Here is a 288358-nt window from a genome sequence, read left to right as displayed (position 1 = left end):
CTTCCTCTCCATTCCACCCCAATCCACTTCACTCCATTCCACTCCAGTCCAATCCAATCCATTCAATTCCATTCCATTCCACTGTATTTCATTCCATTCCTTTCTTTCGAGAGTATCTCACTCTGTCACTCAACCTGGAGTGCAGTGGGACAATCTCAGCTTCCATTCCACTTCATTCCAGTCCACTCCTCTCCACTCCTATCCACACCACTTCATTCCACTCCATTCCCCTCCATTCCATTCCACTCCACTCCAATCTACTCCATTCCACTCCACTTCTCTCCTTTCTTTGATTCCATTCCATTCCATTCCACTCTACTCAATTCCACTTCACTCTATTGTGCTGCACTCCACTCCATTCCATTCCATTCCATTCAACTCCATTCCAGTCCACTCCACTCCATTCCACTCCACTCTACTCCATACCTTTGCATTCCTTTCCACTCCCGTCCATTACATTCCACTCCTCTCCACTCCATTCCACTCCATTCCATTCCATTCCACTCCACTCCATTCCATGCCACTCCACTCCACTCCATTCCATGCCACTCCACTCCATTCCATTCCATTCCACTGCAATCGACTCCACTCCATTCCAATCCATTCCACCCCACACTAATCCATTCCATTCCACTCCACTCCAATCCATTCCATTACATTCCACTCTATTCCTCTCCACTCCATTCCATTCCACTCCATTCCTTTCCATTCCAGTCCACTCCTTTTCTTTCCATTCCTCTCCATCCCATTCCATTCCATTGCACACCATTCCACTCAACTACATTGCATTACATTGGATTCCATTCCACTCCTCTGCACTCCACTGCACTCCACTCCACTCCATTTCACTCCATCCCATTGCATTCCGCTCCAATCCACTGCACTCCTTTCCACCGCACTCCACTCTACTTCATTCCATTCCATTCCATCCCATACCATTCCTCTCCATTCCACTCCAATGTACTTCACTCCACACCACTCCAATCCAATCCAATCCATTCCATTCCATTCCACTGCATTCCATTGCATTCCTTCCTTTCGAGAGTATCTCACTCTGTAACTAAGCCTGGAGTGCAGCGGGAGAATCTCAGGTTCCATTCCATTCCATTCCATCCCACTACACTGCACTCCACTCCACTCCACTCCATTCCACTCCATTACACTGCACTCCATTCCATTCCATTCCTTTTCACTCCACTCCATTCCACTCCACTCCATTCCATTCCAGTCCATCTACTCCACGCCACTCCACTTCATTCTATTCTACTGCATTCCTTTCCACTCCACTCCACTCTATACAATTCCATTCCGTTCCATTCCTTTCCACTCCATTCCAGTCCATTCCACTCCTTTCAACTCCTATACACTCCATTACACTCCATTCCCATCCACTCCACTCCATTCAATTCCACTCCATTCCACTCCACTCCATTCCATTCCATTACACCACACTCTACTCCACTCCATTCCCCTTCACTCCATTCACTCTACTCCATTACACTCCACTCCATTCCACTCCACTCCACTCCATTCCACTTCACCCCATTCCATTCCTTTACATTTCATTCCAATCCACTCCTCTCCACTCCACTCCATTCCATTCAACTCCACCGCATTCCAATCCACTCCATTCCACTCCACTCCATTCCACTCCACTCCACTCCGTTCCTCTTCACCCCATTCCATTCCTTTACATTTCATTTCAATCCACTCCTCTCCACTCCACTCCATTCCATTCAACTCCACCGCATTCCAATCCACTCCATTCCACTCCACTCCATTACATTCCACTGCAAAGCAATCCATCCATTCCATTCCACTCCAATCCACTCTATTCCACTCCACTGCACTCCTTTCCACTACACTTAACTCCATTCCATTCCATTCCATTCCATTCCAGTCCATTCCACTCCACTCTTCACCATTCCATTCCATTTCACTCCATTCCATTCCATTCTACTGTATTGCACTACGCTACACTTCGTTCCACTCCATTCCCCTCCATTACACTCCATTCCATTCCAATCCATTCCATTACACTCCATTCCATTCAATTACATTTCACTCCACCCTCTCCATTCCATTCCACTCTACTCCATTCCATTCCACTCCACTCCACTCCATTCAATTCCACACCATTCCATTCCTCTCCATTCCACTCAACTCCACTCCATTCCACTCCAATCCATTCTGTTCCATTCCATTCCTCCACACTCCAATCCAATCTACTCCTTTCCATTCATCTCCCATCCACTCCACTTCAATCCATTCCACTCCATTCCACTCCACTCCACGACATTCCACTACACTTCACTCCTTTCCATTCCATTCCATTCCACTCCATTCCATTCCATTCCACTCTACTCCAATCCACTCCACTCTACTCCATTCCACTCCACTCCTTTCCATTCCACTCCATTCCATTCCATTCACCTTCATTCCATTCCACTCCACTCTATTACAGTCCACTCCACTCCATTCCATTCAACTACTCTCCACTCTACTCAACTCCATTCCATTCCATTCCACTCAACTCCACTCCATTCCACTCCTCTCCAATCCATTCCATTCCACTCGCCCTCAATCCACTCCATTGCATTCCACTCCATTCCTCTGCACTCCATTCCATTCCACTCCATACCTTTCCATTCCATTCCACTCCATACCTTTCCATTCCATTCCACTCCTTTTCATTCCATTCCAGTCCACTCCACTCCATTCCTTTGCACACCACTCCACTCAACTGCATTGCATTACATTCGATTTCATTCCACTCCATTCCACTCCTCTGCACTCCACTGCACTCCACTCCACTCCATTCCACTCCATCGCATTGCATTCCACTCCACTCCACTGCAATCTACTCCACCACACTCCACTCCACTTCATTCCATTCCATTCCATTCCATCCCATTCCCTTCCTCTCCATTCCACTCCAATCCACTTCACTCCACTCCACTCCACTCAAATCCAATCCATTCCATTCCACTGCATTCCATTCCATTCCTTTCTTTTGAGAGTATCTCCCTCGGTCACTCAGCCTGGAGTACAGAGGGACTATCTCAGCTTCAATTCTATTCCATTCCATCCCATTCCACTTCACTCCACTCCACTCCATTCCACCCCTCTCCACTCCACTCCTATCCACACCACTCCATTCCACTCCATTCCATTCCACTCCATTCCAATCTACTCCATTCCATTCCACTCCACTTTACTCCTTTCCATTCCATTCCATTCCATTCCACTCCACTCTACTCAATTCCACCTCACTCCAATCCACTCCACTCCATTCCATTCCATTCCATTCCATTCAGCTCCATTCCAGTCCACTCCAATCCATTCCACTCCATTCCACTCCACTCCACTCCATTCGATTGCATTCCTTTCCACTTCACTGCATTCCATTCCACTCCTCTCAACTCCACTGAATTCCATTCCATTCCATTCCACTACACTCCATTCCATGCCACTCCACTCCATTCCATTCAATTCCACTGTACTTGACTCCACTCCATTCCACTCCATTCCACTCCACACCAATCCATTCCATTCTACTCCACACCAATCCACTCCATTTCATTCCCCTCCATTCCTCTCCACTCCATTCCATTCCACTCCATATATTTCCATTCCATTCCACTCCTTTTTATTGCATTCTACTCCACTCCATTCCATTCCATTACACACCACTCCACTCAAATACATTGCATTAAATTCGATTTCATTCCACTCCATTCCACTGGTCTCCACTGCACTGCACTACACTCCCTCAATTATACTCCATCCCATTGCATTCCGTTCCACTCCACTGCTCTCCACTCCACCACACTGCACTCCAGTTCATTACTTCCATTCCATCCCATTGCATTCCTCTCCATTCCACTCCAATCCACTTCACTCCACTCACTCCAGTCCAATCCAATCCAATCCATTCCATTCTATTCCATTCCACTGCATTCCATTCCATTCCATTCCATTCCACTGCATTCCATTCCATTCCATTCCATTCCACTGCATTCCATTCCATTCCATTCCATTCCATTCCACTGCATTCCATTCCATTCCATTCCACTGCATTCCATTCCATTCCATTCCATTCCATTCCACTGCATTCCATTCCATTCCATTCCATTCCACTGCATTCCATTCCATTCCATTCCATTCCACTGCATTCCATTCCATTCCACTCCATTCCATTCCATTCCACTGCATTCCATTCCATTCCATTCCATTCCACTGCATTTCATTCCATTCCTTCCTTTCGAGAGTGTCTCACTCTGTCGCTCCGCCTGGAGCACAGTGGGAAAATCACAGTTTCCATTCCATTCCATTCCATCCCACTCCACTACACTCAACTTCACTTCACTGCATTCCACTTCACTCCATTCCACTGTACTCCATTCCATACCTTTTCACTCCACATCATTCCACTCCACTCCATTCCATCCCACTCCATTCCGTTCCACTCCATTGTACTCCACTCCACTCCCCTCCAATCCATTACATTCTACTCCATTCCACTCCACTGCAATCCATACCATTCCATTCTGTTCCATTCCATTCCACTCCATTCCAGTCCCTTCCAATCCATTGCATTCCATTCCATTCCATTCCACTCTACTCCATTCCACTCCACTCCATTCCACTCCAGTCCATTGAATTCTGTTCTATTCCACTCCATTCAATTCCACTCCACTCCATTCCAGGGCACTCCACTCCATACCAGTCCACTCCACTCCACTCAAATCTATTCCATTCCACTGCACTCCACTCCACTCCATTTCATTCCACTCCATTCCTCTGTACTCAATTCCATTTCACTCCACTCCATTCTATTCCACTCCACACCATTCCTCCCCATTCCACTCCTCTCCACTCCAATGCAGTCCACTCATTTCTATTCCATTCCACTACACTCCGCTACACTCCACTTAATTTCATTCAAGTCCACTCAACTGCACTCCAATCCATTCCCCTCCATTCCACTCCACTACACTATGTTACCCTCTACTCCACTCCACTCCACTCCATTAAAATCCATTCCAATCAATTCCATTCCAGTCCACTCCACTCCATTCTACTCCACTCCATTCCCCTCCACTCCATTCGATTCCTTTCCATTCCACTCCATTCCACTGCATTCCACTCCACTCCACTCCATTCCATTCCATTCCATTCCATTCAATTCCATTCCATTCCATTCCATTTCATTCAATTCCATTCCATTCCATTCCATTTCATTCCACTCTATTCCATTCCATTCCAATCTACTCCATTCTACTCAACTCCATTCGTCTAGACTCTATACCTTTCCATTCCATTCAACTTCATTCCACTACACTCCACTCCATTGCACTCCATTGCACTTCATTCCATTCCATTCCATTCTACTCCACTCCATTCCACACCAAACCACTCCATTCCACTCCACTCCACTCCATTGCATTCCATTCCACTCATCTCCATTCCAGTCCACTCCATTCCATTCCATTTCACTCCACTCCCTTCCACTCAACTCCGTTCCATTCCTTCCCATTCCACTGCACTCCATTCCATTCCACTCCACTCCATTCCATTCCATTGCATTCCACTGTAACCCACTGCACTCCACTCTGCTCCAATCTATTCCATCCCATTCCATTCCACTCCATTCCACTCCACTCCATTCCATTCTATTGCACTCCACTCCACTCCATTCCATTTCACTCTATTCCACTCCAGTCAATTTGATTACACTCCATAACTTTCCATACCATTCCAATCCATTCCATTCCTTTTCACTCTGCTCCACTCCATTCCTTTCCATTCCACTACACTCCATTACACTAAACTCCACTCCGTTCCACTGAAATCCTCTCTATTCCACTCCACTCCACTACATTCCTTTCCATCCCATTACATTCCACTCCACACCGTTCCACTCCACTCCACTCCACTCCACTCCATTCCACAAGACTGCATTCCATTCAATTCCACTCCACTTCACTCCATGCCTCTCCACTCCATTCCAGTCCAATGCACTTCAGTCCACATCATCCATTCCATTCTAATCCATTCCACTCCATTCCACTCAACTCCAATCCATTCCATTCCATTCCATTTCATTCCACTCCTTTCCACTCCAACCCACTCCACCCCATTCCAGGCCACTCCACTCCAATCCATGCCATTCCATACCATTCCACTCCATTCCATTCCATTCCACTCCAATCCATTCCATTCCACTCCATTCCTTTCTACTACACTTCACTCCATTCCAATCCATTCTACTCCACTGCACTCAATTCCATTTCATTCCATTCCATTGCATTCCACTCCTTCCATTCCACTCCACTCCATTCCATTCCATTCTTGTCATTTCCAATCCACTACAGTCAATTCCACCTCACTTCTTTCCATTCCATTCCATTTCATTCAACTCCACTCCACTCCACTATATTCCATTCCAGGCCACTGCACTCCACTCGACACCACTCCACTCCATTCCACTTCACTCTATTTCATTCCATTCCATTCCATTCCATTCCATTCCATTCCATTCCATTCCTATACACTCCACTCCACTCTACTACATTCCACTTCACTCTCTTCCACTGCACTACATTCCATTCCATTCAACTCTATTCCACTCCACTCTTCTCCATTCCAATCCATTCCATTCCACTCCACTCCATTCCACTCTATTCCACTCCATTCCACTCCACTCCATTCCATTCCATTCCATCTCATTCAACTCCACTCCACTCCATTCCATTTCATTCCATTCTGTTCCTTTAAACTCCACTCCACTCTAATCCATTCCACTCCAATCCACTCCATTTCACTCCACTCCACTCCATTCCATTCCATGGCATTCCATTCTAATCCACTGAATTCCAATGCATTCCACTCCATTCCACTCCACTTCACTCCATTCAAGTCCAAACTTCTCCATTCCACTCCACTCCACTCCATTCCTTTCCTTTCCATTCCTTTCCACTCCATTCCATTCCATGCCATTCCATTCAACTCCATTACATTCCACTCCAATCCACTCAAGTCCAAACCACTCCATTCCTCCTAACTCCATTCCACTCCACTCAACTCCATTCTATTGCCTTCCATTCCTGTCCACTCCATTACATTCCACTCCTCACCATTCCATTCCATTCCATTCAATTCCACTCCACACCATTCCATTCCATTCCATTCCACTCCATTCCATTCCATTCCACTCCATTTCATTGCATTCCACGCCATTCCATTCAATTCCACTCTATTCCATTCCTTTCCACTCCGTTACAGTCCATTTCACCCCAATCCACTCCATTCAATTCCATTCCGTTCCACTCCATTCCATTCCATTCCACTGCATTCCACTCCACTTCACTCCACTCCATTCCATTCCATTCCACTGCATTCCACTCCACTTCACTCCACTCCATTCCATTCCATTCCATTCTTTTTCAATCCTTTCATCTCCACACCACTCCATTCCACTCCACTCCTTTCCATTCCATTCCATTTCTTTCCACTCCATTCTATGCCATTCCTATCCATTCCACTCTATTCCATTCCATTCCACTCCAATCCATTCCTTTCCACTCCATTCCTTTGCACTACACCCCACTGCATTCCAATCCATTTCACTCCATTCCACTGCACTCCACTCCACTCCATTCCATTCCATTCTATTTCACTCTTTCCACTGCTCTCCACTCCATTCCATTACATACCTGTCAGTTCCAATCCACTCCAATCAATTCCACTGCACTCCTTTCCAATCCATTACATTTCATTCAACTCCATTCCACTCCATTTCCCTCCATTCCATTCCACTCCACTGCACTCCTCTCCTCTCCATTCCACTCCACTCCGTTCCACTCCACTCCATTCCATTCCATTCAATTCCATTCCATTCCGTTCCATTCCATTCCATTCCATTCCTATACACTGCACTCCACTCCACTCCATTCCACTACAATCCACTCCATTTCACTCCACCCCACTCCCTTCCATTCCAATCCATTCCATTTCATTCCATTACACTCCATACCATTCCATTCCACTCTACTCCATACCACTTCACTCCATTCCACTGCACTTCATTCCATTCCATTCCATTCAACTCCATTCCACTCCTCTGCACTGCATTCCACTCCACCCCACTCCATTCCATTCCATTCCATTCCACTCCACTGCATTCCACTCCAGTCCACTCTATTCCACTGCACTTCATTCCATTCCATTCCATTCCATTCCTCTCCATTCTATTCCTTTCCACTCCATTCCAGTCCACTGCACTCCATTCCACTCCGCTCCTTTCCACTCCACTCCATTTCATTCCAATCCACTCCATTCCATTCCAATCCACTCCATTCTATTCCATTCCACGGCACTCCACTCCACTCCATTCAACTCCACTCAATTCCACTCCATTCTACTGCATTCTACTCCATTTCAATCCACTCCACTCCAATCCTATCCATTCCATTACATTCCAATGCACTCCACTCCGTTCCATTCCAATCCACTACATTCCTTTCCACTCCACTCCACTCTATTCCACTCCACTCTACTCCATTCCATATCATTCCATTCCATTCAACTCCACTCCATGTCATTCCGTTCCATTCCACTTCATTCCTTTCCTTTCCATTCCACACCTTTCCACTCCACTCCACTCCATTCCATTCCACTCCACTGCTTTCCATTCCATTTCCTTCCATTCCACTCCTCTCCATTCCACTCCACTCCACTGATTTCCATTCGATTTCATTCCATTCAACTCCTTTCCACTCCACTCCACTCCACTGATTTCCATTCCATTTCATTCAATTCAACTCCTTTCCACTCCACTCCTCTCCACAACGTTCCATTACATCCATTTCCTTTCCACTCTATTCCACTCCTCTCCACTACACCGCACTCCACTCAACTCCACTCCACTCCATTCCACTCCCCTCCATTCCGTTACATTCCATTCCACTCCACTCCAATCCACTCCAGTCCATTCCTCTCCATGCTACTCCTCTCCACTCAACTCATCTCCATTCCAATCCACTACATTCCATTCCACTCCAATCCAATCCACTCCATTCCACTCCACTCCAGTCCATTCTGCTCCATGCAACTCCTCTCCACTCAACTCCTCTCCATTTCAATCCACTACATTCCATTCCACTCTGCTCCACTCCATTCCATTCCTTTCCACTCCATTCCACTCCAATCCATTCCACTCCATTCCAGTCCACTCCCCTCCACTCCAATGCATTCCATGCATTTGCAGTGCACTCCACTCCACTCCATTCCATTAAATCCATTCTACTCCACTCCATTTCATTCCACTCCATTCTTTCCATTTAACTCCACTAAACTCCATTCCACTCCATTCCATTCCACTCCACTCCTTTGCATTCCATTCCATTCCATTCCATTCCCATCCACTCCATTCCACTACTCGGCACTCCATTCCATTCGACTCCATCCAATCCTCTACATTCCACTCCACTCCAATCCATTCCATTCCATTCCCCTCCATTCCACTCCGTGTGATTCCACTGCGTTCCACTCCACTCCATTCCATTCCATTACACATTACTCCGCTCCAATACATTCTATTCCACTTCATTACACTCTACTCCATTCCACTCTGCTCCAGTTCACTCCATTCCATTGCATTCCGCTCTATTCCATTCCTCTCCATTTCTTTCCAGTGCATTCCACTCCATCTCCTCCGCTTCACTCCATTCCATTCCATTCCATTCCACTGCACTCCACTCCATCCACTCAACTCCACTCCATTCCACTCCATTCCACTCCATTCCACTCCATTCCACTCTATTCCATTCCACTCCATTCCACTCCACTCCAGTCCATTTCACTCAACTCTGCCCCTTTCCATTCCACTCCATTCCATTCCTCTCAATTCCACTCCACGCCACTCCATTCCAACCCACTCCTTTCCATTCCACCCCATTCCAATCCATTCCAGTCCAATCCACTGGACCGGACTCCATTCCATTCCATTTTACAGTAGTCCACTTCATTTGATTACCAACCATTCCACTCCACTCCATTCAATTGCACTCCAATGCTCTCCATTCCTCTCTGCTCCATTCCGTTCCATTCCACTCCACTCCTTTCCACTCTTTCCATTCCATCCCCTGCCATTCCACTCCAGTCCACTCCACTCCACTCTACTCCACTCCATACCATTCCACTCCGTTCAACTCCATTCCATTCCTCTCTATTCCACTCCACTCCACTTCGTTCCACTCCATCCTATTCCATTCTAGGCCATTTCATTCCACTGCACTCCACTCCACTACATTCCATTCCATTCCACTCCAATGCACCCCACTCCACTCCATTCCACTCCAATTCATTCCACTCCACTGAATCGCATTGCGTTGCATTCCTTCTAATTCCACTCCACTTCATTCCACTACATTCCACTCCATTCCACTCCATTGGACTCCACTCCACTCCATTCCATTCCTTTCCATTCCGTTCCATTCCATTCCATTCCATTCCATTCCATTCCACTCCATTCCACTCCATTCCATTCCGTTCCACTCTACTCCATTAGACTCCACTCCATTCCACTCCACTTCACTCCAATCCACTCCAATTCACTCCATTCCATTCCACACCACTCCATAACACTCTAATATTCCATTCCATTCCACTCCACTCCACTCCATTCCACTCCCATCCACTACATTCCATTCCATTCCATTCAACTCCACTGCACTCCTTTCCAATCCATTCCAGTCCATTCCACTTCAAACCACTCCATTCCATTACTTTCCTTTCCATTCCATTGAACTCAATTCCACTCCATTCCACTCCAATCCACTCCATTCCACTCCACTCCACTCCATTCCACTCCACTCCACTCCATTCCATTCCATTCCATTCCATTCCTTTCCACTCCATTCCAGCCCACTCAACTCCATTCCAGTCGTCTCTATTCCATTCCACTCCACTCCACTGCAATCTAATACACTCCATTCCACTCCACTCCATTCCACTCCTCTCCATGCCTTTTCATTCCATTCCACTGCACTCCACTCCATCCACTCCACTCCACTGCATTCCACTCCAATTCATTCCACTCCACGCCACTCCACTCCATTAGACTCCACTCTGCGCCATTCCATTCCATTCCATTCCACTCCATTCCACCCCATTCCAATCCATTCCAGTCCATTCCACTCCACTCCACTAAATTCCATTCCATTCCACTCCATTCCATTACATTCCACTTTACTCCTTCCACTCCACTACATTCCTTTCCATTCCATTCCACTCCATTCCATTCCACTTCTCCACATTCCAGTCCACTGCACTGCATTCCACTCCACTCCACTCCATGACACTCAGCTCCTTTCCAATCGACTACACTCCAATCTATTCCTCTCCACTCCATTCCATTGAATTCCATTCCAGTGCACTCCACTCCACTCCACTGAATTCCATTCTACTCCTTTTCATTCTAATCCATTCCTTTTGATTCCACACTATTTTATTCCACTTAACTCCATTCCACTCCAATTGCATTCCATTCCATGCCATTCTACTCCATCCCACTCCAATCCACTCTGTTCCACTCCACTCCCCTCCATTCCACTCCACTTCACTCCTCTTCACTCCACTCCATTCCATACCACTCCACTCCATTCCGTTCCTATCCAATGCATTCCATGCCGTTCCATTCCTATGCACTCCACTCCACTCCATTCCACTGCATTCCATTGCACTTCATTCCACTCCAATTCATTCCATTCCACTCCCTTCCACTCCACTCTATTCCATTCAACTCCATTCCTTTCCATTCCATTACACTCCATTACATTCCGTTCCGCTCCACTGAACTCCATTCAATTCCACTCCGCTCCATTCCATTCCACTCCACTCCACTCCACTCCAATCCTATACATTCCATTCCACTCCACTCCATTCCACTCCTCTCCATGCCTTTTCATTCCACTCCACTGCACTCCACTCCATCCACTCCACTCCACTGCATTCCATTCCAATTCATTCCACTCCATGCCACTCCACTCCATTAGACTCCACTCTGCTCCATTCCATTCCATTCCATTCCACTCCATTCCACCCCATTCCAATCCATTCCACTCCGTTCCACTCCACTCCACTAAATTCCATTCCAATCCACTCCATTCCATTACATTCCACTTTACTCCATTCCACTCCACTGCATTCCTTTCCATTCCATTCCACTCCATTCCATTCCACTTCTCCCCATTCCAGTCCACTGTACTCCATTCCACTCCACTCCACTCCATGCCACTCAGCTCCTTTCCAATCGACTACACTCCAATCTATTCCTCTCCACTCCATTCCATTGAATTCCATTCCAGTGCACTCCACTCCACTCCACTGTATTCCATTCTACTCCCTTCCATTCCAATCCATTCCATTCGATTCCACACTATTTTATTCCACTTAACTCCATTCCACTCCAATGCATTCCATTACATGCCATTCAACTCCATCCCACTCCAATCCACTAAGTTCCACTCCACTCCCCTCCATTCCACTCCACTTCACTCCTCTCCACTCCACTCCATTCCATACCATTCCACTCCATTACAATCCTATCCAATCCATTCCATGCCATTCCATTCCTATGCACTCCACTCCACTCCACTCCATTCCCCTCCAATCCATTGCACTTCATTCCACTCCAATCCATTTCATTCCACTCCCTTCCAGTCCACTCTATTCCATTCAACTCCATTCCTTTCCATTCCATTACACTCCATTACATTCCATTCCACTCCACTGAACTCCATTCCATTCCAATCCGCTCTACTCCATTCCGTTCCAATCCACTCCACTCCGCTCCAATCCACAGAACTTCAATCCATTCCACTCTACTCCATTCCATTCTGCTCCATTCCATTCCGTTCCAATCCACTCCACTCCATTCCATTCTCCTCCACTCCACTGCACTCCACTCAATTCCATTTATTTCCACTCCATTACATTCCACTCCATTCCCCTCCATTCCAATCCACTCCATTCCATTCTACTCCTCTCCACGACACTCCACTCCACTCCATTCCAATCCATTCCACTCCATTCCATTACAGTCCACTCCACTCCACTCCATTCCATTCCTCTCCACTCCTTTCCACTCCACTCTTCTCAATCCATCTCTCTCCATTCCATTCCAAAATACTCCATTCCATTCCATTTCATTCCACTCCATTCCACTCCATTACATTCCACTCCTTTCCACGCCATTCAAGTCCATTTCAGTCCACTCCACTCCACTCCACTGCATTACATTCCATTTCACTGCACTCCACTCCACTCCATTCCATTGCACTCCATTCCACTACACTACATTCCATTCCACTTCATTCAATTCCATTCCATTCCACTGCACTCTACTTCACTCCACTCCTGTATATACCATTCAACTCCATTCCATTCCACTGCACTCTACTTCACTCCACTCCTCTATATACCATTCAACTCCATTCCATTCCACTCCATCTGACTCCAATCTTCTCCATTCCACTCCACTCCATTCCATTCCATTCCACTCTTTTCTAATCCATTTCACTCCACTGCATTCCACTCCTCTCTGTTTCATTCTATTCCATTCCATTCCATTCCATTCCACTCCACTCCACTACATTCCAATACATTCCACTCCATTCCACTCCACTCCACCAGATTCCATTCCATTCCATTGAACCCCATTCCACTCCAATGCATTCCTCTCCAGTACATTCCATTCCATTCCATTCCATTCCACTTCACTCCACTCCATTCCAATCCATTGCACTCCCTCCCATTCCACTCCACTCCATTCCATTCCATTCCACTCCACTCTATTCCATTCCATTCCATTCCATTCCATTCCACTCATTTCCACTCCACTCCACTCCATTCTACCCCACTCCACTCCATTGCATGCCATTCCATTCCATTACAATCCATTCCATTTCATTACAGTCATTCGATTCCATTCCACTCCTTTCCAGTCCACTCCACTTCTTTCCACTCCATTCCATTCCATTCCATACGATTCCGTTCCACTCCATTCCACTCCATTCAACTCCATTCCACTCCACTCCAATCCATTCCACTCCACTCCATTCCACTCGACTACACTCCACCCTACTCCATTCCATTCCACTCAATTCCACTCCACTCCATTTCAATCCTTTCAATTCTCTTCCACTCCTGTCCACTCCATTCCACTCCACCTCACTCAATTCCACTCCACTCCATTCCACTCCATTCCATTCAAATCCATTCAGTTCCATTCCATTCCGATCCATTCCACTCCAATCCGTTAAATTCAACTCCAGTCCATTACACTCCATTCCACTCCACTCCACTCCATTCCAATCAACTCCATTCCACTCCACTCCAGTCCATTTCAGTCCCCGCACTGCATTCCATTTCATTCCCTTCCTTTCCAATCCATTCCAGTACACTCCACTCCATTGAAGTAAGTGCACTGCACTTCATTCCACTCCACTCCACTCCACTACATTCCATTCCACTCCATTCCATTCCATTCCATTTCACTTCTTTCTGCTCCATTCCAGTCCACTCCACCCCATTCCAGTGCACTCCTCTTCATTCCACTCCAATCCACTCCACTCTACTACTTTCCATTCCACTCCAATCCATTCCATTCAACTCCACAGAATTCCAATCCATTCCAATCCACTGCACTCCACTCCATCCACTCCACTCCATTCCATTCCATTCCACTGCATTCCTCTCAACTCCACTCCATTCCACTCCACTCCGATCCATACCATTCCATTCCATTCCGCTCTACTACACTCCATTCCTATCCATTCCTATCCATTCAACTCCATTCCACTCTATTCCAGGGAATTAAATTCCACTAAATTCCTTTCCACTCCATTCCATTCCATTCCACTGTACTCCATGCCATTCCATTGCATTCCACTCCATTACATGCCACTGCACTCCATTCTACTCCATTCTATTCCTCTCCATTTCACTCCACTCCACTCCACTCTCTTCCACTCCATGCCATTTAGTTTCATTCCATTTCATTCCACTCTACTCCACTCCATTCCATTACACTCCATTCCACTCCATTCCAATGCATTCCAGTTCACTCCACTCCACCCAACTCCATTCCAATGCATTTCAGTGCACTCCACTCCACCCGACTCCATTCCATTCCATTCAACTGCACTTCACTTTATTTGTTTCCAATCCATTCCACTCGGCTCCATTCTGTTGCACTCCACTCCCCTCCATTCCCTTCTACTCCATTCCATTCCATTCCTCTCCACTCCACTCCACTCCACTCCATTCCATACCATTCCATTCGATTCCAGACCACTTTACTCCACTTCACTCCACACCATACCTTTCCACTGCATTCCATTCCTCTCAATCCCACTCCACTCCATACCATTCCACTCCATTCCTTTCCTCTCAATTCCCCTCCACTCCACTGCATTCCACTCCATTCTTTCCATTCTATGCCATTTTTTTCCACTACACTCCACTCCATTCCATTCTACTCCAAATCACTCCACTCCACTCCATTCTAATCCAATCCATTCCACTCCACTGTTTTCCATTGCATTCCATTCCATTCAATTCCACTGCACTCCATTCCACTCCAATCCACTCCATTCCACTCCATTCCAATGCATTCCAATGCACTCCACTCCACCTGACTCCATTCCATTCCATTCAACTGCACTCCACTATATTTGTTTCCAATCCATTCCACTCGGCTCCATTCTGTTGCACTCCACTCCCCTCCATTCCCCTCCACTCCATTCCATACCATTCCATTCGATTCCAGTCCACTTCACTCCACTCCACTCCACACCATACCTTTCCACTCCATTCCATTCCTCTCAATTCCACTCCACTCCGTACATTCCACTCCATTACTTTCCTCTCAATTCCCCTCCACTCCACTGCATTCCACTCCATTCTTTCCATTCTATGCCATTTCTTTCCACTCCACTCCACTCCATTCCATTCTACTCCAAATCACTCCACTCCACTCCATTCTAATCCAATCCATTCCACTCCACTGCTTTCCATTGCATTCCATTCCATTCAATTCCACTGCACTCCATTCCACTCCAGTCCACTCCATTCCATTCCATTCCATCCCATTCTACACCACTGTACTCCATTCCAATCCACTCCATTCCACTCCACTCCTTTCCATTTCATCACACACCACTCCATTCGATTCCATTCCATTCCATTCCATTCCACTTCTCTACACTGCATAACAATCCATTGCACTCCATTCCACTCCACTCCATTCCATTCCATTCCGTTGCATTCCATTGATTTCCATTCCACTCCAGTCTACTCCACTCCACTCCTCTACATTCCATGCCATTCCGTTCCATTCCAATCCATTCCATTTCATTCCAGGCCATTCCATTCCATTCCACTCCATTCCAGTCCATTCCACTCAATTCCAATCCATTCCATTTCATTGCAGTCCACTCTATTCCGTTCCACTCCATTCCGTTCCAATTCACTTCACTGCACTCCATTCAAATCCACTCCATTCCATTCCATTCCTTTCATTCCATTCTACTCCACTCCAATCCATTCCATTCCCCTCAACTCCAATCCATTCCACTCTATTCCACCCCACTCCACTCCATTCCATTCCATTCCATTGCATTCCACTCCATTCCCCTCCACTCCATTCCAAACCCTTTCACTCAAATCCACTCCATTCCAGTCCACTCAACTCCACTCCACTGCATTCCATTCCGCAGCACTCCACTCCATTCCATTCCAATTCGATCCACTCCATTCCATTCCATTCCACTCCAATCCACTCCACTCCACTCCTTTCCAATCCATCACACTCTACTCCACTCCATTCCACTCCTTTCCATTCCATTCATTTCTATTCTATTCCATTCCATTCCACTCCTCTCCCTTCCAATCCACTCCATTCCATTCATCTCCACTGCACTCCACTCCAAGCAACTCCACTCCATTCCATTCCATTCCACTCCTCTGCAATCCATACCAGTCCACTCCACTTCACTCCAATCCATTCCATTCTATTCCAATACATTCCATACCATTCCATTCGTCTCCATTCCATTCCACTCTACTTAATTCCACTGCACACCATTACACTCCAGTATGTTCCATTCCATTCCACACCATTCCATTCCACTCCACTCCATTCAAGGCCACTCCACTCCATTCCACTCCACTGCACTGCACGCCAATCCTCTCCATTCCATTCCACTCCACTCCATTCCACTCCACTCCACTCTATTCCGCTCCATTCCATTCCACTCCATTCCACTCCATTCCACTCAACTCTGCTCCATTCCATTCCCTTAAATTCCACTCAACTCCACTCCATTCCAATCCTCTCCACTCCATCCTTTCCATTCCACCACATTCCCATCCATTCCAGTCCACTCCATTCCACCCGACTCCATTTCATTGCATTCCACTGCACTCCACTTCATTTGAGTCCAAGCCATTCCACTCCGATCCATTCAATTGCACTCCACAGCACTCCATTCCACTCCACTCCATTCCATTCCATTCCACTCCACTCCACTCCATTCCATTCCATTCTATTCCACTCCAGGCCACTCCACTCCCCTCCACTCCATTCCATACCATTCCACTCCATTCCATTCCTTCCAATTTCACCCCATTCCACTCCATTCCACTCCACCCTATTCCACTCTAGGCCATTTCATTCCACTCCACTCCACTCCACTCCATTCCATTGCACTCCAATGCACTCCAATCCACTTCATTCCTCTGCAATCCATTCCACTCCACTACATTCCTTTGCATCCCATTCCATTCAATTCCACTCCACTCCATTTCACTCCATTCCACTCGTTTCCACTCCACTCCACTCCATTCCATTCCTTTGCATTCGATTCCGTTGAATTCCATTCCATTCCTCTCCATTCCATTCCATTCCACTCCTCTCCATTCCATTCCATTACACTCTCCTTCACTACACTCAATCCATTTCACTCCACTCCATTCCATTCCATTCCATTCAACTCCATTCCACTACTCTGCACCCCATTCCACCCCTATTCACTGCATTCTTTTCCATTCCATTGCACTCCACTCCATTCCATTCTACCCCATTCCATTCCATTTCAATCTACTCCACTCCATTCCACTTCACTCCATTCCACTCCCATCAACTACATTCCATTCAACTCCACTCCACTCCTTTCCAATCCACTCAACTCAATTCCACTCCAAACCACTCCGTTCCATTCCTTTCCGTTGCATTCAACTCCATTCTACTACCTTCCACTCCATTACACTCCACTCCCCTCCATTCCATTCCATTCCTTTCCACTCCATTGCAGTACACTCAACTCCATTCCAGTCCTCTCCATTCCATTCCACTCCACTCCACTCCAATCCCCTACATTCCATTCCACTCCACTCCATTCCATTCCTCTCCTATTCATGCCATTCCATTCCAATCCACTGCACTCCACTCCATCCACTCTTCTTCACTCCATTCCACTCCATTCCATTCCACTACATTCCCTTCAATGCCATTCGACTCCACTCTGCTCATTCCATTCCATTCCACTCCACTCCACTCCATTCAAATCCATTCCAATCCATTCCACTCCACTCCAGTAAATATCATTCCATTCTACTCCATTCCATTATATTCCACTTTACTCCATTCCACTCCACTCCATTCCACTCCACTACATTCTGTTCCATTCCATTCCACTCCATTCCATTCCACTCCTCCACTTTCCAGTCCAGCACACTCCATTCCACTCCAATCCACTCCACGTCACTCAACTCCATTCCATTCGACTCCACTCCATTCTACCCTTCTCCACTCAATTCCATTAAATTCCATTCCATTGCAGTCCACTCCACTGCACTCCATTCCATTCCATTTCATTCCCTTCCACTCCATTCCATTCCACTCTATACCATTCCACTCAACTCCATTCCATTCCAATCCATTCCATCACTTTCCATTCTACTCCATCCCACTCCAATCCACTCTGTTCCACTCATCTCCACGCCATTCCACTCCACTCCACTCCTCTCCACTCCACTCCATTCCATACTACTCCACTCCATTCCATTCTACTCCAATACAGTCCATTCCATTACATTCCACTGCACTCCACTCCACTCCATTCCACTCCATTCTATTGCACTCCATTCCACTCCACTCCATTCCACTCCACTCCATTCCTTTCTATTCCATTCCACTCTATTCTGTTCCTTTCCTCTCCACTGCACTCCGTTCCATTCCTCTCCACTACTTTCTATCCATTCCAGTCCACCCCACCCCACACCAATTCACTCCACTTCAATCCTATCCACGCTACTCCATTCCATTTCTTTCCATTCCATTCCATTCCATTCCATTCCATTCCATTCCATTCCATTCCATTCCAATCCATTCCATTCCATTCCATTCCAATTCCACTCCATTCCATTCTATTCCCCTCCACTCCACTCCACTCCACTCATTTCCATTTATTTCCACTCCATTCCATTCCACTACTTCCACTCCACCCCACTACATTCCAATCCACTCAATTCCATTCCATTCTACTCCTCTCCATGCCACTCCACTCCACTCCATTCCAATCCATTCCGCTGCATTGCATTACTTTCCACTCCATTCCATTCCACTCCATTCCACTCCTTTCCATTCCATTCCATTCCACTCCTTTCCATTCCATTCCATTCCACTCCACTCCAATACATTCCAATCCATTCCACTCCATTCGTCTCCACTGCACTACTTTCCATTCCATGCCATTCCATTAAACTCTATTCCACTCCAATCCATTCCACTCCATTCTGTTCCATTCCTCTCCATTCCACTCCATTCCAGTACATTCCATTCCATTCCTTTCCACTCCAGTCCTCTCCATCCAATTCATTCCACTCCATTCCATTTAACTCCACTTGAATCCTATGCATTCCAGTCCATTCCATTCCATTCCTTTCCATTCCACTCATTTCTACTCCACTCCACTCAATTCCACTCCACTCCATTGCATGCCATTCCATTCCATTCCATTCCATTCCAATCCATTACATTTCATTCCAGTCCATTCCATTCCATTTTACCCCATTGCTGTCCATTCCACTCTTCTCCACTCTATTCCATTCCATTCCTTTCCATTCCATTCCATTCCATTCCATTGCATTCCACTCCATTCCAGTCCATTCCATTCCACCCCACTCCATTCTACTCTACATTATTCCACTCCACTCCATTCCACTAGACTGCACCCTACTCCACTCCATTCCACTCGACTGCACTCTACTCCACTCTACTTCACTCCATTCCAATCCATTCCGCTGCATTGCATTACTTTCCACTCCACTCCACTCCACTCCATTAAATTCCACTCCAGTCCACTCCTTTCCACTCCACTCTGCTCACTCCACCCAACTCCATTCCATTCCAATATACTCCATTCCATTCCATTCCATACCACTCCATTCAACTCCATTACATTCCACTCCATTCCACTCCTTTGCAGTCCACTCCACTCCACTCCATTTCACCACAGTTCACTCCACTACATTCCATTGCACTCCATTCCACTCCACTAATTCCCATTCCACTTCATTTTATTCCATTCCGTTCAACTCCACTCTACTTCACCCCACTCCCATACATTCCATTCCAATACATTCCATTCCACTCCATCCGACTCCACTCTTCTCCATTCCACTGCATTCCATTCCATTTCATTCCACTCCATTATAATCCATTCCACTCCACCTCATTCCACTCCTCTCCGCTTCTTTCCATTCCATTCCATTCCACTCCACTCCAATACATTCCAATCCATTCAACTCCATTCCTCTCCACTCCACTACTTTCCATTCCATGCCATTCCATTAAACTCTATTCCACTCCAATCCATTCCACTCCATTCCGTTCCATTCCTCTCCATTCCACTCCATTCCAGTACATTCCATTCCATTCCTTTCCACTCCACTCCTCTCCATCCAATTCACTCCACTCCATTCTATTTAACTCCACTCGAATCCTATGCATTCCACTCCACTCCATTCCATTCCACTCCATTCCACTCATTTCCACTCCACTCCACTCAATTCCACTCCACTCCATTGCATGCCATTCCATTCCTTTCCAATAGATTCCATTTCATTCCAATCCATTCCATTTCATTCCAGTCCATTCCATTCCATTCTACCCCATTCCTGTCCATTCCACTCCTCTCCACTCCTTTCCATTCCATTCCTTTCCATTCCATTCCATTCCATTCCATTCCATTCCATTCCACTCCATTCCAGTCCATTCCACTCCACCCCACTCCATTCTACTCTACATTATTCCACTCCACTCCAATCCATTAGACTGCACTCTACTCCACTCCATTCCACTCGACTGCACTCTACTCCACTCCATTCCACTCCACTCCATTCCACTACCCTCCAATCCAATCTATTCAATTCCATTCCACTCCATTCCACTCCATTCCACTCCAATTCACTCAATTCCACACTCCATTCCATTCCATTCCTTTCCGTTCCATTCCATTCCTTTCCATTCCATTGCTTTCCGTTGCATTCTACTCCATTCTGTTCCTTTCCAGTCTAGTTCTTGCCACTCCATTCTATTCCAATCCATTCCATTCCATTCCAATCAACACTATTCCACTCCATTCCACTTCATTTTAGTCCATTCAAACCATTCCATTCCATTCCTTTCCACTCCTTTCCAGTCCACTCCACTCCATTCCAGTGCACTCGGCTTCATTCCATTTCACTACATTCCATTCCAATGCATTCCATTCCATTCCATCCCTTTCCACCCCATTCCAATCAACTCCACTCCATTCCACTGCACTCCTCTTCATTCCACTCCACTCCACTCTACTACATTCCATTCCACTCCACTCCATTCCATTCAACTCCACACCATTCAATTGCATTCCATTCCACTGAACTCCACTCCATCCATCTCACTCCATTCCACTCCATTCTATTCCAATGTATTCCACTCCACTCCACTCCATGCCACTCTACTCCATTCCACTCAACTCTACTCCATTCCATTGCAATCCACAACACTCCATTCTAATCCATTCCTCTCCATTCCACTTCATTCCGTTCCATTAAATTCCATTCCATTCCATTCCATTCCACACCATTCCATTCCATTCCGCTGTACTCCATTCGACTCCACTCCATTCCACTCTACTCCATTCCATTCCACTGCATTCCACTCCATTATTACATTGCACTCCAATCCATTCCACGCCATTCCATTCCTCTCCATTCCACTCCACTCCACTCCATTCCATTCAACTCCATCCCATTTGTTTCCATTCCATTTCATTCCACTCCACTTCACTCCACTCCATTACACTCCATTCCAATCCATTCCAGTCCACTTAACTCCACTCAACTCCATTCCATTCCATTCAACTGCCCTGCACTTCATTAGATTCCAATCCATTCCACTCCGCTACATTCAATTGCACTCCACTCCACTCCATTCCCCTCCACTCCATTCCATTCCATTCCACTCCTCTCCACTCCACTGCATTCCATTCCATTCCATTCCATTCCATTCTTTTCCATTCCGTTCCATTCCATTCCAGTCCAGTTCACTCCACTCCACTCCACTCCATTTCACTCCATACCATTCCACTCCATACCATTCCTCTCAATTCCACTCCACTCCACCGCATTCCACTCCATCCTTTTCAATTCTATGTCATTTCATTCCACGCCACTCCACTCCACACCATTCCATTCCACTCCAATGAACTCCTTTCCACTCCATTCCAATCCAATTCATTCGACTCCACTGCTTTCCACTGCATTCCATTCCATTCAATTCCACTCCACTCCGTTCCACTCCATTCCACTCGATTCCATACCATTCCATTTCATTCCACTCCCCTGCACTACATTCCAATCCATTCCACTCAATTCCACTCTACTCCAATCCATTCTATTTCATTGCATTCCATTCCAATCCATTCCATTCCATTCCATTCCACTCCATTCCATTCCATTCCATTCCATTCCACTCCATTCCAATCCATTCCATTTAATTGCAGTCCATTCCATTACATTCCGGTCCATTCCACTCCATTCCATTCCAGTCCTCTCCATTCCATTCTGTTCCATTCCCTTCCCTTCCCTTCCCTTCCAATCCATTCCATTCCCTTCCCTTCCCTTCCCTTCCATCCCATTCCATTCCCTTCTATTCCATTCCATTCCACTCTTCTCCACTCCATTCCACTCCACTCCATTCCAATCCATTACATTCTATTTCACTCCGCTCCACTCCATTCCATTCTATTCCATGCTCCTCCATGCCACTGCAATCCACTCCAACCAATTCCACTCCATTCCAGTCCACTCCACTCCACTCCCCTCCATTCCATTCCGCAGCACTCCTCTCGATTCCATTCCAATTCCTTCCACTCCATTCCATTCCATTCCACTCCAATACACTCCACTCCACTCCTTTCCATTCCAATACACTCCGCTCCACTTCATTCCACTCCATTCCATTCCACTCCACTCCAATCCATTCCATTCCTTTCCATTTCATTCCTCTCCTTTCCACTCCACTTCATTCCACTCCATTTCCTTCCATTCCACTCCACTCCATTCCACTCCACTGTATTCCATTCCATTCCAATTCATTCCATTCCTTTACACTCCACTCCACTTAATTCCACTCCAATCCACTCCATTTCATTCCGCTCCACTCCATTCCATTCCAGTCCATTCCACTCCCCTCTACTCCTTTCCATCCCTTCACACTCCGCTCCACTTCATTCCACTCCATTCCATTCCACTCCACTCCATTCCATTCCAATCCATTCCACTCCATTCCAATCCGTTCCATTCCATTCCATTCCTCTCCTTTCCACTCCACTTAATTCCACTGCAGTCCAATCCATTTCATTCCACTCCACTCCATTCCATTCCATTCCATTCCACTCCATTTCACTTCATTCCAATCCATTACACTCCATTCCACTCCTCCCCACTCCATTACTTTCCATTTCATTCCTTTCCACTCCATTCCGCTCCACTCCATTTCAATCCATTCCACTTCACTCCGTTCCATTCTACTCCACTCCATTCAACTGTACTCCGTTCCTTTTAATTCCACTCCATTCCACTCCACTACACTCCATTCTTCTACACTCCATTTCATTCCATTCCACTCCACTCCACTCCATTCCAGTCCACTCCATTCTACTCCATTCCACTCCACTCGCCTAGATTCCATACCATTCCTATCCATTCCTCTCCACTCTACTCCATTCCAATCCATTCCACTCCTTTACACTAAACCCCACTCCATTTCATTTCATTGCATTCCATTCCTCTGCTTTCCACTCCACTCCACTCCATTCCACTCCACTCCATTCCATTCCATTATACTCCACTCTACTCCAAGCCATTCCATTGAAATCCATTCCACTCTTCTCCATTCCATTCCGCTTCACTATGCTCCACTCCAGTCCATTCCATTCCACTGTATTCCATTCCTCTCAATTCCAATCTATTCCACTTCACTCCATTTCAGTCCACTCATTTCCACTCCACTCCACTCCATTCCACTCCACTCCAGTCCATTCCATTCCATTATACTCCACTACACGCCATGCCATTCCATTAAACTCCATGCCATTCTACCCCATTCCATTCCACTCCACTCCACTCTTCTCCACGCCACTCCTTTCTATTCCAGTACACTACATGCCATTTCAATCCAATCCGTTCCATTCCATTCCATTCCACTGTATTCCGTGCTCTCCATTTGTTTCCACTTCTCTCCATTCCGCTCCTCTCATTCCATTCCATTCCGTTCCATTTCATTCCAATCGACTCCTCGCCACTCCACTCCACTCCAGTCCACTCCATTCCATTCCATTCCACTGAACTCCACTCCACTCCTTTCCACTACACTCCATTCCACTCCACTCCATTGAATTCCATTGCATTCCTTTCCACTCGACTCCACTCCACTCCATTCCACTCCAATCCAGTCCATTCCACTCCAGTCCACTCCATTCCATTCCATTCCATTCCATTCCATTCCATTCCATTCCATTCCATTCCATTCTATTCCACTCCATTCCATTCCTATCCACTCTTATCCATTTCATTCTACTCCATTCCACTCCAAACCACTCCATTCTATTCCATTCAACTCTAATCCACTCCACTCCATTTCAATCCACTTCATTCCATTCCATTCCACTGCATTCCATTCCACTCCACTCCATACCTTTCCATTTGACTCATTTCCACTGCATTCCACTCCACTCCACTCCATTACATTACATTGAATTCCATTCCATTCCATTAAATTCCACTCGACTCCCTTCCAGTCTAGTCCACTCCATTCCACTCCACTCCACTCCTCTCCACTCCACTCCATTCCATTCCACTTCACTCCATTCCAGTCCATTTCAATCCATTCCAATCCATTCCATTGCACTGCACTGCACTCATATCCATTCCACTCCATTCCACTCCATTAAATTACACTCCATTCCACTCCACTCCATTCTATTCCATTCCACTCCCCTCTATTCCATTGAATTCCATTCCACTCCACTCCATTCCATTCAACTCCATTCCTTACCATTCCATTCCCATTCCTTCCATTCCATTGCCCTCCACTGCACTCCATTCCATTCCACTCCACTCCTCTCCCCTCCAATCCAATCCTTTCCAATCTACTCCGTGACATTACTTTCCAATCAACTGCATTACACTTAATTCCATTTCACTCCATTCCACTGCATTCCACTCCATTCCAATGCATTCCAATCCACTCCCCCAATCCAGTACATTCAATTTCTTTCCACTACCCTGCACTCCATTCCAATCCAATTCACTCAACTCAATTCCATTCCACTCCACTCCACTTCATTCCACTCCATTCCATTTATTTCAACTCCATTCTATTCCACTCCATTCCATCCTATCGACTCCATTCCAATCCACTGTATTTCATTCTATTCCAATCCACTCCACGCCATTCCACTCCACTCCATTCCCTTCCAATCCTCTTCACTCTACTCCACTCCATTCCATTCCACTCCATTCCATTCCTCGGCATTCCACTCCACTCCACTCCATTCCATTCCATCCAATTCCATTCTATTCCACTCCCCTCCATTCCATTCTACTCTCCTGAACTCCACACCACTCCATTCCACTTCACTCGATTCCACTCCACTGCACTCCACTGCATTCCATTTCTCTCCACTCCATTCTACTACACTCCATTCCACAGCATTCAATTCCATTCCACTCCTTTCCACTGCATTCCACTCCTCTCCCCTCCATTCCACTCCTTTCCATTCCATTACATTACATTCCGTTCCATTCCACTCCATTGCATTCCATTCCACTGTAGCCCTTTCCACTCCATTCGATTCGACTCCATTCTATTCCATTCTTTTCAACTCCATTCTGCTCCACTCCTCTCCATTCTAGTCCTCTCCACTCCATTCCATTCCATTCCTTTCCACTCCATTACGGTACACTCCACTCCATTCCAGTGCACTCCACTCCTTTCCACTCCACTCCTCTCCACTACATTCCATTCCACTCCACTCCATTTCTTTCCATTCCATTCCACTGCACTCCACTCCATCCACTCCTGTCGACTTCTTTCCACTTCATTACTTTCCAGTCCACTCCATTCCACTCCAATCCATTCCACTCAACTCTGCTCCTTTCCATTCCATTCCATTCCACTCTACTCCACTCCATTCCCATCCATTCCGATCCACTCCATTTCATTCCACTTCATTCCATTCCATTCAACCCCACTACATTCCATGGGACTCCATTCCACAGCACTCCTTTCCATTCCACTCCATTCCATTGCATTTCATTCGATTCCATTCTATTTCACTACATTCCATTTCATTCCACTGCACTACACTCCATTGCATTCCACTCCACTCCACTCCTTTACACTCCACTCCCCTCAACTCCACCCCACTCCATTCCATTCCAATCTACTCCATTCCATTCTGCTCCATTCCACTCCACTCCATTCCATTCCATTCAACTCAATTTTGCTTCATTCCAGTACACTCCACTCCACTCCTTTCCGTTCCAATTCATTGCACTCTACTCCAATTCATTCCATTGCACTCCTTTCAACTCCACTCCTTTCCAATCCACACCATTCCATTCCATTCCATTCCATTCCACTCCACTCCACTACATTCCATTCCATTCCACTCAACTCCACTCCACTCCATTGCACTCTACTTCAATCCATTTCTCTTCATTCCATTCATTCCACTCTACTCCATTCCTTTCCATTCCATTCCACTCCACTCCTTTCCACTAAACTCCATTCCGCTGCATTTGCTTCCATTCCACTCCTTTCCACTTCACTCCATTCCACTTCATTCCACTCCATTCCACTCCTTGACAGTCCACCCCACTACACTGCATTCTATTCCATTCCCCTGCACTCCACTCCACTCTATTCCATTCCAATCCATTCCACTCCACTCCATTCCATTCTACTCCACTCTACTCCACTCCCCTCCACTGCACTCCATTCAATTCCACGCCATTCCATTCCAATCCATTCCACTAAACTCCACTCCATTCCACTCCACTCTACTCCATTACACTCCACTCCACTCCATTCCATTCCACACCACTCCGTTACATTCCAATCCTTTCCACTCCATTCCACTCCAGTCCACTCCATTCCACTCCATTCCATTCCAATCCACTCCGTTCCATTCCATTCCCACTATTCCATTCCACGCCACTCTATTCCAGCACACTGCATTCCATTTCATTCCATTCCACTCCATTCCTCTCCACTCCACTCGACTCCACTCCACTCAACTCCTTTCCACTTCAGTCCACTCCATTCCATTCCACTCCACTCCATTCCATTCCTTTCCATTCCACTGCATTCAACTCCACTCCATTACATTCCATTCCACTCCACTCCACTCCATTCATTCCATTGCACTCCATTCCACTACACCCTATTCCATTCCACTCCATTTCTTTCCATTCCATTCCACTTCATTCCATTCCATTGCACTCCACTCCACTCCATTTTATTCCACTCTATTCCATTCCTTTCCACTCCACTCCACTCCTTTCTACTACACTCCACTCCTTTCTACTCCACTCCACTCCTTTCTACTCCACTCCACTCCACTCCACCCTACTCCCTTCCATTCCTTGCTACTATATTCCATTACATTCCATTCCACTTCATTCACTCCACTCCACTCCACTACATTTCACTCCATTCCACACTATTCCAGACCTCTCCACTCCACTCCACTCCACTCCATTCCATTCGACTCCACTCCACTCCACTGCACTCCATTCCATTCCTATCCATTTCATTACTTTCCTTTCAATTCCATTCCATCCCATTCCATTCCATTCCATCCCATTCCATTCCATTCCACTCCATTCCATTCCATTCCATTCCATGCGATTCCATTCAACTCTATTCTATTCCATTCCATTCCACTCCACTCCACTCCATTCTGTTCCACTGCACTCCACTCTTTCCACTCAACTCCACTCCACTCATCCCCACCCCATTCCATTCCTATCTCCTCTATTCCATTCCATTCCATTCCACTCCTTTCCACTCCAATCCACTAAACTCAACTGCGTTCAAGTCTACTCCACTCCAGTCCACTCCACTGCATTCCATTCCACTGCACCCTCTCCACTCCACTCCAATCCATTCCATTGCACTCCATTCCACTCCACTCATTTCCTTTCCACCCCCTTCAATTACATTCTGTTCCACTCCGTTCTATTCCATTCCACTCCATTCCACTGCAGTCCATTCCACTGCACTCCAATCCATACCAGTCCACTTCTCTCCACTCCACTCCACTCCTTTCCATTCCTCTCTACTCCATTCCATTCCTTTCCATTCCATTCCATTTCACTCCTTTCCACTCCACTCCGTTCCACTGTATTCCACTCCTATAAACTCCATTCCAATCCACTCCACTCAACTCCACTCCAGCGCATTCCATTGCACTGCACTGAACTCCACTTCCTTCCATTCCAATACATTCCACTCCACTCCTTTCCATTCTGCTGCACTCCATTCCACTCCACTCCATTCCATTCCACTTCATTCCGTTCTATTCCATTCCAGTCCACTCCACAACATTCCACTCCAATCCACTCCAATTCAGACCACTCCATTCCATTACATTCCACTCCAATTCCCTCCATTCCCCTCCACTCCCTTCCACTCCACTCCGCTCCATTCCATTCCAATCCACTACACTAATTTCGAAAGCATTCCACTCCATTCCACTCCACTCCGCCCCATTCCATTCCATTCCACTATATTCCACTCCTCTACATTGCACTCCATTGCGCTCTTTTCTCCTCAAATCCAGTCAAATACACTCGACACCACTCCATTCCATAGCATTCTACTGCATTCCACTCCATTCCATTCCAAGCCATTCTACTCCACTCGATACCATTCCACTGCACACCCCTCCACTCCATTCCATTCCATTTAATTCCACTCCATTCCATTCCACTCCCTTCGTCTCCAATGCACTCCATTCCACTTCACTCCATTCCACTCCATTCCACTCGACTCCATTCCACTCCACTGCATTTCACTTCACTCCAGTCCATTCCTTTCCATTCCATACCATTCAACTCCACTCCACTACATTCAATTCCATTCTACTCCATTCAATTCCACTCCACCCTCTTCCAATCCATTCCATTGTTTTCCAATTAACTACATTCCATTCAATTCCACTCCACTACACTCCGTTCCACTTCACTCCACTCTACTCCACTCTACTCCACTCCCATCCACTCCATTCCATTTAATTCCACTTTATTTCATTCCACTGTAGTCCTCTCCACTTCTGTCCAGTCTTCTCCATTGCATTCCATTCCATTCCATTCCACTCCTCTCCACTCCATTCCACTCCACTCCACTCCATTCTACTCCACGCCAATCCACTCCACTCTACTCGATTCCAAGCCATTCAACTCCATTACATTCCATTCCTAACTTCACTCCATTCCATCCATTCCACTATATTCCACTCCAATCCAATCCATTCCATTCCATTCCCTTCATTTCCACTCCACTCCATTCCAATTCACTCCACTACATTCCATGCGACTCCATTCCATTCCCGTTCATTCCATTTCACTCCCCTTCGTTCCATTCCATTCCACTCCATTCCAGTGTATTCCACTCCTCTCCACTCCATTCCTGTCAATTCCATTCCACTCCATTCCAGTCCATTCCACTCCATTCCAATCCAATCCGCTCCATTCCAATCCTTTCCTGTCCACTTCATTCCACTCCACTCCTTTCCATTCAATTATACTCTACTTCATTACACTCCACTACAATCCACTCTATTCCATTCCATTCCACCTCTTTCCACTACTCCCTACTCAATTACACTCCCCTCAACTCCATTACATGCCATTCCACTCCATTAAAATTCATTCCATTGCATTGCAGTCCATTCCATTCCATTTCACTGTTTTCCAGTCCACTCCACTCCACTCCACTCCATTCCAGTCCACTCCGATAAATTCCATTCCATTCCACTCCACTCCACTCCATTGCCTGCCATTCCATTCCATTCCTATCCAATCCATTTCATTCCCGTCCATTCCATTCCATTCCACTCCATCCCAGTCCACTCCACTTGAATCCATTCCACTAAACTCCACTCCATTCCACTTCATCCCACACCGCTCCATTGCATTACATTCCACAGCACTCCACTCCATTTCATTCCAATCCCTTCAACTCCACTCCTTTCCATTTCACTCCACTCCACTCAACTCAACTCCACTCCGTTCCATTTAATTCCACTCCACTCCATTCCATTCCTCTACACTCCATTCCATTCCATATGAATCGACTCCACTCCATTCCACTTCACTCCATTCCACTCCACTCCCCTCTATTCCATTCCATTCCATTCCACTCCAGTCCACTCCATTCCAATCCTTTCCACTCCATTCTACTCCACTCCACTCCGCTCCATTCCTTTCCATTCCATTCCACTAAATTCTACTCCACTCCATTACATTCCATTTCATTCCATTCCATTCTTTACCATTCCATTCCATTCTTCTCCACTCTGCTCCGTTCTATTCCACTCCACTCCACTGCTTTCCACTCCACTCCACCCCACTCCTTTCCATTCCACGCTACCCCGTTCCATTCCTTTCCATTCCACTCCTTTCCATTCCACGCTACTCCATTCCATTCCTTTCCATTCCACTCCATTCCACTCCTCTCCATACTACCCAATTCCAATCCATTCCACTCCATTCCAGACCACGCCATTCCACCCCATTCAGTTGCATTGCACTGCACTCCACTCCACTCCATTCCATTGCACTCCATTCCACTCCACTCCGTTCCATTCCACTCCATTCAATTCCTTTCCATTCCACTCCATTCCATTCCATTCCACTCCACTCCACCTCATTCCCTTCCACTCCACTACATTCCATTCCACTCCACTTCTCTCCACTGCACGCCACTCCATTCCATTACACTGTACTCCATTCCATTCCATTCCATTCCATTTTAGTCCATTCCACTTCATTCCACTCCATTCCACTCCATTCCAGTCCACTCCACTCCACTCCATTCCATTGTATTCCACTGCACTCGACTCCACTCCATTCCATTGCAATCCATTTCACTCCATTCTATTTGATTCCACTACACTCTACTACACTCCACTCCATTCCACTCCATTCTACTTCACTCAACACACACCACTCCATTGCATTCCAATCCACTCCATTCCATTCCATTCCACTCCATTCCACTCCACTCCTTTCCACTCGATTCCACTCCTTTCCACTCCATTCCAGTCCACTCCAATCCACTCCATTCCAGTCCACTCCAATCCACCCCATTCCAGTCCACTCCAATCCACCCCATTCCATTCCATTGCATTCCTCTTCTCTCCATTCCATTCCATTCCAATCCTTTCCACTCCACTCCATTCCATTCCACTGCAATCCAATCCACTCCATTCCGTTTAATTCTACTCTATTCCATTCCAATCCATTCCTGTATACTCCACGGTTTCTACTCCTCTGCATTCCATTCCATTCCACTTATCTCCACTCCGTTCCACTCCGCTCCATTCCACTCCACTCCATTCCACTCCACTCCGCCCCATTCCATTCTATTCCATTCCACTAAACTCCACTACCTTCCAATCCATTAAACTCCATTCCACTCCACTCCACCGCATTCGATTCCATTCCATTCCATTCCAATCCACTCCATTCCATTCAATTCCACTCCACTCCACTCCATTCCACTGCACTCCATCCCACTCCCCTCCACTCTATTCCATTCCATTCCACTTCACTTCACTACATTCCAATCCACTCCACTCCATTGCACTCCACTCCACCCCATTCCTTTCCTTTCCATTCCATTCGATTCCAATTCACTCCGTTCCGCGACAATCCATTCCATTCCATTCCACTCCATTCCATTCCACTCCACTCCACTTCACTCCACTAATTTCCATTCCATTCCACTGCATTCCACTCCATTCCATTGCATTCCACTCCAATACATTCAAATCCACTCCACTGCATTTCACTCCACTCCGTTCCATTCCTTTCCTTTCTATTCCATTGCACTCCACTCCACTCCATTCCAAACCATTCCACCCCTTTCCCCCCACTCCAATCCATTGCATTTCATTAAATTCGACTCATTTGCTCTCCACTCAACTCCATTCCACTGAACTCCATTCCATTCCATGTAGTTCCATTCAATTCCAATCCATTCCATTTAATTCCAGTCCATTCCATTCCATTCCACTGTATTCCACTCTTTTCCACTCCTCTCCACTCCATTCCATTCCATTCCACTCCAATCCAGTCCATTCCACTCCATTCCAATCCACTCCACTCCATTCCCCTCCATTAAACTCCATTCCATTCCACTCCATTCCACTCCACTCCACTCCATTCCATTCCAATATACTCCACTACACTCCATTCCACTCCACTACACTCCATTCCATTCCATTCCATTCCTTTCCATTCCATTCCATTCGACTCCTTTCAACTCCACTCTACTCCATTCCACTCCACTCAACTCCATTCCATGCCACTCCACTCCATTTCAATCCATCCCATTTCATTGCAGTCCTTTCCATTCAATTCCACTCCATTCCAGTCCACTCCACTCCACTCTACTCCATTCCACCCCACTCCTTTCCATTCCATTCCATTCCACTGCCCTCCACTCCTTTCCATTCTTATCCATTTCACTCCACTACATTCCATTCCATTCCATTCCATTCCGTTCCAATCCTGTTGCACTCCATTCCATTCCAATCCGTTCCACTCCATTCCACTTCATTCCATTCCACTCCACTACAGTCCACTCTATTCCTTTCCATTCCACTAAAATCCACTCCATTCCATACGAATCCATTCCACTAAACTAAGGTCCATTTCATTCCATTCCATTCCCTTCCATTCCATTCCACTCTATTCCACTCTGTTTCATTGCACTCCATTCCACTCCATTCCAGTACACTGCACTCCTCTGCACCCCATTGAGTTTCATTACTCTGCACTCCCCTCCATTCCATTCCAATTCATTCCACTCCACTCCATTCCATTCCACTCCAATCCATTCCATTCTACTCCACTCCACTCCTCTCCATTCCATTTCATTCCATTTAATTATATTCCATTCCATTCCACTCCATACAACTCCAGTTCACTCCTCTCCATGCCATTACACTCCACTGCATTCCATTCTACTCCACTCCATTCCACTCCACTCCTCTCCATTCCATTCCTTTCCATTCCATTCCATTCCACTCCTTTCCACTCCATTCCACTCACCTCCACTCAAATCTATTCCATTCCACTCCATTCCTTTCCATTCCACTCCACTCCATTTCATTCCATTCCACTCCATTCCAATCCTTTCCCATTCACCCAAATCCACTCCATTCCACTGCACTCCACTCCACTCCAATCCATTCAAAAACATTTCGCTCCACTCCATTCTACTCAAATCCTTTCCATTCCATTCCATTCCACTGAAATCCACTTCACTCCATTCCATTCCACTCCATTCCTCTCCACTCCATTCCAATCAACTCCACTCCACTGCACTACAATCCACTCCGTTCAACTCCACTGCATTCTATTCCATTCCACTTCACTCCACTCTGTTCCCCTCCACTACATTCCATTACAATCCACTCCATTCCAGTCCATTTCACTCCACTCCACTCCATTCCATTCCATTCAGTTCCATTCCATTGCATTCCGCTCCATTCCAGTCCATTCCACTCCATTCGACTCTACTACACTCCATTACACTCTTTCCCCTCCATTCCACTCCATTCCATTTCACGACATTCTACTTCAGTCTTTTCCAGTCCATTACAATACAATCCATTCCGTTCCCCTCAACTCCAATCATTCTACCCCTTCAAACTCCACACAACTCCACTCCACTCCATTCCATTCCACTCCTTTCCATTCCTCTCCATTACACCCCACTCCATTCCATTCCACTCCACACCATTCCATTTCATTCCTATCCACTCCACTCCACTCCACTCCCCTCCACTCCACTCCATTCCATTCATGTCCACTGCACTCCATTCCACACCACTCAATTCCACTCCACTACATTGCAGTTCACACCATACAATTCCATCCATTCCATTCCACTCCAAAACACTCCCTTCGACACCACTACTCTCCTTTCCACTCCACTCCAATCCATTCCATTCCACTCCAAAACATTCCATTCGACACCACTACTCTCCTTTCCACTCCACTCCAATCCATTCCATTCCATTCCATTCTTTCCATTCCATTACATTGCACTCCACTCTATTCCACTCTACACTATTCCACTCCACTCCATTCCACTCCACTCCATTCTATTCCGTTCCGTTGTACTCCCTTCCATTCCACTCCAGTCCATTCCCATCCTCTCCACTCCATACCACTCCACTCTACTTCACTCGACTTAACTCCATTCCATTCCACTCGACTCAACTCCATTCCATTCCACTCGACTCCTCTCCATTCCATTCCTCTCAATTCCACTGTTCTCAATTCCCTTCCATTCCACTTCATTCCATTCCACTTTATTCCATTCCTCTCCATTGCACTCCACTCCACTCCAATCCACTCCAATCCTTTCCATTCCATTCCACACCAATGCATTCCATTCGATTCCAGTCCACTTCACTCCATTCCACTCCAATCCATTCCAGTCCACGCCACTCCATTCCATTCCATTCTACTCCATTCCATTCCCTTCCACTACACTCCATTCCAGTCCTCTCCACTACATTACACTCCACTCCACTCTATTCCAAGCAACTCCCTTACATTCCATCCCATTCCACTCCACTCCGTTCCATCCCACTCCACTCCACTCCATTCCATTCCACTGCACTCCACCGCAGTCCACTACACTCTACTCCATTCCATTCCATTCCACACCTTTCCACTCCACTTCATTCCATTCCATTCCACTCCTTTCCACTCCACTCCATTCCATTCCACTCCATACCTTTCCTTATCATTCCACTCCATTCCATTCCATTCCATTCCACTACACTACACTCCATTCCACTCCACTACACTACACTCCATCACACTCTACTGCCTCGATTCCACTCTACTCCACTCTATTACTTTCCACACCACTTCTCTCCATCCCATTCATTTCCAATCCACACATTTCCATTCCATTCCACTCCATTCCATTCCACTCCACTCCATTTTATTCCTTTCAACTCCAGGCCATTTCATTCCATTCCATTCCATTCCTTTCAACTCCAATACATTCCATTCCACACCACTGCATTCCACACCACTCCCCTCCACTCCACTCCATTCTACTTTATTCCACTCCATTTCATTCCATTCTATTCCTGTCTTTCCACATGATCTCTCCCTGAGACAAAAGCTTGAGTGCAGCGGCATAATCTCAGCTAACATTTCATTTCACCATTCCTTTGAATTCCATTCCATCCCATTCCATTCAATACTATTTCACTCCACTACACTGCACTCCACTCCATCCAATTCCACTCTGTCCCATTCCATTTGACTCCATTCCAATCCAATCCACTGCCCTCCACTCCCCTCCACTCCATTCCATTCCATTGCATTTCACTGCATTCCTTTTCATTCCTTCCTTCGACAGGATATAACTATGTCACTCAGGCTGGAGTGCAGTGGCACAATCTGAGCTCACAATACATGTCACTCTTCATTGTATAGAATTCTATTCCATTGCATTGCATTCCATTTCATTCCATTCCATTGCATTCCATTCCATTCAATTCCATTCCTCCCTTTTCCACTGCACTCCACTCCATTCCCCTACAATCCATTAAATCTGATTGCATTCCATTCCATTCCACTCCTCTCCAATCCACTGCAATCCACTCTGTTCCACTCCATCCCTTTCCATTCCGCTGCAATCCACTCCACCCTACTCCACTCCACTCCACTTCATTCCACTCCTCTCCATTCAACTTCCGTCCACTTCACTCCACTCCACTCTTATTCACTCCAATACGTTCCATTCCATTCCGTTCCATTCCATTCCTTTCTTTTGAGAGTATCTCACTCTGCAACTCAGCCTGGAGCACAATGGCACAATCTCAGCTTCTATTCCATTCCATTCCATCCAATTCCACTCCACTCCACTTCACTCCACTCCACTTCACCCCACTCCATTCCACCCTACTCCAATCCACTCCACTAAACACCATTCCATTCCATTTCAACCCACTCCATTCCATTCCAATCCATAAAAGTGCATTCCATTCCATTCCATTCCATTCCACTCCACTGCCCTTCATTCCATCCATTCCATTCCATTCCAATCCATTCCATTCCTTTCCACTCCATTCCATTCCATTCAAATCCACTCCAATCCATTCCATTACACTCCATTACACTCCACTCCACTCCACACCCCTCCAATCCTATGCACACCACTCCATTCCAATCCATTCCATTCCATTCCACTCCAATCCATTCGATTCCACTCCACTCCATTCCATTCCATTCCTTTCCACTCCATTCCACTGCATTCCACTCCATTCCAGTCCACACCAGTCCACTCCACTCCATTCCATTCTATTCCATTCCACTGCAGTCCACATCATTACATTCCATTCCACTCGATTCCGTCCCATTGCACTCCACTCCACTCCTTTCCATTCTATTACACCCCATTCCACTCCTTTCCTCCTCACTCCACTCCATTCCACTACCCTCCACACCATTCCACTCCATTCCTTTCCTTTCCATTCCATTCCATTCCATTCCATTCCATTCCATTCTATTCCATTCCTCTACATTCCATTCCATTCCACTGCCTTCCATTCAATTCCTGTCTTCTGAGAGTATCTCCCTCTGTCACTTAGCCTGGAGCACAGTGGCACAATCACAGCTTCCATTCCTTTCCATTCCATTCCATTCCACTCCACTCCACTTCACTTCTCTCCGTTCCATTGCACTCCACTCCACTCCAGTCCTTTGCACTCCAATCTTTCCATTCCACTCCTATCCATTCGACTACATTCCATTCCATTCCTTTCTTGTGAGAGTATCTCACTCTGTCACTTTGCCTAGAGCGCTGTGGCACAATTGCAGCTTCCATTGCTTTCCTTTCCATTCCACTCCACTCCAATCAACTCCACTCCATTCCACTCCAATACGCTACCATCCACTCCACAAGACTCCATTCCACTCCGTTTCTATCCATTACTTTCAACTCCACTACATTCCATTCCATTCCACTCCAAACCACTCCATTCCACTCCACTGAATTCCATTCCATTCTGTTCCATTCTTCTCCATTCCACTCCACTCCCCTAAACTCCACTCCAATCCGTTCCACTCCAATCCTTTCCACTCCACTCCATTGCAAACCACTCCATACCATTCCATCAATTCCACTCCACTCCTATCCACTCTATTCCACTCCACTGCAATCCTTTCCACTCCACTACAATCAATTAAATTCCATTGCATTCCATTCAATTCCATTCCACTCCATTCCACTCCACTCTACTCCATTCCACTCCACTCCATTCCAACCCACTCCGTTCCATTCCACTCCGTTCCATTCCACTCCACTCGATTCCAGTCAACTCCACTCCATACAACTCCACTTCACTCAACTCTATTTCATTCCACTCCACTCCACTCCTCTCCATACCGTTCCCCTCCATTCCTCTGAACTCAATTCCATTCCACTCCACTTGATTCCATTCCACTCCATTCCATTCCTCTTCATTCCACTCCACTCCACTGCCATCCACTCCACTCCTTTCCATTCCATTCCATTTCACTCCACTTCACTCCAATCCATTCTATTCAACTCAACACTTCTCCACTCCAATCCATTCCACTCCATTCAACTCCACTCCCCTGTATGCGACTCCACTCCACTCCATTCCACGCCATTCCATTTCATTCCATTTCATTCCATTCCACTCCATTTCATTCCATTCCAATCTACTCCATTCTACTCCACTCCATTCCACTCCACTGCATTCCATTCAATTCCATTCCATTCAACTTCATTCCACTACACTACACTCCATTACACTGCACTGCACTCCATTCCATTCCATTCCATTCCACTCCACTCCATTCCACAACACTCCACCGCATTCCACTCCACTCCACTCTATTCCAATCCATTCCATTCCATACCATTCCACTCCAGTCCATTCCTGTCCATTCCACTCCACTCCATTCCACTCCACTCCACTCCATTCCATTCCATTCCATTCCAATCCATTCCATTCCATTTCATTCCATTCCAATCTACTCCATTCTACTCCACTCCACTCCACACCATTCCATTCCATTCCGTACAACATCTTTCCACTCCACTCCACTCCATTACACCGCATTCCATTCCATTCCATTTCCTTCCATTCCACTCCACTCCATTCCACAACACTCCACTCCATTCCACTCCACTCCACTCCATTCCAATCCATTCCATTCCATTCCCTCCATTCCATTCCACTCCACTCCATTCATGTCAATTACACTCCATTCCACTCCATTCATGGCCACTCCACTCCACTCCATTTCATTCCATTCCACTCCACTCCATTCCAGACCTCTCTACTCCATTCCACTCCACTCCATTCCGTTCTATTTCATTTCATTCCATTCCATTCCCCTCCACTCCACCCCATTCCGTTCCATTCCATTCCATTCCATTCCATTCCATTGCATTCCACTACATTCCATTCCATTCCACTACATTCCATTCCATTCCACTACATTCCAATCTACTCCACTGTACTCGGTTCCACTCGATTCCTCTCAATTACTTTCCACTCCATTCCATTCCACACCATTTCATGCCACTCCACTCGATTCCACCACACTGCATTCCATTAAATTCCATTCCACTCCACTCTACTCCACTCTTCTCCATTCCATTCCACCCCACTTCACTCCACTCCAGTCCAGGTCTTTCCAATCCACTAAATTCCATTCCACTGCATTCATTGCCATACCTTTCTTGTGAGAGTTTCTTACTCTGTCACTTTGCCTGTAGCGCAGTGAAACAATCTCAGCTTCCTTTCCTTTCCATTCCATTCCACTCCACTGCACTCCACTCCACTTAACTACACTCCATTCCGCTCCATTCCAATCCACTCCAGTCAACTACCCTCTATTCCATTCCATTCCACTCCACTCCACTACTTTCAAGTGAATTCCATTCTATTCCAATGCATGACAGTCCATTTCATTCCACTCCACTTCAATCCACTCCATTCCACTCCTTTCCACTCCATTCCACTCTACTCCACTCCTCTCCACTCCACTACACTCCAATCATCTCCACACCAATCCATTCCATTGCTTTCCTGTCCACTCAATTCCATTCCATTCCATTCCAATTCTTTCCACTCCTTTCACTTCCATTCCTTTCCTTTCAACCCCACTCCATTCCTTTCCATTATATTCCACTCCTTTCCATTCCACTCCATTCCAATCCATTCCACTCCATTCCAGTCCACTCCATTCCACTCGACTCTCTTCTACTTTACTCCACTCCACTCCACTCCACTCCAGTTCACTCCACTCCACTTGACTCAATTCCATTCCATTCTATTCCATTCAATTCCAATCCATTCAACTCGACTCCACTACATTCCACTCCACTCTACTTCATTCCAATCCATTCCTCTTCATTCCATTCTACTCCACTCCATTCATTTCCATTCCATTTCATTCCACTGCACTCCACTACACTCCACAGTACTCTTTTCCAGTCCATTCTATTTCACGCTATTCCACTCCACTCCATTCCATTCCATTATACTCCAATACACTCCACTACACTCCATTCCACTCCATTCCAGTCCATTCCAGTCCACTCCAGTATACTCCACTGCATTCCATTCAATTCCATTGCACTCTAATCCTTTTAAATAAATTCCAGTCCTCTCCCCTCCATTCCATTCCACTCAACTCAACTCCATTCCACTCCAATCCAGTACACTCCAATCCACTCCACTCCATTCCATTCCACTCTATCCCATTACATTCCACTCTACTCCATTCCATTCCATTCCATTGCACTCCATTCCATTCCATTCCACTAAACTCCATTCCATTCCATTCCATTGCACTGCAATCCACTCCAATCCACTACACTCCACTTCACTCCATTCCTCTCCATTCCACTCCACAGCATTCCATTCCATTCCATTCCGCTTCACTCCACAGCATTCCATTCCAATCCATTCCACTCCACCTCATTCGATTCCACTCCATTCCTTCCCATTCCATTCCACTCCATTCGATGCCACTCACTCCACTCCATTCCATTCCACTCCAATCCAGTTCTTTCCATTTCACTCCACTCCACTTCCCTCCATTCCACTCCACTCCACTCAACTCCACTCAACTCCACTCCATTCTGTTCTAATATACTCCATTCCATTCCATTCCACTGTACTCCATTCCATTCCATTCCACTCCATTCCACTCCATTCCAGTCCACTCCACTGCAATCCATTCCATTTCATTCCAATCCACTCCACTCCACTACATTCCATTATATTCCATACCATTCGAATCCATTCCCTTCCACTCCGCTCCATTGCAGTCCAGTCCACTCCATTCCTGTCCACTCCACTCGACTACATTCCATCCATTCCACTCTATTGCATTCCACTACACTCCATTCCACTTCAGTAAACTCCACTGAACTACGTTCCATTCCACTACACTCCATTCCTCTCCATTCCATTCCAATCTACTCCATTTTATTCCATTCCAATTCACTACATTACACTCCACTCCATTCCACTCGATTCCACTCCATTCCACTGCATTCCAGTCGACTCCACTCCACTCCACTCCATTCCATTCCATTCCACTGCACTGCACTCCACTCCACTCCGTTACTTTCCAAATCAATCAAGTCTACTCCTTTACATTCCACTCCACTCTACTCCACTCCACTCCATTCCATACCATTCCGTTCCATACCATTCCATTCCATTTCACTCCATCACAATCCATTCCACTCCACTCCATTCCATTCCACTCCACTCCACTCCATTCGACTCCACTCCATTCCACTCCACTCCATTCCACTCCACTCCATTCCACTCCACTCTTCTCCATTCCATTCCATTTCCTTCCACTCCACTCCACTCCATTCAAATCCATTCCACTCCATTCCACTCCACTCCACTCCATTCCATTCGATTCCATTCCATTCCACTGCAATCCACTCCACTGCATTCCACTTCATTCCACTGCATGGTACTCCATTCCATTCCACTCCAATAAATTCCATTCCATTCCATTCCATTCCACTGCACTCAAGCCCATTCCATACCAATGTATTCCCTTCCACTCCATTCCAATCTACTCCACTCCACTTCACTCCACTCCACTTCATTCCATTCCACCATACTCCATTCCCACTCCACTCCAATCCACTCCACTCTATTCAATTCCATTCCACTCCATTCCACTAGATTCAACTGCATTGCAGTCCACTCCACTCCACTCCATTCCATTCCAATCCACTGCATTTCATTCGACTCTAATCCATTCCATTCCACTCCATTGCAGTCCATTCCACTATACTCCACACCATTCCATTCCATTCAACTCCACTCCAGTCCATTCCACTCCATTCCACTCGACTCCACTCCATTCACTCCATTCCACTCCATTCAAATCCATTATATTCCACTCCATTATACTCCACTCCTTTCCATTCTATTACTCTCCACACAACTGCACTCCATTCCATTCCACTCCATTCCACTCTACTCCATTCCATTCCTCTCCACTCCACTCTACTCCAATCCACTCCATTCAATTCTACCCTATTCCATTCCTCTCCATTCCACTCCACTTCACTCCATTCCACTCCAATTCATTCCATTCCAATCCACTTCATTCCACTCCATTCCATTCCACCGCACTCCTTTCCATTCCACCGCACTCCTTTCCTTTCCACTCCAATGCACTCCACTACACTCTAATAAACTCTATTCCATTGCACTTCAATCCATTCCATTCCATTCCATTCCATTCCATTCCATTCCATTCTTCTCCACACCACTCCATTTCACTCCAATACTCTCCACTCAACTCCACTCCACTCCATTCCATTCCATTCAATTCAACACCATTGCATTCCATTGCACTCTACTCCATTCCACTCCACTCAATTCCACTCTACTAAATTCTATTCCATTCCATTCAACTCAATTTCAATCCATTCTACCCAACTCCATTCCATTCTACTCCACTCCATTCCATTCCCTTCCATTCCATTCCACTGCACTCCACTCCACTGCACTCCACTCCATTCCACTCCATTCCACTCCACTCCATTCCATACTATTCCACTCCACTCCACTTCACTTTATTCCATTGCACTGAATTCCACTCCAATCCATTCCACACCAGTGAATTCCATTCCATTCCATTCCAGTAAATTCCATTCCATTCCATTCCACCCCATTCCGTTCCACTCCCCTCCACTCATTTCTAAACTACTTCACCCTCTCCCCCAACTCCATTCCATTGCACTCTACTCCATTCCGTTTTATTCCATTCCATTCCATTCCATTCCACTCGATTCCACTCCACTCCATTTCACTCCATTCCACTAAATTCCACTCCATTCCTGTCCACACCCGTTCACTCTACTCCATTCCATTGCATTCCACAGCGCTCCCCTCCACTCCAATCACCTGCACTCCATTCCATTCCACTCCATTCCATTCCACTCAACTACACTCCATTTCATTCCACTCCACTTCACTCCATGCCACTCCACTCCACTCCACTCCATTCCAGTCCACTCTACTCCATTCCATTCCATTCCATTCCACTACGTTGCACTCCACTCCATTCCACTCAATTCCACTCCATTCCACTCCTTTCCAGTCCACTCTACTCATATCCATTCCATTGCATTCCACTGCAATCCACTCCACTCCATTCCAAATTATTCAACTCCACTCCTTTCCATTCCAGTCCACTCTACTTCACTCCACTCCACTCCACTCCATACCACACCATTCCATTTCACTCCATTTCACTCCATTCAAATCCATTCTGCTCCACTCTATTCCATTCCATTCAAATCCACTCCATTCCACTCCACTCCATTCCACTCCACTCTGCTCCATTCCATTTCATTTCTTTCCACTGCACTCAAATCCTTTTGAATCCATTCCACTCATTCCACTCCTCTCCATTCCATTCCATTCGATTCCATTCCATTCTACTCCAATCCACTCCACTCCATTCCACTTCATTCCACTCCATTTTACTCCATTCCATTCCATTCCACTCCACTCCGTTCTACTGCATTCCATTCCATCCCACTGCACTCCACTCCATTCCTTTCCAATCTATTCCCTTCCACTCCATTCCAATATACTCATCTCCTCTTCATTCTACTCCACTTCACTCCACTCCACTTCATTCCATTCCAGAGTACTGCATTCCATTCCACTCCATTCCGCTTCCCTCCATTCAATTCCATTCCACTCCATTCCACTAGATTCCTCCGCATTCCAGTCCACTACAATGCACTCCATTCCATTCCATTCCACTGCACTCCACTCCATTCCATTCCAATCCATTCCAATCCACATCTTTCCTTCCAGTCCACTGAACCCCATTCCACTAGATTCCTCCGCATTCCAGTCCGCTACAATCCACTCCATTCCATTCCATTCCACTGCACTCCACTCCATTCCATTCCAATCCATTCCAATCAACATCTTTCCTTCCAGTCCACTCCACTCCATTCCAATCCATGCCACTCCATTTCACTCCATTCCACTCCACTCCATGGCATTCCATTCCATTACAATCCATTCCATTTCATTCGACTCCATTGCATTGCATTCCACTCCATTCCAGTCCTTTCCACTCCACTCCACACTACTAGATTCCATTCCACTCCACTCCAGTCCATTCCACTCCATTCCACTCGACTCCAATACATTCACTCCGTTCCCCTCAATTCAAATCCACTCCATTCCACTCCATTCTACTCCACTCCTTTCCATTCCATTCCATTCCACTCAACTCCACTCCATTCCGTTCCACTCCATTCCATTTCACTCCATTCAAATCCATTCTACTCCACTGCATTCCTCTCCACTGCATTCCACTCCACTCTGCTGAATTCCATTTCATTCCTTTCCACTCCACTCCACTCCTTTTGAATCCATTCCAATCTAAACCACGCCACTCTACTCCATTACATTCGATTCCTTTCCATTCCACTCCAATCCACTCCACTCCATTCCACTCCATTTCACTCCATTGCCCTCCATTCCATTCCACTCCACTCCATTCCACTCCATTCCATTCCATCCTTCTGCACTCCAGTCCAATCCATTCCAATCTATTACCTCCCTCTCCATTCCAATCTACTCCACTCCACTACATTCTACTTCACTTCATTCCACTCAACTTCATTCCATTCCACTGTACTCTATTCCATTCCATTCCACCCCATTCCACTCCCCTCCATTCAATTCCATTCCACTCCATTCCACTAGATTCCACTGCATTCCAGTCCACTCCACTCCACTCCTTTCCATTCCATTCCAGTGCAGTCTACTCCATTCCATTACAATCCATTCCAATCCATATCTTTCCATTCCATTCCATTCCAGTCCAATCCAATCCATTCCACTACATTCCACTCCTCTCCACAACATTCCATGCCTTTCCATTCCATTCCAATCCATTCCATTTCATTCGACGCGATTCCATTCCATTCCAATCCATTGCAGTCCATTCCACTACACTCCACACCATTACATTCCATTCCACTCCACTCCAGTCCATTACATTCCATTCCACTCGACTCCACTCGATTCACTCCGTTCCCCTACGTTCAAATCCACTCCATTCCACTCCATTCTACTCCACTACTTTCCATTCTTTTAAACTCCACTCAACTCCACTCCATTCCATTCCACTCCATTCCACTCTACTCCATTCCATTCCTTTCCACTCCACTCTAATCTACTCCACACCATTCAATTCCACCCTATTCCATTCCCCTCCATTCCACTCCACTCCACTCCATTCCACTCCAATTCATTCCATTCCAATCCATTTCATTCCATCCCACTCCATTCCACTCCACTCTGTTCCATTCCACTCCAATGCACTCCACTCCACTCCAATACACTCTATTCCATTCCACTCCAATGCACTCCACTCCACTCCAATACACTCTATTCCATTCCACTCCAATCCCTTCCATTCCACTCCATTCCATTCCCCTAAACTCCACTCCATTCCACTCCAGTCCACTCCCTTCAACTCCATTCCACTCTATTCCATTCCATTCCGTTGCACACCATTCCACTGCATTGTACTCTACTCCATTCCACTGCACTCCTTTCCACTCCACTATATTCCATTCCATTCCATTCAACTCTATTCCAATCCATTCCATTCCATTCCACTCCACTCCATTCCACTCCACTATATTCCATTCAATTCCATTCTACTCCATTCCAATCCATTCCACTCCATTCTACTCCACTCCATTCCTTTCCATTCCATTCCATTCCACTGCACTCCTTTCCAAGCAAGTCCACTCCACGACACTACACTGCAGTCCATTCCATCATTCCATTCCACTCCACTCCATTCTATTCTAATTCACTGCATTCCTTTGCATTCCATTCTACTCCATTCCACTCAATTCCACTCCATTCCATCCATTCCATTCCATTCCACCCCATTCCAGTCCATTAAACTCCATTACACTCCACACCACTCCATTCCACTCCACTCCACTCACTGCATTCCATTCCACTCCATTGATCTCCACTCCATTCCTTTCCATTCTAATCCACTTCACTCCATTCCACCCCACTCCATTCCACTCCATTCCACTGCACTTCAATCCATTCCATTCCATTCCAATTCTTTCCACTTCACTCCACTGCATTCCACTCCACTCCACTCCATTCCATACCATTCCATTTCATTCCATTCCACTCCACTCCATTCCACTCCATTCCATTCCATTCCACTGGAATCCACTCTATTACACTCCACTCCATTCCACTCCAGTCCATTGCATTCTTTTCCATTCAACTCCCCTCCACTCGAGTTGACTTCATTCCACTCCATTCCATTGCATTGCACTCCATTCCACTCCATTCCACTACTTTCCTTTCAATTCCATTGCACTCCACACCTTTCCATTCCACTACTCTCCAGTCCGTTGTAATCCATTCCTACCGACTCCACTCCATTCACTCCACTCCCTTACATTCAAATCCATTCCATTCCGCTACATTCTACCCAACTCCTTTCCATTCTATTACACTCCACTCAACTGAACTCCATTTCATTCCACTCCTTTCCACTCTACTCCATTCCATTCCTCTCCACTCCACTATTCTCCCCTCCACTCCGTTCAATTCCACCCTATTCCATTCCTTTCCATTCCACTACACTACACTCCATTCCACTCCAATTCATTCCATTCCAATTCATTTCATTGCACTCCACTCCATTCCACTCCACTCCATTCAATTACAGTACAATATACTTCACTCCACTTCAATCCACTCTATTCCATTCCACTCCAATCCTTTCCATTCCATTCTATTCCCCTGCACTCCACTCCATTCCACTCCATTCTACTGTATTCCATTCCATTCCATTTAATTCCACTCCACTCCATTCAATTCCACTTCATTCCATTCCAATCCATTCTACTCCATTCCACTCCACTATATTCCATTATATTCAACTCCATTCCAATCCATTCCACTACATTCCACTACTCTCCCTTCCATTGCATTCCATTCCATTCCATTGCATTCCATATCATTCCATTCCACTGCAATCCATTCCATTCCACTACACTACCTTCCACTAAACTCCACTCCCCTCCACTACACTATATTCCATTCCATGCCATTCCATTCCACTACACTCCATTCCATTCCATTCCACTGTATTCCTTTCCATTCCTTTCTTCTCCAATACCCTCAATTGCACTCTGTTCCTTTCCACTGCATTCTATTCCATTACAATTCATTCCACACCACTCCATTCCATTACACTCCACTCCACTCCTTTGCTTTCCATTCCACTCCATAGCTCTCCAATCCATTCCTTTGCATTCAAATCCACTTCACTGCATTCCAATCCACTCTATTCCACTCCATTTTACTGCATTTCAATCCATTCCATTCCATTTAATTCCACTTCTGTCGACTCCACTCCACTCCATTCCACTCCAATCATCAGTTCCACTCCATCTCACTCCATTCCTTTCCATTCCTCTTCACTCCAATGAGTTCCACTCCACGCCATTCCACTCCACTTCATTCCATTCCTTTTTATTCAACTCAAATCCACTCCACTCAACTCCATTATACTCCATTCCATTACACTCGACACCACTCCACTCCATTCCACTCCATTCCCCTCCATTCCACTACTTTCCATTCAATCCCATTCCACTCCATTCCATTCCATTCCATTACACTCCACTCCACTCCATTCCATTCCACTCCATTCCACTGTACCCATTCCACTCCACTCCACCCCACTCAATTCCATTCCATTCCATTCCTCTCCATTCCACTACACTCAACTCCATTCCACTCCACTTCATTCCATTCCATTCCATTTCTTTCCACTCCACTCCATTCCATTCTACTCCGTTTCAGTCCATTCCACTCCACTCCAATCCATTCCAATCCACTCCAATGCATTCCACTCCATGCCATTCCATTATGCTCCATTCCATTCCTTTCCAGTCTACTTCATTCCACTCCACTCCATTCCACTCCATTCCATTCCATTCCATTCCACTCCATTCCACTCCACTCCACTCCATTCCAGTCCACTCCAATCCATTCCACTCCACTCCACACCTCCGTTCGATTCCACTATACTCCATTCAATTCCACTGTACTCCATTCCATTCCACTCCAATCCATTGCATTCTATACCACTGCACTCCATTCTACCCCACTCCACTCCACTCCATTTCACTACATTCCATTGCACTCCATTTCACTCCACTCCATTCAATTCCATTCCACTCCACTCCATTGTACTCCATTCGATTTTACTCCACTCCATTGCACTCCACTCCATTCCATTCCATTCCATGAATCATTATTCCTTTCCATTCCACTCCACTCCACTCTATATCATTCCACTCCACTCCATTACATTCCACTCCTCTCGAACTCACTCCATTCAACTCCATTCCAATAAACTCTACTCGATTCCACTCCATTCAATTCCATTCCAATCCATTCCACTCCAATCCATTCCACTTCATTCCAATCCACTCTACTCCATTCCATTCCATTCCATTCAACTCCATTCCACTCCATTCCACTCCATTCCACTCCACTCCATTCCATACCACTCCACACCATTGCATTACATTCCACTCCACTCCACTGTTTTCCATTGCACTGCTTTACACTACACTCAATTCTATTCCACTTCATTCCATTGCATTCCATACCACTCAATTCCATTCCATTCCATCCGCTCCACTCAATTCTATTACACTCCATTCCATTCCATCCCATACCACTCAATTCCATTCCATTCCACTCTGCTCCATGCCATTGCATTCCACTCCACTCCAATTCTTTCCACACCACTCCTCTCTCCAACCCACTCCATTCCATTCCACTCTACTCCATTCAATTCTGTTCCATTCCATTCCACTCGAATCCACTCCACTCCATTCCACTCCATTCCACTTCATTCCAGTGCACTCCGGTCCACTCCACTGCATTCCATTCCATTCCACTGCCCTTCAAACCACTCCATTCTATTGCACTCCATTCCATTCCACTCCACTCCATTCCATTCCACTCCACGACACTCCATTTCATTCCACTCCATTCCACTCCATTGTACTCCAATTCACTCCACTCCACTCCATTCCAGTCTACTCTACTCCATTCAATTCCATTCCTTTCCACTCCATTCCATTCCACTCAATTCCATTCTACTCCATTCCATTCCTCTCCATTCCACTCTACTCCACTCTACTACATTCTATTCCACCCAATTGCATTCCTCTCCATTCCATTCCACTCCACTCCACTCCATTCCACTCCACTCCTTTCCATTCCAATCCATTTCATTCCACTCCAGTCCACTGAATTCCATTCCTCTCCAATGCACTCCCATCCACTCCAGTCCACTCCTCTCCATTCCACTGCAGCCCATTCCATTTCCCTCCACTCCACTCAATTCCACTCCAATCAATTCCACTACACTCTTCTCCATTCCATTCCATTCCATTCCATTCCATTCCACTCCATTCCAATCCATTCCACTATACTCCATTGCACTCCACAGCATTCCACTGCACTCCATTCCATTACATTCTATTCAACTCCATTACAATCCATTCCACTTCATTCCACTCCACTCCAATTCATTCCATTCCATTCCATTCCATTCCAATCCATTCCACTCCATTCCTTTCCACTCCTATCCATTGTATTCCACAACACTCCTTTCAAGTCAACTTCACTCCACTCTACTGCAAAAAACTCCAATCCACGCCATCCCATTCTACTCCACTCCATTCCATTCCACTCCACTCCATTCCATTCCATTCAACTGCATTCCTTTCCATTCCACTGCATTCCTTTCCATTCCATTCCACTCCACTCAACTCTATTGCACTCCATTCCACTGCATTCCATTCAACTCCGTTCCTTTTCTCTCCTCTCCACTATACTCCACTACAATCCATTCAATTCCACCCCATTCTATTCCTCTACATTCCATTCCACTCCACTCCACTGCATTCCACTCAAATTCATTCCATTCCAATCCATTTCATTCCACTCCACTCCACTACATTCCAATCCGTTCCATTCCACTCCAATGCACTCCACTCCACTCCAATCCACTCCACTCCATTCCACTCCAATGCACTCCACTCCACTCCAATCCACTCCACTCCATTCCACTCCAATCCATTCCATTCCATTCCATTGCCCTACACTCTACTCCATTCCACACCAATTCACTCCATTCCACTCCACTCCACTCCATTCCATTCCACTCCATTCCATTCCATTCCTCTCTTCTCCGTTCAACTCCACTCCAACCCACTCCACTACATTCCTTTCTATTCCATTCAAACCCATTCCAATCCGTTCCACTCTATTCTACTCCACTCAGTTCCATTCCATTCCACTCTGTTCCAATCGTTTCCATACGTTTCCACTCCTATCCATTCCTTTCCACTACACTCTTTTCCACTGAACTCCACTCCACTCCACTACACTTCACTCCATTCCATGCCATTCCATTCCACTCCACTCCATTCCTTTCCATTTCATTGTATTCCTTTCCATTCCATTCCATTACACTCCACTCCACCCCATTCCACTGCATTACACTCCACTCCACTCCACTCCACTATACTCCATTCCACTCCACTACATTCCATTCAACTCCGTTAGAGTGCATTCCACTCCACTTCAATTCATTCCACTTCACTCCACTGCATTCCACTCCATTCCATTCCATTCCATTCCATTTCACTCCATTCCATTCCTTTCCAGTCTACTTCATTCAACTCTACTCCATTCCACTCCACTCCATTGCATTCTATTCGAGACCACTCCATTCCATTCCACGCAACTCCAATCTTGTCCACTTCACTCCATTCCACCTCATTCCACTCCACTCTACTTCACACAACTCCATTCCATTCCACTCCATTCCACTCACTCCATTCCGTACGACTCCTTTAACTTCCATTCCATTCCATTCCATTTCATTCCATTCCACTCCACTCCACTCCATTCTATTTCACCCCACTCCACTCCACTCAATTCCACTCCACTACATTCCACACCACTCCATCAAATTCCATTGCATTCCAATCCATTCCACTTCATTCTTCTCCCTTCCAATCCATTCCATTCCATTCCATTCCACTTCATTCCTTTCTATTTCACTCTACTCCATTCCACTCAACTTAATTCCATTCCATTCCATTCCATTCCAGTCCTTTCCACTCCACTCCACTCCGCTCAACTCCACTCCACTCAATTCCAATACATTGCATTCCATTCCATTCCACTCCATTCCATTACATTCCAATCCACTTCATTCCATTCCATTCGATTCCATTCCACAACTTTCCACTCCTCTCCATTCCACTACACTCCATTCCAATTCATTCCATGCCATTACACAACTCTCCATTCCATTCCTTTCCATTTCATTCCACTCAACTCCTCTCGACTGCATTCCATTCCACCCCACTCCACTCCACTCCATTACACTCCACTTCTTTCCACTCCACTACACTTCTTTCCACTCCACTCCACTCTATTCCATTCCATTCCAATCCAATCCATTCCACTCCTCTCCACTCCATTCCATTCCAATCCATTCCACTCCATTGCAATCCATTCCACTATTCTCCATTCCATTCCACTCCACTGCATTACACTCCACTGCACTACATTCCACTTCACCACATTCCACTTCACCTCATTCCATTCCATTCCATTCTACTTCACTACACTCCATTCCACTCCCCTCCACTCCTTTCCATTCCATTCTACTCCATTCCATTCCATTCCACGCTACTCCTTTCTATTCCACTCCATTCCACTCAACTCCACTACTTTCCATTGCATTCCATGCCTCTCCACTTCATTCCACTCCACTCCACTCCACTCTACTCCACTCCATTCCACTCCACTTCATTCCATTCCACTGAAACCCATTCCATTCCATTCCACTCCACTGCTCTAAACTCCACTCCACTCCACTCCATTTAACTCCATTCCGTTCCACTCCACTCCGTTCAACTCCAGTACATTCTACTATACTCCATTCCATTCCATTCCACTCTATTGCACTCCACTCCGTTCCACTCCATTTCATTCTATTCCACTCCACTACTCTCTATTCTATGCCATTCCAATCCATACCACTTCATTCCATTCCAATAAATCCCATACCAATCACTTCCACTCCATTCCAGTCCATTCCACTCCACACCACTGCATTCCATTCCATTCTTTTCCATTCCATGCCATTCCACTCTTTTCCACTCCACTCCATTCCACTACAGTCCACTCCAATTCATTCCATTCCATTCCATTCCACCACACTCGACTCTACTCCATTGCATTCCATTCCACCCCACTCCATTCCCGTCCAGTCAACTCCTTTCCACTACCTTCCACTCCATTCCAATCCATTCCATTTCAATCCTACCACTCCATTCCATTTCATTCCATTCCACTCCATTCCATTGCATTCCACTCCATTCCATTTCATTCCACTACATTGCACTCCACTCCACTCCAGTATATTCTACTCCAATCCACTCCATTCCATTCCACTGCACTCCACTCCATTCCATTCCTTTCCATTCCATTCCACTCTGCTCCATTCCACTGCAGTCCATTCCAGTCTACTCCACTCTATTCCAATATACTCCACTCCACTCCATTCCACTCCACTTAACTCCATTCCATTCCACTCCAATAATTTCCATTTCACTCAACTCCACCCCGTTCCATTCCATTCCACTGAACTCCAGTCGACTCTACACCACTCGATTGCATTCCACTCCATTCCATACCACTCTACACCATTCCATGCAATTGCATTCCACTCCACTCCATTCATCTTCACTCCATTCCACTCCACAGCATTCCACTCCCCTCCATTCTACTCCACTCCATTCCATGACACTCCGCTGAACTCCACTTCACTCCACTCTACTCCATTTCATTCCCCTTCATTCCAGTACACTCCACTCCACTCCATTCCACTCCACTCCACTCCATTCCATTCCATTCCATTCCACTCCGCTCCACTCCATTCCACTCGTCTCCTCTCTATTCCATTCCTTTCCATTCCACTCCATTCCATTCCCTTCCACTGTACTCCATTCTGTTCCACTCCATCCAGTCATTTTCTCTCCATTGCACTGCAATCCATTCCACTCCACTCAATTCCATTCCATTCCACACCACTTCATTCCATTCTACTCTACCCTATTCCTTTCCATTCCATTCCTTTCCATTCCATTCCATTCCATTCCATTCCATTCCACTCCATTCCATTTCACTCCATTCCACTCCACTTCCCTCAACTCCACTACACTCAAATCCACTCCATTCCATTCCACTGTACTCCATTGCATTCGATTCCACTCCATTCCCCTCCACTCCATTCCACTCCATTCCTCTCCACTCCAATCAATTCCACTGTATTCCACTCCATTTCAGTCCAATCCAGTCCACTCCACTCCATTCCATTCCATTCCACTGCACTTCACTCCTCTCCATTCTATTGCACTAAATTCTATTCCACTTCATTCCGTTCCAATCAACTCCACTCCATTTGATTCCAATCAACTCCACTCCATTTGATTCCACTCCACTCCACTCCATTCCACTCCACTCCACTCCACTCCACTCCATTACAGTCCACTCTACTCCATTCCATTCCATTCCACTCGATTCCACTGCACTCCATTCCACTCCACTCCACTCCACTCCACTCCATTACAGTCCACTCTACTCCATTCCATTCCATTCCACTCGATTCCACTGCACTCCATTCCACTCGATTCTTCTCTTTTCAACTGCATTCCAGTCCATTCCTCTCCACTCTATTCCTTTCCATTCCACTGCACTCCGCTCCACTACATTCCATTCCAAATCATTCCACTCCACTCCCTTCCATTCCACTCCACTCTACACCTTTCAACTCCATTCCATTTCACTCCATTTCACTCCATTGCAATGCGTTCAACTCCGGTCCATTCTATTCCATTCCACGCCACTCCACTACATTACCCTCCACTTCATTCCTCTCCAATCAACTCCATTCCATTCCATTCCACTCCACTCCACTCCATTCCATTCCACTCCACTCCTCTCCATTCCAATCCATTCCACTAACTTCCACTCCACTCTTTTCCATTCTATTTAGTTCCATTCCATTCCACTCCAATCCACTCCACTCCATTCCACTCCATTCCACTCCATTCCACTCCATTCCACTCCATTACGTTCCACTCCCCGCCACTCCACTCCATTCCATTCCATTCCACTGCACTCCGCTCCATTCCATTCCAATGTAATCCACTCCACTCCATTGCAATCCAGTCAACTGCACTCCATTCCATTGCACTGAACTCCACTCCACTCCACTTCATTCCATTCCACTGTACTCCATTCTATCCCATGCCATTCCACTCTTTTACACTCCCCTCCATTCCACTACATTCCACTCCATTCCACTGCATTCCACTGCATACCAGTCCACTCCACTCCACTCCATTAAATTCCACTGTACTCCACTCCATTCCACACCAATCGATTCCAATCCACTTCTTTCCATTCCACTCCACTACATTCCAATCCATTCTGCTCCATTCTACTCCACTGCACTCCATTCCATGCCATTCTATTCCATTCCATTCCATTCCATTTCATTCGACTCCATTCCATTCCATTAGATTCCATTGCAGTCCATTCCACTCCAATCCACAACGTTCCATTCATTCTAGTCCATTCCAGTTCTTTACACTCCATTCCACTCCACTCCATTCAATTCCCGCCATTCCCCACCATTCAACTCAATTCCATTCCACTCCATTCCACTCCACTCTTTTCCATTCTATTACACTCCAGTCAACTACACTCCATTCCATTCGTCTCCCTTCCTCTCAACTCCTTTGAGTTCCTTTCCTCTACAATCTACTCCACTCCAATCCATTCAATTCTACCCCATTCTATTCCTCTCCCTTCCACTCCCCTCTATTCCACTCCAATTCATTCCATTCCAATCCATTTCATTCCAGTTTACTCCACTCCACTCCAGTCCGTTCCATTCCACTCCAATGCACTCCACTTTACTCCAATCCACTCCTCTCCATTCCAATCCAATCCAATCCATTTCATTCCATTCCATTCCCCTCCAGTCTGTTCCATTCCACTCCAATGCACTCCACGCCAATACACTCCACTACACTCCATTCCATTCCATTCAATTCCACTCCATTCAATTCCACTCCATTCCATTCCATTCCTCTGTACTCCATTCCACTCCACTATAATCCACACCACTGTATTCCATTCCATTCCATTCAACTCCATTCCAATCCATTCCACCCCATTCCACTCCACTCAACTTCATTCCTTTACAGTTCACTCCATTCCACTCCACTCCACTTCACTCCACACAACTCCGTTCCTTTCCACTCCACTCCATTCCATTTCACTCCAATCCATTGCATTCAATTGCAATGCACTCCACACCAATACACACTACTCAACTCCATTTCACTCCTTTGCATTCCACTCCATTCCACTCCACTCCATTCAATTTCATTCCACTCCACTCCACTTTACTGCATTCCATTGCACTCCATTCCACTCCACTTCATTGTACTCCACTGTATTTTATTCCATTCCATTCCATTACACTGGACTCCACTCCATTCCAGTCCACTCCAGTCCACTCCTCTCTATTCCATTCCATTCCACTGCACTCCACTCCACTCCATTCTATTTCACTCTATTCCATTCCACTCCATTCCATTCCACTCCTCTCCACTCCAATTCATTCCACTCGACTCCACTCCATTTCACTCCAATCCACTCCACTCCATTCCACTCTACTCCACTCCACTAGAGTCCACTCTACTCCATTCCATTCCACTCGATTCCACTCCACTCCTCTCCATTCCAGTCCACTCCACTCCACTACATTCCATTCCATTCCACTAACTTCCACTCCACTCCACTCTATTCCATTTGATTCCATTCCATTCCACTCCAATTCACTCCACTCCATTCCACTCCATTCTATTCCACTCCCCGCCACTCCGCTCCATTCTATTCCATTCCACTGCACTCCACTCCATTCCATTCCAATCTAACCAACCCCAATCATTCCAATCCACTTCACTCCACTCCACTCCATTCTACTGCACTCCAATCCACTCTACTTCATTTAATTACACTGATCTCCATTCCATCCCATTCCATTCCACACCTTTAGAGTCCCCTCCATTCCTCTCCATTCCACTGCATTCCACTGCATTGCATTCCACTCCACTCCACTCCATTCCAGTAAATTCCACTGTACTCATCTCCATTCCATTCCAATCCATTCCAATCCACTTCTTTCCATTCAACTGCACTCCACTGAATTCCAATACATTGTACTCCATTCTAATCCACTGCACTCCATTCCATTGCATTCCATTCCATTCCTTTTCATTCAACTCCATTCCATTCTATTCCACTCCATTCCACCCCACTACAAACCATTCCATTCCATTCAATTCCATTACACTTGTTTACAGTCCATTCCACTGGACTCCACTCCATTCACTCCTTTCCCCACCATTCAACTCTATTCCATTCCACTCCATTCCACTCCAATCTTTTCCATTCTATTACACTCCACTGAACTCCACTCCATTCCATTACTCTCTATTCCTCTCAACTCCATTCAGTTCCTCCCCTCTCCACACTACTCCACTTCAGTCCATTCAATTCCACCCCATTCTATTCCTCTCCATTCCACTCCACTCCATTGCACTCCAATTCATGCAATTCCAGTCCATTTCATTCCGCTCCACTACACTCCAATCCAATCCGTTCCAGTCCACTCCAGTGCACTCCACTCTACCCCAATACACTCCTCTCCATTCCACTCCAATCCATTCCATTCCATTCCCCCCCATTCCACTCCAATCCACCCCATTCCACTCCACTCCACTGCATTCCATTGCATTCCATTCCCTTCCGTTCCACTCCATTCAATTCCAGTCCATTCCATTCCATTCTTCTCTACTCCATTCCACTCCACTCCAATCCACTCCTCTACATTCCACTGCATTCTATTCAACTCCTTTCCACTCCATTCCACTCCACTCCATTCCACTCCATTCCATTCTTTTCCATTCCATTCCATTCCATTCCATTCCTTTCCATTCCATTCCATTCCATTCTATATCATTCCGTTCAATTCCAATCCATTCCATACCATTCCACTCCTATCCATTCCATTCCACTACATTCCTTTCCACCGAACTCCACTCCACTCCACTACACTTCAATCCATTCCATGCCATTCCATTCCACTCCACTCCATTCCATTCCATTCCCCTGCATTCCTTTCCTTTCCACTCCACTCCACTCAATTCCACTCATTCCATTCCATTCCACTCCACTCCACCCCAATGCATTCCATTACATTACATTCCACTCCACCCCATTCTATTCCCTTCCACTCCACTTCACTCCATTCCAGTCCTCTCCACTCCATTCCTGTCCACTTCACTATATTCCACTCCATTACACTCCACTCCACACAACTCCATTCCATTCCACTCCACTTCATTCCATTTCACTCCAATCCATTGCATTCTATTCCACTGCACTCCACTCCACTACACTCTACTCCACTCCATTTCACTCCATTGCATTCCACTCCATTCCACTACACTCCTTTCAATTCCATTCCACTCAACTCCACTGTACTACACTCCATTGCACTCCATTACATTCCACTCCATTGCACTGCACTCCATTTCATTGCAATCCATTGCATTCCACTCGACTCCACTCCACTCCATTCCAGTCCATTCCAGTCCACTCCTCTCCATTCCATTCCACTGCACTCCACTCCACTCCATTCTATTGCATTCCATTCCATTCCACTCCATTCCATTCCACTCCACTCCACTCCATTTCATTCCACTCCACTACACTCCATTGCACTCCATTCCATTTCACTAGAAACCACTCCTTTCAACTCCATTCCTGTCGGCTCCACTCCGCTGTATTACATGCCATTCCACTGCATTCTACTCCACTCCATTCCATTCCAAATCATTCCACTCCACTCCTTTCCGTTCCACTCTACTCTAAACCTTTCCACTCCACTCTAAACCTTTCCACTCCATTCCATACCACTCCATTCCGTTTAACTCCATTTCACTACATTCCAATGCATTCCACTCCACTCCATACCATTCTATTCTACTCCACTCCACTCCACTCCATTCCAGTCCACTCCACTCCAGTCCACTCCTCTTCATTCCATTCCATTCCACTGCACTCCACTCCACTCCATTCTATTGCATTCCATTCCATTCCACTCCATTCCATTACACTGCACTACACTCCATCTCATTCCACTCCACTCCACTCCATTCCACTCCACTCCATTGCACTCGATTGCACTCCTTTCAACTCCATTCCAGTCCACTCCACTCCACTCTATTCCTTTCCATTCCACTGCACTCCATTCCACTCTATTCCATTCCAAATCATTCCACTCCACTCCTTTCCATTAAACTCCACTCTACACATTTCCACTCCATTCCAAACCACTCCTTTCCATTTCACTCCATTCCAGTGCATTCTATTCCACTCCCTTCCATTCCATTCCACTCTACTCCATTCCATTACACTCCACTTCATTCCACTCCAATCTACTCCATTCCATTCCACTCTACTCCATTACATTCCAATCCATTCCACTAACTTCCACTCCACTCCACTTCATTCCATTTGATTCCGTTCCATTCCACTCCAATCCACTCCACTCCATTCCTCTCCATTCCATTCCACTCCCCTCCACTCCACTGCAATCCATTCCATTCCACTGCACTCCACTCCATTCCATTCCAATCGAATCCACTCCACTCCATTCCAATCCAATCCACTCCACTCCACTCCACTTAATTCCATTACACTGTACTCCATTCCATCCTATTCCATCCCACACCTTTGGACTGCCCTCTATTCCACTCCTTTCCACTCCATTCCACTGCATTCCAGTCCACTCCACTCCACTCCATTCCATTATATTCCACTGTAGTTCACTCCACTCCATTCCAATCCATACTAGTCCACTTCTTTCCATTCCACTCCACTCCCCTACACTCCAATCCATTCTACTCCTTTGTACTCCACTCCACTCCATTCCATTCCTTTCCATTCCATTCCATTCCACTCCAATTCATTCGACTCCATTACATTCCGTTCCATTCCATTCCAGTCCATTCCACTCCACTCTACACCATTGCATTCCATTCTAGTCCATTCCAGTTCTCTACACTCCAATCCACTCCACTCCACTTCATTTGCTCAATTCCCCACCATGCAACTCCATTCCATTCCACTCCATTCCACTCCACTCTTTTCCATTCTATTACACTCCACTCAACTCCACTCCATTCCATTCCTCTCCATTCCTCTCAACTCCATTCACTTCCTCTCCTATCCACTCTACTCAACTCCAATCCATTCAATTCCACCCAATTCTATTCCTCTCCATTGCACTCCACTGCACTCCATTCCACTCAAATGCATTCTATTCCAATCCATTTCATTCCACTCCACTCCACTCCAATGCGTTCCAGTCCACTCCAATGCACTCCATTCTATTCCAATCCACTCCTCTCCATTCCACTCCAATCCATTCCATTCCATTCCATTCCCCTCCATTCTACCCCGTTCCACTCCCCTCTATTCCATTCCATTCCATTCCATTCCACTCCATTAAATTCCACTCCATTAAATTCCACTCCTCTCTACTCCATTCAACTCCACTACAATCCACTAGACTACATTCCATTCCATTCAATTCAATTCCATTCCAATCCATTCCACTCCATTCCACTCCACTCTTTTCCATTCCATTCCATTCCAAACCATTCCATACCATTCCTATCCATTCCTTTGCACTACACTCCTTGCCACTGAACTCCACTACACTACACTACAATTCACTCCATTCCATGCCATTCCACTGCATTCCTTTCCATTCCATTCCACTCCACTCAATTCCACTCCACTCCATTCCATTCCACTCCACTCCACTCCATTACACTCCACTCTACTCCATTCCATTCCACTCTATTCCACTCCATTCCACCACACTCCATTCCACTCGATTCCACTCCATTCCTCTCCATTCCAGTCCTCACCGCTCCACTACACTCCATTCCATTCCACTAGACTCCAATCCACTCCATTTGATTCCACTCCACTCCACTCCAATCCATTCCCCGTCCAATCTAATCTATTCCATTCCACTCCATTGCACTCCTCTCCATTCCATTCGATTCCACTCCATTACTCTCCATTCCAGTTCACTCCACTCCACTCCATTCCATTCCATTCCACTGCACTCCACTACAATGCATTCCATTCCATTCCACTCCACTCCATTCCACCCCACTCTATTCCACCCCACTGCACTCCATTCCATTCCATCCCACTCCCCTCCAATCCTTTCCAGTCCATTCCACTCCATTCCACTCCACTACTCTTCATTTAATTTCATTCCATTCTTTTACACTCCAATCCACTCCACTCCTTTCCACTCCTTTCCATTCCATTCCACTCCGCTATATTCCATTCCATTCCATTCCATTCCACTCCATTCCATTCCACTCCACTTCACTCCATTCCATTAAATTCCACTCCATTCCTTTCCATTAAATTCCACTCCATTCCATTCCACTCCACTCCACTCCACTCCATTGCACTCCATTCCACTTCATTCCACTCCATTCCACTCAAATCCAATACAGTTTATTCCACTCCTCTCTGCTCCACTCCACCCCATTCCATTCCACCCTACTCCGTTCCATTCCACTCTACTGCATTCCATTCCACTCTACTTCATTCAACTCCACTCCCCTCCATTTCATTCCCCTCCATTCCATTCCTCTCTACACCACTCTATTCCCCTCTGCTCCATTCCACTGCATTCCATTTCATTCCACTGCACTCCCTTCCATTCCACCCCACTCCATTCCACTCCACTACATTCCACTCCATTCCATTCCTTTCCACTCCTCTCCACTCTGCTCCACTCCTCTCCACTCCATTCCTTTCCATTCCTTTCCATTCCACTCCATTCCATTCCATTCCACTCTACTGCATTGCGTTCGATTTCATCCAGTCCTCTCCAATTCAATGCACTCCAATCCATTCCACTCCACTCAATTCCATTCTATTACACTCCACTTAATTCCATTCCACTCTAACACATTCCCTTCCATTCCATTGCATTGCACTCCTCTCCATTTCACTCCATTCCTCTCCACTTCACTCAACTCCACTCCACTCAAATCCATTCCATTCCACTGTACTCCATTCCATTCCATTCCACTCCATTCCACTCCACTCCATTTCACTCCATTGCACTCCATTCCACTAAATTCCTCTCTATTCCAGTCCAATCCAGTCCACTCCACTCCATTTCATTCCATTCCACTGCACTTCACTCCACTCCATTCTGTTTCACTTAATTCCATTCCACTCCATTCCATTCCAATCAACTCCACTCCATTTGATTCCACTCCACTCCACTCCACTCCATTCCAGTCCACTCCACTCCTTTCCATTCCATTCCATTCCGTTCCACTCGATTCCACTCCACTCCATTCCATTCGATTCCACTCCTTTCAACTCCATTCCAGTCCACTCCACTCCACTCTATTCCATTCCATTCCACTGCACTCCACTCCACTCCATTCCATTCCAAATCATTCCACTTCACTCCATTTCATTCCACACCACTGTAAACCCTTCCACTCCATTGTATACCACTCCATTCCCTTTCACTCCATTCCAATGCATTCCAGTCCACTCCGTTCCATTCCACTCCACTACACTCCATTACACTCCACTTCATTCCACTCCAATCACCTCCATTCCATTCCGTTCCATTCCTCTCCTCTCTACTCCACTCCACTCCGTTCCAATACATTCCACTAACTTCAACTCCACTCTACTCCATTCCGTTTGATTCCATTCCATTCCACACGAATCCACTCCACTTCATTCCGCTCCATTCCACTACATTACATTCCACTCCTCTCCACTCCACTCCATTCCATTCTGTTCCACTGCACTGCACTCCATTCCATTCCAATCTAATCCACTCCTCTCCATTCCAGTCCACTCCACTCCACTTCACTCCATTCGACTGCACTCCACTCCACTTCACTCCAGTCCACTGGACTCCATTCCATCCCATTCCATTCCACTCCTTTAGACTCCCATCCATTCCACTCCATTCTACTTCATTCCACTGCATTCCATTCCACTCCACTCCACTTCATTGCATTGAATTCCACTGTACTCCACTCCATTCCATTCCAATCCATTCCAATCCACTTCTTTTCATTGTACTCCACTCTACTACATTCCAATACATTCTATTCCATTCTTATTCACTCCACCCCATTCCATCCCATTCCATTCCTTTCCATTCCGTTCCATTCCATTTTTTTCTCCTCCATTCCATTCTATTGCACTCCATTCCATTCCATTCCACTCCACTTCAAACCATTCCATTCCATTCTAGTCCATTCGTTTTTACACTCAATTCCACTCCACTCCACTTCATTTACTCAATTCCCCACCATTCAACTCCATTCCATTCCACTCCATTCCACTCCACTCTTTTCCATTCTATTACACTCCACTCAACTCCACTCCATTCCATTCCTCTCCATTCCTCTCAACTCCATTCATTTCCTCAACTCTCCACTCTACTCCACACCAATCCATTCAATTCCACCATGTTCTGTTCCTCTCCATTCCCCTCCACTCCACTCCATTCCACTCCAATTCATTCCATTCCAATCCATTTCATTTCACTCCACTCCACTCAAATCCGTTCCATTCCACTCCAATGCACTCCACTTTACTCCAATCCACTCCACTCCATTCCACTTCAATCCATTCCATTCCATTCCATTCCCCTCCATTCCACTCCATTTCTCTCCAATCGACTGCATTCCACTCCACTCCACTCCAATTCATTCCATTCCATTCCACTCCATTTAATTCCAGTCCATTCTATTCCATTCCTCTCTACTCCATTCCACTCCACTCCAATCCACTCTACTACATTCCATTACATTCCCTTCCAGTCAACTCCATTCCAATACATTCCACTCCATGCCACTCCACTCCATTCCATTCCATTCCATTAAATTCCATTCGATTCCATTCCATTCTATTTCATTCCAATCCATTCCATACCATTCCACTCCTATCCATTCCAATCCACTACACTCCTTTCCACTGAACTCCACTCCACTACAATACACTTCACTCCATTCCATACCATTCCATTTCACTCCACTCCATTCCATTCCATTCCACTTCATTCCTTTCCATTCCATTCCACTCCACTCCACCCAATTCCACTCCTTTCCTTTCCATTCCATTCCATTCCGCTACACCCCAAAGTATTCCATTACATTCCGTTCCACTCCACCCCATTCCATTCCATTGCACTCCATTCCACTCCACTCCACTCCTTTCCACTCCACTCCACTCTATTCCTGTCCACTTCACTCCATTCCACCCCATTCAACTCCACTCCTCTCCATTCCATTTCACTCCATTCCATTGCATTCTATTCCACTGCACTCCACTCCACTACACTCTACTCCACTCCATTTCACTCCATTGCATTCCACTCCATTCCACTCCAGTCTATTCAATTCCATTCCACTCCATTGTTCTACATTCCATTGCACTCCGTTTCACTCCACTCCATTGCACTCCACTCTATTTCATTCCATTCCATTCCATTCCACTCGACTCCACTCCACTCCATTCCAGTCAACTCGAGTCCACTCCTCTCCATTCCATTCCATTCCACTGCACTCCACTCCGCTGCATTTTATTGCACTCTATTCCATTCCACTCCATTCCTTTCCACTCCACTCCACTCTATTTCATTCCACTCCAATCCATTCCATTCCACTCCATTCCATTCCACTCCACTCCACTCCATTCCATTAAATTCCACTCCATTCCGTTCCATTAAATTCCACTCCATTCCATTCCATTCCACTACATTCCACTGCAATGCACTCCATTCCACGTCATTCCACTCCATTCCATTCCACTCCTTTCCACTCCAATCCAACACATTTCATTCCAGTCCTCTCCGCTGCACTCCACCCCATTCCATTCCACTCTACTCCATTTAATTCCACTCTACTTCAGTCCACTCCACTCCACTCCATTCTACTCCATTCCATTCCTCTCCATTCCACTCTACACCACTCCATTCCACTCTACTCCATTCCGTTCTATTCCATTCCATTTCATTACACTCCACTCCATTCCGTTCCACCCCACTTCACTCCGTTCCACTCCACTACTTTCCACTCCACTCCATTCTACTCCATTCCACTCCTCTCCACTCCATTCCTTTCCATTCCACTCCATTCCATTCCATTCCACTCTACTCCATTCTGTTCCACTCCAAACAATCCTCTCCACTGCATTGCACACTAATCCATTCCACTCCACTCAACTCCATTCCATTCCGTTCCACTTCATTCCATTCCATTCCATTCCACTACACTCCATTCCATTACATTCCATTCCACTCCACTCCACTCCATTCCACTCCATTCCACTAAATTCCACTCCATTCAAGTCCCATCCCGTACACTCCAATCCATTACATTACATTCCAGGGCACTTCCCTCCACTCCATTCTATTGCAGTAAGTTCTATTCCACTCCTTTCCATTCCATTCAACTGCACTCCATTTGATTCCACTCCACTCCACTCCATTCTGCTACACTCCACTCCACTCCATTCCATTGCAGTCCACTCTACTCCATTCCATTACATTCCATTCCACTCAATTCCACTTCACTCCATTCCACTCAATTCCACTCCTCTCAACTCCATTCCAGTCCACTACACTCAACTCTATTCCATTCCATTCCACTGCACTCCACTCCACTCCATTCCATTCCAAATCATTCCACTCCACTCCTTTCTATTCAACTCCCCTCTACACCTTTCCACTCCACTCCATACCATTCCATTCCATTTCACTCCATTTCACTCCATTCCAATGTATTCCACTCCACTCCCTTCCATTTCAGTCCAATGCACTACACTCCATTACATTCCACTTCATTCCATTCCAATCAACTCCATTCCATTCCATTCAATTGCAATCCAGTCCACTCCACTCCATTCCAATCCATTCCAGTAACTTCCACTCCACTCTACTCCATTCCATTAGATTGCATTCCATTCCACTCCAATCCACTCCACTCCATTCCACTGCATTCCACTCCATTACATTCCACTCCCCTCCACTGCTATGCATTCCATTCCATTTCAATGCACTCCACTCCATTCCATCCAATATAATCCACTCCTCTCCTTCCAAATCACTCCACTGCATTTCAATCCACTCCACTCAACTCCACTCCATTCCAATGCACTCCACTCTACTCCCCTTCACTTCATTCCATTCCACTGTACTCCATTCCATCCCACAACTGTCCACTCCTTTAGAATCCCCTGCATTGCACTCCATTCCACTCCATTCCATTGCATTCCAGTCCACTCCACTCCATTCCATTAAATTTCACTGTAGTGAAATCCATTCCAATCCATTCCAATCCACTTCTTTCCATTCCACTCCACTCGACTACATTCCAATCCATTCTACTCCATTCTTCTCTACTCCACTCCTTACCATGCCATTCCATTCCATTTCATGCCACTCCATTCCATTCCATTTCATTACATTCCATTCAATTCCTTTCCATTCCATTCCATTCCTTTCCATTCCTTTCCATTCCATTCCATTCCATTCCATTTCGTTCCATTGTGTTCCATTCCATTTCATTCATCTCCATTCCATTCCAGTCCATTCCACTGCACTCCACACCATTCCATTCCATTCTAGTCCATTCCAGTTCTTTACACTCCATTCCACTCCACTCCACTCCATTTACTCCCTTACCCACCACTGACCTCCATTCCATTCCACTCCATTCCACTCCACTCTTTTCCATTCTATTACACTCCACTCAACTCCACTCCATTCCATTCCTCTCCATTCCTCTCAAGTCCATTCAGTTCCTCTCCTCTCCACTCTACTCCTCTCCAATCCATTCAATTCCACCCCATTCTATTCCTCTCCATTCCAGGCCACTGCACTGCATTCCATTCCAATTCATTCCCTTCCAATCTATTTCATTCCAATCCATTCCACTCCAAACAGTTCCATTCCACTCAAATGCACTGCACTCTACTCCAATCCACTCCACTCCATTCCACTCCAATGCATTCCATTCCATTCCATTGCCCTCCATTCCAATCCATTCCACTCCAATCCACTCCATTCCTCTCCACTCCACTCAATTCCATTCCATTCCATTCCATTCCACTCCACACCATTCCACTCCATTCCATTCCACTCCACTCCATTCCACTCCATTCCATTCCATTCCATTCCTCTCTACTCCATTCCACTCCACTTCAATCCACTCCACTACATTCCATTCCATTCCACTCAACTCCATTCCAATCCATTCCACTCAATTCCACTCCACTCCGTTCCTTTCCGTTCCTTTAAATTCCATTCCATTCCATTCCATTCCATTCCATTCCATTCCATTCCATTCCATACCATTCCACTCCTATCTGTTCCATTACACTACACTCATTTCCACTGAACTCCACTCCGCTACACTACACTTCACTCCACTCATGCCATTCCATTCCGTTACACTCCATTCCATTCCATTCCCCTGCATTCCTTTCCATTCCATTCCACTCCACTCCACTCAATTCCACTCCATTCCCTTCCATTCCATTCCATTCAACTCCACTCCAACCAAATGCCTTCCATTCCATTCCATTCCACTCCACCCCATTCCATTCCATTCCTCTCCATTCCACTCCACTCAACTACATTCCAATCCACTCCACTCAATTCCTGTCCACTTCACTCCATTCCACTCCATTCCACTCCACTCCATTCCATTTCACTTCAATCCATTGCATTCTACTCCACTGCACTTCACTCTACTACACTCTACTCCACTCCCTTTCATTCCATTGCATTCCACTCCATTCCATTCTGCTCCATTCAATTCCATTCCACTCCACTCCACTGTACTACATTCCATTGCATTCCATTACACTCCACTCCATTACACTCCACTCCATTTCATTCCATTCCATTCCATTCCACTCGACTCCACTCCAATCCATTCCAGTCCACTCCAGTCCACTCCACTCCATTCTATTCCATTCCACTGCACTCCACTCCACTTCATTCTATTGCATTCTTTTCCATTCCACTCAACTACACTCCATTTCGTTCCACTCCACTCCACTCCATTCCACTCCACTCCATTCCACTCGATTTCACTCCGTTCAACACCATTCCAGTCCTATCTACTCCAATCTATTCCATTCCGTTCCACTGCACTCCACTCCACTCCATTCCATTCCAAATCATTCCACTCCACTCCTTTCCATTCCACTCAACTCTACACCTTTCCACTCCATTCCACACCACTCCATTCCCTTTCAATCCATTTCACTCCTTTCCAATGCATTCCACTCCATTCCATTCCATTCCATTCCACTCCACTACACTCCTTTACACTCCCCTTCATTCCACTCCAATCAACTCCATTCCATTCCATTCCAGTCCCCTCCATTCCACTCCACTCCATTCCAATCCATTCCACTAACTTCCACTCAACTCCACTCCATTCAATTTGATTCCATTCCATTCCACTCCAATCCACTCCACTCCATTCCACTCTATCACATTCCACTCCCCTCCACTCCACTCCATTCCATTCCATTCCACTGCACTCCACTCCATTCCATTCCAATCTAATCCACTCCACTCCATTGCAATCCACTCCACTCCACTCCACTCCATTCGACTGCACTCCACTCCACTTCATTCCATTACACTCTACTGCATTGCATCCCATTTCATTCCACTCCTTTATACTCCCCTCCATTCCACTCCTTTCCACTCTATTCCACTGCATTCCAGTCCACTCTCCTCCACTCCATTCCATTAAATTCCTCTGTACTCCCCTCCATTCCATTCCAATCCATTCCAATCCACTTCTTTCCTTTCCACTCCGCTCCACTACATTCCCATCCATTCCACTCCATTCTACTCCACTCCACACCATTCCACGCCATTCCATTCCGTTTCATTCGAATCCATTCCACTCCATTCCAGTCCATTCCACTCCATTCCAGTCCATTCCACTCCATTCCAGTCCATTCCACTCCATTCCAGTCCATTCCACTCCATTCCAGTCCATTCCACTCCACTCCATATCATTCCATTCCATTCTAGTCCATTCCAGTTCTTTACATTCCAATCCACACCACTCCAATCCATTCACTCCATTCCCCACCATTCAACCCCACTATATTCCTCTCCATTCCACTCCACTCTTTTCCATTGTATTACACTCCATTCAACTCCACTCCATCCCATTCCTCTCCATTCCTTTCATTTCCATTCAGTTCGTCTCCTCTCCACTCTACTCCACTCCAATCCTTTCAAGTCCACCCCATTCTATTCCTCTCCATTCCACTTCACTCTACTCCATTCCACTTCAATTCATTCCAATCCAATTCATTTCATCCCACTCCACTCCACTCTACTCCAATCCGTTCCAGTCCACTCCAATGCACTCCACTCTACTCCAATCCACTCCTCTCCATTCCACTCCAATCCATTCCATTCCATTCCTTTCCATTCCTCTCCATTCCATTCCATTCCACTCCATTCCATTCCACTCCACTCCACTCCATTCCATTCCATTAAATTCCACTCTATTCAATTCCACTCCATTCCATTCCGTTCCTCTCTACTCCATTCCAATCCATTCCACTCCATTCCACTCCACTGCATTCCATTCCATCTCAATCCATTCCATTCCATTCCATTCCTTTCCATTCTATTCCAATCCATTCCATACCATTCCACTCCTATCCATTCAATTCCACTACACTCCTTTCCACTGAGCTCTTCTTCACTACACTACACTTCACTGCATTCCATGCCATTCCATTCCACTCCACTCCACTCCATTCCATTCTATTCCACTGCATTCCTTTGCAGTCCATTCCACTCCACTCAATTCCACTCCATTCCATTCTATTCAACTCCACTCCACCCCAATGCATTCCATTACATTCCATTCCACTCCATCCCATTCCATTCCATTCCACTCTATTCCACTCCAGTCCACTCCACTCCACTCCATTCCTGTCCACTTCACTCCATTCCACTCCATTCCACTCCACTCCACACAACTCCATTACATTCCACTCCACTGCATTCCGTTTCACTCCACTCCATTGTATTCTATTCCACTGCACTCCACTCCACTACACTCTACTCCACTCCATTTCACTCCATTGCATTCCACTCCATTCCACTCCACTCCTTTCAATCCCATTCCACTCAACTCCACTGTACTACATTCCATTGCTCTCCATTATACTCCACTCCATTGCACTCCACTCCATTTCATTCCATTCCATTCCATTCCACTCGACTCCACTCCTCTCCATTCCAGTCCACTCCAGTCCATTCCTCTTCATTCCATTCCATTCCACTGCACTCCACTCCACTCCATTCTTTTCAATCTATTCCATTCCACTCCATTCCATTCCACTCCACTCCACTCCATCTCATTACACTCCACTCCTCTCAATTCCACTCCACTCCATTCCACTCGATTCCACTCTTTTCAACGCCATTCAAGTCCACTCCACTCCACTCTATTTCATTCCATTCCAGTGAACTCTACTCTACTCAATTCCATTCAAATCTTTCCACGCTACTCCTTTCCATTCCAATCCACTGTCCAACTTTCCACTCCACTCCATACCACTCCATTCCATTTCACTCCATTTCACTCCATTCCAATGCATTCCACTCCACTCCATTCCATTACATTCCACTCCACTCCACTCCACTCCATTAAACTCCACTTCTTTCCACTCCAATCAACTCCATTCCATTCCATTCCACTCCACTCCCCTCCATTAAACTCCACTTCTTTCCACTCCAATCAACTCCATTCCACTCCATTCCATTCATTCCACTCCACTCCACTGCATTCCAGTCCAGTCCAATAACTTCCACTCCACTCCACTCCATTCAATGTCATTCCACTCCATTCCACTCCAATCCACTCCACTCCATTCCACTCTATTACTTTCCACTCCCCTCCTCTCCACTCCATTCCATTCCACTGCACTCCACTCCATTCCATTGCAAACTAATCCACTCCACTCCGTTCGACTTCACTCCACTCCAATCCAGTTCATTCCATTACACTGTACTTCATTCCATACCCTTCCATTCCTCTCCGTTAGACTCCCCTTCATTCCACTTGCTTCCACTCCATTCCACTGCATTCCAGTCCCCTCCACTCCACTCCATTCCATTAAATTCCACTGTACTCCACTCTATTCCATTCCAATCCATTCCAATCCACTTCTTTCCATTCCACCCCACTCCACTACATTTCAATCCGTTCTACTCCATGCTACTCCACTTCACTCCATTCCATGCCATTCCATTCCATTCCATTTCATTTGACTCCATTCCATTCCACTCCATTCCAGTCCATTCCTATCCACTCCACACCATTCCATTCAATTCTAGTCCATTCCAGTTGTTTACACAGCATTCCACTCCACTCCACTCCATTCACTCCATTCCCCACCATTCAACTCCGTTCCATTCTACTCCATTGCATTCCACTCTTTTCCATTCTATTACACTCCACTCAAATCCACTCCATTCCATTCCTCTCCATTCCTCTCAACTCCATTCAGTTCCTCTCCTCTCCACTCTACTCCACTCCAATCCATTCAATTCCACCCCATTGTATTCCTCTCCATTTCACTCCACTCCACTCCATTCCACTGCAATTCATTCCTCTCCAATCCATTTCATTCCACTCCACTCCACTCCACTGCAATCCGTTGCATTCCACTCCAGTGCACTCCACTCTACTCCAATGCACTCCTCTCCATTCCACTCCAATCCATTCCATTCCATTGCATTCCCCTCCATTCCACTGCATTCCACTCCATTCCACTCCACCCCATTCCATTCCATTCCATTCCACTCCACTCCATTCCATTCCCTTCCATTCCATTCCATTCCATTCCACTCCATTCCACTCCACTCCATTCCATTCAATTCCATTCCACTCCATTCCATTTAATTCCATTCCATTCCATTCCACTCCTCTACATTTCACTCCATTCCATTCAACTCCATTCCAATCCCTTCCACTGCATTCCACTCCACTCCATTCCATTCCATTCCATTCCATGCCGTTCAATTCCAATCCATTCCATAGGATTCCACTTCTATCCATTCCATTCCACTACACTCCTTTCCACTGAACTCTACTCCAATACATTACATTTCACTCCATTCCATGCCATTCCATTCCACTTCACTCCATTCCGTTCCATTCTACTGCATTCCTTTCCATTCCATTCCACTCCACTCCACTCAATTCCACTCCATTCCATTCCATTCCATTCCATTCCATTCCACTCCACTCCACCACAATGCCTTCCATTACATTCCATTCCACTCCACCCCATTCCATTTCACTCCATTCCACTCCACTCCATTCCACTCCACTCCAATCCATTCCTATCCTCTTCACTCCATTCCACTCCACTCCACACAACTCCATTCCATTCCACCACAATCCATTGCATTTAACTCCACTCCATTGCATTCTATTCCACTTCATTTCTCTCCATTGCATTCCACTCCATTCCACTCCACTCCTTTCAATTCCTTTACACTCCACTCCACTGTACTACATTGCTTTGCACTCCATTACACTCCACTCAATTGCATTCCACTCCATTTCATTCCATTCCGTTCCATTCCACTCGAGTCGAATCCACTTCATTCCTGTCCACTCCAGGCCACTCATCTCCATTCCATTCCATTCCACTGCACTACACTCCATTCTATTGCACTCTATTCCATTCCACTCAATTCCATTCCACTCCAGTCCACTCCATTTCATTCCACCGCACTACACTCAGTTCCACTCCACTCCATTCCACTTGATTCCAGTCTTTTCAACTACATTCCAGTCCACTCCACTCCACTCTATTCCATTCATTTCCACTAAACTCCACTCTGCTCCATTTCATTCCAAATCATTCCACTCCACTCCTTTCCATTCCAATCCACTGTACACCTTTCCACTCCATTCCATACCATTCCATTCCATTTCACTCCATTTCACTCCATTCCAATGCATTCCACTCATTCCATTCCATTCCACTTCGCTCCACTCCACTACACTCCACTTCATTCCACTCCAATCAACTCCATTCCGTTCCATTCCATTCCACTCCACTCCATTCCAATCCAATCCACTAACTTCCACTCCACTCCACTCCATTTCAATTTGATTCCTTTCCATTCCACTCGAATACAATCCACTCCATTCCACTCCATTCCACTCCGTTACTTTCCACTCCCCTCCACTCCTCTCCATTCCATTCCATTCCACTGCACTCCACTCCGGTCCATTCCAATCTAATCCACTCCACTCCATTCCAATCCACTCCACTCCACTGCATTCGACTGCACTACACTCCACTCTACTTCATTCCATTACCCTGTACTCAATTCCATCCCATTCCATTCCACTCCTTTAGACTCCCCTTCATTCCACTCCTTTACACTCCAATCCACTGCATTCCAGTCTCCTCCTCTCAACTCCTTTCTATTAAATTCCACTATACTCCACTCTATTCCATTCCAATCCATTCCAATCCACTTCCTTCCATTCCACCCCACTCCACTGCATTCCATGCCATTCCATTCCTTTCCAATACTTTCCATTCCATTCCATTTCATTCGACTCCATTCCATTCCACTCCTTTCCAGTCCATTCCACTCCACTCCACACCATTCCATTCAATTCTATTCCATTCCAGTTGTTTACACTCCATTCCACTCCACTCCAATCCATTCACTGCTTTCCCCACCATTCAACTCCATTCCATTCCACTCCATTCCAGTCCACTCTTTTCCATTATATTACACTCTACTCAACTCCACTGCATTCCATTCCTCTCCATTCATCTCAACTCCATTCAGTTCCTCTCATCTCCGCTCTACTCCACTCCAATCCATTCAATTCCATCCCATTCCATTCCTCTCCATTGCACTCCACTCCACTCCATTCCACTCCAATTATTCCATTCCAATCCATTTCATTCCACTCCACTCCACTCCACTGAAATCCGTTCCATTCCACTCCAATGCACTCCAGTCTACTCCAATGCACTCGTCTCCATTCCCCTACAATCCATTCCATTCCACTGCTTTCCTCTCCATTCCACTCCATTCCATTCCAGTCCACTTCACTCCACTCCTTTCCGTTCCATTTCTTTCCATTCCACTCCATTCAATTCCACACCATTCCATTCCATTCCTCTCTACTCCATTCCACTCCATTCCAATCCACTCCTCTACATTTCATTCTATTCCATTCAACTCCATTCCAATCCATTCCACTCCATTCCACTCCACTCCATTCCAATCCATTCCATTCCATTCCATTCAATTCCAATCCATTCCATACAATTCCACTCCATCCATTCCATTCCACTACAGTCCTTTCCACTGAACTCCACTCCAATACACTTCACTTCACCCGTTCCATGCCATTCCATTCCACTCCACTCCATTCCGTTCCATTCCACTGCATTCCTTTCCATTCCATTCCACTCCACTACACTCAATTCCACTCCATTCTATTCCATTCCATTCAACTCCACTCCACCCAAATGCATTCCATTACATTCCATTCCACTCCACCCCATTCCATTCCATTCCACACCATTCCACTCCACTCCATTCCACTCCACTCCACTCCATTCCTGTCCATTTCACTCCATTCCACTCCACCCCACAAAACTACATTCCATTCCACTCCACTCCATTCCATTGCACGCCACTCCATTCCTGTCCACTTCACTGCATTCCAGTCCATTCCACTCCACTCCACACAGCTCCATTCCATTCCACTCCACTCCACACAGCTCCATTCCATTCCACTCCACTCTATTCCATTTCACTCCACTCCGTTGCATTCTATTCCACTGCACTCTTTTACACTGCACTCTATTCCACTCCATTTCACTCCATTGCATTCCACTCCATTCAACTCCAATCCATTCAATTCCATTCCATTCCACTTCACTATACTACATTCCATTGCACTCCATTACACTCTGCTCCATTGCACTCTATTCCATTTCATTCCATTCCATTCCATTGCACTAGACTCCACTACACTCTATTCCAGTCCACTCTAGTCCACTCCTCTCCTTTCCATTCCATTCCACTGCACTACACTACACGCCTTTCTATTGCACTCTATTCCATTCCACTCCATTCCATTCCACTGGTCTCCACTCCATTTCATTCCACTCTACTCCACTCCATTCCACTCCACTCCACTCCACTCCATTCCACTCCACTCCATGTCACTCAATTCCTCTCTTTCCAACTCCATTCCAGTCCACTCCACTCCACTCTATTTCATTCCATTCCACTGCACTGCACTACACTCCATTCCATTCCAAATCATTCCACTGCACTCCTTTCCATTCCACTCCTCTGTACACCTTTCCACTCCATTCCATACCACTCCATTCCATACCACTCCATTCCCCTCCATTCCAATGCATTCCATTCCACTCCATTCCATTCCATTCCACTCCACTCTACTCCATTACACTCCACTTCATTCCACTCCAATCAACTCGATTCCATTCCATTCCATTCCACTCCACTCCAATCCATTGCACTGCACTTCACTCCACTCCAATCTACTCCATTCCATTCCATTCTACTCCACTCCATTTCAATCCATTCCACTAACTACCCCTCCACTCCACTCCTTTCCATTTGATTCCATTCCATTCCACACCAATCCACTCCACTCCTTTCCGCTCCATTCCTCTAAATTACATTCCACTTCCCTCCACTCCACTCCATTCCATTCCATTCCATTGCACTCCACTCCATTCTATTCCAATCTAATCCATTCCTCTCCATTCCAATCCACTCTACTCCACTCCACTATATTCGACTGCACTGCACTCCACTTCATTCTATTCCACTGTACTCCATTACATCCCATTCCATTCCACTCCTTTAGACTCCCCTCCATTCCACTCCGTTCCACTCCATTCCACTGCATTCCAGTCCACTCCACTCCACTCCGTTGCATTGAATTCCACTGTACTCCACTCCATTCCATTCCATTCAATTCCATTCGACTCCTTTCCTTTACATTCCACTCCATTCCAGTCCATTCCACTCCACTCCAAACCATTCCACTCAATTCTAGTCCATTCCAGTTCTTTAAACTCCATTCCACTCCACTCCACTCCATTTATTCCATTCCCCACCATTCAACTCTATTCCATTTCACTCCATTCCACTCCACTCTTTTCCATTCTATTACACTCCACTTAACTCCACTCCATTACATTCCTCTCCATTCCTCTCAACTCCATTCTCTTCCTCTCCTCTCCTCCCTACTCCACTCCAATCCTTTCAATTCCACGCTATTCTCTTCCTCTCCATTGCACTCGACTCCATTCCATTCCATTCCAATTCATTCCATTCCAATCCAATTCATTCCACTCCACTCCACTCCACTCAAATCCGTTCCATTCCACTCCAGTTCACTCCATTCCACTCCAATCCACTCCACTCCATTTCACTCCAGTCCAATCCATTCCAATCCATTCCCCTCCATTTCACTCCACTCCATTCCAATCCATTCCATTCCACTCCTCTCCACTCCATTCCATTCCATTCCATTCCACTCCATTCAACTCCACTCCATTCCATTCCATTCCTCTCTACTCCATTCCACTCTACTCCAATCAACTCCACTACATTCCCTTCCATTCAATTCCTTTCCAATCCATTCCACTCCATTTCACTCCACTCCATTCCATTCCATTCCATTAAATTCCAATCCATTCCATACCATTCCACTCCTATCCATTCCATTCCACTACACTCCTTCCCACTGAACTCCACTCCACTACAATACACTTCACTCTATTTATGCCATTCCATTCCACTCCACTCCATTCCATTCCATTCCACTGCATTCCTTTCCATTCCATTCCACTCCAATGCACTCAATTCCACTCCTTTCCATTGCATTCCATTCCACTCCACTCCACCCCAATGCACTCCATTACATTTCATTCCACTCCACCCTATTGCATTCCATTCCACTCCATTTCACTCCAATCCACTCCATTCCACTCCAGTCCACTTCATTCCTGTCCACTTCACTCCATTCCAGTCCATTCCACTCCACTCCATTCGACTTCACTCCACTCCATTCCAGTGCACTCTACTCCATTCAATTTCACTCCATTCCACTCCTCTCGATTCCACTCCACTCCTCTCCACTCCATTCTGTTCCACTCTAATCTATTGCATTCCACTACATTCCACTCCATTGCACTGCACTTCATTCCTCTGGATTCCACTCCATTCCTCTCCATTCCAGAATACTCCACTCCACTCCATTCCATTCCATTCCACTGCACCCCGCTCGAATCCATTTAATTCCATTCCGCTCCACTCCACTCCATTCCACTCCACTCTATTCCACTCCACTCCACTCCATTCCACTCCACTCTATTCCGCTCCACTCCACTCCATTCCATTCCATTTCACTCAACTGCACTCCTTTCTTATCCATTCCACTCCATTCCCCTCCACTCCGCTTCATTTAATTTGATTCCATTCCTTTCCTCTCCAATCCACTCCACTCCATTCCACTCCATTCCACTCCATTCCACACCACTCCATTCCATTCCACTCCATTCCATTCCACTCCACTGCACTCCATTCCATTAAATTCCACTCCATTCCATTCCATTAAATTCCACTCCATTCCATTCCATTACATTGCACTCCACTCCATTCCATTACACTGCACTCCACTCCTCTCCAATGCACTCTATTCCACTTCATTCCACTCCATTCCTTTCCACTCCTTTCCACTCCAATCCAATACATTTGATTCCAATCCTCTCCGCTCCTCTCCACCTCATTCCAATTTTCTCTACTCCGTTTAATGCCACTCTACTTCAGTCCACTCCACTCCACTCCATTCCATTCCACTCCATTCCATTCCACTCCATTCCATTCCTCTCCATTCCACTCTACACCACTCCATTCCACTCTACTACATTCCATTCCATTCCATTTCATTCCACTCCACTCCATTCCACTCCACCCCACTCCAATTCACTCAATTCCCCTCCACTACTTTCCACTCCACTCCATTCCATTCCATTCCACTCCTCTCCTCTCCATTCCACTCCTCTCCACTCCATTCCATTCCATTCCACTCTACTCCATTCCATTCCACTTCAAATGGAGTCCTCTCCACTCCATTGCACTCCAATCCATTCCACTCCACTCAACCCCATTAATTCGACTCCACTTCATTCCATTCCATGCTCCTCCGTTCCCTTCCATTCCATTCCACTCCACTCCATTTCACTCCATTCCACTCCACTTCACTCAACTCCACTCTACTCAAATCCACTCCATTCCATTCCACTGTACTCCATTTCTTTCCACTCCATTCCACTCCACTCTAAACCACTCCATTCTACTCCATTCCATTCCACTCCATTCCACTAAATTCCACAGCATTCCAGTCCAATTCAGTCCACTCGACTCCATTACATTACATTCCACAGCACTTCACTCCACTCCATTCTATTGCACTAAATTCCGTTCCACTCCATTCCATTCCATTCATCTCCACTCCATTTGATTCCACTCCACTCCACTCCATTCCATTGCAGTCCACGCCACTCCATTCCATTCCACTCCATTCCACTCAATTCCACTCCACTCCATTCCACTCAATTCCACTCCCTTCAACTCCATTCCACTCCACTCCACTCCACTCCAATCCATTCCGTTCCAAATCATTCCACTCCACTCCGTTCCATTCCACTCCCCTCTACACCTTTCCACTCCATTCCATACCACTCCATTCCATTTCACTCTTTTTCATTCCATTCCCATGTATTCCACTCCATTCCATTCCATTCCATTCCACTCCACTCTACTCCATTACACTCCACTTCATCCCACTCCAATCAACTCCATTCCATTCCATGCCATTGCAATCCACTCCACTCCACTCCATTCCAATCCATTCCACTAACTTCCTGTCCACTCCACTCCATTCCATTTGATTCCATTGCATCCCACTCCAATCCACTCCAGTCCTTTCCACTCCATTCCACTCCATTACTATCCACTCCCCTCCACTCCAATGCATTCCATTCCATTCCACTGCACTTCAATCCATTCCATTCCAACCTAATCCACTCCACTCCATTCCAATCCACTCCACTCCACTGCATTCCACTGCACTCCACTCCAGTCCACTTCATTCCATTCCATTGTACTCCATTCCATCCCATTCCATTCCACTGCTTTAGAATCCCCTCCATTCCACTCCATTCCACTCCACTCAATTGCATTCCAGTCCACTCCACTCTACTCCATTCCAATAAATTCCACTGTACTTCACTCCACTCCATTCCAATACATTCCAATCCACTTCTTTCCATTCCACTCCACTCGAGTAGATTCCAATCCATCCTACTCCATTCTACTCCACTCCACTCAATTCCATTCCATTCCATTCCATTCCATTTCATTCATCTCCATTCCATTCCACTCCACTCCATTCCAGTCCATTCCAGTCCACTCCACATCATTCCATTCCATTCTACTCCATTCCAGTTGTTTACACTCCATTCCACTCCACTCCACTCCATTCACTCCATTCCCCACCATTCAACTCCATTCCATTCCAGTCCATTCCACTCCACTCTTTTCCTTTCGATTACACTTCACTCAACTCCACTCCATTCCATTGCTCTGCATTCCTCTCAACTCCATTCAGTTCCTCTCCTCTCCAGTCTACTCCACTCCAATCCATTCAATTCTACCCGATTGTATTCCTCTCCATACCACGCCACTCCACTCCATTCCACTCCAATTCATTCTATTCCAATCCATTTTGTTGCACACCACTCCATTACAATCCCTTCCATTCCATTCCAATGCACTCCACCTAACTCCAATCCACTCCACTCCATTCCACTCCAATCCATTCCATTCCATTCCATTGCCCTCCATTCCACTCCATTCCACTCCAACCCACTCCTTTCCATTCCAATCCACTCCATTCCATTCCATTCCATTCCATTCCACTCCATTCGACTAACCTCCATTCCATTGCATTTCTCTCTACTCCATTCCCCTCCACTCCAATCAACTCCACTGCGTTCCATTCCCCTCCATTCCACTCCATTCTAATCCATTCCACTCCATTCCACTCCACTCCATTCCATTCCATTCCATTCAATAACAATCCATTCCATACCATTCCAGTGCTATCCATTCCATTCCACTATAGTCATTTCCACTGAACTCCACTCCACTCCACTACACTTAACTCCATTCCATGTCATTCCATTCCACTCCACTCCATTGCCTTCCATTCCACTGCATTCCTTTCCATTCCATTCCACTCCACTCCATTCCACTCCAGTCAATTCCACTCCAATCCATTCCATTCCATTCCATTCTATTCCACTCCATTTCATTCCACTCCACGCCAGTCCATTCCACTCCATTCCACTCCACTCCACTCCATTCCACTACGCTCCATTCCACTCCATTCCTATAAACTCTACTCAATTCCATTCCACTCTATTCCACTCCATTCCACTCCACTCAATTCCACTCCATTCCACCCCATTCCTCTCCATTCCTGTCCACTCCACTCCCCTCCATTCCTTTCCATTCCACTCGACTCCACTCCACTCCTCTCCATTCCAGTCCACTCTACTCCATTCCGTCCCACTCCATTCAAGTTCATTCCACTCCACTCCATTCCTCTTGATTCCACTGCATTCCTCTCCATTCCAGTCCAATCCACTCCACTCCACTCCATTCCATTCCATTCCAAAGCACTCCACTCCACTCCATTCCATTGCATTCCACTCCATTCCATTCGAATCCTCTCCACTCCATTCCAGTCCACCCTGCTCCTTTCCATTCCATTCCACAACACTCCACTCCATTCCAATCCATTCCACTCCATTCCACTCCACTCCTCTCCATTCCATTTGATTCTATTCCATTCTACTGCAGTCCACTCCATTCCATTTCACTCCATTCCACTCCAATCCACTCCATTCCAGTCCCCTCCACTCTATTCCTCTCATTTCCATTCCATTTCCCTGTAATCCACTGCTCTCCATTCCGCACCCAATCCACTCCACTCCATTCCACCCCAATGCATTCCATTCTTTTTCATTTCACTCCGCTGCACTCCATTCCATTCCATTCCACTCCATTCCATTCCACTGTATTCCATTCCATTCCATTCCACACCATTCCATTACATTCCACTCCAATCCACTCCATTCCATTTCACTCCACTCCATTACATTCCACTCCACTCCACTGCACTCCACTTCACTCTTTTCAATCCACTCTACTGCTTTCCATTCCATTCCCTTTCACTCCATTCCACTCCATTCAATAGCACTCCATTCCACTCCATTCCTCTGCCTTCAACTGCATTCCAGTCTACTCCACTCCATTCCACTCCACTCCACTCCATTCCACTCCACTCCACTCCCCTCCTCTCTACTTCATTCTATTCCACTGTACTGCATCTCCTTCCATTCCATTCCATTCCACATCATTACATTCCTCTCCATTCCACTCCATTATGCTCCATTCCACAGCATTCCAGTCCACTCCATTCCACTCACTCAATTCCATTCCATTCCAATGCATTCCAGTCCACTCCATTTCAATCCACTCTACAGCTTTTCATTCCATTCCATTCTACTCCATTCCACTTCAATTGCACTCCATTCCACTCCATTCAACTCCCTTGCACTTCATTCCATTCTACTCCACTCCATTCTACTCCACTCCACTCCTCTCCACTTCATTCTATTCCACTGTACTCCATCCCATTCCATTCCATTCCATTCCACACCATTACACTCCACTCCATTCCACTCCTTTCTGCTCCATTCAAAAGCATTCCAGTCCACTCGATGCCACTCACTCAATTCCATTCCATTCCAATGCACTCCACTCCATTCCATTCCAATCCACTCCAATCCACCCCTTTCAATTGCAGTCCACACTATTCCATTCCCATCCATTCCACTCCATTCCACTCCACTCCACTCCAGTCCATGCAATTCCATTCCATTCAAATCCATTCTATTTCATTCTGCTCCATTCCATTCCATTCCACTCCATTCCAGTCCATTCCACTCCACTCCATTCCATTCCATTCCATTCCACTCCATTCCAGTCCATTACACTCCTTTCCACTCCACTAAACTCTATTCACTCCATTCCACTGCACTCGACAACAATTCACTCCAATCCACTCTTCTCCATTGCACTCCATTTCAATCCATTCCACTCCATTACAGTCTAATCCACTCCACTCCACTCCATTGCATTCCATTCCATTGCAGTCCACTCCTCTCCAAAGTATTCCATTCCATTAGACTCCATTCCATTAAACTCCATTCCATTCCACTCCACTGAATACCAGTCCACTCCACTCCATTCCATTCAATTCGATTCCATACCACTCCACTACATTTCCATTCCACTCCACTCCACTACATTCCTCTCCACTGCACTCAATTCCGTTCCATTACATTCCATTTGACAACATTCCATTGCATTCCAATCCATTCCACTCCACTCCAATCCACTCCTATCCACTCCATACCATTGCATTCCACTCCACTCCATTCCATTCCATTGCATTGTGTTTCATTCTATTCCATTCCTCTCCACTCCACTCCACTCAATTCCACGCCATTCCATTCCAATTCATTCCAATCCATTCCATTCCATTCCATTACACTCCTCTCTATTCCATTACACTCTACACCATTCCATGCCATTCCATTTCACTCCACTCCATTCCACTCCACTCCATTTCATTCAACCTCACTCCAATCCACTCTTCTCCACTATTTTACATTCCGTTACACTCCGTTCCATTCCATTCCATTCTACTCCAATCCACTCCGATCCACTACATTCCACTCCACTACATTCCATTCCACTATGTTCCATTCCACTTCACTCCACTCCATTCCATTCCATTCCACTCCATTCCATGAAATTCCATTCCATTCCATTCCATTCCGTTCCACTCCACTCCATTCCAATCCTCTCCATTCAACTCCACTCAATTCTGTTCCTTCCACTTCTCTCCAAAACACTCCACTACATTCCATTTCACTCTACTCTATTCCTTTCCACTGAACTGAACTCCATTCCACTCCACTCCAATTCACTCCATTCCGTTTCATTCCTCTCCACTCCACTCCACTCATTTCCATTCCACCCGACTACACTCCACTCCATTCCACTCTACTCCATTCCATTCCAATATACATCATTCCACTACTTTTCACTCCACTCCATTCCTTTCTATTCCATTATGCTCCACTGCACTCCATTTAACTCCTCTCCACTATATTCCATTGCCTTCCATTCCACTCCATTTCATTCCATTCCACTCTACTCCATTCCATTCCACTCCACTACATTCCATTCCATTTCATTCCACTACACTCCATTCCACTCCACTACACACCACTCAACTCCATTCCATTCCACTCCATTTCGTTCCATTTCACTCAACTCCATTCCATTCCATTCTGTTCCACTGCACTCCACTCCACTCCATTCCACTCAATTCCAATCCAGTTATTTCCACCCCATTCCGTTCCACTCTACTCCATTTCATTCCATTCCACTCCATTTCACTTAACTCCAGTATACTCCAATCCACTCCATTCCATTCCACTCCTTTCCACTCTACTCCATTGCATTCCACTCCACTCGAGTCCATTCCTGTCCACTCCATTCCATTCCATTTCATTCCACTCCATTTCACTTAATTCCAGTCTACTTCAATCCACTCCATTCCACTCCTTTCCACTCTATTCCATTGCATTCCACTCCACTCGAGGCCACTCCTATCCACTCCATTCCATTCTATTTCATTCCACTGCACTCCACTCCTCTACATCCATTCCACCCCACTCCTCTCCAATCCATTTCACTGCACTTCATTCCGCTCCACTCCATTCCGTTCCATTCCACTTCTCTCCACTCCATTCCTCTCCTCTCCAATCCATTCCATTCCATTCCACTCAATTCCATTCTATTCCAATCTACTCCATTCCACTCAACTCTGTTATATTCCACCCATTCCTCTCCATTAATTTCTGTTCCACTCAATTCCAGTCCATTCGTTTCCACTTCACTCCATTCCATTCTATTCCATTCCCTTGCACTCCACTCCATTCCATTCCTCTCCATTCCATTCCACTCCACTCCATTCCAATCAATTCCCCTCCATTCCATTCCATTCCATTCCATTCCATTCCATTGCACTCAATTCCACTTCACCATATTCCATTGCTCTCCACTGCACTCCACTCCACTCCATTCCTCTCCACTGCATTCCAACCAACTCCATTCCATTCCATTCAATTCCATTCCACTATACTACACTCCATTCCACTCCACTCCACTACATTCTAGTCCACTACATTCCACATCACCCCATTCCATTAAACTCTATTCCACTCTACTCCATTCAATTCCATTCCACTTCACTCCACTCCATTCTAGTCCATTCCATTCCAATCCTCTCCATTCCATTCCACTCTACTCCATTCCATTCCTCTCCACTCCACTCCACTCCACTCCATTCTTGCCCACTCCATTCCATTCCTCTCCATACCATTCCACTCCATTCCACTCTACTCCATTCCACTTCGTTCCATTTCATTCCACTCCACTCCACTCCACCATATTCCATTGCTCTCCACTGCACTCCATTCCACTCCATTCCATTCCACAGCATTCCAACCCACTCCATTACATTCCATTCAACTGCATTCCATGCCACTCCACTCCACTCCATTCCAATCTAATACTTTCCATTCCATTCCATTCCACTCCATTCATTTCTATTCCAATCCATTCCAATCCATTCTAACCATTCCACTCCACTCTACTCCATTCTAATCCTATCCAATCCATGCCATTGCATTCCACTCCACTCTATTACTTTCTATTCCACTGCATTTCATTCCATTCCTTTCCACTCCACTGCACTCCACTATGCTCCACTGCACTCATTCCCACTCCCTTCCATTCCCTTCCGTTCCATTCTATTCCCCTCCCCTCCAAACTATTCCATTCCACTCCACTCCACTCCATTCCATTCTACTCTATTACACTTCACTCACCTCCATTCCATTTCATTCTGTTACATTCCACTCCATTAATTCAATTTCATTCAATTCCTTTCCATTCCACTCCTTTCCACTCCACTCCACTCAACTGCGTTCCATTCCACTCCGCTTCACTCCACTCCACTCCATTCTACTCCATTACAGTCGTCTCCATTCCACTGCACTCCACTCAGTTCCACTCCACTCCATTCCATTCCACTCCATTCCACTGAACTCCACTCCACTTCACTCCACTCCACTCCACTCCATAACACTCGACTCCACTCCATTCCATTCTATTACACTCCAATCCATTCCGTTCCACTTTACTCCATTCCACTCCTCTTCATTCAACTCCACCCCATTCCATTCCATTCCATTCAACTGCCTTCCACTCTACTCCACTCCAATCCACTCCACTCCACTCCATTCCATTCCATTCCTTTCCACTCCACTCGTTTCCAATTCACTCCATTCCATTCTAGTCCACACTACTCCATTCCATTACAATCCGTTCCAATTAATTCCGTTCCATTCCACTCCACTCCATTCCAGTCCACTCCACTCCATTCCACTTCACTCCTCTCATCTCCATTCCATTCATTTCCATTCCATTCCACTCAATTCTATTTCACTCTTATCCATTCCATTCCATTGAATTCCACTGCATTCCACTCCACTCCACTCCACTCCATTCCACTCCATTCCATTCCACTCTGTTCCACTCCATTCCACTCCATTCCATTCCATTCCAATCCACTCCACTCCACTCCATTCCATTCCACTCCATTCCACTACACTCCATTCCATTCCAGTCCATTCCTTTACACTCCATTCCACTCCATTCCATTCCATTCCACTCCACACCTCTCCATTCCATTCCTCTCCACTCCACTCCATTCCACTTCAGTCCACTCCAATCCACTCCACTCCACTCCATTCGACTCCATTCTAATCAATTACACTCCATTCCAGTCTACTCCAATCCACTCCACTCCATTCCATTCCATTCCACTGCACACCATTTCACTCCACTTAATTCCATTCCATTCCATTCCATTAAACTCCATTCCATTCCAATTCCACTTCATTCCAGTCCACTGCACTCTATTCCATTCCATTCCACTGCATTCCATACCATTCCAATCCATTCCACTCCACTACACACCATTCGGCTGCATTCCACTCCACTCCACTCCTCTACCATCCACTCCATGCCGTGCGTTCGACTGTACTCCATTCCTTTCCATTCCACTGCATTGCATTCCATTCCATTCCTCTCCACTCCACTCCACTCCATTCAATTCCTCTCCATTCCATTCCAAACCATTCCATTCCACTCCATTCCATTCCATTCCATTCCACTCCATTCCATTCCATTCCATTCCACTCCACCAAATTCCATTCCACTCCACACCATTCCATTCCATTCCACTCCTCAAAATTCCATTTCACTCCACACTATTCCATGCCATTCCATTTCACTCCAATCCATTCCACTCCACTCCATTCATGTCCACGCCATTCCAATACCCTCAATTCTATCTGACTCCATTCCACCCCACTCTATTCCATTCCAATCCATTACACTCCATTCCATTCCTCTCCAATCCACTCCATTCCACTTCATTCCAGTATACTCCATTTAAGTCCATTCCATTCCATTCCATTCGATTCCATTCCAATCCTCTCCATTCCATTCTATTCCACTCCTCTCCACTCCACTTCACTCCATTCCATTCTACTGTACTCCATTCCATTCCTCTCTACTCCATTCCATTCCACTCCACTCCAGTCCACTGCATTCCACTCCATTCCATTCTACTCCATTCCATTCCACTCCACTCCAGTCCACTGCATTCCACTCCATTCCATTCCACTCAATTCCATTCGTCTCCATTCGACATCTCTCCACTCCATTCCACTCCACTCTATTCCTTTCCATTCCATTTCCTTCCACTCCACCCTACTCCACCCCACTCCATTCCATTCCACCCCACTCCACTCCTCTCCATTCCACTCCACTACTTTCCAGTCCACTCCTTTCCATTCCATTCCATTCCAAACCACTGCAATCCATTTCTCTCCTCTCCACTCCTATCCATTCCTTTCCATTTCACTCCATTCCATTCCATCCCACTTTACTCCTTTCCATTCCACTCCACTCCAATCCACTCCACTGCCCTACTTTCCACTCCACTCCATTCCATTTAATTCCATTCCACTCCACTCCATTCCAATCTTAGCCAATCCATTCCATTCTATTCCATTCCACTCCATTCCATTTCATTCCACTCTATTCCACTCCAATCCACTCCCCTCCATTCTATTCCAATCCATTAAATTACACTCCACTAAACTCGACTTCACTCCTCTCTACTCCATTTCATTCCACTACACTGCAATCCTCTACACTCCACTCCATTCCACTCCACTACATTCCATTCCACTCCTTTCCATTCCACTCCACTACACTCATTTCCATTAAATTCCATTCCATTCCATTCCATTCCATTCCACTCCATTCCACTCCACTCCACTACTTTCCATTCCACTTCACTCAATTCCTCTCCACCACATTCCACTCCACTCCATTCCACTCAACTCCATTCCATTCTGCTCCACTTCATTCCATTCCACTCAACTCCATTCCATTCCGTTTTATTCCACTGCATTCCTCTCCACTCCACTGCACTGCATTACACTACATTCCCTTCCACTCCACCCCATTACACTCCACTCCATTCCATTCCACTCTACTCCATTCCATTTCATTCCACGTCATTCCGCTCCAATCCATTCTACTACATTCCACTCCATGCAACTCCAATCCACTTCTCCCCAGTCCATTCCATTCCATTCCATTCCATTCCACTCCTTTCTATTCCAATCCACTCCACTACAATCCATTCCATTCCATTCCTATCCTTTAAATTCCATTTCACTCCATTCCAGTCCATTCCACTCCACTCCACTCCATTCCAGTCCATTCCACTCCACTCCACTCCATTCCACTCCACTCCATTCCATTCCACTCCATTCCATTACATTCCACTCCATTCCATGACATTCCAATCGGCTCCATTCCATTACATTCCACTCCACTAAAGTCCATTCCACTCCATTCCACTCCACTGCATTCCACTCCGTTCCACCTCATTCCCCTCCATTCCATTCCACTCCATTCTACAATACTCCATTCCATTAAAATCAATTGCATTCAATTCCAGTACACTCCACTCCACTCCGCGATATTTCAATGCATTCCACTCCACTCCACTGTAGTCTATAACACTCCATTCCATTTCATTCCATTCCATTTCACTCCACTCCATTCCATTCCATTCCCCTCCACTCCTTTCTACTTCTCTCCACTCGATTCCATTTTATTCCATTACATTTTATTCCATTCCAGTCCACTCCACTCCATTCCTGTGCTCTCCACTCCTCTAATCTCCACTCCACTCCAATCCATTCCAAGCCATTGCATTCCACTCCACTCCATTCCATTTGATTGCATTGCATTCCATTCCATTCCCTTCCAATCCATTTCACTCCATTCCACTAAATTCCACCCCATTCCATTCCATTCCATTTCACTCCACTCCATACCATTGCAGTCCATTCCATCCCATTTCATTCCACTCCTCTCCATTCCCTTGCACTCCATTCCATTCCATCCCATTCCACTCCACTCCATTCCAATCCCATCTATTTCATTTCATTCCATTCTTTTCCCCTCCGTTCCACTCCACTCCACTCCAGTCCACTCTATGCTGTGACATTCCATTCCATTTCACTCCATTCCGTTCGATTCTTCCCCATTCCATTCCATTCCACTGCATTCCAGTCCTCTCCACTACACTTAACTCTATTCCATTTCATTCCATTCCTTTCCATTCCAGTCCTCTCCACTACATTCCACTCCATTCTACTTCATCCCATTCCTTTCCATTCCAGTCCATTCCACTCCATTCCACTGCACTACCCTCCATTCTATTGGACTCCCCTTACTCCACCCCATTCCGTTCCACTCCATTCCACTGCATACCAATCCATTCCTTTACACTACTCACCAATCCACTCCTTCCCATTCCAATCCAATTCACTTCACTACATTCCATTCAACTCTACTCAACTCCACTCCACTGCATTCCATTTATTTCCACTAAATTCCATTCAACTCCACTGCAATCCATTCCACTCCACTAGTTTCCATTACACTCCACTCCACTCCATTCACTCCATTCCGCTCCATTCCATTCCATTCCAATCCATTCTATTTCCTTCCACTCCATTTCATTCCATTCCATTCCATTCCATTCCATTCCATTCCATTCCATTAAATTCCACTCCATTCCATTCCATTGCTTTCCATTCCATTCCACTCTATTCCACTCCATTCATCTCCACTCCACTCCATTTCCATTCCACTCCATTCCACTCTACTCCATTCCATTCCACTCCACTCCGTTCCACTCCAACCCCCCCTTTTATTCCACTCCATTCCATTCCTCTCCATTCCTCTCCATTCCATTCCATTCCTATCTACTCCATTCTATTCCACTCCTCTCCATTCCACTCCACTCCACTGCTTTCCATTCCATTGGATTCCATTTCAATCCATTCCATTCCACTTCACTCCATTCCAGTCCTCTCCACTCCATTCCAATCCACTCCACAAAACTCAAATACATTCCATTCCACTCCACTCCATTGCTTTCCTCTCAAATCCATTCCATTCCATTTCACTCCACTGCACTCCACTCCACTTCATTACACTGCATTCGATTCCACTCCACTCCATTCCATTCCATTCAAATTCACTCTATTGCGTTCCACTCCACTCCATTCCCGTCCACTCCACTTCATTCCACTCCAATCCACTCCATTCCTTTCCATTCCACTCAATTCCATCCATTCTTGTACATTACATTCCACTCCACTCCATTTCATTAAACTTCACTCCATTAAATTCCATTCCATTCCATTCCACTGCACTCCACTCCTCTCCACTCCACTCTATTCCACTCCATTCCATTCCACTTCATTCCACTCCACTCCATTGAACTCCACTAGACTCCATTCCGTTCTATTCCATTCCACTCTACTCCACTGCATTCCAATCCTTTCCACTGCATTCCAATTCACTGCACTCCATTCCATTCCATTCCATTCCATTCCATTCCATTCCATTCCATATTATTCCATTCCACTCCATTGCACTCCACTCCATACCACTGCATTCCACTCCATTCCAGTCCACTCAACTCCACTTCATTCTATTCCATTAAATTCCACTCCACTCCACTCCATTCTTTTCTAATCCATTAAACTCCACTCCATTACATTCCACTCCATTTCTCTTCAGTCTACTCCATTCCTTTTAATTCCACTTCATTGCATTGCAATTCATTCCATTCCACACCACTCCATTCCACTACACTCCATTCCATTCCATTCCTCTCCACTCGACTCCATTATACTCCACTCCATTCCACTTCTCTCCACTCCATGCCATTCCATTCCATTCCCTTCCACTCCACACCAATCCATTATAGAACATTCACCTTCACTCCACTCCATTGCATTCCATTGCATTTAATTCCACTCTACGCTACTCCATTCCATTTCTTTCCACTCCACTCCATTCCCTTCCACTCCATTGCACTCTACTCCATTCCATTCCTCTCCATTCCACTCCACTCAACACCACTCCATACCTTTCCACTCCATTCCATTCTTGTCCTTTCCACTCCACTGCACTCCATTCCACTTCACTCCAATCCATTCCATTCCATTTCATTCCTCTCCACTCTACTCCTTACCACTCCACTCCATTTGATTCCATTCCATTCCACTCCGCTCCACTCCACTGCATTCCTTTGCACTCCTTTACCCTGCACTCCATTCCATTCCGCTCTATACATTCCCTTTCCATTCTAATACATTCCATGCCATTCCATTCCATTCCATTCCTCTCCACTCTATTCCATTTCAATGTACTCAACTCCATTCCACTATCCTCCACTCCACTCCATTCCATTCCATTCCGTTCCACTCTACTCCTATCCATTCCATTAGTTCCACTCCACTCCACTCCACTCCATTCCACTTCATTCCACTCCATTCCAATCCATTCCAGTCCACTCCACTCCACCTGACCCCATTCCAATCCATTCCACTGCACTCCGCTTCATTCAATTCCAATCCATTCCACTCAACTCCATTCCATTCCACCCCACCCCACTCCATTCCACTCCAATCCATTCCATTCCAGTATACTACACTACACACCACACCATTCCATTCCATTCCATTCCACTCCACTCCGCACCACTCCATTCCTTTCCACTCCAATCCAATCCATTCCTCTCTATTCCACTCCACTCCACTACATTTCACTCCATTGTATTCCATTCCATTCCATTTCCTTCCACTCCAATCCACTCCACTCCACTCCATTTCATGCCACTCCAATGCACTCAACAACACCCCATTCCACTCCAATCCAATCAACTCCACTCCATTCCATTACATTCCATTCCATTCCACTCGACTACATTTCACTCCATTCTACTCCATTCCACTCCACTCCACCCAATTCCATTCCATTTCATTCCATTCCATTCAATTCCACTCCATTCTGTGATATTCCATTCTAATCCATTCCACTCCACTCCCTTGCATTCCATTCCTTCTACTCCATTCCACTCCTCTGCAATCCATTCCACTCCAATTCACTCCGTTCCATTCCATTCCATTAAATTCCATTCCATTCCACTCCACTCCACTCCCTTTCAATCCATTACACTCTATTCCACTCCAAACCATTCCATTCCATTCCATTCCTTTCCACTCCACTCCTTTACACTCACATGCACTCTGCTACATTCCATTCCACTCCTCTCCATTCCATTCCATTCCATTCAACTTCATTCCATTTCAATCCACTCCACTCCATTCCAATCCATAGCATTGCATTCCACTCCACTCCACTCCACTCTACTCCATTCAACTCCACTCCATTCCATTCCATGTCACTCCACTCCACTCCACTCCATCTCACTCCATTCCACTGCATTCCTGTCCCATCCCATCCACTCCATTCTAATCCATTCCATTGCACTGGACTCCACTCCTTTCCTTTCCAATTCATTCCACTCTACTCCTTTCCATTCCATTCCACTCCACTCCATTCCCCTCCATTCCATTTAATACCACTCCTTCCCATTCCACTCCATTCCTCTCCTCTCCATTCCATTGAATTCCACTCCACTACACTCCAATCCACACCACTCCTTTGCAATACATTACATTCCACCCAACTCCACACCACTACACTCCATTCCATTTCACTCCATTCCATTCCGCTCCATTCCACTCCACTCCTCTCCATTCCACTCCATCACATTTCATTTCATTCCACTTCACTCATCTCCACTACATTCCATTCCATTCAACTCCCCTACACTCCATTCCACTCCACTCCACTACATTAGATTCCACTTGACTCCATTCCATTCCACTGCACTCCATCCCAGTACACTCCTCTCCACTGAACTTCACTCCACTCCACTCAACTCCATTCCATTCCACTCCACTCCATTCCATTCCATTCCACTCCACTCCATTCCATTCCATTCCATTCCATTCCATTCCACTCCATTCCACTCCAGGCAGTTCCATTCCATTCCGTTCCACTCCACACCATTACATTGTACTCCATTCCACTCCACTCCATTCCTTTCCACTCCATTCCATTCCATTCTACTCCACTCCGCTACATTCCATTCCTCTCCTCTCCACTCCTTACAACTCCACTCCACTCCACTCCACCTCACTCCGTTACATTCGACTCTACTCCTTTCCATTTCATTCCATTTCACTCCAGTCCACTCCATTCCCTTCCATTCCATTCATTTCCATTCCATTCCACTACACTCCATTCCATACCACTCTGCTCCATTCCACTCAGATCCATTTCACTCCACTCCATTCTACTCCATTCCATTCCACTCTATTCAACTCCACTCCACTCCATTCATCTCTCCACTCCACTCCGTTCCATTCCATTCAATTTCAATCCACTCCATTCCACTCCACTTCACTCCATTCCTCTCCAATAAACTCTATTCCATTATGTTCCTTTTCACTGCACTCCATTCCTTCCACTCCACTCCATTCCAGTCCTCTTCACTCCATTCCACTCCACTCCACTCTACTCCAGTACATTGCATTGCACATCATTCCGTTCCATTCCACTCCACTTAATTCCATTCATTTCCATTCCACTGCACTCCACTTCACTCCACTCCACTCCATTCCACTCCATTTTGTTCCACTCAATTCAAATCCACTCCAGTCAATTCCATTCCATTCCACTCCACTCCACTCCATTCCACTCCATTCCACTCCAGTCACTTCCATTCCATTCCACTCCACTCTACTCCATTCCACTCCACTCTACTCCTTTCCACTCCTTTCCACTCTATTCAATCTCATCCGATTCCATTTCACTCTATTCCACTCCACTCCACCTCACTCCGCTCCACTCCCCTCCTCTCAACTCCTCTCCATTACTTTCCATTACATCCCTTTCCATTCCATTACACTCCACTACAACCCTTTCCATTCCATTCCATTACACTCCGCTCCAACCCTTTCCATTCCATTCCAATCCATTCCATTTCATTCAACTCCTTTCCCCTGCACTCCTCTCCACTACATTCCATTACATCCAATTCCATTCCTCTCTATTTCACTCCTCTCCACTCCACAGCACTCCACTCCACTCCATACCACTCCATCTCATTCCATTCTGCTCCATTCCACGGTACTCGTCTCCACCACAGACCACTCAACTTCATTATGTTCCATTCCATGCCATTCCATTCCTCTCAATTCCATTCCACTCCAAGTCTGTTCAATCCACTGCAGTCAACTCCAATCCATTCCATTCCACTCCATTCCACTGTATTCCATTCCATTCCTTTCTTTCTTGAGTATCTAAATCTGACAGTCAGACTGGAGTGCAGTGGCCCAATCTCAGCTTCCATTCCATTCCATTCCATTCACTCCACTCCACTCCACTACACTCCATCTCCTCCATTCAATTAAACTCTATTCTACTCCACTCCATTCCATTCCATTCCACTCTACTCCACTTCACTACAGTCCATTCCATTCCATTCCATTCCACTCCACTCCATTCCATTCCACTCCATTACACTCCACTAAACTCCACTACATTGCATTACATTCCACTCCACTCCGTTCCATTCCACTCCATTCTACTCCACTCCACTCCACACCACTCCATTCCATTCCACTCCATTCCATTCCAATCCATTGCAGTCCACTCCTGTCAATCCAATCCACTCTCCTCTATACATTCCATTTCTCTCCATTGCAATCCACACCATTCCACGGCATTCCATTCAATTCCACTCCGATCAACTCGATTCCATTCCATTCCACTCCACTCCATTCCTCTCCGCTTCACTCCACTCCAATTCACTCCGCTCTATTCCATTCCATTCCATTCCTTTCCGTTGCATTCCGTACCATTCCACTCTTTTCCATGCCAGTTCATTGCACTGCAGTCCACTCCATTCCAATCCACTCCATGCCATTGTATTCCACTCCACTCCAATACTTTCCATTCCATTCCACTCCACTCCACTCTATTCCTTTCCACTCCTTTCCATTCTGCTCCATTCCACTTCATTCCAGTCCTTTCCACTCCATTCCACTCTACTCCACTCCAATCCATTCCACTCAATTACACTCTATTCCATTCCATTCCATTCCATTCCTCTCCACTCCACTCCATTCCTCTGTGTTCCATTCCACTCCACTGCACTCCAATCCACTCCACTGCTTCAACTCAACTCCACTCATGTCCATTCCATTCCAGTCCTCTCCACTGCATTACAATTCACCCCATTCCTCTCCACTGCAATCCACTGCACTGCCCTGTGTTGCTCCCCATTCCACTTCATTCCATTCCATTCCACTCCATTCCATTCCACTCCATTCCACGCCACTCAACTCTAATCCATTCCATTCCACTCCACAACACTACGCTCCATTCCACTCCTCTCCATTACATTCCACTCTACCACACTACATTCCATTCCACTGCACTCCACTACTTTCCACTCCAGTCCACTTCACTGCACTAAACCCCACTCTATTCCATTCAACTGTACTGCATTTCATTCCATTACATTCCACTCCACTCCAGTCCGTTCCACTCCAGAACATTCCACTCCCCTCCGCTCCATTCCATTCCATTCAACTCCACTCTGTTCCACTCCATTTCACTCCATTCCACTGCATTCCAGTCGACTACACTCCACTCCACTCCATTCCATTCCATTCCACTGCACTCCACTCCACTCCACTACATTCTTCTCAACTCCATTCCATTCAATTCCATTCCACTCCATTCCATTCCATTCCATTCCACTCCACTCCATTCCATTCCAATCCACTCTGCTCTATTCTACTCCGCGTCTCTCCATTCCATTCCATTTTACTCCCTTCCATTCCATTCCAATCCATTCAAGTTAACTACACTCCCTTCCACTGCATTCCATTCCTCTCCACTCCACTCCACTCCACTCTATTCCACTCCATCCCATTCCATTCCTTTCCATTTCATTGCACTCCACTCCACTTCATTCCATTCCATTCCACTGCATTCCACTCCACTCCATCCCATTGCACTCCATTCCTCTCCACTCCTTTCCATTCCTCTCTATTCCATTCCATTCCATTCCACTAAATTCCTTTCCACTCCAGTCCACTGTATTAAATTCTATTCCAATCCAATCCCTTCCATTCCACTCCACTCCACTACATTCCATTACATTCCATTCAATTGCATTTCTATCCAGGACACTGCTCTCCACTCCACTCCATTCCACTGCACTCCACTCCACTACATTCTTCTAGAGTCGATTCCATTCCATTCCATCCTATTCCACTCCACTCCATTCCGTTCCAAACCACTCTGCTCTATTCTACTCCGCTGCTCTACATTCCATATAATTTTAATCCTTTCCACTCCACACGAATCCATTCTAGTTAACAACACTCCCTTCCAGTGAACTCCATTCCTCTCCTCTCCACTCCACTCCACTTCACTCCACTCAACTCCATTCCACTCTATACCATTCCATTCTGTTCCTTTTCATTGCACGCCACTCCAATTCATTTCATTCCAATCCATTCCATTCCTCTCCCCTCCGTTCCACTCCACTCCATTCCTTTCCATTACACTTCGCTCCACTCCATTCCACTCAACTGCATTCCACTCCACTCTGCTCCATTCCATTCAATTCCATTCCATTCCACTCCACTCCACTCCATTCTAATCAATTCCACTCCAGTCCTCTCCACTTCACTCCACTCCATTCCATTTCATTCCATTACTTTCCAGTACATTCCGCTTCATTCCATTCCACTCAATTCCACTCCATTCCACTCCATTCCAGTCCACCCCACTTCACTCCACTCCATTCCATTCCATTCCACTGCACTGGACTCCATTCCATCCCAATCCATTGCACTCTACTCCCTTCCATTCCACTGCACTTCACTACATTCCACTCCACTCCACTCTATTCCACTCAACTCCATTCCAATGTACTCCATTCCATTCCAGTACACTCCATTCCCCTCCATTCCACTGTATTCCAGTCCGCTCCTCTCCATTCCACTGCATTCCATTCCACTGCACTACACTCCATTCCATTCCACTCCTTTCCACTCCACACCATTCCATTCCACTGGACTCCACTCCATCCACTCCACTCCATTCCATTCCACTCCATTCCATTCCTCTCCATTCCAATCCATCCCATTCAGTTCCATTCCATCTCATTCCACTCCCTTACACTCAACTCCACTCCATTCCATTCCTCTCCATTTCAATCCATCCCATTCCGTTCCATTCCGTCTCATTCCACTCCATTACACTCAACTCCATTCCATTCCATTCCACTCCCCTGCACTCCAGTCCACAACATTCCAATCCACTCCATTCACCTCTACTCCATTCCATTCCGTTCCTTTCAATCCCATTAAACTCATGTCGATTCCATTCCACACTACTCCTTGCCACTCCACTCCACTTCATTCAATTCCATTCCATTCAATTCCATTCCATTCCACTGGATTCCATTCCACTCCACTCTACTCCATTCCACTCCACTCCATTACACTCCACTCCAATCCATTCCTTTCCGTTTCACTCCACTCCATTCCACTCATATCCACTCCATTCCACACCACTCTACTACATTCCATTCCACTCAATTCCTTACACTCCACTCAATTCCGGTCCACTCCACTCCCATCAACTCCACTCCATTCCAATCCATTTCATTGCACTCGATTCCACCCACTCCATTCCATTCGATTCCACTCCACTCCCCTCCAATCCACACTCTTCCATTCCAGTCCAGTAAGCTCCATTCCATACCATTCCACTTCATAAAATTCCATTCCACTCCACTCCGTTCCATTCCATTCCACTCCATTCTACTCTTTTCCACTCCACTCCACTACCCTCCACCCCACTCCATTCCATTCCACTCTACTCCATTCCATTCCATTCCACTGCAATCCACTCCTCTCCATTCGACTCAATTCCACTGCATTCCACTCCATTCCAGTACACACAACTCTAATCCACACCATGCCATTCCATTCCACTGCAATCCACCCACTCCATTCCATTGCACTCCATTCCACTCCACTCCTTTCCAGTCCACTCCACTCCATTCCACTCCACTGCACTTCATTCCATTGCACTCCAATCCATTCCATTCCATACCATTCCACTCCATTCCATTCCATTCAACTCTACTCCATTCCGCTACACTCCGTTCCACTCCAATCCGTTCCATTTCATTCCATTCAACTCCATTCCAATCCACTACACTCCATTCCACTCCTCTTTACTCCATTCCATTCAATTCCACTCCACTCCATTCCACTCCACTCCAGTCCTTTACACTCCACTCCATTCCACTCCATTCCACTCCATTCCCTACCATACCCCTCCGTTCCATTCCAGTCCACTCCATTCCGGTCCACTCCACTCCATTCCTCTCCAATTCTCTCCACTCCAGAAAATTCCATTCCATTCCACTCCACTCCATTCCATTCCACCCAACTCCTTTCCTTTGCATTCCATTCCACTACAGTCCACTCCACTATACTCCATTCAACTCCATTCCATTCAATTCCATTCCAGTCCAATACATTCCATTCCACTCTATATCATTCCATGCAATTCCATTCCACTCTACTCCATTCCACTCCACTCCCTTCTGCTCCATTCCATTACACTTCCCTCCATTCTATTCCAATCCATTCCATGACACTCCTCTAAACTGCACTCCACTCCACTGCATTTCATTCTACTTCACTCCAATCCACTAAACTCTACCACATTCCACTCCACTACAATCCGTTCCAATCCATTCCATTCCACTCCACACTATTCCATTTCATTGAAATCCAATCTATTCCATTCAATTCCACCCCATTCCTTTCCATTCCACTCCATTCTATTCCACCCCACTCCATTCCATTCCATTCCATTCCGTTCCACTCCATTCCAGTGCATTCCATTCCAATCAGTTACACTTCATGCCATTCCACTCCATTTCACTCCACTCCATTCCATTCAATTCCACTCCAGTCCGCAACTCTCCACTCCATTCAATTTCACTGCATTCCACTCTACAACATTCCATTCCACTACACTCCAGTCCACTCTCCCAAATTCCATTCCTGTCCACTCCATACCATTCCTCTCCATTCCACTCCAATCCACTCCATTCCATTCCACTCCATTCCATTCCATTCCATTTCATTCCACTTAACTCCACTCCATTCCACTCCATTCCACTCCACTACATTCCATTCCACTCCATTCCATTCCATTCCACCCCACTCCACACCATTCCACTCCTCTCCACTCCATTCCATTCCACACCACTTCACTACACACAACTCCATTCCATTCCACTCCACTCCATTCCATTCCACTCAACTCCTTTTCATTGCATTCCATTCCACTGCACTCCATTCCACTCCACTCCAGTCCACTCCATTCCATTCCATTCCACTGCAATGCATTCCATTCCACTCTACAGCACTACCTACCATTCCATTCCACTCCACTCCTTTCCATTACATTGCACTCCATTGCATTCCATTCCATTCCACCCCATTCCATTCTTATCCACTCCATTTCATTCTACTGCCCTCCATTACATTCTACTCAACTCCATTCCGTCCATTCCGTTCCACTGCACTCCACTTCACTACAGTCCTCTCCATTCCACTCCATTCCATTCCATTCACTTACCCTCCAGTCCATGCTATTCCATTCCACTCCACTCCAATCCATTCCATTCCGCTACCCTCCGTTCCCCTCCACTCCACTCTGCTCCACTCAATACCACTCCATTCCATTTCACTCAATTCCATCCACTCCATTCCATTGCAGTATCCTCAACATCATTCCATTCGTTTCCACCCCACTCCACTCAACTCCATTCCACTCCACTCCATTCCATTCCATTCCACTTCACTCCACTCCAATCCATTCCATTTCATTCCACACCACTCCACTCCACTCCATTCTATTCCAACTGACTCCACTCCACTACATTCCACTCCAATACATTCCACTTCACTCCATTCCATTCCATTCCATGCCACTCCAGTCCACTCCATTCCAGTCCTTTCCACTGCATTCCATTTCATTCCATTCTACTCTATTCCACTGCAGTCCACTCCAATAAACTCCATTCCATTCCATTCCGTTCTATTCCATTCCATTCCATTCCCCTCATTTCCACTCTACTCTATACCATTCCACTCCACTCCACTCTACTCCACTTCACTCCATTCCTTTCCTCCCCATTACACTCCACTCCACTCCATTCCACTCCACTCCATTGCATTCCATTCCATTGCAATCCGCTCCACTCCATTCCACTGAACTCCACTCCATTACATTCCTCTCCACTCCACACCAATCCACTCCATTCCACTCCACTTTATTGAATTCCACTCCTTTCGATTCCATTCAATTCCATTCCACTCCACTCCATTCCATTCAACTCCACTCCAATCCATTCCGTTCCACTCCACTCCATTCCACTCAATTCCATTCCATTCCACTCCATTCCATTGCATTCCATTCCAATCCATTCCTTTCCATTCCATTTCATTCCATTCCATTCCATTCCATTCGGTTCCATTCCACTCAAATTGATTCCATTCCATTCCCCTCCATTCCATTCCATTCTACTCCATTCCATTCCAATCCACTCTTCTTCTTTCCACTCCACTTCATTCCATTTCATTCCTCTGAACTCCATTCCAATCAACTCGACTCCATTCCACTCCTCTCCACTCCATTCCATTCAATTCCAATCCACTCCATTCCACTCCACACCACTACTTTCCTCTCCACTCCATTCCACTCCACTCCACTCCATTACATTACATTCCATATCATTCCACTCTATTCCATTCCACTACATTCCACTCCACTCCATTGCTTTCTATTCCACTCCACTCCATTCCAATCCTATCCATTCTATTCCAATCCGTTCCATGACACTCCAGTAAATTGCACTACACTGCACTCGATTTCATTCCACTTCACTGCAATCCACTCCTCTCCACTCCATTCCATTCCATTCCACTCCGTTCCATTCCACTTCATTCCACCCCACTCCATTCTTTTCCATTCAACTGGACTCCACTCCATTCCACTCCACTCCATTCCACTCCACTCCTGTGGATTCCATTCCATTCCTTTGCTTTATATTCCACTTAACTCCACTCCAAACCATTCAATTCCACTCCGTTCTATTCCTCTCCATTCTACTCCACTCCACTCCATTCCACTCCATGACATTCAACTCCATTCCACTCCACTCCATTCCATTCCAATACACTCCACTCCACTCGACTCCATTCCATTCCAATCATTACACTCTACTCCATTTCAGTCCACTCCACTCCAATCCATTCGATTCCGCTCTATTCCATTCCTCTCTATTTCAATCTACTCTTCTCCATTCCACTCCACTCCACTCCACTCCATCCAATTCCACTCCATTCCATTCCTCACCATTCTACTCCACTCAACTCCATTCCACTCCATTCCTCTCCATTCCACTCCACTGCATTCCACTCCATTCCACTCCATCCCACCCCATTCCAATCCATTCCACCTCATTGCACTTAACTCCACTCCAGACCATTCCAATCAATTCCAATTCTTTCCACTCCACTCCACCCCTTTCCACTCCACTCCACTCCATTCAATGCCATTCCAATACAGTGCACTCCATTCCATTCCACTCCATTCCACTATATTCCATTCCACTCCATTCCACTACATTCCACTCCATTCTAGTCCTCTCCACTCCATTACATTGCATTCCATTCCAATGCAATCCTATCCACTATACTCCATTACATTGCACTCCTTTCTACTCCACTCCATTGCATTCAAATCCATTCCATTCCATTCCACTCCATTCCATTCCATTCCACTCCACTCCAGTCCATTCCAATCGAACCTACAAAACTCCACTCCACTCCACTCCATTCCATTCCACTACAATCCACTTCATTGTATCCCATTCCACTCCATTTTATTTGTTTCCTTTCCATTCCATTCTATTCATTTCCTATCCATTCCAGTTCATTCCACTCCAATCACTTCACTCCAGTCCACTCCATTCCACCTCATTCTACTCTATTCCATTCCAATCCATTCGTTTCCACTGCATTCCACTCTATTCCATTCCACTCCCTCCTACTCCACTCCTTTCCTTTCCACTCCACTCCACTCCATTCCATTCCACTCCATTCCACTCCACTCCATTCCACTCCATTTCACTCCCCTCCATTCCTTTCTTTTCCATTCCATTCCACTCCGCCCCTTTCCAGTCCACTCCACTCCACTCCATTTCACTCCCCTCCATTCCTTTCTTTTCCATTCCATTCCACTCTGCCCCTTTCCAGTCCACTCCACTCCACTCCATTAAATTCCTTTCCATTCCATTCCGCTGCATTCTGTTCCATTCCACTCCACTCCACTCCATTAAATTCCTTTCCATTACATTCCGCTGCATTCTGTTCCATTCCACTCCATTCCAGTCTACTACACTCCATTCCACTCTGCTCCCCTCCTCTCCACTACACTATACTACATTCCATGACATTCCATTCCACTCCACTCCATTCCATTCCATTCCACTGCATTCCATTTCATTCCAATCCACTCAACTCCATTGCATTTTGCTCCTTTCCATTCCATTCTACTCCACACCACTCCATTCCATTGCATTCCTCTCCGATCCACTCTACTCCATTCCATTCCACTCCATTCCTCTCCACTCCATTCCATTCCATTGCATTCCTTCCATTCCACTCCACTCCACTCCATTCCATTCCACTCCATTCCACTCCTTTCTATTCCACTCCATTCCTGTCCATTCCACTCCATTACAGGACACTCCACTCATCTCCACTTCATTGCATTCCTTTACACTGTACTCCACTGCATTCCATTCCAATCCATTCTACTCAACTCCATTCCACTCCACTCGACTCCACTCCACTAGATTCCATTGCACTCCATTTCACTTCACTCCATTCTGCTCCACCCCATTCCTTTCCATTCAGCTCCACTCCACTTCTCTCCACTCCCCTCCATTCCACTCCACTCCTGTGCATTCCATTCATTCCATTCCTTTCCACTCCAATACACTCCATTCCTTTTCCTTCCATTCCATTCCATTCCACTCCGCTCCACTCCACTCCATTCCACTCCATTCCATTCCATTCCAATGCATTCCCTTCCACCCCATTCCACTCCACTCCATTCCACTCCACTCCATTCCACTCCACTCCATTCCACACCAGTCCTTTCCTTTTCATTCAACTTCAATCCACTTCATTTCACTGCACTCCATTGCACTCCACTCCTGTGAATTCCATTCATTCCATTCCATTCCACTCCTCTCCATTCCTTTCCACTGCATTTCATTCTTCTCCATTGCACTCCACTCCACTCCATTCCACTCCATTCCACTCCGTGCCATTCCACTCCATTCCACTCCACTCCATTCGATTCCATTCCACTCTACTCCTTTCCATTCCACACCATTCCACTCCACTTCATTCCATGTAATTCCACTCAACTCCATTCCAATCCACTCGGCTCCATTTCACTACTCTACTCCATTTAATTCCATTGCCCTCCACTCCATTTCACTCCACTCCGTTACTTTCCACTCCACTCCATTCCACTCCACTCCACTCCATTACATTATATTCCATACCATTCCACTCTATTCCATTCCATTCTCTTCCACTCCACTCCATTCCATTCCATTCCACTGCACTCCATACCAATCCACTCCATTACACTCCACTATATTACACCGCTCTCCGTTGTATTTCAATCCATACCATGACACTCCACTAAATTCCACTCCACTCCACTCCATTTCATTCCACTTCACTCCAATCCACTCACTCCACTCCATTCTATTCAATTCCATACCATTCCACTCTGTTCTATTCCACTCCACTCCATTCCATTCAATTCCACTGCACTCCATTCCACTCCACTCCGTTACACTCGACTCCATTATACTACTCTCCGTTCTATTCCTATCCATTCCATGACACTCCACCAAATTCCACTCCAATTCACTCCATTTCATTCCACTTCACTCCAATCCTCTCCAAACCACTCCATTCCATTCCACTACATTAGATTACTCTCCATTCCATTCCACTCCAGACCACGCTATTCCATTCCATTGCACTCTTTTCCATTCCATTCCATTCCAACCCAATTCCATTCCATTCCTTTCCATTCGAGTCCATTCCACTCCATTCCAATCCACTCCAATCCATTACAACCCAATTCCATTCCATTCCTCTCCATTCGAGTCCATTCCACTCCATTCCACTCCACTCCAATCCATTCCATTCCATTCCACTCCATTCTTCTCCACTCCACTCCATTCCATTCCACTCCTTTCCACTCTACTCCATTCCATTCCACTCCTCTCCAGTCCACTCAAGCCCACTCCCGTTTTTTCCACTCCATTCTATTCCTCTCCTTTCTATTCCATTCCAATGTACTCCATTGCACTCCACTATACTGCTTTCCACTCCACTCCACTGCTATCCATTCCATTCGCTTCCATTCCACCCATTCCAGTCCTATCCAGTCCATTCCACTCCATTGCAGTCCTCTTCACTCCATTCCACTCCACTCCACTCAATTCCATTCCATTCCACTCCACTCCATTCCATTCCACTCAACTCCGTTCCATTCCATTTAACTCCACTGCACTCCACGCCACTCCACTCCATTCCACTGTATTTCACTCCACTCCATTTTCCTCCACTCCACTTAATTCCACTGCAATCCACTCCATTCCATTCCATTCCTCTCAATTCCATCCACTCCACTACATTCCATTCAATTCCATTCCATTGCACTCCAAACCATTCCATTCCATTCATTCCATTCCACTGCATTCCTCTCCTCTCCACTCCACTCCACTCCTTTCCACTCCATTCCATTCCACTTCATTCCGCTCCACTCCATTCCACTCCACTCCTCTCCATTCCCTTCCATTCCATTCCGTTCTACTCCATTCTATTCCAATCCATTGTACTGCATTCCTGTCCACACCACTCCATTCCATTCCATTCCATTCCATTCCATTCCATTCCACTCCATTGCACTCCACTCCATTCCATTCCATTCCACTTCATTCCACTCCATTAAATTCCACTGCACTCCACTCCATTCTATTCTAATCCATTAAACTCGTCTCCAGTCCATTCCACTCTATTCGTCTCCTGAACCCTGCATTCCATTTAATTCCTATTCGTTTCATTTCAATCCATTGCACTCCACTCCACTCCATTCCAATCGAGTGCATTCCATTCCATTCCACTCCACTGCACTCCATTGCACGCCACTCCATTCCACTACTCTCCACTGCATGCCATTCCATTCCATTCCACTACATTCCACTTCATACCAATCCATTCCACTACTTTCTTCTCCACTCAGTCCATTCTATTCCACTCCATTGCACTCTACTCGATTACATTCCTCTCCACTCTGCACAACTCCACGCCACTTCATTCCATTCCACTCCATTCCGTTCCTCTCCTTTCCTTAGCACTCTACTCCGTTCCACTCCACTCCAATCTATTCCATTCCATTTCATTCCCCTCCATTCAACTCCTTTCCACTCCACTCCATTCCATTCAATTCCACTCCACTCCATTCCCTTTCACTCCATTCCACTACACTTCATTCCATTCCACTCCATTCATTTCCATTCCATTCTCCTACATTCCATGCCATTCCATTCCATTCCATTCCAATCCAATCTATTCCATTAAAATCTACTCCACTCCATTCCACTATCCTCCACTCCAATCCACTCCACTCCACTCCATTCCGTTCCACTGTACTCCATTCCATTCCATTACATTCCACTCCATTCCACTGCACTCCATTCCACTTCATTCCACTCCATTGCAATCAATTCCAGTCCACTCCTGTCTACCTGATTACTTTCCATTCCATTCCACTACACTCCTTTCCACTCCACTCCACTGCTTTCCATTCCATTCGACTCCATTCCACTCCGTTCCTCGTTATTCCAGTCCTCTCCACTCCATTCCACTCCACTCCACTCAATTCCATTCCATTCCACTCCACTCCATTCCCTTCCACTCCACTCCATTCCATTCCACTCAACCCCATTCCATTCCATTTCACTCCACTGCATTCCACGCCACTCCACTCCATTCCACTGCATTCCACTCCACTCCATTTTCCTCCACTCCACTTAATTCCACTCCAGCCCACTCCATTCCATTCCATTCCATTTCTCTCAATTCCTTCGACTCCACTGCATTCCATTCCATTCCATTCCATTGCACTGCAGTCCATTTCATTCCATTCCATTCCATTCCATTTCATTCCATTCCATTGCATTCCTCTCCTCTCCACTCCACTCCTTTCCACTCCATTCCATTCCACTTCATTCCACTCCACTCCATTCCACACCACTCCTCTCCATTCCATTCCATTCCGTTCCGTTCTACTCCACTGCATTCCAATCCATTCCACTGCATTCCTCTCCACACCACTCCATTCCATTCCATTCCATTCCTTCCATTCCATTCCACTCCATTGAACTCCACTCCATTCCATTCCATTCCACTACTTTCCCCTCCATTCTAGGCCACTCAACTCCACTTCATTCCACTCCATTAAATTCCGCTGCACTCCACTCCATTCTATTCTAATCCATTAAACTCCTCTCCTGTCCATTCCACTCCATTCCTCTCCAGAATCCTCCATTCCATTTAATTCCAATTCGTTGCATTTCAATCCATTGCACTCTACTCCACTCCATTCCAATCCAGTCCATTCCATTCCATTCCACCTCATGCCACTCCACTCCATTCCACTCCTCTCCACTGCATGTCATTCCATTCCATTCCTCTCCACTCCACTTCATACCAATCCATTCCACTACTTTCCTCTCCACTCACTCCATTCCATTCCACTCCATTGCACTCTACTCCATTCCATTCCTCTCCACTCTGCGCAACTCCACCCCACTCCATTCCATTCCACTCCATTCCATTCCTCTCCTTTCTGTACCACTCTACTCCATTTCACTCCACTCCAATCTATTCCATTCCGTTTCATTTCCCTCCACTCCACTCCTTTCTACTCGACTCCATTCCACTCCACTCCATTCCCTTGCACTCCATTCCACTACACTCGATTCCATTCCACTCCATTCATTTCCATTCCATTCTCCTACAATCCATGCCATTCCATTCCATTCAATTCCACTCCAGTCTATTCCATTACAATCTACTCCGCTTCATTCCACTATCCTCCACTCCAATCCGCTCCACTCCACTCCATTCCGTTCCACTGTACTCCATTCCATTCCATTCCATTCCACTCCATTCCACTCCACTCCATTCCACTTCATTCCACTCCATTGCAATCCATTCCAGTCCACTCCTCTCTACCTGATTACATTCCATTCCATTCCACTGCACTCCACTTCATTCGATTCCAATACATTCCACTCTGCTCCATTCCGTTCCACTCCACTCCATTCCATTCCACTCCAATCCTTTCCATTCCTTTCCATTCAACTCCGCTACACACCACACAATTCCATTCCATTCCATTCCACTCCACTCCACTCCATTCCATTGCACTGCATTCCATTCCTATCCATTCCACTCCACTCCTCTCCATTCCATTCCATTCCAATCCAATTCATTCCACTCCAATCCATTACATTCCACTCTAATGCACTCCATTCCACTCCATTCCATTCCATTGTATTCCGTTCCATTCCATTCCACTCCACTCCATTCCATTCCATTCAACTCCACTCCACTCCATTCCATTCCATTCCACTCCATTCCATTCAATTCCACTCTGCTCCTTTCCACTCCACTCCATTGCACTCCACTCCATTCCATTCCATTCCTTTCAACTCTATTCCACTCCATTGCACTCCATTCCACTCCGGTTTACTCTGCTCCATTTCATTCCATTCCCCTCCATTACATTGCACTCAACTCCATTCAATTCCATTCCACTCCACTCCACTCCATTCTACTTCACTCCATTCCACTACTCTCCACTACATTCCGTTCCTTTCCATTCCATTCCAATCCATTTCATTCCAATCCATTGCACTCCTTTCCACACCAAACCACTCCATTCCATTCCATTCCTTTCCACTCCACTCCACTCCATTCCATTCAAATGCACTCCGTTCAACTCCACTGCACTCCATTCCATTCCATTCCATTCTATTCCTCTCCATTCCACTCCATTCCTCTCCATTCCACTCCACTCCATGCCATTCAAATGCATTTCACCCCACTCCGCTACATTCCATTCTACTCCATTCCATTCAACTCCATTCCATTCCACTCCTCTCCATTCCTTTCCAATCCATTCCATTTCATTCCACTCCACTCCACTCCATTACACTCTACTCCATTCCATTCCATTCCATGTCACTCCATTCCACTCCACTCCATTCCACTCAATTCCACTGCATTCCTGTCCACTCCACTCCACTCCACTCCATTCCATTCCATTCCACTGCACTCCACTCCATTCCGTTCCAATTCATTCCCCTCTACTCTACTCCATTCCTTTCCACTCCACTACACTACATTTCATTTAATAACACTCCTTTCCATTCCACTCCGTTACTCTCCACTACATTCCTTTGCATTCCACTCAACTCCACTCCATTACACTCCATTCCATTCCTTTCCATTCCACTCCACTCCACTCCACTCCATTTCACTCAATTCCATTCCTCTCCATTGCACTCCACTCCACTCCATTCCACTCCATCCCATTCCGTTCCATTCCATTTCATTCAACTTCACTCCACTCCACTTCATTCCATTCAATGCCACTCCCCTGCACTCCACTCCAATCCACTACACTCCACTACATTACATTCCACTATACTCCATTCCATTCCTTACCATTTCACTCTATTCTACTACTCTCCATTCCACAACATTAGACTCCAATGCACTGTATTCCAGTCAACTGCCCTCCATTATACTCCTCTCCACTATACTCTACTCCATTCCACTTCATTCCATTCCATTCCATTCCAATCCTCTCCTTTCCACTCCACTGCATTCCATTCCGCTCCACTCCATTCCACTGCACTCCCCTCCATTCCATTCTGCTCCTTTCCACTCAACTCCACTCCACTCCACTCAATTCCATTCTATTCCACTCCAGTCCATTCTACTCCTTTGCATTCCACTGCACTCCACTCCACCCCACTCCACTCCATCTAGTCCATTCCATTTAACTGCATTCCACTCCACTCCATTCCATTCCATTCCACTGCAATCCACTCCACTCCATTTCATTCCATTCTGCTCCACTCCACTCCACTCTACTCCATTCCATTGTACTCCTTTCCACTCCACTGCGTTCTATTCTACTCCTTACCATTCCATTCCACTCAACTACACTACATTACATTCCACTCCTCTCCACTCCTTACAACTCCACTCCACTCGACTCCCCTCCACTTCAACTCACTTCATTCCTTTCCACTCTACTCCATTCCATTTCATTCCACTCCTCTCCACTCCACTCCATTCCTTTCCATTCCATTCGATTCATTTCCATTCCACTACATTCCATTCCATACCACTACATTCCATTCCATACCACTCTACTCCGTTTCACTCAGATCCATTTGACTCCATTCCATTGTATTCCATTCCATTCAACTCTATTCAACTCCACTCCACTCCATTCGACTCCACTCCACTGCACTCTAATCCATTCCATTCCATTCCAATGCACTCCATTCCAATACACTTCACTCCTTTCCTTTCCCATAAACTCCATTCCATTATATTCCATTCCATTCCACTCCATTCCTTCCACTCCAATCCTTTCCAGTCCACTTCACTTCATTCCATTCCACTCCACTCCACTTTACTACATTCCTTTGCAATCCACTCCATTCCAGTCCTCTTTACTCCATTCCACTCCACTCCACTCCACTCCACTACATTCCATTGCACTCTACTCCATTCCATTCCACTCCACTCAATTCCATTCATTTCCATTCCACTGCAATCCACTTCACTCCACTCAACTCCATTCCACTCCACTCGGTTCCATTCCATTCAACTCCACTACAGTCCTTTGCATTCCACTCCACTCCACTCCATTCCACTCCACTCCATTCCACTCCATTCCGTTTCATTCCATTACATTCCACTCCAGTCCACTCCATTCAATTCCTCTCCAATCCATTCCACTCCATTCCACTCCACTTCACTCCCTTCCACTCCATTCCCCTCCATTCCACTCCATTCCACTCCATTCCCCTCCATTCCACCCCATAACATTCAACTCCATTCCACTCCACTCCATTCCATTCCATTGCATTCCACACCTCTCCACTCCATTCCATTCCACTTTATTGCACTCTACTCCATTCCAATCCACTCTACTCCAATCCATTCAATTCCACTCTTTCCCATTCCTCTTCATTCCACTCTATTCTTCTCTATTCCACTCCATTCCTCTCCACTCCACACCATTCAATTCCACTCCATTCCATTCCTCTCCATTCCACTCCAATCCTCTCCATTCCACTCCATTCCTCTCCATTCCATTCCATGCCAATCATCTCCATTCCACTCCACTCCATTCCATTCCATTATACTCCACTATATTCCATTCCACTTCATTACACTCTACTCTATCCCTCTCCACTCGCCCCCACTCTGATCCATTCCATTCTGCTCTATTCCATTCCTCTCCATTCCACTCCACTCTTCTCCATTCCACTCCACTCCATTCCATTCCAGTCTATGTCATTCCACTCCTCTCCTCTGCACTCTCCTCCACTCCACTCAATTCCATTCATCTCCAGTGCATTCCACTCCACTCCATTCCCCTCCACTCCAATGCCATCCACTCCATTCCAGTCCATTCCAGTTCACTCCAATCCATTCCACTCCACTCTACTCCATTCCACACCACTCCACTCCACTTCATTCAATTCCACTCCAATCCATTCCTCTGCATTCCACTCCACTCCACTCCATTCCACTCTGTTCCCATCCATACCATTCCATGCCCTTCAACTCCATTCCAATCCACTCCATTCCATTTCATTACACTCCACTCCACTCCCCTCCATTCCATTCCACTTCATTACACTGTACTCGATTCCACTCCTCTCCACTCCATTCAATTCAATTAGGCTCTATTCCATTCCTCTCCATTGTACTCAACTCTTCTTCATTCCATTCCACTCCACTGCACTGCATTCCAATTCATTCCCCTCCACTCCACTCCATTCCACTCCCCACCACTCCATTCTATTCCATTCCACTCCACTCAATTCCATTCCAGTAGTCTCCATTCCATTCCATTCCATTCCACTCTACTTCATTCTGCTGCAATCCATTCCACTCCTTTCCATTCCATTCCATTCCATTCCATTCCATTCCATTCCATTCCATTCCACTACAATCCTTTCCGTTTCTCTCCAATCCATTACATTCCACTCCACTGTACTCCACTCCACCCCACTCAACTCCATTGTGTTCCACTCCACTCCATTCCATCCCACTCCACTCCATTGCATTCAATTCCACTGCACTCTGCTCCACTCTACTCCTCTAAATTCCACTCCATTCCATTGCTCTCCAATCCTCTCCACTCCATTTTGTCCCACTCCATTCCACTGCATTCCATTCCACTCCACTCCACTCCACTCTATTCCCTTCCAATTCCCTCCACTACATTCCACTCCACTCCGTTCCACTCCTCTTCATTCAATTCCATTCCACTCCACTCAACTCCACTCCATTCCATTGCCCTCCATTCCTCTCCACTCCTTTCCATTCCACTCCATTCAATGGCATTCCATTCCACTCCACTCCAGTCCATTCCATTCCACTTCACTCTACTACATTCTACTCCACTCCATTCCATTCCATCGCACTCCATTCCACTCCATTCCATTCCAATCTATTCCAGTCAATTCCACTCTTTTCCCGTCCACTCCTTTCCTCAGCACTCCATTCCATTCAATTCCTATGCTCTCCATTCCTCTCCACATTCCATTGAACTCCATTCCATTCCACCCCATTTCATTCCACTCCATTCCATTCCATTCCATTATACCCCATTCCGTTCCATTCCACTCCACTCACTAAATTTCATTCAACTCAATTCCATTCCACTCCACTCTACAACACACCAATCCATTACATTCCATTCCACTCCATTCCATTCTACTCCATTCCACTCCACTCCACTCCATTCCACTCCACTGCATTCAACTCCTTTCCACACCACTCTGCTCCTTTCTATTGCATTCCATTCCACTCAACTCCACTCCATTCCTATCCATTCATCTCCATTGCACTCCACTCCACTCCAGACCTTTCCAATCCATTCCACTTCTGCCCACTCCACTCGACTCCATTCCAGTACACTCCTCTCAACTTAATAACATTCAACTCCACTCTACTCCATTCCATTCCTTTCCAATGCATTCCATTCAATTCCTTTCCATTCCACTCCACTCCACTCCAATCCAATTCATTCAACTCGTTTCCATTCAATTCCATTCCACTCCAATCTATTTAATTGCAGTCCACTCCATTCCATTCCATTCCATTACACTGCACTCCACTCCAGGCCTCTCCATTCCACTCCATTCCATTGCACTCCACTCCACTCCACTACGTTCCACTCCATTCGTTTGCAGTCCATTCCACTCCTCTAAAGTCCAATCCATTCCACTCCAATCGCCTGCATTCCAGTCCATTCCACTCCATTCCAATCGACTCCATTCCATTCCATTCCATTCAAGTCCACTCCACTCCACTCCAGTACATTACACTCCACTCTACTCGACTCCACTCGACTGCATTCCACAGTACTGCATTCCATTCCACTCCATTCCATTCCACACTACTCCGTTCCATTCCACTCCACCGAATTGCATTCCATTCCACGACACTACACTCCACTCCACTGCATTCCCTTCCAATTCTCTCCAGTACAATCCACTCCACTCCACTCCATTCCACTCCAGTCAATTCCATTCCACTCCTTTACACTCCATTCCATTACAATCCATTCACTCCATTCCACTCCATTCCAGTACACTCCACTCCACTCCAGTCCATTCCATTCCATTCCAATGCACTCCACTCCACCTCATTTCATTCCATTGCACTCCATTCCACTCCACTCCATTCCATTCATATCCAATCCATTCCTTTCCATTTCACTCCATTCCATTCCTCTCCAATCCATTCCATTCCACTCCACTCCATTTCATTCCACTCCACTCTACACAACTCCACTCCACTCCATTCCATTCCACTCCACTCCACTCTATTCTATTCCATTCCACTCTATTTTAATCGATTGCTTTCTATTCCATTCCATTCCCTTTCATTCCTATTCATTCCAGTTCATTCCACTGCAGTCACTTTACTCCACTCTTCTCCATTGCACCGCATTCCACTCCATTCCATTCCACTCCATTCCACTCCATTCCACTCCATTCCACTCCTGCCTACTCCACTCCATTCCATTCCAGTCTAATCCATTTCATTCCATACCATTCAATTCCATTCCTTTCCATTCCACTCCACTCCACTCCTATCCACTCCACTCCATTCCACTGTGCTCCACACAACACCACTCCATTCCACTCCACTCCATTCCTTTCCATTCCATTCCATTCCATTCCACTTAATTCTAGTCCATTCCAGTACATTCCATTCCACTCCACTACATTCAACTCCATTCCATTCTATTACCCTACATTCCAATCACCCCCATTCCATTCCACTCCATTCCACTCTACTCCATTCCATTCCACTCCACTCCACTCCATTACACTCCATTCCATTACTCTTCATTTCACTCCACTCCACTCCATTCCTCTCCACTCCATTCCTCTCCACTCCATTCTATTCTTTTCCATTTGATTCCAGTCCACTCCACTCCACTACGCTACACTCCATTCCATTCCATTCCATTCCATTCCATTCTGCTTCATTCCATTCCATTTCACTGCATTCCAGTCCAGTACACTCCATTCCACTCCACTCCACTCCACTCCTTTCCACGCCATTCCGTTCCACTACTCTTCATTCCCCTCCATTACACTGGATTCCATTCCATTCCTTTCCATTCCACTCCACTCCATTCAATTCCACTCCATTATTTTCCATTCCATTCCACTCCACTCCATTCCATTCCATTACATTCAACTCCCCTCCACTCCATTCCACTCCACTCCACTGCATTCCACTCCAATCCTTTCTATTCCATTCCATTCCATTCCATTCCACTCCATTGCATTCCATTCTTCTCTACTCCCATCCACTGCTTTCCAATCCACTCGTTTCCATTTCATTCCATTCCATTCAACTTCATTCCCACCCACTCCTCTCCATTCAACTCCAATCCACTGCATTCCATTCCATTCCATTCCATTCCATTCCATTCCATTCCATTCCTTTCCACTCCATTGCACTCGACTCTTCTCCGTTCCACTCCACTCCATTCCATTCCCTTCCATTCCATTCCATTTCACTCCATTCCATTCCATTCTTCTGTATTCCAACCCACTCCACTCCAATCCAATCCACTCCATTCCATTCCATTCCTATCCACTCCACTCTATTCCACTCCTATGCACTCCATTCCATTCCATTCCTTTCCATTCCACTCCTCTCCACTCCATTGCACTCGACTCCTCTCCATTCCATTCCACGCCATTCCATTCCATTCCATTCCATTCCGTTCCACTCCATTCCATTCCATTCTTCTCTATTCCAATCCACTCCACTCCAATCCAATCCAGTCCATTCCATTCCGTTCCATTCAACTCCATTCCTATCCAATCCACTCCATTCAACTCTTATGCTCTCCATTCCGTTCCATTCCATTCCACTCCATTCCCTTTCACTATACTCCATTTCACTAAAATCCACTCCATTCCACACCGCTGTGCTGCATTCCATTACATCCCATTCCATTCCACTCCATTCCATTCCACTCAAGTCCACTCAACTCCATTCCATTCCATTCCACTCCACTCCATTACATTCCACTGAACTCCATTCCATTCCATTAAATTCCACTGCAATCCTCACCACTGCACTCAAGTCCAGTACACTCCGTTCTACTTCAGTCCATTCCAGTCCATTCCATTCCATTCCATTCCATTTCTTTCCACTCCGTTACCCTCCACTCCATTTCTTTCCACTCCATACCTCTCCACTCTTTTCCATTCCACTGCAATCCTTTCCATTCCATTCCATTCCATTCCAGTCCATTCCACTCCACTCTGTTTAATCCACTCCACTAGATTAAACTCAACTCCTCTCCACTCTACTCCACTCCATTCCACTCTACTCCATTTCATTCCATTCAATTCCATTCCATTCAACTCCAATCCATTCCACTCCACTCCTTTCCACTCCACTCCACTCCACTCCGTTCCACTCCATTCCAATCCATTTCATTAAACTCCATTCCACTCCACTCCACTCTATTCCAAGCCACTACGTTCTTTTCCATTCAAATCACCTGCACTCCATTCCACTACATCCATTCCACTACATCCATTCCACTCCACTCCTCTGCATTCCAGTCCATTCCATTACACTCAATTCTACTCCTTTCCACTCAACTCATCTCCATTCCACTCCATTCCACTCCATTCCATACCATTAAATTCCATTTCACTCTATTCCATTCCATTCCACTGACTTCCTTTCCATTCCACTGCATTCCAGTCCACTCCACTCCATTCCACCACATTCCATTCCATCACACTGCACTGCAGTCCACTCCACTCCATTCCATTGCACTCCATTTCACTCCACTCCATTCCTTTCCACTCCATTCAATTCCATTCCACTCCATTCCATTCCATTCCTCTCCACTCCACTGCATTCTATTCCACTGCATTCCATTCCACTCCTCTCTAATCCTCTCTACTCCACTCCATTCCATTCTACTTCATTTCATTCCACTCCACTGCACTCCATCCCACTCCATTCCCCTCCATTTCATTCAACTCCATTACACTCAACTGTGCTCCATTCCATTCCAGTGCATTCCACTCCACTCCACTGCTCTCCAATCTATTCCTCTCCATTCCATTCAATTCCACTGCAGAACATTCCATTCCCTTCCACTATACTCCACTCCATTCCATTCCACTCCACTCCATTCCTGTCCAGACCACCCAATTCTAATCCATTCCTCTCCGTTTTATTCCATTCCATTCCATTAAATTCTGTTCCATACCAATCTATTCCAGTGCATTCCATTCCACTCCACTTCATTCCACTCCACTCCATTCCATTCCATTCTACTCCATTCCAGTCCATTCCATTCCACACCTCTCAATTGCACTCAATTCAACTCCATTCCATTCCACTCCTTTCTACTCCACTCCACTTAATTCCACTCCACTGCATTCCATTCCATTCCATTCCATTTCTTTCCATGCAATGCCATTCCATTCCACTCCACTCTATACCATTCCACTGAATTCCATTCCATTGTACTCCATTCCAGTGCATTCCACTCCACTCCACTGAATTCCATTCCATTATAATCCAATCTATTCCATTCCACTCCATTCCAGTCCATTCCACTCCATTCCACTCCACTCCACTCCATTCCTCTCCAATCTCCTCAATTCCAGTATATGTCATTTCACTCCATTCCAATCCACCATATTCCATTCCATTACACTCCACTCCACTCCACTCCACTCCATTCCATTCCACTCTACTGGATTCCACTCCTCTCCAATCCACTCCAATCCATTCCATTCCACTCGATTCCATTCCTCTCCATTCTACTCCACTCCACTCCTTTCAACTCCACTCCATTCCATTTCATTCCATTTCATTCCACTCCACTTCACTCCATTCCACTCTAATCAATTTCATCTAACTCCAATGTATTCCACTCCAGTCCTTTCCGCTCCTCTCCATTCCAATCCACTCCATTCCACTACATTCCATTCCACTCAATTCCACTCAATTCCACTCCATTGAATTCCACTCAATTCCACTACACTCCACTCCATTCCATTCCACTGCACTCCCTTCCACTCATCTCCACTACCCTCCATTCCTTTCCGCTCTACCCCTTTCACTTTCAATCGATTCCACTCCATTCCTCTCTACTCCATTCCTCTCCATTCCGTTCCATGCCACTGCATTCCTGTCCACTCCACTCCACTCCACTCCATTCCTAACCACTCCATTCCGTTCCATTCCTGTCGACTCCAATCCATTCTACTTCACTTCAGTCCATTCCTTTCCATTCCATTGCATTCGTCTCCATTCCTTTCCATTCCACTCTGCTTCATTACACTGCAATCCATTCCACTCCACTCCATTCCACTTCACTCCATTCCACTACACTCCGTTACATTCCACTCCACTCCATTCCATTCCACTCTACAACTTTACATTTCATTCCACTGCAATCCACTGCACTCAACTCCACTCCACTTCATTCCACTCCTTTTCATTACACTCCATTCAACTCTACTATTTTCTATTCGTTTCCACTCTACTCAACTCCACTCCTTTCCATTCCACCTCATTCCATTCCACTCCATTCAATTCCACTCCATTCCATTCCATTCCATTCTATTCCTCCCCATTCCATTCCACTCCACTCCACTCCATTCCTCTCCAATCGACTATGCCACATTACACTCCACTCCACTCCACTCCACTCCATTCCATTCCCTCTACTCCACTCCATTCCATTGCCTTGCACTCCATTCCATTCCATTCCATTCCAATCCATTACTCTCCATTCCACTCCATTCCAGTCCACTCCAATCCACTCCACTCAATTCCATTCCATCACACCCCACTCCACTACACTACACTGCATTGAACTGCACTCCATTCCATTCCACTCTATTCGTTTCCACTCCATTCCATTCCATTCCATTCCAATCCTCAATACTCCATTCCATTCCACTCCATTCCATTTCACTCCACTTTGATCCACTTCAGTCCACACCATTCCATTCCACTCCATTTCATTCCACTGTTTTGCATTCCATTACACTCCACTCCATTCCATTCCACTCCACTTCTTTCCACTCCAATCCACTCCATTCTACTCCATTCCACTCGAATCCATTCCACTCCACTCCACTCCACTCCATTCCACTCCACTCCACTCCATTCCTTTCCATTCAAATCCACTCCACTTTATTCCATTCCAATCCACTGCATTCAACTCCACTCCATTGCATTCCATTCCATTCCATTCCACTCCACTCCATTCCATTCCACTCCACTCCATTCCATTCCTGCCATTCCACTCCACTCCACTCCATTCTACTACACTCTACTCCACTCCATTACATTACATTCCACTGCCTTCCAGTCCATTCCACTCCACTCCACTCAATTCCAGTCAATTACATTACATTCCATTCCTCTCCATAACAACTCCATACTCAACTCCACTCCACTCCTTTACTTTCCTCTCCATTCCACTCCACTCCATTCCATTCCACTCCACTCCATTCCATTCCAATGCATTCCTTTCCATTCCTTTTCATTCCATTTCATTCCATTCCACACAACTCTACTCCATTCCATTCCACTCCACTCCATTCCATTCCACTCCACTCCACTCAACTACACTCTACTCCAATCCACTCCATTCCATTCCTCTCTGCTCCATTCCTTTCCTTTCCATTCCATTCCACTCCATTCCACTCCAGTGCATTCCACTCCATTCCACACCATTCCACTACACTTTATTCCACTCCACTCTACTCCATTACATTCCACTGCACTCCCCTCCACTCCTTTCCATTCCAATCCATTCCAATCCACTCCACGCCTCTCCACTCCATTCCATTACATTTCACTCCATTCCATTCCACTTCATTCCCCTCCACTCCACTCAATTTCACTCCACTCTGTTCCGTTCCATTCAACTCCACTCCACTCCGTTCCACTCCAGTCCATTACACTCCACTCCTTTGTTTACCATTCCATTCTATTAAATTCCATTCCAATCAATTCCACTCCATTCCATTCCACTCCACTGCACTCCATTCCATTAGATTCCATTCCATTCCATTCTTTTCCTTTCAAAGCCACTCGAATCCATTCCACTCCACTCCACTGCATTCCATTCCATTCCATTCCGTGCCACAGCATTCCATTCCACTCCACTCCTGTCCATTGCTCTCCACTCCATTCCATTCCACTCCATTCCACTCCACTCCCATGCATTCCACTCCACTCTACTCCACTCCATTCCATTCCATTCCATTCCACTCCATTCCAATCCATTCCATTCCACTCCACTCCAATCCATTCTGTCCCACTGCACTCCATTCCATTCCATTCCACTCCACTCCACTGAACTCCACTGCACTCCACTCCATTCCAGTCCACTATACTCCGTTCCATTACATTACAATCGACTCCATTCCACTCCACTCCTTTCCACTCCATTCCACTCCAATCCATTCCATTCCACTCCATTCCACTCAACTCCATTCCACTCCATTCCACTCCCATTCCAGTCCACTCCCCTCCGCTCCACTCCATTCCATTCCATTCCACTGCACTCCACTCCCCTCCATTCCACTCCATTCCACTCCACTCCTCTCTATTCCACCCCACACCTTCCTTTCCATTCTACTCCAGTCCTCTCAATTCCACTTCAGTCCATTCCACTCCACTCTTCTGCATGCCATCCCATTACATTCTATTTCACTCTTTTCCACTCCACTCTACTCAATTTCCACTCCACTCTACTCCATTGTGCTCCACTCAACTCCATTCCACTCCACTCCACTCCATTCCATGCTATTCTTTTCCATTCCAATCCATTCCATTCCTTTCCACCCCTTTCTATTCTATTCCATTCCACTGCAGTCTATTCCCCTCCACTCCACTAAATTCCATTCCATTCCATTTCATTCCATTCCATTCCATTTCAATCCATTCCACTCCACTCCACTCATCTCCACTCCATTCCATCCCACTACATTCCACTCCAACCAATTCCATTTCACTCCATTCCTTTCCATTCCATTCCACTGCATTTCATTCCATTCCACTCCACTCTACTCTGTTCCTTCCAATCCACTCCAATCCTTTCCACTCCACTACATTCAGCTCCACTCCACTCTAATCAGCTCCACTCTACTTCACTCCATTCCACTCTACTCCATTCCCTTCCAATCCATTCCACTTCATTTCATTCCACTCCATTCCACTTCATTCCATTTCATTCCACTCAACACCACTCAATTCCATTGCTTTCCATACCATTCCATTCCATTCCATTCCACTCCATTCAAGTCCATTTCACTCCATTCCAATCCACTCTGTTCAACTCTACTCCATTCCATTCCACTACATTCCACTCCACTCAATTCTGTTCCACTCCATTCCTTTCCATTAAATTTTCTCCATTCCATTCCATTCCACTCCTCTCCACTCCATTCCATTCCACTCCACTCCAATCCACTCAGCTCCACTCCACTCAGGTCCACTCAACTCTAATCCACTTCATTCCATTCCACTCTACTCCATTCCATTCCAATCCATTAACTCCACTCCAGTCCACTCTATTCCACTCCATTCCACTCCATTCCAGTACACTCCAATCCCCTCCACTCCATTCCTTTCCATTCCACTGCACTCCACTCCACTTTATTCCATTCCAATCCTTTGCATTCCATTCCATTGCACTCCAATCCAATCCACTCCACTCCACTCCATTCCATTCCACTCCACTCCAATCCACTCCACTCCACTCCAATCCATTTCATTCCAATAAATTCCATTGCGCTCCATTCCACTCCACTCCACTCCATTCCATTCCACTCCATTTCTTTCCATTCAACTCTCCTCCACTCAATTGTACTCCATTCAATTCCAATCCACTCCACTGCATTCCATTCCATTCCATTCCATGTCATACCATTCCATTCCACTCCACTCCATTCCATTCCACTCCATTCCATTCCACTCCTTTCCAGTCCATTGTACTCCACTCCCATCAATTCCATTCCATTCCATTCCAATGCATTCCATTCCATTCCTTTATATTCCATTCAAATACACTCCACTCCATTCCATTCCACTCCATTCCAGTCCATTCCACGCCATTCCCCTCCATTCCACACCATGCCATTTCACTCCATTCCAATCCATTCTATTCCATTCCATTACACTCCACTAAACTCCATTCCATTCTACTCCATTCCACTGTACTCCATTCGATACAACTCAACTCCACTCCACTCCTTTCCTTTCCACTCCATTCCACTCCACTCCATTCCATTCCACTCCACTCCATTCCACTCCACTACATTCCATTCTTGCCATTCCACTCCACTCCATTCCACTCCACTGTATTCCACTCCACTACATTACATTCCACTCCATTCCAGTCCCTTGCACTCCACTCCACTCAATTCCAGTCAATTCCATTCCATTCCATTCCTATCCATACCAGTACATTCCATTCCACTGCACTCCGCTCCATTCTGTTCCAATCCACTCTGATCCACTCCATTCCACTCCACTCCACTCACCTCCACTCCACTCCCCTCCATTCCATTCCACTCTACTCCGTTCCATTTCATTCCATTACACTCGATTCCACTCCACTCCATTCCACTCCATTCCACTCTCTTCCAGTCCACTCCCATCCGCTCCATTCCATTCGATTCCTTTCAACTGCACTGCACTCCACTCCATTCCACTCCACTCCAGTCTATTCCACTCCACACCTTCCTTTCCATTCAACTCCACTCCACTCCGTTCCACTGCACTCCATTCCACTCCGCTCATCTGCATTGCATTGCATTCCATTCCATTCCATTCCATTCAATTCCATTCAATTCCATTCAATTCCATTCCATTCCAATCCATTCCACTCTATTCCTTTCCACTGTACTCTACTCCACTCCATTCCATTAAACTATATTCCACTTCAACTAATACCTTTCCACTCCAATCATTTTTATTCGATTCCACTCAACTTCAATGCATTCCACTCCACTCTGCTGCATTCCACTCCACTCCACTCCATTCCAAACCACTCCACTCAGCTCCACTCCACTCTACATAGCTCCACTCCACTCCACTCTATTCCATTCCACTCTACTCCATTCCATTCCAATCCAATCCACTTCATTCCGATCCACTCCATTCCACTTTATTCCACTCCATTCCATTCCATTTCACTCCACACCACTCAATTAAATTCCATTCCATTCCATTCCGTTCCATTCCATTCTACTCCTTTCAAGTCCATTCCACTCCATTCAAACCCACTCTGCTCAACTCCACTCTATTCCATTCCACTCCACTCCACTGCATTCCACTCCACTCCACTCAGCTCCACTAAACTGGAATCCACTCCATTCCTTTCCACTCTATTTCATTCTGTTCCAATCCATTCCACTCCATTCCACTCCATTCTACTCCTTTCCACTCCATTCAAATACATTCCAATCCACTCCAATTCATTCCATTCCATTCCACTGCACTCCACTCCACTTTATTGCATTCCAATCTATTCCATTCCCCTCCACTCCAATCCACTCCACTCCATTCCAAGCCACTCAACTCCAATCCAATCCACCATATTCATTCCATTCCACTAAATTCCATTCCACTCCATTTCACTCCATTCCACTCCATTCCATTCCACTCCATTTATTTCTATTCAACTCTACTCCACTCCATTCGACTACACTCAATTCCACTGCACTCCACTGCATTCTGTTACATTACATTCCATGTTATACCATTCCATTCCACTCCACTCCTTTCCATTCCACTCCATTCCATTCCACTCCATTCCAGTCCATTCTACTCCACTCCACTCAATTCCATTCCATTCCATTCTACTCCATTCCATACCATTCCTCTCCATTCCACTCCACTCCACTCCATTCTACTCTATTCCCCTCCATTCCCCACCATTCCTTTCCACACCATTCCAGTCCATTCCACGGCATTCCCCTCCATTCCACACCATGCCATACCACTCCGTTCCAATCCACTCTATTCCATTCCATTACACTCCACTCAACTCCACTCCATTCCATTCCATTCCATTGCATTTCACTCCATTCCATACAACTCCACTCCACTCCACTCCATTCCATTCTGCTCCATTCCATTCCTCTCCATTCCACTCCACTCCACTCCATTTCATTCCATATCATTCCACTCCACTCCACTCAACTACACTCCACTCTTCTCAATTTCATTCATCCCCACTGCACTCCACTCCACTACATTCCAATCCACTCCACTCCAATCAATTCCACTCCACTCCACTCCATTCCACTTCACTTCACTCAATTCCATTCCATTCTATTCCCTTCCATTCCATTCTTCTTCATTTCATTCCGTTCCACTCTACTTCATTCTACTACATTTAATTCCATTCCACTCCATTTGTTTCCACTCCACTCCATTCCATTCCTCTCCTCTCCGTTGCAATTCACTCCACACCATTGCATTCCATTCCACTGCACTCAACTCCACTAAAATCCACTCCACTCCATTCCACAGCATTCCATTCCACTCCATTCCACTCCACTATATTCAATTCCATTCCTCTCCACTAAACTCCACTCCATTCCATTGTACTCCATTCCATTGCACTCCATTCCATTCCACTCCACTACATGCCACTCCGCTCCACTCCATTCCACTCCATTCCATTCCACTCTACTCCATTCCATTCCATTGCCTTCCACTAAATTCCACTCCATTCCATTCCAATCCATTCCACTCCATTCCAGTCTATTCCACTCCATTCCAGTCCAATCCACTCCACCCCATACCATTCCATGACTCTGGACTCCACAGCAAGCCACTCCATTCCATTGCACTCCATTCCACTCCACTCCATTCCTTTCCATTCCATTCCATTCCATTCAATTCCACTCCATTCCATCCCATTCCACTCCACTCCACTCCATTCAATTACACTCCATTCCATTCCACTCCACTCTAATCCACTCCACTCAACTCCATTCCTTTCCGCTGCATGTCATTCCTCTCCATTCCACTCCACTCCTCTTCATTCCACTCCACTCCACTCAACTTTGCTCCATTCCATTCCATTCCATTTCACTCTACTCCAATACATTTACCTTCATTCCACTCAACTCCACTGCAGAACATTCTATTCCATTCCACTACACTCCACGCCATTCATTTCCACTCCATTACATTCCACTCCACTCATCCACTCCACTCCACTACATTGCATTCCACTCCGTTTCATTCCAATCCATTCTACTCGGTTTCATTCCACTCTATTCCACTCCATTCCACTGCACTCCATTCCATTCCACTCCACTTCATTCCACTCCACTCCACTTCATTCCACTCCATTCCACTCCCCTCAGCTCCTTTACATTCCATTCCATTCCAATCAGTGCATTCCATTCCAATTAACTCCACTGCAGAACATTCCATTATATTACACTCCTTTCCACTCCACTCCATTCCATTACCTTCCATTCAACACCATTTCATTGAATTCCACTACCTTCCATTCATTTCCACTCCACTCCTCTCTTTTCCTGTACACTCCACTCCATTCCACTCCACTGCGCTCCACTCCCCTTCATTCAACACTATTCCATTCCGTTCCATTCCGCTCCACTCCATACCATTCCAGTCCATTCCATTTAATTCCTTTCCATTCCACTCCACTCCAGTCTATTCCATAGACACGTTCATTTCCATTCAACTCCTCTGCACTCCATTCCACTGCAATCCATTCCACTCCGCTTCTCTGCATTCCATTTCATTCCATTGCATTCCAATCCTTTCAATTCCATTCCACTCCATTCCATTCCATTCCACTCCTTTCCACTCCACTCTACTCCATTCCTGTCCATTCCTCTCCTTTCCACTCTACTCTAGTCCATTCGACTTCATTCTACTCCATTCCACTTCACTCAACTCCATTCCACTCCTCTCCACTCCACTCCATTCCATTACATTCCACTACATTCCATTACAGTCCACTCCAATCCATTCCACTCCACTCCAATCCATTCCACTCCACTCCACTCCATTTCATTCCACTCCATTCTATTCCACTTCATCCCACTCCATTCCATTCCATTCCATTCCACTCTGTGTCACTCCACTCCATTCCATTCCACTCCATTCCACTCCTCTCCGTTCCACTACATTCATTTACATTCCATTTCACTCCATTCCTTTCCATTCAACACAAATCTACTCGATTCCATTCCACTCCACTCAACTCCACTCCTTTTCACTCCATTCCATTCAACTACACTCCACTCCAATCCACTCCATTCCATTCCACTCTACTCCATTCCATTCCTTTCCATTCCATTCCACTACATTCCACTCCAGTCCATTCCACTCCATTCCACTCCAGTCCATTCCACTCCATTACACTCTATCCACACGATTACAGTACACTCCACTCCACTCCACACCATTCCACTGCCCTCAACTCCACTCCTTTCCATTCCAATCCATTCCACTACACCCCATTCCACGCCACTCCTCTCCTCTCCACTTCATTGCACTCCATTCCACTCCATTCCACTCGACTCCACTGCATTTCACTCCTCTCCATTCCCTTCCATTGAAGTCCACTCCACTCCATTCAACTCCACTCTATTCCACTCCGCTCCTCTTCATACCATTCCATTCTAATCTATTCCATTCCATTCCATTCAATTCCATTCCATTCCAAACCTTTTCACTCCATTCCATTCCTCTCCAGTCCATTCCATTCCACTCCATTCCATTCTATTCCATTCCACTCCTCTCCACTCCATTCCATTCCACTCCATTCCTTTCCGTTAAAATCCACTCGAATCCATTCCACTCAAATCCACTGCATTCAATTCCATGCCGTACCATTCTATTTCACTTCACTCCATTCCATTGCACTCCATTCCAGTCCATTCCACTCCACCCCACTCCATTCCACTCTACTCCATTCCATTCCATTGCATTCCATTTCATTCCACTGCATTCCTGTCCATTCCATGCCACTCCACTCCACTCCATTCCGTTCCCCTCCACTCTACTCCTCTCTGTTACACTTCACTCCACTGAACTCCTCTCCACTCCACTCCACTCCATTCCATTCCACTATACTCCTTTCCATTCCATTGCATTCCACTCCATTCCACTCCACTCCATTCCAACTCATTCCACTCCATTCCACTCCGTTCAATTGCACGTCATTCCACTCCATTCAACTCCACTCCATTCCACTTCATTCCACTCCATTCCACTCCATTCCAGTCCACTCCTCTCTGCACTCCACTCCATTCCTTTCCATTCCACTGCACTCCACTCCACTCTATTCCATTCCACTCCTTTCCACTCCACTCCAGTCTATTCCACCCAACAGCTTCATTTCCATTCTACACCACTCCTCTCCATTCCACCGCACTCCATTCCACTCCACTCCTCTGCATTCCATTCCATTCCACTCATTTCCACTCCACTCCACTCTATTTCCACTGTATTCTCCTCCATTCCACTCCACTAAGCTCCATTCCACTCCACTCCATTCCACGCTATTCTGTTCCATTCCAGTCCATTCCATTCCGTTCCACCCCATTCCATTCTATTACACTCCATTGCAGTCCATTCTACTCCACTCAACTACAATCCACTCCACCCAATTTCATTCATCTCCACTGCACTCCACTCCACTCCATTCCACTCCACTCCTTTCCAATCCACTTCATTCCATTCCATTCCACTCCACTCCAATCGATTCCACTCAACTCCACTCCATTCAACTTCACTCCACTCCATTCCATTCCATTCTATTCCATCCCATTCCATTCTTCTCCATTCCATTCCTTCCCACTCTACTTCATTCTGCTACATTCCATTCCACTCCACTGTATTCCATTCCACTACACTCCATTCCATTCCTCTCCACTCCATTCCAATTCACTCCACAAAGTTGCATTCCATTCCACTGCACTCAACTCCTCTAAACTCCACTCCACTCCATTCCACTCCATTCCATTCCACTTTATTCCACTCCACTATACTCAGTTCCATTCCATTCCATTCCACTAAACTCCACTGCATTCCATCACACTCCATTCCATTGCACTCCATTCCATTGCACTGCTCTCCATTCCATTTCACTATACTCCACTCCATTGCATTCCCTCCACTCCCCTACCTTCCACTCCACTCCACTACACTCCATTCCGTTCCATCCCACTCTACTCCATTCAATTCCATTTCGTTTCACTCCATTCCACTCCATTCAATTCCAATCCATTCCAATCCATTCCAATCTATACCACTCAGTTCCAGTCCACTCCACTCCACCCCATTCCATTCCATCACTCTGGACTCCACACCACCCCACTCCATTCCATTGCACTCCATTCAACTCCACTCCATTCCTTTCCACTCCATTCCAATCCATTCCATTCCACTCCATTCCATTCACTTCCACTTCCACTCCACTCCATTCAATTCCACTCCATTCCATTCCACTCCACTGTAATCCACTCCACTCCATTCTATTCCATTCCACTATATTTCATTCCACTGCATTCCACTCCACTCCACTCCATTCACCTCCACTTCATTCCACTCCATTCCCCTCAGCTGCACTCCATTCCATTCCATTTCATTCCACTCAACTCCACTCCATTCCGTTCCTCTTCATTCCACTCAACTCCACTGCAGAACATTCCATTACATTCCACTCAACTCCACTACAGAACATTGCATTGCATTCCACTCCACTCCGCTGCATTCCATTCCATTCCATTCCACTCAACTCCAATGCAAAACATTCCATTCTATTACCCTCCTTTCTACTCCACTTCATTCCATTCCATTCCATTCCACTCCATCCCACTCCATCCCATTCCAATCCACTCTGCTCCACTCTACTCCATTCCATTCCACTCCACTCCATTCCATTCCACTGCATTCCTTTCCATTCCATTTCACTCCATTCCATTCCATTCATCACAACTCTTCTCCTATCCATTCCACTCCACTCCACTCCACTCCTTTCCACTCCACTCCATTCTACTGCCCTCCACTCCAATCCACACCATTGCATTCCACTCTCCTCCATTCCATTCCTTTCCTTTCCATTCCACTACATTCCACTTCAGTCCATTTCACTCCATTCCACTCTCTTCCCCACCATTCCAGTCCACTCCACTCCACTCCACACCACTCCATTCCATTCCACTGCACGCCACTCCACTCCATTCTATCCATTTCCCTTCTTTCCACACCACTGAATTTCACTCCATTCCAGTACATTGCACTCCATTCCCCTCCATTCCACACCGTGCCATTCCACTCCATTCCAAACCATTATATTCCCTTCCATTACACTCCAGTCCACTCCACTCCATTCTCTTCCACTCCATTCCACTTTACTCCATTCCATACAACTCAACTCCACTCCACTCCATTCCATTCCTCTCCATTCCACTCCACTTCATTCCACTCCACTCCATTCCTTTCCATTCCACTTCATTCCACTCCAATCCACTCCACTACATTACACTCCACTCAAATTCATTCATCTCCACTGCAACATTCCACTCAATTCCCTTCCACTCCATTCCAATCCATTCCATTCCATTCCACTCCACTCCAATCCATTCAACTCCACTCCACTCCATTCCACTTAAATCCACTACATTCCATTCCATTCCATTCCATTCTTTTCCATTCCATTCCATTCCACTTTACTTCATTCCACTCCATTCCATTCCACTCCACCCTATTCCATTGTGTTTCACTCCATTCCATTCCGTTCCATTCTTCTCCATTCCATTCCATTCCACGACACATTTTTGCATTCTATTCCACTGCACTCCACTCCACAAAACTGCAATGCACTCCACTCCATTCCATTCCATTCCACACCATTCCACTCCACTATATTCAATTCCATTCCAATCCACTAAACTCCACTCCATTCCCTTTCTCTCCATTCCATTCCACTCCATTCCATTCCCCTCCACTCCTTGCCATTCCATTCCACTCCAAGTTACCTCATTCCATTCCACTCCACTCCACTACATCCCACTCCGCTCCACTCCATTCCATTCCACTCTGATCCATTCCATTCCACTGAGTTCCACTCCATTCGACTCCATTATATTCTTATACATTCCACTCCATTCCTATCTATTCCGCTCCATTCCTGTCCACTCCACACCACTCCACCCCTTAACATTCCATCACACTGCACTCCACTCCTTTCCACTCCATTCCATTGAACTGCGTTCCACTCCAATCCATTCCTTTCCACTCCCTTCCATTCCATTCCACTCCATTCGATTCCTTTCCACTCCAACCCACTACATTCCATTCCATTCCATTACACTCTAATCCACTCCACTGAACTCCATTCCATTACACTCCATTTCATTCCATTCCATTTCACTCCACTCCACTCCACTCCATTCCACTCCATTCCACTCCACTTCCTTCCACTCCATTCCACTCAACTCCGCTCCATTCCATTCCATTCCATTCAACTCCACTGCACTCCACTGCATTCCACTCCATTCCACTCCACTCCTTTCCATTCTACTGCATTCCTTTCCATTCCATTTCATTCCATTCCACACAACTCTACTCTATTCCACTCCACTCCAATCCATTCCACTCCACTCCACTCTACTCCAATCCACTCCATTCCATTCCTCTCTGCTCCATTCCTTTACTTTCCATTCCATCCCACTACATTCCACTCCAGTGCATTCCACTCCATTCCACACCATTACACTACACTCCATTCCACTCCACTCTACTCCATTACATTCCACTGCGCTCCCCTCCACTCCTTTCCATTCCAGTCCAATCCACTCCACTCCAATCCTCGCCTCTCCACTCCGCTCCATTACATTTCACTCCATTCCATTCCACTCCATTACTCTCCACTCCACTCCAGTTTCACTCCAGTCCGTTCCTTTCCATTCAACTCCACTCCACTCCATTCCAGTCCACTCCATTCCACTCCTCTCCTCCGGTTACCATTCCATTCTATTCCATTCCATTCCATACGATTCAATTCCATTCCGTTCCAATCAATTTCACTCCATTCCATTCCACTCCACTCCACTCCAATCCATTCCATTCCACTCCATTCCACTCCACTGCACTCCATTCCATTCCATTCCTTTCCTTTCAAATCCACTCGAATCCATTCCACTCCACTCCACTTCATTCCATTCCATTCCATTCCATGCCGTAGCATTCCATTCCAATCCACTCCATTCCATTGCACTCCATTCCATTCTGTTCCTCTCCATTCCAGTGTATTTCATTCCAATCCACTCCATTCCATTCTGTCCCACTCCACTCCATTCCATTCCATTCCACTCTACTCCACTGAACTTCTCTCCACTCCACTCCACTCCATTCCATTACACTATACTCCGTTCCATTCCATTCCACTCCATTCCACCCCACTCCATTCCACCCCATTCCACCCCACTCCATTCCACCCCATTCCACTCCATTCCACTCCATTCCAGTCCACTCCCCTGCGCTCCACTCCATTCCATTCCATTCCACTGCAGTACACTCCACTCCATTCCATTCCACTCCATTCCACTCCACTCTTGTCTATTCTACCCCACACCTTCCTTTTCATTCTACTCCACTGTTCTCCACTCCACTGCACTCCATTCCACTCCACTCTTCTGAATTACTTTCTATTCAATTCCATTCCACTCTTTTTCATTCCACTCTACTCAATTTCCACTCCACTCTTCTCCAGTCTACTCCACTCAACTCCATTCCAATCCACTCCACTCCATTCCATGCTATTCTATTCCATTCCAATCCATTCTATTACTTTCCACTCCTTTCTATTCTTTTCCATTGCATTACAGTCTATTCCACTCCACTCCACTCAATTCCATTCCATTCCATTTCATTCCATTTCAATCCATTCCACTCCACTCCACTCATCTCCACTCCATTCCATCCCACTACATTCCACTCCAACCAATTCCATTCCACTCCATTATTACTTTCCTTTCCATTCCACTGCATTTCATTCCATTCCACTCCACTCTACTCCGTTCCTTCCAATCCACTCCAATCCTTTCCACTCCACTACATTCAGCTCCACTCCACTCTAATCAGCTCCACCCTACTTCAATCCATTCCAACCTACTCTACTCCATTCCCTTCCAATCCATTCCACTTCATTCCATTCCACTCCATTCCACTTCATTCCAGTCCATTCCACTCAACACCACTCAATTCCATTTCTTTACATACTATTCCATTCCATTCCATTCCAATCCATTCAAGTCCATTTCACTCCATTCCAATCCACTCTGCTCAACTCCACTCCATTCCATTCCACTATATTCCATTCCACTCAATTCTGTTCCACTTGATTCCTTTCCATTAAATTTTCTCCATTCCATTCCATTCCACTCCGCTCCACTCCATTCCATTCCACTCCACTGCAATCCACTCAGCTCCACTCAACTCTAATCCACTTCATTCCATTCAATTCTACTCCATTCCATTCCAATCCACTAACTCCATTCCACTCCACTCTATTCCGTTCCATTCCACTCCATTCCAGTACACTCCAACCCACTCCACTTCATTCCATTCCATTCCACTGCATTCCACTCCACTTTATTCCATTCCAATTCATTCCATTCCACTCCTTTTCACTCCACTCCAATCCACTCCACTCCAATCCATTCCATTCCAATAAATTCCATTGTGCTCCATTCCACTCCACTCCATGCCATTCCATTCCACTCCATTTCTTACCATTCCACTCCCCTCCACTGAATTCCACTCCATTCAATTCCAGTCCACTCCACTGCATTCCATTCCATTCCATTCCATGCCATACCATTCCATTCCACTCCACTCCATTCCATTCCACTCCATTCCAGTCCATTGTAATCCACTCCCATCAATTCCATTCCATTCCATTCCATTCTAATCCACTCCACTCCTTTCCATTCCACTCCATTCCAGTCCATTTCACGCCATTCCCCTCCACTCCACACCATGCCATTTCACTCCATTCCACTCCACTGTATTCCATTCCATTACACTCCACTCCACTCCATTCCATTCCACTCCATTGCACTGTACTCCATTCGATACAACTCAACTCCAATCCACTCCATTCCATTCCACTCCATTCCACTGCAATCCATTCCACTCCATTCCAGTCCATTCCATTCCACTCCACTCCTTTGCATTGCACTCCACTCTCCTCCACTCCATTCCACTCCTCTCAACTCCAATCCATTCCATGCCATTCCATTCCACTCGACTCCTTTCCTTTCCATTCCTGTCCGATCCAGTCCACTCCCCACCACTACACTCCATTCCACTCCATTCCACTGCACTCCAGTCCACTCCATTACACTCCAATCCACTCCACTACAGTGTATTCCACTCCACACGTTCCTTTCCATTCAACTCCACTGCACTCCATTCCACTGCACTCCATTCCACTCCACTGCTCTGCATTCCATTCCATTCCATTCCTTTCCATTCCATTCTTTTCCACTCCTTTCCACTCCACTCTACTCCATTCCACTCCATTCTACTCCATTCCACTCCACTCATCTCCATTGCACTCCACTCCACTCCATTCCATGCCATTCTAATCCATTCTCTCCATTCCATTCCATTCCTCTCCATTCCATTCCATTGCACTCCATTCCATTCCATTCCACTCCATTCCATTCCATTGCACTCCATTGCATTCCATTCCACTCCACTGCACTCAATTCCATTCCATTCCATTCCATCCCATTGCCTTCCATTCCATTCCACTCAATTCCTCTCCATTCCACTCCACTCCGCTCAATTCCACTCCATTCCATTCCATTCCATTACACTCCACCCAATTCCGTTCCCCTCCATTCCTTTCTATTCCATTCCACTCCATTCCATTCCACTCCATTCCATTCTTTTCCACTCCTCTCCACTCCATTCCATTCCACTCCTCTCCACTCCATTTCCATTCCACTCCTCTCCACTCCATTTCCATTCCACTCCTCTCCACTCCATTCCACTCCAGTCAGTTCCACTCCACTCTACTAAGCTCCACTACACTCCACTCCACTCCATTCCATTCCACTCTACTCTAATACATTCCAATCCATTCCTCTTCATTCCACTCCACTCCATTTTACTTCATTCTGTTCCTTTCCACTGCAATCCAGTCCATTCCACTCCAGACCACTCAATTCCTTTCCATTCCAAAGCATTCCTTTCCTTTCCATTCCATTACAGTACATTCCACTCCATTCCAATCCACTCTGCTCAACTGCACTCCATTACATTTCACTACTTTCCACTCCACACAATTCCATTCCATTTCATTCTTGTGCATTCCATTTTACTCCTTTTCATTCCATTCCACTCCACTCCACTCCAATTCATTGCACTCCACTCCACTCCATTTCATTGCACTCCACTCCACTACATTCCTTTCCATACCACTCCTTTCTTTCCATTCCATTCCACTCTATGCCATTGCATTCCAATCCATTCCACTTCATTCCACTCCACTCCATTCCACTTCATTCTACTCTATTCCACTGCAAACCAGTCCATTCCACTCCACACCACTCAATTACATTCCATTCCATACCATTACTTTCCTTTCCATTCCATTCCACTCCATTCCAGTCCATTCCACTCCATTCCAATCCACTCTGCTCAACTCCACTCCATTCCCTTCCATTACTTTCCACTACACTCAATTCCATAACACTCCATTCCTTTCCATTCCATTTTACTCCATTCCATTCCATTCCAATCCACTCCACTGCGTTCCATTCCACTCCACTGCTTTCCATTCCACTCCACTCCATTCCCCTCCACTCCACAGAGCTCTAGTCCAATCCAATTCACTCCATTCCATTCCAGTCTACTCAATTCCATTCCAATCCATTCCATTCCATTTCACTCCACTCCATTCCATGCCACTGCACTCCACTCCACTTTTCTCCATTCCAGTCCATTAGTTTCCATTTCATTCGACTCCACTTCAGTCCACTGCACTCCAGAATATTCCATTCCACTCCACTCCATTCCACTCCTTTCCACTCCACTCCACTCCATTGCATTCCACTCCATTCCTTTCCATCCAACTCTCCTCGACTCCATTCCACTCCAATCAATTCCACTCCCCTCCACTGCATTCCATTCCATTGCATTCCGTGCCATACCATTCCATTCCACTCTACTCCATTCCAGTCCACTCCATTCCATTCCATTCCACTCCATTCCAGTCCACTCTACTCCACTCCACTCTATTCCATTCCATTCCATTCCATTCCATTCCATTCCATCCCATTCCATTCCATTCCAGTCTAGTCCATTCCACTCCACTCCACTCCACTCCATTCTACTCCAATCCCCTCATTCCACATCATTCCATTCCCCTCCATTCCAGTCAATTCCACTGCATTCCAGTCCATTCCACTCCATTCCACTCCAGTCCACTCCATTCCCCTGAATTCCACAAGATGCCATTCCACTCTATTCCAATCCACTCTATTCCATTCCATTAAACTCCACTCCACTCCACTCCATTACATTCCAGTGCTCTCAACTCTACTCCATTCCTTACAACTCCACTCCACTGCAATTCGTTCAATTGTGGTCCATTCCATTCCTCTCCATTCCACTCCATTCCACTCCACTAGATTCCGTTCCATTCCATTTCATTCCACTCCTCTCCACTACACTACACTACACATCACTCAGTTCAATTCATTTCCACTTCACTCCACTCCTTTCCACTCCACTCCACATCAATTAACTCTATTCCCTTCCGTTCCATTCCTCTCCATTCCGTTCCATTCCAGTCCCCTCCATTTAATTCCATTCCATTCCACACCTCTCCAATCCACTCAATTCCACTCCATTCCATATCATTTCTTTGCACTCCACTTCACTCGACTCATATCCACTCCATTCCTTTCCACTCCATTCCACTCCACTCCATTCCTTTCCATTCCACTCCATTCCACTCCAGTCCATTCCACTCCTTTCCACTACACTCCACTACATTCCATTCCATTCCATTCCACCCCCTCCACTCCACTGCATTCCATTGCACTCCATTCCACTCCACTCCACTCAACTCCACTCCACTACATTCCATTCCACTCCATTGCATTCCACTCCATTCCACTCCACTCCATTTTCTTCCAGTCCACTGCATTCCATTCCTTTCCAATCCACTCCACTCCACTCCATTCCAATCCACCCCATTCTTTCCATTCCACTCCATTCCACACCACTGCACTCCATTACACTCTACTCCACTCCATTCCATTCCACTGCACTCCATTCCATTCCATTGCAATACACTCAATTCCAATGCTTTCCACTCCAGTCCACTCCATTCCACTCCATTCCACTCCACTGTATTTCACTCCATTCCAGTGAACTCCACTGCACTCCATTCCATTCTGCTCTATTGCATTCCACTCCATTACTTTCCATTCCACTCCATTTCACTACAGTCCATTCCACTCCATTCCAGTCCACTGCACACCACTCCTCTCCATTCCATTCCATTCCACTCCACTGAACTCCTTTCCACTCCACTGCATTCCACTCCACTCCTCTCCATACCGTTAAATTTCATTCTTATCCACTCCACTATATTCCAATCCATTCCACCCCATTCCACTCCACTCCACTGCATTGCATTCCATTCCTTTCCATTCCACTCCATTTCACTACAGTCCATTCCACTCCATTCCAGTCCACTGCACACCACTACTCTCCATTCCATTCCATTCTGTTGTGCTCCAATGCATTCCATTGCAATCCATTCCACCGCACTCCATTCTATTCCACTCCACTCCACTCCATTCCACTCCACTCCACACCACTCCATTCCACTCCACTCCACTCCAATCTCTTTCATCCCACTCTACTGAATACATTTCCATGCCATTCCACTCCATTCCACTCCATTGCATTCCACAACATTCCACGCCATTCCACTGAATTCCAGTCCACTCCATTATTCTCCATTCCATTTCACTGCAGTCCACTCCATTTTATTCCAATCTATTCCACTCCAATCCGTTTCATTCCACTTCACTACACTCCATTGCGTTTAATACCAGTTCATTCCATTCCACTCCATTTCACTCCACTCCACTCCATTCCGCTACACTCCATTCCATTGCATTTCACTCCAGTCAACTCCACTCCACTCTACTCCATTCCTTTCCATTCCATTACACTACATAGCACTCCACACTATTCCAACCCACTCCACTCCCCTCCACTCCATTCCATTCTATTCCATTCCATTGCATTCCATTCCATTCCATTCCTCTCCACTCCACTCCAATCCACTCCAATACATTTCATTGCATTCCATTCCATTCCGCTGCATTCCATTCCATTCCACTCCATTCCAGTCCACTACACTCCATTCCACTCCACTCCACTCCACTCCAATCCATTTCATGCCATTCCATTCCACTTCACTTCATTCCATTTCTTTCCACTGCATTCCATTCCATTCCATTCCACTCCACTCCACTCAATTCCACTCCATTCCATTCTATTCCACTCCACCACATTCCATTCCATTTCACTCCCCTCCACTCCATTGTACTCCATTCCACTACATTCTTCTACACTCCATTCCATTCCATTCCATTCCACTCTAATCCACTCTATTCCACTCTACTGTTCTCCATTCCATTCCATTCCATTTCATTCCACTCCATTCCATTCTAGTCCATTCCATTCCAGTCCAGTCCAATCCATTCCACTCCACTCAACTCCGTTCCACTCCATTCCATTCCATTCCATCCCATTTCATTCCATTCCATTCCATTCCACTCCTCTCTACTACACTCCATTCCATTTCACTCCATTCTACTCCACTCCATTCCATTACACAGCGTTCCTTTCCATTCTGTTTCACTCTATTCCATTCCTTTCCACTCAACTCCACTCCATTCCATTCCACTCAACACCATTCCACTCCATTCCACTCCCCTGCACTCAACTCCACTCCCTTCCACTCCCCTGTACTCAACTCCACTCCCTTCCACTCCACTCCACTCAACTCCACTCCCTTCCACTCCACTCCATTCCACTCAACAGGACTCCATTCCACTCCACTCCACTCCATTGCATTCCACTCTACTCCATTCCATTCCTTTAAATTCCACATGTCATTCCAGTCCATTCCACTGCATTCCACTCCATTCCACACTATTCCAGTCCACTCCACTCCACTCCTCTCCATTCCATTCCACTGCACTCCACTCCACACCTTCCTATTCCAATCCATTCCAATCCTCTCCATTCTACGCGACTCCACTCCACTCCACTTCACTCCATTACATTCCATTCCATTTCATTCCACTCCATTCCACTCCACTCCACTCCATTTCACTCCACTCCGTTCCTTTCCATTCAACTCCATTCCACGCCATTCCACTCCACTCCATTCCACTCCACTCCTCTGCATTCCATTCCATTCCATTCCATTCCATTCCATTCCATTCCGTTCTATTCCACTCCTTTGCAGTCCACCTCACTGCATTCCACTGCACTACACTCCATTCCATGCCATTCCATTCCATTACAGTACATTCCATTCCTTTCCACTCCATTGCATTCCATTCCACGCCATTCCAGTCCATTCCATTCCACTCCACTTAATTCTCTTCCATTCCATTCCAGTACAATACTCTCCACAGCACTCCACTCCACTGTATCCACTCCATTCCTTTCCACTCCACTTAACTCCATTCCATTCCATTCCATTCCATACCGCACCACTGCACTCCATTCCATTCCAATCCATTCCACACCACTTCATTTCTTTCCACTGAATTCCTTACCATTCTATTTCTCTCCATTCCATTATAATCCACTCCACTCCATTCCATTCCATTACATTCTTTTCCACTCCATTCCACTCCACTCCATTCCAATAAATTCCACTCCATTCCAATTCACACCACTCCACTACACTCCATTCCATTCAATTCCATTCCACTTCTTTCTATTCCACTCCACTTCACTCCATTCCACTCCACTCAACTCCACTCCGCTGCAATCCATTCCACTCCATTGCATTCCACTCCATTCCACTCCACTCCATTCGGTTCCAGTCCACTCCATTCCATTCCTTGCCAATCCGCTCCACTCCACTCCATTCCACTCCACTCAATTCCACACCACTCCACTCCATTCCACACCAGTCCACTCCATTACACTCCACTCCACTCCATTTCATTCCAGTGCACTCCATTCCATTCCAATCCACTCAGTTCCAATGCTTTCCACTACTTTCCACTTCATTCCACTCCATTCCATTCCACTCCATTCTACTCCACTCTATTTCATTCTATTCCACTATACTCCACTGCACTCCATTCCATTCCACTCCTTTGCATTCCACTCCATTCTATTCCACTCCACTGCATTCTTCTCTATTCCTTTTCATTCTGTTCCACTCCAATCAACTCCATTCCACTTCACTCCATTCCACTCCACTCCTCTCCATTCCACTAAATTCCATTCTACTCCACTCCACTCCATTCCAATCCATTCCCCTCCATTCCACTCCACTCCACTCCATTGCATTCCATTCCTTTCCATTCCACTCTATTTCACTCCACTCCATTACACTTTATTCCATTCAACTCCACACCACTCCACTCCACTCAATTCCATTCCAGTCCATTGCACTGCACTCCATTGTATTCCACTCCACTCCACTCAATTCCATTCCAGTCCATTGCACGGCACTCCATTGTATTCCACTCCACTCCACTCAATTCCATTCCAGTCCATTGCACTGCACTCCATTCTATTTCACTCCACTCCATTCCATTTCACTCCATGCCACACCAATCCATTCCACTCCACTCCACTCCACTCTATTCCATTCCACTCTACTGCATACCTTTCCATACCATTCCACTCCATTCAGTTCCACACCATTCCACCCCAGTCCACTGAATTCCATTCCACTCCATTATTATCCATTCAATTTCACTGCACTCCACTCCATTCCATTCCAATCTATTCCACTCCTAACACTTCCTTTCCACCCCACTACTCTCCATTCCATTTAATACGACTTCATGCAATTCCACTCCATGGCACTCCACTCTACTCCATTAAACTCCATTCCATTGCATTCCACTCCACTCAACTCCACGCCACTCAACTCTGCTCCATCCCATTCCATTCCTTTCCATTACACTATGTTCCACTCCACACTTCTCCATTCCACTCCACTCCACTACATTCCACTCCATTCCATTCCATTCCATTCCACTCCACTCCATTCCATTACAATCCACTCCACACCACTCCATTCCGCTCCACTCCACTCCACTCCACTCTATTCCATTCCATTCTACTGCATACCTTTCCATACCATTCCACTCCATTCAGTTCCACACCATTCCACGCCAGTCCACTGAATTCCAGTCCACTCCATTATTATCCATTCCATTTCACTGCACTCCACTCCATTCCATTCCAATCTATTCCACTCCAATCCGTTCCATTCCACTCTACTACACTCCATTCCATTTAATACCACATCATTCAATTCCACTCAATTCCACTCCTCTCCACTCCATTCCGTTACACTCCATTACATTGCATTCCACGCCACTCAACTCCACACCACTCCACTCTGCTCCATTCCATTCCTTTCCATTACACTACGTTCCACTCCACACTTCTCCATTCCACTCCACTCCACTCCATTCTGTTCTATTCAATTCAATTCCATTCCATTCCATTCCACTCCACTCTATTCCATTACACTCCACTCCTCTCCACACCACTCCACTCGAATACATTCCATTCCATTCCATTCTGCTGCTTTCCATTCCATTCCACTCTATTCCAGTTCACTCCAATCCATTTCATGCCATTCCAATCCACTTCACTCCATTGCATTCCATTACACTGCATTCTCTTCCATTCCATTACACTCCACTCCACTCAATTCCACTCCATTTTTTCCATTCCATTCCACTCCACCCCATTCCATTCCATTCCATTTCACTCCCCTCCAGTCCATTGCACTCCACTCCACTAAATTCTACTATAATCCATTCCATTCCATTCCTTTCCATTCCATTCCATTCCACTCCATTCCATTCTTCTCCACTCCAATCCACTCCACTCGAATCCACTCCACTCCATTCCATTCCATCTCACTCAACACGATTATTGCCCACTCCACTCCATTTAACTCCAGTCCACTGTATTCCATTCCATTCCATTCCTCTCCCCTCCATTTCACTCCAGTCCACTCCATTCCACTCTTCTCCACGCCATTCCATTTCATTCTGTTTCATTCCACTCCATTCAATTCTACTCCACCTCACTCAACACGATTATTACCCACTCCACTCCATTTAACTCCAGTCCACTGCATTCCGTTCCATTCCATTCCCCTCCCCTCCATTTCACTCCAATCCACTCCATTACACTCTTCTCCACGCCATTCCATTGCATTCCATTTCATTCCACTCCATTCAATTCTACTCCACTCCATTCCAGGCCCGTCCAGTCCATTCCACTCCACTCCACTCCACTCGACTCAATTCCACTCCATTCCTTTCCACTCCATTCCATTCCATTCCACTCCTCTCCATTTCACTCCATTCGTTTTCACTCCATTTCACTCCAGTCCATTCCATTACAAAGCATCCCTTTCCATTCTTTTTCACTGCATTCCATTCCATTCCACTCAACTCTACTCCATTCCATTCCACTCGACTTCTCTCCACTCCATTCCACTCCACTCTACTCAACTCCACTCCATTCCTTTCCACTCTACTCCATTCCATTCCATTCCATTAAATTCCACTACTTTTTGCTCCAGTCCATTCCATTGTATTCCACTCCATTTCACACTATTCCAGTCCACTCCACTCCATTCCACTCCATTCCATTCCACTGCATTCCACTCCACTCCTTTCCATTCCATTCTTTTCCTTTCCATTCCACTCCACGCCACTCCACTCCAGTCCACTTCACTCCATTATGTTCCAGTCCAGTCCAATCCATTCCACTCCACGCCACTCCACTCGATTCAATTGCACTCCATTCCATTCCACTCTACTCCATTCCATTCCATTCCATTAAATTCCAATACATTTCACTGCAGTGCATTCCATTGTATTCCACTCCATTCCGCACTATTCCAGTCCACTCCACTCCCCTCCATTCTATTCCACTGCACTCCACTCCACTCATTTCCATTCCAATCTATTCCTCTCCACTCCATTCCACTCTACTCCTCTGCATTCCATTCCATTCCACTCTACTCCTCTGCATTCCATTCCATTCCATTCCACTCCTTTCCACTCCACTGCACAGAATGCTTCTGTGTACTTTTTATGGGAAGAAATTTCCTTTTCCATCATCGGTAAAAAAGGGCGCCAAAAAACCACTTTCAGATTCTACAAAAAGATAAATTCAAAACTGCTCCATCAAAAGATAAGTCCAATTCTGCGAGTTGAATGCACACATCACAAAGAAGTTCCTCAGAATGCTTCTGTGTAATTTTTATGTGAAGATATTTCCTTTTCTACTCTAGGTCCCAATATCCTCCAAATATCCACTTGTAGATTCTTCAAAAAGAGTGTTTCAAAACTCAAGAAAGTTTAAACTCTGTGAGATGAATGCACACAAAACAAGGAAGTTTCTGAGAATGCTTCTGTGTAGTTTTTATGTGAAGATATTTCCTTTTCCACCATAGGCCTCAAAGGGCTCCAAATATCCATTTGCAGATATCATAAATGGAGTGTTTCAAAACTGCTCAATCAAATGAAATGTTCAACTCTGTGAGATGAATGCGCACATTATTTAGAAGTTTCTCAGAATGCTTCTCTGTAGTTTTTATATGAAGATATTTCCTTTTCCAAAATAGTCCTCCACGGGCTCCAAATGTACACTTGCAGATTCTACTAAAAGAGTGTCTCCAAACTGCTCAATCAAGACAGAGTTTCAAATCTGTGCGATGAATGTACCCATCACAAAGGGGTATCTGAGAATGCTGCTGTGCAGTTTTTATGTGAAGATATTTCCTTTTCCAACATAGGCCTCAAATGCCTCCAAATATCCACTAGCAGACTCTACAAAAGGAGTGTTTCAAAACTGCTTCATCAAATGAAATGTTCAACTCTGTGAGATAAATGCACTCATCACAAAGAAGTTTCTCAGAATGCTTCTATGTAGTTTTTATGGGAAGATATTTCGTTTTCCACCATCGGCCACAAAGGGCTCCAAATAAGCACCTGCAGATTTCACAAAAGAGAGTTTCAAAACTGCCCTTTCAGAAGATAGGTTCAGCTGTGCTAGTTGAATGCACACATCACAAAGTAGTTTCTCAGAATGCTTCTGTGTGTTTTTTATGTGAAGATATTTCCTTTAACACAATACACCTCAATGCATCCCAGATTTCCAATTGCAGATTCTACAAAGAGTGTAGCAAAACTGCTCAATCAAAAGAGAGGTTCAACTCAGTCAGATGAATGCACACATCACAAAGTAGCTTCTCAGAATGATTCTGTGCACTTTTTATGTGAAGGTATTTCCTTTTCCATCATAGTACTCAAAGGGATCCAAATATCCACTTGCAGATTCCACAAAAAGAGAGTTTCAAAACTGCTCTATCAAAAGCAAGGTTCAACTCTGTGAGATGAATGCACCCATCACCAAGGAGTTTCTCAGAATTCTTTTGTATAGTTCTTATGGTAAGATATTTCCTCTTTAATCATCAGCCATAAAGAGCTCCAAATAACCACTTGCAGATTCTACAAAGAGAGAGTTTCAAAACTGCTCTATGAAAACGTAGGTTCAACTATGTGAGATGACTGCATGCATCACAAAGAAGTTTCTCAGAATGCTTCTGTACAGTTTTTATGTGAAGACATTTCCTTTTCCACCTTAGGCTTCAAAGTGCTCCAAATATCCACTTGCAGATACCAGAAAAAGAGTGTTTCAAAACTGCTCAATCAAAATGACTGGTCAACTCTGTGAGATGAATGCACACATCACATATTGGTTTCTAAGAATGTTTCTGTGTGGTTTTTATGTGAAGATATTCCCTATTCCACCATAGGCCTCAAAGGGCTCCAAATATTCAATTGCAGATTCTACAAAAAGAGAGCTTCAAAACTGCTCTATCAAAAGATAGGTTCAACTCTGTGAGATGAATGAACTCATCACAAAGCAGTTTCTCAGAATGCTTTTGTGTAGTTTTTATGGGAAGATATTTCCTTTTCCAATATCGGCCACAAAGTGCTCCAAATAACCACTTGCAGATTCTACAAAAAGAGAGTTTCAAAACTACTCTATCAGAAGATAGGTTCAACTTTGTGAGTTGAATGCACACATCTCAAAGAAGTTTCTTAGAATGCTTCTGTGTACTTTTTATGTGAATATCTTTGCTTTTCCACCATAAGCCTAATGAGCTCCAAATATTCATTTGCAGATTCAACAAAAAGAGTGTTTCAAACCTGCTCAATCAAAGGAAAGATTCAACTCTGTGAGATGAATGCACACAAAACAGAGAAGTTTATGAGAATGCTTCTGTGTAGTCTTTATGTGAAGATATTTCCTTTTCCTCAATAGGCCTCAGAGGGCCTCAAATATCCACTTACAGTACTAAAAGAGTGTTTAAAAATTGCTCAATCAAATGAAATTTTCAACTCTGTGAGATGAATGCACACATCACAAAGTAGTTTCTCAGAATTCTTCTTTGTAGTTTTTATGGGAAGATATTTCCTTTTCCACCATTGGTTACTCAGGGCTCCAAGTAACCACTTGCATATCCCATTAAAAGAGAATCTCAAACATGATCTATTAAAAAATAGTTTCAACTCTGTGAGTTGAAAGCACACATCACACAGAAGTTTCTCAGAATGCTTCTGTGTAGTTTTTATGGGAAGATATTTCCTTTTCCACAATGCGACTCAAAGCGCTGCAAATATCCACTTGCAGATTATACAAAAAGAGTGTTTCCAAACTGCTCAATCAAAAGAGAGGTTCAACTCTTTGAGTAGAATGGACACATTTCAAAGAAATTTCTCCGAATGCTTCTGTGTAGTTTTTATGTGAAGATGTTTCCTTTTCCTCCATAGGCCTCAAAGAGCTCCAAATATCGACTTGCAGATTCTATAAAAAGATAGTTACAAAACTACTCAATCAAATCAAAGGTTCAGCTCTGTGAGATGAATGCACACATCACAAAGTATTACCTCAGAATGCTTCTGTGTAGTTTTTATGTGAAGATATTTCCTTTTGCAGCATAGGCCTCAAAGCGCTCCAAATATCCACTTGCAGATTCTACAAAAAGATTATTTTAGAACTGCACTATTGAAAGATAGGTTCAACTCTACGAGTTGAATGCACCATCGCAAAGAACTTTCTAAGAATGCTTCCATGTAGTTTTCATGTGAAGATATTCCCTTTTCCACCATAGGCCTCAAAGGACTCCAAATGTCCACTTGCAGATTTTACAAAGAGAGTGTTTCAAAACTGATCAATGAAAAGAAAGGTTCAACTCTATGAGATGAATGCACACGTCACAAAGAAGTTTCTCAGAAGGCTTCCATCTAATTTTTATGTGAAGATATTTCGTTTTCCAAAATAGACCTCAAAGCACTCCAAATGTCCACTTGCAGTTTCTATAAAAAGAGTGCTTCAAAACTCCTCAATGAAAAGAAATGTTCAACTCTGTGAGATGAATGCACACATCACAAAGCAGTTTGTCAGAATGTTTCTGTATAGTTTTTCTGTTAAGATACTTCCTTTTCCACCATAGGCCTCAAAGAGCTCCAAATGTACACTTGCAGATTCTACAAATAGAGTGTTTCAAAGCTGCTCAATCAAAAGAAATGTTCAACTCTGTGAGATAAATGCACGCATAACAAAGAAGTTTCCAGAATCCTTCTGTCTAGTTATTATGTGAAGATATTTCCTTTTCCACCATAGGCCGCAAAAGAGCTCCAATTTTCTACTTGCAGATTCTACAAAAAGAGTGTTTCCAAACTGCTCAATCAAAGAAAAGTTCAACTCTCTCAGATGAATGCACACATCACAAAGAAGTTTCTGAGAATGCTTCTGTCTAGTTTTTTTGTGAAGATATTTCCTTTTCCACCATAGGCCTCAAAGTGCTCCAAATGTCCCATTGCAGATTGTACAAAAAGAGTGTCTCAAAACTGCTCAATCAAAAGAAATGTTCAACTCTGTGAGATGAATGAACACATCACAGAGAATTTTCTCAGAATGATTCTGTCTAGTTTTTATGTGAAGATATTTCCTTTTCCACCATAGGCCTCGAAGCACTCCAAATAAACAATTGCAGATTCTACAAAAAGTGTGTTTCAAAGCTGCTGAATCAGAAGAAATTTTCAACCCTGTGAAATGAATGCACACATCACAAATAAGTTTCCCAGAATCCTTCTGTCTAGTTATTATGTGAAGATACATCCTTTTCCACCATAGGCCACAAAGCACTCCAAAAGTCCTCTTGCAAATTCTACAAAAAGTTTGTTTCAAAACTGCTCAATCAAAAGAAAAGTTCAACCCTGTGAGACAAATGCACACCTCACAAAGAAGTTTAAGAGAATACTTCTGTCTAGTTCTTAAGTGAAGATATCTCCTTTTCCACAAAAGACCTCAAAGCTCTCCAAAAGTCCACTTGCAGTTTCTACAAAAAGAGACTTTCCTAACTGCTCAATCAAAAGAAAGTTTCAACTCTTTGAGATGAATGCACACATCACAGTGAATTTTCTAAGAATGCTTCTGTCTAGTTTTCATTTGAAGATATTTCTTTTACTACCATAAGCCTCAAAGCACTCCTAATGTCCACTTTCAGATAGTACAAAAAGGGTGTTTCAAAACTGCTCAAACAAAATAAGTGTCAACTCTCTGAGACGAATGAACATATCACAAAGAAATTTGTCAGAATTCTTCTGTCTAGTTTTTATGTGAAGATATTTCCTTTTCCACCATAGGCCACAAAGCCTTCAAAATGTCCACTTGCAGATAGTATTAAAAGGTTGTTTGAAAACTTCTCAGTCAGAAGTAAGATTCAACTCGGTCAGATGAATGCATATATCACAAAGAAGTTTGTCAGAATGCTTCTGACTAGTTTTTATATGAAGATATTTCGTTTTCCACCATTGGCCTCAAAGGGCTCCAAATGTCCATATGCAGATACTACAAAAGGAGTGTTTCCAAACTGCTCAATCAGAAGAAAGGTTCAACTCTGTGAGACGAAAGGAAACATCACAAAGAAGTTTCTCAAAAAACTTCTGTCTAGTTTTTATGTGGAAATCTTTCTTTTTCCACCACAGGCCTCTAAGCGTTCCAAATGTCCACTTGCAGAGTCTACAAAAAGAGTGTTGCAAAGCTGCCTAATATAAGAAAGTTTCAACTCTGTGAGATGAAAGCACACATCACAAAGAAGTTTCTCAGAATGCTTCTGTTTAATTATTATGTGAAGATATTTTGATTTCCACCTTAGGCCTCAAAGCATTCCAAATGTCCACTTGCACATTCTACAAAAAGAGGGTTTCAAAATGCTAAATGGAAAGTAAGCTTCAACTCTGTGAGATGAATAAACATATCACAAAGAAGTTTGTCAGAATGCTTCTGTCTAGTTTTTATGTGAAGATATTTCCTCTTCTACAATAGGCCGCAAAGAGCTCCAAATGTCCACTTCCAGATTCTTCAAAAAGAGTGTTTCAAAACTGCTTACAGAAAGAAAAGTTTCAACTCTGTGAGATGAATGCAGACATCACAAAGAATTTTCTCAGAAAGCTTCTGTCTAGTTTTTATGTGAACATATTTCCTTTTCCACCATAGGCCTCAAAACCCTCCAAATGTACACTTGCAGTTTCTACAAAAAGAGTGCTTCAAAACCGCTCAATCAAAGGAAAGTTTCAACTCCTTGAGATGAAAGCACACATCACAGAGAATTTTCTCGAATGATTCTGTCCAGTTTTTATGTGAAGATATTTCCTTTTCCACAGTAGGCCTCAAAACGCTCCAAACGTCCACTTGCAGATTCTACAAAGAGTGTTTCAAAACTGTTCAGTCAAAAGTAAGGTTGAACTCTATGAGGTGAAGGCACATTTCACAGAGAATTGTGTCAGAATACTTCTGTCTAGTTTTTATGTGAAGATATTTCCTTTTCCAACATAGGCCGCAAATTGCTCTGAATGTCCACATGCAGATTGTTCAAAAAGAGTGTTTCTAAAGTGCTCAATCAAAAGAAAGTTTCTAGTCTGTGAGATGAATGAACACATCACAAAGAAGTTTTTCAGAATGCTTCTGTCTTGTTCCTAAGTGAAGTTATCTCTTTTCCACCATAGGCCGCAAAGCACTCCATATCTCTTCAGGCAGATTCTACAAAAACAGAGTTTCCAAACTAGTTTGTCAGAATGCTTCTGTCTATTTTTTTTTGTTAAGATATTTCATTTTCACCATAGGTCTCAAAGTGCTCCAAATGTCCACTTGCAGATTCTGCAAAAAGAGGGTTTCAAACTTCTCAATCGAAAGAAAGGTTCAACTCTGTAAGACTAATGCACAAATCACAAAGAAGTTTGTCAGAAGTTTCTGTCAAGTTTTTATGTGAAGATATTTCGTTTTCAACCTAAGCCCCAAAGCTCTCCAATTGTCCACTTTCAGATTCTACAAAAAGAGTGTTTCAAAACTGTTCAATGAAAAGTAAAGTTCAACTCTGTGAGATAAATGCACACATCACAGAAAAGTTTCTCATAATTCTTCTGTCTACTTATTATATGAAGATATTTCTTTATCCACCACAGGCCTCAGAGTGCTCCATATGTCCACTTGCAGATTCTACAAAAAGAGTGTTTCAAAAGTGCTCTATGGAAAGTAAGTTTCAAATCTGTGAGATGAATGCACATATCACAAGAATTTTGTGAGAATGCTTCTGTCTAGTTTTTATGTGAAGAGATTTCCTTTTTCACCATAGGCCTCAAAGCGCTCCAAATGTCCACTTGCAGATTCTACAAAAAGAGTGTTTCAAAGCTGCTCAATCAAAGGAAACTGTGAACTCTGTGAGATAAATGCACACATCACAAAGTAGTCTGTCAGAATGCTTCTGTCTTGTTTTTATATGAAGATATTTCCTTTTCCATCATAGGCCTTAAAGCACTCCAAATGTCCACTTCCAGATTCTACAAAAAGAGTGTTTAAAACAGCTCAAGGAAAAGTAAGGTTCAACTGTGTGAGATGAATGCACACATCACAAAGCAGTTTGTCAGAATACTTCTGTCTAGTTTTTATGTGAATATATTTCCTTTTCCACCATAGGCCTCAAAGTGCTCCAAATGTCCAATTGCAGATTCTACAAAAAGAGTGTTTCCAAACTGCTCAATGAAATGTTACTTTCAACTCTTTGAGTTGAATGCACACATCTCAAAGAAGTTTGTCAGAATGCTTTTGTCCAGTTTTCACGTGAAGATATTTATATTTCCAGCATAGGCCTCAAGTGCTCCAATTGTCCTCTTGCTAATTCTATGAAAAGAGGGTTTCAAAGCTGCTCAATCGAAAGTAAGGCTCAAATCTGTGAGATGAATGCACACATCACAAGCAAATTTCTCAGAATGCTTCTGTCTGGTTCTTAAGTGAAGATACTTCCTTTTCCACCATTGGCGTCAAAGCACTCCAAATGTCCATTTGTGAATAGTACAAATAGGGTGTTTCAAAACTTCTCAATCAAAAGTAAGGTTCAATTCTGTGAGATGAATGCACATATCACTAATATGTTGGTCAGAATTTTTCTATCTAGTTTTTTTCTTTTTTTTATTATTATACTTTAAGTTTTAGGGTACATATGTACAATGTGCAGGTTTGTTACATATGTATCCATGTGCCGTGCTGGTGTGCTGCACCCATTAACTCGTCATTTAACATTAGGTGTATCTCCTATTGCTGTCCCTTCCTCCTCCCCCCACATGACAGCAGTCCCCGTAGTGTGATGTTGCCCTTCCTTTGTCCATGTGTTCTCATTGTTCAATTCCCACCTATGAGTGGGAACATGTGGTGTTTGGCTTTTTGTCCTTGCTATAGTTTACTGAGTATGATGGTTTCCAGTTTCATCCATGTCCCTGCAAAGGACATGAACTCATCATTTTTTATGGCTGTGTAGTATTCCATGGTGTATATGTGTAACATTTTCTAATCCAGTCTCTCGTTGTTGGATATTTGGGTTGGTTTCAAGTCTCTGCTATTGTGAATAGTGTTGCAATAAACATACGTGTGCATGTGTCTTTATAGCAGCATGATTTATAGTCTTTTCGGTATATACCCAGTAATGGGATGGCTGGGTCAAATACTATTTCTAGTTCGAGATCCCTGAGGAATCACCACACTGACTTCCACAATGGCTGAACTAGTTTACAGTCCCACCAACAGTGTAAAAGTGTTCCTATTTCTTCATATCCTCTCCAGCACCTGTTGTTTCCTGACTTTTAAATGATTGCCATGCCATTCTAACTGGTGTGAGATGGTATCTCATTGTGGTTTTGATTTGCGTTTCTCTGATGGCCAGTGATGATGAGCATTTTTTCATGTGTCTGTTGGCTGCATAAATGTCTTCTTTGAGAATTGTCTGTTTATATCCTTCACCCACATTTTGATGGGGTTGTTTGTTTTTTTCTTGTAAATTTGTTGGTATTCATTGTAGATTCTGGATATTAGCCCTTTGTCAGATGAGTAGGTTGTGAAAACTTTCTCCCATTTTGTAGGTTCCCTGTTCACTCTGATGGTAGTTTCTTTTGTTGTGCAGATCTTTAGTTTAATTTGATCCCATTTGTCAATTTTGGCTTTTGTTGCCATTGCTTTTGGTGTTTTAAACATGAAGTCCTTGTCCATGCCTATGTCCTGAATGGTATTGCCCAGGTTTTCTTCTAGGGTTTTCATGGTTTTAGGTCTAACATGTAAGTCTTTAATCCATCTTGAATTAATTTTGTATAAGGTGTAAGGAAGGGATCCAGTTTCAGCTTTCTACATATGGGTAGCCAGTTTTCACAGCACCATTTATTAGTTCTTCATCCCTGGGATGCAAGGCTGTTTCAACGTATGCAAATAAATAAATGTAATCCAGCATATAAATAGAACTGAAAACAAAAACCACAAGATAATCTCAATAGATGCAGAAAAGGCCTTAGACAAAATTCAAAAAACCTTCATGCTAAAAACTCTCAATAAATTATTTATTGATGGGACGTATCTCAAAATAATAAGAGCTATCAATGACAAACCCACAGCCATTTTCATACTGAATGGGCAAAAACCAGAAGCAGTCCCTTTGAAAACTGGCACAAGGCGGGGATAACTTCTCCCACCACTCCCATTCAAAATAGTGTTGGAAGTTCCGGCTTCTGTCGTTTTTATGTGAAGATATTTCCTTTTCGACCATAAGCTTAAAAGCTCTACAAATGTCCACTTGCAGATTCTAGAAAAATAGTGTTTCCAAACTGCTCAATCAAAAGAAAGGTTCAACTCTGTGAGATGAATGCACACATCACAAAGAAGTTTTTCAGAATGCTTCTCTCTAGTTTTTATGTGAAGATAAAGCCTTTTCACTATAGGCCCCAAAGCACTCCAAATATCCACTTGCATATTCTACAAAAGGAGTGTTTCAAAGCTGCTCAATCAAAAGTCAGGTTCAAACCTGTGAGATGAATTCACCCATTACAAAGAAGTTTGTCAGAATTCTTCTGTCTCATTTTCATATGAAGATATTTCCTTTTGAACCATAGGTCTCAAAGCGCTCCAAATTTCCAATTGCTGATACTACAAATAGAGTGTTTCAAAACTGCTCAATAAAAAGAAAGGTTAAACTCTGTGAGATGAATGCACACATCAAAGAGAAGTTTGTCAGAATGCTTCTGTCTAGTTTTTAAGTGAAGATGTTTCCTTTTCCACCATAGGCCTCAAAGCGCTCCCAATGTCAACCTGCAGATACTATAAAAAGAGTTTTTCCAAATTGCTCAATGAAAAGTAAGGTTCAACTCTTTGAGACGAATGCACACATCACAATCAAATTCGTCAGAATGCTTCTGTCTAGTTTTAAGTGAAGATATTTCCTTTACCACTGTAGTCCTCAAAATGCTCCCAATGTCCACTTGCAAATACTACAAAAGGAGTGTTTCACAGCTGCTCAATGAAAAGAAAAGTTCAACTCTGTAAGATGAATGCACACATCGCAAAGAAATTTTTCAGAAGGCTTCTGTCTATGTTTTATGTGTAGATATTTCCTTTTCTGCCATAATCCTCAAAGCGCTCCAAATGTCCACTTGCAGATTCTACAAAAAGAGTGTTTCAAAACTGCTCAATGAAAAGTAAGGTTCAACTCTGTGAGATAAATGCACACATCACAAAGAAGTTTTTCAGATTGCTTCTGTCTAGTTTTTATGTGAAGATATTTCCTTTTCCAGCATTGGCCTCAAGCTCTCCAATTATCCACTTGCAGATTCTATAAAAAGAGTTTTTCAAAACTGCTCAATCGTAACTAAGCTTTAACTCTGTGAGATGAATGCACAAATCACAAGCAAATTTGTCAGAATGCTTCTGAATAGTTCTTAAATGAAGATATTTCATTTTCCACCATAGGCCTCAAAGCGCTCCAAATGTCCACTTTCAGATACTACAAAAAGAGTTTTTCCAAACCGCTCAATGAAAAGTAAGGTTCAACTCTATGAGATGAATGCACACATCACAAAGAAGTTTGTCAGAATACTTCTGTCTCATTTTTATGTGAAGATATTTCCTTTACGACCGTAGTCCTCAAAGTAATCCAAATGTCCACTTGCAAATATTACAAAAAGAGTGTTTCAAAGCTGCACAGTCAAAAGAAAAGTTCAAGTCTGTAAGATGAATGCTTAAATAACAAAGAAGTTTTTCAGAAGGCTTCCGTGTAGTACTTATGCGAAGATATTTCCTTTTCCACCTTAGGCCTCAAAGCGCTCCAATTTTCCAATTGCAGATTCTACAAAAAGAGTGTTTCAAAACTGCTTAGTGAAAAGCAAGGTTCAACTCTGTGAGATGAATGCACACATCACAAAATGTTTGTCGGAATGTTTCTGTATAGTTTTTAAGTGAAGATATTCAGTTTTCCACAATAGGCCTCATAGCGCTCCTAATGTCCCCTTGCAGATTCTACCAAAACAGTGTTTCAAAGCTGCTCAATCAAAACAAATTTTCAACTCTGTGAGATGAATGTGCACATCACAAAGAAGTTTCTCAGAATGCTTCTATTAATTATGTAAAGATATTTCATTTTCCAACATAGGCTTCAAAGCCCTCCAGATGTCCACCTGCAGGTTCTACAAAAAGATTGTTTCAAAATTGCTCAATTGCAAGTAAGTTTCAACTCTGTGAGATGAAAGCACACATCACAAAGAACTTTGTCAGATATCTTCTGTCTAGGTTTTATGTGAAGATATTTCTTTTTCCACCTCAGTCCGCAAAGCGCTCCAAATATCCAATTGCAGATTCCACAAAAAGAGTGTTTCAAAACAGCTCAATCAAAAGAAAAGTTCAATTCTGTCTTCAATTCGTTATGTACCCAGTAGTCATTCAGGAGGATGTTGTTGAATTTCCATGTAGTTGAGCGTTGTTGAATGAGTTTCTTAATCCTGAGTTCTAGCTTGATTGCATTGTGGTCTGAGAGACAGTTTGTTATAAATTCTGTTCTTTTATATTTGCAGAGGAGAGCTTTATTTCCAACTATGTGGTCAGTTTTGGAATAGGTGTGGTGTGGTGCTGAAAAAAAATGTATATTCTGTTGATTTGAGGTGGAGAGTTCTGTTGATGTCTATTAGGTTCACTTGGTGCAGAGTTGAGTACAATTCCTGGGTATCATTGTTAACTTTCTGTGTCGTTGATCTGTCTAATGTTGACAGTGGGGTGTTAAAGTCTCCCATTATTATTGTGTGGGAGTCTAAGTCTCTTTGTAGGTCACTTAGGACTTACTTTATGAATCTGGGTGCTCTGTATTGGGGGCATATATATTTAGGAGAGTTAGCTCTTCTTGTTGAATTGATCGATAGAAATCCTAAGCATTACCATTCAGGACATAGGCATGGGCAAGGACTTCATGTCTAAAACACCAAAATCAATGGCAACAAAAGCCAAAGTTGACAAATGGGATCTAATTAAACTAAAGAACTTCTGCACAGCAAAAGAAATTACAATCGGAGTGAACAGGCAACCTAAAAATAGGAGAAAATTTTTGCAACCTACTCATCTGACAAAGGGCTAATATCAAGAATCTACAATGAACACCAACAAATTTACAAGAAAAAAAACAAACAACCCCATCAAAAAGTGGATGAAGGATATGAACCGACTCTTCTCAAAAGAAGACATTTATGCAGCCAAAAGACATGTGAAAAAATGTTCATCATCACTGGCCATCAGAGAAATGTAAATCAAAACCATAATGAAATACCATCTCACACCAGTTAGAATGGCAATCATTAAAAAGTCAGGAAACAACAGGTGCTGGAGAGGATGTGGAGAAGTAGGAACACTTTTACACTGTTGGTGGGACTCCAAACTAGTTCAACCATTCTGGAAGTCAGTGTGGCGAATCCTCAGGGATCTCGAACTAGAAATAGCATTTGACCCAGCCATCCCATTACTGGGTATATACCCAAAGGATTATGAATCATGCTGCTATAAAGACACATGCACACATATGTTTATTGCGGCACTATTCACAATAGCAAAGACTTGAATCCAACACAAATGTCCAACAATGATTGAGTGGATTAAGAAAATGTGGCATATATACACCATGGAATACTATGCAGCAATAAAAAAGGATGAGTCCATGTCCTTTGTAGGGACATGGATTAAACTGGAAATCATCATTCTCAGTAAACTATTGCAAGGACAAAAAACCAAACACTGCATGTTTTCACTCATAGATGGGAATTGAACAATGAGAACACATGGACACAGGAAGGGGAACATCACACTCTGGGGACTGTTGTGGGGTTTGGGGAGGGGGGAGTGATAACATTAGGAGATATACCTAATGCTAAATGACGAGTTAATGGGTGCAGCGCACCAGCATGGCACATGTATACATATGTAACTAGGCTGCACTTTGTGCACATGTACCCTAAAACTTAAAGTATAATAATAATAATAAAAGAAAGTTTCAATTCTGTGAGATGAATGCACACATCACAAGGAAGTTTCTCAGACTGCTTCTGTCTAGCTCTTAAGTGAAGATATTTCCTTGTCCACCATAGGCCTCAAAGCGCTCCAAATGTTCTCTTGTAGATTCTACAAAGAGTGTTTCAAAATTGATCAATCAAAAGAAAGTTCCATCACTGTCAGTTGAATGCACAAATCCCAAAGAAGTTTGTCAGCAAAATTCTGTCTAGTTGATATGTTAATATGGTTCCTTTTACACCATAGCCCACAAAGTGCTCCAAATGTCCACTTGCAGATTCTAAAAAAAAAGTGTTTCAAAACTGCTCAATCAAAAGTAAGTTTCAACTCTGTGAGATGAATTCACACATCCAAAAGAAGTTTGTCAGAATGACTCTGTCTAGTTTTTATATGAATATACTTCCTTTTCCACACTAGGCCTCAAAGTGCTCGAAATGTCACTAGCAGATTCTACAAAAAGAGTGTTTCAAAACTGCTCAATGAAAAGAAAGGTTCAAATCTGTGAGATGAATGCACACATAACAAAGAAGTTTCTCATAATGTTTCAGTATAGTTTTTATGTGAAGATAATTCCTTTTCCACCATAGGCTTCAAAATGCTCCAAATGTCCACATGCAGATTGTACAGAGTGTTTCAAAGCTGTTCAATCAAATGAAAGGTTCAACCCTGTGAGATGAAAGCACACACAACAAAGAAATTTGTCAGAATGCTTCTGTATACTTTTTGGGAAGATATTTCCTTTTCCAAGATAGGCCTCAAACACTTCAAATGTCCACTTGCAGATAGTACAAAAAGGGTGTTTCAAAACTGTTCAATCAAAAGTAAGGTTCAACTCTGGGAGATGAATGCATATATCACAAAGAATTTTGTCAGAATGCTTCTGTCTAGTTTTTATGTGAAGATATTTTTTTTCACCATATGCCTCAAAACGCTCCAAATGTCCACTTGCAGAATCTACTGAAAGAGTGTTTCCAAAATGCTCAATAAAAAGGAAGGTTCAACTCTGTGAGGAGAACGTACACATCACAAATAAGTTTCTCAGAATGCTTCTGTCTAGGTTTTCTGTGAAGATATTTCCTTTTCCACCATAGGACAAAAAGCGCCCCAAATGTCCACTTGTGGATTCTGGAAAAAGGGTGTTTCCAAACTACTGAAACAAAAGAAAGTTTCAACTCTGTGAGATGAATGCGCACATCACCAAGAGTTTTCACAGACTAATTCTGTCTAGTATTTATGTAAAGATATCTCCTTTTCCACCATAGGCCATAAAGCACTCCAACTGTCCACTTGGAGCTAGTTCAAAAAGGGTGTTTCAAAACTGCTCAATAAAAAGTAAGGTTGAACTCTGTGAGATGAATGAACATATCAAAAAAGAAGTTTGTCAGAATGCTTCTGTCTAGTTTTTATGTGAAGATATTTCCTTTTCCAACATAGGACTCAAAGCGCTCCAAATGTCTACTTGCAGATTCTGGAAAAAGAGTATTTCCAAACTGCTCAACCAAAAGAAAGGTTCAACTCTGAGAGATGAATGCACACAACACGAAGAGTTTTCTCAAACTGATTCTGTCTAGTTTTTATGTTAAGATATCTCCTTTTCCACCATAGGCCAAAAAGCACTCCAAATGTCCACTTACACCTAATTCAAAGAGGGTGTTTCAAAACTGCTCAATCAAAAGTAAGGTTGAACTCTGTGAGATGAATGCACATATCACAAATAAGTTTGTCAGAATGCTTCTGTCTAGTTTTTATGTGAAGATATTTCCTTTTCTACCATGGGCTTCAAAGCGCTACAAATGTCCACTTGCAGATTCTACAAAAACAGTGTTTCCAAACGGCTCAGTCAAAAAAAAGCTTCAACTCGGTGAGCTGAATGCAACCATTACAATGAAGTTTCTCAGAATTCCTCTGTCTCATTTTTATATGAAAATATTTCCTTTTCCGCTATATTCTTCAAAGTGTTCCTAATGTCCAATTGCAGATTTTACAAAAAGATTGTGTTAAAACTGCTGAATCAAAAGAAATGTTCAATTCTGTGAGATGAATGCACACATCACCAATAATTTTCTCAGAAAGATTCTGTCTAGTTTATATGTGAAGATATTTCCTTTTCCACCATAGGCCTCAAAGCTCTCCAAAAGTACACTTGCAGATTCTACAAAACGAGTGTTTCAAAACTGCTCAATGAAAAGAAAGGTTCATCTCTGTGAGATGAATGTACACATTACAAAGAAGTTTGTCAGAATGTTTCTGTATAGCTTTTATGTGAAGATATTTCCTTTTCCACCTTAGGATTCAAAGCGCTCCAAACGTCCAATTGCAGATTCTACAAAAAGAGTGTTTTAAAGCTGCTAAACCAAAAGAAAAGTTCCATTCTGTGAGATGGATGCACATATCAAAGAACTTTCTCAGATTGCTTTTGTCTAGTTATTATGTGAAGATATTTCATTTTCTACCACAGACCTCAAAGTGCTCCAACTGTCCGCTTGGAGATTATACAAAAAGCCTGTTTCAAATCTGCTCAATCGAAAGCAAGGTTCAACTCTGTGTGATGGATGCACACTTCTGAAAGAAGTTTGTCAGAATGCTTTTGTACAGTTTTTATGTGAAGATATTTCCTTTCCACCATTGGCCTGAAAGTGCCCCAAATGTCCGCTTGCAGATTGTACAAAAAGGGTGTTTCAAAATTTCTGAATCAAAGGAAAGATTCAACACTGTGAGATGAATGCATGCATTACAAAGAAGTTTCTCAGAATGCTTCTGTCTAGTTCTTAAATTAATATATTTCCTTTTCCACGATAGGCCTCCAAGCACTCCAAATGTTCACTTGCAGATTCTGCAAAAAGTGAGTTTTGAAATTACTCAATCAAAAGAAATGTTCAACTCTGTGAGATGAATGCACACATCACAAAGACGTTTGTCAGAATGCTTCTGTCTAGTTTTTCTTTGAAGATATTTCCTTTTGCACCATAGGCCTAAAAGCACTCCAAATGTGCACTTGCAGATAATACAAAAATGGTGTTTCAAAAATGCTCAATCAAAAGAAAGTTTCAACTAGGAGAGATGAAAGCACACATCACAAATAAATTTGTCAGAATGCTTCTGTCTAGTTTTTATTTGAATATATTTCCTCTTACACCATAGACCTGAAAGTAATTGAAATGTACATATTCAGAGAGTACAAAAGGGTGTTTCAAAACAGCTCAATCAAAAGTAAGGTCCAACTCTGTGAGACGAATGCACATATCACAAAGAGGTTTGTCAGAATACTTCTGCCTAGTTTTTATGTGAAGATATTTCCTTTTCCACCACAGGCCTCAAATAACTCCAAATGTCCACGTGCAAATTCTACAAAAAGAGTGTTTCCAAACTGCTCCATCAATAGAAAGGTTCAAATCAGTGAGATAAATGCACACATTGGAAAGGAGTTTGTAAGAATGCTTCTGTCTAGTTTTTATGTGAAGCTATTTCCTTTTCCACCATTGGCCTCAAAACGTTCCAAATGTCCACTTGCTGATTCTACAAAAAGAGTGTTTCCAAACTTCTCAATCAAAAGAAAGCCTCAATTATGTGAGATGAAAGTGAACATCAGAAAGAAGTTTCTCAGAATGCTTCTGTCTCGCTGTTATGTGAAGATATTTCCTTTTCCACCACAGGTCTCAAAGCGCTCCAAATGTCCAAATACAGATTCTACAAAAAGAGTGTTTCAAAAGTGCTCAAATGAAAGAAAGTTTCCACTCTGTGAGATGAATACACACATCATAAAGTACTTTGTCAGAATGCTTCTGTCTAGGTTTCATGTGAAGATATTTCCTTATCCAAAATAGGCTGCAAATCTCTCAAAATGTCCACTTTCAGATTCAACAAAAAGAGGGTTTCAAAACTGCTCAATGAAAAGAAAGTTTCAACTCTGTGAGATCAATGCAAAAATCAAGAAGAAGTTTGTCAGAATGCATCTGTCTACTTTTTATGTGACGATATTTCCTTTTCCATCATAGGACTCAAAACGCTCCAAATGTCCACTTGCAGATTCTACAAAATGAGTATTTCAAAGCTGCTCAATCAAAAGAAAAGTTCAGTTCCGTGAGATGAATGCAAACATCACAAAGTTGTTTCTCAGAATGCTTCTGTCTAGTTCTTAAGTGAAGATATTTTCTTTTCCACCATTGGCCTCAAAGCGCTCCAAATGTCCCCTTGCAGATTCTACAAAAAGAGAGTGTGAAAACTACTCAATCAAAACAGAGATTCAAATCTGTGTGTTGAATGCACACATCACAAAGAAATTAGTCAGATTGCTTCCGTCTAGTTTGTATGTGAAGATATTTTGTTTTCCACCATATTCCTCAAAGCAATCAAATTGTCCAGTAGCATATACTACAGAAAGGGTGTTTCAAAAGTGCTCAATCAAAAATAAGGTTCAACTCTGTTAGATGAATGAACATATCACAAAGAAATTCTTCAGAATACTCCTATCTAGTTTTTATGTGAAGATAGTTCCTCTTCTAAATGTACCCTTGCAGATTCTACAAAAAGAGTGTTTCAAAATTGCTCAATCAAAAGAAAGTTTCAACTCTGTAAGGTGAATGCAGACATCACAAAGAAGTTTCTCAGAAACCTTCTGTCTAGTTTTTCTGTGAAGGTATTTCCTTTCCCACCATAGGCCTCAAAGCACTCAAAATGTCCACTTGCAGATTCTTCAAAAAGAGTGTTTCAAAACTGCTGAATAAAAAGAAACATTCGTCTCTGTGAGATGAATGCACGCATCACAAAGTATATTCTCAGAATGGTTCTGTCCACTTTTTTTGTGAAGATACTTCCTTTTCCAACACAGGCCTCAAAGCGCTCCAAATGGCCACTTGCAGATTCTAAGAAAAGAGTATTTCAAAACTGCTGAGTGAAAATAAAGGTTCAACTCTGTGAGATAAATGCACACATCACAAAGGAGTTTGTCGTAATGTTTCTGTCTAGTATTTATTTGAAGATATTTCCCTTTCCTCCATAGACCTAAAAGCACTCCAAATGTCCACTTGCAGATTGTACAAAAAAGGGGTTTCAAAACTGCCTAATCAAAAGTAAGGTTCAACTCTTTGAAATGAATGCACATATCACAAAGAAGTTTATCAAAATCTTTCTGTCCAGTTTTTTTGTGAAGATATTTCCTTTTCAACATAGGCCTCAAAGCACTCAAAAGGTACACTTACAGATTCTACAAAAAGAGTGTTTCCAAACTGCTCAATTGAAAGTAAGGTTCAACTCTCTGAGAAGAATGCACACTTCACACATAAGTCTGTCAGAATGTTTCTGTATTGTTTTTATGTGAAGATATTTCCTTTTCCACCGTAGGCCTCAAAGCGTTCCAAATGTCCACTTGCCGATTCTACAAAAAGAGTGTTTCAAAGCTGCTCAATCAAAAAAATATTTCAAATCTGTGAGATGAATGCACACATCACAAAGAAGTTTTGCAGAATGTTTCTGTATTGTTTTTATGTGAAGATGTTTCCTTTTCCACCAAAGACCTCAAAGTGCTCCAAATGTCCAGTTGCCGATTCTACAAAAAGAATGCTTCCAAACTGCTCAATAAAAAGAAACGTTCAACTCTGTGGGATGAATGCGCACAATACAAAGGAGTTTCTCAGAATGCTTCTCTCTCACTTTTATGTGAAGATATTTCTTTTTCCACCATAGGTCTCAAAGCGCTACAAGTGTACACTTGCAGATTCTACAAAAAGAGTGTTTCAAAACTGCTCAATCGAAAGTACTTTTCAACTCTCTTTGATGAATACACACATCATAAAGTAATTTGTCAGAATGCTTCTGTCCAGTTTTTAGGTGAAGATATTTCCTTATTCACAAGAGACTGCCAAGCTCTCATTATGTCCACTTGCAGATTCTACAAAAAAAGAGTGTTTCAAAGATGCTCAATGAAAAGAAATGTTAAACTCTCTGAGATGAATGCACACATCACAAAGAAGTTCGTCAGAATGCATCTGTCCAGTTTTTATGTGAAGATATTTCCTTTTCCATCATAGGCCTCAAAACGCTCCAAATGTCCACTTCCAGAATCTACAAAAAGAGTCTTTCAAAGCTTCTCAATCAAAAGAAAGTTTCAACTCTGTGAGATGAAAGCACACATCACAAAGAAGTTTCTCCGAATGCTTCTGTCTAGTTTTTATGTGTAGATGTTTCCTTTTCCATCACAGGCCTCAAAGTGCTCCAAATGTCCACTTTCAGATTCTACAAAAAGAGTGTTTCGAAACTGCTCAATCAAAGGAAATGTCCTACACTGTGAGATGAATGCAGACATCACAAAATGTTTGTCAGAATGCTTCTGTCTGGTTTTTGTATGAAGATATCTCCCTTTCCAGCATAGGCCTCAAAGCGCTCCAAATGTCCACTTGTAGATTCTACAGAAAGAGTTTTTCAAAACCGCTCAATGAAAAGCGAGGTTCAGCTCTCTGAGATGAATATACACATGACAAAGAAGTTTTTCAGAATGCTTCTGTCTAGTTTTTATGAGAAGATATTTGCTTTTCCACTATAGGCCACAAAGCGCTCCAAATGTACACTTGAAGATTCTACAAAAAGAGTGATTCAAAGCTGCTCAATCAAAAGAAATGTTAAACTCTGTGAGATGAATACACCCATCACAAAGAATTTTCTCGGAATGCTTCTTCCTATTTATTATATGAAGATATTTCCTTTTCCACCGTAGGCCTCAAGGCGCTCCAAATGTCTAATTGCAGATTTTATAAAAAGAGTGTTTCAAAACTGCTCAATGAAAAGAAAGGTTCAACTCTGTGAGATGAAAGCACACATCACAAAGAAGTTTGTCAGAATCCTTCTGTCTAGTTTTTACGTGAAGATTTTTCCTTTTCCACCTTAGGCTCCAAAGCTCTGCAAATGTCCACATGCAGATTCTAAAAAAAGAGTGTTTCTAGACTGCTCAATCAACAGAAAGGTTCGACTCTATGAGGTGAATGCACACGTCACAATGAAGTGTTTCAGAATGCTTCCGTCTAGTTTTTATATGAAGATATTTCCCTTTCCACCATAGGCCTCAAAGCACTTCAAATGTCCACTTGCAGATTCTACAAAAAGAGTGTTTCAAAGCTGCTCAATCAACAGAAATGTTCAGCTCTGTGAGATGAATGCACTCATCACAAAAAAGTTTGTCAGAATGCTTCTGTCTAGTATTTATGTAAATATATTTCCTTTTCCAACACAGGTATTGAAGCACTACAAATGTCCACTTGTAGATCGTACAAAAAGAGGGTTTCAAAACTGCTCAATGAAAACTAAGATTCAACTCTGTGAGTTGAATGAACACATCAGAAAGGAGTTTGTCATAATGCTTCTGTCTAGTTTTTATGTGAAGATATTTCCTTTTCCACAATAGGCCTCAAAGCCCTCCAAATGACCACTTGCAGATTCAACAAATAGAGTGTTTCAAAACAGCTCAATGAAAAGTAAGGTTCAACTCTGTGAGATGAATGCACACATCACAAAGAAGTGTGTCAGAATGCTTCTGTCTAGTTATTATTTGAAGATACTTCCTTTTCCACCATGGGCCTTAATGCGCTCCAAATGTCCACTTTCAGATTCTACAAAAATAGTGTTTCAAATGTGCTCAATCAAAAGAAAGGTTCAACTCCGTGAGATGAATGCACACATCACAAAGAACTTTGTCAGAATGCTTCTGGGTGGTTTTTAGGTGAAGATATTTCCTTTTACACCATAGGCTTCAAAGCGTTCCAAATGTCTGCTTGCAGATTCTACAAAAAGAGTGTTTCAAAATGCTCTATCAAAAGAAAGGTTCAACTCGGTGCAATGAATGCACACATCCCAAAGAAGTTTGTCAAAATGCTTCTGTCTATTTTTTGTGTGAAGGTATTTTCTTTTCCAACATAGGCCTCAAAGAGCACCAAAAGTCCACTTGTAGGCTTTCAAAACTGCTCAATGAAATGTAAGGTTCAACTCTGAGAGATGAATACATGCATCACAAAGAAGTGTGTCAGAATGCTTCTGTCTAGTTATTATGTGAAGATAGTTCCTTTTCCACTATAGGCCTAAATGTGCACCAAATGGTCACTTGCAGATTCTACAAAAAGAGTGTTTCAAAGCTGCTTAATAAAAAGAAAGGTTCAACTCTGTGAGGCGAATGCACACATCATGAAGAAGTTAATCAGAATGCTTCTGGCTGGTTTTTATGTGAAGATATTTCCTATCCCTCCATAGGCCTCAAAGCGCTCCAACTGTCCACTTGCAGATTCTACAAAAAGAGTGTTTCAAAGCTGCTCAATCAAAAGAAAGGTTCAACTACGTGAGATGAGTGGACCCATCACGAGGAAGTTTCCCAGAATGCTTTTGTCTAGTTATTATATGAAGATATTTTGTTATACACCACAGGCCTCAAGACGCTCCAAATGTCTACCTGCAGATTCCATAAAAAGAGTGTTTCAAAACTGTTCAATGACAACTGATGTTCAACTATGTGAGATGAATGCACACATCACAAAGAAGTTTGTGAGAATGCTTTTGTCTAGTTTTAATGTGAAGATATGTCCTTTTCCAATACAGGCCTCAAAGAGCTCCAAATGTCCACTTGCAGATTCTACAAAAAGAGGGTTTCAAAACTGCCCAATGAATAGTAAGGTTCAATTCTGTGAGATGAATGCACACATCACAAAGAAGATTGTCAGAACGCTTCTGTCTAGTTTTTATATGAAGATATTTCCTTTTCCACCATAGGACTCAAAGCGCTCCAAATGTCCCCTTGCTGATTCTACAAAAAGAGTGTTTCCAAACTGCTCAATCAAAAGGAAGCTTCAACTCTGTGAGTTGAATGCACACATCACAGAATAGTTTCTCAGGATGCTTCTGTCCAGTTTTTATGTGAATATACTACCTTTTACACCATAAGCTTAAGGTGCTCCAAATGTCCTCTTGCAGACTCTACAAAAAGTGTGTTTCAAAACTGTTCAAACAAAAAAAATGTTCAACTCTGGGAGATGAATGCACACATCAAAATAATTTTCTCAGAATTATTCTGTGCAGTTTTTAGGTGCAGGTATTTACTTTTCCACCATTGGCCTCAAAGCGCTCCATATGTCCCCTTGCAGATGCTACAAAAACAGTGTTTCAGAACTGCTCAATGAAAAGAATGTTTCAACTCCATGAGATGAATGCATACATCACAAGGAAGTTTGTCAGAATTTTTCTGTATACTTTTTATGTGAAAATATTTACTTTTCCACCATAGGCCTCATAGCGCTTCAAATGTGCACTTGCAGATTCTACAAAAAGAGTTTTTCAAACCTGCTCATTCAAAATAACGTTTAAAATCTATGAGATGAATGCACACATCACATGGAAGTTTCTCAGAATGCTTGTGTCTAGTTATTATGTGAAGATATTTCATTTTCCACCATAGGCCTCAAAGCGCTCCTGATTTCCACTTGCAGACTCTACAAAAGAGTGTTTCCAACCTACACAATCAAAAGAAAGGTCAAATCTGTGAGAGGAATGCACACATCACAAAATGTTTCCCAGAATGCTTCTGTCTAGTTCTTGATTGAAGATATTTCCTCTTCCACCATAGGCCTCCAGACGCTCCAAATACCCACTTGCAGATCCTACAAAAAGAGTGTTTAAAACTGCTCAAAGGAGAGTTTCAACTATGTGAGATGAATGCACCCATCACAAAGAAGTTTCTCAGATTGCTTCTGTCTAGGTTTATACGAACATATTTCCTTTTCCACCATAGGCCTCAAAGCACTCAAAATGTCCACTTGCAGACAGTACAAAAAGGGTGATTCAAAACTGCTCAATCAAAAGTAAGGTTCAACTCTGTGAGACAAATGCACATATCACAAAGAAGTTTGTCTGAATGCTTCTGTCTAGTTTTTATGTGAAGATATTTCCTTTTCCACCGTAGGCCCCAAAGCGCTTGGAATATCCACTTCCAGATTCTACAAAAAGAGAGTTTCCAAACTACTCAAGCAAAAGAAAGTTCAAATCTGTGAAATGAATGCACACATCACAAAGACGTTTCTCAGAATGCTTCTGTCTAGTTATTATGTGAAGATATTTCTTTTCCCACCATAGGCCTCAAACGCTCCAGATGTCCACTTGCAGATTCTACAAAAAGAGGGTTTCAAAAGTGCTCATTCATAAGTAAGGTTCAACTCTGTAAGATGAATGCTCACAACACAAAGAAGTTTCTCAGAATGCTTCTGTTTACTTCTTAAGTGAAGATGTTTCCATTTCCACCATAGGCCTCAAAGCACTCCAAATGTCCACTTCCAGATTCTAGAAAAAGAGTATTTCAAAACTGTTCAATCAAAAGAAAGTTTCAACTCTGTGAGATAAATGCACACATCACAAAGTAGTTTCTCCGAATGCTTCTGTCTAATTTTTGTGTGAAGATATTTCCTTTTCCACCATAGGCCTCAAAGCACTCCAAATGTCCACTTGCAGATTCTACAAAAACAGTGTTTCAAAACAGCTCAATGAAAAGAAGGGTAAAACTCTCTGAGATAAACGCACACATCATAAAGAATTTTCTCAGAATGATTCTGTCTAGTTTTTATGTGAAGATATTTCGTTTTCCACCATAGGCCTCAAAGCGCTACAATTGTCCACTTGCAGATTTTACAAAAAGAGTGTTTCAAAATTGCTCAATCAAAACTAAGCTTCAATTCCATGAGACGAATCCACCCATCAAAACGAAGTTTGTCCGAATGTTTCCGTATAGTTTTTATGTGAAGATATTTCCTTTTCCGCCATAGGCCTCAAAGCGCTCCAAATGTTCGCTTGCAGATTCTACAAAAAGAATGTTTCAAAGTTGCTCAATCAAAAGAAAATTTCAACTCCGTGAGATGAATGCACACATCACAAAGAAGTTGCTCGGTATGCTTCTTTCTAGATTTTATGGGTAGATATTTCCTTTTGCACCATAGGCCTCAAAGCATTCAAAATGTCCTATTGCAGATAGTACAAAAAGCGTGTTTCAAAGCTGCTCGATGCACAGAAAGCTTCAACTTTGTGAGATGAATGCACGCATCACAAAGGAGTTTGTCAGAATTTTTCTGTTTAGTTTTTATGTGAAGATATTCACTTTTCCACCATAGGACTCAAAGTACTCCAAAAGTCCACTTGCAGATAGTACATAATGGGTGTTTCAAAACTGGACAGAAACATTCTGACAAACTTCTTTGTGATATGTGCCTTCATCTCACAGAGTTGAACATTTCTTTTGATTGAGCAGTTTTAAAACACGTCTTTGGAGAATCTACAAGTGTACATTTGGAGCACCTTGAGGCCTGTGGTGGAAAAGGAAATATCTTCACATACAAACTTGACAGAAGCATTCTGACAAACTATCTTGTGATGTGTGCGTTCATCTCACAGCGTTGTACCTCACTATTGATTGAGCAGTTTTGAAACACTCTTTTTGTAGAATATGCATGTGGACATTTGGAGCGCTTTCAGACCTACGGTGGAAAAGGCAATAACTTCACATAAAAATTACACGGAAGCATTCTTAGAAACTTCTTTCTGATGTGTGTATTCATCTCACAGAGTTGAACCTTTCTTGGATTGAGGAGTTTGAAACACTCTTTTTGTAGAATATGCAAGTGGACATTTGGAGCGCTTTGAGGCCTATGTTGGAAAACGAAATACCCTCACATAATAAGTAGACAGAAGTATTCTGAGAAACTTCTTCGTGATGTGTGCATTCATCTCAGAGATTTGAAATTTTCTTTTCATTGAGCAGTTTTGAAACATCCTTTTTGTACTATCTGCAAGTGGACATTTGTAGGGCTTTGAGGCCTATGGTGGAAAAGGATATATCTTCACATAAAATCTTGACAGAAGCATTCTCACAGACTTCTTTGTGATATGTGGATTCAACTCACAGGGTTGAACTTACTTTTGCTTGTGCAGTTTTGAAACACCCTTTTTGTACTATCTGCAAGAGGATATTTGAGTGCTTTGACATCTATAGAGGAAAAGGAAATATCTTCAAAGGAAAACAAGACAGAGGTATTCTGACAAATTACTATGTGATGTGTGCATTCATCTCACAGAATTGAACCTTTCTTTTGATTGAGGAGTTTCAAAACTCTCTTTTTGTAGAATCTGACGGTGGACATTTAGAGTGCTTTGAGGACTATAGAGGAAAAGAAAACATCTTCACTTAAGAACTAGACAGAAGCATTATGATAACCTTCTTTGTGATGTGTGTATTCATCACACAGATTTGAACCTTTCTTTTGCTTGAGCAGTTTTAAAACACACTTTTTGTAGTATCTGCAACTGTTCATTTGGAGTGCTTTGGGGCCAACGGTGGAGAAGGAAATATCTTCACATAAAAACTATACAGAATCATTCAGAGAAATTTATTTGTGATGTGTGCATTCGTCTGACACACTTGAAACTTTGTTTTGATTGAGCAGGTTTGAAACACTCTTTTTGTATAATCTGCAGGTGGACATTTGGAGTGCTTTGAGGCCTATGGTGGAAAAGGAAATATCTTCACATAAAAACTAGACACAAGCATTCTGACAAATTTCCTTGTGATGTAAGCATTCATCTCATAGAGTTGAACCTTTCCTTTGATTCAGTAGTTGGAAAACTCACTTTTTGTAGAATCTGCAAGTGGTTATTTGGAGCGATTTGGCACCTATGGTGGAAAAGAAAATATCTTCCCTTAAGAACTAGACAGCAGCATTCTGAGAAACTTATTTGTAAAGTGTGCATTCATCTCACAAACTTGAACATTTCTTTTAATTGAGCAGGTTTGAAACACACTTTTTGAAGAATCTGCAAGTGGACATTTGGAGCCCTATGTGGCCTATTGTGGAAAAGGAAATATCTTCACATAAAAACTAGACAGAATCATTCTCATAAACTTCTTTGTGATGTGTGCATTCATCTCACAGAGTTTAAACTTACTTTCTATTGATCAGATTTGAAGCACACTTTTTGTAGAATCTGCAAGTGGACATTTGAAATGCTTGGAGGTCAATGGTGGAAAACAAAATATCTTCACAAAAAAACTAGACAGAAGCATTCTGAGAAACTTCTTTGTGATGTGTGCACTCATCTCAGAGTTGAAATTTTCTTTTGATTGAGCAGCTTTGAAAGACTCTTTTTGTAGAATCTGCGAGTGGACATTTGGAGCAGTTTGACATCTATGGTGGAAAAGTAAATATCTTCACATAAGATCCGGACAGAAGCATTCTGACAACTTCTTTGTGATGTGTGCATTCATCTCCCAGAGTTGAACCTTACTTTTCATTGAGCAGTTTTGTAACACTTTTTATGTAGAATTTGCAAATGGCATTTGGAGTGCTTTGAGGCCTATTGTGTAAATGGAAATATCTTCACATAAAAACTAGACAGCAGAAATTCTGACAAACTTCTTGGTGAAGTGTGTATTCTTCTCACAAAGTTGAAACTTTCTTTTGATTGAGCAGCTTTTAAACACTATTTTTGTAGAATCTGCAAGTGTACATTTCGAGTGCTTTGAGGCCAATGGTGGAAAAGGAAATAACTTCCCATAAAAACTAGACAGAAGCATTCTCACAAACTACTTTGTGATGTGTGCATTCATCTCCCAGAGTAGAACCTTAGTTTTCAATAAGCCGTTTTGAAAAACTCTTTTTATAGCGTCTGCAAGTGGACATTTGGGGCGCTTTGAGGCCTATGGTGGAAAAGGAAATATCTTCAATTAAAAACTAGACAGAAGGATTCTCACAAACTTCTCTGTAACGTGTGCATTAATCTCACAGAGTTGAACCTTTCTTTTGACTGAGCAGCTTTGAAACACGCTTTTTGTAGAATCTGCGAGAGGACATTTGGAGCGCTTTAAAGCCTATTGTGGAAAAGGGAATATCTTCATATATAAACTAGTCAGAAGAATTCTGACAAACATCTTCATGATTTGTGCATTCATCTCACAGAGTTGAACCTTACTTTTGATTGAGCAGCCTTGAAGCACTCTTTTCGTAGAATCTGCAAGTGGACATTTGGAGCGCTTTGAGGCCTATGATGGAAAAAGAAATATTTTCACATAAAATTAGAGAGAAGTATTCTGACAGACTTCTTTGTGATTTTTGCATTCACCTCACAGAGATGAACCTTACATTTAATTGTGCAGTTTTGAAACACTCTTTTTGTAGTATCCGCAAGTGTACATTTGGAGCACTTTGATGCCAATGGTGGAAAAGGAAATATCTTCACATAAAAACTATACAGAAGCATGCTGACAAACTTCTCTGTGACGTTTTCATTCAGCTCACAGAGTTTGACCTTTCCTTTGCTTGAGCAGCTCTGAAACACCCTTTTTGTAGAATCTGCGAAAGGACATATGGAGGGCTTTGAGGTGTATGGTGGAAAAGCTAATATCTTCACATAAAAACTACAGAGAAGAATTCTGACATACTTCTTTGTGATGTGTGCATTCATCTCACAGAGTTCAACCTTAGTTCTCATTGAGCAGTTTTGAAACACTATTTTTGTAGAATTTGCAAGTTCACATTAGGAGTGCTTTGAGGCCTATAGTGGAAAAGGAAATATCTTCACATTAAAAGTAGACGGAAGATTTCTTACAAAATTCTTTGTGATGTGTGCAATCATCTCACAGAGTTGAACCTTACCTTTGATGGAGCAGTTTTGAAAGACCCTTTTTGTACTACCTGCAATTCAACGTTTGGAGTGATGTGATGCCTATGGTGGAGAAGGAAGTAACTTCTCATAAGAACTACAGGGAAGCATTATGAGAAATTTCTTTTCGATGTGTTCATTCATCTCACGGAGTTGAACCTTACTTTCGATTGAGCAGTTTTTAAACACGCTTTTTATAGAATTTGCAGGGTGATCTTTGGGGCGCTTTGAGGCCTATGGTGGAAAAGGAAATATTTTCACATAAAAACTAGACAGAAGCATTCTGACAAACTTCTTTGAGATGTGTGCATTCATCTCACAGAGTTGAACCTTTATTTTGATTGACTAGCTTTGAAGCACTGTTTTTGTAGAATCTACGTGTGAAGAATTGGAGTGCTTTGAGGCCTACGGTGGAAGAGGAAATATCGTCACATAAAAGCTAGAGAGAATCATTCTGAAAAACTTCTCTGTGACGTGTACATTCATCTCACAGAGTTGAAACATTTTTTTGATACAGCAGTCTGGAAACACTCTTTTGTAGAATCTTCAAGTATACATTTTGAGCGCCTTGAGGTCTATGGTGGATAATGAAATATCTTCATATAATAAATAGACAGAAGCATTCTGAGACACTTCTTTGTGATGTGTGCATTCGTCTCACAGAGTAGAACCTTTCTTTTGATTTGGCAGCTTTGAAACAGTCTTTCTGTAGAATCTGCAAGTGGACATTTGGAGCACTTTGTGGCCTGTGTTGGAAAACGAAATAACTTCGCATAAAAACTAGACAGAAGCATTCTGACAAACTTCTTTGTGTTGTGTACATTCATCTCACAGAGTAGAACCTTAGTTTTCAATGAGCAGTTTTGAAACACTCTTTTTGTAGAATCTGCAAGTGAACATTTGGAGCGCTTTGAGACCTATGGTGGAAAAGGAAATATCTTCACAAAAAAACTATACAGAAGCATTCTGACAAACTTCTTTGTGACTTGTGTATTCATATCACAGAGCTGAACCTTTCTTTTGACTGAGCAGCTTTGAAACACTCTTTTTATAGAATCTGGTAGTAGACATTTGGTGCTCTTTGAGGCCTTTGGTGGAAAAGAAAATATCTTGGCATAAAAACTATACAGAAGCATTCTGTGACACTTCTTTGTGATGTGTGCATTGATCTCACAGATTTGAAGTTTTCTTTTTATTGAGCAGCTTTGAAACACCCTTTTTGTAGAATCTGCGAGTGGACATTTAGAGCACTTTGAAGCCTGTGGTGGAAAAGGAAGTATCTTCACATATAAACTAGATAGAAGAATTCTGACCAACTTGTTTTTGATTTATGCATTCATCTCACAGAGTTGAACCTTACTTGTGATTGAGCAACTTTGAAGCACTCTTTTTGTAGAATCTGTAAGTGGACATTTGGAGCGCTTTGAGGCCTATGGTGGAAAAGGAAACATCTTCACGTAAAATTAGACAGAAGCATTCTGATGAACATCATTGTGACGTGTGCATTCATCTCACAGAGTTTAATCTTTCTTTTGTTTGAGCCGCTCAGAAACACCCTTTTTGTAGAATCTGCGAGTGGACATTTGGAGTGCTTTGAGGCCTATAGTGGAAAAGGAAATATATTCACTTAAAAACTAGACAGAAGAATTCTTACAAACTTCTTTGTGACGTGTGCATTCGCCTCACAGAGTTGAATCTTACTTTTCATTGAGCAGTTTTCCAACACTCTTTTTGTGGAAGCTGAAAGTGGATATTTGTTCCGCTTTGAGGCCTTTGGTGAAAAAGGAAATATCTTCACATAAAAAATAGACAGAAGCATTCTGACAACTTTCCTGGTGATATGTGCATTCAACTCACTGAGTTGAATCTTACTTTTGATTCAGCAGTTTTGGAAGACCCTTTTTGTCCTATCTGCAAGTAAACATTTGGAGTGATTTGATGCCTATGGTGGAAAAGGAAATATCTTCACAAAACAACTACACAGAAGCATTCTGGGAAACTTCTTTGTCATGTACGCATTCATCTCACAGATTTGAACCTTAATTTTAATTAAACTCCAGTAAATTCCAATCCATTAAATTCCATTCAATTCCTCTCCACTCCACTCCTCTCCACGCCATTGCACTCCATTCCACTCCACTCCTGTCCAATCAACTCCATTCCACTCCATCCCACTCCCTTCCACTCCACTCCACTCCACTCCACTCCACTCCATTCCACTTCATTCCTCTACACTCCATTCCTTTCCATTCCATCCCATTCCATTCCACTACATTCCACTCCACTCCACTCTGCTGCGCTCAATTCCATTCCATCCCATCCCTTTCTACTCCATTCCACTACACACCACTCCACTCCACCCCACCCCAGTCCACTTCATTCCATTCCATTCCATTCCACTCCATTCCCTTCCATTTCTTTCTTTTGAGAGGATCTAACCCTGTCACCCATGGTGGAGGGCAGTGACACAATCTCAGTAAACATTTCATTTCACCATTCCATTAAATTGCATTCCACTCCCTTCCATTCCATTCCATTCCACTCCACTCCACTCCAATCCATTCCATTCCATCCCATTCCATTCTACTTCATTCCACTCCAATCCACTCCACTCCACTCTGCTCCACTAAACTACAATCCATTCCATCCCATTTCATTCCACTCCACTCCACTCAACTGAATTCCGTTCCATTCCATGCTATTCCATTCCACTCCATTCCATTCCATTCCATTCCAATCCACTCCAATCCATTCCATTCCATTCCATTCCTTACTTTTGAAAGGATCGCACTCTGTCACACAGGCTGGAGTGCAGTGGCGCAATCTGAGCTCACATTTCATTTCACCATTCAATTACATTCCATTCCACACAACTCCACTCTGCTCCATTCCATCCCCCTCCATTCCATTCCACTCCATTGCTTTCCATTTCTTTCTTTCGAAAGGATCTCACGCTTTCACGCAGGGTGGAGTGCAGTGGCACAATCACAGCTCACATTTCATTTAAGCATTCCTTTCCATTGCATTCCATTCCATCGCATTCTATTCCTTTCCACTCCAATCCACTCCACTCCATTCCATTCCATTTCGCTTCACTCCACTCCATTCAACACCATTCGGTTCCATCCCATCCCATTCCAATCTAATTCACCCTACTCAACTCCACTCCACTGCATTCCATTCAAATCCATCACATTCCATTCCACCTCAATCCAGTCCACTCCACACCACACCACTCCAATCCACTACACTCCAATCCACTGCACTTCAATGCATTCCATTCCATTCCATTCCATTCCACTCCATTCCATTCCATTTCACTCCATTCCATTCCATTCCACTCCATTCCATTCCATTCCTTTCTTTCGACAGGATCTCACTCTATCACCCAGGCTGGAGTACAGTGGTACAATCTCAGCTCACATTTCAATTCACCATTCTATTTCATTGCATTCCATTCCATTCCATTCCACTCCATTCCATTCCATTCCACTGCACCCCACTCCACTCCATTCCACTCCTTTCCATTCCATTCCATTACACTCCACCCAACTCCACTCCACTCCATTACATCCCATTCCATTCCACTCCATTGCACTCCACTCCACTCCACCCCACTCCCCTCCACACCATTCCATTCCATCTCATTCCATTCCACTCCATTCCACTCCAGTCCACTAAACTCAACTTCACACCAATCCATTCCATTCGATTCTATTCCATTCCACTCCATTCCATTCAATTCCTTTCTTTCAACAGGATATCACTCAGTCACCAAGGCTTGAGTGCAGTGGAACAATTTCAGCTCACATTTCATTTCACCATTCTGTTGCATTCCATTGCATTCCATTCCTTTGCATAACATATGACTCGACTCCACTCCACCCCACTAAACTCCACTCAACTACATTCCATTCCAGTCCCTTCCAATCCAGTACAATCCACTCAATCCCATTCCATCCCATTCCATTCAATTCCACTCCACTCCACTCCATTCCATTCCATTCCATTCCCATCTGTCCCATCCCATTCCACTCCATTCCACTCTACTCCAGTCCACGCCATTACACTTCACTCCACTCCACTCCACTCCATTCCATTCCACTCGGCTCCACTACAGTACATTCAACTCCATTAGATTCAATCCCATTCCATTCCACTATATTCCACTCCACCACACTTCAATCCACTCCACTCTGCTCCACTCCATTCCATTCCTTTTACTCCATTCAAGTCCATTCCACTCCACACCTTTCTTTCGACAGGCTCTCACTCTGTCACAGAGTCTGGAGTGCAGTGACACAATCTCAGCTCACATTTCATTTCACCATTCCATTCCATTCCATTCCATTATAATTCATTCCATTGTAACCCACTCCACTCCACTCAACTCCACTCCACTCCACTCCATTCCATTACATCCAATTCCATTCCACTCCATTGCACTCCACCCACTCCCCTCGCCTACACAGTATTCCATTCCATCCCATTCCATTCCACTCCATTCCACTCCACTCCACTCGTATCCATTCGATTACATTACATTCCACTCCATTCCAATACATTCCTTTCTTTCGACAGGATTTCATTTCACCATTCCATTCCATTTCATTATATTTCATTCCAATCCACTCCACTCCATTTCACTCCACTCCTCTACACTTCACTCCATTCCATTCCATTCTGCTCCATTCCTTTCCATTCCTTTCTTTCAAAAGGATCTCACTCTGTCACCGGGCTGGAGTATAGTGGCACAATCTCAGCTCACATTTCATTTCATCATTCCATTCCATTCCATTGCATTTCAAACAATTCCATTCGATTCCACTCCACTCCACTCCATTCTATTACCTTCCATTCCATTCCACTCCATTCCACTCCACTCCACTCCACTACTCTCCACTACACTCGATTGAATTCCATTCAATACCATTCCATTCCACTCCACATCACTACACTCTAATCCACTCCAATCCACTCCATTCCATTCCATTCCACCCCATTCCATTCCATACATTTCTTTCGACAGGATATCACTCTGATCCGGAGTCCGGAGTGCAGTGGCACAATCTCAGCTCTCATTTCATTTCACCATTCCTTTCGATTCCATTCTATTTCATTCCATTCCAAGCTACTCCACTCCATCCACCCAACTCCAATCCACTCCAATATATTCCATTTCATTCCACTCCACTCGAGTCCACTCCACTCCAATCCACTCCATACAATCCCATTCCATTCCACTCCATTCCACTCCAATCGACTCCACCCTACTCCATTACATTCCATTATATCCTTTTCCATTACACTCCATTACACTCCACTGCACTCCCCTCCATTCCACTCCACTTAACTCCATTCCATTCCATTCCATTCCACTCCATTCCATTCCATTCCTTTCTTCTGACAGAATCTCTCTCTGTCTCACCCAGGCTGGCGTGTAGTACAACAATCACAGCTCACATTTCATTTCACCATTCCATTCCTTTACATTCCATTCCATTCCACTCCACCACAATCCATTCCATTCCATTCCACTCCACTACAATCCATTCCATTCCACTCCATTCCATTTTGTTCCAATCCATTCCACTCGTCTCCATTCTACTCCACTCCACTCCATCCAACTCAATCCCTTTCCATTCCACTCCATTCCACTCCACTCCATTCCACTCCACTCCATTCCATTCCATTCAACCCATTCCATTCCACGCCATTCCACTCCATTCCACTAAACTCCACTCCACTCCACTCCACTCGTTTCCACTCCATTCCATTCCAGTCCATTCCATTCCTTTCTTTCGACATGATCTCACTCTTTGTCGCAGGCTGAATTGCAGTGGCACAATCTCAGCTCCCATTTAATTTCACTATTCAATTCCATTGCAATCACATTCTTTCCTTTCCATTGCATTCCATTCCATTCCATACCATTCCACTCAATTCCATTCTATTATACTCCATTCCACTCCACTACTTTATTTTGACGAGATCTCACTCTGTCTCCAAGTTGGAGTGCAGTGGCCCAATCTCAGCTCAAAAGTCCTTTCACCATTCCTTTCCACTCCATTCCATTCCATTCCATTCATTTCAATTCGATTCCATTACACCACCCTCCACTCCACTCCATTCAACTCAACTGAAATCCACCCCATTCTAATCTTTTAAATTCCTGTCCATTCCACTCCACTCCACTCCACAACACTCCATTCCATTCCATCCCATTCCATTCCACTACATTCCACTCCATTCCACTGCATACCACTCCAAACCACCCCTCTCTACTCCATTCCTTTCCATCCCATTCCATTCCACTAAATTCCTCTCCACTCCACCCCTCTCTACTCCATTCCATTCCATCCCATTCCATTCCACTAAATTCCTCTCCACTCCACTTCACTCATCTCCACTCCACTCCACTGCATTCCATTCCATTCAATTCCTTTCTTTTGACAGAATCTGATTCTGTCTCCCAGGCTGAAGTGTAGTGGCACAATCTCAGGTCACATTTCATTTCACCATTCCATTCCATTCCATTCCTTTCCATTCCATTCCATTGCAATCCATTCTATTCCATTCCATTCCAATAAATTGCATTCCATTCCATTCCATTCCATTCCACTCCACTCCACTCCAGCCCAGTCCACTCCATTCCATCCCATTCCATACCACTCCATTCCACTCCAGTCCACTACATTCCACACCACTGCACTCCATTCCATCCATCCTATTCCATTCCATTCAACTCCACTCCACTCCACTCCATTCCATTCCACTCCATCCCATTCCATTCCACTCCCCTCCAATCCATTCCATTCCACTTCATTCCACTCTAATCCACTTCACTAAACTCCACTCCATTCCATTCCATCCCATTTCATTCCACTCCACTCCACTCCACTCCACTGAATTCCGTTTCATTCCATCCCATTCCATTCCATTGCATTCCATTCCATTCAATTCCGTTCCATTCCATTCCAATCCTTTCCATTCCATTCCTTTCTTTTGACAGGATCTCACTCTGTCACACAGGGTGGAGTGCATTGATGCAATCTGAGCTCACATTTCATTTCACCATTCAATTACACTCCATTCCACACAACTCCACTCCACTTCTCTCCACTCCATTCCATCCAACTCCATTCTTTTCCACTCCATTACTTTCCATTCCTTTCTTTCGAAAGGATCTCACTCTTTCACGCAGGGTGGAGAGCAGTGGCACAATCACAGCTCACATTTCATTTAAGCATTCCTTTCCATTCTATTCCATTCGATCGCATTCCCTTCCTTTCCACTCCAATCCAGTCCACTGCAATCCACTCCAATCGATTCCATTGCGTTTCGCTCCACTCCACTCCAATCAACACCATTGCATTCCATCCCATTCTGTTCCACTCTAATCCACCCTAATCCACTCCACTTCACTCCATTCCATTCCCACTCGTCATATTTCTTTCCACCTCATTCCAGTCCACTCCACACCACTCCACTCCAATCCACTACACTCCAATGCAATCCACTTCACTCCATGCAATTCCGTTCCATACCATTCCACTCCATTCCATTCCATTCCATTCCATTCGTTTCTTTCTACAGGATCTCTCTTTCACCCAGGCTGGAGTGCAGTGGCACAATCTCAGCTCACATTTCAATTCACCATTCCATTTCGTTGCATTCCATTCCATTCCACACCATACCATTAGATTCCACTCCACACCACTCCACTCCACTTCATTCCACTCCTTTCCATTCCATTCCATTCCACTCCACTCCACTCAACTCCACTCCACTCCATTTCATCCCATTCCATTTCACGCCATTGCACACCACTCCACTCCACTCCCCTCCACACCATTCCATTCCATCCTATTCCATTCCACTCCATTCCACTCCACTCCACTCCACTTCGTTCCACTCCTTTCCATTCCATTCCATTCCACTCCACTCCACTCAACTCCACTCCACTCCATTTCATCCCATTCCATTCCACTCCATTGCACACCACTCCACTCCACTCCCCTCCACACCATTCCATTCCATCCTATTCCATTCCACTCCATTCCACTCCACTCCACTCCACTTCACTCCACTCCATTCCATTACATTCCATTCCATTCCACTCCATTCCATTCCATTCCTTTCTTTCGATAGGATATCACTCAGTCACCCAGGCTGGAGTGCAGTGGAACAAACTCAGCTCACATTTCATTTCACCATTCTGTTTCATTCCATTGCATTCCATTCTATTCCATATCATTCGACCCCACTCCACTCCACTAAAATACACTCTGCTACATTCCATTCCATTGTATTCTATTCCAGTCCATTCCACTCCACTCCACTCAAGTACAATGCACTTGATCCAATTCCATCCCATTCAATTCCACTCCATTCCTCTCCACTCCACTTCATTCGATTCCACTCAGTCCCATCCCATTCCTCTCCATTCCACTCTATTCCACTCCACTCCACTCCACTTCACTCTACTCCACTCCACTCCAATCCGTTCCATTTCATTCTTCTCCATTCCATTCCATTCCTTTCTTTCGACAGGATCCCAGTCTGTCAACCAAGCTGGAGTGCAGCGGCACAATCTCAGCTCACATTTCATTTCACCATTCCATTCCATTCCATTCCATTCCATTCCATTTCTTTCCACTCCACTCCACTCCACTCCACTAGACTCCATTCCATTCCATTCCACTCCATTCCATTCCATTCCACTCCGTTACAGTCCACTCCACTCCACTCCACTCAACTACAGTCCACTCCATTAGATACAATCCCATTCCTTTCCACTCCATTCCAGACCACTCCACTCTCCTCCTCTCCACTCCACTCTTCTCCACGCCATTCCATTCCATTCAATCCCATTCCATTGCACTCCATTCCACTCCATTCCACTCCACTCCACTACACTCCAGACCACTCCACTCCACTCCATTCCATTCAATCCCACTCCACTTCTTTCTATCACACTCCACTCCACTCTATTCCACTACACTATACTCTACTCCATTCCACTCCGCTCCACTCCACTCCATTCCATTCCACACTATTGCTTTCCATTCCATACCATTCCACTCCATTCCATTCCATACCATTCCACTCCATTCCACTGAATTCCAGTACATTCCATTTCACTCTATTTCATTCCACTGCACTCCACTCCGTTCCATTCCAATCCATTCCACTCCACTCCATTCCAATCCAATCCACTCCACTCCATTCCATTTAACACCACTACATTCCATTCCACTCCATTCCAATCCACTCCACTCCATTCCACTCCCCTCCATTCCATTGCATTCCACTCCACTCCACTCCATTCCATTCCATTCCACACCACTCCACTCCACTCCATTCCATTCCATTCTACTCCACTCCACTTCACTCCATTCCACTCCACACCACTCCACTCCACACCACTCCACTCCACTGCATTCCACTCCACACCAGTCCACTCCACTCCGTTCCACGCCACACCACTCCATTCAATTCCATGCCACTCCATTCAATTCCATTCCATTCCATTACATTACACTCCACTCCATTATATTAAACTCCACTCCACTCCACTCCATTCCACTCCATTCCATTCCAATCCACTGCATTCCATTCCATTCCACTCCATTCTAGTCCACTACACTCCATTCCTCTTCAATCCACTCCACTCCACTACACTCCACTATATTCCATGCCATTCCATTCCACTTCTCTCCATTCCATTCTATTCAACTGCATTCCTTTCCATTCCATTCCACTCCACCCCATTCCATTGCATTCCATTCCATTCCTTTCCACTCCCCTCCATTCCAATCTGCACCACTCCACTAAATTCCACTCCACTCCGTTCCATTCCATTCCATTACTTTCCATTCCACTCCATTCCATTCCATTCTTCTCTACTCCAGTCCAATCCACTCTACTGCAATCCACTCCCTTCCATTCCGTTCCATTCAACTAAATTCATATCCACTCCACTCCATTCAACTCCAATCCCCTCCATTCCATTCCATTCCACTCCACTCAATTCCATTCCATTATACTCCACTCAGCTCTACTCCACTTCATTCCACCCTATTCCATTCCAATCTACTCCATTCCATTCCAATCCATTCCCCTCAGTTCCACTCCACTCTATTCCACTCCATTCTACTCCATTCCTGTCAACTCAACTCCACTCCACGCCATTCCTTTCATTCCACTGCACTCCACTCAATTCCATTCCAATCCATTCCATTACGTTCCACTCCACTCCATTCCATTCCAGTCCATTCCATTACATTCCACTCCACTCCACTCCAATCCATTGCAATCCACTCCATGCCATCACACCCCATTCCACTTCCACTCCACTCCATTCCATTCCACTCCATTCCTTTCCACTCATCTCAACTCCACTCCATTCCACTCCAATGAATTCCACTCCAATCCACTGCTTTCCACTCCATTACATTCCATGCCATACCATTCCATTCCACTCCACTCCTTTCCGTTCCAGTCAATTCCATTCCATTCCATTCCAATCCATTCTACTCCACTCCACTCAATACAGTTCTATTTCATCCGTTGCATTCCATTTCACTCCATTCCAGTACATTCCACTCCATTACACTCTACTCCACTCCATTCCCCTCCATTCCACACCATGACATTCCACTCCATTCCCTTCAACTCTATTCCATTCCATTACACTCTACAGCACTGCACTCCATTCCATTCCACTCCTTTCCATTCTACTCCATTCCATAAAACTCTACTCCACTCCACTCCATTCCTTTCCTCTCCATTCTTTCCTCACTATTCCACTATGCTCAACTCCATTCCACTCCACTACATTCCATTTCATTTCATTTCATTCCGCTTCACTCCACTCAATTTCATTCATCTCCACTGAACTCCACTCCACTCAATTCCAATCCATTCCACTACACTTCTTTCAATTCCACTCCACTCCACTCAATTCCACTCCACTCCACTCCAATCCACTGCATTCCATTGCACTCCACTCCAATCCATTCCCTCCACTCCAATCCACTCCAATTCATTCAATTACACTCTACTACATTCCATTCCATGCCATTCCACTCCATTCCACTCAATTCCATTCCACACCATTCCGCTCAATTCCACTGAATTCCACTATACTCCATTCCACTCCATTCCATTAAACTGCACTCCACACCATTCCATTCCGGTCCATTCCATTCCACTCCATTCCATTCCACACCACTCCACTCCATTCCTTTTCATACCACTCCATTCCACTCCATTTAACTCCATTCCACTCCATTCCCCTCCATTCCACACCATGCCATTCCACTCCATTCCCATCCACTCTATTTCATTCCATTACCCTCCACACCACTCCACTCCATTCCATTCCACTAATTTCCATTCTACTCCATTCCATACCACTCCACTCCACACCACTCCATTCCATTCATCTCCGTTACACTACACTCAACTCCATTGCACTCCACTCCATTCCAATCCATTTGATTTCATTCCACTGCACTCCACTCCACTCCACTCAATTTCATTCATCTCCACTGCACTCTATTCCACTCCATTCCATTCCAATCCATTCTACTCCACTTCTTTCCATTCCACTCCACTCCACTCCAATCCATTCCACTCCACTCCACTCCAATCCACTACATTCCACTCCACTCCAATCCACTTCATTCCACTCCACTCCAATCCACTTCATTCCACTCCACTCCAATCCACTCCACTCCATTCGATTACTCTCCACTACATTACATTCCATGCGATTCCACTACATTCCACTCCATTCCATTCCACACCATTCTGCTCCATTCCACTGAACTCCAGTACACTCCATTCCACTCCATCCCATTAAACTGCACTCCACTCCATTCAATTCCAATCCATTCCACTCCACTGCTTTCCCTTCCACTGCAGTCCTCTCCATTCCTTTTAATACCACTGCATTCCATTCCACTGCTTTCCAATACACTCCACTCCATTCCACTCCATTATATTCCATTGCATTCCACTCTATTTCACTCCATTCCCCTCCACTCCATTCCAAACCATTCCATTCCGCTCCACTCCCCTCCACTCAATTCCACTCCACTCCACTCCACACCACTCCACTCCACTCCACTCGACTCCAGTCCATTCCGTTGCATTCCATTCCATTTTACTCCACTCCACTCCAATCCACTCCATTCCACTCCACACTACTTCACTCCACTCCAATCCACTCCAGTCCTCTCCGTTTCACGCCACTCCATTCTATTCCATTCTATTCCATTTCTCTCCACTCCATTCCATTACACTCCATTACACTCCACTCCATACAATTCCATTCCATTCCATTCCATTCACTGCATTCCATTCCATTCCATTCACTGCATTCCATTCCATTCCACTCCATTCCTTTACACTCCATTACACTCCACTCCATACAATTCCATTCCATTCCATTCCATTCACTGCATTCCATTCCATTCCATTCACTGCATTCCATTACATTCCATTCACTGCATTCCATTCCATTCCACTTCATTCCAGTCCACTGCACTCAATTCCACTCCAATCCACTCCACTCTACTACACTCCGCTATATTCCATGCCATTCCATTGCACTTCTTTCCATTCCAATCTATTCCACTGCATTCCATTCCATTCCATTCCACTCCACTCCACTCAATTCCACTCCATTCCATTCCATTCCATTCCATTCCATTCCACTCCATTCCACTACACTACCCTCCACTCCTATCCACTCCACTCCACTACATTCCACTCCACTAAATTCCATACCCTACCATTCAACTCCATTCCTATCCCCTCCAGTGCATTCAACTCCAATCCACTCCAACCCATTCCATTCCATTCCTCTCCACTCCATTCCTCTCCACTCAGTTCCATTCCATTACATTCCATTCCATTCCACTTCATTGCATTCTACTCCACTCCATTCCAGTCCGCTCCAATTCATTCCACTCCAATCCACTCCACTCAATTCCATTCGACTCCATTCCATTCCATTCCACTAATCTCCACTCATCTCCACTCCACTGCATTCCATTCCACTCTACTCCGTTCTAATGAATTCCATTCCACTCCAATCCACTCCACTTCATTCTACTCCATTCCACTCCATTCCAGTCCACTTCACTCCACTCCACTCCAGTCCATTCCACTGCACTCCACTCCACTCCATTCCACTTCAAGCCATGACACTCCACTCATCTCCATTCCATTCCATTCCATTCCATTCCACTCCTCTCCACCTCACTCCACTAAATTCCACTCCACTTCGTTACTTGCCATTCAACTACTCTCCGCTCCATTCCACTGCAATCCATTCCAATCCACTCTTCTGCATTCCATTACATTCCACTCCATTCCATGCCATTCTCCTCCTTTCCACTCCACTCTGCTCCATTCCACTCTACTCTTCTCCATTCCACTCCACTCAACTCCATTCCACTGCACTTCACTGCATTCCATGCCATTCCATTGCTTTCCAATACATTTCATTCAATTCCCCTCCATTCCAGTCCATTCCACTCCACTCCACTCAATTTCATTCCATTCCATTCCAATCCACTCCTCTGTATTCCATTACATTCCACTCCATTCCATGCCATTCCACTCCTTTCCACTCCACTCTACTCCATTCCACTCCACTCTACTCCATTCCACTCCACTCAACTCCATTCCACTCCACTCTACTCCATTCCACTCCACTCAACTCCATTCCACTGCACTCCACTCCATTCCATGCCATTCTATTGCTTTCAATACATTCCATTCCGTTTCCCTCCATTCCATTCAATTCCAATCCATTCCAGTCCATTCCACTCCACTCCACTCAATTTCATTCCATTCCTTTCCATTCCGTTGCACTCGATTCTAGTCCATTCCACTCCATTCCACTCCTCTCCGCTCAACTACACTCCATTCCATTCCTCTACATGCCACTCCACTCAATTCCATTCCATTGCATTCCTTTCCTTTCCATTCCACTCCATTCCATTCCATTCCACTACACTCAACTCCATTGCCTTCCACTCCACACCACTACATTCCACTTCACTCCACTTGGCTCCACTCCACTCCACTCCATTCCATTACACTCTACTCATTTATATTCCAATCCATTCCACTCCTTTTCTTTCCATTCCATTACACACCACTCCACTCTCCTCCATTCCAATCCATTCCATTCCACTCCATTCCATTCCACTCAGCTCCACTCCACTCCACTACACTCCATTCCATTCCACTCTACTCCACTACACTCCATTCCATTCCACTCTACTCCATTCCATTCCAATCCATTTCACTCCATTATACCCCATTCCATTCCACACTTCTCCACTCCACTCCAATCCAATCCATGCCATTCCAGTCCTTTCCATTACACTAAATTCCATTCCATTCCACTTCATTCCATTCCCCTCCATTCCTTTCTTTCAACTCCACTCCACTCCATTAGACTCCTCTGAATTCCATTCCAATCCACTGCATTGCATTGCATTCCATTCCATTCCACACCGTTCCATTCCACTCCACACCATTCCATTCTTCTCCAATATATTTCATTCCTCTCCATTATTGTCCATTCTACTCCACTCCTCTCCACTCCATTCCACTCCATTCCCCTCCATTCTACTCCATGCCATTCCACTCCATGCCACTCCACTCCATTACACTCCACTGCACTACACCCCATTCCATTCCTCTAAATTCCATTCCTTTCCATTCCACCTCACTCCACTCCATTCCATTTTCATTCCACTTCACTCCACTCCACTCCACTCCATTCCAATCCATTCCATTCATCTCCACTGTACTCCACTCCACTCCATTCCACTCCACTCCATTCCAATCCACTCCATTCATCTCCACTGTACTCCACTCCACTCCATTCCACTCCACTCCATTCCAATCCACTCCATTCCATTGCATTCCTCTCCACTCCAATTCTTTCCATTCCACTCCAATCCATTCCACTTCACTCCTCTCCATTCCATTCCGTTCCAATCCAATCCATTTCATTCCATTCATCTCCATTCCATTCCATTCCCCTCTACTTCATTCGACTCCACTCGATTCCACTTCACTCCACTCCATTCCATTCCATTCCATTCCATTCTTATCCATCCCATTCCATTACACTCTACTTTATTCCAGTCCACTCCGCACCACTCCACTCAATTCCATTCCATTCTACTCCACTCCATTTCATTCCACTCCACACCACTGCATTACATTCCACTGCACTCCACTCCATTGAACTCCACTGCATTCTCTTAAGCTCCACCCCCTCCCAGTCCATTCCACTCCACTTAATTCAATTCCATTCCACTCCACTCACTTCCTCTCCATTCAATTGCACTCCATTCCATTCCACTCCTTTCCATTCCACTCCATTCCATTACACTCCAATCCATTTCATTACACTCCAATCCACTTCATTCCATTTCACTCCACTCCACTACATTCCTTTCCACTCCACTCCACCCCACTCCATTCCTTTCCACTGAACTCCACTCCACTCCAGTCCATTCCATTGTAATCCATTCCACTCCACTGCAAGCCACTCCACTCCAATCCATTCCATTGCACTCCATTCCACTCAACTCCGCTTCATTCCACTCCATTCCATTCCATTCCATTCTGTTACACTCCATTCCATTCTATTCCTTGCTTTCAACAGTATCTCACTCTGTCATCCTTGCTGGAGTGCAGTGGCACAGTCTCAGCTCATATTTCGTTTCACCATTCTCTTCCATTCCCTTCCATTCCATTCCATTCCATCCCATTCCTTTCCATTCCATTCGACTCCACTCCCCTCCACTGCGTTCCACTCCACCCCAATACACTCCATTCCACTCTTTTCATTTCCGTGCCTTTCCCCTCCACTCCACTCCACTCTACTCCATTCCATTCTACTACATTCAACACCACTCCCCTACATACCACTCCACACCTCCACTCCACTCCATTCCATTCCATCTCATTCCATTCCACTCCATTCCACTAAACTTCACTCCACTGAATTCCACTCCACTCTACCGCACTCCATTCCTTTCCATTCTCTTCCATTCCACTTCATTCCATTCAATTCCTTTCTTTTGAGAGGATCTAACTCTGTCTCCCAGGCTGGAGTGATGTGACACAATCTCAGGTCACATTTCATTGCACCATTCCATTCCATTCCATTCCTTTCCATTCAATTCCATTGCATTCTTTTCCACTCCATTCCACTCCATTCCACTCCACTCCAATCCAGTCCATTCCGTCTGATTCCATTCCACTCCATTCCACTCCACACCAATCCAGTCCATTCTGTCCAATTCCATTCCACTCCATTCCACTCCAGTCAACTCCACTCCATACCACTCCAGTCCATTTGATCCAACCCATTCCATTCCACTCCCTTCCACTCCACTTCACTCCATTCCATTCCACTCCATCACATTCTATTCCACTCCAGAACACTCAAATCCACTTCTCTCCCCTCCATTCCATTCCATTCAATTCCACTCCATTCCACTCCACTCCACTCCACTCCATTCCATTCCATTCCATCCCATTCCATTCCTTTCTCTTCCAATCCACTCCACTCCACTCAACTCCATTCAATTCCATTCAATCCCATTCCACTCCACTCCACTCCATTCAACTCCACTCCACTCTACTCCACTGCACTCCACTCCATTCAATTCCATTCCATTTCTTCCACTCCATTCCATTCCATTCCTTTCTTTGGACAGGATCTCACTCTGTCACACATGCAGGAGTGCATTGGCACAATCTCATCTCTCATTTCATTTTACCATTCCATTGCATTTCATACCACTCCACCTCACTCTCCTCCATCCATTCCATTCCTTTCAACCGCACTCCACTCCACTCCTGTCCATTCCACTCCATTCAATTCCAATCTTTTCCACTCCACTACACTCCACTCTACTCCACTGAACTCCATTCCACTTCATTACATCAAATTCCACTCCACATTATTCCACTTCACTGCACTCCAATCCACTCCACTGCTCTCCACTACACTTCATTCTATTCCATTCCATTCCAGTACACTCCATTCCATTCCATTTCTTTCTTACCACATGATCTGACTCTCTCACACAGGCTGGAGTGCAGTGGCAAAATCTCAGCTCACATTTAATTTCACCTTTCCAATCCATTCCATTTGATTACATTTCATTCCATTCCACTCCATTCCATTCCATTATCTTCTTTTGACACGATCTCACTCTATCACACAGGCTGGAGTGCCGCAGCACAATCTCATCTCTTATTACATTTCACCATTCCTTTCCACTCCATTCCATTACACTCCACTCCATTTCACTCCACTCTGTTCCTTTCCATTCCACTCCACTCCATTCCACTCCACTCATCTGCATTCCATTCCATTCCATTCCATTCCATTCCACTCCATTCCACTCCACCTCACTCCATTCCAATCCACTACCCTCCATTCCATGCCATTCCATTCCATTCAAATACATTCCATTCCTTTCCGCCACACTGCATTCCATTCCACTCCATTCCAGTCCTTTCCATTCCACTCCACTTAATTCCATTCTATTCCATTCCACTTCAATCCTCTCCCCAGCATTCTACTCGACTCTCTTCCACTCCATTCCATTTCACTCCACTTAACTCCATTCCATTCCATTCCATTCCAAACCGCTACACAACACTCCATTCCATTCCGCTCCATTCCACTGCACTCCATTTCATTCCACTTCATTCCGTACCATTCCATTCCTCTGCATTCCATTCCAATCCACTCCACTTAATTCAATTCCATTCCACTCCATCCCTCTCCAGTCCATTCCAATCCATTCCACTCCATTCCAGTTCACTCCACTCCACTCCATTCCATTCAATCCCACTCCACTTCTTTCTATTCCACTTCACTCCACTCCACTCCATTCCATTCAATCCCACTCCACTTCTTTCTATTCCACTCCACTCCACTCCATTCCACTCCACTATACTCCACTCCCTTCCACTCCTCTCCACTCCACTCCATTCCATTCCACTCTACTGCATTCCATTCTATACAATTCCACTCCATTCCACTGAATACCAGTACATTCCATTCCACTCCATTCCATTCCACTGCACTCCACTCCATTCCAATCCATTCCACTCCACTCCATTCCAATCCAATCCACTCCACTCCATTCCATTTAATACCACTACATTCCATTCCACTCCATTCCAATCCACTCCATTCCATTCCACCCCCTCCATTCCATTGCATTCCACTCCACTCCACTCCACTCCATTCCAATCCACTCCACACCACTAAACTCCACTCCACTCCATTTCATTCCATTCTACTCCACTCCACTCCATTCCACTCCACACAACTCCTCTCCACTCCATTCCACTCCATTCCAAGCCACTCCATTCCATTCCATTCCATTCCATTTCACTCCATTCCATTCCATTCCATTCCACTCCACTCCATTCCATTACACTCCACTCCACTCCACTCCATTCCATTCCATTCCATTCCATTCCATTCCACTGCATTCCATTCCATTCCACTCCATTCCAGTCCACTACGCACCATTCCTCTCCAATCCACTCCAATCCACTCCACTCCATTCCACTCCACTATATTCCATGCTATTCCATTCCGCTTCTCTCCATTCCGTTCTATTCCACTGCGTTCCTTTCCATTCCATTCCACTCCACCCCATTCCATTCCATTCCATTCCACTCCCCTCCATTCCAATCCACTCCACTCCACTAAATTCCACTGCACTCAATTCCATTCCGTTCCATTCCGTTTCATTCCACTCCATTCCTTTCCATTATTCTCTACTCCAGTCCACTCCACTCCACTCCAATCCACTCCACTCCATTCCGTTCCATTCAACTCAATTCCTACCCACTCCGCTCCATTCAACTCCAATCCACTCCATTCCATGCCATTCCATTCCACTCCATTCCAGTCCATTCCACTCCACTCCACTCAATACCCTTCCATTCCATCCATTCCATTCCACTCCATTCCAGTACATTCCATTCCATTACACTCCACTCCCCTCCATTCCACTCCATTCCACACCATGCCTTTCCACTCCATTCCCTTCCACTCTATTCCATTCCATTACACTCCATACCAGTCCACTTCATTCCATTCCACTCCTTTCCATTTTACACCATTCCATACAACTCCACTCCACTCCATTCCTTTCCTCTCCTTTCATTCCTCTCCATTCCACGACACTCAACTACATTCCACTTCACTCCATTCCATTCCATTCCATTTCATTCCACTCCATTCCACTCCACTTCACTTCATTCAATTTCACTCATCTCCACTGAACTCCACTCCACTCCATTCTAATCCATTCTACTACACTTCTTTCCATTCCACTCCAGTCCACTCAATTCCACTCCACTCCATTCCAATCCACTCCATTCCACTGCACTCCACTCCATTCCACTCCACTCCCCTCCATTCTACTCCATTCCACACCATGCCTTTCCAATCCATTCCCTTCCACTCTATTCCATTCCATTACACTCCATACCAGTCCACTTCATTCCATTCCACTCCTTTCCATTCTACACCATTCCTTACAACTCCACTCCACTCCATTCCTTTCCTCTCCTTTCATTCCTCTCCATTCCATGACACTCAACTACATTCCACTTCACTCCATTCCATTCCATTTCGTTCCACTCCATTCCACTCCACTTCACTTCACTCAATTTCATTCATCTCCACTGAATTCCACTCCACTCCACTCCACTCCATTCCAATCCATTCTACCACACTTCTTTCCATTCCACTCCACTCCACTCAATTCCACTCCACTCCATTCCAATCCACTGCATTCCACTGCACTCCACTCCACTCCACTCGAATCCACTCCACTCCATTCAGTTGCACTCTACTACATTCCTTTCCATGCCATTCCACTCTATTTCACCCAATCCCATTCCACAGCATTCTGCTCTATTCCACTGAATTCCAGTAGACTGCATTCCACTCCATTCCATTAAACAGCACTCCACTCTAATCCATTCCAATCCATTCCACTCCACTCCGTTCCATTCCACTCCACTCCACGAAATTCCTTTTAATACCACTGCATTCCTTTCAACTGCATTCCAATACACTCCACTCCATTTCACTCCACTACATTCCATTGCATTCCACTCCATTCCATTCCATTCCGTTTCGTTCCATTCCACTGCACTCTACTACAATCCACTCAATTCCACTCGGCACCTCTCCACTCCACTCCACTCCACTCTACTCCACTCCATTCCATTCCATTCCATTCCACTCCACTCCATTCCATTCCATTCCACTCCACTCCACTCCATTACATTCCACTCCACTCCACTCCATTCCACTCCACTCTTTTGCAATCAATTCAACTCCACTCCACTTCATTCATCTCCACGCCATTCCACTCCACTCCTCTGCATTCCTTTCCATTCCATGCCACTGCATTCCATTCCATTCCATTCCATTCCACTACTTTACTCTGCACTCCACTCCATTCCACTCCACTCCACTCAATTCTATGCCATTCCACTCCATCCCAATACATTCCATTCCATTCCACTCCATTGAGTTTCATTCCATTCAATTTCACTGCACTCCACTCTATTCCATTGCATTTTATTCCACTGCAATCCTCTCTACTGCAGTCAACTCCAATCCACTCCATTCCACTCCATTCTATTCCACTACATTTAACTCCATTGCATTCCATTCCACTCCACTACACTCCATTCCATTACACTCCACTCCACTCCATTCCATTCCACTCCGCTCCACTCCACTCCATTCCATTCCACTCCGCTCCACTCCACTCCATTCCATTCCACTCCGCTCCACTCCACTCCATTCCATTCCACTCCGCTCCACTCCACTCCATTCCATTCCACTCCGCTCCACTCCACTCCATTCCATTCCACTCCATTCCACTCCACTCCATTCCATTTCACTACATTCCTTTCCATTGCTTTTCACTCCAATCCATTCCATTCCACTCCACTCCACTCCACTGCATTCCATTCCACTCCACTGCACTCCATTCCTCTCCACTCTACTCTTTTCCATTCCATTCCACTACATTCCACTCCAGTCCATTCCACCACAATCCACTCCATTCCACTTCATTCCAGGCCACTCCACTCCACTCCATTCCATTCCACTGCACTCCACTCCACTCCATTGTATGCTAATCCATTCCACTCCACTCCATTCCACTTCTTTCCACCCCACTTCACTACAATCCACGACAGTACATTACACTGCACTCCTTCCCACTCCATTCCACTCCACCTCGTTCCTTACCATTCAACTAGACTCCACTTCTTTCCATTCCACTCCATTCCATTTCAATCCTCTGCATTCCAATCCATTCCGTTCCATTCCATTCCATTCCTTTCCATTCCACTCCTTTCCATTGCACGCCACTCCATTCCGTGCTACTCCATTCCATTCCACTACATTCCATTCCATTCCACCCTGTTTCATTCCATTCCACTCCATTCCAGTCCATTCCAATCCACTCCACTCAATTCCATTCCATTCCCTTCCATTCGTCTGCAATCCTTTCCACTGCACTCCTCTCCACTCCACCCCATTCCACTCCATTCCATTCCACTCCATTTAACTTCATTCCATTCCGTTGTATTCCACTACGCTCCTCTAACCTCCATTCCATTCCACTCAAATCCACCCCACTCCATTCTATTCTACTGCATTCCTTTCCATTCCATTCCTGTCCATTCTATTCCACTACATTCCACTCCAATCCATTCCATTGCATTCCATTCCATTCCACTCCACTCTATTCTTCTCCATTCCACTCCATTCCAGTCCACTCCACTCCACTCCACTACTTTCCATTCCATTCCACTGGACTCCACTGCATTCCATTCCAATCCCTTCCACTCCTCTTCTTTCCATTCCACTTCACTACACTCCATTCCACTCCACTCCCTTCCACTGCAAACCACTCTACTCCACTCCATTCCATTCCGTTTCACTCCACTACATTCCATTCCATTCCTGTCTACTCCATTCCATTCCATACCATTCCACTCCATTCCACTCGACACCATTCCACTCCATTCCACTGAATTCCAGTACACTCCATTGGACTCTATTCCATTCCACTGCACTCCACTCCATTCCATTGCAATCCATTCCACTCCACTCCTTTCAGTTCCACTCAACTCCACTCCATTTCATTTAGTACCACTCCATTCCTTTCCACCCGATTCCAATCCACAACACTCCATTCCTCTCCCCGCCATTCCATTCCATTCCACTCCATTCCACTCCACTCCATTCCATTCCACTACATTCCTTTCCATTCCATTTCACTGCATTCCATTCCATTCCACTGAACTGTACTCCATTCCCTTCCACTCCACTCCACTCCAATTCATTCCACTCCACTAAACTCCACTCCTTCCACTCGATTCCTTTCCATTCTACTCCTTTCCATTCCTTTCCATTCCATTCCACTACATTCCACTCCAGTCCATTCCACTCCAATCCACTCCAATCCACTCCATTCCTCTTCATTCCTGTCCACTCCACTCCACTCCATTCCACTGCATCCACTCCAGTCCATTGTATTCCATTCCATTTCACTCCACCCCGTTGTATACCATTCCACCCCACTCCACTCCACCCCATTCCATTCCATTCCATTCCATCCCACTCCTTTTCATTCCCCTCCACACCATTCCACTTCACCCCTTTCTTTCCATTCAACTAGACTCCACTCCTTTCCACTCCACTGCATTCCACTCCACTCCTCTGCATTCCATTCCATTCCATTCCTTTCCATTCCATTCCATTCCATTGCATTCCTTTGCATTCCACTCCTTTCCACTCCATTCCATCATATTCAGTTCCATTTCACTACATTCCATTCCACTCCATTCCATTTGAATCCATTCCACTCCATTCCATTCCATTCTTCTGCAATCTTTTTCCACTGCACTCAACTCCATTCCATTCCATTCCACTGCATTCCATTCCACTCCATTTTTCTCCATTCCATTCCATTGTATTCCACTCCACTCCTCTCCCCTCCATTCCATTCGACTCCATTCCACTCCATTCCACTGCATTCCATTCCACTCCATTTTTCTCCTTTCCATTCCATTGTATTCCACTCCACTCCTCTCGCCTCCATTCCATTCGACTCCACTCCACTCCATTCCATCCTACTTCATTCTTTTCCATTCCATTCCTCTCCATTCAATTCCACTTCACTCCTCTCCGTTCCATTCCATTTCATTCCATTCCACTCCAGTCCAGTCCACTCTATTCCACTGCTTTCCATTCCATTCCACTGCACTCCACTGCATTCCATTCCAATCCATTCCACTCCCCTTCTTCCCATTTCACTCCACTCCACTCCACTCCATTCCACTCCATTCCACTTCACCACACTCCACTCCATTCCATTCCATTGCACTCCACTCCACTCAATTCCATTCCTATCTACTCCATTCCATTCCATACCATTCCCCTCCATTCCATTCCCCACCATGTACCTCAATTCCACTGAATTCCAGTACACTCCATTCCACTCTATTCCATTCCACTGCACACCACTCCTTTCCATTCCAATCCTTTCCACTCCACTCCGTTCCTTTCCATTCCACTCCACTCCATTCCATATAATACCACTCAATTCCTTTCCACAGGAATCCAGTCCACTCCACTCCTTTCCTCTCCACTCCTTTCCATTGCATTACACTCCGTTCCACTCCTCTAAACTCCATTACTTTCCTTTCCATTCCACTCCACTCCACTCCATTCCACTTCACACCAAAACACTCCACTCCACTCCATTCCATTCCATTCCACTCCATTTCTTTCCATTCCACTACAATCCATTCAAATACATTCCACTCCACACTACTCCACTCCACTGCACTCCAAGCCACTCCATTCCATTCCCTTCCTTTTCGCTGTATTGCATTCCATTCCACTCCACTCCATTCCATTACACTCCACCCAACTCCATTCCATTCCATTCCACTCCATCCCAGTACACTGCACTCCATTCCACTCCAATTCACTCCACTACACTACACTCGACTATATTCCATGTCATTCCATACCACTTCTCTCCATTCCATTCTATTCCACTGCATTCTATTCCATTCCATTCCACTCCACTCCACTCAGTTCCACTCCATTCCTTTCCATTCCATTCCACTCCACAATATTCCATTCCCTTCCATTCCATTCCACTCCCTTCCACTCCATTCCACTCAACTCCACTACTTCCACTCCACTACATTCCATTCTTATCTAATCCAATCCACTCCACTCCAATCCACTCCACTGCATTCCATTCCCTTCAATTCAACTCCATTCCTATCCACTCCAAACCATTCAACTCCAATCCACTCCAATCCTTTCTATTCCATTAGAGTCACCTCCATTACATTCCAATCCAATCCACTGCAGTCCTCTCCACTGCACTCCACTCCACTCCATTCCACTCCATTCCATTCCACTCTGCTCCACTCCACTCTTTTCCATTCCACTCCTTTTCACTCCACTCCATTCCACTCCACTACATTCTTTTCCATTCCATTTCACTCCATTCCATTCCTATCCACTCCACTCCACTCCATTCCATTCCACTCTACTCCACTCCACTCCATTCCACTCCTCTCCACTGAACTCCACTTCACTCCACTGCACTGCTTTCCATTGCACTCTACTCCATTCCATTCCATTCAATTCCACTACATTCCACTCCAGTCCATTCCACTCCATTAAACTTCATTGCACTGCATTCCAGTTCTCTCCACTCCACTCCACTCCATTCCATTCCATTACCCCGCACGCCACTCCACTCCACTGTATTTCAATCCATTCCAGTCAACTCAATTCCACTTCACTCCACTCCACTCCACTCCATTCCTTGCCACTCCATTCCATTCCCCTCCACTCCACTCCATTCCATTCCACTCCTCTCCATTTCTTTCCATTCAACTCCACTCCACTCCATTACATTCCATGTCATTCCATTCCATTCCGCTCCACTCCACTCCAATCAACTACATTCCATTCCATTCCATTCTACTCCACTACACAGCACTCCACTCCAATCCATTCCGTTCCATTGCATTCCACTCCATTCTACTCGAATCCACTCCATTCTACTCCACTTTATTCCATTCCATTCCATTCAATTCCAGTCCATTCCAGTCCACTTCACTCCAATCCACTCCCTTCCACTGCACTCCACTCAATTCCATTCCAATCCATTCCACTCCAATATATTCCATTCCTTTCCATTCTATTCCAATCCACTCCATCCTATTCCACCGCACTCCACTCCATTCTACTGCAATCCACTCGATTCCCTTACATTCTATTCCATTTTACTCCATTCCATTGCACTCCAATCCCCACCATTCCATTCCACTCCATACCATTCCAGTACATTCCTCTCCACTCCAATCCATTCCATTACATACCACTGCTTTCCATTCCATTCCATTCCACTCCACTCCACTCAATTCTACTGCACGATGTTGCATTCCATTCCATTTCATTCCACTCCACTCCACTTAACTCCACTCCACTCCATTCCATTGTCCTCCACTGCACTCCACTCTATTCCACTTCACTGCATTAGAATCCACTCCATTCCATTCCATGCTACTCCATTCCATTCCTCTCCACTCCATTCCATTCCACTCCACTGCACTACTTTCCACTCCATTCCACTCTATTACAATTCATTCCACACCATTCCATTCCACTACACTCCATTCCACTACACTCCACTCAATTCCACTCCATTCCATTCCATTCCTTTCCACCCCAATCCATTCCATTCCATTCAACTTCATTCCACTCCATTCCACTCCATTCCACTCCATTCCACTCCATTCCACTCCACTCCACTCCATTCCACTCCACTCCACTCCACTCCGTTCCACTCCACTCCACTCCACTCCACTCCTCTCAATTCCACTCCATTCCATTCGATTCCATTCCACTCCACTCCATTCCATTCCATTCCATTCCAGTCAACTCCTTTCCTCTCCAGTCACTCCATTCCACTCCAATCCAATCCATTCCACTCCATTCCACTCCAATCCATTGCATTCCACTCTTCTCCATTCCATGCCATTACATTCCACTGCATTCCATTCCACACCATTCCACTCCGTTCCACTGAATTCCATTCCACTCCATTCCACTCCATTCCATTCCACTACACTCTACTCCAATGCTTTCCAGTCCATTCCGGTCCACTCCTTTGCATTCTACTCCACTCCTTTCCTTTCCATTTAATACAACTCCATTACATTCCACTCCACTCCCCTCCATTCGACTAAACTCTATTCCAATGCATTCCACTCCAATCCATTCCACTCCACTCCAATCCACTCCATTCCATTTCATTCCACTCCACACCACTCGATTCCACTCCATTCCATTTCATTCTACTCCATTCAAGTCCTCTCCATTCCACTCTACTCCATTCCATTCCACTCCATACCATTCCATTCCATACCATTTAATTCCACTCCACTCCCCTCCATTCCATTCCATTCCATTCCACTCCTCTCCATTCCACTCCACTCCACACCATTCCACTTTACTCCATTCCACTCCACTCCGTTCCACTCCTCTCCATTCTATTTCTTTCCATTCAACTCTGTTCCACTCCACTCCACTCCAATCCACTTCACTCCGCTTTGTTCCATTCCATTCCGTTTCACTCAACTCATTCCACTCCACTCCATTCCAGACCACTCCACTCCACTCCACTCCATTCCCTTTCACTCCATTCCACTGCACTCCATTACATACTATTGCACTACACTCCACTGCATTCCTCTCCACTGCATTCCACTCCACTCTGCTCCATTCTATTCCATTCAATTAAATGCCACTCCATTCCATTCCATTCCATTCCACTCTACTCCTTTCCACACCACTCTGCTCCATTCTATTCCGTTCCATTCCACTCCACTCCAATTCATTCCAATCAATTCCATTCAATTCCAATCCACTCCATTCCTTTCCACTCCACTCTACTCCATTCTACTCCACTCTGTACCACTCCATTCCATTCCATTACACTCCACTCCACTTCATTCCAATCCATTCCACTCAATTGCTCACCAGTCCACTTCACTGCATTCCATTCCAGTCCACTCCTCTCCACTTCATTCCAATCCATTCCACTCAATTCCAGGCCACTCCACTTCACTCTATTCCATTCCATTCCATTCCATTCCACTCCATTCCATTCCATTCCACTCTAATCTATTCCACTCCACTCCACTGAACTCCACTCCTTTCCATTACTTTCCTTTCCACTGCATTCCATTAGTCTCCACTCCATTCCAGTACACTTCACTGCATTCCACTCCACTCCACTCAACTCTGTTCCTTTCCACTCCACTCCATTACTTTACCCTTCACTCCATTCTCTTCCATTCCATTCCACTGCACTCCACCCCACTCCACTACATTCCACTCAATTCCACTATATTCCATTCCACTCCATTACACTCCAATCCATTCCATTCCATTCCGCTCCACTCCACTCCACTCCATTTCATTGCACTCCATTTCACTCCACTCCATTCCATTCCATGACGTTCTATTCCATTGCATTGCACACCATTCCATTCCATTCTACTCCACTCTACTCCATTCCATTCCAATCCACTCCACTGCTTTCCACTCCTGTTCACTCCACTTCTCTCCATCCGACTCCATTCCATTCCGCTGTACTCCATTCCTTTCCATTGCATTCCATTCCACTTCATTTCCCTCCCCTCCATTCCACTCCATTTCATTCAACTCCATTCTATTCCAGTCCTTTCCAATACATTCCACTCCACTCATTCCATTACACTTCATTCCACTCTAATCCACTCCATTCCATTTAATTCCACTCCATTCCATTCCTCTCAATTCCACTCCACACAACTCCATTCCACTCCACTCCATTTCATTCCATTCCATTCTGCTCAAATCCATTACTCTTCACTCCACTCCACTATACTTCATTCCCTTCCATTCCATTCTATTCTTCTCCACTCCATTCCACTTCATTCCACTCCAATCCAGTCCACTCCAGTCCACTCCACTCCCTTCCATTCCATTCTATTTCTCTGTACTCCACTCCATTCCATTCCAATGCTTTCTGATCCACTCCATTCCATTCCACTAATCTCCACTGCACTCCACTCAACTCCACTCCGTTCCATTCCACTCTACTGTATTCCATTCCATACCATTCCACTCCATTCCACTCCACTCTATTCAACTCCTTTCACCTCTATTCCACTGCTTTCCCGTCCACTTCTCTCCCAGCCATTCCATTCATTTCCACTGCACTCCACTCCATTCCATTCCAATCCATTCCTCTCCACTCCATTCCATTTAATACTACCCCATTTCATTCCACTCCATTCCACTCCACTCCACTCCACTCCATTCCATTCCATTCTACTCCATTCCACTCCACTCCACTGTACTTCATTTCATTCCATTCCATTCCACTACAATTCACTCAACTCCACTACATTTTATTCCACTCCATTCCATTCCTCTATTTTCCACTCCACTCCACTCCACCCCACTCCATCCCATCCCATTTGATTCCACTCCAATCCACTCCAATCCATTCCATTCCATTCTTCTCCCCTGCACTCCACTGCACTCTATTCCACTGCACTCCATTCCACTCTACTCCTTTCCTTTCCACTCCTTTCAATTCAATTCCTCTCAATTCCACTCTACTCCATTCCACTCCACTGCACTCCATTCCACTCAATTCCATTCCATTGCATTCCATTCCATTCCATTCCTCTTCATTCCTCTCCATTCCACTCCATTCGACTGCGTTCCTTTCCATTCCACTCTACTCCTTTCCACTCCACTCCATTCCATTGCTTTCATTTCAACTCTATTCCACTCCACTCTACTCCACTCCATTCCATTGCTTTCATTTCAACTCTATTCCACTCCACTCTACTCCATGCCACTCCACTCCACTCAGTTTCATTCCATTCCATCTCAATCCATACCATTCCACTCCATTCTACTCCATTCGACTCAACTCCACTCCATCCGACTCCATTCCACTACATTGCATTCCATTCCATTCAATTCCACTCCATTCCTTCCACTTCACTACATTCCAGTCAACTCCACTCCATTCTTCTCCACTCCACTCCATTGCATTCCATTCCACTGCACTCCACTGCACACCTCTCCACACCATTCCTCTCCATTCCATCACACTCCATTCAACTCTACTCTATTCCATTCCATACCATACCACTCCGTTCCATTCCATTCTACTCCATTCCTCTCCACTCAACTCCATGCCACTCCACTCCATTCTATTCAATTCCATACCATTCCACACATATCCACCCCACTCCTCTCCATTCCACCACTCTGCATTCCATTCCATACCTTTCAATTCCACTCCACTCCACTCCTCTCCATTTCATTCAACTCCACGCCACTCCAATACATTCCATTGCACTCTACTCCATTCCATTCCACTCCACTCCATTCCATTACACTCCACTCCATTCCATTCCATTCCATTCCAATGCACTCAACTCCAGTCCATTCCAGTCCACTCCACTCCACTCCATTCTACTCCAGTCCATTACACAGCATTGCACTCCATTGTATTCTATTCCATTAAACTCCACTCCACTCCATTACAATTTATTCCTCTCCATTCCACTCCACTCCACTCCATTCCTTTCCATTCCGTTCCATCCCACTAGATTCCACTCCACTCCATTCAAGTCCATTCCACTCCATTCCAGTCCACTCCACTCCACTCAACTCCATTCCAATCCGTTCCACTGCATTCCACTACATTTGATTCCAATTCATTCCACTACATTTGATTCCAATTCATTCCACAATACTCCATTCATTCTACTCCACCTACTCCACTTCATTCCGTTTAATTCCACTCTATTCCCTTCCACAACATTCCACTCCACTAAAGTCCGTTTCACTCCACTCCATTCCATTCCATTCCACTGGACTCCACTCCTTTCGTTTCCACTTCATTCCACTCCACTGCATTCCACTCCACTCCTTTCCACTCCACTCAGCTCCATTCCATTCCTTTCCATTCCACTCCACTCAGTTCCATTCCATTTCACTCTACTACATTCCAGTCCACTCTGCTACCTTCCATTCCATTCGATTCCTCTCCACTCCACTCCATTCCAATCCATTCCACTCCATTCCACTAAACTTCATTCCATTCCTCTCCACTCCATTCCATTCCAGTTCACTCCATTCCACTCCACTCCTTTCCATTCCTTTCCATTCCACTCCATTCCTTTCCCTTCCATTCCACTCCATTCCACTCCACTCCATTCCAGTCAACTCCACTTCATTCCACTCTACTCTACTCAATTCAACTCCATTACATTCCACTCGTCGCCATTCCATTCCACTGCATTACATTCCACTCCATTCCACTCCACTACATTCAATCCCATTCCGCTACACTCCACTCCACTCCATTCCATTACCCTCCGTTCAGTTCCACTCCATTCCACTCCACTACAATCCTTGCCATTCCACTCCACTCCATTCCATTCCATTCCACTCTACTCCACTCCAATCCATTCCCTTCCAATCCACTCCACTCCTTTACACTCCTTTCCACTCCACTGCTCACCACCCCACTCCATTCCATTCCATTCTATTCCATTCCATTCCATTCCATACCATTCCACTGCATACCCCTCCAAGCCATTCTACTCCATTCCATTCCACTCCATTCTGCTCCTCTCCATTCCACTCCACTACACTCCGTTCCATTCCGCTCCACTCCATTCCATTCCATTTAATTCCACTCCGTTTCATTCCACTCCACTCCACTCCACTCCATTCCATTACAAATCCACTCCACTCCACTCCATTCCATTCAATTTCATTCCACTGCACTCCACCCCACTCCACTCCACTAAACTCCACTCTACTCCACTCTGTTTCATTCCACTCCACTCCACTCCATTCCTTTCCATTCCATTCCACTCCACTCAACTCCATTCCACGCCACTCCACTCCACTTCACTTCATTACATTCCACTCCATTCCACTCCACTCCATTCCACTTCATTCCACTCCATTCCTCTCCATTCCAGTCCACTCCACTCCGCTCCATTCCACTTCACTACACTGCACTCCACTCCATTCCATTCCATTCTATTCCACTTCATTCCACTGCATTCCAGTCTACTCCACTCCACTCCTCTCCACTCCCTTCCATTCCACTCCACTCTAATCCATTCCATTCCATTCTATTCCAATCCATCCCACTCCACTCCATACCACTCTATTCCACTGCATTTCAGTCCTCTCCAATCCACTCCTCTTCAGTCCACTCCATTCCATTCCACTCTACTCCATTCCATTCCATTATATTCCACTCCATTCCACTCCACTCCATTCTACTCCATTCCTTTGCATTCCAGTCTAATCCACTCCACTCCCGGCTATTCCATTCCATTCCATTACAGTCCACTGCATTCCATTCCAATCCTTTCCACTCCAATCTCTTCCATTCCGTTCCACTCCACTCCACTCCATTTTATTTAAAACGAATCAATTTCATTCTACTCCTTTCCAGTCCACTCCACTCGATTCCAAACCATTCAACTCCTTTACACTCCACTCCACTATATTCCACTCCATTCCTTTCCAGTAGCCTCCATTCCACTCCACTGCATTCCACTCCATTCCAGTGCATTCCACTCCTTTCCATTCCAGTCCACTCCACTCCACTCCATTCCTCTCCTTTCCACTGCACTAATCTCCATTCAATTCCAATCCATTCCACTTGACTCCATTCTATTCCACTCCAATTCACTCCATTCCACTGAATTCCACTTCTTTCCATTCCACTCCATTCCACTCCATTCCATTGCATTCCTTTCCATTCCACTCCACTCCACTCTATTTCACTTCACTCCATTCCACTCCACTCCACTCCATTTCATCCCATTGCACTGCACTCCATTCCATTCTATTCCAATCCATTCCACTCCACTCCATTCCATTCCACTCCACGACACTCGTTTCCACTCCATTCCACTGAATTCCACTCGATTCCATTTCACTCCATTCCACTCCTTTCCATTCCATTCCATTCCATTAAACTCCACTCCACTCCGTTTCACTTCACTCCATTCCACTCCACTCCACTCCATTCCATTACATTCCACTCCACTCCATTCCAATCCATTGAACTCAATTCCAATCCACTCCACTCCATTCCCTTCCATTCCTTTCCATTCCATTCCATTCCCTTCCAATCTTTTCCACTCCACTCTACTCCATTCGACTCCACTCCATTCCATTACACTCCATTTCATTCCACTCTATTCCACTCCATTACACTCTATTCCATTCCATTCCACTCTATTCCATTCCACTCCACTCCATTCCTCTCCACTCCACTACACTCCACTACTTCCATTCCAGTCCAATACATTTATTTCCACTAAACTCCATTCTGTTCCATTCCACTGCACTTTACTCCATCCACTCCACTCCATTCCACTCCACTCTATTCCATTCCATTCCACTCCAATCCACTGCATTCCACTCCACTCCACTTCATTCTGCTCCATTCCATTCCATTCCAATCCTCTCCATTCCATTCCAGTCCATTCCACTCTTCTCTATTCCACTGCACTCCAATCCATTCGATTCCAATCTTTTCCACTCCACTCCTTTCCAACCATCTCCACTCCACTCCACTCCATTCCATTTAATACCACTCCATTCCAATCCAATTCATTCCACTCCACTCCATTTCATTCCATTCCTCTCCAATCCACTCCATTCCTCTCCACTCCATTTCACTCCACTTTAATCCATTCCATTCCATTCCATTCGAATCCATTGCTTTCCAATCCATTCCATTCCACTCCACTCAACTCCATTGCACTTCACTCCATACCACTCCACTCCACTCCTTTCTATTCCATTCCATTCCATTCCATTCCATTTCAATCCTTTCTACTCCACTCCAGTCCACTCTGCTCCATTCCATTACATTCCATTACATTCCACTCCATTGCATTCTCCTGAACTCCGTTCCAGTCCACTCCACCCCATTAGACTCCACTGCACTCCGTTTAATTCCACTCCATTCCTTTCCTCTCCATTGCACTCCACTCCACTCCATTCCACTCCATCCCATTCCATTCTATTCTATTTCATGCCACTCCGCTCCACTCCATTCTACTCCATTGCATTCCACTATTCTCCTTACCACTCCACTCCAACCCATTCCACTCTAATCCATTCCAATGTACTTCTTTTCACTCTACTCCTTTCTATTCCTTTCCATTCATCTCTATTCCACTCCAGTCCACTCCGTTCCATTCCATTTCACTCCACTCATTCCACTCCAGTCCATTCCATTCCACTCCACTCCATTCCATTCCACTCCACTCCTTTCCATTAGATTCCATTCAATTCCACTCCATTCCAGTCATCTCCACTCCAATCCTCTCCTCTCCACTCCATTCCACTCCATTTAACTCCATTCTATTCCACTCCATTCAATTCCACTCCATTCAATTCCAATCGATTCCACTCCACTCCGCTGCCTTCCAATCCACTCCATTCCACTCCACTCAGCGTCACTCCATTCCATTCAATTCCAATCCACTCCATTCCATTCCATTCCACTCTACTCCATTTCACTCCAGTCCACTCCATTCCTATCCATTCCATTCCATTCCATTCCACTTCATTCCAATCCATTCCATTCCTTTCCATTCCACTCCACTCCATTGCAGACCACTCCACTCCTTTCCACTCCACTTCTCTCAACTCCATTCTATTCCACTCCAATCCTTTCCATTCCACACCACTCCAATACATTCCACTCCATTCCTCTGTACTCCACCAAACTCCACTCCACTCCAATCAATTCCATTACATTCCATTCCACTCCATTCCTTTGCATTCCGATCCCCTACACTCCAATCCATTCCATTGCACTCCATTCCACTTCACTCCATTCCATTCCACTACATTTCATTCCATTCCATTCCAATCCATTCCATTGCATTCCTCTCCACTCCTGTCCATTCCTTTCCAATGCAGTCCATTCCTTTCCACTCCTCTCCACTCCACTCCTGTCTCCCCACTTCATTCCATTCCACTCTACTCTATTCCATTCCATTCCATTCCACTCCATTCCATTCCACTCCATTCCATTCCACTCCATTTCACTCCATTTCACTATATCCCATTCAAACCGACTCTATTCCAATCGATTCCACTCCACTCCATACCATTCCACTCCACTGCACTCCATTCCATTTAATTTCACTCCATTCCATTCCAATGCATTTCCCTTCACTCCACGCCATTCCACACCAATCCATTCCATTCCATTCAAATGCACTCCATTCCACTCCACTCCACTCCATTCCTTTCCATTCCATTCCACCATGCTCAACTCCATTCCACTTCAATCCACTCCATTCCAGTTCATTCCATTCCATTCCACTCCACATTCCAATCAATTCCACTCCATTCCAGTCCACTCCACTCCATGCCACAGCATTCCACTCCATTCCTCTGCACTAGATTCAATTCCATTCCAATCAATTCCAATCCACTCCACTCCATTCCGCTAAACTCTACTCCATTCCACTCCACTCCACTCTTCTCCATTCCATTTCATTCCACTCCACTCCTTTACTTTCCAGTCCATTTCACTCCCTTCCACTCCACTCCATTCCACTCCATTCCACTGCTTTCTAGTAAACTCCACTGCACTCCCCGCCATTCCATTCCATTCCACTGCACTCCACTCCATTCCATTCTAATCCATTCCACTCCATTCCACTCTTCTCCACTCCATTCCATGTAATACCTCTCTATTTCTTTACACTCCATTCCACTACAATCCACTCTATTCCATTCCACTCCTGTCCACTCCACTCCAATCTACTCCATTCCATTCCATTCCACTCCACTCCACTCCGTTCCATTCCATTCCTTTTGTCTTCATTCCAATCCACGCCACTGCATTGCACTCCATGCCATTCTGTTCCATTCCATTTAATTCCACTCCCATTCAGTCCACTCCATTGCATTACATTCCACTCCATTGTACTCCACTCCACATCATTGCATTCTATTCCATTCCATTCCATTCCATTCCACTGCACTCCATTCAACTCCACTGCACTCTGCTCCACTCCACTCCACCCTACTCCATTCCATTCCTTTCGATTCCATTCCATTCCATTCCATTCCGTTCCATTCCACTCCACTCCATTCTTTTCCATTCCATTCAACTCTATTCCCCTCCACTCCACTCCATTCCTCTTCACTCCACTCCGTTCCATTCCATTCCATTTCACTCCATTGCATTCCACTGCAGTTCACCCCATTCCACTCTATTCCACTCCATTCCACTCCACTCCACTCCATTTCATTCCATTCCGTTCCATTGCACTCCATTCCTTCCACTTCACTCCTTTCCAGTCCACTCCACTCAACTACATTCCATTCTATTTCACTCCATTTGATTCCATTCCATTCCCTTCCACTGCACTCCACTCCACTACAATCCACTCCACTACAATCCACTCCACTCTATTCCACTCCATTCCATCACACTTCATTCCACTCCACAAAATTCCATTCCATTCCAATCCATTCCACTCCACTCCATTCCAATCCAATACAGTCTATTCCACTCCATTCAATTCGAGTCCATTCCACTCCACCCCATTCCATTCCACTCCACTTCACTGCACTCCATTCCACTGAATTCCACTCCATTCCATTCCACTCCATTCCACTCCACTCCATTCCATTAAATTCCATTCAACTCCACACCACTCCATTCCACTTCACTCCATTCTACTCCACTCCACTCCATTCCAGTCCATTCCATTCCATTCCACTCCACTCCATTTCAATCCATTCCATTCCATTCCAGTCTACTCCTATCCACTCAATTCCATTCAAATCCAGTGCACTCCATTCAATTTGATTACAATCCATTCCATTCAACTCCATTCTACTCCACTGCATTGAATTCCATTCCACTCCTCTCCACTGCATTCCCCTCCACTCCACTCCACTCCATTCCATTCGACTCCCCTCCATTCGAATCCATTCCACTTCATACCACTGCACTCCTCTCCATTCCATTATGTTCCATTCCATTCCTCTCCATTCTATTCCACTTCACTTCATTTCAGTCCACTCCACTCAATTCCACTCCACTCCACTCCACTACACTCCATTCCATTCCAATCCATTCCACTCCACTGCATTCCATTGCATTCCACTGCACTGCATTCCATTACACTACTCTCCACCAAAGTCCTCTCCACTCAACTCCATTCCATTCTCTTCCAGTGCACTCCACATCATTTCATTCCAATCCATTCAACTCCACTCCATTTCATGCATCTCCACTCCACTCCATTACATTTAATTACATTCGATTCCATTCCACTTCATTCCACTCCACTCCAATCCATTCCATTCCAATCCATTCCACTCCACTCCATTGCATTCCACTCCACTCCACTCCATTCCACTCCACTCTACTGCATTCCAGTCCACTCCATTACATTCCTTTCTACTCAACTCCAGTCCATTCGACTCCACTCCATTACACTCCACTCCACTCCATTCCATTCCATTCCTCTCTACTCCAGTCCAATCCATTCCACTCCATTCCACTATACTCCACTCCATTCCATTCAATTCCATTCAATTCCATTCCAATCCTTTCTGCTCCACTCCACTCCATTCCACTCCACTCCACTCCACTCCATGCCATTCCATTCCATTCAAATCCATTCGTTTTCATTCCAGTCCATTGCTTTCCTTTCGACTCCATTCCAGTCATTCCACTCCAATCCACTCCATATCATTCCATTCCGTTCCATTCCATTCCGTTCCACTCCATTTCAATCCGTTCCACTCCTTTCTACTCTATTACAATCCCTTCCACTCCACTTCACTCCATTCCACTCCCTTCCCCTCCACTCAACTCCGTTTGATTACAGTCCACTCCACTCCATTGCATTCCACTCCATTCAACCCTACCGTATTCCTTTCCATTCCAGTCCACTCCACCCCACTCCATTCCATTCTAATCCATTCTATTCTTCTGCATTCCAATCCACTCCACTCCAATCCACTCCATCCCTTTCCATTCCATGCCATTTCATTCTACTTCACTTCACTTCACTACTGTCCACTCCATTCCATTAGACTCCACTGCACCCAAATCCACTCCATTCCACTACACTCCATTCCACTACACCCAATTCCATTTCATTCCATTTAATTCCACTCCACTCCACTCCACTATACTACATTCCATTCCATTCCATTCCATTGCACTCCACACTACTCCATTGCACGCCACTCCCTTCGACTCCAATACATTCCATTACATTTCATTCAAATTCATTCCACTCCACTCCATTCAATTCCATTTCACTCCACTCCACTCCATACTATTCCATTCCACTGCATTCCACACTACCCCATTGCATTCCACTCCACTACACTCAACTCCATTCCATTCCACTGCACTCCACTCCATTCCATTCCAATCCATTCCACTCCACTCCATTCCATTCCACTACACTCTACTCCACTACACTTCACTCCCCTCCATTCCGTTGGACCCGTTCCCACTCCACTCCTCTCCATGCCACTCCACTCCATTCCATACCACTGCACTCCAATCCATTCCATTCCATTCCACGTCTGTCAACTCCACTCCATTCCACCCCATTCCACTCCATTGCTGTCAACTCCACTACACTCCCTTCCATTCCATTCCAGTGCAATCCAGTTCACTCCATTCCATTCCTTTCCAATCCGTTCCCCTCCACTACATTCCATCCACTCCACTCTACTCTCCTCCACCTCACTGTATTCCATTCCACTCAACACCATTCCTCTCCATTCCTCTCCACTCCACTTCATTCCACTCCACTACATTCCATTCGTTTCCACTCCACTCCAATCCTTTCCACTCCACTCCAATCCTTTCCACTCCAGTCTATTACACTCCAATCCGTTCCATTCCATTCCATTCCATTCCATTCCATTCCACTCCACTACATTCCATTCCACTCCACTACATTCCATTCCACTCGAATCCACTCCATTCTACAACATTCTACTCCATTCCATTCCATTCCACTCCATTCCATTCCATTCCACTACACTCCATTCCACTCCACCCCATTCCACTCCACTCCATTCCATTGCATTGCATTCAATTCAATTCCACTCCACTCCACTGCATTCCACTCCACTCCACTCTTTTCCATTCCGTTACATTATATTCCATTCCACTCTTTTGCAATCCACTAAACTCAATTCCACTCCACTCCACTCCATTTCATGCCATTCCATTCCTTTCCAATCCATTCCTTTTCATTCCATTCCATTCCACTCCATTCCATTCTATTCCATTCCATTCCCTTCCATTCCAATCCATTACACTTCACTTCATTCCATTTCACTCCATTCCCCTCCATATCATTCCATTCCATTCCACTCCATTCCACTCCATATCATTCCATTCCATTCCAGTACATTCCTCTCCATTTCACTCCACTTCATTCCATTCCACTCCATTTGCCACCATTCCGCTCCATTCATTTTCACTCCATTCCACTCCACTCCATTCCATTCCACAGTACTCTATTCCATTCCACTGCACTATACAACACTCCTGTCAACTACATTCCGTTCCACTCCATTCCATTCCTCTCCATTCCACTCCAAACTACTCCATTACACTCCCATCCATTTCATTCCATTCCATTCCACTCCACTCCACTCCACTACAATCCATTACATTCCACTCCAATGTACTCCATTCCACTCCACTGCATTCCACTGCACTGCATTCCATTCCATTTCACTCCACCCCACTCAGCTCCATTCCACTCCAACCCTGTCCATTCCACTACACTCCACTCCATTCCATTCCTTGCCATTCCAATACATTCCATTCCATTCCAGTCTGCTCCATTCCACTCCACTCCATTCCTCTCCACTCCATTCCATTCCATTCCATTCAACTCCATTCCTCTCCACTACACTACATTCCACTCCACTCCACTCCTTTCCATTCCACTGCACTGCTTTCCATTCCATTCCATTCCATTCCACTCCACTCCATTCCACTCCACTCCAATACTGTCCACTCCACTCCCCAACATTCCATTGCATTCCATTCTACTCCACTCCATTCCATTCCACTACACTACATTCTGTTCCATTCCATTCCACTGCACTCTCCTCCAATCCACACCCTCATGTCCATTCCACTCCGTTCCATTCCACTCCATTCCACTCCTCTCTATTCCATGTAATTCCAGTCGACACCACTCCTCTCCATTCCATTGAACACTATTCCACTCCACTCATTTCCATTCCATTCCACTCCATTCCTTTCCATTCAATTCCGCTCCATTCCATTCCTCTCCATTACACTCCACTCCATTACACTCCAATCCCTTTCATTCCATTCCGCTCCACTTCTCTCCTCTCCAATCCATTCCATTCCACTCCAATGCACTCCATTCCACTCCAGTGCATTCCACTCCACCGCATTCCATTCCATTCCCTTCCACTCCTCTCAACTCAATTCCACTCCAACCCACTCCATTCCACTCCACTGTACTCCATTCCTTTCCATGCCATTCCACTCCATTCCATTCCATTCCATTCCACTCTACTCCATTCCGCCCCACTCCATTCCACTCCACTCCATTCAATTCCATTCCACTCAACTCCATTCTTCTCCACTCCAGTACATTCCACTCCACTTCACTCCATTCCATTCCATTCTATTCCACTACACTCCATTCCACTCCACTACACTCCTTTCCACTCCACTCACCAACATTCTGTTGCATTCCATTCCTCTCCACTCCATTACATTCCACTCCACTTCATTCCATTCCATTCCAATCCATTACCCTCCACTACATTCCATTCCACTCCACTCTACTCCCCTCCACCACACTCTATTCCATTCCACACCATTCCACTCCACTCTACTCCCCTCCACCACACTCTATTCCATTCCACACCATTCCACTCCTCTCCATTCTATGTCATTCCACTCGACATCACTCCATTACATTGCACCCCATTCCTCTCCACTCCATTCCATTCCGCTCCATTCCTTTCCATTCCAATCCACTCCACTCCATGTCATTCCAAATGAATCCCTTCCATCTGTTCCACTCCAGTACACTCCACTTCACTCCATTAAATTTAATTCCACTCCATTCCATTCCACTCCATTCCACTCCTTTCCCGCCCATTACACTACCCTCCATTCCATTCCATTTTACTCCACTCCACTCCATTCCACTCCTCTCCATTGCATTCCACTACACTCCACTCCATTCCATTCCACTCCACTCCACTCCTCTCCATTCCATTACTTTACTCTCCATTCAACTCCACTCCACTCCTTTTCATTTCATTCCTTTCCACTCCTTTCCACTCCACTCCACTCCTCTCCTCTTCACTCCATTCCATGCCATTCCATTCCAATCTAGTCCATTCCTTTTCATTCCACTCCATTCCGTTCCATTCCACTCCATTCCAGTCCATTTCACTCTAATCGACTCCATTCTATTCCATTCCTTTCCATTCCATTCCATTCCACTCCCTTCCACTCCATTCCATTCCATTCCACTACACTCTTCTCCATTCCACTCCCTTCAACTCCATTCCATTCCGTTCCATTCCACTCCATTCCACCTCTTTACATTCCATGTCATTCCACTCCACACCGTTCCTCTCCATTCCATTGCACTCCATTCCACTCCACTCTGCTAAACTCCACCCCACTCCACTCCATTCCATTCCACTCCATTCTATTCCTCGGCATTCCAAACCACACCACTCTATTCCACTCCATCCCATTCCATTCCATTGCATTTCACGTCACTCCACTCGACTCCATTCCACTACACTCCATTCTACTAAACTGCATGCCACTCTAGCCCATTCCATTCCTTTCCATTTCTTTCCACCCCACTCCACTCCACTCCCTTCCACTCCACTGCACTCCACTCTACTCCATTCCACTCCAATCCATTCCATTCCACTAAATTCCATTCCATTCCATTCCACTGCACTGCATTCCACTCCACACCATGGCATTCTATTCCATTCCACTACATTCCATTCCATTCCACTCCACTGCATTCCACTCCATTCCATTGCTCTCCACTCCATTCCATTCCATTCCATTCAACTCCATGCCGCTGCACTCCACTGCTTTTGGCTCCACTCCACTCCATTCCATTTCATTCCATTCCCTTCCTCTCCTTCCAATCCACTCCACTCCATGAAATGCCATTCCACTCCTTTGCAATCCATTTCACTAAATTCCATTCCATTCCTTTCCATTCCACTCCATTCCATTCCATTCCACTGCATTCCAGTCCATTCCACTCCACTCCACTCTATTCCTCTCGATTCCATTCCACTCCATTCCTGTCTAATCCTCTCCATTCCACTCCACTTCACTCCATTCCCCTCCATTCACCTCCATTCCACTCCATTCACCTCCATTCCACTCCATTCCATTTCACTCCACTTCACTCCTCTCCATTCACCTCCATTCCACTCCATTCCATTTCACTCCACTTCACTCCTTTCCATTCCATTCCATTAAACTCCACTGCACACCATTCCATTCCTATCCATTCCACTGTTCTCCATTCCATTACACTCCACTGTACACCACTAATCTAAATTCCATTCCATTCCACTATATTCCATTAATCTCCATTCCACTCCACACCACTCCATTCCACTCCAATCCATTCCATTCCATTCCATTCCATTTCATTCCACACCACTCCACTGCATTACACTCCATTCCATTCCACTCCAAAGCACTCCACTCCATTCCACCCCTCTCCATTCCACTCCACTCCTTTAAATTCCATTGCATTCCACTCCATTCCACTGCATTCCACTCTAATCCACTCCATTCCATTCCACTCAACTCCATTCCCTTCCATTCCAATCTACTCCGTTCCACTACACTTCATTCCACTCCACTCCATTCCATTCCATACAATTCAACTCCATTCCGCTCCACTCCATTATATTCCACTCCTCTCCACTCCATTTTACTCCACTCCACTCAACTGCACTCCACTTCATTCCATTCCACTGTACTCCATCCCATTCCCTTCCACTCCACTCCATTCTACTCCACTCTATTCCACTCCATTCCTCTGTATTCCATTGAATTCCACTCTATTCCAGTTCTTTCCTCTCCTATCCACTCCACTCTATTCCATTCCATTCCATTGCATTCCATTACAATCCATTCCAGTATATTCCAATCCATTCCACTCCACTCCAATCCATTCCACTCCATTCCATTCCATTCCACTCCATTCCAGTCTATTCCACTCCTATCCATTCCGTTCTATTCCATTTAATTTCTTTCTATTCCATTCCATTGCATTTCATTCCATTCCATTCCACTCCATTCCTGTCCGCTGCTCTCTTTCCACTCCACTCCATTCCACTCCGTTCCCCTCCACTCCACTCAGTTCTATTACAGTCCACGACATTCAATTCCACTCCGTTCCACTCTAATGCCTTCCGTTGCAATGCACTCCGCTCAACTCCTCTGAACTCCACTCCATTCCATTCCTCTCTATTCCATTCCTCTGCATTCCAACTGACTCCAGTCCATTTCACTCCTTCCCGTTCCATTCCATTCCCTTTCATTCACTCCACTTCACTCCACTCCACTCCCCTCCATTGCATTCCACTCCACCGGATTCCACTCTACTCCATTCCACTCCACTCCAATCCACTCCACTCCATTCCGTTCCTATCCATTCATGTCCACTCCTTTCCACTAAACTCCACTCCATTCCATTACTCTACACTCCAATCCACTGCATTCAATTCCACTCCATTCCATTCTACTCCATTCCATTAAACTCCACTCCACTCCCCTGCACTACACTCCATTCCATTCGAATCCATCCATTCTATTCCTCTGCGTGCCACTCTGCTCTACACCATTCCACTCCATCCCATTCCATTACATTCAATTTCATTCCACTGTATTCCACTCCACTCCACTCCATTCCATTCCACTCCACTGCACTCCACTCCACTGTACTCCATTGCACACCATCCATTTCCACTCCACTACATTCCATTTCATTCCATTCAAATCCATTCACTCTACTTCATTCAATTCCATTTCACTCCACTCCACTCCACTCCAATCCAATGCATTCCATTGCACTCCTGTCCACTCAATTCCACTCCACTCTACTCCATTCCATTACACTACACTACACTCTGCTCCATTACATTCCACTGTATTCCACTGTACTCCATTCCGTTAAACTCCACTCCACTCCACTGCTCTCCACTCCATTCCACTCCAGTTCATTCTATTCCTCTGCATTCCACTCCACTCTACACCATTCCACTCCATCCCATTCCATTCCATTCTGTTTCATTCCACTGCACTCCACTGTACGCCACTGCACTGCACTCCATTCCATTCCACTCCACTGCACTCCACCCTACTCTATCCAACTCCACTCCATTCCACTCCACTACATTCCCTTGCATTCCAGTCAAATCCATTTCACTCCACTCCATTCAATTCCATTTCACTCTGCTCCACTCCACTCCATTCAATTCCATTTCACTCTGCTCCACTCCACTCCATTCAACTCTAATTCATTCTATTCCACTGCACTCCACTCCACTCCTCTCCATTCCATTCCAATGTATTCCACTCCACTACATTCCATTCCACTCAAGTCTACTCCACTTCATTCCATTCCACTCCATTCCATTCCAACCAATTCCACTCCTCTCCACTCCATTCCACTGCACTCCATTCCATTCCATTCCACTCCACTCCACTCTACTCCATTCCTTTCCATTCTACTCAGTTCCATTCCATTCCACTCCATTCCACTCAACTCCATTCTACTCCATTCCACTCCGTTACACTCCATTCCTTTCCACTCCAATTCATTCCGTTGCATTCCACTCCTTTCCATTCCTATCCAATCCGTTACACTCCACTCACCTCCATTCCATGCCATTCCTTTCCTTTCCACTGCATTCCATTGCATTCACCACCTTTCCATTTCATTCCACTCCATTCCAGTTCATTCTGCTGCATTCCATTCCATTCCATTACTCTCCATTCCATTCCACTACTTTCCAGTCCATTTCACTCTATTCCACTGCACTCCACTCTATTCAACTTCATTTCCCTCCATTCTAATCCATGCCATTCCACTCCATTCCATTCAGTTTCATTTCATTCCATGAACTGCACACAACTCCACACCATTCCATTCCATTCCACTCTATTCCAATCTACTCCATTCCATTCCACTCCAATCCTGTCCACTCAACTCCACTCCATTGCATTCCTCTCCTTTCCACTCCAATCCACTCCACTCCATTGCACTGCACTCCATTCCGTTTCATTCCACTCCACACCATTACTCTCCACTTTGTTGCACTCCACTCCACTCCATTCCATACCATTTGATTCCATTCCACACCACTCAACTCCAGTCTATTCCATTCCACCCCACTCCACCCTACTCCATTGCCCTCTACTTCATTGCACTCCACTCCATTCTATTCCATTCCATTCCACTCCATGCACTCCATTCCTCTCATCTCCAGTCCATTCCATTCCCTTCCATTCCATTCCACTCCATGCCATTCTATTCCACTCTACTCCATTCCACTCTACTCCATGCCATTCCATTCCACTCTACTCCATTCCACTCCACTCCATTCCATTCCATTTAATTCCACTCCTTTCCACTCCGCTCCACTCTATTCAACTCCACTCCCCTCCGTTTCATGCCATTCCATTCCATTCCACTCCGTTCCATCCATTCCATTCCACTCCATTCTATTACATTCCCCTCCACTCCACTCGATTCCATTTCATTCCCTTCCACTCCACTCAATTCCATTCCATTCCATTCCATTCTACTGTATTCCATTCCACTTCACTCCATTCCACTGCATTTCCTTCATTCCACTCCATTCCTATCCACTCCATTCCACTCCACTCCATTCGATTTCATTACACTACTTTCCACTCCACCCCATTCCATTCCACTCCATTTCACTCTATTCTTTTCCATTCCACTCCACTCCACTCCACCACATTCCGTTGCTCTCCACTGCACTCCAATGCAGTCCCTTCCACTCCACTGCATTCCAACCCACTCCATTCCATTCCGTTCAATTCCATTTCACTCCACTCCACTCCGTTCCACTCCACTCCACTCCATTCCACTCCACTCCACTCCATTTAATTTCTTTCCATTCCATTCCCTTCCACTCCATTCCATTCCATTCCACTCTACTCCATTCCACTCCTCTCCCTTCTGTTTAATTCCATTCAACTCCATTCCACTCCACTCGACTCCAATCTAATCCTGTCCTCTCCATTCCATTCTATTCCACTGCACTCCTCTCCAATCCACTCCACTCCACTCCGTTAAACTCCTTTCCATTCCATTCCATTCCACTCTACTAAATTCCATTCCATTCCACTCCACTACATTCTATTTCACTCTACACCATTCCATGCCATTCCATTCCACTCCACTCCATTCCTCTCCACTCCATTCCACTCCACTCCAATACATTCCACTCCATTCTATTCCAATCTATTCCATTCTATTCCAATTCTATTCCATGACACTCCACTAAATTCCTCTCCGTTCCACTCCACTCCTTTTCATTGCACTTCAATCCAATATACTCCACTCCATTGCACTCCACGCCATTCCATTCAATTGCACTCCATTCCACTCCATTGCATTCCATTCCTCTCCATTCTGCACCATTCCACCCCACTCCACTCCATTTCACCACACTCCATTCTATTCCATTCCATTCCATTTTACTGCAATCCACTCCAGTCCTCTCCGTTCCATTCCACTCCCCTGCACACCACTCCACTCCAGTCATTTCCTTTCCACTCCATACCATTCCACTCCATTGCATTCCACTGCATTCCATTCCTGTCTTTTGAGAGTATCTTATTCTGTCACTCAGTCTGGCGTGCAGTGGCACAATCTCAGTTGCCATTCCTTTCCATTCCATTCCATTCTACTCCACTCAAATCCACTACACACCACTCCATTCCACTTCACTGTACTCCATTCCATTCCACTCCATTCCACTCCACTCCATTCCATTCTGCTCCACTCCACTGCACTCCTTTCCATTCTAATCCATTCCATCCATTCCACTCCATTCCATTCCATTGCACTCCACTCCACTCCTCTCCACTGCACTCCATTACATTGCATTCCTTACCCATCCATTCCTCTCCATTCTTCTCCATTTAACTCCAGTCCTCTCCACTAGAATCCACTGCATTCCATTCCATTCCACTCCTTTCCATTCCAATCGAATCCATTCCACTCCATTCCATTCCATTCCCTTCTTTCAACAGGATCTCACTCTGTCACACACGCTGCAGTACAGAGGCACAATCTCAGCTCACATGTCATTTCACCATTCCATTCCCTTCCATTCCGTTCCATTCTATACCATTCCATTCCACTCCACTCCACTCCACTCCACTCTACTCCATTCCACCCAATTCCACTCTAATTCAGTCCCCTCTGTTGCATTCCATGCCATCCAATTCCACTCCACTCCTCCCCTCTCCACTCCACTCCACTGCATTCCAGTCCATTCAATCCCATTCCATTCCACTTCATTCCACTCCACTCCACTCCACTCCATTCCATTCCATTACATTCCATTGCAATCCACTACATTCCATTCCATTGTTTCTTTCGATGGGATCTCTCTCTGCCACCCAGACTGGTGTGCAGTGGCACATTAACAACTGACATTTCATTTCACCATTCCATTCTATTTCATTCCACTCCTCCGCACTCTACTCCATTCCATTCCGTTCCATTCCACTCCATTCCACTCCACTCCACTCCACTCGATCCAATTCCATTCCCTTCCGTTCGACTCCATTCCACTCAACGCCACTCCACTCCACTCCACTCCACTCCCCTCCACTCCATTCTCTCCCATTCCATTGCACACCATTCGACTCCACTCCAATCCACTCGACTCCACTCCACTTTTTTCCACTCCAATCTATTCCATTCCATTCCACTCCATTGCATTGCATTCCTTTCTACTCCATTCCATTTCATTCCTTTCTTTTGACATGTTCTCTCTCTCTCACCCAGGCTGGATTGCAGTGCCAAAACCTCAGTTCACATTTTATTTCACCATTCCATTCCGTTACATTCCATTCCATCTCATTTCAATGCAATCCACTCCACTCCACTCCACTCCGTTTCCTTCCATTCCATCCCATTTCATTCCCCTCCATTCCACTCCACTGCACTCCACTCCACTCAACTCCATTCCATTGCATTCGATTCCATACCACTCCATTCCACTGCATTCCTTTCTTTTGGCAGGATCTCACTCTGTCACCCAGGCTGGAATGCAGTAGTACAATCTCTGCTCACATTTCATTTCTGCATTCTATTCCATTCCATTCCACTCCATTCCACTCCACTCCACTCAACTTCACTACATTCCATTCCATTACACTCCATTCCACTCCACTCCAATCCACTCCACTGTACTCCACTCAACCCGATTACACTCCATGCCATTGCATTCCACTCCATTCCATTCCACTCAACTCCACTCCACTCCAATCCACTCCACTTTACTCCACTCAACCCGATTACACTCCATGCCATTGCATTCAACTCCATTCCACTCCAGTCAACTCCACTCCACTCCACTCCAGTCAACTCCACTCCATTCCACTCCATTCCATTCCATTCCACTCCATTAAATTCCATTCCTTTGTTTTGACAAGTTCTCACTCTGTCACACAGGCTGGAGTGCAGAGCTGACATTTCATTTCACCATTAAATTCCACTGCTTTCCATTCCATTCCATTCCATTCGATCCCATTCCATTCCACTCCAGGCCATTCCACTCCACTCCAGTCCACTCCATTCCATTCAATCCCTTTTTATTTCACTCCATTTCTCTCCACTCCACTCCACACCAGTCCACTCCCGTTCACAACAGTCCATTCCTCTCTACTGCACTGCATTCCATTACATTCAATTCCATTCCATTCCATCACATTGCTTTCCACTCCATATCCCTTCATTCCACTCCACTCCACTCCAATCCACTCCAGTCCACTCCAATCCATTGCACTCCATTCCATTCCATTCCGTTACACTTCATTCCATTCCATTCCTTTCTTTTGACAGGATCTCACTCTGTCACACAGGCTGGAGTACAGTAGCACAATCTCAGCTCATATTTCATTTCACCATTCCATTCCACTGCATTCAATTCCATTCCATTCCATGCCACTCCATTGCTTCCCATTCCATTCCAGTCCACTCCACTCCACTCCTCTCCCGTCCACTCCACTCCATTCCGTTCCACTTCATGCCATTACTTTACATTACATTCCACTCCACTCCCCTCCCCTCAATTCCATTCCTTTCCATTCCATTCTTTTCCATTCCATTCCATTCCATTCCATTCCATTCCATTCCATTCCATTCCACTCCATTCCATTCCATTCCACTCAAATCCATTCCATTCCACTCCATTCTATTTCATTCCTTTATTTCGACAGGATCTAACCCTGACACCCAGGCTGGAGTGCAGTGGCACAGTCTCAGCTCAGATTTCATTTCACCATTCCATTCCCTTCCATTCCCTTCCATAGCATTCCTTTCCATTCCATTCCACTGCACACGATATAATTCCATTCCATTCCATCCCATACACTCCATTCCACTGTACTCCACTCCACTCCACTAAACTCACCTCCACTCCATTCCATTCCTTTCCATTCTATTCCATTTGATTCCATTCCATCAGACTCCATTCCCCTCCACTCCACTCCCCTCCCCTCAAACCCATTCCACTCAATTCCATTCTACTCCACTCCACTGCACTCTAGCCACTCCACTCCTCTGCACTCCCCTGCATTCCAACCCCTTCCATCCCATTCCATTTCACTACACTCCAATTCACTCCCCTCCACTCCACTCTGCTCCATTCCATTCCATTGCATGCATCCCATTCCATTCCGTTACACTGCATTTCACCCCACTCCACTCCACTCAACTCCATTGCATTCCATCTCTTTCCATTCCACCTCTTTCCATTCCACTCCATTCCACTCCACTCATCTCCACTCAACTCGACTACACTCCAGTCCACTCCACTCCATTCCATTCCATTCCATGACATTCCATTCCACTCCATTCTACTCCAATCCACTACACTCCTCTCCACTCCATTAAACTCCTCTCGTTTCCATTCCGTTCCATTCCACTCAATTTCATTCCATTCATTTTTTTGACAGTATCTCACGCTGTCACGCAGGCTGGAGTGCAGTGGTACAATCTCAGCTCACCTTTCATATAACCATTCCATTCCATTCCACTCCACTCCACTCTAATACCCTTCACGTCACTCCACTCCATTCCTCTCCATTCTTCCCATTCCATTCCACTGCATTCTACTCCACACCACTCCAGTCCACTCCACTCTACTCCATTTCATTCCTTTCCATTCCATTCCACTCCTCTCCACTCCATTCCACTCCATTCGGTTGCATTCCACTCCAATCCATTACATTCCTTTCTTTCGACCGGATCTCACTGTATGACCCAGGCTGGAGTGCAGTGGCATAATCTCAGCTCACATTTAATTTCACAATTCCATTCCATTCCATTCCATTCCATTCCATTCCATTCCATTCCACTCCACTCATTTCCATCCCATTCCATTCCATTCCATTCCACTCCACTCCACTCGTCTACTCTCCACTCCACTCCATTCCATTCCATTCCATTCCATTCCATTCCATTCCTTTCCATTCCTTTCCATTTCACTTTATTCCATTCCCTTCCTTTCTTCTGACATGATCTCACTCTGTCACCCAGGCTGGAGTGCGGTGCCACAATTTCCGCTAAGATTTCATTTCACCATTCCATTCCATTCTATTCCTTTCCCTTCCATTCCTTTCCATTCCATTCCCCTACACTCCAATTCACTCCACTCCACTCCACTGAATTCCATTCCAATCCTGTCCACTCCAATCCACTCCATACCTCTCACGTCAAATCCATTCCATTCCATTCCATCCCATTTCATTCTACTCAATTCCACTCCACACGACTCCACTCCACTGCAATCCACTCCACTGAACTCCATTCCACTCCAGTCCATTCCATTCCATTCCACTCCATTCCATTCCATTTTTTCTTTCCACAGGATCTCACTCTGTACCCAGGCTGGAAGGAAGTGGCACAACCTCAGCTCACATTTCATTTCACCATTCCTTTGCATTCCATTCCACTCCACTCCACTCCACTCCATTCCATCTCATTCCTTCCCATTCCACTCCACTCTACTGCACTCCATTCCACTACATTCTATTCCATTCCATCCCATTCCTTTCCACTCCATTCCATTCCACCCCCACTCCACTCTACTCCCCTCTACTGCACTGCATTCCATACCATTCCACTACATTCCACTCCACTCAACTCTTTTACATTCCATTCTATTCCATTCCATTCCTTTCCACTCCACTCCACTATACTAAATTCCACTCCACTCCACTATACTAAATTCCACTCCAGTCCACTCCATTCCACTCTATTCCACTCCACTCCATTCCACTCCTCTCCATTCCAGTCCATTCAATTCCATCTCTTTCAATTCCATTCCGCTCTTTCGACGTGATTTCACTCTGTCACCCAGGCTGAAGTGCATTGGCACAATCTCAGCTCACATTGCATTTCACCTTTCCATTCCATTCCATTCCATTCCATTCCACTCCAGTCCACTCCATTCATCTCCATTCCACTCCACACCATTATACTGCATTCCATTCCATCCCAACCAATTCCAATCCACTCTACATCACTCACCTCCATTCCACTACATTCCATTCCATTCCATCCCTTTCCAATCCACTGCATTCCTTTCCACTCCACTCCACTCCACTCCACTCTGCTCCATTCCATTCCACTCCTTTCCATTCTTTCGATAGGATCTCACTCTGTCACACCAGCTGCAGCGCTGTGGCACAATCTCAAGTCAGATTTCATTTCATCATTCCCTTCCAGTCCTTTCCATTCTGTTACATCCATTCCACTAAACTCCACTCCACTCCACTCCATTCTACTCCAGTCCATTCCATTCCATTCAACTCCTCTCCACTCCACTCCACTACACTCTATTCCATTCCATCCCTTTCCATTAAACTCCTTTCAACTCCACTTCACTCTACTCCACTCCTCTCCACTCCATTCCACTCCAACCCATTCCACTCCACTCCATTAAAGTCCACTCCACTTCACTCCCCTCCACTCCACCCCACTCCACTCCATTCCATTCAGTTCCATTCCTCTCTTTCGACAGGATTTCACTGTGTTACCCAGGCTGGAATGCAGTGACACAATCTCAGCTCACATTTCAATTCACCATTCCATTCCATTGCATTTCGTCGCATTCCATTCCATTGCATTCCATTCCTTTACTGTCCATTCCATTCCATTCCATTCCACTCGATTCCACTCCAATACACTCAACTCTACTACATTCCTTTCCATTCCAATCCATTCCACTGCACTCCACTCCACTCGACCCCATTCCATGCCATTCCATTCTATTCCTTTGCACTCCACTCCACTCCACTCCATTCCATTCTATTCCATTCCAGTCCACTCCACTCCACTCCACTCCACTCCATTCCACTGTACTCCACTCCACTCTACTCCATCCCATTCCATTCCATCCCTTTCAATTCCACTCCACTCCACTCCACTCCACTCCATTGCACTCCCTTTCATTCCATTACACTCCATCCCATTCGATTCCAGTCAATTCCAATCCAATCCACTCCACTCCACTGAACTCCACTCCACTCCACTGCACTCCACTCCATTCCTTTCCATTCCATTCCACTCCTGTCCTTTTCATTGCATCCCATTCCATTGCACTCCATTCTAATCCACTTCACTCCACTCCAATCCAATCCACTCCATTTCATTCCACTATATCCCATTCCATTCTACTATATTCCACTCCAATCCACTCCACTCTACTCCACTCCTTTCCCTTCCATTCCACTCCTTTCTTTCGACAGGATCCCACTCTGTCACACAGGCTGGATTACAGAGACACAATCTCCGATCACATTTCATTTCACCATTCCATTGCATTCCATTTCATTCCATTCCATTCCACTCCAGTCCACTCCTCTCCACTCAACTCCACTCTATTCCATTCCGTTCCATCCCATTCGTTTCTACTCCATTCTATCAACTCCACTCATCTCCACTCCATTCCACTCCTCTCCATTCCATTCCATTTCAATCCATTCCACTCCACTCCTTTCCATTCCACTCCTTTCTTTCCACAGCATCTCTCTCTGTCACCCAGGCTGGAGTGCGGTGGCACAATATCAGCTCACATTTCATTTAACCATTCCATTCCATTCCTTTCCATTATATTTCACTCCACTCCACTGCACTCCAATACATTCCATTCCCCTCCACTCCACTACAGTCCACTCCACTCCATTCCACTTAATCCCATTCCATTCAACTCCATTCCACACCACTCCCTTCCACTCCAATTGACACCACTCCATTCCTTTCCATTCTATCCCTTTCCATTCCACTCCATTCCACTCCACTCCATTCCACTCCACTCCACTCCACTCCACTCCTTTCCATTCCATTCCATTCCCATTCCACTCCATTCCACTCCACTCCACTCCAATGAACTCCACTTCACTCTACACAACTCCACTCCATTCCATTAATTTCCACAACATTTCATTCCACTCTTTCAATCGGATCTCACTCTGTCACCCAGGTTGCAGTGCAATGGCACAATCTCACCTCACATTTCATTTCACCATTCCATTCAATTCGAATCCATTCAGTTCCACTCCATTCCACTCCACTCCACTCCACTCCATTACATTCCACACCATCCCATTCCATTTCATTCAACTTCATTCCATTCCGTTCCTTTCTTCCAACAGGACACATTTAATTCCACTTGATTCTCCTCCACGCCATTCCATTCCTTTCTTTCAACAGAATGTCACTCTGTCCATTCCACTCTACTCCACTCCATCACATTCCATCCCATTCCATTCGACTCCACTGCACTCCATTCCCATCCACTCCACTACACTCCACTTCATTCCATTCCATTAAATCCCATTGCATTGCAATCCATCCACTCCAATCCACTCCACTCCTCTCCAATCTTCTCCACTTCATTCCATTCCACTCCATTCTATTCCATTCCATTCCATTCCATTCCATTCCATTCCAGTACATTCCTTTTCCTTCCATTCCACCTCATTCCTTTCCTTTCCTTTCTTTCGACAGGATTTCACACTCTTACGTGGCTGGAATGCAGTGGCACAATCTCAACTCAAATTTCATTTCGCCATTCTATTCCATTCCAATAAATTCCACTCCACCCCAATCCACTCCACTCCACTCCATTCCATTCCTTTACATTCCATTGCCTTCCATTCCATTCCATTCCACTCCAATATACTCCACCCTCCTTCACTGCACCCGATTCCATTTAATTCTATTCCTTTCCATTCCACTCCATTCCACTCCACTCCACTCCACGCCAGTCAACTCCACTCCACTCCCATCCACTGCACTCTACTCCTCTCAACTCTATTCCTTTCCATTTCATTCCATTCCACTCCATTCCTTTCCATTCCTTTCTTTCAAAAGGATCTCACTCTGTCACCCAGGCTGGAGTGCAGTGCCACAATCTCAGCTGACATTTCATTTCACCATTCCATTACATTCTATTCCATTCCAGTCCATTCCACTCCACTCGGCTCCACTTCATTCCATTCCATCCCATTCCATTCCACTTCACTCCACTCCACACCCTCCACTCCATTCCACCCCACCCCCTCCACTCCATTCCACCCCATTCCACTATATTACATTACACTTCATTACGTTCCATTCCACTCCCTTCCACTCCACTTCATTCCACTCCACTTCTGCCCACTCCACTCCACTCCAATGCACTCCATTCCATTCCAATCCATTTCATGCCATTTTGTCTTTCAACACGATCTCACTCTGTCACCCGGGCTGGAGTGCTGTGGCACAATCTCAGCTCACATTTAATTTCACCATTCCAATCCATGCATTCCATTTCATTCCATTTCATTGCATTCCATTCCATTCATTCCATTCCATTCCGTTCCACTTCACTCCGATCCACTCCACTCCGCTCAGCTACACTGCATTCCATTCCATAACATTCCATTCTACTCCATTCCACTCCACTCCAATTCCCTCCACTCCACTCCACTCCATTCCATTCCCTTCCATTCCATTCCAGTCCATTCCCTTCCATTTCATTCTTTCGACATGATTTCACTCTTTCACCCAGGCTTGACTGCAGTGGCACAATCTCACCTCACATTTCATTTCACCATTCCATTCCATTCCATTCCATTCCATTCCATTCCTTTCCACTCCACTCTACTCCTTTCCACTCCACTCAACTCCATTCCATTCAATTCCTTTACACTCCTTTCCATTCCACTCCACTCCACTTCAACCTCTTCCATCCCTTTCCATTCCACTCCATTCCTCTCCACTCCATGCCATTCCACTCTATTCCACTCTGTTCTATTTCATTCCATCCCATTTCATTCCACTCCACTTCACTCCACTCCACTCCACTCTCTCCATTCCATTCCATTGCATTCCACTCCATTCCTTTCGAATTTTTTGTTTCAACAGGATCTGACTATGTCAACCAGACTGGAGTGCAGTGACACAATCTCAGCTCAAATTTCTTTTCACCATTCCATTCCATTCCATTTCAATCTATTGAATTCCATTCCATTCCGTTCCACTCCATTCCATTCTATTCCATTCCATTAAATTCCATTCCATTGCATTCCATTCTACTGCACTCAACTCCTCTCAACTCCATTCCATTCCACTACATTCCACTCGACTACACTCCACTCCATCCCATTGCATTCCACACAATTCCACTCTACTCCAGTCGTCTCCACCCCACTCCATTCCGCTCCATTCCATTCCATTAAATCCTACTCCATTCTACTCCTTTACAACCATTCCAGCCCACTCCACTCCACTCTACTCCACTCCATTCCATTCCATTCCATTCCACTCCATTCCATTCCATTCCTTTCTTTCAACAGGATCTCACTCTCTCACTCAGGCTGGAGTGTAGTTGCGCAACTCAGCTCACATTTCATTTCACCATTCCATTCCATTCCACTTGACTCCATTCCATTCCTTTCCAATCCACTCTCCTCCACTATAATACACTCTGTTCCATTCCATTCCATTCCATTCCTTTCCATTCCACTCCCCTCCACTCTGCTCCGTTTGATTCCTTCTATTCCATTCCACTCCATTTCACTCCACTCCACTGCACTACACTCTATTCCATTCCATTCCATCCCATTCAATTCCACTCCTTTCCACTCCACTCCACTCCCCTCCACTCCACTCCACTCTCCTCCACTCCACTCCACTCCATTCCATTCCATTGCATTCTATTCCATTACGTCCTATTCCTTTCCACTCCATTACACTCCACTCCACTCCACTCCGCTCCACTCCATTCCATTCCATTCCATTCCATTCTACTGCTTTCCATTCCATTCCTTTCTTCTGCATTCCATTCCATTCCATTCTACTGAATTCCATTCCATTCCTTTCTTCTGCATTCCATTCCATTCCTTTCTTCCAACAGGAACTCACTGTGTCATCCAGGAGGGAGTGCAGTGGCACAATATCAGTTTACATTTTATTTCACTATTCCTTTCCATTCCATTCCTTTCCATTCCATTCCATTCCATTCCATTCCATCCCATTCTATTCCACTCCATTCTACTCCGCTCCACTCCATTCCACTCCACCCCATTTCTTTGCTTCCCATGCTATTCCACACCATTCCACTCCTTTCCACTCCACTCCACTGCATCCCACTCCACTCCATTCCATTACACTCCATTCTTTTCCATTCCCCTCCCTTCCACTCCACTTCACTCCACTCCACTCCTACCCATTCCACTCCACTCCAGTCCATTCCATTCCATTCCATTCAATTGCAATCCATTCCATGCCATTTTTTCTTTTGAAAGGATCTCACTCTGTCAACAAGGCTGGAGTGCTGTGGCACAATCTCAGCTCACATTTAATTTCACCATTCCAATCCATGTAATCCATGTCATTCCTTTCCATTTTTTTCCATTCCATTCATTCCATTCCGTTCCGTTACACTTCACTCGAATCCACTCCACTCTACGTGGCTGCACTCCATTCCATCCCATTGCATTCCACTCCATTCCACTGCACTCCACTCCACTCCATTCCACTCCATCCCATTCTTTTCCTCTCCACTTATTCCCCTCTGCTCCACTGCACTACATTCCATTCCATTCCACTCCTTTCTTTTGACAGGATCTCACTCTGTCACACAGGCTGTAGTGCAGTGGCACAATCTCAGCTCATATTTCATTTCACGATTCCATTCTATTTCTTTCCATTCCACTGCATTCCATTGAATTGCATTCCATTCTATTCCATGCCATTCCACTCCACTCCACTCCATTCCACTCTACTCCAGTCCACACCACTCGACTTCTCTCCATTCTATTCAATTTCATTCCATTCCATTCCACTCCACTACCTTGCACTCCACTCCACTCCATTGCACTCCACTCCCCTGCACTCCACTCCACTTCACTCCACGCCATTCAATTCTATTCCATTCCAGTCCATTCCATTCCATTCCTTTCTTTCAACAGAATCCCACTCTGTCATCCAGGCTGGAGTGCAGTGGCACAATCACAGCTCACATTACATTGCATCTTCCCATTCCATTGCATTCCACTCCACTCCATTCCACTCCATTCAACTCCACTCCACTCCACTCAACTCCACTCCACTCCATAACATTCCATTCCACTCCACTCCATTCCACTCCATTCCCCTCCATTCCATACCATTTCTTTCCATTCCACTTCATTCCATTCCATTTGTTTCTCTCTATAGGATTTCACTCTATCACCCAGGCTGAAGTGCAGTGGCACAATCTCAGGCATATTTCGTTTCAACATTCTATTCCATTCCATTCCATTCCATTCCATTACGTTCCATTCCGCTCCATTCCATTCCATTCCATTCCATTCCATTACGTTCCATTCCGTTCCATTCCATTCCATTCCATTCCATTCCATTCCACTCCATTCAATTCCAATCCATTACACTCCATTCCACTCCACTACACTCCTCTCCATCCCTTTCCATTCCACTCCATTCCATTCCATTCCTTTCTTTCGAAAGGGTCTCACTTTGTCACCCAGGCTGTGGGGCATCCCATATTTCATTTCAACATTCCTTTCCATTCCCTTCCATTCCATTGCATTCCATTCCATTCCACGACACTCTATGCCATTCCATTCCATTCCATTCCACTCCATTCCTTTACACTCCAATCTACTCCACTCCACTCAACTCCATTCCATTCCAAATTTTTCCATTCCACTCCATTCCACTCCACTCATCTCCACTCAACTCGACTACACTCCAGTCCACTCCACTCCATTCCATTCAAGTCCATGACATTCCATTCCACTCCAATCCACTCCAATACACTCCACTCCACTCCCTTCCATTCAACTCCACTCGTTTCCATTCCATTCTATTCCACTCAATTTCATTCTATTCATTTCTTTCGACAGTATCTCACTCTGTCACCCAGGCTGGAGTGCAGTGGCACAATCTCAGCTCACCTTTCATTTAACCATTCCATTCATTTCCATTCTATTCCACTGCACTCCACTCCAATCCACTCCACTGCACTCCACTCCAATCCACTCCACTCCACTCCACTCCTTTCAACTCCACTCGTTTCCATTCCATTGCATTCCACTCAATTTCTTTCCATTCATTTCTTTCGACAGTATCTCTCTCAGTCACCCAGGCTGGATTACAGTGCACAATCTCAGATCACATTTCATTCCACCATTCCACTCTATTCCACTCCACTCCATGCCATTCCACTCCACTCCATGCCATTCCATCCCATTCCTTTCCTCTCCATTCCACTCCACTCCACTCCAATACATTCCATTACATCCCATTCTATTCCACTCCACTCCACTCCACTCCATTCCACTCCATGCCATTCCATGCCATTCCATTGCACTCTATTCCACTCCAATCCACTCCACTGCACTCTACCCCACTCTATTCCATTCCATGCCATTCCATGCCATTCCATTGCACTCTATTCCACTCCAATCCACTCCACTGCACTCTACCCCACTCTATTCCATTCCATTCCATTCCATTCCACTCCATTCCATTGCATTCATTTCTTTCGACAGGATCTCACACTGTCACACATGCTGGAGTGCAGTGGCACAATCTCAGCTCACATATCATTTCACTACTCAATTCCATTCTATTCCGTTCTGTTCCATTCCATTCCAGTCCATTCCATTCCATTTCCTTCCACTCCACTCCACTCCACTCCACTCCACTCCACTCCATTCCCTTCCAATCCATTCCATTCCATTCCATTTCTTTGCACTCCATTCCATTCCCATCCTTGCTTTTGACAGGATTTCACTCTGTCACCCAGGCTGGAGTTCAAGGGCACAATCTCAGCTCATATTTCTTTTCACCATTCCATTTCACTGCATTCCATTGCATTCAGTTCCATTGCATAACATTCCATTGCATTCAATTCCATTTCATTACATTCCATTGCATTCGATTCTATTCTATTCCATTGTATTCCATTCCACTCCACTCCACTGCAGTCCACTCCATTCTATTCCTTTCCATTCCATTTCCATCCACTCCAATTCACTCCATTCCATTCCATCCCATTCCACTCCACTCCATTCCACTCCACTCCAATCCTATCCACTCCACTCCACTCCACTCCACTCCAATACACTACATTCCATTCCATTCCATTCTATCCGACTCCAATCCACACACATCACAAATTTCTTTCTCAGCTTTCTTCTGTTTAGTTTTTATGATATGATGTTTCCTTTTCCACAGGAGGTCGCAATGCACTCCATGTATCACTCTGCAGATTCTATAGAGAATTTCCAAACTATTCAATGAATGAATCTTTCAACCGTGTGGAATGAATGCACACATCACAAAGAATTTTCTCAGAATGGTTTTGTCTGGTTATTATGTGAAGATTCTTCCCTTTCCACGTTAGGTCTCAAAGAACTCCAAATATCCACTTGCAGATTCTGCAAAAAGAGTGTTTCAAAACTGCTCAATCAAAAGAAATTTCAACTCTGTGAGATGTGAAGATATTTCTTTTTCCACAATAGGCCTCAAAGTGCTCCAAATGTTTACTTGCAGATAATACAAAAAGATTGTTTTCAAATTCTCAATCAAAAGAAACGTTCTTCTCTGTCAGATGAATGCACACAGCACAAAGAAGATTCTCCGAATGCTTCTGTCTAGTTTTTGTGTGAAGGTATTTCCTTTTCCAACATACGACTGTATGCGCTCCAAATTTCCACATGCAGTTGCAAAAAAAAAGAGTGTTTCAAAACTACTCAATCAAAGGAAAGGTTCATCTCTGTGAGATGAGTGCACCCAACACAAAGAACTTTCTCAGAATGCTTCCGCGTTATTTTTATGTGAAGATGTTTCCTTTTCCTACATAGGTCATAAAGCACACGAAATGTAGTCTTGCGGACTCTTCAAAAAGAATATTTCAAAACTGGTCAATCAATAGAAACTTTCAAATCAGTGAGATTAACGCACACATCAAAAAGAATTTTCTCTCAATGCTTCGGTCTATGTTTTATATGAAGATACTTCCTTTTCCACCATAGGCCTGAAAGCACTCCAAATGTCCACTTGCAGATGCTACAAAAACAGTGTTTCAAAACTGCTTGATCAAAAGAAAAGTTCAACTCTGTGAGATGAATGCACACATCACAAATAATTTTCTGAGAATGCTTCTGTCTAGATTTTCTGTGAAGATGTTTCCTTTTCCATGATAGGCCTCAAAGCGCTTCAAATATCCACTTGCAGATGCTTCAAAAAGATGGTTTCAAAACTGTTCAATGAAAAGAAAGGTTCAACTCTGTGAGATGAATTCACGCATCACAAAGACGTTTCTCAGAATGCTTCTGTCTTCTTTTTATATGAAGATATTTCCTTTTCCACCATAGGCCTCAAAGCATTTCAAATGTCCACATGCAGATACTACAAAAAGAGTGTTTCAAAACTGCTCAATCAAAAGAAAGGTTCAACTCTATGAGATGAATACACACATAAGAAAGATTTCTCAGAATGCTTCTGTCTAGTTTTTATGTGAAAATATTTCCTTTTATACCACAGGCCCCAAAGTGCTCCAAATATCCACTTGCAGATTCTACTTAAAGAGTGTGTCAAAACGGCTCAATACAAAGAAAGATTCAACTCTGTGAGATGAATGCACACATCACAAAGAAGTTTCTCAGAATGCTTATGTCTAGTTTTTATGTGAAGATATTTCCTTTTCCACCATAGACTTCAAAGTTCTCCAATAGTCCACTTGCAGATTCTACAAAAATAGAGTTTCAAAACTGCTCAAAAAAAGAAAGGTTCAACTCTGTGAGATGAATACACCCATAACAAAGAGGTTTGGCAGAATGCTTCCGTCTAGTTTTTATATAAAGGTATTTCCTTTTCCACCATAATCCCCAAAGCACTCCCAATGTCTACTTGCGCATTCTACAAAGGAGGGTTTCTAAACTTCTCAATCAAAATAAAGGCTCAACCCTGTGAGAGGAATTCACACATCACAAAGAAGGCTGCCACATTGGTTCTGTGAAGTTTTTATGTGAGGGTATTTCCTTTTCCACCATACGCCATAAAGTGCTCCAAATATCCTCTTGCAGATTCTTCAATAAGCGTATTTCAAAACTGTTCAGTCAAAAGAAAAATTCAAGTCAGTGAGAAGAATACACACATCACAGAGTATTTTCTAAAAATGCTTCTGTCTAGTTTTTATATGAAGATACTTCCTTTTCCACCATAGGCCTCAAAGCGCTCCAAATGTCCACTTGCAGATACTACAAAAAGAGTGCTTAAAAACTGCACAATCAGAAAAAAGGTTCAACTCTGTGAAACTAATGCACACATCACAAAGAAGTTTGTCAGAATGCTTCTGTCTAGTTTTTATGTGATGATATTTCCTTTTCCACCATAGGCAACAAAGCGCTCCAAATGTCCACTTTCAGATTCTAGAAAAAGAGTGTTTCAAAACTACTCAATCAGAAGGAAGGTTCAACTCTGTGAGATGAGTGCACACATCACAAAGTAGTTTCTCAGAATGCTTCCGTCTAGTTATTGTGAGAGTATATTTTGTTTTCTACCAGAGGCTGCAAAGGGATCCGAAGATCCCTTTGCAGATTCTATAAAAAGACAGTTTCCGAACTGCTCATTGAAATGAAAGTTTCAACTCTGTGAGGTGAATACACAGATACCGAAGAGTTTTCTCTGAATGCTTCTGTTTAGTTTTACGTGAAGTTACTTCCTTTCCCAACATAGGATGCAAAGCGCTCCAAATGTCCTCTTGCAGATTCTACAAAAAGAGTGTTTCTAAACAGCTCCATCCAAAGAAACGAAAAACTCTGTGAGATGAATGCACACATCACAAAAAAGTTTCTCAGAATGCTTCTGTCTAGTTTTTATGTGAAGATATTTCCTTTTCCAACATAGGCTTCAAAGCGTTCCAAATGTCCACTTGCAGATTCTACAAAAAGAGGGTTTCAAAACAGCTCAATCAAAAGAAAAGTTCAACTCTGTGAGATGAATGCACACATAACAAAGTAGTTTCTCAGAAGTCTTCTGTCTAGTTTTTATGTGAAGATATTTCCTTTTCCACCGTAAGCCAAAAATCGCCTCAAACATCCACTTGCAGATCCTACAAAAAGAGTGTTTCAAAACTGCTCAATCAAAAGAAAATTTCAACTCTGTGAAATGAATGCACACATCATAAAGGAATTTCTCAGAATGGTTCTGTCAAATTTTTCTGTGAAGGTATTTCCTTTACCAACATTGGCAGTAAAGCGCTCCAAATGTTCTCTTGCAGATCCTTAAAGAACAGTATTTCAAAACTGCTGAATCAAAATAAATGTTCAACTAAGTGAGATGAATGCACACATCACAAATTAGTTTCTCAGAATGCTTCTGTCTAGTTTTCATTTGAACATACTTCCTTTTCCAACATAGCTCTCAAAGCGCTCCAATTATCCACATTCAGATCCTACAAAAAGAGTGTTTCAAAACTGCTCAATCAAAAGAAAGGTTCAACTCTGTGAGACGAATGCACACATCTCAAAAAAGTTTCTGAGAATGCTTCTGTCTAGATTTTATGTGAAGATATTTCCTTTTCCACCTTAGGCGCCAAAGTGCTACGAGCGTCCACTTGCAGATTCTACAAAAAGAGTGTTTCAAAACTGCCGAAACTGAAGAAAGGTTCAACACTTTGAGAAGAATGCACACATCATAAACTAGTTTCTGAGAATGCTTCTGTCTAATTTTTATGTGAAGATATTTCCTTTTCCACCATAGGCCCCAAAGCACTACAAATGTCCACTTGCAAATGCTACAAAAGGAGTGTTTCAAAACTGCTCAATCAAAAGAAAGGTTGAACTCTGTGAGTTGAATGCACTAATCAAAGAAGTTTCTCAGAATGCTTCTGTGTAGTTTTTACATCAGGATATTTCTCTTTACACCATGGGCCAGGAAGGCCTCTAAATATCCAATTTCAGATTCTACAAAAAGATTGTTTAAAAACTGCTCAATCAAAAGAAAATTTCAACTCTGAGAGATGAATGCACACATCTCACGGAAGTTTCTCAGAATGCTTCTGTCTAGTTTCTATGTGAAGATATTTCCTTTTCCTCAATAGGCCACAAAGCCCTTTAAATATTCTCTTGCTGATTTTACAAAAAGTGTGTTTCAAAGCTGCTCAATCAAAAGAAATGTTCAAGTCTGAGAGGTAAATGTACACATCACAAAGAAGTTTATCAGAATGCTTTTGTCTAATTTTTATGTGAAGATATTTCCTTTTCCAGCATAGGCATCAAATGCTGCAAATATCCACTTGCAGATTCTACAAAAAGAGTGTTTCAAAACTGCTCAGCCGAGAGAAAGGATCAACTCCGTGGGTTGAATGCACACATCACTAAGAAGTTGCTCAGAATGTTTCTGTCTAGATTTTATGTGAAGATATTTCCTTTACCGGCATAGGACACAATTCGTTCCAAATATCCTCTTACACATTCTACAAAAAGAGTCTTTCAGAACTACTCAATCAAAAGAAAGATTCAATGCAGTGATATGAATGCACACATCACAAACAAGTTTTTCAGAATGCTTCCGTCTAGTTTTAATGTGAAGCTATTACCTTTTCCACAATAGACCTCAAAGCTCTCCAAATGTACACTTGCAGATTCTACAAAAAGTATGTTTCAAAACTGCTCAATGAAAGGAAGGTTCTACTCGGTGAGATGAATGCACACATTACAAAGGAGTTTGATGGAATGTTTCTGTATACTTTTTAAGTGAAGATATTCCCTTTTCCCCCATAGGCCTCAAAGTGCTCCAAATGTCCACTTGCAGATACTACAAAAACTGTGTTTCCAAGCTGCTTAATCAAAAGAAATGCTCAACACTTTGAGATGAATGCACATATCACAAAGAAGTTCGTCAGAACGCTTCTGTCTAGTTATCATGTGAAGATATTACCTTATCCAACATAGACGTCTAAGCGCTCCAAATGTCCACTTGCAGATTCTACAAAAAGAGTGTTTCAAAACCGCTCAATGGAAAGTAAGATTCAACTCTGTGAGATGAATGCACACATCACAAAAAAGTTTGTCAGAATTCTTCTGTCTAGTTTTAATGTGAAGATATTTCCTTTTCCACCACAGGCTGCAAAGCACTCCAAATGTCCATTTGCAGATTCTACAAAAAGAGTGCTTCAAAACTGCTCAATGGAAAGTAAGATTCAACTGTGTGAGATTAATGCACACATGACAAAATGTTTGTCAGAATGCTTCTGTCTAGTTTTAATTTGAAGATATTTCCTTTTCCACCAAAGGCCACAAAGCTCTCGAAATGCCGACACGCAGATTCTAGAAAAACAGTGTTTCAAAGCTGCTCATTCAAAAGAATGCTTCAACTCTGTGAGATGAATGCACACATCATTAAGAAGTTTCTCAGAATGCTTCTGTCTAGTTTTTATATGAACATATTTCCTTTTCCACCATAGGCCTCAAAGCGCTCTAATTGTACAGTTGCAGATTCTACAAAAAGAGTGTTTCAAAACTGCTCAGTGAAAAGAAAGATTCAACACAGTGAGATGAATGCACACATAACAAAGAAGTTTCTCAGAATGCTTCTGTATAGTTGTTAGGTGAAAATATTTGGTTTTCCACCATAGGCCTCAAAGTGCTCAAAATGTCCACTTGCAGATTCTACAAAGAGTGTGTTTCAAAACTGCTGAATGGAAAGTAAGGTTCAACTCTGTGAGATGAATGCACACATCACAGAGAAGTTTTTCAGAATGCTTCTTTCTAGTTTTTATATGAAGATATTTCCTTTTCCACCATAGGCCACAGAGAGCTCAAAATGTCCACTTGCAGATTCTACAAAAAGAGTGTTTCAAAACTGCTCAATCAAAAGAAATTTTCAACTCTGTGAGATGAATGCACACATCACAAAGTAGTTTTTCAGAATGCTTCTGTATAGTTACTATGCGAAGATAATTCCTTTTCCACCATAGGCCCCAAAGCGCTCCAAATGTCCAATTCCAGATTTTACAAAAAGAGAGTTTCCAAACTGCCTAAACAACAGAAAGGTTCAACTTTGTGAGATTAATGCACACATCACAAAGCAATTTTTCATAATATTTCTGTCTAGTTTTTATGTGAAGTTATTTCCTTTTGCACCATAGTCCTCAAAGCACTCCAAATATCCACTTGCAGATAGTAAAAAAAGGGTGTTTCAAAACTGCTCAAACAAAAGTAAGGTTCAACTCTGTGAGATGAATGCATATATCACAAAGAAGTTTGTCAGAATGCTTCTGTCTAGTTTTTATGTGAAGATATTTCCTTTTCCACCATAGGACTCCAAGCGCTCCAATCGTCCACTTGCAGATTCCTCAAAAAGAGTGTTTCAAGGCTGCTCAATCAAAAGAAAGTTTCAACTCTGTGAGATGAATGCAAACATCACAACGAAGTTTCTCAGAATGCTTCTGTCTATTTTTTATGTGAAGATACTTCTTTTTACACCATAGGTCTCAAAGAACTCCATGTGTTCACCTGCATATTCTACAAAAAGTGTGTTTCATAACAGATCAATGGAAAGTAAGATTCAACTCTGTGAGATTAATGCGTGTTTCACAAAGAAGTTTGTCAGAATGCTTCTGTCTAGTTTTTATGTGAAGATATTTCCTTTTCCTCCGTAGACCTCAAAGCACTCCAAATGTCCACTTGCAGATTCTACGAAAAGAGTGTTCCAAACTGCTAAATCAGAACAAAATTTCATTTCTGTGAGATGAATGCACACATCACAAAGAAGTTTCTCTGAATGCTTCTGTCTAGTTTTTATATGAATGTATTTCCTCTTCCTCCATAGGCCTCAAGGAACTCCAAATATCCAGTTACAGATAGTACAAAAAGAGTATTTCAAACTGATCAATCAAAAGTAAGGTTCAACTCTGTGAGATGATTGCTCATATAACAAAGAATTTTCTCAGAATGATTCTGTCTAGTTTTTATGTGAAGATATCTCCTTTTCCGCCATAGGCTTCAAAGAAATCCAAGTGTACACTTCCAGATTCCACAAAAAGTGTGTTTCAAAACTGCTCAATGAAAAGAAAGTTTTAACTCTGTGAGTTGAATGCACACATCACAAAGAAGTTTCTGAGAATGCTTCTGTCTACTTCTTAAGTGAAGATATTTCCTTTTCCACCATAGGACTCAAAGTGCTCCAAACGTCCACTGGCAGATACTACAAAAAGAGTGTTTCAAAACTGTTCAGTCAAAAGAAAGGTTCAACTCTGTGAGATTAATGAACACATCAAAAAGTATTTTCTCAAAATGATTCTCTGATTTTTACGTGAACGATATTTCCCTTTCCACCATAAGCCTCAAAGCACTGCAAATGTCCACTTGCAGATTCTATGGAAAGAGATTTTCCAAACTACTCAATCAAAAGAAAGGTTCAACTCTGTGAGATAAATGTACACATCACAAAGAAATTTGTCAGAAAGCTTCTGTCTAATTATTATGTGAAGTTATTTCCTTTTGCAGCATAGGACTCAAAGCACTCCAAATGTCGACTGGCAGATAGTAAAAAAAAGGGTATTTCAAAACTGCTCAAACAAAATTAAGGTTCAAGTCTGTGAGATGAATGCATATATCATAAAGAAGTTTGTCAGAATGCTTCTGTCTAGTTTTTATGTGAAGATATTTCCTTTTCCATCATAGGCCTCAAAGCGCTCCAAACGTCCACTTGCAGATTCCACAAAAAGTGTGTTTCAACGCTGCTCAATCAAAAGAAAGTTTCAACTCTGTGAGTTGAATGTGTAAATCACAAGGTAGTTTTTCAGAATGCTTCTGTCTATTTATTATGTGAAGATATTTCGTTTTACACCATAGACCTCAAATAACTTCATATGGTCACTTGCATATTCTACAAAAAGTGTGTTTCAAAGCAGCTCAATGGAAAGTAATTTTCAACTCTCTGAGATGAATGCACATATCACAAAGGAGTTTGTCAGAATGCTTCTGTCTAGTTTTTATGTGAAGATATTTCTTTTTCATCCGTAGGCCTCAAAGTGCCCCAAATGTCCAGTTGCAGATTCCACAAAAAGAGTGTTTACACACTGTTAAATCAAAAGAAAGATTCAACTCTGTGAGATGAATCCACACATCACAAAGAAATTTCTGAGAATGCTTCTGTCTAGTTTTTATGTGAAGATATTTCCTTTTCCACCTTAGGCCTAAAAGCACTCCAAATGTCCACTTGCAGATTCTACAAAAAGAGTGTTTCCAAAATGCTAAAACCAAAGAAAGATTCAGCTCCGTGAGATGAATGCACATATCACAAAGAAGTTTGTCAGAATGCTTCCGTGTAGCTTTTATATGAATATATTTCCTTTTCCACTATAGGCCTCAAAGCTCTCCAAATGTCCACTTGCAGGTTCTACAAAAAGAGTGTTTCAAAGCTGCACAATCAAAAGAAAGGTTCAACACTGTGAGATAAATGTATATATCACAAAGAATTTTCTCAGAATGCTTGGACTAATTATTATATGAACATATTTTGTTTTCTACTATTAACCTCAAAGCGCTCCAAAAGTCCACTTGCAGATTCTGCAAAGAGTGTTTCAAAGCTGCTCCATCTAAAGAAAGGTTCAACTCTGAGGGATGAATGCACACATCACAAAGAAGTTTCTCAGAATGCTTCTGTCTAGTTATTATATGAAGATATTTCATTACCCACCATTGACCTCAAAGCGCTCCATATGTCCCCTTGCAGATTCTACAAAAAGAGTGTTTCAAAACTGCTCAATGGAAAGTAAGGATCAACTATGTGAGATGAATGCATATGTCACTAAGAAGTTTGTCATAATGCTACTGTCTAGTTCTTATGTGAACATATTTCCTTTTCCACCATAGGCCACAAAGCACTCCAAATGTCCACTTGCATATAGCACAAAAAGGGTGTTTCAAATCTGCTCAATTAGAGGTAAATTTCAACTCTCTGAGATGAATGCACATATCACAATGAAGATTGTCAGAATGCTTCTGTCCGGTTTTTATATGAAGATATTTCCTTTGACCCCATGGGCCTAAAGCGCTCCAAATGTCCACTTGCAGATTCTACAAAGAGAGTGTTTCCAAACTGTTCAATCAAAAGAAAGATTCATCTCAGTGAGATTAATGCACACATCACAAAGAAGTTTCTGAGAATGCTTCTGTCTAGTTTTTATATGAAGATATTTTTTTTCCACCATAGCCTTAAAGCACTCCTAATGTCCACTTGCAGAGTCTACAAAGAGTGTTTCAAAACTGCTCAATGAAAAGTGAGGTCCAACTTTGTGAGATGAATGCACACATCAAAAATAAATGGGTCAGAATGCTGCTGTCTAGTTTTTATATGAAGATACTTCCTTTTCCACCATAGGCCTCAAAGCGTTCCAAATGTCCACATGCAGATACTACAAAACGAGTGTCTCAAATCTGTTCAATCAAAATAAAGTTTCAACTCTGTAAGGTGAATGCACACATCACAAAGAAGTTTGCCAGAATGCTTCTGTCTAGTTTTTATGTGAAGATATTTCCAATTCCACCATAGGTCTCAAAGCACTCCAAATGTCCACTAGCAGATTCTACAAAAAGTGTTTTTCAAAACTGCTCAACGAAAAGTAAGGTTCAACTATGTGAGATGAATGCACACATTACAAAGAAGTTTGTCAGAATATTTGTGTCTAGTTTTTATGTGAAGATATTTCCTTTTCCAGCATAGGCCTCAGAGTGCTACAAATGTCCACTTGCAAATTCTGTAAAAAGTGTGTTTCAAAGCTGATCATTAAAAAGAAGGTTTCAACTCTGTGTGATACGAATGCACACATCTCAAAGAAGTTTCTCATAATGCTTCTGTCTTGTTATTATAGGAAGATATTTCAGTAGCCACCATGGGCCTCACGAGCTCCAAATGTCAACTTGCAGATTCTACAAAAAGAGTGATTCAGTCTGTTCATACTAAAGAAAGATTGAACTTTGTGAGATGAATGCACAATCACAAAGAAATTTCTCAGAATGCTTCTGTCTAGTTCTTATGTGAAGATATTTCCTTTTACACCATAGGCCACAAAGTACTCCAAATGTCCACTTGCAGATAGTACAAAAAGGGTGTTTCAAAACTGCTCAATGAAAAGTAAGGTTCAACTTTGTGAGATGAATGCACACATCAAAAAGAAGTGGGTCAAAATCCTGCTGTCTAGTTTTTATATGAAGATATTTCCTTTTCCACCATAGGCCTCAAAGCGTTCCAAATGTCCACATGCAGATACTACAAAAAGAGTGTCTCAAATCTGTTCAATCAAAAGAAAGGTTCAACTTTGTAAGATGAATGCACACATCACAAAGAAGTTTGTAAGAATGCTTTTGTCTAGTCTTTATGTGAAGATATTTCCAATTCCAACATAGGTCTCAAAGCACTCCAAATGTCCACTAGCAGATTCTACAAAAAGAGTGTTTCAAAACTGTTCAATGGAAAGTAAGTTTCAAATATGTGAGATGAATGCACACGTCACTAAGAAGTTTGTCAGAATGCTACTGTCTAGTTCTTATGTGAAGATATTTCCTTTTCCACCATAAGCCACAAAGCACTCCAAATGTCCACTTGCATATAGCACAAAAAGAGTGTTTCAAATCTGCTCAACTAAAAGTAAGTTCCAACTCTCTGAGATGAATGCACACATCACAAAGAAGTTTCTCTGAATGCTTCCATCTAGTTTTTATGTGAAGATAATTCTTTTTCCACAATAGCCTTAAAGCACTCCTAATGTCCACTTGCAGAGTCTACAAAGAGTGTTTCAAAACTGCTCAATGAAAAGTGAGGTTCAACTTTGTGAGATGAATGCACACATCAAAAATAAGTGGGTCAGAATGCTGCTGTCTAGTTTTTATATGAAGATATTTCCTTTTCCGCCATAGGCCTCACAGCGCTCTAAATGTCTTCTTGCAGATTCAACAAAAAGAGTATTTCAAAGCTGCTCAATTCAAAGAAAGGTTCAACTCTGTGAGATGAATGCACACATAAAAAAGGAGTTTGTCAGAATGCTTCTGTCTAGTTTTTATGTGAAGATATATCCATGACCACCATTGGTCTCAAAGCACTCCAAATGTCTTCTTGCAGATAGTGCAAAAAGGATGTTTCAAAACTGCTCAATAAAAAGTAAGGTTCAACACTATGAGATTAATGCACATGTCACAATGAAGGTTGTCAGAATGTTTCTATGTAGTTTTTATGTGAAGTTATTTCCTTTTCCCCCACAGGCGTAAAAGCGCTCCAAATATCCAATTGAAGATCCTGCAAAAAAGAGTGTTTCCAAACTGCGCAATCAAAAGAAAGGTTCAACTCTGTGAGATGAATGCAGACATCACACAGAAGTTTCCCAGAATTCATCTGTATAGTTGTTTTGTGAAGATATTTCCTTTTCCACCAAAGATCACAACACTATCCAAATGTCCACTTGCAGATTCTTCAAAAAGAGTGTTTCCAAACCACTCAAGCAAAACAAAGGTTCAACTCTCTGAGATGAACGCACACATCAGATATAAGTTTCTCAGAATTCTCCTGTCTTGTTTTTATATGAAAATATTTCCTTTTCCACCATAGGCCTCGAAACGCACCCAATGTCCATTTGCAGATTCTACCAAAAGAGAGTTCCAAAACTGCTCTATCAAAAGAAAGGTTTAACTCTGTGAGATGAATGCACACATCACAAAGAAGTTTCTCAGATTGCTTCTGTCTAGATTTTATGTGAACATACTTCCTTTTATACCATAGGCCACAAAGCGATCCAAATCTCCACTTACAGATTTTACAAACAGAGTGTTTCCAAACTGCTCAATCAAAGCAAAGGTTCAACTCTGTGTGATGAAGGCACACATCAAAAAGTAGTTTCTCAGAATTCTTCTGTCTAGTTTTTATGGGAGATATTACCTTTTACACCATAGGCCTCAAAGTGCTCCAAATGTCCACTTGCAGATTCTACAAGAGGAGAGTTTCAAAACTGCTCTATCAAAAGATAAGCTTAACTCTGTGAGATGAATGCACACATCACAAAGAAGTTTCTCAGATTGCTTCTGTCTAGATTTTATATGAAGATATTTCCTTTTCCACCCTAGGCCTCAATGTGCTCCAAATGTCCATTTGCAGCTTCAACAAAAAGAGAGCTTCGAAGCTGCTCTATCAAAAGAAAGGTTTAACTCTGTGAGTTGAATGCACATATCACAGAGAAGTTTCTCAGGTTGCTTCTGTACAGATTTTATGTGAAGTTGTTTCCTTTTTTACCATAGGCCAAAAAGCGCTCCAAATCCCCACTTGCAGATTCTACAGAGTTTTTCCAAACTGCTCAATTAAAAGAAAGGTTCAACTGCATGAGGTGAAAGCACGTGTCATAAAGAAGTTTCTCAGAATTTTCCTGTCTGGTTTTTATGTGAATATATTTCGTTTTCCATCCTAGGTCTCAAAGCGCTCCAAATGTCCACTTCCAGGTACTACAAAAAGAGGGTTTCAAAACTGCTCTATGAAAAGAAAGGTTTAACTCTCTGAGATGATTGCACACACTACAAAGAAGATTCTAAGATTGCTTCTGTCTAGATTTAATGTGAAGATATTTCCTTTTCTACCATAGGCCATAAAGCACTCAAAATCTCCACTTGCAGATTCTACAAATAGAGTTTTTCTAAACTGCTCAATCAAAGGAGAGATTCAACTCTGTGAGATGAATGCACAAATCACAAAGAAGTTTGTCAGAGTGCTTCTGTATAGTTCTTATGTGAAGATATTTACTTTTCCACCATAAGCCTCAAAGCGCTCCTAATGTCCACTTGTAGATACTACAAAAACAGAGTTTCAAAACTCCTCAATCAAAAGAAAGTTTTAACTATTTGAGATGAATGCACACATCACAAAGAAGTTTCTCAGATTGCTTCTGTCAAGATTTTATGTGAAGATATTTCCTGTTCTGCCAGAGGCTGCAAAGTGCTCCAAATGTCCACTTGCAGATTCTACAAAAAGAGTGTTTCCAACTGCTCAATGAAAAGAAAGGTTCAACTCTGTGAGATGAACGCACAGATCAAAAAGAAGATTCTCAGAATTCTTCTGTCTAGTTTTTATTTGAAGATATTACCTTTTCCACCATAGGCCTCAAATCGCTTTAAATGTCTACTTGCAGATTCTACAAGAAAAGAGTTTGAAAACTGCTGTATTAAAAGAAAGGTTTAAGTCTGTAAGATGAATGCACACATCACAAGAACTTTCTCAGATTGCTTCTGTCTAGATTTTATGTGAAGATATTTCCTTTTCTACCATAAGCCGCAAAGCACTCCAAATGTCCACTTGCAGATTCTACAAATTGAGTGTTTTGAAACTGCTCAATCAAAAGAAAGGTTCAACTCTGTGAGATGAATGCACAGATCACAAAGAAGATTCTCAGAATTCTTCTGTCTAGTTTTTATGTGAAGAAATTTTTTTTTCCACCATAGGCCTCAAAGTGCTGCAAATGTCCAGTTGTAGATTTTACAAAAAGACAGTTTCAAAACTACCCTAGCAAAAGAAAGCTTTAACTCTGTGAGATGAATGCGCACATCACAAATAAGTTTCTCAGATTGCTTCTGTCGAGATTTTATGTGAAGATATTTCCTTTTCTACCATAGGCAGCAAAGCATTCCAAATCTACACTTGCAGATTCTACAAATAGAGCGTTTCCAAAAAGCTCAATCAAAAGAACAGTTCAACTCTTTGAGATGAACGCACACGTCACAAAGTAGTTTCTCAGAATTCTTCTGTCTAGTTTTTATGTGAAGATATATCCTTTTAAACCATAGGCCTCAAGGCGCTCCAAATGTCCACTTGCAGATTCTACAACAAGAGAGTTTCAAAACTGCTCTATCAAAAGAAAGGTTTAACTCTGTGAGATGAATGCACACATGACAAAGAAGTTTCTCAGATTGCTTCTGTCTAGATTTTATTTGAAGATATTTCCTTTTCTACCATAGGCTGCAAAGCGCTCCTAATCTCCACTTGTAGACCCTACAAATACGGTGTTTACAAAAAGCTCAATCAAAAGAACGGTTTAACTCTGTGAGTTCAGTGCACAAATTACAAAGAAGGTTCTCAGAATTCTTCTATCTAGGTTTATGTGGAGATATTTTCTTTTCCCCCAAAGGCCTCCAAGTGCTCCAAATGTCCAGTTGCAGATTCTACAACAACAGAGTTTCAAAACTTCTCAATCAAAAGAAAGTTTTAAGACTGTGACATGAATTCCCACATCACAAAGAATTTTCTCAGATTGTTATTTCCAGATTTTATGTGAAGTTACTTCCCTTTCTACCATAGGCTGTAAAGCACTCCAAATCTCCACTTGCACATTCTACACGTAGAGTGTTTCCAAACTGCTCAATCAAAATAAAGTTTCAACTCTGTCAGATGAACGTGCAAATCACAAAGAAGTTTCTCAGAATTCTTCCATCTAGTTTTTATGTGAAGATATATTATTTTAAAGCATCGGCCTAAAAGTGCTCCAAATATTTACTGCCAATTCTAAAAAAAGAGAGTTTCAAAACTGCTCAAACCAAAGAAAGTTTGAACTGGGTGAGATGAATGCACACATCACAAAGAAGTTTCTCAGATTGCTTCTGTCAAGATTTTATGTGAAGATATTTCCTGTTCTGCCAGAGGCTGCAAAGTGCTCCAAATGTCCACTTGCAGATTCTACAAAAAGAGTGTTTCCAATTGCTCCATGAAAAGAAAGGTTCAACTCTGTGAGACGAACGCACAGTTCAAAAAGAAGTTTCTCAGAATTCTTCTGTCTAGTTTTTATTTGAAGATATTACCTTTTCCACCATAGGCCTCAAATCGCTCTAAATGTCTACTTGCAGATTCTACAAGAAGAGAGTTTGAAAACTGCTGTATTAAAAGAAAGGTTTAAGTCTGTAAGATGAATGCACACATCACAATAAGTTTCTCAGATTGCTTCTGTCTAGATTTTATGTGAAGATATTTCCTTTTCTACTATAAGCCTCAAAGCTTTCCAACTGTCCACTTGCAGATCCTACAAATAGAGTGTTTCCATACTGCTCAATCAAAGGAAAGGTTGAACTCTGTGAGATGAAAGCACAGATCACAAAGATGTTTCTCAGAATTCTTCTGTCTAGTTTTTGTGTGAAGATATTTCCTTTTCCACCATAGGCCTCAAAGCCCTCCAAATGTCCACTTGCAGATTCTACAAAAAGAGTTACAAAACTGCTCAACCAAAAGAAAGGTTTAACTCTGTGAGTTGAATGCACACATCACAAAGAAGTTTCTCAGATTGCTTCTCTCTAGATTTTATATGAAGATGTTTCCTTTTCTACCATAGGCAGCAAAGCCTTCCAAATCTCCACTTGCAGGTTCTACAAATACAGTGTTTCCAAAAAGGTCAATCAAAAGAACGGTTCAACTCTGTGAGGTGAATGCACACATCACAAAGAAGTTTCTCAGAATACGTCTATTTTTTATGTGAAGATATTTCCTTTTCCACCATAGGCCTCAAAGCACTCCAAATGTCCACTTGCAGATTCTACAACAAGAGAGTTTCAAAACTGCTCTATCAAAAGAAATGTTTAACTCTATGAGGTGAATGCACACATCACAAAGAAGTTTCACAGATTGCTTCTTTCTAGATTTTATATGAAGTTATTTACTTTTCTACCATAGGCTGCAAAGCGCTCCAAAACTCCACGTGCAGATTCTTCAAATAGAGTGTTTCAAAACTGCTCTATCAAAAGAAAAGTTCAACTCTGTGAGATGAATGCACACATCACAAATAAGTTTCTCAGATTGCTTCTGTCTAGATTTTATGTTAAGATATTTCCTTTTCTTTCATTAGGCCACAAAGTGCTCCAAATATCCACTTGTAGATTTTACAAACAGAGTGTTTCCAAACTGCTCAATCCAAAGAAAGGTTCAACTCTGAGAGATGAACACGCACATCACAAATGAGATTCTCATAATTCTTCAGTCAAGTTTTTATGTGAAGATATTACCTTTTCCACCCTAGGCCTCAAAGCGCTACAAATGTCAACTTGCAGATTCTACAAAAAGAGAGTTTCAAAACTGTGATATCAAAAGACAGGTTTAACTCTGTGAGATGAATGCACATATCACAAAGAAGTTTCTCAGATTGCTTCTGTCTAGATTTTATGAGAAGATATTTCCTTTTCTACCATAGGCTGCAAAGAGGTCCAAATGTCCACTTGCAGATTCTACAAAAGAAGATTTTCAAAACTGCTCAATCAAAAGAGATGTTTAACTCTGTGAGATGAACGCAGACATCACAAAGAAGTTTCTCAGCTTGCTTCTTTATAGATTTTATGTGAAGTTATTTCCTTTTCTACCGTAGGTGGCAAAGCGCTCCAAAACTCCACTTGCAGATTCTACAAATACAGTTTTTCAAAACTGCTCTATCAAAAGAAAAGTTCAACTCTGTGAGATGAATGCACACATCACAAAGAAGTTTCTCAGATTGCTTCTGTCTAGATTTTATGTTAAGATGTTTCTTTTTCTTTCACAGGCCACAAAGCACTCCAAATGTCCACTTGCAGATTCTACAAATAGAGTGTTTCCAAACTGCTCAGTCAGAAGAAAGGTTCAACTCTGAGAGATGAATGCACACATCACAAAGAAGTTCCTCAGGTTGTTTCTGTCTATATTTTATGTGAAGATATTCTCTTTTCTACCGTAGGCCACAAAGAACTCCAAACGTCCACTTGCAGATTCTACAAAAGGTGTGTTTCCAAAGTACTGAATCCAAAGAAAGGTTTCACTCTGAGAGATGAACACACACATCACAAAGGAGTTTCTCAGAATTCTTCAGTCAAGTTTTCAGGTGAAGATATTACTTTTTCCACCCTAGGCCCCAAAGCATTACAAATGTCCACTTGCAGATTCTACAAAAAGAGAGTTTCAAAACTGTTCTATCAAAAGAAAGTTTTAACTCTGTGAGATGAATGCACACATCACAAACAAGTTTCTCAGATTGCTTCTGTCTAGATTTTGTGTGAAGATATTACCTTTTCCACCCTAGGCCTCAAAGCGCTCCAAATATCCAAAGTGCTCAATCAAAAGAAAGGTTCAAGCCTGTGAGATGATCGCACAAGTCACAAAGATGTTTCTCAGAATTCTTCTGTCTAGTTTTTATGGGAAGATACTTCCTTTTCCACCATAGGCCTCTGAGTGCTCAAAATGTCCACTGGCAGATCCTACAAAAAGAGAGTTTCAAAACTGCTCAATAAAAAGAATGGCTTATCTCTGTGAGACGAATGCACACATCACAAAGAAGTTTCTCAGAATTCTTCTGTCTAGTTTTTATGTGAAGAAATTTACTTTTCTACGTTAGGCCGCAAAATGCTCCAAATGTCCACTTGCAGACTCTACAAAAAGAGTTTTTCCAAACTGATCTATCAAAAGAATTGTCTAACTCTGTGAGATGAATACACACATCACCAAGAAGTTTCTCGGAATTCTTCTGTCTAGTTTTTATGTGAAGATATTTCCTTTTCCACAATAGGAATCAAAACGCTCCAAATGTACACCTCCAGATTCTACAAGAAGAGAGTTTCAAATCTGCTCTATCAAAAGAAAGGTTTAACTCTGTGATATGAATGCACACATCACAAAGAAGTTTCTCAGATTGCTTCTGTCTAGATTTTATGTGAAGATATTTCCTTTTCTACCATAGGCCGCAAGGTGCTCCAAGTGTCCACTTGCAGATCCTACAAATAGAGTGTTTCCAAACTGCTCAATCAAGAGAAAGTTTCAAGTCTGTTAGTTGAATGCACACATCACAAAGAAGCTTTTCAGAATTCTTCTATCTAGTTTTTATTTGAAGATATTACCTTTTCCACCTTAGGCCTCCAAGCACTTCAAATGTACACTTGCAGATTCCACAAGAGGAGAATGTCAAAACTGATGTATCAAAATAAAATTTTATCTCTTTGAGATGAATGCACACGTCAAAAAGAAGTTTCTCAGATTGCTACTGTCTAGATGTTATGTGAAGATATTTCCTTTTCTACTATAGGCCAAAAAATTCTCCAGATCTCCACTTGCAGATTTTACAAATTCAGCGTTTTGAAACTGCTCATTCAAAAGAAGCATCAAACTCTGTGAGTTGAATGCACACACCACAAAGAAGTTTCTCAGAATTCTTCTTTATTGTTTTTATTGGAAGACATTTCATTTTCCACCATAGGCCTCAAAGCGCTCCAAATATCCACTTGAAGATTTTACAAAAACAGATTCAAAAGTCCTCAATCAAAAGAAATATTTTATTCCATGAGATGAATGCACACATCACAAAGGAGTTTCACAGATTTATTCTGTCTAGATTTTATGTGAAGATATTTCCTTTTTTACCATAGGCTGCAAGTGCTTAAAATATCCTCTTGCAAATACAATAAAAGGAGAGTTTCCAAACTGCTCAATCAAAAAAAGCTTCAACTCTGTTAGATGAATGCACACATCACAAAGAAGTTTCTCAGAATTCTTCCATCTAGTTTTTATGGGACGATATTTTTTTTCCACCATAGGCCTCAAAGTGCTCCAAATGTCCACTTGCAGATTCTACAAAAACAGAGTTTCAAGACTCCTCATTCAAAAGAAAGGTTTAGCTCTGTGAGATGAATGCAAATATCATAAAGAAGTTTCTCATATTGCTTCTGTCTAGATTTTGTGTGAAGATGTATCCTTTTCTACCATAGGCTGCAAAGTGCTCCAAATGCCCACTTGCAGATTCTACAAAATGAGTGTTTCCAAACTGCTCAAGCAAAAGAATGGTTAAACTCTCAGAGATGAATGCACATATCAGAAAAAAGTTTCTGAGAATTCTTCTGTCGAGTTTTTATGTGAAGATATTACCTTTTCCACCATTGGCCTCAAAGCGCAACAAATGTCCACTTGCAGATTCTACAAGAAGAGAGTTTCAAAACTGCTGTATCAAAAGAAAGGTTTAACTCTGTGAGATGAATGCACACATCACAGAGAGGTTTCTCAGATTGCTTTTGTTTAGATTTTGTGTGAAGATATTTCCTTTTCTACTTTAGCCCGTAAAGCATGCCAAATGTCCACTTGCAGAATCTACAAATATAGTGTTTACAAACTGCTCAATCAAAAGAAAGTTTCAACTCTGTGAGATGAACGCACACATCACAAAGAAGTTTCTCATAATTCTTCTCTCTAGTTTTTATGGTAAGATATTTCCTTTCCACTATAGGCTTCAAAGCACTCAAAATGTCCACTTGCAGATTCTACAAAAACAGAGATTCAAAACTCCTCAATCAAAAGAAAGTTTTAAATCTGTGAGATGAAAGCACACATCACAAAGAAGTTTCTCAGATTGCTTCTGTTTAGATTTTATTTGAAGCTATTTCCTTTTATAACACATGCCGCAAAGCACTGTAAATTTCCACTTGCAGATTCTACAAATAGAATATTTCCAAACTGCTCAATCAAGAGGAAGATTCATCTCTGTGAGATGAATGCACACATCACAAAGAAGTTTATCAGAATTCTTCTATCTAGTTTTTATGTGAACATATTTCATTTTCCATCATAGGCCTCAAAGCACTCCAAATGTCCAATTGCAGATTCTACAAAAACAGAGTCTCAATACTGCTCCATCGAAAGAAAGGTTTAACTCTGTAAGACGAATGCACACATCACAAAGACCTTTCTCAGATTGATTCTGTCTAGTTTTTATGTGAAGATATTTCCTTTTCTACCTTAGGCAGCAAAGTGCTCCAAATGTCCACTTGCAGATTCTACAAAAGGAGGGTTTCCAACCTGCTCAATGAAAAGAAAGATTCAACTCGGGGAGATGAATGCACACATCACAAAGAAGTTTCTCAGAATTCTTCTGGCTAGTTTTTATGGGAAGATATTTCCTTTTCCACCATAGGCGTCAAAGCACTCAAATTGTCCACTTGCAGATTCTACAAAAAACAGAGTTTCAAAACTCCTCAATCAAAAGAAAGATTTACATCTGTGAGATGAATGCACATATCACAAAGAAGTTTCACAGATTGCTTCTGTCTACATTATGTGTGAAGATATTTCCTTTTCTACCATTGTCTGCAAAGCGCTACAAATGTCCACTTGCAGATTCTACAAAAAGAGTGTTTCCAGTCTACTCAATCAAAAGAAAGGTTCAACTCTGTGAGATGAATGCACACATCCAAAGAAGTTTCTCATAATTTTTCAGTCTAGTTTTTATGAGAAGATATTACCTTTTCAACCACATGCCTTAAAACACTCAAAATGTCTACTTCCAGATTCTACAAGAAGAGGGTTTCAAAACTGCTCTATCAGAAGAGATGTTCATCTCTCTGAGATGAACACACATATCACAAAGAAGTTTCTCAGAATTCTTCTGTCCAATTTTTAGGTGAGGATATCTCCTTTTCAACCATAGGCCCCAAAGTGCTCCAAATGTCCACTTGCAGAATCTACAAAAAGAGAGTTTCAGAACTGATCTGTCGATGGAAAGGTTTAACTTTCCGAGATGAATGCACACATCACAAAGAAGTTTCTCAAATAGCTTCTTTCTAGATTTTATGTGAAGATATTTCTTTTTCTACCATTGGCCACAAAGCACTCCAAATGCCCACTTGCAGATTCTACAAAAGGAGGGTTTCCAAACAGCTCAATCAAAAGAAAGATTCAACTCCGTGAGATGTACATGCAGATCAAAAAGAAGTTTCTCAGAATTCTTCTGTCTAGCTTTTATGGGAAGATATTTCATTTTCCGCCATAAGCCTCAAAGTGATCCAAATATCAAGTTGCAGATTCTACAAAAACAGAGTTTCAAAACTGCTCAATCAAAAGAAAGTTTTAACGCTGTGAGATGAATGCACTCATCACAAAGAAGTTTCTCAGATTGCTTCTGTCTGGATTTTATGTGAAGATATTTCCTTTTCTACCATAGGCAACTAAGCGCTGCAAATGTCCACTTGCAGATTCTACAAATAGAGTGTTTCCATAATGCTCAATCAAAAAAAGGGTTGAACTCTTTGAGATGAATGTACACATCACAAAGAAGTTTCTCAGAATTCTTCTGTCTAGGTTTTATGTGAAGATATTAAGTTTCCAACCAAGGGCCTCAAAGCACTGTAAATGTCCACTTGCAGATTCTACAAAAAGAGATTTTCAAAACTGCTCTATCAAAAGAAAGGTTCAACACTGTGAGATGAATGCACACATCACCAGAAAGTTTCTCAGAATTCTTCTGTCTAGTTTTTATGTGAAAATATTTCCTTTTCTAATTTATGCCACAAAGCACTCCAAATATTCACTTGCAGATTCTACGAAAACAGTGTTTCTAAACTCGTCAATCAAAAGAAATGTTTATCTCTGTGAGATGAATTCACACATCACAGAGAAGTTACTCAGACTGCTTCTGTCTAGATTTTATGTGAAGATATTATCCTTTTCTACTATTGGCCGCAAAGCGCCCAAAGTGTCCACTTGCAGAATCTACAAAAAGAGTGTTTCCAAAGTGCTCAATCAAAAGAAATGTTCAACTCTGTGAAATGAAAGCACACATCACAAATTCTGAGAAACACAAGTTTCTCTGAATTGTTCTATTATATTTGTGAATAAATTATCTTTTCCAACATAGGCCTCAAAGCCCTTTAAATGTCCAATTGCAGATTCTACAAAAACAGAGTATAAATACTGCTCTATGAAAAGAAAGTTTTAACTCTGTGAGATGAATGCACACATCACAAAGGAGTTTCTAATATTGCTTTTGTCTAGATTTTATGTGAATATATTTCCTTTTCGACCATTGGCCGCAAAGCGCTCTAAATGTTCACATGCAGATTCTAGAAAAAGAATGTTTCCAAACTGCCCAATCAAAAGAAAGGTTCAACAATGTGAGATGAATTAATGCATCACAAAGAAGTTTCTAAGAATTCTTTGGTCTACTTTATGTGAAGATATTTCATTTTCCACCAAAGGCTTCAAAGTGCTGAAAATGTCCACTTGAGATTCTACAAAAAGAGAGTTTCAAAATTGCTCAATCAAAAGAAAGTTTTAACTCTGTGAGATGAATGCACACATCACAAAGAAGTTTTTCAGATTGCTTCTGTCTAGATTTTCTGTGAAGATATTTCCTTTTCTACCAGAGGCTGCAAAGCGTTCCAAATGTCCACTTCCATTTCCTAAAAATAGAGTGTTTCCAAACTGCCAAATCAAAAGAAACGTTCAACTCTGTGAGATGAATGCAGAGATTACAAAGAGTTTTCTCAGAATTCTTCTGTCTGGTTTTCATGTGAAGATATTTCCTCTACACCGTAGGCCTCAAATTGCTCCATATGTCCACTTGTAGATTGTATAAAAAGATACTTTCAAAACTGCTCTATGAAAAGAAAGGTCTAACTCTGTGAGATGAATGCACACATCACAAAGAAATTTCTCTGATTGCTTCTGTCTAGATTTGATGTGAAGATATTTCCTTTTCTATCATAGGCTGCAGAGCACTACAAATGTCCACTTGCAGATTCTACATAAGGAGGGTTTCCAAACTGCTTAACGAAAAGAAAGATTCAACTCTGTGAGATAAATGCAGACATCACAAAGAAGTTTCTTAGAATTCTTCTGTGTAGTTTTTATGTTAAGATATTTCCTTTTCTGCCATAGGCCTCAAAGCACTCCAAATGTCCAATTGCAGATTCTACAGAAAGAGAGTTTCAAAACGGCTCAATCAAAAGAAAGGTTTATCTCTGTGAGATGAATGCACACATCACAAAAAGTTTCTCAGATTGCTTCTGGCTATATTTTATGTGAAGATAATTCCTTTTCTACCATACACCACAAAGAGCTCCAAATCTACACTTGAAGATTCTACAAAAGGAGGGTTTCCAAACTGCTCAATCAAAAGAAAGATTCTACTCTGTGAGATGAATGCACACATCACAATGCTGTTTCTCAGACTTCTGTCTACATTTTATGGGAAGATATTTATTTTCCACCACAGACCTCCACACTCTCCAAATGTCCATTTGCAGATTCTACAACAACAGAGCTTCAAAACTCCTCAATCAAAAGAAAGTTTTGACTCAGTGAGATGAATGCAAACATCACAAAGAAGTTTCTCAGATTCCTTCTATCTGGATTTTATGTGAAGATATTTCCTTTTCTGTCATAGGCCACAAAGCGCTCCAAATGTCCACTTGCAGATTCTACAAATTGAGTACTACCAAACTTCACAATCAAAAGAAAGGCTCAACTCTGTGAGATGAATCCACACATCACAAAGGGTTTTCTCTGAATTCTTCTCTCTAGTTTTTATGTTGTTATAACCTTTCCAACCACAGACCTTAAAGCGCTCCAAATGTCCACTTGCAAATTCTACAAGAAGAGAGTTTCAAGCAGCTCTATCAAAAGAAAGTTTTAACTCTGTGAGATGAATGCATACATTACAAAAGTTTCTCAGATTTCTTCTGTCTTGATTTTATGTGAAGATATTTCCTTTTTACCGTAGGCTGCAAAGCACTCCAAATGTCCACTTGTAGATTGTACAAATAGAGTTTTTTCAAACTTCTCAATCAAAAGAAAGGTTCAACTCTGTGAGATGAACGCACACATCACAAAGAAGTTTCTCAGAATTCTTCTGTCTAGTTTTTAAGGGGAAAATATTACCTTTTCCTCCATAGGCCTCAAAGCGCTCCAAATATCCACTTGCAGATTCTACAAGAAGGAAGTTTCAAAACTGCTCTATGAAAACAAATGTTTAACTTGTGAGATGAATGCACACATCACAGAGAAATTTCTCAGGTTGCTTCTATGTATATTTTCTGTGAAGTTATAAACTTTTCCACCATAGGCCTCAAAGCGCTCCAAATGTCCAATTGCAGATTCTACAAAAAAAAGAGTTTCAAAGCAGCTATATCAAAAGAAAAGTTTAACTCTGTGAGATGAACGCACACATCACTAAAAGTTTCACAGATTTCTTCTGTGTAGATTTTATGTGAATATATTTCCTTTTATAATATAGGCTGCATGGGGCTCCACATGTCCACTTGCAGTTTCTACAAATAGAGTGTTTCCAAACTGCTCAATCAAAAGAAAGGTTCAACTCTGTGAGATGAATACGCACATCACAAAGAAGTGTCTCAGAATTCTTCTCTCTAGTTGTTATGTGAAGATGTTACCTTTACCACCATAAGCCTCAAAGAGATCCAAATGTCCATTTGCAGATTCTACAAGAAGAGAGTTTCAAAACTGTTCTATGAAAGAAAAGTTTACCTCTGTTAGATGAATGCACACATCACAAACAAGTTTCTCAGATTGCTTCTGTCTAGTTTTTATGTGAAAATATTTCCTTTTCTACCAATGGCCACAATGCACTCCAAGTGTCCACCTACAGATTATAAAAATAGAGTGTTTCTAAACTGCTCAATCTAAAGAAATGTCCAACACTGTGAGATGAATGCACACATCACAAAGAGGTTTCTCAGAATTCTTCTCTCTAGTTTTTATGTGAAGATATTTCCTTTTCCAATATAGGCCACAAAACCCTCTAAATGTCCACTTGCAGATACTACAAGAAAAGAGTTTCAAAACTGCTCTATCAAAAGAAAGGTTTAACTCTTTGAGATAAATGCACACATCACAAAGAACTTTTTCAGATTGCTTCAGTCTAGATTTTATGTGAAGATATTTCATTTTCTACCACAGGGTGCAAAGCGCTCTAAATGTCCACTTCCATTTTCTAAAAATAAGATGTTTCCAAACTGCTCAATCAAAAGAAATTTTCAACTCTGTGAGATGAATGCACACATCACAAAGAGTTTTTTCAGAATTCTTCTGTCTGGTTTTTATGTGAAGATATTTCCTTCTTCACCGTAGGCCTCAAAGCATGCAAAATGTCCACTTGCAGATTCTACAAAAAGAGAGTTTCAAAACTGCTCTATGAAAAGAAATGACTAACTATGCGAGATGAATGCACACATCACAAAGGAATTTCTCTGATTGCTTATGTCTAGATTATAAGTGAAGATATTTCCTTTTCTATCATAGACTGCAAAGCGCTCCAAATGTCCACTGGCAGATTCTACAAAAGGAGGGTTCCAAACTGCTCAATTCAAAGAAAGATTCTACTCTGTGAGATGAACGCACACATCACAAGGAAGTTTCTCAGAATTCTTCTGTCTAGCTTTTATGTGAAGATATTTCCTTTTCCACCATAGGCCTCAAAATGCCCCAAATGTCAACTTGCAGATTCTACAAAAGAGAGTTTCAAAACCACTCAATCAAAAGAAAGGTTTATCTCTGTGAGATGAATGCACACATCACAAAGTTTCTCTGATTGCTTCTGTCTAGATTTTATGTGAAGATATTTCCTTTTCTACCATATACCACAAAGCGCTCCAAATCTCCACTTGCAGATTCTACAAAAGGAGGGTTTCCAAACTGCTCAGTCAAAAGAAAGGTTTTACTCTGTGAGATGAATGTACATATCACAGAGAAGTTTTTCAGTATTCTTCTGTGTAGTTTTTATGGGAAGATATTTAATTTTTAACCACAGGCCTCAACGTGCTCCAAATGTCCATTTGCAGATTCTGCAAAAACAGAGCTTCAAAACTCCTCAATCAAAAGAAAGGTTTAACTCTGTGAGATGAATGCAAACATCACAAAGTAGTTTCTCAGATTCCTTCTGTCTAAATTTTATGTGAAGATATTTCCTTTTCTACCATTGGCCGCAAAGCGCTCGAAATGTCTCCCTGCAGATTCTACAAGAAAAGTGTTCCAAACTGCTCAATCAAAAGAAAGTTTCAACTCTGTGACATGAACGCACACATCACAAAGCAGTTTCTCAGAATTCTTCTGTCTAGTTTTTTTGAAGATATTACCTTTTCCAACATAATCTTCAAAGCACTCTAAATGTCTACTTACAGATTCTACAAGAAGAGAGTTTCAAAACTGCTCTATCAAAAGAAAGGTTTAACTGTGTGAGATGAATGCACACATCACAAATTAGCTGATCAGATTGCTTCTGTCCAGATTTTATGTGAAGATATTTCTTTTTCTACCATAGGCAGCAAAGCGCTCCAAATCTCCAATTGCGTATTTTACAAATAGAGTGATTCCAAACTGCTCAATCAAAGGAAAGGTTCAAATGTGTGAGATGAATGCACACATCACAAAGAAGTTTCTCAGAACTCTTCTGTCTAGTTTATATATGAAGATATTTCCTTTTCCACCATAGGCCTCAAAGTGCTCCAAATGTCCACTTGCAGATTCTACAAAAAGAGAGTTTCAAATCTCCTCATTCAAAATAAAGGTTTAAACCTGTGAGATAAATGCACACATCACAAAGAAGTTTCTCAGATTGCTTCTGCCTGGATTTTATGTGAAGATATTTCCTTTACTACCATATGCCACAAAGCACTCAAAATCTCCACATGCAGATTCTTAAAAAGGAGGGTTTCCAAACTGCTTAATCAAAAAGAAAGATTTTACTCTCTGAGATGAATGCACATGTCACAAAGAAGTTTTTCAGAATTCTTCTGTCTGGTTTTTATGGGAATATATTTAATTTTCAACTACAGGCTTCAACGCTCTCCAAATGTCCATTTGCAGATTCTACAAAAACAGAGTTTCAAAACTCCTCAATCAAATGAAAAGTTTAACTCTGTGAGATGAATGCAAACATCACAAAGAAGTTTCTCAGATTCCTTCTGTCTAGACTTTATGTGAAGATATTTCCTTTTCTACCATTGGCCACAAAGCACTCCAAATATCCCCCTGCAGATTCTACAAAAAGAGTTTTCCAAACTACTCAGCCAAAATAAAGTTTCAACTCTGTGTGATGAACTCACGCATCACAAAGCAGTTTCTCAGAATTCTTCTGTCTAGTTTTTTTTGGGAAGATATTACCATTTCCACCATAATCTTCAAAGTGATCTGAATGTCTACTTACAGATTCTACAAGAAGAGAGTTTCAAAACTGCTCCATCAAAAGACAGGTTTAACTGTGTGAGATGAATGCACACATCACAAATTAGTTTCTCAGATTGCTTCTGTCAACATTTTATGTGAAGATATTTCCTTTTCTACCTTAGGCCACAAAGAGCTTTGTATCATCCATTGCAGATTGTACAAACAGAGTGTTTCCAAACTGCTCAATCAAAAGAAAGGTTCAACTCTGTGAGATTAATTCACACATCATGAAGAAGTTTCTCAGAATTCTTCTGTCTAGTTTTTATGTGAAGATATTTACTTTTCCACCGTAGGCCTCAACATGCTCCAAATGTCCACTTCCTGATTCTACATAATGAGAGTTTCAAAACTGCTCTATCAAAAGAAAGGTTTAACTCTGTGAGATGAATGCACACATCACAAAGGACATTCTCAGTTTGCTTCTGTCCAGATTTCATGTGAAGATATTTCCTTTTCAAACATAGGCCACAAAGCGATCCAAATCTCCAATTGCAGATTATACAAATAGAGTGTTTCCAAACTGCTCAATCAAAAGAAAGGTCCCAATGTGTGAGATTAACACACACATCACAAAGAATTTCCTCATAATGCTTATGTCTAGTTTTTATGTGAAGATATTTCCTTTTCCTCTGTAGGCCTCAAAGCGCTCTGAATATCCACTTGCAGCTCCAACAAAAAGTGTTTCAAAACTGCTCTATCAAAAGGAAGATTCAAAACTGAGAGCTGAATGCACACATCAAAAAGAAGATTCTGAAAATGCTTTTGTATAGTTTTTATGTGAAGATATTTCCATTTCCACATTTGGCCTCAAAGCACTTCAAATATCCACTTGCAGATTGTACAAAAAGAGTGTTTCAAAACTGCTCTATCAAAAGTAAGGTTCATCTCTGTGAGTTTAATGCAGGCAACAAAAGGAAGTTTCTGAGAATGGTTCTGTCTAGTTTTATGTGAAGATACTTTGTTTTCCACCATAGTCTTAATAGTGTTCAAAATATCCACCTGGAGATTACACAATTAGAGTGTTTCAAAACTGCCCTATCAAAAGGAAGATTCAACTCTGTTAGTTGAATGCACACATTAAAAGGAAGTTTCTGAGAATGCTTCTGTCTAGTTTTTATGTAAATATATTTCGTTATGAACCATAGACTTCAAAGCGATCCAAAAATCCACTTGCAGATTATAAAAAAGAGTGTTTCAAAACTGCTCTATAAAAAGGAAGGATCAACTCTGTGAGTTAAAGGCACACATCCCAACGAAGTTTCTGAAAATGCTTCTGTCTAGTTTTTATGTGAAGATATTTCCTTTTCCACCATAGGCATCAAAGCGCTCCAAATATCTAATTGACATTTCTACAAAAAGAGTGTTTCCAAGCTGCTCTATAAAAAGAAGGTTTTAAAACTGTGAGTTGAATGCAGATATCATGAAGAAGTTTCTGAGAATGCTTCTGCCTAGTTTTTATGTTAAGATAATTCCTTTTGCAGTATAGGCCTCAAACCGCTCCAAATATCCACTTCCAGATTCTACAAAAAGAGTGTTTCAAAACTGCTCTATCAAAAGAAAGTTTCAAATCTTTGAGTTGAATGCACACATCACAAAGAAGTTTCTGAGAATGCTTCTGTCTAGTTTTTATTTGAAGATATTTCCATTTCCAGCAGAGGACACAAAGCACACCAAATATAAACTTGCAGATTCTATAATAAGAGTGTTTCAAAGCTACTCTATGAAAAGAAATTTTGACCTCTGTGAGTTGAATGCACACATCCCAAAAATGTTTCTGAGAATGCTTTTGTCTAGTTTTGTGTGAAGACATTTCTTTTTTCACCTTAGGCCTCAAAGCACTCCAAATATCCAGTTGCAGATTCTACAAAAAGAGTGTTTCAAAAATGCTCTATCAAAAGGAAGGTTCAAATTGGTGAGTTGAATGCACACATCTCAAAGAAATTTCTGAGAATGCTTCTGTCTAGTTTTTATGTGAAGATATATTCTTTTCCATCATAGGCCTCAAAGCGCTCTAAATATCCCCTTGCAGATTCTACAAAAAAAAGTGTTTCAAAACTGTTCTATCAAAACAAAGGTTCAAACCTGCGAGTTGAATGCACACATCACAAAGAGCTTTCTGAGAAATCTTCTGTCTAGTTTTTATGTGAAGATATTTCCTTTTCCACCATAGGCCTCAAGGTGCTACAAATATCCACTTCCAGATTCTACAAAAAGAGTGTTTCAAAACTACCCTAACAAAAGGAAAGTTCAGCTCTGAGAGTTGAATGTGCACATCACAAAGAAGTTTCTGAGAATTCTTCTGTCTAGTTTTTATGTGAAGATATTTCCATTTCTACCATAGGCCTCAAATCGCTCCAAATATCCACATGCAGATTCTACAAAAAGTGTGTTTCAAAACTGGTCTATCACAAGAAAGGTTCAACTCTGTGAGTTGAATGACCACATCACAAAGAAGTTTCTGAGAATGCTTCTGTCTAGTTTTTAGGGGAAGATATTTCCTTTTCCCGCATAGGCCTCAAAGCGCTCCAAATATCCACTTGCAGATTCTACAAATAGAGTGTTTCAAAACTGCTCTATCAAAACAAATGTTCAACTCCGTGAGTTGAATGCCCACATACATAAGGAGCTTATGAGAATGATTTTGTCTCATTTTTATGTGAAGATATTTCTTTTTCCACCATAGGCCTCATAGCGCTCCAAATATCCTCTTGTAGATACCACAAAAAGACTGTTTCAAAACTGCTATATCAAAAGGAAGTTTCAACCCTTTGAACTGAATTCACAAGTCACAAACAAGTTTCTGAGCATGCTTCTGTCAAGTTTTTATGTGAAGACATTTCGTCTTCCACTGTAGGCCTCAAGGTGCTCCAAAAATCCACTTGCAGATTCTACAAAAAGAGTCTCTCACAACTGCTCTATCAAAAGGAAAGTTCAGCTCTGTGAGTTAAATGCACAATCACAGAATAGTATCAGAAAATGCTTTCTAATTTTTATATGCAGATATGTCCTTTTCCATTGCAGTCCTCAAGGCGCTCCAAATATGCAATTGCAGAATCTACAAAAAGAGTGTTTCAAAACTGCTCTATCAAAACGAAAGTTCAGCTCCGTGAGTTAAACGTGCACATCACAAAGACGTTTCTGAGAATGCTTCTGTCTAGTATTTATGTGAAGATATTTCCATTTCCATCACAGTCCTCAAAGTGCTCTAAATATCCATTTGCAGTTTCCAGAACAGTGTTTCAAAACTGGTCTACAAAAGAAAGGTTCAACTGTGTGAGTTGAATGCACACATCACAAAGAAGTTTCTGAGAATGCTTCTGTCTAGTTTTTATGTGAACATTTTTCCTTTTCTACCATAGGCCTCAAAGCACTGAAAATACCCACTTGCAGATTCCACAAAAAGAGAGTTTCAAAACTGCTCTATCAAAGGAAAGGTTCAACTTGTGGGTTGAATGCACACATCACAAAGAAATTTCTAAGAATGCTTTTGTCTAGTTTAAAAGTTAAGATATTTCCTTTTCCACTGTAGGCCTCAAATGCAGCCAAATATCCACTTGAAGATACTAGAAAAAGAGTGTTTTATAACTGGTGGATCAAAACAATGGTTCACCTCTGTGAGTTGAAAGCACACATCACAAAGAAGTTTCTGAGAATGCTTCTGTCTAGTTTTTATGTGAAGATATTTCCTTTTCCACCGCAGGCCTCAAGGTGCTCCAAATATCCACTTGCAGATTCTACAAAAAGATTGTAACAAAACTGATCTATCAAAAGAAAGGTTAAACTCTGTGAGTTGAATGCACACATCACAAAGAAGCTTCAGAGAATGCTTCTGTCTATTTTTTTCTTTTTTATTATTATTATGGTTATTATTGTTATACTTTAGGTTTTATGGTACATGTGCGCAATGTGCACGTAAGTTACATATGTATACATGTGCCATGCTGGTGTGCTGCACCCACTAACTCGTCATCTAACATTAGGTATATCTCCCAATGCTATACCTCCACCCTCCTCCCACCCCACAACAGTCTCCGAAGTGTGATGTTCCCCTTCCTGTGTCCATGTGTTCTCATTGTTCAATTCCCACCTATGAGTGAGAATATGCGGTGTTTGGTTTTTTGTTCGCGATAGTTTACTGAGAATGATGATTTCCAATTTCATCCATGTCCCTACAAAGGACATGAACTCATCATTTTTTATGGCTGCATAGTATTCCATGGTGTATATATGCCACATTTTCTTAATCCAGTCTATCATTGTTGGAAATTTGGGTTGGTTCCAAGTCTTTGCTATTGTGAATAGTGCCGCAATAAACATACGTGTGCATGTGTCTTTATAGCAGCATGATTTATAGTCCTTTGGGTATATACCCAGTAATAGGATGGCTGGGTTGAATGGAATTTCTAGTTCTAGATCCCTGAGGAATCGCCACACTGACTTCCAAAATGGTTGAACTAGTTTACAGTCCCACCAACAGTCTAAAAGTGTTCCTATTTCTCCACATCCTCTCCAGCACCTGTTGTTTCCTGATTTTTTAATGATTGCCATTCTAACTGGTGTGAGATGGTATCTCACTGTGGTTTTGATTTGCATTTCTCTGATGGCCAGTGATAGTGAGCATCTTTTCATGTGTTTTTTGGCTGCATAAATGTCTTCTTTTGAGAAGTGTCTGTTCATGTCCTTCGTCCACTTTTTGATGGGTTGTTTGTTTTTTCTTGTAAATTTGTTGGAGTTCATTGTAGATTCTGGATATTAACCCTTTGTCAGATGAGTAGGTTGCGAAAATTTTCTCCCATTTTGTAGGTTGCCTGTTCACTCTGATGGTAGTTTCTTTTCCTGGGCAGAAGCTCCTTAGTTTAATTAGGTCCCATTTGTCAATTTTGGCTTTTGTGGCCATTGCTTTTGGTGCTTTAGACATAAAGTCCTTGCCCATGCCTATGTCCTGAATGGTAATGCCGAGGTTTTCTTCTAGGGTTTTTATGGTTTTAGGTCTAACGTTTAAGTCTTTAATCATCTTGAATTGATTTTTGTATAAGGTGTAAGGAAGGGATCCAGTTTCAGCTTTCTACATATGGCTAGCCAGTTTTCCCAGCACCATTTATTAAATAGGGAATCCTTTCCCCATTGCTTCTTTTTCTCAGGTTTGTCAAAGATCAGATAGTTGTAGATATGTGGCATTATTTCTGACTGCTCTGTTCTGTTCCATTGATCTATATCTCTGTTTTGGTACCAGTACCATGCTCTTTTGGTTACTGTAGCCTTGTAGTATAGTTTGAAGTCAGGTAGTGTGATGCCTCCAGCTTTGTTCTTTTGGCTTAGGATTGACTTGGTGATGCGGGCTCTTTTTTGGTTCCATATGAACTTTAAAGTAGTTTTATACAATTCTGTGAAGAAAGTCATCGGTAGCTTGATGGGGATGGCATTGAATCTGTAAATTACCTTGGGAAGGGTGGCCATTTTCACGATATTGATTCTTCCTACCCATGAGCATGGAATGTTCTTCCATTTGTTTGTATCGTCTTTTATTTCCTTGAGCAGTTGTTTGTAGTTCTCCTTGAAGAAGTCCATCACATCCCTTGGAAGTTGGATTCCTAGGTATTTTATTCTCTTTGAAGCAATTGTGAATGGGAGTTCACTCATTATTTGGCTCTCTGTTTGTCTGTTATTGATGTATAAGAATGCTTGTGATTTTTGTACATTGATTTTGTATACTGAGACTTTGCTGAATTTGCTCCTCAGCTTAAGGAGATTTTGGGCTGAGACGATGGGGTTTTCTAGATATACAATCATGTCTTCTGCAAACAGGGGCAATTTGACTTCCTCTTTTCCTAATTGAATATATTTTATTTCCTTCTCCTGCCTAATTGCCCTGGCCAGAAATTCCAACACTATGTTGAATAGGAGTGGTGAGAGAGGGCATCCCTGTCTTGTGCCAGTTTTCAAAGGGAATGCTTCCAGTTTTTCCCATTCAGTATGATATTGGCTGTGGGTTTGTCATAGATAGCTCTTATTATTTTGAGATACGTCCCATCAATACCTAATTTATTGAGAGTATTTAGCATGAAGCATTGTTGAATTTTGTCAAAGGACATTTCTGCATCTATTGAGATAATCATGTGGTTTTTGTCTTTGGTTCTGTTTATATGCTGGATTACATTTATTGATTTGCGTATATTGAACCAGCCTTGCATCCCAGGGATGAAGACCACTTGATCATGGTGGATAAGCTTTTTGATGTGCTGCTGGATTCGGTTTGTCAGTATTTTATTGAGGATTTTTGCATCAATGTTCATCGAGGATATTGGTCTAAAATTCTCTGTTTTTGTTGTATCTCTGCCAGGCTTTGATATCAGGATGATGCTGGCCTCTTAAAATGAGTTAGGGAGGATTCCCTCTTTTTCTATTGATTGGAATAGTTTCAGAAGGAATGGTACCAGTTCCTCCTTGTACTTCTGGTAGAATTCAGCTGTGATCCTGTCTGGTCCTGGACTTTTTTTGGTTGGTAAACTATTGATTATTGCCACAATTTCAGCTCCTGTTTTTGGTGTATTCAGAGATTCAACTTCTTCCTGGTTTAGTCTTGGGAGGGTGTATGTGTTGAGGAATTTATCCCTGTCTTCTAGATTTTCTAGCTTATTTTCGTAGAGGTATTTGTAGTATTCTCTGATGGTAGTTTGCATTTCTGTGGGATCAGTGGTGATATCCCCTTTATCATTTTTGATTGCATCTATTTGATTCTTCTCTCTTTTTTTCTTTATTAATCTTGCTAGCAGTCTATCAATTTTGTTGATTCTTTCAAAAAACCAGCTCCTCGATTCATTAATTTTTTGAAGGGTTTTTTGTGTCTCTATTTCCTTCAGTTCTGCTCTGATTTTAGTTATTTCTTGCCTTCTGCTAGCTTTTGAATGTGTTTGCTCTTGCTTTTCTAGTTCTTTTAATTGTGATGTTAGGGTGTGAATTTTTTATCTTTCCTGCTTTCTCTTGTGGGCACTTAGTGCTATAAATTTTCCTCTACACACTGTTTTGAATGCATCCCAGAGATTCTGGTATGTTGTGTCTTGGCTCTCGTTGGTTTCAAAGAACATCTTTATTTCTGCCTTCATTCTGTTATGTACCCAGTAGTCATTCAGGAGCAGGTTGGTCAGTTTCCACGTAGTTGAGCGGTTTTAAGTGAGATTCTTAATCCTGAGTTCTAGCTTGATTGCACTGTGACCTGAGAGATAGTTTGTTATAATTTCTGTTCTTTTACATTTATTGAGGAGAGCTTTACTTCCAAGTATATGGTCAATTTTGGAATAGGTGTGGTGTGGTGCTGAAAAAAATATATATTCTGTTGATTTGGGGTGGGGGGTTCTGTAGTTGTCTATTAGGTCCGCTTGGTCCAGAGCTGAGTTTAATTCCTGGGTATCCTTGTTGACTTTCTGTCTCGTTGATCTGTCTAATGTTGACAGTGGGGTGTTAAAGTCTCCCTTTATTAATGTGTGGGAGTCTAAGTCTCTTTGTAGGTCACTTAGGACTTGCTTTATGAATATCGCTGCTCCTGTATTGGGTGCATATATATTTAGGATAGTTAGCTCTTCTTGTTGAATTAATCCCTTTACCATTATGTAATGGCCTTCTTTGTCTCTTTTGATCTTTGTTGTTTTAAAGTCTCTTTTATCAGAGACTAGGATTGCAACCCCTGCTTTTTTTTTGTTTTCCATTTGCTTGGTTGATCTTCCTCCATCCTTTTATTTTGAGCCTATCTGTGTCTCTGCATGTGAGATGGGTTTCCTGAATACAGCACACTGATGGGTCTTGAGTCTTTATCCAATTTGCCAGTTTGTGTCTTTTAATTGGAGCATTTAGTCCATTTACGTTTAAAGTTAATATTGTTATGTGTGAATCTGATCCTGTCATTATGATGTTAGCTGGTTATTTTGCTCGTTAGTTGATGCAGTCTCTTCCTAGTCTTGATGATCTTTACATTTTGGCATGATTTTGCAGTGGCTGGTACCGGTTGTGCCTTTCCATGCATAGTGCTTCCTTCAGGGGCTCTTTAAGGGCAGGCATGCTGGTGACAAAATCTCTCAGCATTTGCTTGTCTGTAAAGTATTTTATTTGTCCTTCACTTATGAATCTTAGTTTCGCTGGATATGAAATTCTGGGTTGAAAATTCTTTTCTTTAAGAATGTTGAATATTGGCCCCCACTCTCTTCTGGTTTGTAGGGTTTCTGCCGAGAGATCCGCTGTTAGTCTGATGGACTTCCCTTTGATGGTAACCCGACCTTTCTCTCTGGCTGCCCTTAACATTTTTTCCTTCATTTCAACTTTGGTGAATCTGACAATTATGTGTCTTGGAGTTGCTCTTCTCGAGGAGTATCTTTGTGGCATTTTCTGTATTTCCTGAATCTGAATGTTGGCCTGCCTTGCTAGATTGGGGAAGTTCTCCTGGATAATATCCTGCAGAGTGTTTTCCAACTTGGTTCCATTCTCCCTGTCACTTTCAGGTACACCAATCAGACGTAGATTTGGTCTTTTCACATAGTCCCATATTTCTTGGAAGCTTTACTCATTTGTTTTTATTCTTTTTTCTCTAAACTTCCCTTCTCACTTCACTTCATTCATTTCATCTTCCAGGGCTGATACCCTTTCTTCCAGTTGTTTGCATCAGCTCCTGAGGCTTCTGCATTCTTCACGTAGTTCTCGAGCCTTGTTTTTCTGCTCCATCAGCTCCTTTAAGCACTTCTCTGTATTGGTTATTCTAGTTATACATTCTTCTAAATTTTTTTCAAAGTTTTCAACTTCTTTGCCTTTGGTTTGAGTTTCCTCCTGTAGCTCGAAGTAATTTAATCATCTGAAGCCTTCTTCTCTCACCTCGTCAAAGTCATTCTCTATCCAGCTTTGTTCCGTTGATGGTGAGGAACTGTGTTCCTTTGGAGGAGGAGAGGTACTCTCCTTTTTAGAGTTTCCAGTTTTTCTGTTCTGTTTTTTCCCCATCTTTGTGGTTTTATCTACTTTTGGTCTTTGATGATGGTGATGAACAGATGTGTTTTTGGTGTGGATGTCCTTTCTGTTAGTTTTCTGTCTAACAGAGAGGACCCTCAGCTGCAGGTCTGTTGGAGTACCTGGCGGGCCGTGTGAAGTGTCAGTCTGCCCCTGCTGGAGGTTGCTTCCCAGTTAGACTGCTTGGGGGTCAGGGGTCAGGAACCCACTTGAGGAGGCAGTCTGCCCGTTCTAAGATCTCCAGCTGTGTGCTGGGAGAACCACTGCACTCCTCAATGCTGTCAGACAGGGACATTTAAGTCTGCAGAGGTTACTGCTGTCTTTTTGTTTGCCTGTGCCCTGCCCCCAGATGTGGAGCCTACAGAGGCAGGCAGGCCTCCTTGAGCTGTGGTGGGCCCCACCCAGTTCAAGCTTCCTGGCTGCTTTGTTTACCTAAGCGAGACTGGGCAATGGCGGGCACCCTTCCCCCAGCCTCACTGCCGACTTACTTGCTGTTTGATCTCAGACTGCTGTGCTAGCAATCAGAGAGACTCCGTGGGTCTAGGACCCTGTGAGCCAGGTGTGGGCTATAATCTCCTGGGGCACCGTTTCCTAAGCCCTTCGGAAAAGCACAGTATTTGGGTGGGAGTGGCCCGATTTTCCAGGTGCCCTCTGTCACCCCTGGAAAGAGAACTCCCTGACCCCTTGCACTTCCTGAGTGAGGCAATGCCTCGCCCCTGCTTCGGCTGGCCCATGGTACACTCACCCACTGACCTGCACCCACTGTCTGGCACTCCCTAGTGAGATGAACCCGGTACCTCAGATGGAAATGCAGAAATCACCCATCTTCTGCATTGCTCATGCTGGGAGCTGTAGACCGGAGCTGTTCCTATTTGGCCATCTTGGCTCCTCCCATTGTCTTTTTTTTTAATGAAGAGATTTCCTTTCCAACCATATTCTCAAAGTGCTGCAAATATCCACTTGCAGATTCTACAAAAAGAGTGTTTCAAAGCTGTTCTATCAAAACAAGTGTTTAACTCTGGGAGTTTAATGCACATATCACAAAGAAGTTTCTGAGAATGCTTCTGTCTATTTTTTATGTTAAGATATTTCCTTTTCCACAGTAGGCCTCAAAGTGCTCCAAATATCCACTTGCAGAATCTACAAAAAGAGTGTTGCAAAACTTCTCTGTCAAAAGGAATGTTCAACATTGTGAGCTGAATGCACATCACAAAGAGTTTTCTGAGAATGTTTCTGTCTAGTTTTTATGTGAAGATATTTCCTTTTCCACCAGAGACCCCAAAGCACTCCAAATCTCCACTTGCAAATTGTAAAAAAGGAGTGCTTCAAAACTTCTCTATCAAAAGAAACGTTCAACTCTGTGTGTTAACTTCACACATCACAAAGGAGTTTCTGAGAATCCTTCTGTCTAGTTTTTATATGAAGATATTTCTTTTTCCACTGAAGGCCTCAAAGCACTCCAAATATCCACTTGCAGATTCTACAAAAAGAGTGTTTCATAACAGCTGTATCAAAAGAAAAGTTCAACTCGGTGAGTTGAATGTACACATGACAAAGAAGATTCTGAGAATGCTTCTGTCTAGTTTTTATGTTAACATATATCCTTTTCTGCTCTAGGCCTCAATGTGCTCAAAATATCCAGTTGCAGATTCTACAAAAAGATTATTTCAAATCTGCTCTACCAAAAGGAAAATTCAGCTGTGTGAGTTGAATGCACACATCACAAAGAAGTTTCTGAGAATGCTTCTGTCTGATTTTATTTTAAGATATTTCCTTTTCCACAGTAGGCGTAGAAGTACTCCAAATATCCAATTGCAGATTTTACAAAAACAGTGTTACAAAATTTCTCTCTCAAAAGGAATGTTCAGCATTGTGAGATGAATGCACACATCAGAAACAAGTTTCTGAGCATGATTCTGTCTAGTTTTAATGTGAAGATACTTTCTTTTCCACCGGAGGCCCCAATGCACTCTTAATCTCCACATGCAGATTCTACAAAAAGAGTCTTTCAAAGCTGGTGTATCAAAAGAATGGTTCACATCGGTGAGTTGAATGCACACATCACAAAGAAGTTTCTGAGAATTCTTCTGTCTAGTTTTCATGTGAAGATATTTCCTTCTCCACCATAGGCCACAAGGAGCTCCAAATATCCACTTGCAGATTCTACAGAAAGATTCTTTAATACCTGCTCTACCAAAAGGAAGATTCTGCTCTGTGAGTTGAATGTGCACATCACAAAGAAGTTTCTGAGAATGCTTCTTTCTAGTTTTTATGTGAAGATATTTCTTTTCCAACCATAGGCCTCAAAGCACTCCAAATATCCACTTAAAGATTCTACAAAAAGAGTGTTTCAAAACTGCTCTATCAAGAGGCAGGTTCAACTCTGTGAGATGAATGCACACTTCCATAAGAAGCTTCAGAGAAAGTTTCTGTCTAGTTTTTATGTGAAGATATTTCCCTTTCCACCATAGGCCTCAAAGTGTGCCAAATATCCACTTGCAGATTCTACGAAAAGAGTGTTTCAAAACTGCTCTATGGAAAGAAAGATTCAACTCTGTGAGTTGAATGCACACATCACAAAGAAGTTTCTGAGATTACTTCTGTTTAGTTTTTATGTAAATATATATCCTCTTCCAGCATAGGCCTGAAAACTCTCTAAATATCAACTTGCAGATTCTATGAAAAGAGGTTATCAAATCTGATCTGTCAAAAGAAACGTGAAACTCAGTGAGTTGAATGCACACGTAACAAAGACGTTTCTGAGAATGCTTCTGTCTAGTTTTCATGTGAAGATATTTCTTTTTCCACCACAGGCCCCAAAGCTCTCCAAATATCCACTTGCAGATTCTACAAAAAGAGGGATTCAGAAGTCTTATATCAAAAGAATGGTTCCCCTATGTGAGTTGAATGCACACATCAAAAAGAAGTTTCTGAGAATGCGTCTGTCTTGTTTTTATGTGAAGACCTCTCCTTTTCCACTGTAGGCCTCAAGGCGCTCCAAATGTCGACTTGCAGATTCTACAAAAAGTGTGTTTCAAAACTGCTGCATCAAAAGAAAACGTCAGACCTGTGTGGTGAATACGCACATCACAATTAAGTTTCTGAGAATGCTTCTGTCTAGTTTTTATGTGAAGATATTTCCTTTTTGGCCATTGGCCTCAATGTGTTCAAAATATCCACTTGCAGATTCTACTAAAAGAATGTTTCAATACTCGTCTATCAAAAGAAAGGTGCAACTCTGTAAATTGAATGCACACCTCAGAAAGAAGTTTCTGAGATTGCTTCTGTCTAGGTTTCGTGTGAAGATATTTACTTTTCCACTACAAGACTCAAAGTGCTCCAAATATCCACTTACAGATACTACAAAAAGAGTGTTTCAGAACGGCTCTATCAAAAGGAATGTTCAACAGTGTGTGTTGAGTGCACACATCTAAAAGAAGTTTCTGAGAATGTTTCTGTCTAATTTTTATATGTAGATATTTCCTTTTCAACCTTAGACCACAAAGCGCTCCAAATATACACTTGCACTTTCAACAAAAAGAGTGTTGCAAAACTGCTCTACCAAAAGAAAGATTCAACTGTGTGAGTTGGATGCACACACGAAGAAGGAGTTTCTGAGAATTCTTCTGTCTAGTTTTTATGTGAAGATATTCCCTTTTCCACCATAGACCCCAAAGCCCTACAAGTATCCACTTGCAGATTCTATCAAAAGAGTGTTTTGAATCTGCTCTATCAAAAGAAAAGTTCAACTCTGAGTTGAATGCACACATCACAAGAAGTTTCTGAAAATGCTTCTGCCTAGTTTTTATGTGAACATATTTCCTTCTCCACCATAGGCCTCAAATCGCTCCAAATATCCACTTGCAGATTTTACAAAAAGAGTGTTTCAGAACTGGTGTATCAAAAGAATGGTTCAACTCTGTGCGTTGAATGCACACATCACAAAGAAGTTTCTGAGAATGCTTCTGTCTAGTTTTTAAATGAAGATATTTCCTTTTCCACCATAGGCTTTAAGGCGCTCCAAATATGCAAGTTCAGATTCTACAGAGTGTTTCAAAACTGCCCTATCAAAAACAAAGGTCAGTCATGAGAGTTGAATGCACATATCACAAAGATGTTTCTGAGAATGCTTCTGCCTAGTATTTATGTGAAAATATTTCCTTTTCCACCATAGGCCTCAAAGAGCTCCCAAAATCCACTTACAGATTCTACAAAAAGAGTGTTTCAGAACTGGTGTATCAAGAGAATGGTACACCACTGTGAGTTGAATGCACACATCACGAAATGTTTCTGTGAATGCTTCTGTCTAGTTTTTGTGTGAAGATATTACATTTTCCTCTGTATGCCTCAAAGCGCTCCAAATATTCAATTGCAGATTCTACAAAAAGAGTGTTTCAAAATTGGCGTATTGAAAGAAAGGTTCAACTCTGTGAATTGAATGCACACATCACAAAGAAGATTTTGAGAATGCTTCTGTCTTGTTCTTATGTGAAGATTCTTCCTATTCCGCCATAGGCCTCAATGCACTCCAAATATCCACTTGCAGATTCTTCAAAAAGAGTGTTTCAAATCTGCTCTATCAAAAGAAATGTTCAACTCTTGAGTTGAATGCCCACGTCAAAAAGAAGTTTCAGAGAATGTATCTGTCTAGTTTCTAGGTGAAGATATTTCCTTTTCCTCCACAGGCCACAAAGCGCTGCAAATATCCACTTGCAGATTCTACAAAAAGAGTGTTGCAAAACTGCTCTATCAAAAGGAATATTCAACTCTGTGAGTTGAGTGCACAAATGACACAGTATTATCTGAGAATGCTTCTGTCTAATTTTTATGTGAATATAATTCCTTTTCCAACAAAGGCCTTAAGCACTCCAAATCTCCACTTGCAGATACTGCAAAACGACTGTTTCAAAACTGCTCTGTCAGAAGGAAAGTTCAGCTCCATGAGTTGAATATGCATATCACAAAGAAGTTTGAGAGAATGCTTCTGTCTAATATTTATGTGAAGATATTTCCTTTTCCACCTTAGGCCTCAATGTGCTCCAAATATCTACTTGCAGATACTACAAAAAGAGTGTTTCAGAACTGCTCTTTCAAAAGAAATGTTCAACAGTGTGTGGTGAATGCACACATCACAAAGAAGTTTCCGAGAATGCTTCTGTCTAGTTTTTATGTGAAGATATTTCCTTTTCCATCACAGCCCTCAAAGCACTCTAAATCTTCAATTGCAGATTATGCAAAAAGAATGTTTCAGAACTGCTCTATCAAAAGGAAGATTCAACACTGTGCGTTGAATGCACTCCTCACAGAAGTTTCTGAGAATGCTTCTGTCTAGTTTTTATGTGAAGATACATCGTTTTCCACCACAGGCCTAAAACTGCCCAAAATATCCACTTGCAGATACTACAAAAAGATTGTTTAATAACTGCTGTATGAAAAGAATGGTTCACCTCGGTGAGTTGAATGCCCACATCACAAAGGAGTTTCTCAGAATGCTTCTTTCTAGTTTTTATGTGAAGATATTACTTTATCCTCCATAGGACTCAAGGCATTCCAAATATACACTTGCAGATACTACAAAAACATTGTTTCAAAACAGCTCTATCAGAAGAAAAGTTAACTCTGTGAGTTTAATATGCTTATCACAAAGAAGTTTCTGAGAATGCTTCTGTCTAGTATTTGTGTGAAGATATTTCCTTTTCCACCGTAGGCCTTAAGGTGTTCCAAATATCCACTTGCAGATTCTACAAAAGGGTGTTTTGAAACTGCTCTATCAAAAGAAAAGTTCAACTGTGTGAGTTGAAGGCACACAAAACAAAGAAGTTTCAGAGAATGCTTCTGTCTAGTTTTTATGTGAAGATATTTTCTTTTCCACCATAGGCAAAAAAGTGATCCAAATATTTACTTGCACTTTCTAGAAAAACAGTGCTTCAAAACTACTCTAACAAAAGAAAAGTTCAACACTGTGAGTTGGAGGCACACATCACAAACAAGCTTCTGAGAATGCTTCTGTCTTCTTCTTATGTGAAGATATTTCCTTTTCCACCATAGGCCTCAAATTGTTACAAATATCCACTTGCAGATTCCACAAAAAGAGTGTTTCAAAACTGCTCTATCAAAAGAAATGTTCAACTCTGTGAGTTGAACGCACACATCACAAAGAAATTTTTGAGAATTCTTCTGTCTAGCTTTTATGTGATCATATTTCCTTTTCAACCATAGGCCTCAAGCTGCTCCAAATATCCATTTGCAGATTCTGCAAAAAGAGTGTTTCAAAACTCCTCTATCAAAGGGAAGGTTCAAATGTCTGAGTTGAATGCACACTTCTCAAAGAAGTTTCTGAGAATGCTTCCATCTAGTTTTTACGTGAAGATATTTCCCTTTCCACAATGGGCCTCAAAGCCCTCCGAAAATCCCCTTGAAGATACTACAAAAAGATTGTTTCAAAACTGCTCTAACAAAGGGAAGGTTCAACTGTGTGATTTGCATGCACACATCACAAAGACTTTTCTGAGAATGCTTTTGTCTAGCTTTTATGTGAAGATATTTCCTTTTCCACCATAGGCCTCAAAGCGCTCCAAATATCCATTTGCAGATTCTACAGAAAGAGTGTTTCAACACTGCTCAGTCAAAGGAAAGGTTCAACTCTGTGAGTTGAACACCCACATCAAAAATGTTTCAGAGAATGCTTCTGTATAGTTTTTATGTGAAGATATTTCATTTTCCTCTGCAGGCCACAAAGCGCTCCAAATATCCACGAGTAGATTCTACAAAAAGAGTGTTTCAAAACTGCTCTAACAAACGAAAAGTTCAACTCTGTGAGTTGAATGCACACATCACAAAAAAGTTTCTGAGAATACTTCTGTATAGTTTTTATGTGAAGATATTTCTTTTTCCTCTGCAGGCCACAAAGCGCTCCAAATATCCACGAGTAGATTCTACAAAAAGAGTGTTTCAAAACTGCTCTATCAAAAGAAAAGTTCAACTCTGTGAGTTCAATGCACACATCACAAAGAAGTTTCTGAGAATTCTTCTGTCTAGTTTTTATGTGACGTTATCTCCTTTTCCCCATACACCTCAAGGCGCTCCAAATATCCACTTGAAGTTTCTACAAAAAGAGTGTTTCAAAACTGCTGTTTCAAAAGAAATGGTCAGACTTGTGAGGTGAATGCACACATCACAACGAAGTTTCTGAGAATGCTTCTCTCTAGTTTTTATGTGAGGATACTTCCTTTTCCACTGTTGTCCTCAAGGCGCTCCAAATATATTCTTGCAGATCCTACAAAAAGAGTGTTCAAAAACTGCTACATCAAAAAGAAAGTTCACCTCTGTGAGTTGAATGTGCACATCACAAAGAAGTTTCTGAGAATGTTTCTGTCTAATTTTCATGTGAAGATATTCCCTTTTCCACCATAGGCCTAAAGGCGCTTGAAATATCCACTTGCAGATTATACAAAAAGAATGTTTCAAAACTTCTCTATCAAAGGAAAGTTCAGTTTTGTCAGTTGAATGCGCACATCACAAAGATGTTTCTGAGAATGCTTGTGTCTAGTTTTTATGTAAAGATATCTGCTTTTCCACTGTAGGCCTCAAATCGCTCCAAATATCCCATCCTGCTGCCTCCACAAAAGTAGTTTTTCAGAACTGGCATATAAAAACAATGATTCAACACTGTGAGTTGAATGCACACATCACAAAGAAGTTTCTGAGAATGCTTCTCTCTAGTTTTTATTTTAAGATACTTCCTTTTCAGGATAGTCCTCAAAGCATTCCAAATATCCACTTGCAGATTCTATAAAAAGAGTGTTCAGAAATGGTGTGTCAAAAGAATGCTTCAACTCTTTGCATTGAATGCACACATCACAAAGAAGTTTCTGAGAATGCTTCTGTAAAGTTTTTATGTGAAGATATTTCCCTTTGAACCAGAAGCCTCAAGTCGCTCCAAATATCCACTTGCAGATACTACAAAAAGATTTTTTCAAAACTGTTCTATCCAAAGGAAAGTTCAGCTCTCTGAGTTGAATGTGGACATCACCAAATAGTTTCTGAGAATGCTTCCATCTACTTTTTATGTGAAGATATTTCCTTTTCTACCTTATGCCTCAAGGCACTCCAAATATCCACTTGAACCTTCTACAAAAAGAGTGTTTCAAAACTGCTATATCAAAAGAAAGGATCAACTCTGTTAGACGAATGCACACATCAGAAAGTAGTTTCTGAGAATTCTTCTGTCTAGTTTTTATGTGAAGATATTTCCTTTTCCACCAAAGGCCTCAAAGCTCTCCAAATATTCACTTGCAGACTCTAGAAAAAAATTGTTTCAGAACTTCTCTATTAAAGGATGTTTCAACTCTGTGAGTTGAGTGAACACATCACAAAGAAGTTTCTGAGAATGCTTCTGTCTAGTTTTTATGTGAAGATATTTCCTTTCCCATCGTAGGCCTCAGAGCTCCACATATCCACTTGCAGATCCTACAAAAAGGGTGTTTTAAAACTGCTCTACCAAAGAAACGTTGAACTCCGTGATTGAATGCAAACATCACAAAGACATTTCTCAGAAAGGATATGTCTGGTTTTTATGTGAAGGTATTCCCTTTTCCACGGTAGGTCTCAAAGCACTCCAAATATCCACTTCCAGATTCTAAAGGAAGAGTGTTTCAGAACTGCTCTATCAGAAGATTTGTTAAACTCAGTGAGTTGAGTGCACTCATTGGAAAGGAATTTCTGAGAATGCTTCTGTCTAATTTTTATGTGATGATATTTCTTTTTCCACCATAGGCCTAAAAGTGCTCCAAATATCCACTTGCAGATTCTACAAAAAGAGTCTTTCTGAACTGCTCTCTAAAAAGGAAGTTTCACCTCTGTGAGTTGAATTCACACATCACAATGAAGTATCTGCGAATGCTTCTGTCTAGTTTCTTTGTGAAAGTATTTCCTTTTCCACAATAGGCCTCAAAGTGCTCCAAATATCCACTTGCAGATTCCACAAAAAGAGAGTTTCAAAACTTCTCTATCAAAAGAAGTTTCAACACTGTGAGTTGAATGCACAGATCACAAAGAAGTTTCTGAGAATGCTTCTGTTTAGTTTTTATTTGAATTTATTTAATTATCCACCGTAGGACTCAAAGTGCCCCATATATCCACTTGCAGATTTTACAAAAAGAGAGTTTCCAAACTCCTGTATCAAAAGAAAGGTTCAACTCTGTGTGTTGAATGCACACATTGCAAAGAAGTTTCTGAGAATGCTTCTGTCTAGTTTTTATGTGAAGATATTTCCTTTTCCACAATAGGCCACAAATCACTTCAAATATCCAATTGCAGATTCTACAAAAAGAGTGTTTCAAAACTCCTCTATCAAAAGAAAGGTTAAACTGTGTGAATTGAATGCATTCATCACAAAGAAATTTCTGAGAATGCTTTTGTGTAGTTTTTATGTGAAGATATTTCCTTTTCCACCGTAGGCCACAAAGCGGTCCATATATCCACTTGCAGATTCTACAGAAAGCGTGTTTCAGAACTGATCTATCAAAAGAAAGTTTAAACTCAGTGAGTTGAATGCACTCATTGGAAAGAAATTTCTGAGAATGCTTCTGTCTAGTTTTTAAGTGAAGATATTCTCTTTTCCACGATAGGCCTCAAAACGCTCCAAATATCCACTTGCAGATTCTACAAAAAGTGTGTTTCTGACCTGCTCGATCAAAAGGAAGGTTCAAGGCTGTGAGTTGAATGCACACATCACAAAGAAGTTTCTGAGAATTCTTCTGTCTGGCTTTCGTGTGAAGATATTTCCTTTTCCACCATAGGCCTCAAAGCGCTCCGAATATCCACTTGCAGATCCTACAAAAAGACTGTTTCAGAACTCCTCTATTAAAAAGAAGGTTCAACTCTGTGAATTGAATGCACACATCCTAAAGAAGTTTCTGAGAATGATTCTGTCTACTTTTTATGTGAAGATATTTCCTTTTCCAATGTAGGCCTCGGAACACTCCATATATCCACTTGCAAATTCTACAAAAAGAATATTTCAAAACTGCTGTATCAAAAGAATGGTTTAGCTCTGTGTGTTGAATGCACACATCACAAAGAGGTTTCTGAGAATGCTTTGCTCTAGTTTTTACGTGAAGATATTTCCATTTCCACCATAGGCTTGAGAGCACACCAAATACCCACTTGTAGATTCTACAAAAAGACTGTTTCAAAACTGCTCTATCAAAAGGAAGGTTCAACTCTCTGAGTTGAATGCACACATAACAAAGTAGTTTCTGAGAATGCTTCTGTCTAGTTTTTATATGAAGTTATTTCCTTTTCCACCATAGGCCTCAAAGTGCTCAAAATATCCATTTGAAGATTCAACAAAAAGAGTGTTTCAAAACTGCCCTATCAAAAGAAAGGTTCAACTCTGTGAGTTGAATGTACACATCACAAAGATGTTTCTGAGGATGCTTATGTGTAGTTTTTATGTGAAGATACGTCCTTTTCCACAGTAGGCCTCAAAGCACTCCAAATATCCACTTGCAGCTACTACAGAAAGAGTGTTTCAGAACTGCTCTCTCAAAAGAAAGGTTAAATACACTGAGTTGAATGCACTCATCACAGAGAAATTTCTGAGAATGCTTCTGTCTAGTTTTTATGTGAGGATATTTCCTTTTCCACCATAGGCCTCAAAGCGCTCCAAACATCCACTTGCAGATTCTACAAAGAGTGTTTCAGAATTGCTATATCAAAAGGAAGGGTCAACTCTGTGAGTTGAATGCACACATAACCAAGATGTTTGTGAGAATGCTTCTGTCTAGTTTTTATGTGAAAATATTTCCTTTTCCACCGTAGGCCACAAAGCGCTAAAAATATCCACTTGCAGATTCTACAAAAAGAGTGTGTCATTACTGCTCTATCGAAAGGATGGGTCAACACTCTGAGTTGAACTCACACATCAGAAAGAAGTTTCTGAGAATGCTTCTGTCTAGTTTTTTTTTTTAATTATTGTTATTATAGTTTAAGTTTTAGGGTACATGTGCACAACGTGCAGGTTAGTAACATATGTATACATGTGCCATGCTGGTGTGCTGCACCCACTAACTCATCATCTAGCATTAGGTATATCTCCCAATGCTATCCCTTTCCCCTTCCCCCACCACACAACAGTCCCCAGAGCATGATGTTCCCCTTCCTGCTCCATGTGTTCTCATTGTTCAATTCCCACCTATGAGTGAGAATATGCGGTTTTTTTGTTTTTGTTTTTTTTTTTGTGAAAGTTTACTGAGAATGATGATTTCCAATTTCATCCATGTCCCTACAAAGGACATGAATTCATCAATTTTTTTGGCTGCATAGTATTCCATGTGTATATGTGCCACATTTTCTTAATCCAGTCTATCATTCATGGACTTTTGCTTTGGTTCCAAGTTTTTGGTATAGTGAATAATGCTGCAATAAACATATGTGTGCATGTGTCTTTATAGCAGCATGATTTATAGTCCTTTGGGTATACACACAGCAATGGGATGGCTGGGTCGAATGGTATTTCTAGTTCTAGATCCCTGATGCATCACCACACTGACTTCCACAATGGTTGAACTAGTTTACAGTCCCACCAACAGTGTAAAAGTGTTCCTATTTCTCCACATCCTCTCCAGTACCTGCTGCTTACTGACTTTTTAATGATTGTCATTCTAATCGTTGTGAGATTGTTTCTCATTGTGGTTTTGATTTGCATGTCTCTGATGGCCAGTGATGGTGAGCATTTTTTCATGTGTTTTTTTGGCTGCATAAATGTCTTCTTTTAAGAAGTGTCTGTTCATGTCCTTCTCCCACTTTTTGATGAGGTTGTTTGTTTTTTCTTGTAAATTTGTTTGAGTTCATTGTAGATTCTGGATATTAGCCCTTTGTCAGGTGAGTAGGTTGTGAAAATTCTCTCCCATTTTGTAGGTTGCCTGTTCACTCTGATGGTAGTTTATTTTGCTATGCAGAAGCTCTTTAGTTTAATTAGATCCCATTTGTTAACTCTGGCTTTTGTTGCCATTGCTTTTGGTGTTTTAGACATGAAGTCCTTGCCCATGCCTATGTCATGAATGGTAATGCCAAGGTTTTCCTCTAGGGTTTTCATGGTTTTAGGTCTAACGTTTAATTATTTCATCCATCTTGAATTAATTTTTTTATAAAGTGTAAGGAAGGGATCCAGTTTCAGCTTTCTACATATGGCTAGCCAGTTTTCCCAGCACCAATTATTAGATAGGGAATCCTTTCCCCATTGCTTGTTTTTCTCAGGTTTGTCAAAGATCAGATAGTTGTAGATATGTGGCGTTATTTCTGAAGGCTCTCTTCTGTTCCATTGATCTATATCTCTGTTTTGGTACCAGTACCATGCTCTTTTGGTTACTGTGGGCTTGTAGTATAGTTTGAAGTCAGGTGTTGTGATGCCTCCAGCTTTGTTGTTTTGGCTTAGGATTGACTTGGTGATGCGGGCTCTTTTTTGGTTCCACATGAACTTTAAAGTAGTTTTCTCCAATTCTGTGAAGAAAGTCATTGGTAGCTTGATGGCAATGGTATTGAATCTGTAAATTACCTTGGGCAGTATGGCCATTTTCACGATATTGATTCTTCCTGCCCATGAGCATGGAATGTTTTTCCATTTGCTTGTATCCTCTTTTATTTCCTTGAGCAGTGGTTTGTAGTTCTCCTTGAAGAGGTCCTTCATGTTCCTTGTAAGTTGGATTCCTAGGCATTTTATTCTATTTGAAGCAATTGTGAATGGGAGTTCATTCATGATTTGAATCTCTGTTTGTCTGTTGTTGGTGTATCAGAATGTTTGTGATTTTTGTACATTGATTTTGTATCCTGAGACTTTGCTGAAGTTGCTTATCAGCTTAAGGAGATTTTGGGCTGAGACAATGGGGTTTTCTAGATATGCAATCATGTCGTCTGCAAACAGGAACAATTTGACTTCCTCTTTTCCTAGTTGAATACCCTTTATTTCCTTCTCCTGCCTACTTGCCCTGGCCAGAATTTCCAACACTATGTTGAATAGAAGTGGTGAGAGAGGGCATCCCTGTCTTCTGCCAGTTTTCAAAGAGAATGCTTCCAGTTTTTGTCCATTCAGTATGATATTGGCTGTGGGTTTGTCATAGATAGCTCTTATTATTTTGAGATATGTCCCATCAATACCTAATTTGTTGAGAGTTTTTAGCATGAAGGGTTGTTGAATTTTGTCAAAGGACTTTTCTGCATCTATTGAGATAATCATGTGGTTTTTGTCTTTGGTTCTGTTTATATGCTGGATTACATTTATTGATTTGCATATATTGAACCAGCCTTGCATCCCAGGAATGAAGCCCACTTGATCATGGTGGATAAGCTTTTTGATGTGCTGCTGGATTCGGTTTGTCACTATTTTACTGAAGATTTTTGCATCAATATTCATTAGGTATATTGGTCTAAAATTCTCTTTTTTGGTTGTGTCTCCGCTCGGCTTTGGTATCAGGATGATGCTGGCCTCATAAAATGAGTTAGGGAGGATTCCCTCTTTTTCTATTGATTGGAATGATTTCAGAAGGAAGGGTACCATTTCCTCCTTGTACCTCTGGTAGAATTCTGCTGTGAATCCATCTGGTCCTGGACTCTTTTTCGGTGGTAAGCTATAGATTATTGCCACAATTTCAGCTCCTGTTATTGGTCTATTCTGAGATTCAACTTCTTCCTGGTTTAGTTTTGGGAGAGTGTATGTGCTGAGGAATTTATCCATTTCTTCTAGATTTTCTAGTTTATTTTCGTAGAGGTATTTGTAGTATTCTCTGATGGTAGTTTGTATTTGTGTGGGAACCGTGGTGCTATCCCCTTTGTCATTTTTTATTGTGTCAATTTGATTCTTCTCTCTTTTTTTCTTTATTAGTCTTGCTAGTGGTATATCAATTTTGTTGATCCTTTCAAAAAACAAGCTCCTGGATTCATTAATTTTTTGAAGGGTTTTTTGTGTTTCTATTTCCTTCAGTTCTGCTCTGATTTTAGTTATTTCTTGCCTTCTGCTAGCTTTTGAATGTGTTTGCTCTTGCTTTTCTAGTTCTTTTAATTGTGATGTTAGGGTGTCAATTTTCGATCTTTCCTGCTTTCTCTTATGGACATTTAGTGCTATAAATTTCACTCTACACACTGCTTTGAATGCATCACAGAGATTCTGGTACGTTGTGTCTTTGTTCTCGTTGGTTTCAAAGAACATCTTTATTTATGCCTTCATTTTTTTATGTACCCAGTAGTCATTCAGGAGCAGGTTGTTCAGTTTCCATGTAGTTGAGCGGTTTTGAGTGAGATTCTTAATCCTGAGTTCTAGTTTGATTGCACTGTGATCTGAGAGATAGTTTGTTATAATTTCTGTTCTTGTACATTTGTTGAGGAGAGCTTTACTTCCAAGTGTGTAGTCAATTTTGGAATAGGTGTGGTGCTGAAAATAAATGTATATTCTGTTGATTTGGGGTGGAGAGTTCTGTAGATGTCTATAAGGTCTGCTTGGTGCAGAGCTGAGTTCAATTCCTGGGTATCCTTGTTGACTTTCTGTCTCATTGATCTGTCCAATGTTGACAGTGGGGTGTTAAAGTCTCCCATTATTAATGTGTGGGAGTCTAAGTCTCTTTGTAGGTCTTTCAGGACTTGCTTTATGAATCTGGGTGCTCCTGTATTGAGTGTTTATATATTTAGGATAGTTAGCTCTTCCTGTTGAATTGATCCCTTTACCATTATGTAATGGCCTTCTTTGTCGATTTTGATCTTCATTGGGATAAAGTCCGATTTATCAGAGACTAAGATTGCAATGCCTGCCTTTTTTTGCTTTCCATTTGTTTGGTAGATCTTCCTCCATCCTTTTATTTTGAGCCTATGTGTGTCTCTGCACATTAGAAGGGTTTCCTGAATACAGTACACTGATGGGTCCTGAGTCTTTATCCAATTTGCCAGTCTGTATCTCTTAATTGGAGCATTTAGTCCATTTACATTTAAAGTTAATATTGTTATGTGTGAATTTGATCCTGTCATCATGATGTTAGCTGGTTATTTTGCTCATTAGTTGATGTAGTGTCTTCCTAATCTCGATGGTCTTTATATTTTGGCATGATTTTGCAGTGGCTGGTACCGGTTGTGCCTTTCCATGTTTAGCGCTTCCTTCAGGAGCTCCTTTCGGGCAAGCCTGGTGGTGACAAAATCTCTCAGCATTTGCTTGTCTGTAAAGTATTTTATTTCTCCTTCACTTATGAAGCTTAGTGTGGCAGGATATAAATTTCTGGGTTGAAAATTCTTTTCTTTAACAATGCTGAATATTGGCCCCCACTCTCTTCTGGCTTGTAGAGTTTCTGCCGAGAGATCCGTTGTTAGTCTGATGGGCTTCCCTTTGTGAGTATCCCGACCTTTCTCTCTGGCTGCCCTTAACTTTTTTCCTTCAATTCAACTTTGGTGAACCTGACAATTATGTGTCTTGGAGTTGCTCTTCTCGAGGAGTATCTTTGTGGTGTTCTCTGTATTTCCTGAATCTGAATATTGGCCTGCCTTGCTAGATTGGGGAAGTTCTCCTGGATAATATCCTGCAGAGTGTTTTCCAACTTGGTTCCATTCTCCTAGTCACTTTCAAGTACACCAATCAGACGTAGATTTGGTCTTTTCACATAGTCCCATATTTCTTGAAGGCTTTGCTCATTTCTTTTTATTATTTTTTCTCTAAACTTCCCTTCTCACTTCATTTCATTCATTTCATCTTCCATCACTGATACCCTCTCTTCCAGTTGATCACATCGGTTCCTGAGGCTTCTGCATTCTTCACCTCATTCTCAAGCCTTGGTTTTCAGCTCCATCAGCTCCTTTAAGCACTACTCTGTATTGGTTATTCTAGTTATACATTCTTCTAAATTTTTTTCAAAGTTTTCAACTTCTTTGCCTTTTGTATGAATATCCTCCCGTAGCTCGGAGTAATTTGATCATCTGAAGACTTCTTCTCTCAACACATCAAAGTCATTCTCCATCCAGCTTTGTTCCATTTCTGGTGAGGAACTGCGTTCCTTTGGAGGAGGAGTCGCACTCTGCTTTTCAGAGTTTCCAGTTTTTCTGCTCTGTTTTTACCCCATCTTTGTTGTTTTATCTATTTTTGGTCTTTGATGATGGTGATGTACAGATGTGTTTTTGGTGTGGATGTCCTTTTTGTTTGTTAGTTTTCCTTCTAACAGACCAGACCCTCAGTTGCATGTGTGTTGGGGTACCTGGCCATGTGAGGTGTCAGTCTGCCCCTGCTGAGGGCTGCCTGCCAGTTAGGCTGCTCAGAGGTCATGGGTCAGGTACCCACTTGAGGAGGCAGTCTGCCCATTCTCAGATCTCCAGCTTTGTATTGGGAAAGCCACTGCTCTCTTCAAAGCTGTCATACAGGGACATTTATGTCTGCAGATGTTACTGTTGTCTTTTTGTTTGTCTGTGCCCTGACCCCAGAGGTGGAGCCTACAGAGGCAAGCAGGCCTCCTTGAGCAGTGGTGGACTCCACCCAGTTCGAGCTTCCAGGCGGCTTTGTTAACATTGCTTTGTTAGGCAATGGCGGGCGCCCCTCCCCAAGCCTCATTGCAGCCTTGCAGTTTGAACTCAGACTGCTGTGCTAGCAATTAGTGAGACTCCGTGGGCAAAGGACCCTCTGATCCAGGTGTGAGATATAATGTCCTGGTGCACCGTTTTTTAAGCCTGTTGGAAAAGTGCATTATTCGGGTGGTAGTGACCCGATTTTCCAGGTTACCTCTGTCACCCATTTCTTTGACTTAGGAAGGGTAACTCTCTGACCCCCTGCACTTCCTGAGTGAGGCTATGCCTCACTCTTCTTCAGCTTGTGCACGTTGTGTGCACCCACTGACCTGCGCCCACTCTCTGGCACTCCCAAGTGAGATAAACCTGGTACCTCAGATGGAAATGCAGAAATCACCCGTCTTCTGCATCATACTGGGAGCTGTGGACTGGAGCTGTTCCTATACAGCCGTCTTGGCTCCCCAGGCCTGTGTCTAGTTTTTATGTGAAAATATTTACTTTTTCACTGTAGGCATCAAAGTGCTCCAAATATCCACCTGCAGATTCTACAAAAAGAGTGTTTCAAAACTGCTCTATCAAAAGAAAGGTTCACCCCAGTGAGATGAATGCACACATCACAAAGAAGTTTCTGAGAATGCTTCTACCTAGTTTTAATGTGAAGTTATTTTCTTTTACTCGACAGGCCTCAAAGCACTCCAAATATCCAATTGCAGATTCTACAAAAAGTGTGTTTCAAAACTGCTCTATCAAAAGAGATGTTCAACTCTGTGAGTTGACTGCACACATCACAAAGAAGTTTCTGAGAATACTTCTGCTAGATTTTATGTGAAGATATTTCCTTGTCCACTGTATGCCTCAAAGCATTCCGAATATCCACTGGGAGATCCTACAAAAAGAGTGCCTCAAAACTGCTCTATCAAAAGAAAGTTTCACCTCTGTGATTCGAATGCACACATCACAAAGTAGTTTCTGAGAATGCTTCTATCTAGTTTTTATGTGAAGATATTTCCCTTTCCACCATATTCCTCTAAGTGCTCCAAGTATCCAAATGCAGATTCTACAAAAAGTGTGTTTCAGATCTGCTTTATGAAAAGAAACGTTCAACTCCATGAGTTGAATGCACAGATCACAAAGTAGTTTGTGGGAATACTTCTGTCTAGTTTTTATGTGAAGATATTTCCTTTTCCACCATAGGCCTCAAAGCCATCCAAATATCCACCTGCAGATTCCACAAAAAGACTGTTTCAAAACTAATCTATTAAAGAAAGTTTCAACTCTATGATTTGAATGCACACATCACAAAGGAGATTCTGATAATGCATCTCTCTAGTGTTTATGTGAAGATATTTCCTTTTCCACCATAGGCCTATAAGCACTCCAAATATCCACTTGCAGATTCTACAAAAAGAGTGTTTCAAAACTGTTCTACCAAAAGGAAGGTTCAACTCTGTGAGTTTAATGCTAACATCAAAAAGAAGTTTCTGAGAATGCTTCTGTCTAGTTTTATGTGAAAACATTTCCTTTTCCACCGTAGTCATCAAAGCGCTCCAAATATCCACTTGCAGATTCTACAAAAAGAGTGTTTCAAAACTGTTCTATCAAAATGAAAGTTCAACTCTGTGAGTTGAATGCATACATCAAAAAGAAGTTTCTGAGAATGCTTCTGTCTAGTTTTTATGTGAAGATATTTCCTTTTCCACAATACACCTCAAAATGCTCCAAATATCCACCGGTAGATTCCACAAAAAGAGTGTTTGAAAACTCTTCTATCAAAAGAAAGGTTCAACTCTGTAGCTTGAATGCACACATCACAAAGAAATTTCTGAGAATGCTTCTGTCTGGTTTTCATACAAAGATATTTCCATGTCCAGAGTAGGCCCCAAAGCGTTCAAACTATCCACTTGCAGATTCTCCAAAAAGAGTGTTTCATAACTGCCCTGTCAAAAGGAAGTTTCAACTCTGTGAGTTGAATGCACACATTACAAAGAAGTTTCTGAGAATGCTTCTGTGTAGTTTTAATATGAAGATATTACATTTCCACTGTAGGCTTCAAATCACTGCAATTATGCACTTGCAGATTCTATTAAAAGAGTGTTTCAAAACTGCTCTAACAAAAGAAATGTTCAACTGTGTGAGTTGAATGCACACATCACAAAGAAGTTTCTGAGAATGCTTCTGTTTAGTTTTTATATGAAGATATTTCCTTTTCTTACAAATTCGTCAAATCACTCCCAATACGCACTTGCAGATTCTACAAAAGGAGGGTTTCAAAACTGCTTTATGAAAAGAAAAGTTCAGCTCTCTGAGTTGAATGAACACTTCACAAAGTACGTTCTGAGAATGCTTCTGTTTAGTTTTTATATGAAGAAATTTCCTTTTCAAATGTAGGCCTCAAAGCGTTCCGAATATCCACTTGCACTTTCTACAAAAAGAGTGTTTCAAAACTTCTCTATCAAAAGAAATGTTCAACTCTGTGAGTTGGATGCACACATCACAGAGAAGTTTCTGAGAATGCTTCCTTCCAGTTTCTATGTGAAGATATTTCCTTTTCGACCATAGGCCTCAAATGGCTCCAAATATCCACTTCCAGATTCTACAAAAATAGTTTTTCAGAACTGGTGTATCAAAAGAAAGGTTCACATCTATGAGTTGAATGCACACATTACAAAGAAGTTTCTGATAATGCTTCTCTCTAGTTTTTATGTGAAGATATTTCCTTTTCCTCTGTAGGCCTCAAAACACTGCAAATATTCACTTGCAGATTCTACAAAAAGAGGGTTTCAAAACTGCTCTATTAAAAGAAAGGATCAACTCTGTGAATAGAAAGCATACATCACAAAGAAGTTTCTGAGCATTTTTCTGTCTAGTTTTTATGTGAAGATATTTTGTTTTCCACCATAGGCTTCATGGCACTCCAAATATCCACTTGCAGATTCTACAAAAAGAGAGTTTCAAAACTGCTGTATCATAAGGAAATTTCAGCTCTGTTAGTTGAATATGCACATCTCAAACTAGTTTCTGAGAATGCTTCTGTCTAGTTTTTATGTGAAGATATTTCCTTTTCCAATGTAGGCCTCAAAGTTCTCCAAATATTCACTTGCAGATTCTACAAAAAGAGTGTTTCAAACTGCTCTATCAAAAGAAAACTTCAGCCCTGTGAGTTGAATGCACGTACCACATATCAGTTTCGAGAAGTCTTCTGGGTAGTTTTTATGTAAAGATATTTCCTTTTCCACCGTAGGCCTCAAGATGCTCCAAATATCCACATGTAGATACTTCAAAAAGAGTATTTCAAAACTGCTCTATGATGGACAATGTTCAACTCTGTGAGTTGAATGCACCAACACAAAGAAGTTTCTGAGTATCCTTCTGCCTAGTTTTTATGTGAAGATATTTCCTTTTCCAACATAGGCCTAAAAGCACTACAGATATCCACTTGCAGATCCCATAAAAAGAGTGTTTCAAAACTACTCTCTCAAAAGAAGGGTTAAATTCTCGGAGTTGAATGTGCATATCACAAAGAAGTTTCTGAGAATGGTTCTGTCTAGTTTTTATGTGAAGTTATTCCCTTTTGCTCAGTAGGCCTCAAGGCGCTCCAAATATCCACTTGCAGATTCTACAAGAATAGTGTTTCAAAAATGCACTATCAAAAGAATGGCACAAATTTGTGAGTTGAATGCACATATCACATAGAAGATTCTGAGGATGATTCTCTGTAGTATTTATGTGAAGATATCTTCTTTTCCACTGTATGCCTCTAGGCAGTTCAAATATCCACTTGCAGATTTTACAAAAAGAGTGTTTCAAAACTGCTCTAGCAAAAGGAAAGTCCAGCTCTGTGAGTTGAATGTGCACATCACAAAGATGTTTCCGATAATGCTTCTTTCTAGTTTTTATGTGATGATATTTCCTTTTCCACCGTAGGCCTCAAGGCACTCCAAATATCAACATGTAGATTCTACAAAAAAAGTGTTTCAAAGCTGCTCTATCAAAAGAAAATTTCAGCACTGTGAGTTGAATGTGCACATCACAAAGAAGTTTTGGAGAATGCTTCCGTCTGATTTTTATGTGAAGATATTTCCTTTTCCACCATAGGCCTCAAAGCGCTCCAAATATCCACTTGCAGATTATACAAAAAGAGTGTTTCAAAACTGATCTATCGAAACAAAGGTTCAGCTCTGTGAGGTGAGTGCATGCATCACAAAGAAGTTTCTGAGAATGCTTCTGTCTAGTTTTTATATGAAGATATTTCCTTTTCAACCATAGGCCTCAACCGCTCCAAATATCCATTTGCAGATTTTACAAAAAGTGTGTTTCAAAACTGACCTATCAAAAGAAAGTCTCAACTCTGTGAGTTGAAAGCACACATCACATAGAAGTTTCTGAGAATGCTTCTGTCAAGTTTTCATGAGAAGATATTGCCATTTCCACCATAGGCCTCAAGACGCTCCAAATATCCACTTGCAGATCCTACAAAAAGAGTGTTTCAAAACTGCTCTATCAAAAGGAGGGTTCAACTCTGTGAGTTGAATGCACACATCACAAAGTAGTTTCTGAGAAATCTTCCATCTAGTTTTCACGTGAAGGTATTTCCTTTTCCACGGTAGGCCTCAACGTGCTCCAAATATCAACTTGCAGATCCTACAAAAAGAGGGTCTCAAAACGTCTCTATCTAAAGAAATGTTGAACACTGTGAGTTGAATGCACACATCACAAAGAAGATACTGAGAGTGCTTCTGTCTAGTTTTTATGTTAAGATATTTCCTTTTACACTGTAAGCCACAAATCACTCCAAATATCCACTCCTGCTGATTCCACAAAATTAGTGTTACATAACTGGTGTATAAAAGAATGGTTCATCTGTGTGAGTTGAATGCCCCCATCACAAAGAAGATTCTGAGAAAGGTTTTGTCTATTTTTTATTTGAAGATATTTTCTTTTACACCGTAGACCTCAAGGCACTCCAAATATCCACATGCACGTTCTACCAAAGAGTGTTTCATAACTGGTCTATCAAAAGAAGTGTTCAACTCTGTTAGTTGAATGTACACAGCCCAAAGAAGATTCTGAGAATGCTTCTGTCTACTTTTGATGTGAAGATATATCCTTTTCCACCATAGGCCTCAAAATGCTCCCAATATCCACTTGCAGATTCTACAAAACGAGTGTTTCAAAACTGGTCTATCAAAAGAAAAGTTCAACTCTGTGAGTCGAATGCACATATCACAAAGGATTTTCTGAGAATGCTTCTGTTTAGTTTTTATATGAAGATATTTTCTTTTGAACAATAGGCCTCAAACGTCCAAATATCCACTTGCAGATTCTACAAAAGGAGGGTTTCAAAACTAATCTATCAAAAGAAAGCTTCAACTCTGTATCTTGAATGGACACATCACAAAGAAGTTTCTGTGAATGATTCTGTCTAGTTTTAATGAGAAGATATTTCCTTTTCCACTATAGGCCATAAAGCCCTCAAAATATCCATTTGCAGGTTGTACAAAAAAGAGTGTTTCAAAACTGCTCTATCAAAAGAAGTTTCAACTCCGTGAGTTGAATGCACACATCACCAAGAAGTTTCTGAGAATGCTTCTGTCTTGTTTTTATGTGAAGATATTTTCTTTTCCACCATAGACCCTAAAGTGCTCCAAATATCCACTTGAAGATTCTACAAAAGAGTGTTTCAAAACTGCTCTATCAGAAGGAAATTTCAGCTCTGTGAGTTGAATATGCACATCACAAAGAAGTTTCTGGGAATGCTTCTTTCTGGTTTTTATGTGAAGATATTTCCTTTTTCACCGTAGGCCTCAAAGCGCTCCAAATAACCAATTGCAGATTCTACCAAAAGGGTGTTTCAAAACTGCTTTATCAAAAGGAAATTTCAGCTCTGTTATTTGAATGCACATATCACAAAGAAGATTCTGAGAATGCTTCTGTCTATTTTTTACGTGAAGATATTTCCTTTTCCACCGTAGACCTCAAGGTGCTCTAAATAACCACTTGCAGATTCTACAAAAAGAGTGTTTCAAAACTGATCTATCATAAGGAATGTTCAACTCTGTGAGTTGAATGCACACATCAAAATGATGTTTCTGAGAATGATTCTGTCTTGTTTTAATTTGAATATATTTCCTTACCCATGTTAGGCCTCAAAGAACTCCAAATATCCTATTGCAGGTTCTACAAAAAGAGTGTTTCAAACTGCTCTATCAAAAGGAAGGTTCATATCTGTGAATTGAATGCACACATCACAAAGAATTTTCTGAGAGTATTTCTGTCTAGTTTTTATATGAAGATATTTCCTTTACCATCGTAGGCCTCAAATTGCTCCAAATATCCACTTGCAATTTCTACAAAAAGAGGGTTTAAAAACTGCTCTATCAAAAGGAATGTTCAACTCGGTGAGTTGAATGCACACATCACAAACAGTTTCTGAAAGCGCTTCTGTCTTGAATTTATATGAAGATATTTCCTTTTCCACCATAGGTCTCAAAGCGCTCACAATATGCACTTGCAGATTATACCAAAAGAGTGTTTCAGAGCTGGTGTATCAAAAGAATGATTCCTCTCTGTGACTTGAATACACACATCACAAAGAAGTTTCTGAGAATTTTTTTGCCTAGTGTTTATGTGAGGATATGTTGTTTTCCACTGCAGGCTTCATGACGCTCCAAATATCCTCTTGCTGATTCAACAAAAAGAGTGTTTCAAAAATGCTCTATCAGGAGGATAGTTCAGTTCAGTTAATTGAATATGCACATCACAAAGAAGTTTCTGAGAATGCTTCTGTCAAGTTTTTTTGTGAAGACATTCCCTTTTCCAACACAGGCCTCAAGGCACTCCTAATATCCACTTCCAGATTCTCTAAAAGAATTGTTTCAAAAATGCTCTATCAAAAGGAAAGTTTAGCTCTGTGAGTAGAATGCGAACATCACAAAGAGGTTTCTGAGAAATTTTCTGTCTGGTTTTTATGCGAAGATATTTCCTTTTCCACCGTAGGTCTCAGGGCGCCCAATTATCCACATGTATATTCAACAAAAAGAGTGTTTCAAAACTTCTGTATCAAAGGAAATGTTCAACTCCTTAAGTTGAATGCACACATCACAAAAAAGTTTCTGAGAATCCTTCTGTCTTGTTTTTATGTGAAGATATTTCCTTTTCCACCATAGGCCTCAAAATGCTCCAAATATGCACTTGCAGATACTTCAAAAAGAGTGTTTCAGAACTGTTGCATTGAAAGAATGGTTTATCTATGTAAATTGAATGCACACTTCACAAAGAATTTCCTGAGAATTCTTCTGTCTAGTTTTTATGTGAAGATATATCCTTTTCCACGAGAGGCCTAAAAGCACTAAAAATATCCACTTCAGATCCTACAAAAAAATGTTTCAGAACTGCTCTATGAAAAGAAAAGTTCAACTCTGTGAGTTGAATGCACACATCACAAATAAGTTTCTGAGAATGCTCCCGTCTAATTTTTATGTGAAGATATTTCCTTTTCCACCATAGGCCTCCAAGCGCTCCAAGTATCCACTTGGAGATTCTACAAAAAGAGTGTTTCAAAACTAATCTTTAAAAAGAAAAGTTCAAATCTGTGAGTTGAATGCACAAATCACAAAGAAGCATCTGAGAATTCTTCTGTCTAGGTTTTATGTGAAGATATTTCCTTTTCCAACATAGCCTCAAAGTGCTCCAAATATCCATGTGCAGATCCTATAAAAAGAGTGTTTCAAAACTGCTTTCTCAAAAGAAAGGTTCAATTCTCTGAGTTGAATGTGCATATCACAAAGAAGTTTATGAGAAAGCTTCTCTCTAGTTTTTATGTGAAGATATTTCCTTTTCCAGCGTAGGCCTCAAAGTTCTCGAAATATCCACTTGCAGATTTTACAAAAAGAGTGTTTCAAAACAGCTATATCAAAAGAATGGTTTAGCTCTGTGAGTTGAATGCACACATCACAAAGAAGTTTCTGAGTTTGCTTCTGTCTAGTTTTTATGCTAAGACATTTCCTTTTCCACCGTATGCCTGGAAGTGCTCCAAATCTCCTCTTCCAGATTATAAAAAAAATAGGGTTTCA

Source organism: Pongo pygmaeus, chromosome 17 (genome assembly GCF_028885625.2).
Source record: "Pongo pygmaeus isolate AG05252 chromosome 17, NHGRI_mPonPyg2-v2.0_pri, whole genome shotgun sequence".
Taxonomy (NCBI): Eukaryota; Metazoa; Chordata; class Mammalia; order Primates; family Hominidae; genus Pongo; species Pongo pygmaeus.
Note: the sequence above shows the minus strand (reverse complement) of the source record.